General features: G+C 40.7%; 1 protein-coding gene and 2 long non-coding RNA genes across 10 annotated transcripts; 1 reads left to right on the top strand and 2 right to left on the bottom strand.

The window, feature by feature from the left end:
* Nucleotides 1-66364: 66364 nt before the first annotated feature.
* Nucleotides 66365-205219, bottom strand: SMARCA2 (SWI/SNF related, matrix associated, actin dependent regulator of chromatin, subfamily a, member 2). Of its 8 annotated transcripts, none has more exons than XM_061375110.1 (34): nt 205054-205219; nt 194762-195022; nt 187996-188119; nt 172875-173204; nt 171799-171900; nt 168777-169026; nt 163124-163250; nt 161713-161886; nt 161311-161484; nt 160497-160667; nt 158300-158353; nt 156692-156822; nt 156445-156505; nt 153857-153957; nt 153406-153553; nt 150373-150536; nt 148552-148618; nt 147900-148010; nt 146156-146398; nt 145737-145850; nt 143617-143724; nt 141131-141217; nt 140098-140144; nt 137728-137894; nt 134892-135055; nt 132173-132400; nt 129074-129151; nt 124733-124951; nt 110189-110406; nt 99677-99782; nt 98764-98865; nt 94282-94414; nt 93093-93235; nt 66365-66563 (listed from the first exon to the last, which is right to left on the bottom strand). In XM_061375110.1, the coding sequence occupies exons 2-34, from the start codon at nt 194984-194986 to the stop codon at nt 66552-66554; spliced, it is 4683 nt and encodes a 1560-aa protein (XP_061231094.1). In that variant the 5' UTR covers nt 194987-195022; nt 205054-205219; the 3' UTR covers nt 66365-66551. The 8 variants fall into 8 exon arrangements, with proteins under 8 accessions (XP_061231094.1, XP_061231090.1, XP_061231093.1 ...); XM_061375106.1 differs by lacking the exon at nt 66365-66563 and adding an exon at nt 91524-92439; XM_061375109.1 differs by lacking the exon at nt 66365-66563 and adding an exon at nt 91524-92805.
* Nucleotides 205220-275360: 70141 nt separating this feature from the next.
* Nucleotides 275361-282932, top strand: LOC133223952 (uncharacterized). The gene is made up of 2 exons (XR_009728745.1): nt 275361-275603; nt 282447-282932. It is a non-coding gene; the product is annotated as an uncharacterized LOC133223952 (long non-coding RNA).
* LOC133223953 (uncharacterized) lies at nt 275867-279077 on the bottom strand. The gene is made up of 2 exons (XR_009728746.1): nt 277915-279077; nt 275867-276644 (listed from the first exon to the last, which is right to left on the bottom strand). It is a non-coding gene; the product is annotated as an uncharacterized LOC133223953 (long non-coding RNA).
* Nucleotides 282933-288358: the final 5426 nt, after the last annotated feature.

Consider the following 288358-nt stretch of genomic DNA (forward strand, 5'->3'; position numbering starts at 1 on the left):
CTGAGAAAACATGATTTTCTTAAAAAACAATTGTATTACATATTTCTTTTATACATCTTAAATAAACAGACCAACAGTGGCTCTACAAAACAGTCTAAGTTGATAAAAGGAATAGTTCTTTCAAGTTAAAATGAGAAAATCTTAACTGGAATAGCTGAATTTTCCGTAAGATATTGTGGATTTCATAAAATATAGATGAAATGAAACGAATTTCTATGGCAATAATGGCATGGAAAACGCTCAAAATATAGGACAGCATGAGTGAGTTTTCTCCATAAACTGTGGGTTTTGCACATTCTTGTATGCAAATATTTTCATCACATCAATGTTATGATTACAGTAAGATAAACAGAGGGTTTCCTTATCTCTGTACATGAGGTTATATGTGAGGTCAACTTTGCTAATCAGCTAATCAATGTCTGAGCTTTTGTGAACATTTCTAAGTAGAACAAAACAAGAATAAGATTCTCAGCATTTACTTTTGGCTGCATAAAAGTAGTGTTCTTGTGTTCGTTCCTTGTAGTAAATACCTAATATGGAGCTATAAATATAATTCAAATTAAGGTAGAAACATTCAACAGCATGATGTGTCAGCAAGTGTCAGTTGCCCATTCAAGAACCTAGTTATGCTTTGCACTTTAAGCACTATGATTGTGATACTTCTGAATTTTTCTATGGTGAAATTTTGACAACATTAATTGGTACAATTTTATGATATTGATTCTGTGTATTGAGAGCTTCTCTAGGCACTTTGACTCGGCACATTAGATACTTATCCTGGAGACAGATGTGACAGGTGAGGAGCTCAGAATGGCTTTTGCAGGATCTTTCACTAATACGTTGCAACGGTTCATACTTACCATATCCTCATTGATCTCTATGCATGGTTAAAATGATGGCATTTCATATATATAGACTTTAAAGTTAAAACTGAGCATTGCAGATGGAACGGGCAGTAATTCTGAAGTATTTCAAGTGGAGAAAAATGCTTGAATGCAGAAAAAATTCAGAAATACAGAGAATATTTGCAAGTTTTAATATCTTTGGCATCCTATCAATAAATCCAAGATTTTCAGTACTTTGCTGCCTTTTTTTTGCTGCTCTTTTCTCTGCTTCCTCCTTCTCTATGCTTGACTTATGGATGAAAACTAGCAAGGTGCGGGTGGTCATCCATGTCTGGTGAACAGTTTGCTGGTGCCTTTAACTTGTCTTTAGTAGAACCTAGTAACTCAAGAGATTGAACTTGGCATAAGCTCAAAATCCAATGGTTAATTTCCAGCCTCTATTGACAATGAGAGAATATCATTCCTGCTGATAGCTTTCCAATAGCCAGAAGGAAACAATCAAATACTATTAGCCTATTCCTTGTGACTAAGTGGCTTGACAGTAAAACAACCACAGTGGAGAGTAACCTGTAGGCAGACTTCAGGGTTTGAGAGTGGAGAATATAAACACTGCACTGATGCTTTGAAGGCTGCTCATTTGAGTCAGGAATGAAATGTGCAGTAAGGCAAATATAAGAATTCCAGTCTCTTGTTTCAAACACTCCCTTCAGACACTCCGTTCAATTAAAATAGGATGGACTCCCCTCCTCTGCCCTTACCCCCTGCTTTAAATGCCTCAGCTTGCACATACAGTGAGGAATGATACAAGAAAGCAAGGAAAACACATAAGCTGGTTATTCCTGCTCTATACTTCAATAAAAATACTAGGGTAGCAGCCGATGCAGAAGAGCAGACCAAAGACTTGGGACATGTTTTCCAAACTCAGAGGAATCCAGGACATAGGAAGAGGACTCAATAGCTAGCATCCCTCATCCTCCATGTAATTGGATGAGTTCTTGGCAGACAGTGGGATACAAGTAAGTCAACTGACTTGTTGATTATAAGTAAATGGACATAAGAGAGTAAAAAACTTTTGCTTCAGTTCTACTAAAAAAAAAAAAAAAAGGCAAACAAACCAAACAAAACAACGAACCATCACCCTTGTCCCCCTTTAAGGTCACGTGTTGAGGTTTGCTACTTGGCTGCTGCAGTATTGCAACACCAGTTCTTGTATGCAAGACATTGATTTTGCCTGTAATAATGTGTTACGTCTGCATGTAGCCTTTCAAAGAGTCTGCTTGTGCCAGAGGTCAGCAGTGAAAACGGGTCTTCCTGGCCATGGACCAGACTGCAAGATTTGGCTCCCTATGTTTCCCAGGGACTCTAGAAAGCCACATCCTGTTTCTTAGTGTGAAGCATTGGAAATCCTATCATCCCTGGAACTCTTAGAAGCAAATATGGGGGTCATCTTTTCTACAAAAGGACCTTGTCCAGCCTGGCAGGTTTATTCCAAAGCAATTGACTATTAATTTGAAAAGTTTCATTACTAAATGGTCTGGAACTAACTCATGTCTTCATCTCCCTGGATAGTACTTTAAAGACAAAACAACTTTTCATCAGGATATTTTGCTCCGTGGTTTCAAGACAGCTGCTTGTTCAGGGTTCAGGGCAGTTTCTTTTAATTTTGCCGGGGGGGGGGGGGGGGGGGGGGGGGAATACTATGTTATAAGAACTGGTCAGCTCCCCAAAGCAAGAGATGGGCTTCTAGGGGGTGGCAGTGCTCTTGCTGGTTTATCCTACAAACAAAATGCTGCACTCCTTGAAGGGGAAAGAATAATGTTTCCCTGCACTTAGGCCAAGATCAATCTTTGCTGTCATAACCTTTGCCAAGGTAATAATAATAATGTATAGAACATTACGTCTACTGATATTACTCCAGAGATGTTGTTGGGAGTCTGCTGTGGTAGGTAAGCTATAGGAGAAAAATAGTTATTCCATCTTGTCTGCAGAAGGATTTGTAGATGTCTTTTGTCCCATCTTCACTAGCTGCTCCCCACACATATACTTTGCATTTATATTGCATCTTTTTACATTCAGCCTTGTTATTTCAGCTCTAACAGAGGCCCTTGGGTGGCCAAGGAGTTGTATGAACATGCTGAGCTGACCTGTAAGTTCACTGACCCATGTCATTTATACAGTAAAGCAGAAAGTCTGTGGAAAAGCAGGTATCCACATGCTTTTCCCACATTCAAACAGGATATTGTTTTGGGCATGAAAGGATGTAGCATCAGGTCCAACTTTGACGGCCTGTGGCTGATTTTGGTCCCACTTATGAATTTATATGATTTGGTTTTGGAAGAGGGAGGGAAGTTTCCAAACTACTTTGCAACTGCAAGAAATACTGCCGGGGCTGCTGTAAGGTCTGCCCTCCAGGGACAAATTCAGGCATTCTAGCTTAAAGATCCGAATGCAGTTGGTTCATAGGTCAGTAGGTAAGGGAAGACCATGGACTTAGAATAACGGATTTATCATTAGATCCTGTCCCTGATATACCCTCTTCCCTTTTCTTGTTTAATCTCCTGGTGAACATTCCTATCTCTGAAAATGTGTATTGCCTCTGTCTCAGCTGAAATGTTGCACAGCGTACGAGGCTTTTATGATTAATCTGGCCCTTTGAAAACCTGTGTACAGAAATATAAACTAGTAGTATCAGAGTGATTTGGGTCCTCACCCCCCACTCCATAGTGTCCACTTCTGTCAACTTGCAATTTACCTAACCTTATGAAAAACTGCGGTGCTTATATGGTCCCAGCCTGGAAAGACTGCTGCAGGGAGAAAAGCAGATGCATTCTCTTGCCTGTCTTTATAACCATCAAGACAGTGCCGTACTGAGGGATAGTTTCTAGGATTGCACACATACTGCTTTACAGGTTGATTTAGGCGAGGTAATTCTCGGGGTTTGTATAAGATAGTCTTTAGTACTTTCTTCTGGTGCCTAAAATAAAGCCCCGTAGTCCAAACAGGCTTTATTTGTAGATTATCAACCATTGTCTTTCAGAACAACCCAGTATTGTTAACATATTTCCCTTGCTCAGAAACCGTACTAAAATCCATCAGAATGGATTGCTATGGGTCTTCCTCTCTTTTCATTATAGCTTGTCATATTAAGTTCAGCCAAAGTTTTTCATATCTGTCTGTAAGATTATACATATTCACAGCAAGAAAGAAGCTTGCATGCTTTCCTGCAAAGCAAGAGCTGGTGGGGTTTGGTTTTGGTTTTGGGTTGGTTTCTGGTTTTGTTTGTTTTTTTCTGTTGGTTTTTTTTTTTTTTTTTTTTTTTTTTGCTAAAAGGAAGATACTATGCTGCATACAAATGCCTTGTTTGTCCTGCAGCAGCTTTCTTGTTTTTAAAATAGCATCTTGGTTTCTGAACTCTAAAAAGCCCTGCTCTAGGCAAAACCAAGGGTTGCTCTTGCAGAGCTATCCTCTGGCCAGCCTCCTGTGGCAGGAATCAAAGGCAGTCCTTGGTCATTAGTTTGACAGCAAAAAGAACCCAAACAAATGCAAGCAGAAGCCTGCAGAGATTACAAGGTCTTTCTTCTTTTGTATTGGACCTAACAGATGAAGTGAAAGGTAATAAAACCTTCCCCTCCCAACCCTGCTGCAGCAGTGGAGATTATGTAAAGTCCTGCATGTGCATTTTGTCAGGTGTGTAACAACACATATATCTCCTTGAAGGAGAAAGGTAATGGCAAGAGGCAACTGGAAGGTGACATATCCAAAAACTCTACAAAAATTGCTAATATATTGTGGAACTATAGTTAACCCTAAAACCATCTGTGTTCCACTTCAATAAAAAGAAATACCCAGTGATATCTAGTACATTGATATCTAGCTGCTCAGAAGGAAGGGGTAGGGTATATACCTTGAGACCTGTAGTGTACCTGGTCTGGAAAAGCTACTTGCTTTAACTACAATTTAATTGTTACAGGCCGCACACCTCAGCCAATCATTTGGTTTGTAAATGTGCCTCATACAGGGCACTATGATGGTCCAGAACAATGTGTTTTTCTGAACATGTTAAAAATCATGGCAGGTGTACATGTTATCTGCTGGCAGGGTAGCCCTTAGTGGTTATACAAACATCTAAGTTCATAACAATTAACTTAATCTTGTGTTATATGCACCCCTATCATATATGTCAGCAAGCCATAATCTTAGGCTACATCTGAGGGGGACCTGCTGAACAATTCAGTGGCTTATCTTCTCCTTAAACACTTACTCTGCCATTCTACTGCCAATAAAATAACTGTATCAGGACTCAGTCCTCCATGACCTAAACTCATCTGTGCTGCTTGATAGCTCATTCAACACTAAATGCACAGACGAATGCAGGTGTCAAGGTTTAGCATGCTTTACCTTTCATATCCAGAGCAGAGATCAGTCTCAGGGTGACAGGGTGAAGAGCAGTCATACTTCAGTCTTGAATTAATAAAGTATAGGATGAGGCAAGAGTCTAGCTATGTTTTAATCACCAATTTTGAAATGTACCATTCTCCTACAGTGATTTGCATTTAGGATTCAGATCAAGTTAGCTCTGACAGACTTTGATAGCCTCTTTCTTTTAATAAGACTGAATCAGGAAAACTTTTTCCCCTTTGTCTGCCCTACTGCAAACAGCTGGCATCTTAGATGACTGCTTTGTGTCTCCCCAAATTTTTCTTCAGAGAGGGAAGGAGGAGGATGAGTATACATACTGTTAGCCTTCCCTTGCACAGTACTCTGAACTGCAGAATGACCTTTACTACGAGAACACAGGGCAGATGAGGAATGCCAAGTTCATTGCTGTCCAAATAGTAGCTGAGGAAGTGGTTACTGATAAGAAGGTTGTAAGCATTTAAATGAAAACAATGAACAAAATAGGTATTTCAAGTCAGGTGGGCAAATTACCTTTCTAATTTTCTGTGCTTAGCTGGATTGCCTTTGGAGCACACAGCCTGTAGAGGCACAGATCATATTTCTGTGAAGACTTTGCTAGTACAAATATTATCCAAAGGAAGGCATTTTCCTAGTGGCTCTTCCTTTCATTTCTTTTCCTTTTTTAAATTCCTTTCCTTCTGTTCATTTAAGACACCTTTCCTAAGCTTGCCTATGACGATGTTATGGGAAACAGTGTCAAAAGCCTTGCTGAAGTTGAGGTAGATAACATCCACTTTCTCCCTTCATTGACCCGTCTATGTCATCATAGAAGGCTATTAGATTGGTCAAGCAAAATTTACCCTCGGTGAATCCATGCTGAATACTCCTGACGACATTCTTCTCTTCCCCATGCTTGGTGATGGCCTCCAGAATGACCTGTTCCATCACCTATCCAGGAATGGAGGTGAGGCTGACTGGATGGTAGCTTCCTGGGTCCTTCTTTGCCCTTTTTGAAGATGGGACTAACATTGATCTTCCTCCAATCATCAGCACTTCCCCTGTTCTTCATGATTTTTCAAAGATGATAGCGCCAGAGTAACATCATCTGCCAGCTCCTCCAGCAATGTGGGTGCATCCCATCTGGCCCCATGGATTTATGGGTGTTAAGTCTGTCTAGCCTATCCCTAACTCAACCCCCTATAACCAGGGGGAAATCTTCCTTTCTCCACCCTTCTTCTCTTACCTCTGGGGTCTTCATATCCTGAGACCTGTCCTTAGTCATAAAGACTGAGGCAAAGAAAGCATTCAGTAATTCCACTCTATGTCTTCCTTTATAACCATCTGATTCAGCAGCCCCACATTTTTCCTAATCTTCCTTTTGCTGCTGATATAGAAGCCCTTATTGTTGTCCTTGATGTCCTTTGCCAAGCTCAATTCCAGGTGGTATTTGGCATTCCTTGTCACATCCCTGCATACCCTGACGACGACCATAGAATCATAGAACCGTAGAATAGTTAGGGTTAGAAAGGAACTTAAGATCATCTAGTTCCAACCCCCCTGCCATGGGCAGGGACAACTCACACTAAACTGTGCTACCCAAGGCTCTGTCCAACCCAACCTTGAACACCACCATGGATGGAGCATTCAGAGCTTCCTTGGGCAACCCATTCCAGTGCCTCACTACCCTCACAGTAAAGAACTTCTTCCTTATATCCAATCTAAACTTCCCCTGCTTAAGTTTTAACCCGTTACCCCTTGTCCTATCACTGCGGTCCCTGATAAAGAGTCCCTTCCCAGTACCCTTGTAGGCCCCCTTCAGATACTGGAAGGCTGCTATGAGGTCTCCATGCAGCCTTTTCCTCTCCAGGCTGAACAGCCCCAACTTTCTCAGCCTGTCTTCATATGGGAGGTGCTCCAGTCACCTCGTCATCCTCGTGGCCCTTCTCTGGACTTGTTCCAACAGTTCCATGTCCCTTTTATGTTGAGGACACCAGAACTGTACACAATACTCCAAGTGAGGTCTCACAAGAGCAGAGTAGAGGGGTAGAATCACTTCCTTCGACCTGCTGGTCATGCTACTTTTGATGCAGCCCAGGATATGGTTGGCTTTCTGGGCTGCAAGCGCACACTGCTGGCTCATGCTCATGTTCTCATTGACCAACACCCCCAAGTCCTTCTCTGCAGGGCTGCTCTGAATCTCTTCTCTGCCCACCCTGTAGCTGTGCCTGGGGTTGCTCCAACCCAGGTGTAGGACCTTCACTTGGCATGCTTAATCTTCATAAGGTTAGCATCAGCCCACCTCACAAGCATGTCAAGGTCCCTCTGGATGGCATTCCTTCCCTCCAGCGTATCAACCGAGCCACACAGCTTGGTGTCATTGGCAAACTTGCTGAGGGCGCACTCAATCCCACTGTCCATGTCAGCGACAAAGATGTTAAACAAGACCGGTCCCAACACTGATCCCTGAGGGACACCACTTGTTACTGGTCTCCAGACAGCAGACGGACATTGAGGCATTGACAACAACTCTTTGCGTGCGGCCATCCAGCCAGTTCTTTATCCACCGAGGGGTCCACCTATCAAATTGATGTCTCTCCAATTTAGAGACAAGGATGTCATGTGGGACAGTGCTGAACGCTTTACACAAGTCCAGGTAGACGACATCAACTGCTCTACCCCTGTCCATCAGATCTGCAGATTCATCATAGAAGGCCACCAAATCGGTCAGGCAGGATTTCCCCTTAGTGAAGCCATGGTGGATATCACCAAGCACCTTGTTGATTTTCATGGGCCGTAGCATGCCTTCCAGGAGAATCTGCTCCAAGATTTTGCCAGGCACAGAGGTGAGACTGACTGGTCTGTAATTCCCTGGGTCATCCATTTTCCCTTTCTTGAAAACGGGGGTTATATTTCCCTTTTTCCAGTCGTCAGGAACTTCACCTGACTGCCAAGATTTTTCAAATATGATGGCCAGTGGCTTAGCAACTTCATTTTCCATCTCCTTCAGGACCCGCAGATGGATTTCATCAGGTCTCATGGAACTGTGCATGTTCAGGTTCTTAAGATGGTCTCAAACCAGATCTCTCCTACAGTGGGCCCAAGGTCTTCATCCTCACAGTCCCTGCATCTGCCTTCCAAGACGTGGGTGGTGCGGTCAGAGCCTTTGCCATTGAAGACCGTGGCAAAGAAGTCATTCAGAACCTCAGCCTTCTCCAAATCCAGGGTAGCCATTTCTCCTGGTAGCTTTCGGAGAGGGCCCACGTTGTCCCTAGTCTGTCTTTTATTTGCAATGTAACCATAGAATCCCTTTCTGTTATCTGTCTCATCTGTAACCAGGTTTAATTCTAACTGGAACTTAACTTTCCTAACCTGTTCTGTAGCTTCCTAGACAACATCCCTGTATTCTTCCCAGGCTGCCTGTCCTTGCTTCCACCTTTTATAAGCCTCTTTTTTCCTTAGAATTTTCCTCAGCAGCTCCTTATCCATCCAAGGAGGTCTCCTGGCCCTCCTGCTGTACTTCCTTCCAGTTGGGATGCAACACTCCTGAACTTGTAGCAGGTGATCCTTGAATATCAACCAAGAGTCTTTGCCCCCCCTGCCCTCTGGGGCTTTATCCCATGGAACCTTACTAAGCAGGTTCCTGAAGAGGCCAATGTCTGCTCTTTTGAAGCCCAGACCAGTGAGCTTGCTGCATACTGTTCTCACTGTCCAGAGGATCTGAAAATCGACCGTCTTGTGATCGCTGCATCCAAGGCTGCCCTGGAGTGCCACATTTCCAACAACCCCTTCCCTGTTCGTGAACAGGAGGTCAAGCATGGCACCTCTCCTTGTCAGTTCCTCTATTACTTGCAGAAGGAAGTTGTCTTTCACACAACTGAGGAACCTCCTGGATTGCTTGTGCCGGGCCGTACAATCCCTCCAACAGATGTCAGGGTGGTTGAAATCCCCCATGAGGACAAGGGCCTGTGAGTGTGAGGCTGTTCCTATCTGTCTATAGAGTGCTTCATCCACAGATGCCTCTTGATCAGGCAGTCTGTAACAGAGCCCCACAGTAATGTCTCTCATCGCTTTTCTCCTTTAACCCTGACCCAGAAACTCTCTGTTAACTGCTCACCTGTCCCCAGACAGAGTTTCATACTCTCCAGACTATCCCTAACATAAACAGCAACTCCCCTTCTCCGGCTGCTGGGCCTGTCTTTTCTAAAGCGCCTATGTTCCTGCACTCCTCCCACTTGGCCTGTCCCTCTTTCCACATCCCACAGATTTCTTTCTTGAGTTTGAGGTTTACTTGGTGCTATATGAATATATTAAGGTTCAGTCATTAATCAATGTCAATAGTCAGGCCACAGAATGCATGCGTAGTTTTGAAACATTCTGTGTTCAATATAGGCTGTTGTATGATGTTTTTGAAGTGCTAATGTCTGCAACAAAGCTGACTTTTGTGGACTGAAAATCTAACTGCTTTCATAAAACTTTGTGAATGTTCCCATAAAGTAATATTTAAAAGAAAATATGTGGCACAGACCTAAGCACTGCTGAGAAGCTGAGAATAGAATTGAATCAGTGCTCTGCTGTTTTTTTGCTTCAGGTTTGGAGATGTAATTTTCTTAATGTTTTAAATCCAGAAGGCTGCACCTTCCAAATGCAATGCAAAGCAAGGTTTCGTATCCAGATAAGTGACTGCTTCAGAGAGAGATGGTTGAAGGGAAAGAGGTAAGAAGGCCTGAGACAGTGGAGAAAGCAGGATATGTTAGGACTTAATGTCATAATAAACTTTTAAATATAGCTGTGTTCAGAAATGTTTATTATAATCCTGATCATACCTAAACAGCATGACTCCTCCTCACTATAATTTGTTTACTATTATTCCCCATAAGGTTTGAATTCCCATATTAAAAGACTCATCTTTTCTAACATACAAAATACAAAAAAGAAACATAATAAGTGTACATATTCTATCTATCTGAGCTTCATTTTACTTCATTTACCAGTTTCCTGGCTTCAGAGCAAGATAGAGCAAGTAATGATTGAATCTAAGGTTGTGTCATGACACCTGAAAACTGAGCAAGAGAAGCAGCAGGGTTTTTTTTGATGTTATGTGTCTGACCTGGTTAAGATGTTTTCTCTCCAATATCTCAGTCTCTGACAAAAGATTGGCTTAGATAAGCTATAGTTCATCTAGCCTGAAATAAGAGGGTGATAATGAGGCAGAAGAAACTCCAGTCAGCATAATGCTTCTGCTTTCTGTGCACTTGCCACCAGCCTCCTGGGAAAGAATATTATTGCATGTCTCAAATCTTGAGGATTTTTTCTTGAATATTAAATCTCTGCCTATTAAGACTGTATATGTTTTTATTCTATGGGCTTTACTCAGTTCTTGCTCATATAGGTGGTTGTGTGTTTTCCAATTATCAGTATGTTATCTTGTACATAAACTGGATCCTTTCATGTTTTCTCATGCCAAGAGTTTCAGTAGCCATAGATTTACTACATTTAATAATAGAATCGCCTTTCATAATAGCATGTCATGTCATGAGAGATTGCTGTCTTGTAAAAACCTGTGCTTTGTTCTCCTGGAGAATCACTCATCCAAAAACAAGCTAAGCTTTGCTCTGTTTTCGACAATGGATGAGATCAGTGCCTGATTGGTATGGTAACACAGACATTAAATAATAGAAATTGCAGATTAGACACTAAAAGCAGCCTGTGGGTGTTGTTTAGCATTTTAATGCAATAAATGGTTTCCTAGCAATCAAATTACATTTACTAACAGTCTTTAAATAGCTGAGCACATTTTTTCTGAAAAAGGTTTTAAAAGCCAAGAAGTTCAAACACTGTTTTTCCCAGATCATATATGAAGAATAACACGTTTGTTATCTAGAATGAGTGAGCTTGTACCATGAACTAGCACAAGAGCCAAAACTTCGAACTGTCTGGGAATATTCGTTATGATAATGAAACTTAAGCCTATCAGTAAGGTTTCTGAATTGAATCCCAGTATTATTGAGCCACAGGACTGGATGCACCATTAATACACTGCTTCAGTAAAATCTTTACATATATGGCACTGTTGAACAGCGAGCCTTTTGTGTAAAGGTCAGCAGTCTCATGTCAGAATAAGGCAAATCGGTTGTACCATGTGGACAGATTCCCTGTAATGTGCTGTGCTTTTCACTAATGCCTGTTAGAGAGAGGAAAGATACTCTAGAATTTCCTTGTATTTACTTTTTTAAAGAGAAGCAGACTTCATACTAGAAAATGAAATTAAGTTGAAAGACCCTGACGTACCAATCTGACTTGAGTGCTTGGAGATAAAAGTCCTCTGTCCATCAGTACACATTTTGCTGAGACCAGAGAACATTGGGCAAAGATGCAGGACAGACCTATACCAGGTATCACAGAGTAGTTCCTAGATCAAAACAGTGTGCCAGCATTTCTAATTTCAGGTTGTGTTAAAGCACAACCGATGGCAGAAGTTAGGGATCCGCATGAGGTGGCTTTGGTACAGAAGCTATCTCATCCAAAGGTGCTCTTGTCTGAAAAACAATTACACCAAGTCATGCATTTGGCATAGGCCTTCTGTGTTTTTCAGAGATTTCAACCACACAGATACCTGACACTGCTAGTACTGTGAAACACAGTATGGTGTACACACCAGACTTCGAAGCAGCTCTGTATCTGGAAAATGAACAAGCCGCTGAATTGTTTTCAGGTCTTGGTTTATGAAGTGGTGGGTAGTGCAGTTTTGGTGTGGGCAAAAGTAACTGCTCAGAACCAACTGGTGACTCCCACCAGGTGGTATACGAACCTATTCACAGGAGTCAGAATGGAAGTCCTGCAATCACATTAAATTGCAGAAGCAGAGAACAACTCCTTATGGCATCCTGGTTTTGGAAGACATTTCTTTTTGTTCTTTGGGATATGGCATGCTGTATGGGTGCTTGGTCATGCTAGCTGGTGGATCCTAACTGGCACTTGTTTTCACAACAATTGTCTGACACAAATTGTGATGAATAATTGTTCTTCTGTCAGTTAAGCTCCTTGAAGTCCATGAAAGAAAGACAGGATTTGGTCTTAAATTGTCCTGGACTAAAAGCCTACAATCAAATGCCCATTTTACAGTCAACTGAGGTACTTTGGTTTCTTCACTAAGCACAGGAGATTTTCTTCCTATGCATTCACACTGACACTTTGAATAGTGATTTTATACTCACCACTGTTCAAAGTAACCAGAGTGACCAAGTTGATAACAAAAATGACACAACTTTCTGCTGATGTAGGCCAGGAGCAACTTGCTAGCATTCCTGGTGAATCCTGCATGGAGGACCAATGTTCGATTTTACAGCCATACAGTTTATTTTAATAGGAAGATCTATTGCTACTAGAGAAGAAGTATTTCCCAGAACACTGACAATTTGAAATATTGGCTTCACATAACCTCTTCCTATTTGGTTGGAGCCCCTAAATGAACTTGGGTTTTCTAGAGGATTTGGGGCAGGGGGGAAGGCTATTACTTTCCTTTAAGATATCTAATTGCAGCTAAGAGTTCAGCTGACTCCCTCCTGAATTGCAGTAAACATGGTTGGATTTGCTGTATCACTTCAAAGTGGCTTATCCCTTGCAACACTATCTTGTACATGAGACCAAACAATGTAGAAAAACAAGTTCATTTGAAGGCAACTCCAAAGAAGATGAGGTCATAAGCTTTTCCCTTTTGTCAAACATTTGCTTGAAATAACAGTGTTTTTTATTTCTCTCTGATACTTATATCAGTTATATTTTTGGTACTCCAAAGATTCACTGAAGCTTACTTTTACATATGCAACTAACCCAGCTTACTTGTTACTGAGATTTGCTATGCAAGAGGAGAGGAGAGAGGTGGTTGTAACATACAGTGCCATGGGTATTTACAGAAGCTGGTATGTACTCCTGACATACTTTGAATCACAATTTCTGAATCCAAGACAAACAGAAAAGTGAGAGAAATACAAAAGGAGCAAGGTAGAGCCACGTCCTGACAAAGCTTGCTCTTGTTAGTATGTACGTAAAGTGTGCAGGTGCTACTTTTTTGGCATTGTGTTGCAGGACTTCATATCAGATGAGGGTTAGACCAAATTATGCACTATTTTCGATAGGATCATCCTCCCTTTTCCTCCATTCACTAGAGTGACAGAGTAAAATGAGACCAGGCATTTTCTAAACCTGGAGAACATATATACCCCCAGATAAACTGTCAAGAATGGTCTGTCAGATCTTTGAACTGGAAGTGCTTCTTTAGTGCGCAACTGCTCAGCCCCAAGGTGTCTGAGAAGGATAAAGCTGTCACTCCACTCTTATTCCAGTGTTTTGCCTAATGGCAAGTAAGCCATCATTTTAAAATTACATGAATTCAAAAAGTCCATGAATAGTTCCACAGGAAGAATTGCTGCATTACAGCTGTGCTTCCATACACATTAGATCTGAGATGTAATGAAAGAGTTTTGAGAGCATATTGCCACATTCAGCTAAGTGGAAAATTAATCTTTTAAATAATTCTGACTGAATATAACAGACTAATAAAATAATTCCACTGGTTGCAAGTACACATTTTTTTTGTAGCATCATAGCCTCAAGGCTGATGCTTTAGATTATGTCAGATGTTGTTTCCACACCCATCAGGAAGATACTGTACTGAAAATATATTTTATACATGCTATGAATTGTTCAATCCAGGACACCTCACAGATCAGTGTAAAATTAAGGGACACAGGAAAAAAGAGTTTAAGGTTTTGCCAGTGTTGATCTAACTTCGACTTTTGACTTTCCTAGGAGCCTGGTATTAATTCCACATCAGTTTACCCTTATTCTAGCTTTGTCTTGTATTTTAAGAGATAGAATCACAGAATTGGAAAAGACCTTTGAGATCATCAAGTCCAACCATTACCCCAGGACTGCCGAGACCACCACTAAACCATGTCTGTAAGCTTCACATTAACACATGTTTTAAACACCTTCAGGAATGGTGGCTCAACCGATTACTCAGGCAGCTTGTTCTAGTGCTTGGCAGCCCTTTCAGTGAAAGCATTTTTTTTAATATCCAGTCTAAACCTCTCTTGGTACAACTTGAGGATGTTTTCTCCTGTCCTGTCGCTTGTAACTTGGGAGAAAAGACTGACACCCACCTTGCTCCTTTCTCCTTTCAGGTAGTTGTAGAGAGTGATAAGATGCCCTGAGCCTCCTTTTCTCCTTTCCAGCCACTCTTCCCCAAGCCTGTAGCATTGCATGAGGCTGTTGTGGCCCAAGTGCAAGACCTGGCACTTTGGCTTATTGAACCTCATACCATTGGCCACCCTCAGGCAGATAACATTCTTGCTCATCTTTGTGTCATCTGCAAATTTACTGGGGGCGCACTCTATCCCCTCATCCCTGTCACTGATAAAGATATTAAACAGAACTGGCCTCAATACTGAGCACTGGGATACACCTCTAATGATGAGCTGCAACTGGTTTTACTCCATTCAGTACCACTCTTTGGGCAGTTTTACACCCAATGAAGAGTACACCCATCCAAACCATGAGCAGCCAGTTTCTCCAGAACGCTGTGGGAAATGATGTCAAAGTCTGTACTGAAGTCTAGAAAGACAACATCCACAACCTTTCCCTCATCCACTAAGCGGGTCACCTTGTCATAGAAGGAGATCAGGTTGGTCAAGCAGGACCTGCCTTTCATAAACCCATGCTGACATGGCCTGATCACCTGGTTGTCCTGTATGTGTCAAGATGATCTGCTCAAGATGATCTGCTCCACTACCTTTCCTGGCACTGAGGTCAAACTGACAGGCCTGTAAGTTTCCTAGGTTCTCCTTCCAGCCTTCCTTGTAGATGGGGGTAACATTCGCCAATCTCCAGTCAACTGGGACCTACCCGGTTAGCCAGGACTGCTGATAAATGGTGGAAAGCACCTTGGTGAGTGCTTCTGACAGGTCCCTACATACCCATCTAGCCCCATAGACTTTTGTGTCTAGGTACAAATGAATTCTATGAGTTATTTTGTGAAATATTAATAAGCCAAGATAGTAATTCTATTTGATGGACAGAACCAAAGCAATTCACTGTGATATAGTGTTTTAAAGGTTTACTTTTAAAATGGATATCAGTATTCTTGGAGGGTGGGGTAGACTGGATGCTTTGCTTCCCCCCTGCTTCACAGTGTTGGTACTGGTGGTCAGACCTGGCGTAGTAGCTCTCTACATAGCAGCTGTTCCTCATCATACAGCACCCTTAATACAATTAAGGAGAAAAAGTAGAGAAAGATGAATCTTCATTTTGTCAGGCTGACTTATACCTCGGATAACTAAGAAGGAGACAGCAATTTTCTAGCATCTAATGGAAAAATACTACTCACTGCAATCCAGAAGGATAGATGCCATTTCTGTTTTATGTCTTCAAGAGAGATACCCACATGCTTCAATACAATCAATACTCTGCATGGCAATCCATGTTAGTATTTTGTGCTTGAAAAATATGAGGGTGAGAGGATTCCTCTGTGAATTTCTTCATGCATGAAACAACATTTCCCTACAAAGTGGTAATAACAGCAGCTCAGCAGAGAGCACAATGCTGATTATTTTGTATTTCTGAACCAGAGACCTTGTTTCCTACAGCTTTTTTTTAATCTCTTAGCAATGTGGCAGGGAACAGTAGTCTCTATGTGTCTTACAGCCTACAAAGGCACTGTTCTGCTACAAGGCACTGCTCTGCTTCAAACGATTTCTTCTACCATCCAAGCAGTAGGCTTTATCCTCTGACTGAAGTTGTCAGCTTTGTGCTTGACCATAAGATTTACAGGCTTACAACAGAGCTATGCACCAGTCTTGTAGCATATAACCCTGTCCAACTGGCATAAAAAAGACTGAGGGTTTTGCAAGTGCCAGTCTCACTGAAAGACAAATAACTATTGCTTTCCTCTCTCTTTTTTTTTTTTTTGTTCTTCCCCTTTTTTAATGATAGAAAACAAAGACTAAAAGAGCAAATTTAATTTTAATGTAGAACTATATGGTATAGAACTTAGTATAGAACTCTGGTATATGACCAATGTTGACTCATAAAACATCCTTATTAAGGTTGAAGGACAATAAAAATGGATATCTAATACATTGTTGTTCATTGATAAAGAAAAATACAGCAATAATTATCATCTTTTATAGAGAGAGGTGGCAATACAGCTTGAAACCCAGTACTATCTTTTGTCAATAACAAGCGCACTAGCAAATAAGTAGGTAAGCATTCTCCAAGTTCAAAAGCCAATTACTCCATGTTATCACTGATTAGTTTTCTGTAGGATTCATAGCTGTTGTCGCATGTCTCTTTTAATGCAGATGGTTTCTATCTGATCTTGCAGACAGAATTATGTGCTGCTGTAGGGCTGCATTGACTCCAGCAAGTGCAAGAGTTTGCAGACAATAAAGATCCAAGAACTTTGTCCATTAAAGGTAAGAAGTGTGCATCAGCAAAAGCACAGGAAACTATCCTGTATCACTTTGTACGTTTAGGGGACATCCACTGTTTTGCGTAGTAAGGGACATTGTATAAAGAGTCAATATGAAAATCACAGGACAATGGCCACTTTAAAGAACTGGGCTAATACTGAAAAAATTATGGGACTGTTTCTTCCCTTAGCTCAAGAAGGGCAGTGGGGAGGGAGAGGAAGGAGAAAGGAATCTGAAAAAAGTGCACTGAACATTTTTTTTGTCTTGATATTTTAGAAAATGTACTTTTTCAGGTGTTAATACAGATTTCATTGCTTGTAAATTGCTGCTTCATATGGTTTATGATTTTTGTGATATGGCTTATAAATAACTGATGAAGTAGTTCAAGGAAAACCACAAAAAATACTTAAAAGGGTGCTGTCAAAATGTATGTTACCTTTAAGGTTTTTTTCATAGCCTTGAATATTTAATGACTTCATTTTCCTTGTTTTTCACTTGAAAAATAGCTCCACCAATCAGCTGAAGTGTTGATCTTTTTAAAAATATTGCTCAGTGGAACCTCACTAATCTTAGCAAGTAGATGAGGATTTATGAAATAAGGTGCAAGAAGTATATTTATGGGCTAATTAGATACTATAAACCAATACTATAAACCATGTGAGGTATTCAAATCAGTTTTGAAGATAGTCCATATATGACTGAATAAGACTTTCAGACCGAAAGTGTGTCAGTGCTAAACACAGGTCTGAAAAATGAGAAAATGTGGAATATTTTTTTGTAGAACTCCAGAAAGATTCCAGTTTCTTGTAATCCGAACTGTTTTTGATCTGGTGAATTCGAAGTTCAGAACTTTGCAGGTCTTTTCCTAGAGAGAATTGAGGAATTAATGCTGAGTGGTGATCAGTTACATCTGATACCATGTTTACCTAAATGAAAAGTGCATGACATTCATGATTTTGGACCACAAGTCATGAAACTACAAGGGACCATTTTCTTGCTTCCAGATGTAAACGTCTGTCAGCCAGCATCCAGTTCAAAACTTCAGCTGGCCTTTCCGTCAGCCCACATGGAGATGTCCCTTCTACCTTCTCACTTCTTCCTTTTTCCATTGATTTGGATCTATGATCCTAAGGTACATAGTGCAACCAGTACTCTCATCTATCTGCCATTGCTATTTAGTCTCCAAGGAGACCTTTTAGACAACACGACTCAATTTTATTTCAAATTTCCTTGTCGTGTGCCAACAGCTTATATTCTAAAGGACCTTGATATATTTAAAAAATAATTGTAATTATGATAAAACTACACTGAAGCTCTACACCAAGAGTTTAAGACAGACCAGAGCAGTAACACTTTCAGCTTTACAAAATGGTGGGGTAAGGGATGCTTACTGGGTGATGAGACAGGGTGATCGTGAAAGGACATGATCTAGTATTTACAGATGAGTTCTCCTGGATCTGCCTGTTTCCTTGCTCTTGCTGCACAATTACAGTGTAACATTTCCTTTGGTCCTGGAATCGACATAACTTCCTCAACAGCATCTGATGTACTATGATGTGAGTAGAAAGTGGGAGTTTCGCTACAGCCATGTAGAGTGAATGGATCTTCCCATCACTGAAAGCAAAGCTGGAGTAGTAAGATAAAGGGAAATCTGTGCTCTGGTGGCACTGAGTTCTTACTTACTCAGAGATATTTAAGATAAGAGTAATTGCTTTCTAGTCAAAGGTCTAGCAGTTTTCAGAAATTTATAGCTTTACATCTTTTCTCAAAGGTATTTGACAAAATGTTTTATACAATAATAAACTTTGTACAATAGGAAAAATATAAATAAAGTAAAATTTATAGAGAAGAAAAGGGTAGTTACAAAGTTTCCTGAGAATCTTAGTAAAGAGAGGAGTACACAAGTTCTTAGTTTAAGTCTATAGATGAGTTTATTTGCTGTTATGAATATCTGCGTCGGTGAGACAGCAAATCCTTACCTATGGGTGAGGACAAATGAAGCAGTAATCATAAATGTTCATAAATTTGCCACTTAGATCTCTTAAAAAATAAATAAAAAAAAAAAACCCAAACCCTTGCAGTATCATTTTGTCAGCAGCTTTAGGGAATATACATCAGTGATCTAGATTTGAGATGTGCCCAACCTGGATGGTGACTGGAAGGCAATTGGAAGTTTCAAGATTTCTCATAAAGACAGAACTCAAACAGCTTTCTTAAATGATATGCCAGTCTCTACAGTAACATTTCCTGGAGAATGTGACCAGTCTAGAGCAAGAAGTTTGTTAGAATCTTCACTTGTCCTAATTTATCCTCCTAGAAAAACGATGTCTGGGAAAGCACAGAGCTTTGGATGCTTCAGTCCATATTGAGTTGCAGTTCAGGCTCTGATCCAAAATCCATGAGGTCAATGCATAGATTCCCATTTGTTTTTAATAGCTTTTGAATTAGAACCTCAAAGCTGGTATTTTGCTGTCAGAATTGGCTTAGGCAGGCCATGAAACATAAGTATACTCTTCTCAGAAGAGCTGGAGAACACTGAAACTGGTCTGTTCCCTGCAGCTATATTGAGGATTATGCCTGATGGGCAAAACTTTCCAAAATGTTTACTCTTTGAATTAACTTGATGGTCCTGCTCAGCACAGAGTAAACAAGGCAGCAAAATGTTCTACAATATTTATTCACATTTTTAAATGGATTGTTGTCAACAGTATTTTCCTTCTCTTTGTTTACCTTTTTGATAAATCTTTCTAGTGAATAAGGCTGCTAGCTAGAAAGTATTGCTGATACAGCAAACCTTAAATTGGTTGCACTCTTCAGTCTATTAGTGACGAAGTCCACACATGCTACAGTTAAAGGTGCAGCTAGAATCTGCATGCTTGTGCACAGACTGGTTTTGTACTGTCAGCTGTGCTGAGTGGTCTATTTATCCAGCAGTTCAGAACATGGTGTAACCATTACAGATTTAGCTATTTCCATATGCTATTAAACATAAGGCTGGCATAGCTTTGTCTAGTGGAATGACTGCCTGGTATAGCTCCAAGTACTTATAGGAAAATGCATAGCTTTTAACATTTACAAGTTGGAGGGAATTTGTGTCTGACAGAGAAAATGCACTTCAGCGGATTTTAATTGCAGTGCTCAGTGGCAGTAGAGAATGTACGAAGGCAGATTAATTTGTTAATACTCACTTTACTGAGTCCTCAAAATAATTTCAGACAGCACAACAGTTGGAATATAAGTTTCTTGAAAAGTAAAGAACCTGCCACATGCATCTCTTTCTTAAGAGATTTACATTCTCTAAACAATAAAGCCATGTAATAATAATACAGAGGATCATGACGATTGTCTTGTGAGAGGAAATGAAGGATGAGTCTGTAATTCATGATCTGGATTAAGATTTTAGAGGTCTAGGTTTTTTCTTTTTCATTGCTGTTGTGACTGACCTCTAAGAAATTGCTCAATCTCCTGCCACAGTTCTCTATTGTGAAACAGGAAGAATGTCCTGATTTTAGGGAGGAATTTGAAGATGAATTTGTTACTACCTGGCATGAAATCAGTTCTATTAGAAACAAGCAGATCAAAATCAAGACATTGACAATGTTGCTAGAATGAGGTGGAGGAAGAATTATACTGCAGAGCAATTGTTCATTTTGCAATTTTTAAGACAACATGGAAGAGATACTTTTGTACGCAGGTTTTATAAATATTTCTGGAAGTCTACGAAAAGAACTTTCACTCCCAAGGGATGGATAACAGGTGGCCACAGCCTCCACGGGAGCTTCTGATTGTTGATACTTGTAATCTGCAATTGTTTATGGTCAGAAAGGAGCTGTTCTTGGAGGTCAGCCCTCCCAGCCCACCATCTGGAAAAACAGGAAAATAAAGTAGATTTATTGCAACACACACATGCATACTTTAAGCTTTAAAACATTAATCACTGTGAAGGATGTGATTCTGCATGATCCCCATGGTCAGCATGACAAGACAGTAGACGGTACAGCTGACGGTATTGACTCTGTCCTCAGGTATGTCCAGGATAGCTCACCTACATAACTGCAAAATATATGCAAGTGCTAGATATACATAGGCATTGTATATAATATCTAATATTTAGTACATAGGAGTTTCTAAAATTTTCAGTAGTTTTCAAGACAAAGCACTATAATTATAAAAACTGCAAATCAGGCAAGCTTGATAAAAGCACAGGTTAGTGCTATTGCTTCTCCAAGCAGTAGCAGGATGTCCCCAGCAGGATATTTCTTCCTGCATACATGCCTACCTGACTCTCCCCTCATGCTGCTGCTGGGCAGGTGCCTGCCTAAACCAATTTTTGCTGCATTCTTTAATGTCACCTTTCCATTTAGAGCACAAAGTGAACTAGGATACTTTGACTAAAACTGCAGACAAGTAACTTCCAGATTTTTGTATGGATGTTTACTGTTCTTCTCTTGGGAGTGAGAGGCAAAGGCAGATATCACTTAGCCTGAAGCGAGGCAAACCCCTAGGCCTGAAATCAAGGATTAGATATATATATGGCATGTAGCAATTTATATTACCAGATGTGGGCCAAAAAGGTACTAAAAGCATTCAAACAAACCTTGGAGTCCTGGGAAGGTTTTATTTTTCTGCTTCACAGTTTCCTGTTAGCTGTTGCAGGTTCCTCTGAGCATATTATTGGGGAACAGAGGAAAATGTAGAAAATTTTCTTTTAATCATAAGGAGTTGCACACAGTTTTCTTTCTTTTTTTTAGAAAGCAAACACTGAGATGCTTCCCTTATTTTAAGTTATCTAGCATGGGTTTAGCCATGTTAATATGTGCTGATTAAAAGCTGTCTTCAAGAAGAGATGGGCAGTAATAAGCCTCCTCACACTCTTTTTCTGACCCAGTTTCTCTTGGAGTGTTGTGAGCAGCACTATGCAAAACTAGATGAAATTTAAAACACTATCCCCATCCCTAGACCAGCAGAAACAGAAAGAGCTCAGCTATTTAAATACACACAGTGCTTTACCATTATACAAACACAAACATCTCCCTGTCTTCTGAGCAAAGAGGGCTGGGCTCTTCATGTAACCCAGCAGATGATGTTTTATTGTGCATCGCAGAGCAGTGTGGGATAACAATGACAGAGGGAGACAAAGCTCCTTGCTTTTTCTTCCATTACTTCTCTGGCATGTTAAACCAACCTTTTCTGGGATTAATTTGAGTCTTGGCTCTGGCTGTCTCTTGTGTTAACATCCCCAGCAGACCAAGAAATACTTTAATTCAAAAAAAGGTTCAGGCAAGTGGTTCTGGCTGCTTTCATTGGCACAACTTTCACCAAACAGCGATGGGGCTTGGGGTGGGCCTCTGACTTTCCAACAGACAGCAGACTAGTGCTGACCACATGCTGGCTGTTGCAGAACACATTTATTACCCCTGGAGCTGCCTGCAAATCGACAGCACTGATCCCTGTGTGTGGCCATAAATACACTGTACAGAGCAGTGACTGCACGACACAAAAGAGTTAAACATCCTGGTCTTCAAGCTACTGCTGGTCAGCTGCTTATAAAGTGTATTTTTAAACACTAACATTTTGCTGTTATCCTTTAACAAGAAAAAGCTGTCAAAATTCTCCTGCCTGTTATTCCTAAAGATGTGTTAGTAGAGAGATTGTTATGACTACAGCAGACTCTTAAACTCTTTGAAGTCACCATTATCCAGAAAAAGGTGTTCTTTTCCACCAAAGTCTGACCTTGTAATCCCTCCCTCCTTAAGGTTTTGTTGTGCTTTGATTATCTCTGTAGCCTCATTTGGGTGTAAGTGCAAAGGTGACAGTGCCTCTAACTTTGACAGTGACTCAATAATACCAACTGTCTGTACGACAGGAAGAAAGTTTTCATGAATCTGGCTCCACTGTTTTTATACTCAGCTAATTTCTGGGGAGATCTATAGGAGCTTTGAGAATTCCAGAGGGAAAAAAGAGTTTTGGGATTAAACTTTAAAAAATTAGTGATAAACTAAAGGAGGTCTGTCTTTAGGTTATTTCTGCTGTTGAAATACAGTAAAATGTGCAAGTGCTGGTGACAAACAAACACACATATGTAGAACAACCTGAAAGCTAACCACTGGTGCTGATGCAGGTTGGCAGTCCTGACTAAATGATGCTCTACCTGCTGGCTGGTACCATGACGTCAGTGCATCCTGACTGCGAGAAGATGGAGACCCAGGGCTGACATGATGTAATCCAAGTGAAGTATGCAAAGTCAGTAATGTGTAGGTAGCGGCATCCAGAAATACAGCTGAGACTGGAAGCAGCAATTCCCTCTTCTAGTCCAGCATGTTAATTGCCAATATGCAGTGTCTCCAAAGACACATCTGAAGAAGGACATGACAACAAAATAAAGTCAGTGAAATTAGGATTGAGGGTGCTGAAAGCTGACATAATAGGGAGAACTCCTTCATGCTCCCTCATCTTCAAAAGCACAAAAATTCAAGCGACTTTTTAAAGTCTTCAGCTATGCAGATTTTCCCAAACCATTTTGACTACTGTGGCTGTTAATCCACATCACAGAGGGAGAAATAAATTAGTGTAATTTAATGAATTGTATGCTTTTGGTAGCTATACAACCTCTCCTGTGTCACCTGACCAGATGTAAAGGTACGTGATCACACAGCTTGTGACAAGAAGCCAGACAGATATGCACTCTGAGCCTTTCAGTGAACTGGAAACTCAGTAAAAGGAACAGTTCTGGGAGAGTGAGGACTTGTGGAACGAGCGTTTGCCCCCTTACCTTCAGCAAAGATATTCAGGGAATCACAGGTGAGGAAGGTGCAAGATCTTTACAACTTGCTCTAATCCTGGGGCATCTATTTGCAGGTGAGGAGGTCTCAGTGTGTGGCTTAGAAATGTCTGTGCAAAGCAATGGCAAGAAGGAACAGTCCAAAATACAGCAAGTGAAGGAACTGGAGCTTTGCTGCATTTGCCTGCAGGGTACAGTAACAGGGGTGTCAATAGTACTGCTGCAGCCAGAACTCATTTATTGAGTGCCTCATGCTGTGTAGATGCATGTTTAGGAGCCAATTTAGTTTCACAGTCAGTCAAAAGTTCTCATTGTGTAGTTGATAAAATAATCTTGAATTGCCATCTTGATAGCTCTTATCACATATCCTCTGGGAGTTATTAAAATGGAAGATTCCTTCCAGGATTGCATGGCTGCTTTAATCACACAAAACAAATTTTAAATACTCAGACAATGTCAGCATTGCCTTTTCTTTTCCTTGTTTAGATTTCCTTTCTAAGGCTATCAGTGAAGAAAAATCCAGGCTAACTGCACATTTTCTTTATACAGAACCACAGAAATTGAGCTTTAATTCATGTCTGAAGCAGGATTTCATTTAAGGTTTGCATATTGCAAAGTGAAATGTTTGCCCTCCACAAAGATAAAAAAAGACATGTCATCTTTCCAAAACAGAGAGCACATAATCAAAACTGCACAGGCCTTACAGACTATGTTGTGCTCATCTGCAAGTTTGAAAGCAATGTTGTTGTATCAAAACTGAGTTTTTCAGCCCTTACACAGTGTTGTATTCTGCCTGTGTGAGTGGGCAGTGGGTATGCTTGGGACTCTGCCTGGGCACAGGCAAAAAGGCACCTGAGAGCTTATGGCTTAGAAGGCAGACCAATGTGGGTGATGTTGCGGGTGTCTGCTACAGAGGCTGCCTGTTGAGGAGGAAAAAATAGAGGAGGGACATCTTCAAACAATTGGAAGAAGCCTCACATTCAGAGTTCCCAAGAAACTGAATTACCCTTGTGTCTGTGGGAAGAGCACAGCAAGGCACAAGCAGTCCAAAAGTTTTCTGAAGCATGTTGACAATGATTTCAAGCACGAAAATTGATTTGATGGACCTCAAGTTTAAAAGCAAAGAACTGATCAGAGATGTGGCTACTGGGGCAGCCTTTGCTACAGGGACCATGAGACGGCAGAGGACAGGGTCCTGAGAGGCAGTAGGAAAACAAATAGTAGTATCATAAGCCAAAACTTCTGGAGAGCAGACTGTAACCAGCTCAGAGATCTGCCTAGAAAAATCCCATGAGAAACAGCTCTGGAGAGGAGTCCAGGAGAGCTGGTTGATTTTCAAGGTTGAGTTTCAGCTCCTCCAAGCTCAAGAATGGTCAATGCCAACAAGCAGAAATCAAGCAAAGTGGGCAGGAGGCCTGCATGTGTGAGCAAGCAGCTCACACCTAGAGTCAGACATAAAGAGGAGGTGTACAGGAGGCAAAAACAGGGACAGGTGATTCAGGAGGAATATTGAGATGCTGTCTGATTATGAAAGGATGGGTTCAGGAAAACCAAAGCTCACCTCCAGTTTAATATAGCAAGGAACATAAAGGTAAAAAAGGGCATCCTAGAGAAAACGTGGGCCCGTGACTACATGGAGAAGGGATTGGACGGCAAAGAATATAGAAAAGGCCAAGTTAGCCTGTGACTTCTTTGCTTCAGCCTTCAGGAATCCTATGTCCCTGAGACCAAGGGAAAAGTTCAGGGCAATGTAGATTTGTCCTTGCTGGAGAATGATCAAATTAGGAAACATTAAAGAAACCAGATTTAGACAAATAGAATTATAGAATCATAGAATAGTTAGGGTTGAAAGGACCTTAATATCATTAAGTTCCAGCCCCCCTGCCATGGGCAGGGACAACTCACACTGAACAATATCACCCAAGGACTCATCCAACCTGGCCTTGAACACTACCAGGGATGGAGCATTCACAACCTCCCTGGACAACCTATTCCAGTGCCTCACCACCCTAACAGGAAAGAATTTCCTCCTTATATCCAATCTAAACTTCCCCTGTTTACGTTTTAACCCATTACCCCTTGTCCTATCACTACAGTCCCTAATGAAGAGTCCATCCCCAGCATCCCTATATGCCCCCTTCAGATACTGGAAGGCTGCTATGAGGTCTCCACGCAGCCTTCTCTTCTCCAGGCTGAGCAGCCCCAACTTTCTCAGCCGATCTTCATACAGGAGGTGCTCCAGTCCCCTGATCATTCTCGTGGCCCTCCTCTGGACTTGTTCCAACAGGTCCATGTCCTTTTTATGTTTAGGACACCAGAACTGCACACAATACTCCAAGTGAGTTCTCACGAGAGCAAAGGGGCAGGATCACCTCCTTTGACCTGCTGGTCACGCTCCTTTTGATGCAGCCCAGGATACGGTTGGCTTTCTGGGCTGCAAGCACACACTGCAGCCGGCTCATGTTCATTTTCTCATCGACCAGCACCCCCAAGTCCTTCTCCGCAGGGCTGCTCTGAATCTCTTCTCTGCCCAGCCTGTAGCTGTGCCTGGGGTTGCTCTGACCCAGGTGTAGGACCTTGCACTTGGCATGCTTAATCTTCATAAGGTTAGCATCAGCCCACCTCACAAGCATGTCAAGGTCCCTCTGGATGGCATTCCTTCCCTCCAGCATATCAACCGAACCACACAGCTTGGTGTCATTGGCAAGCTTGCTGAGGGCGCACTCAATTCCACTGTCCATGTCAGCGACAAAGATGTTGAACAAGACCGGTCCCAACACTGATCCCTGAGGCACACCATTCGTTACAGACACTGAGCCATTGACCACAACTCTCTGTGTGCAGCCATCCAGCCAGTTCTTTATGCACCAAGTGGTCCACCTATCAAATTGATGTCTCTCCAATTTAGAGACAAGGATGTCTTGTGGGACAGTGTCAAACGCTTTGCACAAGTCCAGGTAGATGACATCAACTGCTCTACCCCTGTCCATCAGTTCTGTAGCCCCATCATAGAAGGCCACCAAATTGGTCAGGCAGGATTTCCCCTTAGTGAAGCCATGCTGGCTGTCACCAAGCACCTTGTTGTTTTTCATGTGCCTTAGCATGCCTTCCAGGAGAATCTGCTCCAAGATTTTGCCAGGCACAGAGGTGAGACTGACTGGTCTGTAATTCCCTGGGTCATCCATTTTCCCCTTCTTGAAAATGGGGGTTATATTTCCCTTTTTCCAGCCAACGGGAACTTCACCTGACTGGCATGATTTGTCAAATATGATCGTCAGTGGCTTAACAACTTCATTCGCCAGCTCCTTCAGGACCCGTGGTATGGATTTCATCAGGACCCATGGATTTGTGCACGTTCAGATTTTTAAGATGGTCTCGAACCAATTCCTCTCCTACAGTGGGCCCAAGGTCTCCATTCTCACAGTCCCTGCATCTGCCTTCCAAGAGTTGGGTGGTGCGGTCAGAGCCCTTGCTAGAGAAGACCGAGGCAAAGAAGTCATTCAAAACCTCAGCCTTCTCCAAATCCTGTGTAGCTAGTTCACCTGAGAGCTTCCTGAGGGGGCCTGTGTTCTCCCTAATCTGTTTTTTATTTGCTATGTACTTGTAGAATCCCTTCCTGTTATCCTTAATATCCCTAGCCAAGTTTAATTCTAACTGGACCTTAGCTTTCCTAACCTGATCCCTAGCTTCCCTGTACTATTCCCAGGCCACCTGTCCTTGCTTCCGCTTTCTATAAAATTCTTTTTTCATGTGAATTTTCCTCAGCAGCTCCTTATTCATCCAAGGAGGTCTCCTGGCCCTCCTGCTGCACTTCCTTCTGGTTGGGATGCAACACTCCTGAACTTGTAGCAGGTGATCCTTGAATATCAGCCAAGAGTCTTGAGTTCCCTGCCCTCTAGGGCTATATCCCATGGATCCTTACTAAGGAGGTTCCTGAAGAGGCCAATGTCTGCTCTCTTGAAGCCCAAGGCAGTGAGCTTGCTGCACTCTTCTCACTGTCCTGAGGATCTCGAAATCGACCGTCTTGTGATCGCTGCATCCAAGGCTGCCCTGGAGTGCCACATTTCCAAAGAGCCCTTCCCTGTTGGTGAGCACGAGGTCAAGCATGGCACCTCTCCTTGTCGGTTCCTCTATTACTTGCAGAAGGAAGTTGTCTTTCACACAACTGAGGAACCTCCTGGATTGCTTGTGCTGGGCCGTACCATCCCTCCAACAGATGTCAGGGTGGTTGAAGTCTCCCATGAGAACAAGGGCCTGTGAGTGTGAGGCTGTTCCTGTCTGTCTATAGAGTGCTTCATCCACAGGTTCTCCTTGATCAGGCGGTCTGTAACAGATCCCCACAGTAATGTCTCCCATTGCTGTTTTTCCTTTAACCCTGACCCACAAGCTCTCTGTTAACTGCTCACCCGTCCCCAGACAGAGTTCCATTCTCTCCAGCCTATCCCTAACATAAAGGGCAACTCCCCCTCCCCCCCGCTGGGCCTCTCTTTTCTAAAGAGTCTGTAACCTTCCATTCCAACCCTCCAGTCATAGGAGCCATCCCACCATGTTTCTGTGATGCCTATTATATCATACCCCCGTAGACATGCACACATCTCTAATTCCTCTTTGGGATATGATGGAATGCACTGTGTGCTGATGTCATTGGCTGTTGAGTCTCCACCAGTGGAGGAATGTAAAACCTGTTTGAGCTGACCCTGCTTTGAGCAGGGAAGGTGGGCTAAGTGTCATCTAGACAAGGTACCTTCCACCTTCAACCATTCTGTGATTCTCCAGTGCAGGGTAAACACTACTGCAGCTGCTCAGAGCTCCAGCCCTGCCGCAGCTGGCTTAATAGGAGGGACCATGTTTTCTGTCAATCAGGGCTGCTAAGCTAGGGCTCTTCCATTCCATTTCCATCATAGTATCCTAGAATAGTTAGGGTTGGAAAGGACCTTAAGATCATATAGCTCCATCCCCCTGGCATGGGCAGGGACACCTCACACTAAACCATGCCACCCAAGGCTCTGTCCAACCTGGCCTTGAACACTGCCAGGGGTGGAGCATTCACAACCTCCCTGGACAACCCATTCCAGTGCCTCACCACCCTAACAGGAAAGAATTTCCTCCTTATATCCAATCTAAACTTCCCCTGTTTAAGTTTTAACCCATTACCCCTTGTCCTATCACTACAGTCCTTAATGAAGAGTCCCTCCCCAGCATTCCTATAGGCCCCCTTCATGACTGGGGCCAGGGCTGTCTGGTAAAGAAGAAGGTAATGAAGGTTAACAAGGTTAAGAAAATAAAATCTCTGAATTTCTTGCACAGCCTGTGGAAAAAGACATACATCAAGTTCTTTGTAGATAAGCACCTGTGCTTAGGAGCATAGCCCAACTATTAAATGACAGGAGTGAAGAAGAAACTCCCCCGCTGGACAGCTTGCTCTGTAATTACTGGTGTTGCAGCACTTTCCTTTAAGCCACCCTACAATTAGGTGATGGCACTCAGCCAGGGAAAGGATGCTGAGATGCTAGTCTGCTGATTTCTAAATTGCAGGAAATATCAAATTATCTGTGTTAATTTTAATCCAAGTTTTAATCCAAGGACTGACTATTCCATAGGCAAACTCTATAAAGAGTCATCTGAAAAAAAAAATAAATTGAGCTTGTTTCAAATTTGAAAGCATTTAAGAAGTTTTCCTCTATTGTCTAGGTTTTGTATGAAGATGGAAAGAAAAATGCACCCCCTCCCATTTTATTGTTGATTTTTCGCATGTATGTCCAACATGCTTCCATGTCTCTATCCTTTTACTCTCCAGCCTCTCATCTTTGCATCACCCTCTTGTCTTTTGGGCAGGTATGGAACTCCAAGCTTCTGAATCTCCTACAGCACATGGGTTAAAAAAAAGCAGGTTCCTCAGACACTGCCTCACATACCCGCCACAGCAGTCAGTGCCTCAGCTGTTTGTCTAGGGTGAAGGCAGGGAGAAATGCATGTTTCTTTCCATGCAAGTCACAGACCTTGAGTTCTGTAGAGGCAGCAATGACGGAGTTAAACAATATTGTGCAAGCAGGTTTTTCAGCAGCTTGAACTTACATCTGCAGCTTGAAAGCATACTGTAGCTTTGAGGAGAGTCTTTCATTATTGGACAGGATCTAGCATCTCACCATCTACGTTACAGTTTCCTCAAGGCAGGCAGATAATGAAGAAATAGCAGCCACATTTGTGGCAGCTCCATTTATCGCATCTGCTTTTTATTTTATCAGCTGGGAAAGTAAAATCCTAGTCATCGCCTGTTTTCAAAGGATTTGGGAGAATAATCCAGCACTGACAAAACTTACGCATAAACGTTTTTCTTTCTGGATGAGACATTTAAAAATCACCTTTACAGTGGATTATTTAATTACAGTTAAAAGCTTTCACCATTTATTCCAGGTCATTATAGCTTACAAGCTTCATTCAAGTATTTCTGCATCTCCCTTGTCCAAGTCATTTTTAGAGCAGGCTATTAAAAAACGCAGTGGTCTTTAATATAGCATGAGGCTGGATGCCCCCATTTTACCTTTGCTCAGATCAGTGTGGTTACTGCCACCAGGTGCAGGTAGGAGTCAGAAGGAATTGCAAGTGGGGGAATAGGGGGACAGAAAATACAGCTCCATAACACATTTTCTGCTGTCACAGACCCATCTGAGGTATCACCAGTAATCACATCATGCAGCACTGTCTGCAAAGAAACTAGGTGCTTCCGTGTGATCTCATTACGCTATTAGCCTAAGCACACACAACTTCACTTGTCTGGAAAGGATAAACCTTTCAGGCATCAGGTCTGCAGTCACTGCCCATTTGCTCCCATGCCAACACTGGTTGATCGATTTCTTCTCCCTCTTATTTTTGTTCAGATCTTCTCCTTCTTTGCTGTGTATTTCTCCAGAGAAGTCATAACCTTTAACAAAACAAAGGTTTTACTACATCAAGCAAGTTGAAGTCATTAATGTCCCCTCTTCCTAACCTTTTTGCCAATATTGTCCTATACCTTCTTCAGTTAGGTAAATCTTTCCAAAGCATGGGCAACAAGAAACTTGCACAGTGTGCTGGGGGAAACGTGGCCAATGCCTTGTATAATGACATTAATATGTTCTTATCTCTGCTGGAATTGATTCATGCGTCAGAGAGGTTTTGATCTCCCCAGGCACAGATAAGCTGCATCTTTGGCACTAAAGCACAACATGTTCAGTTCTTACTCACTGGGTAAGGACATGGACTACATCTGAAAGCCCTGACAAAAGGATGCTAGTGTCATGGTTCCTATTTTACAAAGGCAATTCAGATGATGAAGTAACTTGCCCGAAGCCACACATCAGTTTGATAGCCAAAATTAAGTGAAGACTGTACGTGATTGACCAACAAATGTTTTGTCCTCTAGGCCACAGAGTGCAAAGAGAGATCAGACAGGCCTTTTTAATCTAAACACTAAAGAAAGATAAAATGAAATATTATAATTAATGAGAATGGAAGACTTTTCCTATGGATTAAAGTGCCTCCTGTCTGAAATTCTGTTTACATTATATCCATAACACTTGGGGGAGAAGAAAGGAAATAAAACCAAGAAATGCGGCAGAGCACAGCATCACTTTGCACTCACATGGAGTCTTTAATCTGTGGGGTGCAGGCTATCCATGCCAGGTCAGAAATCTTCCCAGCTTGCAAGCAGACAAGTATTACAGGCCCAAGTATTGCATAACCATGATTCTGCAAGACTTAAGTATTTCACTTTATCTATTGTGATTAACAGCAGCTGCTTACATGGCTTTTCATTGAGTACTCAAATGAGTACTTAATCTGGCAGATTTTAGTCAAAGTCACTGGAAGGTAGAAAATGAGAAACCTCTGTGTTTGGGACATCTATCCCAAACCACTGTCCTCCAATAGGTTTCTTCAGATGTTGCTACTGTTGGACTGCATTTTGAAGAGCACTGCCAGCAGGTAAAGGGAAGAAATCCTCTCTCTCCGCTAAGCCCTGGTGAGGCGTCACTTGTAGTACTGGCTCCCCAGTACAAGAGAGACATGATGCTCCTGGAGCAAGTCGAAGGGCTACTTAATGTAACAAAAGGCTGGGCCTGTTCAGCCTAAAGAGATGGCTCAGGGGGGATTTGACCAGTGCATAGAAGTATCTGAAGGGAGGATTTTAAGAGGATGGGGCCAGACTCTTCTTGGTATTACCAGGTGATAGGAAAAGTGGTAAAGAAGGTGTAAACTAAAACACAGGAATTTCCACCTGAACATGAGGAAGAAGTTTTTTACTGTGAGGGTGACCGAGCGTTGGAATAGGCTGTCCAGAAAGGTCATGGAGTCTCCTTCCCCAGAGGCATTCCAAGAGCCATCTGGACACAACCCCAAGTAACATGCTCTAAGTGACCCATCTTCAACAGAGGTTGGACTAGATGACCTCCAAGGCTCCTTTCCAACCTAAAGTATTCTGTGATTCTGTGAACTTCCTTGTTATTTAATGGAGATCGTAAACAGGGCTGGACACATTACTGTCATGGAGGGAAGCCCTAGTAGCTGGTCTCTGACTGTGCTTTATGCCACTGAACACAGCACCTGAGGTCTGTCCATCACTTTTCACTCCACCTCACCTTTCACTTATCAAACCCACACTTCACCAGTCTGTCTATGAGGATGTTATGGGAGAGAGTATCAGACATTGTGCCAAAGTCCAAAATAATGCTATCCACCATTCTTTCCATGCCCATTGAGCAAGTAGAAAGCCATCATGTTGATCAGGCATATTTTCCCCTTCATAAATGCATGCCGAATTTCTCAGTCTCTTGTTGTCTGCAAATGGTTTGTAGGATTATTTCCTCCAACACATCATGGGCAAAGTGTAAGTCCCCTTTTTAAAAATGTTTCCTAACCTGACTGTCCTCCATTGAGGGTGAGTCTACATCACTCTTGACAATACCACTGGTCTTAGGAGCCTGGAATAGCTGAGATTTTCACATCTTTCTTCACCACTGGTCCTACCTTAATGATTTTCCTAGCCTTTCTTTTGCTGCTGATGTTCCTGTAGAAACCTTTCTTGTTGCTGTTCATGTCTTTTGCCATATTCTGCTCCAGGTGAGGTTCGGTTTTCCACAGTCAGACAGAATCTCAATATTCCTCCTGAATCACCTGTCCCTGCTTTCACCTCCTGTACACCTCCTCTTTATGTCTGACTCTAGGTGTGAGCTGCTTGCTCACACATGCAGGCCTCCTGCCCACTTTGCTTGATTTCTGCTTGTTTGCATCAACTATTCTTGAGCTTGGAGGAGCTGAAACTCAACCTTGAAAATCAACCAGCTCTCCTGGACTCCTCTCCAGAGCTGTTTCTCATGGGATTTTTCTAGGCAGACCTCTGAGTTGGTTACAGTCTGCTTTCCGGAAGTTTTGGCTTATGATCCTACTATTTGTTTTCCTACTGCCACTCAGGACCCTGTCCTCTGCCATCTCATGGTCCCTGCAGCCAAGGCTGCCACCAATCCTCATACCTCCATCTAGTTCCTCCTGGTTTGTAATTATCTGGTCCAACTGATCACCTCTTCACTTACTTGTCACTTGCATCAGGAAGTTGTTTACTCTTGCATTGAAAATATCTTGGGTTTCAGGTCTATTGCAGGAAAAGTAAATAAAGAATACTTAGTTTCAGAGAAGGTACTAGCTTGTGTCTTCATAGATGCAGGTTTTTCCTAACTGGATAAATGGTGGTCTCAACCTGGAACACTTATCTGTAGTTTTTGCTTACTGAGCAACTCAGGAATATATAGGTTTGGATATAGGGCTGAAGATTACGGTGACCTATTCTTCAAATGAAATTGGCATGGATGTCAGTTCTTACATTCCATCAAGCAGTGGAATAACTGTTCAGTTTGTCATCATGTTGTCTATTTTATAAACAAGCATATATTCTGCTGGACAAAAAAAATGTAAATGTACTTTTTCATTTCTGAAAGATGTTTACTGTGTATGCTTGTGAATGTGTACCCAGTGACATGGACCTTAAACTTATATTTTACTATATTAACGTGCCATTTAATTTTACTACATTTAATTTGTTGTTTGTACTAGGCTTATTTGCTTTTTGTGCTAGTAACTCTGCTGTGAGGAAGACTTTTATAGTGCATCCATGAAAGATATTACTATACAGTGAAAGTCTCTGAAATGAAACTAATTCTTGTTCCACTACATACTTAACTTTTAAATTACATTAATAGTTGAAAAAAGTTGCTTGATTTTGGTTTGGAGCTTTTTGGGAGAGGCAGGGTGATGGTGTTTTGTATGCAAATCAAAATGGAGGGATTCAAAAAACATTTTGCCTGCCAGTCTGTAATTTTAAGCAAGATTATCTAGGATAGGGGATGGGGCCATCTTTTAACTTCAGTGAGTGCAGAACCACCATGTGGAATAGGGCATTGTCCTTTTATCACTGTTAGCTGTGCTCTGTCTGGCTGAAAGATTCCTCAGCTCTATTCCAAGGCCCTGGCTGGAAGAGGAAAGGAACATGAGTGCATGAAAGGGTAGACAGAAATGCTCTAGTGCATCCCACAGGCCACTGGGAAATCAACACTTAAGGTGCTATTGCGGTAGACTTGGACGTTGGTCTTAACGCTGTAAAATAGATTCAGCCCTGTGAACTTGGAGCAGCTGCTTGGGGAATAGTCCTTACTGGTATGGTTTTCTTACAAAAAAGTCTTTCATCCTGTTGCTTGAGACGCCCTGAACCATGAGGGCTGCAGAGGGCAATGCAGCTTTTGCTGCCCAGGGAACCTTCAAGAAGGATTTTGTTCTCCATTGCCACCAGATTTCCAAGTCTTCTTGATCCATTGGCATGTTGTCAGCTCCTGCTGTAAAGTACAATCAAGTCAGTGCCTGGTTTTACGGACAAGGTGACACTTGCTAAATTTGAAGAACTGTGTAACTGCTGAAGTGTTTCTGTATTACTACATGCACAGAACCAGAGTCCAAAATTTCAACCCTTTTCCAAGCAAGTAAGCTGTTTAGCACAGAGAAGTTAATCACAATTTGCATTTTGCCAGCTCCAGTTAAGTAAGTCTAGTGTTTTTAAACTTGGAGCAGGGTATGTTCTGGTGCACTTGACTTTTGCAAGAGCTTGAAAACTTAAAATATTTTAGCAACAGATTTTATTAATAAATTATTTGTTTAGTAAATTGAAAATACAGAATTAGTATCCTTGCTTGTTTATTAACAGAGATGTTGTAGTGTTTTCATGCAGAAGAAAGTAAGTGGAAGGCAGTGAAAAAGAACAGATGGAATATAAGGGTGACTTCTGTGTTAAGCCTCTACTATTCAAGGCTGGGAAGGAAATAAAATGACACTGTTCCTAGAAAACCTGGGAGAGTAAGCAGTGGCATGTTTGTTTGTGTTAACTACCTGCCTGCTGCAGTGTTGAAGCTGAAGCTGTCAGCTACAGAAAATGCTTCAGAAGTTGGTTGTACACATAAGATCTCATGTGAATATAATTCATCTACTACCATGCTGAAGTGGGTCCATTCTCTCCCTATTTATTGTGCATTCAGCCAACACTCTGTATGCATTACAAAATTTATACTAAAATGGGAAATGCTTAGAAATCAAAGCATAGAACCATTTTTTTTCTGGACTTCTAGAAATTACAGGTTACAACATATGCAGTCAAGAAACATATTCCTTGGCACTAGATAGGAGCTGGCTGTACAAAGGATCAAATCATAATCACAGAATCATAGAATGGCTTGGGTTGGAAGGGACCTTAAAGTTCATCTAGTTCCAATCCCCTGCCTGAGCAGGGACACCTTTCACTAGACCAGGTTGCTCCAAGCTGCATCCAACCTGGCCTTGAACACTGCCAGGGATGGGGCAGCCACAGCTTTTCTGAGCAACCTGTGCCAGTGCCTCACCACCCTTACAGTAAAGAACTTAGTCCTAAAATCTCTAATCTGAATCTCCCCTCTTTCAGTCTAAATCTATTCCCTCTTGTCCTGTCACTACACATCTTTATAAAAAGTCCTTCTCCAAATTTCTTATAGGCCCCCTTTAAGTATTAAAAGACTGATCAAGGTCTCCACTGAGCCTTCTCTTCTCCAGACTGAGCATGCCTGACACTCAGCCTGTCTCCATAGGGGAGGTGCCCCAGCCCTCTGATCATCCTCGTGGCCTCCTCTGGACTCACTCGAGCAGATCCATGTCCCTCTTGTGTTGAGGGGCCCAGAGCTGGATGCAGCACTGCAGGTGGGGTCTCACAAGAGTGAGTAGAGGGGCAGAATCACCTCTCTTGACCTGCTGGTCATGCTTCTTTTAATGCATCCCGGCATACGGTTGGTTCCTGGGCTGCAAGTGCATCCTGCTGGGTCATGTTGAGCTCAAAATCTATGTTTTCTTTCTCTCCAGGACAGTTATCACAGTATCACAGTATCACAGTATGTTAGAGATTGGAAGGGACCTCAAAAGATCATCTAGTCCAATCCCCCTGCCGGAGCAGGAACACCTAGATAAGGTTACACAGGAACGTGTCCAGGCGGGTTTTGAATGTCTCCAAAGAAGGAGACTCCACAACCTCCCTGGGCAGCCTGTTCCAGTGTTCCGTCACCCTCACTGAGAAGAAGTTTCTTCTCAGGTTTAAGTGGAACCTCTTGTGCTCCAATTTGTACCCATTACCCCTTGTCCTTTCATTGTTTGCCACTGAGAAGAGCCTGGCTCCATCCTCGTGACACTCCCCCTTTATATATAAATATATAAATATGTATAAATATATAATTATATAAATATAAATATAAACTCCCCCTTTATATATTTAATAATATTTTATTTATTTATTTATATATTTTATATATTTAATAATATTTTATATTTTAATAATATAAATATAAACTTCCCCTTTATATATTTATATATAAATATATAAATATGTATAAATATATAAATATATATAAATATGTAGGAAAGCTGCTAGGATGACTAAGGCCTCCTTGGAATTAAAGCTGGCGAGAGGGGTCAAGGACAGCAGAAAGAGCTTTTTCAAATACATGGCAGGTAAAACTAACACCAGAGGCAATGTAGGCCCGCTGATGAACGGGACGGGTGCCCTGGTGACAGAAGATACAGAGATGGCAGAGTTACTGAATGCCTTCTTTGTCTCTGTCTACTCTGCCGGAGGCAGTCCTGAAGAGCCCTGTACCGCTGAGACCTCGGATGAAGATAGGTCAACGGAGCGGTCTGCCTTAGTCGATGAGGAATGGGTTAAAGACCAGTTGAGCAATCTGGATATCCATAAATCCATGGGTCCAGATGGGATGCACCCGCGGGTGCTGAGGGAACTGGCGGAGGTCATTGCTAGACCGCTCTCCATCATCTTTACCAAGTCTTGGGAAACGGGAGAGGTGCCTGAGGACTGGAGGAAAGCAAATATCACTCCTGTCTTCAAAAAGGGCAAGAAGGAGGACCCGGGTAACTATAGTTATCTCATGATGAAACTAGTAAAGTCTCTCCACTTGTTTTCACAGTGGTGTCAGAGCTGAAGAAAATGTGCAATTTCATACATGTTCTTCTTAACAGTGTTCAAGTTCTTTAAGATCCATCTAAACTTAGCCTTCTTGTCTGAAATATTAACTTCTATAGCCAGAAACATGACAGAAAACAGCCATGTAGCTGTACCCATTATGCTAAATACTTCCCCATACTCTGACAGGAGCTCTGTCCTCTAGCTCTCCTAACAGGTACCTCCTTCATAGCAATGAGACTTGCTGTCATGGAGCATGACAGTGTTTTTTAACAAAATACATTTAATCTCTTTCCCTGGATAACTTAAATGCTTTGGTGCAAGTACACTTTCCCATTGACATTTAATATGACTTTAGAGCTGTGCTCATTTCTGCAAGAGTTTAAACATCAGAGAAACCAGGTAAGGCAGGCAGCACAGTTGAACAAGCAGTTGATAATATCTTTACATTAGTGAAAACAGGTATCAGGCAATTTGTAACACAAGAATTTCAGAATTAGCCCTTCTGTGAATAGGACAAGTCTGTCAGTTTCTAAAAGATACTTAGACAGAAGTGAATTGTAATAACTAACAGTTTTAAATAATGAAGCATCCCAATACAATTTTGATACCTAGAGAAGTGTCTTATTTTTCTATAAAAGCCAAACAGAAACACATCAAGATTTTTAGGACTTTGAAACAGCCAGCAGAACTGCCTAAGAATTATAAAGACCTAACAGATAATGTCAATTTGATGCCAGGTTACAGTTGTCTGTGGAAAGTGGAGCTGGATTTGGAGTTAGACTCAGGCTGGACTCAATGGTCCTTAAGGGTCCCTTCCAACTTGAGATATTCTCTGACTAAATTCAAACTAAGGGAAGAAAATGTCATTAAATGTCGTTGTAGAACAATTGTATTCAGGAAATGAAAACAGTGCAGAGATTGTTTGCAAAGCTGCTCTATGCTTGTTTAAAGAAGACTTCTGATCCAAGTCTTTGGGGAAGATTTTCCTTAGAACATGGAATTTCATCTTGGTGTGCAGCAGAGCTGGAAGCCAGCACACAAGAATTTGCATATTGGCTTTGCACTGCCCAGATTTATTTAAAACTAGATGACTAAACTGTAAAGGAATGGAAGTTTCATAACTCTCTGCTTGAACTTTACATACCAATAATGTGTGGGATGTTTGAGACTGTTCAGTTCAGTTTGACAAAGCCAGGGGTTTTCACCTAGAGATACATCAACTTGAGCAGATGATCTTGTTTCTCTCTTGGCCAAAGCACTTTTGTGAATTACAAATGTTTGTATGAAATACAGTCAAATAAAGATGCTTTGTGTATTAAAAAGTTCTGACTGACTTATCTGGCCACATTATGCATCTTGTGTTATCTTCCGGAGTGCAGAGGATCTCTTCACTTTCTGCCAGGGTCAGCTGGATGAGTTTTGCAAGCCAACTTGGATGGATCATTTCTGCTGGTAAGTCTTCAGTTAGAACCACCAACATGTCAGACTTTCTGGGAAGAAAGGTAGTTTCCTATGTTTAAGAAGAGAGGGAAACATGGACCAAAGCTGTGCTTCAGGTATTTTCCATAAATTTTTTTACATTCATATCTGTACTCCCAAAAGGTCCTTCAGTTGTTTTGGTACCAGTGTTCTCAGCTGTAGTATTAAAAGTATTTTCAAGATAAAAGAAAAGCTAGGATTTAGGATATTTCTATAACATTGCTTGTCTGATCGCAATCAGATACTGTATAGCTTAGTGTTACCAACCTAGTTTAACAACTCATCCAGATTTTAATAAAGCTTATTATCCAGACTTTATCTTAAGAATCATTATTCTTCCAACTAACTCAACATTTTAAAGTCCCATTTAGACTTCTCCTTGAAGTGTTCCAGATGGTCCAGTGAGAGCAGCACTTGCAATATTTCAGGCTGGAGGCCCACACCAAGCTGTGTCATGCTGACCTTTTTCTACTAGAATCAAAGGACTTCAGGATAAAGTTTTATATTAGGATTAACTGAACAATTAGAGGTAACAGAACAGTTACACTTTATCATTATCAAACAGATCTGTGCAGTAAACACTGAAATGAAATGGTGGTGTCTGCATGTCATTCTGAAGATCCACAGACCCACAGGAGTTAGTGGGACTTCACATCTCCTGCCAGCCATTTTAAGTTTTGAAAATAAGACTAACTCTGTATAATGCCAAATGAAGGCACATGGCCAAGAAATCAACTTTAACTTTCTTGTTTTTGAATTAGATTCAGAACCTCACAGACACAAAGCCAAATTACCAACACATTGCTCTCTTATGACCCCTTGAAGAGAGGATGGGGCAACCCAGAATTTGCATTGATGGAATTCTGGTGTGGATTTAAGTTCTCCCATTAGATCTGCTCACCTCCATTTTTGCAGATTGCTTTGCTAGGTGTGTGAGTACTAAAAGCACTACTTTAGTGCTACTAATATGAGCAATTTGCTTATCCATATTTATGTTGCAGCATATCCATCAGTTGCATAAAGCTTGTTACTGCGTACATTAGCACAAAGCAATCACAACACACAGTTAGGTTTGTCAGCCATTGTATTAGTTAGCATATTGACATGTTGCCTAAATATGTGGTATGTCTGTTGCCTGTAATATTAAATTAACCAGAACATCTTGTTTATTTCTCCTTACATTTTGTGGGTATGTTCTTCCTTCCTTTTGGCTTTCACAAATGGTCCTTTTCCCCAGTACACATTTGTTGAAGGGAGAGTGAACAAAGTTCCACACTTCCATTTTGGAAGGCAGTTTTAAGGTACCCCTAGGGAACTTCTTAAGCTACACCCACTTACCTTGAGGCTAGGCATCTGCATTGCACAGCAGAGGCAGAATAAAGGCAGGAGGGTTGCAAGTACTTTCTCTAGCCCATCTTTACCACTGTCTGTATTCCTGCAGCTGAAAAGCTATCTGTTTCAGTCACTACTAGCACATGATGTCCCCTGTCACACCCCAAAGGCTGTGTGAGCTGTGTCAGCTTTCATAGAATTCACCTAATAAATCCATCTCAGATTAAGTAATTGGGATGATTACCTCAAAAGATGCTATACCATGATCTTATATGAAGTGTGTGTTGCATTTTTGTGTCAGACTTGCTAACAAGCTCCCTTTAAGCTGTGGAACTCAACTTTAAACCTTGCTTTTGAAAAACAGAAGCCTAATGCTCAGTAACTTATTTAAGAGGGTAATGAGTGCCCTTGCAATAGCAGTTGCCACTTTTATCATCACTCTTAGATGTCAGTCCAGTAGGCTGTGCCTAGTTTCTGAAGGTGATCCCTTTGCCCTCCTCCACCCTTGGATGTTTTCAGTAGCCAGACAAACAAATCCACAGCTGACCTAACTGGTGCTTTAGAAGAAGTTGGAAATATGTCTGGTTGACTCCAATATATTTCTATGTAAGATAATTTGGTAAAGGTAGAAGAAAGTCTCCAATGTCCTATTCGCTGTGGCCTTGTTTTAAGTGACCATACACTTTACTTACTTGATAGATAACTTGTGGTTGCTATAGTTAAACACTGAAATGTTTTCCAGATGTCTTAGTGATGTCCCTGTGTAAGTAAAGCCTATAGGCTGCAACTTCTCTGAAAGTAATCAAGTTCAGGTAATGACAAGTCAATGTTAAATATCATATTAATTCCATTAATTCCAATTTTATACCATGGAATATCTTCCTTTCCTATAAAATTTTCATGTTTCTGCAGAGTTTGCTATACATTAATCTTTCTGGAGGTGGTGAACAAGTTACTTCACTTCTAAGTGTATGTTGTCAAGTTATTAATACAATATCAATATCAATATCAATACACTTAACAATAAATGTGTGTTATCAATAGCTTGCAAAATGAAAGGATGTTAGCAGTTTAGTAGCAAATCCATGCAAGACTATATTCTTTCTCCATCTTCGATATTTTGCTATCTGCAGTTCAATAAAGCTGGACAGCAACGGAAGAACTTTCACATGGATAAATCCAGGTAAATTTTTTCCACAGAACAATACCTGAAATACTTTGGTAATGTAATAAGAGGATTACCCACCCCAGCAATCTCCTTTCTGCTTTTTGTGTGGCCCCTGAACTTCTTCCAGGACCCCCTAACATATATGGAATATGACATTAAATTGCAGAGTTATTTAATATTTTAAAGATATTTAAAACCAGTTTAATTCAATCCAAATGCATAATTATACTCCAGTTTTATTCCACAGAAAGGCCCAGTCTTGACATTTAGGATAAAGTTGTATTAATCATCATTCCATCCCAACACACCCAGTCAGTTGCCAGCACCTATAATAAATGCTTGGAGCAATGCAGAGATATTCTGGCTGCTCCAGCCAATGAGCCAGCTTCATTTGGAAGTCTTGGAAGGCAGATGCAGTGACTGTGAGAATGAAGACCTTGGGCCCACTGTAGGAGAGGAATTGGTTCGAGACCATCTTAGAAATCTGAATATGCACAAGTCCATGGGTCCTGATGAAATCCATACCACGGGTCCTGAAGGAGATGGCGAATGAAGTTGCTAAGCCACTGGCCATCATATTTGAAAAACCATGGCAGTCAGGTGAAGTTCCCGTTGGCTGGAAAAAGGGAAATATAACCCCCATTTTCAAGAAGGGGAAAATGGATGACCCAGGGAATTACAGACCAGTCAGTCTCACCTCTGTGCCTGGCAAAATCTTGGAGCAGATTCTCCTGGAAGGCATGCTAAGGCACATGAAAAACAACAAGGTGCTTGGTGACAGCCAGCATGGCTTCACTAAGGGGAAATCCTGCCTGACCGATTTGGTGGCCTTCTATGATGGGGCTACAGAACTGATGGACAGGGGGAGAGCACTTGATGTCATCTACCTGGACTTGTGCAAAGCGTTCGGCACTGTCACACAAGACATCCTTGTCTCTAAATTGGAGAGACATCAATTTGATGAATGAACCACTCAGTGAATAAAGAACTGGCTGGATGGCTGCACACAAAGACTTGTGGTCAATGGCTCAATGTCCGGCTGGAGACCAGTAACGAATGGTGTCCCTCAGGGATCGGTGTTGGGACCAGTCTTGTTTAACATCTTCATCGCTGACATGGACAGCGGGATTGAGTGCGCCCTCAGCAAGTTTGCCAATGACACCAAGCTGTGTGGTTCAGTAATGGGTTAAAACTTAAACAGGGGAAGTTTAGATTTGATATAAGGAAGAAATTCTTTCCTGTTAGGGTGGTGAGGCACTGGAATAGGTTGTCCAGGGAGGTTGTGAATGCTCCACCCCTGGCAGTGTTGAATGCCAGGTTGGACAAGGCGTTGAGTGATATGGTTTAGTGCGAGGTGTCCCTTCCCATGGCAGGGGGGTTGGAACTTGATGATCTTAAGGTCCTTTCCAACCCTAATTATTCTATGATTCTATGAATCTTCACCATAAAATTTATATACATTGTTTTTCTGCTCTGAAAAAATCCTAATAATAAAACAGTAGACTAGCACAGGAAAAACATGTTCTAGTGCAATTCTTGGAAACAAGCATCAATTCCACTTCTAAATAGCTATTTTGGTAGTTCTTAGCACTGTCAGTCACACATGGCTGTTAGTGAGGGTCTGAATCACATTTTCAAGATGTCTTTAGCTCTACAGAGACATTTCATAGCCTCTAAACATGGCCATATATCTTGGTCTTATTACTGAAAGATAGGTATCTTCAGGACATATTCAGAAGATCTGAATAAATGCTCAGAGTGCTAGACCATGGAGTCAGCCAAAGGTAAGAACACACGCAGAAACTGCTGTACATTATAGAAAACTTCCACTGGATTACTCTATGAGGATTATAGAATCACAGAATCAGAATAGTTTGGGTTGGAAAGGGACTAGATGATCTTTTGAGGTCCCTTCTAATCTCTAGCATACTGTGATACTGTGTCCTTAAAATCATCAAGTTCCAGCCCCCCTTCCATGGGCAGGGACACCTCACTCTAAACCATATTACCCAAGGCCTCGTCCAACCTGGCCTTGAACACTGCCAGGGATGGAGCATTCACAGCCTCCTTGGGCAACCCATTCCAGTGCCTCACCACCCTAACAGGAAAGAATTTCCTCCTTATATCCAATCTAAACTTCCCCTGTTTATGTTTTAACCCATTACCCCTTGTCCTATCACTACAGTCCCTAATGAAGAGTCCCTCCCCAACATCCTTATAGCCCCATTCAGATACTGGAAGGCTGCTATGAGGTCCCCATGCAGCTTTCTCTTCTCCAGGCTGAACAGCCCCAACTTTCTCAGCCTGTCTGTATAAATTTAAGTATTTGAAATTAGCTAATGGAAGCAAAAAACATATTTCTATACCATGTCCAAGAAGCAGCAGGACAGTGGATTTATAAGCAGTTAAAACGTATTTTCTTTAAGTAATGTCTAGAAACAATGCCATAGAAACCAGAAGGGTCACCACCCAAAGGGCTTGAGAGACCTTTCTCATGATAGCTCCCTCTCCAAAGGCACTGTGGCTGTGTGCACAGGCCTTGACAATTTCAGCCCCTACAGCAGCTTCTGTAGCATACTGACCTTTAAACTGTGCTTCTCCCCAGTCTTTAATACCCCCACTAGTTAACAGAGCAAGAGGGTGATCTTAGGCATAGCTTGAAATGCTGGCACTTATTTCACTGGCCTTCGTCTTTAGCTTTCTGCCAGAAAAAGAGAGAACATTATATGCTGGTCCTGTTTGTGTACAAACCCTAAATAATTTGGCTTGATATCATTCCTTTATTGCCATAATTTCCACATCCAGAGATCAAGTTCAGCCTTTGTGTTATAACTTTAATAGCTTCAGTAAACATTTTCTGATATCCTCTAACCCTTCCCATACAACACTGTGGTCTGGGCATCCATAAAAGTCAGATATACAATCTATGTCCATCACTCACTTAATGACTACAGTCATAGATAGAATACTGTCTTGGTTTATTATTGTTTTGGGTAATTGTGAGGAACAGTAAAGAAACAGGTCATGGTCAGTGAGTCCATTTGTGAGAAGGCACAATTGTTTTCCATGTTAATGTTCATCATTGAAATAAATGAACTCATCCTATTCTGAGGTGATAAACTGAGTAATTCGGCAGAATAAATTAGCATCAGAAGAGCTGTTCCTTTTAGTTTTATTTCACCATGCTTTCCTCAGCATAGGAGGCACATTTTTTTGTTGCCTTGGATGTATTACATTGTATTGACAGACAGAGAATCATGAAGTTAAAAAACAAAAGTTAGCATCTGCTGCTTGTATACATCAACATCTATATTCATATGTTTAAGTAAGGATACTCAGTGGGGATTTATAATCCACCAAAAAGTAGCTACTTGAATTGTAACTTAGGGTTAATCCTATAAAGGGGGAGAAAGGAACACAGTGGACTCTTCCCCCATGGGAGGACACATGGACAGGATAAAGGACTCAAAGACCTTGATTCATGGTTTTGTATCCTGTGTCACAGAGAAAGTCTGCTGTCCCTTTTTAATCAGCAGCCATTAAAACAGCCTTTCAGAATGTTCCCCTGCTAAAAAATTAGCATATTTACATCAAAGCTCTTAGGTCCAAGTAGGTAACCAAGGAGGTACAGACACAAGAAAGGATGGACTGCATTGTCCAGCCAGGAGACTAGGATGCAGACTGTTAGGTCCCCTTACTTGCTCTCACCCAGGTGCACTGGAAGCCTTCTGCAGGGCTGACAGGATTAGCATGTGACTCATCTAGGTGCCTAACTTGACTCTTCACTGCAGAGTGCCCTGTGTATTATTTTTAATCATCAGGAAGAAAGGAGAAAAACAAGGAATACACAGAGGTTTTGTGCCCAGCTACCTAAGAGAATGGAATGTAGACCAGCAAGTCATTGCAGAGATGAAACTATGGAAGGTCACCTGCAGAGTGCTGCCTCCTGTGATGCCAGCCTGCAGGCAGACAGCTGTGAGCTCCAGTGAGGTCCTGCCTCTGAAGCATGCAGCCTGGTTAGGAGGTTTTGCACTAAGGTATAAAAGGCTTTGGCGAGAACAAGGCAGACTTCTACTTACCAATACTGAGTCATGGAAAAATATTTAAAAGCCACACAAGATAGACATACTGCTTGGGATATTTGTGGTTTTTAATTACTCTGTTTTTTCCTAAACACTGTGAGAGAACTGGCTGAGGTCCTAAACTAATCTAAGGGTATGTGTGTTTCATCTTCTCACGTGAACTGAGACAAAGCTTTCTCTATTTCATAATGCATCTGGCTTTACATGAGTTGCTCTAGAGTAACATTTCTGTCACAGTTATTATTTCTGTCTAGTTAACTGAATTATCAAGCTGAATCTGTTTAATTTGAACCCTTCCTTATTTCTGGGGAAAGTAAAAATAAAAATAAAGAAATAAACCCACAATTTCCACATGATGCTCACTTTTTTTAGAAGAGGGAATTTGCTTGGCAAATTCCACTTGTTGACTTTCTACCAATGGGGAAGAGTTGCAGACTTAAGAAACAGAGTGAGAGGGAGGAGGCATCTATGAGCAAATCAGATGTCACAAGCAGTATTGCTAAATAAATTTCCATTCTGGCATATACTAAAGCAACTAGAGCTAATCCCTCCCTGGGGCAAAGCTTCTTCCCTTCTGTAAGGATGCTCCTGTGAAGGCTTCAGTGATCTTGGGTGAAACAGAAGGATTTGAACATCTCCTCTGTGCTCATTGAGTGATGCTGATGAGTGCATGTTTTTGTGCCCCTCTTGTGCCACCTCTTCCACATGAATGTCATGACCTAATCCTAAGTAGGGAAACAAAGGAATTTGAATAATTCTTCAAACTGAATCTTCTAAGACTTCAGTAAAATGCAACAACAAGTTATTAAATGTATCAATTCCTTTTACATTTCATTTACAATAAAAAAGATAAGGAAAGCAGAGGGAGAGATCAGCAGGACAATAGAAGATTTTGGCTTCCAGCAAGTATGTCATGTTTAGTTTCCAAGCATCTATCAACTATATTGAGAAAAACAAATTACTTCTTTTTTTTTTTCCTGTCTTACATCATCTATCTTTTGTTGGTGCTTTTGCAAACTTCATGAACTCATTGGGTTGTTAGCATGCAGTAGTGTGTCAGTGTGACATTTTCAACAAAGCAGTCTACTCATCCAAGATCTAAATAGCTTCCTGGAAATTCAGGCTTTGTGTTAGGATACAAAATGCTTTTATTTATCTGCATCATCAGCAGGAGATGCTATTCAACATGGAGGCCCTCTAACAGAGGAAAAAAAATCCCTCAAAATTTCATGCAGACAGACCAAGCAACATTCAAGTTGATGCTGATATCAATGTTCTTGTGTCAGTGTGCCCCAATTTTGTTGTTTGTGAATATGCCCCAATTATTTTTTCCTTTGCAATCTAGAGATTTGCACAGGTGTCACATACTTTAACCTCATGTGCAGTCCTCAAATCCATGAATCTGATAAAACAGATCACATCAAGGATGATAAATTCTTTCAGATTTGTCCACACAACCTTTAAGGCTTTAGGTGACAGTGTAGTATTTCCTTTGTCTGAAGCATGGGGCAGGCTAAGTAGAACACATCCTGACAAGCAAGACTGAAACGCCTTTTCCCTCTTCTGTATGACATCCTGAATGTGCAGGCTGCACTGATTATTGGAGACACAGCCAGTATATTCTTAGGGAAACACTGACTTCAGTCAAAATACATAGGCTTTAGCAGGTACGTTTTGATGAAGCTTCATCATTGATCTAACCATAGCCCTCAAACATTTAACAAAACACAAGTTTACTGAAAGTGCTTAAAAGGATTCATGTTAGTTCAAGTCACAGGTGAACTAGAAAATCAGTGCAAAGCAGGCTTCACATTTGCCCAAGGCATAAAGACTAGTCCACTGCAATGGGCAGCATTCTTGGAGGAGATCTAAATTGCGTGGTCTTAAAAGGTTTTCTCTCTTTTTTTCAGAGAGAATCAGTTCCAATCTGTGGGTTAGCTTCATGGGCAGGATTGACCTCCCGTTTGCATTGGGTTCTTCCACCTTCTGAAGATGGGACAGTTTCCCTTGGCCCATGCTGGAGGCAAAAGAATGCTAAGCTTATCCATGCTTTAGCAGCCTGTGCCAAGAACTGGAAATTCCTTGACTGTATAATTCTTCTGCACAAAGGCAAACCAGACTCCTACACAGCACAGCTGCATCAAATTGGCAGGCTGTGTTTTCCCTCCCCTCCTCTACTCATAATGCAGATTAAACTGTTCTTAGGCATGTGTCTAGCAAGACTTGGACAAAACTTGCACACACTCATGTGTGAACTCATCTTCCACTACCAGCCAGGGAGGCTGGGGCTTCTCTATTTGGAACTGGACATATGCCAAACTACAGGGCTATTCAGCAGAACCTTAAAACCATGAATCAATGTGCTTGTGTCAGTGACGAACCTGGTGATGCAGTCTGAACGGTTATTTCTAAGCGCCTAACTCATAACTTTGCTTTCAGATTTTTTTATGAACACAAAAAGGTGACAGAAAAGCATATATTTTGCATACAAAGTAAATACACACCTGACCTTTGTTGAAGTAATGGTTAAATTATAAATTGTACAAAAACTCTTGCTTCCTTCAGACTGCAAGAGATGCAGGAACAGCTCATGGGGGTCATTACAGCATAGCTGCATTTTCAGGCTATGTTCTTTCTGAACAAATCCAACTTCTTAGACTGATGAGACAAGCTCAATGTGAAGACTCTTTAAGATCAATCCCTGAAAAAAATAGTTCTCTTCAGTTCCCAGAGGCAACTTTCTTGTGGTGCTGGAATGAAGGTGGTTTGGTGGGGAAAACCAAGCTGTACTTCAACTGTGCATCAAGACACTGTCCCAGGGGCAGTATGAACCCTCCTGCCCTCTGCTGAAGCCTTTCATCATGCATCATATCAGTGTTGAAGTTGTAGGTGAAATGCTTTACATAAGAAAGTATCAATTTATACAACACTTTGTGACAGGGCCCTTTTCAATGGCAACCTCTCCAGCCCACCTTACAGGGCTGCAGCAGAGCTCCTCTTTTGCAGCTTCCCTGTGGGAACTGGCTGTTCATTCCAGCCATAGGTACCAAGTCCCCATCCTTCAGGTATGTTACTAGCTTTATGCCATGTTCCAGTGCTGCAAAAGTAGTAATACAATTGTAATAAAGCAGGACCAAGCAGTGGCTTCTAAAAGAGATCAGGCCATATAAAAATACTAAATTGAACCGACCTAATACTTAGGTGTCCAGTTCTCTCTGTGCAATAGCACAATAGAATGGATTTGTTGCATGGCAGACTTGCCATTTGTTTTCCTCCTCTTCCCAGCATGTAGGATTTAAAGTTAAATGGTTTTATTCACCCTCAAATTCACTACTGTATCCCAAACTTGATGCTTGACAACTTTTCTGACATCATAGATTCATAATGTCTTAATCCAGAGTCACTGCAGTAACTAGGAGGGATACTGAATGTAGGAGCGGACTCATTTCTGGAGAGTTGTCTTCAGGATTTTAGTGTAAAAAGGTACCCATATAAATGGAAAGCTTACCTAGAACAGCAATATGGCTGTAAATGATGACCTTGTTTACATGAGCCATGAAGAATGCACAGAATTGTTTGGTATTTTCACTCAGGCTCAGAGCAACACTCAGCCCAGGAAGCCTCAGTTTCTGGATCATTTGTCCAAGGATACTCGTGATCTTATAGATAATTTTCCTGAAAATATGGTTTATTTTCTAGACAACAGTGAGATGAAAGATGTATAGACAAAGCACTGTAGATGAGTTAAGGACTTCTATCAAGTTAGAGTAGAAGGAATCATCTGTTTGATGCTGTAAGAAAGATCCAAGAACAAAGGTTCTCATTTCCTGAGCTTCCAGTTTCTTAACCTGGAGATTACATATTCTTTTGGCCTAGAAATGCACACATACACTCAGTTCTGTTAAATAAAAATTCATTGTGGAATAGGAAAACCTTATGAGTTAATCTGTGACCTCAGTGTACTTCAGTGAGCTGTTCCAACAGATATGACAGAGCTGTTAATGTTTATACAGAATGATGCTATTTTCCATACTCAGCCCTGTCTCTCTAGCCTCACATGGATATACAAAGCCATGTGAGGTTTGTTATTCAACTCCATTTTCTTGAATTCTTTTGGCTTCCAGCCAGAATGGAGTGCCTTGAAGAATCCTACATCTTCTTAACGAAACCTCTCATCATTTCAAAGCTTAGTGGTCTGAGAGGAGATAGATGATGAACCCTTATTTAGTCATCTCAGCATAAACCAGTCTACTAAAGAATTATTGACAGCCATGTTAATATTTTGAAGCATTTTTCTGTGGTGAAGGAGCCTGCATAGCCATTGCAGGCTGCAGGCAGAAAGTAAATAAGGTGCACACAGCAAAAAGGTAGATGTCAGGTAGATGTGACACAAACCTACTCTCTGATTCCTTTGTGAGACAAGAAGTTTGATACAGTGGCAGCAAGGGGTTTATATCCAACATTTATTTAAAAGAATTTTTTCCCCCAGTGACAGGCAATTGTTTTTTGAACTGGTAAAAGTAAAGACAGCAGAGAAGTAGAAAAGTTAAAGGAGGCAAACTTCTTATTTGCAAAAAGGGGTGACCACCAGGACAAGTGTGGTCACTGGTTTTGTTTGAGCTTCAGCCTCATACTATCTCCATTTGTATCAAGTCTTTGTGTCCTTCCAGCTGTGGCATTTCAAGCTGAGGCTTTGTTCTGGAAGAAAGCAGGTCAGATGGAGAAAAAAAAACCCATATAAAATCAAGTACAGTGTCTCTAATTCTGATGAAACATTACCCAAGTAATACTTCCAAGGGAGCACTAAAGGGCAAATAGCTTCTAGCTTGTGGATCAGTTAAGTGCTAAAGAAAGAGCAAAAGAAAGAATGGAATTGCTGTAGGGATGGAAACAATAAGATGGTTATGGCCTTTTAGAAATACAGGCATGAAAGACAGAGGCACTGAAGGAGCTGCATAGAATATAGTTTGTATTTTGAAAATAGCCTTTCTGCTCACCATCACTGCCTGACCTCCAGCCGTACTCACCACAGATCCCTTCACTGCTGCTGGACAAAATACTGGACAGAGGCCAAGATGGACACATTTCTTGTCTTGTTATGGAGGATCAATACCAGTTAAAATGCTGTGCAAGCCAAGATGAGAACAGCTGCCTGTTGAGGGCAAGACAAGAGGAGATTGTCTGGGCCATGAGCTCTGTTTTATACTCCTAGGCAATAAGGCACAAGGCAGTGAAATACGACAGTGGGGTGGGATTCCCAGGAGGCACTCAGAGGGCAGCGCTGCTCTTAGCAGCCTTTCTTTGCATTTTCAGCATAAAGGACATGTCAGGAAAGAAGGGAACCAGACTGAAGACCTCTTCACCTGTCTTCTCCACAGACCCGGCCACCCACAGCTGCCTGGTTCAGAAAAGCAGCGGCCGCCCAGGCACCCCTGGGGACCTCACTGCTGCTCACGATGCCCATGCTGGGCAAATGACTAGTGCTGGTTACTACCTTCATTTTTTTTTAGCTGTAGGCCATGAAAGCCCTGATTAGCCCATGGACCAAACCCCAGCATCACCCAAGCCTCTCCCAGACAGCTCCTGTGCAGCCTTCTGCCCTTCCTTTCTCTTGCTGCTGATGGCAGGGCATCCATCATCCACAATGGGGTCCCCCTCTCCTGCTTGAGAAAACCTGGTGACTCCCTGGTGTCTGCAGACCTGCATAACCAGCAGAAGGCCTTATGTATGTCGTCTAGGCCTATAGGTTTTAAACACTGTCTTCTCCTTGCTCATCTTCCAGTGGCTTCTAATCACTCCACAGCTTCTGCCTGTTGCTGCTGCCAGCACTCTCCAACAGCACCTGAGACCTCCAGCCTTTTGCAGCTGCTTTTTACACCTATAGACCATAATTCATTTGACACCGGTGAGCAGGGCCAAATTCTCCTTCAGAGGTTCACATCCTCTTGGACCTGACCAGGCAGCTGGAATCATACAGCAGAGAATTAGATTTGCTCATTCCCCTGCAACCACTGTCTTCCTGGATCCTGGCCCCAATATCACCTGTATTCATGGTAAATGGGGCAGGAAGGATAATTTTTAAAAGCCCAGCTGCTACAGGAACAGAAAGCAGCAAAGCCTGGGTCAAACACCAGCGAAAGAGTGAATCTTGACAACATCCCAGAAATTCACCATCTGGGATAAAAAGATAGGGTAAGACTTCGAGGTCTGACATCAGGTCATCAAGTCAAACCAAGAGAAGACATGTATTGTACAGCAGTGTTCAGGGCATGGATCACAGGGTCTGGATCACAGAGCAGTGCTTCTTTACCAAGCTAACCTTCACCTGAGATGTGACAGGAGACAGCTACAGTTGGGTTCCCCTCTTAATCTTGTTTTACATCCAGGTAACTCTACCACTTCCTTATTGATACTCCCAAAATATTTCTGTGTGAAGCAGAAAAGGCCTTTTGACTCTAAAATCAGCTGAAGTTAGGTTGAAAAAAAATGGAGTTGGAAAACAAAGGTGGAAAGATGAAACTAAACTATGAGCGGTTATGATTTTATCAATACGCTATACTTACCTGAATTAACTTTTATTTATTAGAAATGGGAAATTTTCTCCTTTCTTATGAGATGACAAAGCAGATAGACTTGGCTCTTACCTCCTTCCTTGTTTTCATATATAATTTGATTTGGTCCACCTGATAATGTCTTTCTGATGTAGGAAGCAGGAACTAAAACCACATTTCCCTATTTATTACATCAGAAGATATTTATTTGTACAAGTTGCTTCATAGCATTTATCCAGCCTTCCCCAACAAGAATAGGTGAAGGATTGGTACAATAATATTTGCAAACCCAGCTGGTCTCTCATGTGCTTTGATTTTGCTTTCTGATGCAACACAGATAAAGTCACAAAACCATCTTGCCCACATGCACATTGTGTACATGCATGTGCCAGGATGTCTGCAAATCCACAACCAAGGGAGGGAAGTAGAGTCAAAGAAGGCATGAATTACAGTGGCATCTAAATTACTAAAATCTTGTAGTCTAAAGGGTGCAAATGCCAGTGTCATAAAACCCTCCTGAAGTTAAGCTCAAGATATTTGCATCTGGAGAATTCTATTCCATCACAAATATGAATAAGTTAGTAAAGGGAGAAAACCACATTTGTTTCTGTAGTAGACACTGAAAGAGTGAACTGGAGAGAGAAAATCTTGTTTCCTACTGTAACCTGAGCTGGGAGATGTAGTGTGTTGTTTTTGTTGTGAAACTGTGGGAGACATTTTCCTTGTAATCACTTAACTGCCATACTGATGGTTGTTTACTGGGTAGTACAGTGATTTGAATGAACAGCTGTAATCTGTACAGGAAAATTAGTGTGGATAGCAAAGGATGATTGGGCAGAAGTAAGATGGAAAATATTAGAAGTATGTATAGACACGTCTCTCTGGAGAATTTACTAATTTGTATGAATACATGTATATACTTTTGGTATTATATACATATATAAACCTTTACCTGGACTGGGTTTAATTTTTTGCTTTGGAAAGGTTGTTGGTTGGTTTTGGCTGGGAGTTGTTTTGCTTATTTGTGTCACTGCTCTCTTCCTGTCCTCCCCAGAGAAAAGTCAGTTACATACACAAACAGGGTATCTGATGAATATTGAGCTTACAGTGTCATCAGTTAGGTAAGTCAGTTACATACACGAACAGCATAACAGGTGAATATTGAAATTGCAGTGTCATCAATCAGGTAAGATAGATAAAGTAAATCGCTTACATGCTTACTTTTAAATGAAATTAAATTATCTTTTTACCAGTTCAGACTACACCGAAAGTAATTGATGTAACAGATTGGTCTAACAGTTTGTTGTACTCAAGTTCAGGTGAGATGTGAAAAAAAGCTGGCTGGGTTATGCAGGAGTCAGAGAAGGCAAGAGAGCCTTGTGGGCACATCTTTTTTCTTCAACATCTTCCCATGAGCAGGTGAAAGTAAGCAGAGAGAGTTGGGGTTTGGAAGTGAGAAAAGAGGTGCTGCTAGGCAGACAGGGGGGAGTGGAGCAGCCTCAAGGACAAAGAGAGGAAAAAGCTGGAGATACAGTGAGAAAATAAGCAGAGAAAGGCATGAGGAGTGCCATGGGTTGTGCACAGGCACATACTGGAAAAGGGGACTATGGTAATGAGAAGATGCCACTGGAGAGACCGAAACAAGGGGAAAGATCAAGTTGTGAAATTGAGAGAACTTTTTGAAAGAACAGAAAAGGAAAAGAAAACAAACATGGTAGAAAAAAGGAGAATAAAGAATTTTAAATGAGAACTTCTATAGGAATAAAGTGGAAGGGAAAGACAGTGACAGTGTGAACGGTATTTTAAACATTACGTGACAACATTACATTGTGATGAAGGTCTTTGCATGTGCCCTGTCCATTCAGCTTGTGTCAGGCTGTGGGACAGCTTCACCTAGGAAAAATTATGATTTAATGACCAGAAAACTGGTACAAATCTTAAATGTAGAAAGGGAAAACTGCAGACATTTCATCTCTGACTGGTGGACTAAGAGATGGAGGGAAATTACTCTGCTGGCATAGCAGCTCCTATTGCAATAGCTAACAGAGACTCCCTGCAGACTTCTTATGGAAATCAAGCTTGTTTGTTTTAAAGTTTGAAAAGGAAAGTTATGCTGAAATAGTCATTTCTGTATACTTAGGGCACAATAACCTGTTGGATTACTACCTTAACAGGCTGAGGCTGTGCTCTTTTTTATTTCTTGGGATTTCTAAATTATGCGAATGCTTATGGCACTGCTGAGCAATATAATCTATTCTTCAATACTGATTTGTTTGCTTTTAGACAGGGGGCAGATTTTTAAGTATTTCACATCCATAGCAGAGATAATATAATGAAAATAATAAAAAAAATCTCAGCAGCTTCTTTTGGATATGTTTATCATTTCATTCTTTTTTTCCTTTTTCTTTCCCTTTCCCTTTTCATTATTTTCATTTCTGTTCTCATTTTCTTTTTCTTTTTTTTTTTTTTTTAATCATGTGCAGATACTATGAACACATACATTCAGTTAGAGTACCTATACCTTTATAAAGTGGATTTTCCCACCAAAAATGATACTGGGGCATATGACAGGTCAAACCCCATACTTCTGACATACTCAACAATTTTGATCTGAGCAGAAAATGAAGACAAGACAGATGAAAAGTTGCTTTTGTGAGGAAATTAAGAGGGGTCAGCATCTGGACTCCTTTAGAAGATGTCCCTCTGGCTTTCACAAAGGGGTCACAGAGAAATAATTGTTAGCACTTTCCAACTCCTTAGCTTCACTGTGGGAACATACCACTGTTATTTCAAAGCTGGGAAAATCGGGACACAGAGAGGTCAACGTGATTCCTTCAAGGACAGATAATGAGTCAGAGGTGGACCGACACAGAGTGGTGGTGTTCAGATTTCCAGACCAGGGTCACAGCTACTTGGCACACCCTTGCCGGTACCAGATGAACATTTCTAATTATTTACCAGTTGTGGAATTTCTGTTTGCACTTCCAACAAAAGCCTGCAAAGACCTGGAGCCAGGCTCAGGCGTCTCAATACCCCATCAGAGTTAAGTATTAGTGAACTAAAGAACTGTTTGCACTGAGGCAAGAGTACACAAATGCAGAAACACAGCTCTGTTCATTTAGTTAAGCAGCTTTATGCAAAACTGCACTGCCATGGAGATAACAGGTTTCCAGTACAGGTGGCTAGATGTACTGATCTGTTAGGAAGGTAGCTGGGAATTTAGATGCTGAAAGCAGGACTTAGGGAGAGCGTGGGTTCTTAAATCCTTTGTAAAATTTACACCTTGAATCTCCATCTGTGCATCTCTTTCTTAATAAATTTGTACATTGGTCTCTTCTGATTTGCATAGCAAGCTAGCAGCAGCAGTTTAGTCCTGCTCACAGGATTCTTGTCTATGGGCTACATGAATCTCATCAGAAAGGAGTTTGTTGCATTGGATTCCTATACACTCTCCAGTGCTCTAATAATAAAGATTTCTCCCTCTGCACAAGATGCTCAGTCATTGAGATAGTGGCTTGGCAGCATGAGAGTTGTAGCTGTGCATACAGTGTAGTCAGTGATACACTGCAAAATGGTGTTTCTTGTAACTTAAATGGAGATGTTTCCTGGGTCACTTCTAATCCTTGATACATTTTTTCTGGTTTTAAATTGACAGAAAAGGAAATTAGCAAGTCATGGATCATTGCTTTTATGGCACTGGTGACCAAGGCCCAATATACACACCCCATAGCGTAAAGAAATGTGCTTGCTACACTAATAAGGCTTTGGACACATGTTAGAGGGATGCATTTTGTTTTCACATGAGCCAGGTTTAGTTAACTGTAGTTTGTTGTGACATTAATGTGCACACAGTTTTGTTCAATTGTACAAAAGTGAGCAAAAGACTTATGTACATTCCCCTGTGTATGCCAGAATAAAAATTCATGGTTTTAAACAAATGGCTGAATATTATTATCTCCTAATTAATTTGCTTTGGCAGTTCCAGTGTAAGGGGAGACTTCTATTCACTGTGTGGGCAGGTTAGTACCTCAGCAGTGTAAAGATTGCTGACATTTTGGTGGGATGCTGGAATCACAAAGCTGGATTTTGTGCTCGTGTTTGAAGATGTCCTTTTTTACAGTCACTAGCACATAGGTCAGTCCTGAGGCACTCAGGTGCAGTAATGATGCCATACACCTCAGTCACTGAAAGAAATGTATTTTTCATTGTGCTTCACACCCAGAGGAGAAACTCATGAAATGCAGCTTTGGGCATTTTTCTTACAACATAACTGCAAATGCATTGTCTCATCTTTTGTGCTTTTTCCATTTGCTTGTCTGTGTGTCAGCCCTTTCATGCAGGGCTACTCTGGCTTTTTCATCAGGTGAAAGTTTCACAGTTGTACCTGCAACTCCCTGGTCAGCAAACATGGGAGGCAGGTCAGGTTTTCCAGCAGATGCACAGAGGAGCAGGAAAACAGCCAAGCAGGAAAAATCCACAGGCTTGTAAATCCAGGCTTGACTTTGTTTGTTTTCAGACACAGCACAGGTTTTTCACATAATGTTCTTATCAGCGTTACTGTGGCTTAAGCACGAAGCGGCATACCAGTGTAGACGGGAGGACCATGTTTATAGGCAAGGGAGGTTTACTTGGAGAGGTGAGGGAGTGTCCTTGCTGGCTCTGACTGAGAAGAGTTTCTGGGGAACGACCTTGGATTTTTCTTCCTCTTGGAAACCATGGCAACCAGCATTTGTTCTCATAAAATAATTTCTTGTCTCGCAGTGAATGATTACATGCCTGCTCCAAACTCTGAGGTAGAATCTCTCCATAAAGAAGAAAAGATATATTTCAGAGAAAACCTGAGTTGATTGTTCCATCCTAAATAATGCACTGCAGCATGATTATCTGCTGCCGGCTGAACAACCAGCTGAAGAGTGGCCGCTGGATAATTGTCCATTCCTAGGTTTCTAGGTTAACATAATTAAGTCTGAAATAAATACAGACATCTTTGGTGAATGCCCATTTTTCTCCCTAATTATCATCTGAGAACTATCAAGAAAAGATATTCCAGGATTATACAGAGGTTTTTGTCATGCCGTTTCAGAAGCACTTACACAGTCATTTTCCTGTTCTTAAATGTATTTTAAGGGCGTAAAGTCCGTTTTCAAGCCATGTGTTCCCCAGATAATCTGTCTGTGCAGTTCTGGCTGTAGAACTTTACATATCTTGTGTTCTGTCCATGCAAAAATTCCCATTAGCTGGACATGTGAGGGAAATGTCTCTCATAAATCCATACAACTGAAGAAAGTCTGCAGGGGAAAAAAACCACGAAACTCTAAGAAGAGCTGAAGCTGTGGTAGCAGCTGAGCTTGTCCTTGCACCAAAACATGCATCACTTGTGGCTCCTCAGTAGTGAAAAATGTGCAAAACAGACATGGGCAAGCCTCCACTCCACTTTAGGGTCATCTCTGAGATGGCTAGCATTTCATTTTAGAGGGAGGCAGGCTGTTGAGGAAATCAGCTGTGCTCTACTCATCACAGCTTCACAGCTGTTTCCTTTACTCTGAAAAAAGGTAACGTGCTGAAAAAGGCATATTTTAAGCCTGGGTCCTAAGGAAATAAGTCCTAAGGGGGATCCAGCTATTTCTGCATGTGAATAATCCCTCTCTTGCAGTAACTTTCAGGTTTCTAGCAAAATTCAAACACATCTGAATGAGGACATGGGAACCTTAAGGACACTGGTGCTTTTACAAGCATCCTGAGCACTGGCAGGTGGAAGGGCAACAGGTAACAGGTTTTTCCTCCTTCCCCTGCTGCCCGTGCTCTGTCTGATGGCCCTGTGCATCCCAGCAGCTCACCAGGTGGTGACCCCAACTTGCTCCCAGGGATCCTGGGACTGTCTCCACAAGCCCACAGGGAGCCTACAAGTTCAAGTCTAGGGTCTTCTGCTCACAGGAAGAGGCAAGGAGAAGATCCTAGGGTAATGGATTCATCCACTGTTGCCGTGGCCATTGGAAGCAATTAATTTCACCTGACCCACCTCTGCTTGCAGCCTATGAGCTCCCTGGAAAAGCTAGCCCAGGCATAGTTTTGCACGACCACGCACTGCTTGCAGTCTCATCATCAGAGCAGCCCAGGCAGAGCCCTGTTCCAAGGGCTGCCCAGAAGCCAGGCGGCACAGCCACTGGAGGGGCAAGCAGGCAGGGCAGTCAGGCAGTCATCCAGGCAGCACTAAGGAAGATGATCCCCAGCCGTTTATCTCCATTGGGTCTCTCCTGCCCCTTCTCTCAGTGGTTAGGCACCCTCCCTGTAGCCTAAGTTGCCCCTTGTGCCCCTCATCATCTGTGTACCAGCCAGACTGCAAAAGCAAGATTTATGAACACTGTAATATCCCCATGGCTAATGCTGTTTGTTGTTTTCCTTTATCAGAGTCAAGCCTCTCTACAACAGACATAATTATGATCCATGGCATTATTAGTGACAATTAAATGTCATACTTGAAAACAAGCGATGTAAACTCCTGTGTTGATGCAAGACTGCCCTCCTGCTGCTTTGTTACTAACAGTGAATTTCTCTTGCTGCTTTAAATCACTGTGCCAGGGCATACAGCTAAGCAAGAACGCAGAACCCTCCTCTTGATTCTAGCACTCCCCACTGGCCCACAGAACGGGGAGCTGCAGCAGGGTCTCATTTTTAGAAGATCAGAAGCCAGGGTGCTCCTGAGCTCTGATTCCCAGTGGGAGAGGGACAGGTTATGGTGGGATGTGCATGTGCCAGTTAAAAGCACTACTGCCAAAATTGTGGCAGCAGGGCAACCGCAAGCTGAAAGGGGACATGGGCTGCTTGAGAAGGCTTGCAGCAGGATGTGGTGGACAAGCAGGGAGGGGCAGAGCTCTATGGTGCGAAATAAGGAGCTCTCCGGGGGCTCATATTGATGTGAGCGCTTTGGGACCCTGATGGGCCTATAACAGACCCCCATTTGGCAGCAAATGTGTTTTGTCTAGGGAGCGTGACTGCACTGATGTGTGCACATAGACTTGAGGTGCGTACTGTCCCAGCCTGAAAGCCTGAGAGCCAGGAGACAAGGGCTTTACCCAGTCCCAGCCAAAGCACTTTACAAAAGATGCAGCGATCCTGCAGTGATGCTGCAGCCATGACCCCTGTGTCTAATAGATCCCCAGACCTACTGGCCCACAAGTACACAGTGCTCAGATGTCTGTGCTGAAAAGAAATGCTCAGCAGACATGTGCATTAGCTCGCGGATTAACTCTGCAGCCTTTTCCAGCCAGTTACCAAAGAAGAGGGGGTTGAGATCTGAAAGCATTGCATGGGATTAGCCATGCATCTGCCATTAAAATCAATCCTCTGCACAACTTTGAAAATCTCAATTTGCAGCTATCGACCCCTGGGGCACAAGAAAGAAGAGAGGAAAAGAGGAAGGGGAGAATGCATCCAGATACTTTTCAGGTATATACTATGACTCCATGGCATTCATTAATGGTATCCTAGGAGGCTTACCTTACTCTTCACGTCAAGATGTTCAGATATTTTTAGTTCGATTTCAGTTCAAAATGTCTAAACAAAGAAAAGGATGACGTTGTAATTGGGGAAGAAAAAAGGATTTGCTTGTTTTATATAATACTGCTGAACCCAGGTACAAAACTAAAGTCACGTCCTAAACGAACACTTTTTTCACTAGATTTTTAAAAAATACATGTCTGCATTCTGTTATTTTAAACTTTGGATTGTTTTTGCTTTTGATCCTTAGCACATAGAAGAACTTCAGTGTTTTCACTGCAGCATGTGTGCCAGAAACTTAGTAAACATAAATAAACAAACCAGCCCCCAAAGTTCTCCAGTGATTGCTCATTTCTGGGTATTGCCAATTTCGGAACCCAAATACTTGAAGGCATGGTGTGGTGATGAGCTGGCAGCTGTGATGCGTGGGAGGGTGGTCACAAGTGGAGCAAGCTGAGAGAGAAAGAAGCTGGAATGCTAAAATAAAAGCAGTAAAAAAAAAAGAAAAAAAAAAAGTGAAACCCATGAAGCAAATGGGTAAATGTTTCCATTTTTTTCAGAAGAATGTTTAAGATCCCAGACACAGGAAAGGTGAAAAAACCAAATCGCAAAGCAACCACAGAGCAAGAGTTAATTCCTAGCTTTATTCTGCAGCTGCTTCGCATTTGTTTCTGGTGTAAGTAGGAGGGAGTGATCTGGGTAGCTCACCCTATGTCTCCCATTTTGCTCACAGAGCTCAACTGGGATCCAGTGACACACCTTTCTAGGAAGGAAAATGAGATGTGGATGTGATTTGAGAGTAGTAACACTGCAAACTGAGAGACAGAGAATCAGCACAGGGAGAGAGGGAGAGGTGCTGTGAAAAGGCAGCTGGTGCTAGCACAGGGCTAGGGCAGCAAGGATGGTGAATGGGGAGAGGTGGCCACTGCAGGCTGGAGAATGACTCTGCAGGAGAGTTCAGGGGAGAAGCGAGTGTGAGGAGCTGGACTGCCGAACTGCATTTGCTCATTCTTAACTTGGCAGCCAGTCCCAGCATTTCATTCTTCACTCGATCATTTCTTCTTACTAGTTAGGTGCAACACTGAAAAACTCCCAATTGTACCAAAAGAGTTTTCATTCCAGAAAAACCAAAATGTTTCATTTTGCAGTCTCTGTAACAAAAACATAGTAAACAGCACTAAGCAGAACAACAGAGAAGCAGGGTCTCTCTTCCAATCACTGAGGACAAGAGACACGGGTTCAGTGCTCTGCTTCCTTGCACTTCTGCTTACTTTCCTGGCTTTGAGGCAGGGCTCTTGCTGGGCAAGTGGAGCTGCTCTCCTCTTCTGGGCCTCCTACCACTTAATGGTGCCTTCAGTTATTTATCAAGCAGCAGAGTGCAAGTGGCTGGGACACCAGCCAAAGAGATAGAACATAAAGTTTGTGTCCCAGCTCCACCAGTATCTTAGTGATTCCATAACAGAATTTTCATAGCAATATCCTGGATTAGAGGAAGACACACCCTTGGTCTCACACACCCTAGGCAAGTGCAGCCCTTGGTACGAGAAACTATTTCATTGGTGACAAACCTGTGGCCCACCATCTTATGTCTGACCCCTTTATGCAAACAGTACTGTAATATGCAAAAATACGTAATTCAACAGTGAGACCATTTCCCCAAATCCTGCAGCTCAGGAGAATAACTTTTACAACAGTCATTTTAACAGCTACAGCAGCAGACAATGAGAAGGCTGTGAAACTAAAATGGAAGAGAAGTTACTCTGTGTTTCTAGGCATTTTAAAAGTAGCCATGCAATAAGAAAGCACCAAAACTCAGAATAAGAGCAGGCGGGGCAGTCACAGTTTAGGGTGCGCGCTGTGGATGAGGGTGAGAGAGTGAAGATTCCACAGTAAGAGCTGCCTGCAAAAACAAGAAGGGGATAGGGAGCTAGTTTCATTTACATACTACATTATTAACCACTTGTGACCAGCAGAGCTTCAATTTATTCCAAAACCGTGGAATAAATTACGTCAGTTATGTCTAGGTGCAGACATACCTAGGTCAGGTTTTGCCATGTCATAGCTTTCACCAGGAAACAGTGGCCATCACCGTACCAGAGCTCAGGAGAGGAGTATAAGGAATCTGCATCTGAGGGGTGTGCCAAAACTACCCTATTGCTAACAAACTGAATGGGCTGTAAGAGCTGCCTGCACCTCAGCCTCCTCCCACTTCCTGCAGATTGCTCACATAAGCAGGTCTTTGACTTTAGAAGCTAACATGAGTAAGCAGGGGAGATCAAACATACCCATACTGTTTAAACATTAACTTAATTGTCTATACAGCATATCATGTAACTCCATGCAACATGGTATGTGTTCAAACTAAAGCTCGCACTCAAGGATTTCTGTGAACAGGGAAGGACTGCTCACATCAAGAGATGACAGCTTTGAATGTTAAGTAACTTTATCATCTCCACTATGTCAAAACATTGTCTTATGCTCCAGGAAGATTTTTTGATTAATATAATTAACACAATTTGGCCTGGTACGTGAGGTGATCGATGAGTCAGACCTGAGTTTTCACTGGCTCCTGCTTGCATAAACAAGGGAAAGGGTGCTCCTGGCAGCAGAGCTACACCAGCATGAAAGCACCAGGCACATGGGAGCAGGCTCCTTGTGTTACTGGCAGGGAATCAACAGTCACGCTTGAATCATTGCAGTCACTCAGCCTTGCAGGGGTCAGTTCTTCAGCACCAATGAGAAATACACTGCTAGAGGAAGGCAATAGAGTGTTTTCTGTAGACATTTCAAACTTAACAGTGGCATTTTTTTACAATCATGTTACCAGGTCTCAGACAGTCCCATCAGTGTCCTCACACCAGAAAAAGCAAGCAAGCCGTAACACCTTCCTGTAACAAAGCAACCTCCCTAACAACAGCAGGGGAAATTATATTTGGTTGGGGTTTTTTTGAAAAGGAGATTTGCAGGTCCCTGGGACAGCAAAAAGAAGCTTCCCTAGGTGTAAGAACCAGGCCCAGGTTAAGTAAGTTACTGAAATTGGCTCCATTCATATTGAATCAACTATTCACTGAAGCAACTCTATTTCCTTCTTTGGTGTGCATTAGAGGCCACACCATTTATTTTTCATTTGATTTAAAGTGAAATGCAGAGAGATTTGCTGGTTAGTTTTCTGTAGCACAAGGCTACAGTACAAGTGGAATTATACAAAGGGCTTGTACTGCAAATGGAAATAGATCAATTAAATGGCATAGACAAGAACTCATGAAATAGCAGGTCTTGAAACAATATTTGTCGATTGTTGAAGGTTCTCATCAACTTATCACACTCAATCTCTCTGCATTTAGTAATTTATGAAGAAAATGGTTGTATTTTGATATACACTATGCTTATTGCAGACTCCACAGGATTTGCAATGTAATAAAGATCTCCTAGCAGCTTTCAGCTGTGATAGCAAACTGTGTTACCATGCCAGGGACATTACATCATGCACTGGCCCTGGTTAGCCAGCAAAAATAGTACCTTATGAGAGAGTTGTGGTAAACATTAGACCTTTTTATCCTAACTCACAGCAGAATACCACCACCTCATGAAACAAAACATGACAACAGTTGACAGAAATATAGCGTATTTCTGGGAAATAACTGGAGGAGCGTAACAGAGCCAGGGACAACAAACTGGGTTGAACAGTATTAAGGGCTGAAAATATTAGTTAGAAGTGGTGATTCCACTTTCACTCTCATCTAAAAGGTGGCACATACTATTTGCCTGTTTGTCCCATGTCCCACTGTTGCTTCAGGACAAAAAACCCACTTCCTTGCTTCTTATGATAAGGATGTTTCCTGGGATAAATCCTGTGTCCCTCAGAGGTTCTGTACTATGCTTGCCGTCTGGTATTTAAGAAAGACACACTACCTGCAGGCTTCGGCAATTCAGGGTTTAGTTTGTCTCTTCTTTTCCAGTCCCTGTGCCTGCACTTCGAATATTCTCCCTCCCATAAGTTATCTTCTCTGCTAAAATGTCCGCTATGTTGTCAAGGTTGAACAGACCTGGAAGCTACTCAAATGGGACGTCCTTTAGTACTCTCTTTGGGACTCAGACCTACGATGCCCTCAGGGACACAGGGGTGGGCAACCAATTGACTGCAGGCAGCAGAATGTGAGAAAGGAGTCCAGACCCAGTGCAGCAGCCATGGAGCAGCTGCTCCACTCAAGAAAGAAAAGTTTATCTACCAATTTTAGCCTAATGTTTGCTCATTAAAGTTTTGGAAGCAGTTCTCAGTCCATTCATACTAGCAAGGGGTTAAACCAAAGCACCAGTTGCCCTGAAGAAATGAATTACCTGGGCTCCATTTGCAAGCTGTACCCACTCCTGGGTCCTCCTGTGGACTTTCCCTTTTCATGCAGTCCGATCATGTATTTAAATCTTTCCAATTAATTAACTGAATACTTGTCCTGGAAAGAGGACCTCTGAGAGCTCTAGCAGCAACCAGAGAGGTTGTTTGCCAAGGTGGGGGGCAAACTGCCAAGCTTGCATCAGTTCTTTAATATTTCCAGGCAATCTAGCCTAATGGGACTGACGGAAGAGATGGAAGCCAGGAAAGAAACCCTGGAAACACTTTACACCACTTGGTTTTGATTCACTCTACTGTCAGAACCCAAGTACAATGCATCTGCTTGCAATGGTGTCTTAGGGGTAGGATGGAGCTACAGCCATCAGCTTTAGGCACTTAGGAAAACTGCTGTGAAATCCCCACGTAATTTGCAGCACCTTTGCTTCTGGAGAAGCCCTTGGAAGGGGCAGTGTCTCTGAGCCTGCTCATAGACATGCATCCAAAAAGCAGCATCTTAACTTTAAAAAATATTCAGTTCGTGCACCGGAAGGTAGAACAAGACTCTTAGATAGTGCATCTCTCTGTCATACTAGCAACTAGCACATAAATCATCGCTTCACTCTTATATGAGCATTTAGTTTTGTAGAATTAACTGCTTATTTAGGGCTTTCAATCAGATGGCCAAAATTGAGAGTGAATTCTTCACAAAAGATGGCAGCACTTCAGTACTTCTCTGTACATCCTGCAAATCAGTTTTTTTACTCAGACTTCAGTGTTGAAACATCTGCATGTGGGATGTTCAAAGTTACAACCCACAGCTTATTTAATGTTTTCCTAATTTAATTATAAAGCCCATATCAGTAGATATTATTTCCTGGCTTGCCAGGAAATACCAAACAACACCACCATCACAAATCATCTGCACTGCAAACAGTTCAGTGAAGCTCACACACCTAACTAAGGCATCTTATCAGTGTGTATAAGTACCTGAAGGGAGCAAAGCTTTCTGAACATGGTCCTGGCCATCCAGCTCCAGGTGGCCCTGCTTGAGCGGATGGCTGGACCAGATGACCTCCAGAAGTTGCTTCCAGCCTCAACCATCCTATGTATCTCTGAAAAGCTATATTGCTTTCAATAAAATGAATCCTACATAAAAAAAAACACACAGCTATTACTTGTAAAGACAACAATGCTGATTCGTCTGTAGTGCAATATACCTCACAGCCTGTATCCTTTATTAAGCTAGAACAGTTCTTTGGAAGTCTTTGATTTTATGCCTATTACATATGCAGAGGATGTGGTCTAGGATCTTTTCATGCATTATGAAATGTTATACAGGATGCGTGTCAAGTCAAACTAGAAAGTGGTTATGCATCATTTTTTCTCCATAGTGACCAGTGTATTATAACCTACCTTCTATTCCTACATGCACTGCACAGACTGGCAGAACAGAATGAGAGCCTTACTTTGTCACCATTTTTTTCCATAGATTTTGTGTCCTATGGAAGTCCAGTGCTGCTTTCTTTGCAATAAATGTTTAAATTATCATTAAGCTTAATGAGAGCAGGACTGGACTACCTGCCTTAATTTGAAAAGTGTTACTAAGCATCTGGAATGAAGTCAAAAGAGTGTACAAGCCTTTTCTGTATTTAGTGTGTTGTTATGAGTGTCTGCAGACATAATCAGGGGAGAATTTTAACAGAATAGGCTGTTAGCACAGAATAACGGTTCCACACTGTTAGATTAGCACGAAAGGAAAGGTACAGTGTTTATCTGCAAAGGACAAGACATGAGGCCTGTGATAATGCTATGTTTTGTTCAACTTTATTTCTCCACAATTGTTTTTGTGCATGTTAATCATTTTTCTGATGGCCTTAGTGCTAATACCCTTTCTTCCCTTCCCCACCTCCACCAAGAAGGGGAAAAACTTTACTTCTTCAACCAGTACAAATGAGTCAGCAGAACATTTTATAAATGATAGTCTGATTGACTGGGCAGCAGGTAAGGACTATTGCACATCTGTGCCAAGCTTAAACTGGGATAGTGTGAAAGAAAGTATTCAGTATACCTTGTTCTGACAAGAGATGAGGCAGTTTGTGCCTGCGAGGCTACATTACCAGTATTGCTCAACAGGGTTCATCAGAGCTATACTCCAAGCCTAATACTTTCAGATCATACACATTTACCCTGGAATGGTGTTGCTTGAAATTTCATGTGAAAGGGAATTTATCAGCTATTGACATATGATTCCTTTTTGCTTGTTTTATGAAGATAAAAATAAAGCTGCTGCAGTTAGTGCAAAGCTCAACTACGGGAATTGACTATTTAGAAATAGTGGGCTCTTTATTTCTTGCTCTCTCCTGATTAAGAATGGACTTTTTTTATTAATTTTTCCTGAAGGCAGTGCTTTCATTAGACAGAAATTGCAACACTTCACAGAGTAGCTGGGCAAAAGTATACAGTGTGCATCAAGCAAGAACTCATTGCAAGTGACCTAGAAGTGCCGTCTGAGCTTAAGATATGTTAAAACCCAACTGCATTACACTGCATAGGATGAAATCCCTTTGGATTGACATTTCCCCTAAAAAGCAAACACAAACAGTAAAATCTAAATACTCTTTAGTGCACCTGATTAATAAAACAAAAGATTCCAACAGGAATATGTGGCTAACTTAAACACAGTGTATGAAATAAATTCCCAAAGAAGGAAGTAGTCTAGGAGACAAAGCTGCAAGTAAAGATACACATTTGGCAATTTTCATTTTGTTTTATTCAAGCCTCTACACCCCTACTTGTATAACAATATTACAGCCAGAATTTGAATACTTATCAGGACACTGCAGAAACTAACTCCTTAGCTAATAGTTTGTTCTTTTACTGCTCTGCTATCTCTTTCTTACACTGACAACAACAGATGTACACACCCCTCAACCCCCGAAAGTCCTTGATATAACGAGTACTTTCTAATTGTGGAACACTCTGTCCCACTTCCCTCCTCATTAGATTATCATCATCAGAGCAAACAGTGTGTCATTCCCATCAGACAGGACAAGGGCTTCTCAAGCAGTGAGTGGGCTCCTTCCAAGTAGTCATAGTCTCCTGCTTCTTTATCTTGTAGCCTGAGGAACACAGCACATCCTCATTAATAAAGCCTAGATCATAAAAACGTTTGTCCTTCATACTGTGTAACAAAGTCATGCCCTCAGACATTTACTGAAATACACATCTTTCATAGCTGTGGTCCTCTGTCTTCCAAGTGCCTTCTCCCACTGCAATGCATAACAGAGAAAGAACTGCACAGAAAAATCCCAGAAAGGTTTGCCTAGGTCATTCAGTGAACTTTGTCTGTTTTGAAGACTTCAAGCTAGACACAGCAGAAATGGTCTTTTATTGGTGTTAAATCGAGGCCAAACTGCTTGAATAGATAGTGGTAGGCAAGTGTGTAATGGCTAAAGTGTCACCTCAGGACCAGGGTAAAGAAATAGGAAGGTATATTAATTTCCTTTTCCTACTCTGGTTGCCTGGCTGTGCCATAAAAATTAATGCATTCACCAGAATATGAATTAACCTACCTTCTTAATTGAACCAAAACGACCTACAAAGACAAAATGTTTCAAGCTATCATTTTTTCCAGTGGTAGGTGCCCTTCATGATGAAAATATAGGTAGGAAAGAAAGGAAGTCAGCCATATTGGAAGGAACGAAGAACAAGTTTCTACTGTTCTACAAGGCCATCATCATGCGAAGAACAACTCCCAAAAACATCCTTTAACAGCACATTTCCAGGCAAAGGCTGACGGTTCGCTGATTCCTGTTTTCCTGACTTGGAAAATCAGTGGCGTGACTTCCCAAGGCATGAGGCAGCTGCAGCTCTCAGAGCACTCGACAAGTGTTTGCACCTTCGGTGTTTTTCACCCGTAAGCCAGAAATGCCAAGGTTACCTGGGGATCTGCAGTGAAGGCCCATAGTACTGAGATTTGTCAGAAACACCTGGCCCTCCTGGGCTTCTGCACAGGCTTTAACTTTTGAAAGGAATCACAGAAAGTGCCCCTCTGTACCATTAGGTGCATATGAACTGAAAACCTCAGAAATCCACTGAAAATTGAAGGCCGGATTTGAAAATTTTAGTCTTTTTAGATACTACCCAATATGTCTCTTCTGATAGTCTATCTTCTTTTTTTCTTCCCACTCAGGCATATTAAGTTTTTTCCATTCCAAGCAAATAATACAGTTAACTGCAATGGTGGTACAGTCTATAAAAAACATTAGATTTCACTCACTATAGCTGAAGACAGATACAGCAGTAATACAAGAACAAAAGGAGTGACAGACCAATGGGATGTTAAGCGAGGTTTCTTTCCAAACATAAAGACAGTACTTCAGGAATCAAGGGAAAAAGATACATGGTTTTGTCCCAAAGACATCACTGTAGTAATTCTCCCTACACAGGATTTCACCTATAACAAACAAGAGAGACCCACACAAAGGTAAAATATTAATGATAAGCCTATTTATTTGTTCTTTGTAATAGTGGAACAGGGACAAACTGAAAGCAAAAACATTTCAGATCAATACCAGGCAATAATTTCATATGGATAACAGGCTCATATGGAACCAATTGCCACAAATTGAAAGTGAAACCAGTAATTTAGGTAGGATTTTGGAAGGACTGAATTACACATATTGGCAGCATGACATCCTGATACAGGAATCTGGTGAAGACTAATACAAAAATTATTGTGCCGTTACTATTAGAATTATAAAAATACTAAGTCTTCCCCTTTGGGCTGAGTAGTCAGTGACTGCCTTTCTTGCATGTTCTTCTAATACCTTTAACACTAGTTTCTGCCAGAAACAGGGACAGAAGCAAGACAGGTCCAACCCACTCTAGATTTTTGTGGCTAGCCTAGCAGTTTTTACTCATGTTTTTGCCTTTCTTTGTTAGTCAGAGACAGTGATGAAAGAGAAAAAAGAGGTGGTCAAAGGTGAGGAACATTTCCTCAACTCTTGTAGCAAAAGGCACCAGAGTTGCTAAAAGCAGTCCACGCATAAAAGAGGTGTCACTTGGTGGCAGTCAGCTCCATTATGATTCTTCCTAAAAATAAAGCAGATTTGCTTGTAGTGGTAGGTGTTTGAAGATGCAGATACTGACAAAACAGCACCTCCTTTATCTTGGCATTTTCCTCTTGATGTCTCCATAACACTCCCATGTCAAATAACTGTAAGAAAGCCATCTTTTCCCAATCAACATATTTACTCCTCCAGAAATGCTAATGGAGATGTAGCATCAGAATAAGAAAGAAACACAAAGAAGGGAGCAGCGCTGTACTTTCATCTGCTACACAAGCAGCTGTCAGCCCTAGTATAAAAATTACCCAACAGACAGGCATCCAAATTTATGCTAAGTAAACATTTCTTGAATCTATTACATACAGCAAGAACCTAGTTTCATTCTGGTCATTGGTCTGAGTAAGTATTTCCCAGACTTCCTTTCCTATTGTACACATATACACCAAGCTAGTCATCTCATGGTGGAGAGCCATCAGGCAGGTCAGTTCCCCTTCATAAATCCATGCCAACCAGATGCAAAATGTCTGAGCATGGTTTTCAGGATTATCAGTTCCATCACCTTCGCAGGGATCATGGTAAGGCTAAGCAGCCTGTAGCTCCTCAGATCCTCCTTCTCCTTGTTGGAGACAGGAAAGACACTTGCTTCCTTCCAGTCCTCAGGATCACTTCCCAGTCATGCCCCTCTCCTCCACACCCTTGACGATTGTAAGCAGCCTGTAAAGACACAGGCCAGCTTCCCTAGCACTTGTGTGTGCACTGCATCAGGCCCATGGATGTCTGTATGTCCAGGTTATGTATGTGCTTCTTAACACAATTGCCCTGCACTGAGAGTAAATCTACTTTGCCCTGAACTTTCCCTCTGGTGCCTGAGATTACTGAGGACAAGTCTTACCAATAAACACAGAGGCGAAGAAGGCACTAAACACCTCAGCCACCTTTGTGTCCTTTGTCACAAGGCCCCCTGCCTAGGTTAGCGGTGCAGCCATGTTTTCCCTAGCCTTTTGCTGCTGATGTCCTTGAGCAAATCTTCCTTGTTGCTTTTCACATCTCTTGCTATATTCAACTCCAGGTGAGCTTTGGCCTTCCTAAGCCCATACATCCATGGTCAGATAGTATCTCGATATTTCTCCAGGGCAATCTGCCCCTGTTTTCACCTCCTGTACACCTCCTCTTTATGTATGAGTCTAAGTGTGAGCCCCTTGCTCATCCATGGAGGCCTCCTGCTCACTTTGCTTCATTTCTGTCTGTTGGGATAAACCGTTCTTGAACCTGGAAGGGGTTACCACTGAAAATCAACCGGCTGTCCAGGACTCCTCTTTAGGGCCATATCCCATGGGATTCTTCCAAGCAAATCACTGAGCAGAACAAATTTTGCTCTCCAGAAGTTCCAAGCTGTGGTCCTGCTGTTTGCCTCATTCCATCATCTCGGGTTCCTAATCTCTACCATCTCATGGTTCCTGCAGCCAAGCTTGCTGTGATGTTTACATTCCTGACTAGTTCCTCCTGGTTTTTAAGTATCAGGTCCAGCAGAGTACCTCTGCTCCTTGGCTTCTTGGTCACCTGCATTGGGAAGCTGTTGTTTATTCTTGCACTGAACACGTGAACATCAAGTCACTAACATTGTAGTGACACAGCTGTGCTGTTCTGAAAAAAGCCCTTGGACCATCATGTGCACTATTCTGTACAAATCATTGCTTTTTGTTGGCTCCTTCTGCTAGCTGCATTTGTCAGCATTTTCATCAGCTGCAGGATGACACCAAATCATCCATTTTCCTCAAAAGCCAATTTTTTCCATGCCAGTCTGCTAGCACCCATATCAGTTACAGTTTTCAACATCTTTGTCATCTGTGTTGCAAACAACAGCTCTGGGATTTATTTGGCTTAACTTTGCCATAGAGATGGTGTAGGGCTCACTTGAGAGCACGTTCCACAATAAACTCAGATTTTTTACTCAATCTGGTTGGCTGTGAACTAGATGAACCGATAGATTTGATACAAAAATGCATTACAGATACAGAGTAATCAGAAGAATGAAGGCATCCATATTGCATATGGACTGGACTCTAGGACACAGGCACCACAAAAAAAAAATTTGAAAAAAAAAGATAGTTTTAACAAATCAATCAGAAAAACGGAGGAGAAGTTTTAAACTGCCCAGGAGGCATGTAGGGAAAAGAGAATTTTTGACAGTGCTTCTCCATGCAGTCAGTAATGACTGAAGTCTGGAAGTCAATGTCAGGATTTGTGATAACAGTAGTGAAAGGTGTACATTCGTTTTGAGAACAGGCATGACATCTGCTCAATCAGACATTCTGACACATACATGGGGCTAAACCTTAGTTTTACTTTTTCTCTACTGACCAATAATCTTGGTCATCTTTTCTTAACTTAAAGATGAAATCTCTTTAAAAGTAATTCTTCCTCTAACTTGCATGTCTTCGTCAGCGGAAAAGAGCTGCCACTTCCTTAGAGAAAGCCTTATCAGACATAGGAGCCAGAAGCTCAACAGGATGCTGTAGGTTACTGAACCATCATATGCAGTTCTAGTGGGAATGCAATTCTTCATTAAACTGAACTGAATAGATATGGAAAAGCTGGGTGAAGTGCCAGGAAGGAAGCATGGGCTGGCTACTCCTGTCATTTAATTCTTTAACTGCTAAAAAACATTCTTTCAGGCACTGCCAAGTCCTCCATACAGCAAAGAAAGAATATTGTTAAGATCTGTGCTACAAACAAAAATGCCTCAATACAGGGACATGGCAAAAGCAAGACTGTCTGATAATTTGCTGCTGTAGAGGTATAATTTCCTCTTGCAGGACCAACAAGGGGGCTGCATGCAATGATGCCTTTCAATAGGTCACAGTCTGGTGGTGATGTTTAGGGTATGCTCCAAAGACTTAGCACTAAGCCTACTTGGCCCCAGGCTGCAATGCTGACTGAAGATGCCAAACTAAATGAGTTAATTCCTAAAGCTACTTCATGGGAAATTAGAAGAAGAGGTCAGAGCAGGAGAAACGGTAGGCTGAAAGCAAGCATAAAGGGGGAAGGGATGTGGGAAGAGAGACACCTGCTTATAACTCCAGATTAAACAACTCAGCTAAACTCTTACAGAAAAGAAAACCAAGCCCTCTGACCCAAATTGGTCGAAAACATGTAGTAAAAATTCAGAGCTATTGTGACTCCTGACAGAACTGGTTTGTATGAACTTAATTAATTTTCTTAATTAGTTTGTATATACAGCTCTAAACAAAAATATTGAAGAAAGCAACTTTATACAGAAGAAAACTTACAGACTTCTCAAAGAATGGCTTTTTTTGTTGGCACCAAAAGACAAAAACACTGACACAAATGAAGCACTTTTTATTTCAGTGACTTGCTGTAGCCAGAAAAGGAAGCGGCAGATCTACTTCTTTCCAGACTCAAGGTCAATTGGACAGGAAGGAACTTTTTTCAGCCTGAGCAGGTTCTTCCAAGATCTGAATGTCAGTAAATTTACTATGCCAACTAATTAAGACACAGGCAGAATGAAGCTTTCCTCAAGCAGCAGGACCCCATCACAGAATTCAGCAGACTGTACCAAGTCACACGGAGTGACGCTTCAAGGCTGGTGCTGACACATCCACATGCAGGCTGCTGGTCTTGTGCAGGAATCTCCTTGGGGATTTTATCTTCTTACATACTATACAGAACATACGCAGAAAAAGCGGAAGCAGAAAAAAGGTCAGCTTTTCCTTTCTTGCCTGATATTTCAGATTTATGTATCACTGAAAGATTCAAAAGCTCTCTAGGTTATGTTGGTCAGCTTTGCTGTACTATTCCTTGATCAACCACCAGGTGCAATTCTGTCATGGAAGGAATGTTTCAGTTTGTTTTGACCTGGAAGTAGTGAAAGAAATTACTTTTTGCTTTTCTGTGTTGATATAGCAAAGAGGCCTTGAATTTCTTTGGGACTGTGAGAATGAAGACCTTGGGCCCACTGTAGGAGAGAAGCTGGTTCGAGACCATCTTAAAAATCTCAGCGTGCACAAGTCCATGGGTCCTGATGAAATTCATACCACGGGTCCTGAAGGAGCTGGCAAATGAAGCTGCTAAGGCACTGGCCATCATATTTGACAAATCATGGAAGTCAGGTGAAGTTTCCGATGACTGGAAAAAGGGAAACATAGCCCCCATTTTCAAGAAGGGGAAAATGGATGGGGAACGGGGATTTTCAGACCAGTCAGTCTCACTTCTGTGCCTGGCAAAATCTTGGCGCAGATTCCTCTGGAAGGCATGCTAAGGCACATGAAAGGCATGCTAAGGCAGAAGGTGCTTGGTGACAGCCAGCAGGGCTTCACTAAGGGGAAATCCTGCCTGACCAATTTGGTGGCCTTCTATGATGGGACTACAGAACTGATGGACAGCGGTAGAGCAGTTGATGTCATCTACCTGGACTTGTGTAATGCGTTCGACACTGTCCCACACGACATCCTTGTCTCTAATTGGAGAGACATCCATTTGGTGGATGGACCCCTCGGTGGATAAAGAACTGGCTGGATGGCCGCACACAAAGAGTTGTGGTCAATGCCTCAATGTCCGGCTGGAGACCAGTTACGAGTGGTGTCCCTCAGGGATCGGTGTTGGGACCGGTCTTGTTCAACATCTTTGTTGCTGACATGGACAGTGGGATTGAGTGTGCCCTCAGCAAGTTTGCCAATGACACCAAGCTGTGTGGTTCGGTTGATACGCTGGAGGGAAGGAATGCCATCCAGAGGGACCTTGACACGCTTGTGAGGTGGGCTGATGCCAACCTCATGAAGTTTAACCATGCCAAGTGGAAGGTCCTACACCTGGGTTGGAGCAATCCCAGGCACAGCTACAGGCTGGGCAGAGAAGAGATTCAGAGCAGACCTGCGGAGAAGGACTTGGGGGTGCTGGTCGATGAGAAAATGAACATGAGCCAGCAGTGTGCACTTGCAGCCCAGAAAGCCAACCATATCCTGGGCTGCATCAAAAGGAGTGTGACCAGCAGGTCGAAGGAGGTGATCCTGCCCCTTTATTCTGCTCTCGTGAGACCTCACCTGGAGTATTGTGTACAGTTCTGGTGTCCTCAACATAAAAAGGACACGGATCTGTTGGAACGAGCCCAGAGGAGGGCCACGAGAATGATCAGGGGACTGGAGCACCTCCCGTATGAAGACAGGCTGAGAAAGTTGGGGCTGTTCAGCCTGGAGAAGAGAAGGCTGCGTGGAAACCTCATAGCAGCCTTCCAGTATCTGGAGGGGGCCTATAGGGATGCTGGGGATGGACTCTTCATTAGGGACTGTAGTGATACAACAAGGGGTAATGGGTTAAAACTTAAACAGGGGAAGTTTAGATTGTATATAAGGAGGAAATTCTTTCCTGTTAGGGTGGTGAGGCACTGGAATGGGTTGCCCAGGGAGGTTGTGAATGCTCCATCCCTGGCAGTGTTCAAGGCCAGGTTGGATGAGGCCTTGGGTAATATGGTTTAGAGCGAGGTGTCCCTGCCCATGGCAGGGGGGTTGGAGCTTGATGATCTTGAGGTCCTTTCCAACCCTAACTATTCTATGATTCTATGATTCTTGGAAATGAATTCAAGGTCTACATCCTGTGTGCTACGAGTTAAGAGGAAGAAGTCTGCTCCTATGAGAAGTCACAGTAACGTGAAGCTACTATCTTGGTTAAGAATTAAATATATTCTGTAGGCTGGCTTTTGCATTACAATTACCACTGATGTCCTGCTGGTGAAAAAGAAGAATGCAATGAGAAATACATTCTTTTTCCAGACCTGAGAACAAGCCAATGAGGGAAGAGAAAACGTAACCCAGAATGGCCCAAGACTAACATAAGCCAAAAGGTCTGGAAGAAAGAGGCCTAAATTTGATTTCTAGCTGTACGCTTTGCCTGGGGACTTGTGCACTTCCCTGCTGATTAGGGTTTTCATACTTTTGGCTTTTGCTCTTTGCGAAAGGTTTATTTCCATGGAAACAGACATTATATTCATGAAAACAAGGAAGCAATTTTTCTAAAAACTGGTATTTGAAGAAAGCCTAGGTCTTTGTACCTGTTTATGCAGAAAGGTACTGAAAGGTATTAGAAAGGTGCTACAAAGGTAGCTGAACAGCAAACTGCATCTAGACAGTCCACCTGCCTGCACAGATGTACAATTTCGAACTGCAGTGATCAGCCTGTTTTTACACACACCTGCCACCACGGAAGGGTTTGTTTCAAAAGGCTGTACTTGGTTGGCAGTTAAGGTACATTGTACAAGGTCAAAGGGTGACAAGCCAGTGGGGGTTTGTTCAGAGAATGCACAATTGCATCTCACTTCACTGCATCATCAGTACAAATTATTGACATTGACTGGTCATTGCAGGGTAGAGTTCTCCAAAAATTCAGATTATTCCCCCCCAGCTTCAGTGGTGCAGTTTAATTCATTAAACCCTTTTGTCCTCCTTCGTTTTAGGCTTCTAGTTATGATCATCTTAAGCAGACCAGGATGTGACTGTAACACAGAGAGTTTGAAAGGAGACATTATGGAAGGTTTTGTACTGGTGAACTATTTTAGTAGTGACAAAGCATGGAAGGTGAATACAGAGAAGACAACATTAGAACTGATTTCTCTGTTCAGCTAGCTCGTGCTACAAGCAAATCACAAATGTTCACCCGTGACCAGATCTCCCTCTGAGCTCTGGAAAACCAGTGCCACCACTCTCCTTGATTCATGGTAGCTGGGAGCTCCAGCCTTGTGTGCAGCCTCAGACCACTCCACTGTGTGCCAGAATGGTGATGAAGCAGCACTGCAGGGGCAGAGGAGACCAAGGAGTGCTCTCATGGTTTGTTCTTCACACAGTGAAGACCTGATGGCATCTTCTCAGTTCCTCTGGTGAAAGAACATAAGCAATTATATCTTCATAGAATCATGGAATTGTAGAATGGTTTGGGTTGGAAAAGACCTTAGGATCATCAAGTTCCAACCCCCCTGCGATGGGCAGGGACACATCACACTAAACCATGTCACCCAAGGTTCTGTCCAATTTGGCCTTGAACACCACCAGCTGCTTTTAGGCTGAGCTGTTGCTTTTGGCCCCGGCATGAGCTGTGTCACCTGTGGGCCCTGGTTGCCCACCGGCCCCACTGAGGTAGATGGGGTGATCTAACCTATGGGGTGATCTCCAAACATGACATTGGCCATGTCCCCAACCCCATGGCCAGGCACTTGTCCTTGCCACAAGCTGGCCCTGCTGCCAACTGCAGCTCTCATCTCCCCGTTATTCCCCTGCTCTTCATTTTCCTTCCCTGACAGGCCCTATTCCTGTGCTCCAGGAACATTGACTGTCCTGTGATTTCAAATTGTGCCGTAATTTCTACCTGTAATACCTTACAATTGCATTAGTTTACAAGGAGAGAAAGAAAAATTAAAGTGCCTGAAGTACATGGTCATTAATCAAATGCCTTCCTTGTGCAAAATCATAGAATCATAGAAGAGTTAGGGTTGGAAAGGACCTTAAGAACATCAAGTTCCAACCCCCTTCCATGGGCAGGGACACCTCACTCTAAACCATATTACCCAAGGCCTCGTCCAACCTGGCCTTGAACACTGCCAGGGGTGGAGCATTCACAACCTCCCTGGGCAACCTATTCCAGTGCCTCACCACCCTAACAGTAAAGAACTTCCTCCTTATATACAATCTAAACTTCCCCTGTTTAAGTTTTAACCCATTACCCCTTGTCCTACCACTACAGTCCCTAATAAAGAGTCCATCCCCAGCATCCCTATAGGCCCCCTCCAGATACTGGAAGGCTGCTATGAGGTCTCCACGCAGCCTTCTCTTCTCCAGGCTGAACAGCCCCAACTTTCTCAGCCGATCTTCATATGGGAGGTGCTCCAGACCCCTGATCATTCTCGTGGCCCTCCTCTGCACTTGTTCCAACAGTTCCATGTCCTTTTTATGTTGAGGACACCAGAACTGCACACAATACTCCAAGTGAGGTCTCACGAGAGCAGAATAAAGGGGCAGGATCACCTCCTTCGACCTGCTGGTCACGCTCCTTTTGATGCAGCCCAGGATACGGTTGGCTTTCTGGGCTGCAAGCGCACACTGCAGCCGGCTCATGTTCATTTTCTCATCGACCAGCACCCCCAAGTCCTTCTCCGCAGGTCTGCTCTGAATCTCTTCTCTGCCCAGCCTGTAGCTGTGCCTGGGATTGCTCCAACCCAGGTGTAGGACCTTCCACTTGGCATGGTTAAACTTCATGAGGTTGGCATCAGCCCACCTCACAAGCGTGTCAAGGTCCCTCTGGATGGCATTCCTTCCTTCCGGCATATGAACCGAACCACACAGCTTGGTGTCATTGGCAAACTTGCTGAGGGCACACTCAATACCACTGTCCATGTCAGCGACAAAGATGTTAAACAAGACCGGCCCCAACACCGATCCCTGAGGGATACCACTCGTAACTGGTCTCCAGCCAGACATTGAGGCATTGACCACAACTCTTTGTGAGTGGCCATCCAGCCAGTTCTTTATCCACCGAGGGGTCCATCCACCAAATTGATGTCTCTCCAATTAGAGACAAGGATGTCGTGTGGGACAGTGTCGAATGCATTGCACAAGTCCAGGTAGATGACATCAACTGCTCTACCGCTGTCCATCAGTTCTGTAGCCCCATCATAGAAGGCCACCAAATTGGTCAGGCAGGATTTCCCCTTAGTGAAGCCACTCTGGCTGTCACCAAGCACCTTCTGCCTTAGCATGCCTTTCATGTGCCTTAGCATGCCTTCCAGGAGAATCTGCGCCAAGATTTTGCCAGGTACAGAGGTGAGACTGACTGGTCTGTAATTCCCTGGGTCATCCATTTTCACCTTCTTGAAAATGGGGGTTATATTTCCCTTTTTCCAGTCGTTGGAAACTTCACCTGACTTCCATGATTTTTCAAATATGATGGCCAGTGGCTTTACAACTTCATTTGCCAGCTCCTTCAGGACCCGCAGATGGATTTCATCAGGACCCATGGACTTGTGCACGTTGAGATTTTTAAGATGGTCTCGAACCAGCTTCTCTCCTACAGTGGGCCCAAGGTCTTCATTCTCAATCATTTCTTTATATAACCTTTCTTAAATTTGCTAATGTTTTCAGTTGTTACAACCTAACAATGCCTGTGCTATGTTTCCAAATGCTGTGATACCATGAAAATACTCCATTGCTATGCATGTGTTTAAATTCAGGGTCACCTCTGTCATAAAATCAAGAAATCGATGGACTGTTTAAGGAAGTATTACTGCAAATTTGTTTTGCTGAAACCCAAGAAAGCTAAGTACTTAAATTGCTAAAGAGGGTTTTGTTTGTTTGTTTAAATCCATTTTCTTTTTGAAATGTAGTATTTTGATATAATCCAAAGGTTCCCATCAGGCTTGAGAGACATCAGTGCTGTACAGAGATTCTTGGAGAAATGTTTTCTCTTCCTTGGTCTATTAAAGTCTAGAGAAAAAAATAGATTAATTTCTTTGCCAAGAGAGTGGTCAAACAGTGGAACAAGTTTCCTAGAAAGGTGGTTGATGCCCTGAGCCTGTCAGTGTTTAAGAGGCATTTGGATAATGCCCTTAACAATATGTTTAACTTTTGGTCAACCTAAGGTGGTCAGGCAGTTGGGCTAGATGATCATTGTAGGTCCCTCCCAGTTGAAATACTCTATTCTTTCTGTTCTAGTCTATTCTACTCTATTCTACTCTAGTCTATGCCAGCGGAAAGCAGTGAAACATAAGCAGAACATTGAAAATAACAACTGAGCAAACAGGCTTTTACATTACTTTTTTTTAAACTTTCAATTAAGTGCTTTTAAAGCAAAAGGTAAGTACCTTTTTTAGCATCCAGTGATACCACCTGTGTTTCAGTTTGCATGTTCTCATATGTCTTCCTGTTTCTGGCAATTCTGCTACAATTCTTTAATTTGGTTGGTTTTGGTTTTCACAGAATCACAGAATCCCAAGGGTTGGAAGGGACCTCAAGAGATCATCTGGTCCAACCCCCCTGCAAGAGCAGGGTAACCTAGAGTACATCACACAGGAACTTGTCCAGGCGGGCCTTGAATATCTCCAATGTGGGAGACTCCACAACCCCCCTGGGCAACCTGTTCCAGTGCTCTGTCACTCTCACAGTAAAGAAGTTTTTCCTGATGTTCACATGGAACCTCCTATGCTCCAGTTTACACCCATTGCCCCTTGTCCTATCACTGGACATCACTGAAAAAAACCTAGCTCCATCATCCTGACACTCACCCTTTACATATTTGTAAACATTGATGAGGTCACCCCTCAGTCTCCTCTTCTCCGAGCTAAAGAGACCCAGCTCCTTCAGCCTCTCCTCATAAGGGAGGTGTTCCACTCCCTTAATCATCTTTGTGGCTCTGCGCTGGACTCTTTCAAGCAGTTCCCTGTCCTTCTTGAACTGAGGGGCCCAGAACTGGATGCAATATTCCAGATGCGGCCTAACCAAGGCAGAATAGAGGGGGAGGAGAACCTCTCTTGACCTACTAACCACACCCTTTCTAATACACCCTAGGATGCCATTGGCCTTCTTGGCCACAAGGGCACATTGCTGGCTCATGGTCATCCTCCTATCCACCAGGACCCCCAGGTCCCTTTCCCCTTCGCTACTGCCCAGCAGGTCAACTCCCAACCTGTACTGGTACATGGGGTTGTTCTTCCCCAGATGCAAGACTCTACACTTGCCCTTGCTGAATTTCATCAAGTTTCTCCCCGCCCAACTCTCCAGCCTGTCCATGTCTTGCTGAATGGCAGCACAGCCTTCTGGTGTGTCAGCCACTCCTCCCAGTTTAGTGTCATCAGCGAACTTGCTGATAGTACACTCGGTTCCCTCATCCAGGTCGTTGATGAAAATATTAAGCAGCACTGGTCCCAGCACTGACCCCTGAGGTACTCCACTAGTCACAGACCTCCAGCTAGATTCTGCCCCATTGACCACAACTCTCTGCGTTCTTCCCTTCAACCAGCTCTTGATCCACCTCACTACCTGATCATCAAGCCCACACTTCTTTAGCTTACCTATGAGGATGCTGTGGGAGACAGTATCAAATGCCCTACTGAAATCAAGAAAACCCACATCTACTGCTCTACCATCATCCATCCACCTAGTTACTTCCTCATAGAAGGCTATAAGGTTGGTCAAACATGACTTCCCCTTGGTAAAACCATGTTGGCTGCCCTTAATGACCCCTTCATCCTTGATATGTCTAGAGATGGTGTCAAGAATAAGTTGTTCCATCACCTTTCCAGGGATGGAGGTAAGGCTGACCGGTCTATAATTACCCAGGTCCTCTTTCTTGCCCTTCTTATAGACTGGCATTTGGGTTTTTTGTTTTGTTTGTTTTTTTCCCAGCATGCATATCACAGAATAAGTCATCTCCAGAGCTTTATTTCTTTTTCTGTGAAAAACACAGTAGTCTGTTGCATCAGAATATCTGGAGTCTGCAGCTGGAACACCAGAGGATTTCTGGCTACTTAGCCTAGCTACTAATGGCCTGACATGTTGAAGCAGCATCATGCTGCAACTCCCAACTGGTGCTTTGGGAGGAAAGGAGGTCAGTGAGTAGGATCAGTCAAGATTTTGAGGGCTGTAAATGTTCATGGGAGAAGGGAAATTAAATCACATAGCGTTTAGCAAAAAAAATAAACAGAGGGAAGGAAAGGATGTAAATCTGGTATCCAGGGTGGGGCAGGGTGATTCTGTAATGGTGTTTATACATGCAAATAAATACTGCTGTTTCCAATTGTAGCAAGATGCATTTTTCATATCTTTCAGTAAAGATTCTGAGATCGCTTTTCCTAGTATTTTGGCAAATGGACTGTTCCCCTCTTCCCCACATTTCTGTTATAACTCTGACATAATCACTTTCAAACCTTGAGATCTAATGGAACTCAGCAAAAGAGTGAGTGCTAGCAAGAGCTCAGTGCTCATCTGCCTTGGGACAGCTTAAGTCCCAAGCCCAAACCAAACTTAAACCCTCACTACAGAGAGCTGCATTCCAAAGCTGTTGTATGAGTTCACAAAGTCACAGAGGAAAGGCAAAAGTAACAATGGTATACATAATATAAGCTTCTCTTAAAGTTAGCTGTAATTCACTCTTCTTCTACATCAGGATTTCACTGAGTGCCAGGCTGAGGGACAGCTTTGCTGAGTTGTTTGTCCATGACCACTGTGAATCCTGATCTTCAGGTACAGAGGTTTAATAGAAAATTCCAAGTCAGAGATAAAGAGATACCAACACAGAGGGTATGGGAATATTTCTATTCTTTTCGTATATTATACTATTTATTCTGTATAAAGGAAGCTCATCACATTGGGCTTTACAGGAGAACATGAATTTCAGACAAATTCTCAGTGAGCTTGACTTCTCTTTCTTTCCTCTGGAGCATTAAAAACAGTCTGCTTTCCACTCACTCTACCTTTGCAGGTAGATCCTATCAGTGCTGGTACTCCCAAAATATTTCCTGTTCTGATGGGGAAAAAAATAGTCTAGACTCTGCATCACTATTCACATGAAAGTAGGAGCAGTCGTGTAGATGTGAATTAGAAGAACGGATTCCTCATTAAAAATAAAAGCGGGCTACTATATAGCTCAAAGGATCCATAGTAAGATCTGAAACCTGGCAGATTAATTTCAATTCAGGTTAGATGAAATAAAAGTCGAGCTTGAAATTACTCAGACAAGAACTGCTCTTATTTGTCATTTGCTTTCTGGTTTACATTAAATACTGGTTCACATTAAATATAATTGAAATTCGTATTGGCCAGCTATCCTTAGTGCAAACCCATCAGGGATTGAGATGCACTGGACATGTAAGAAGACTGAAGGGCATAAAGAGCAAGATGTCCCTTTACCCTACACCAGTGGTTTCTCCCATTCTGTCAGAAATATTTTCATGGGTACCTGATCCTTTGCAAGCAACAGATGAAACCTTAGTTGTGTATATCCAACAACAAACATTCTGTTGCCAGTTTTTAATACTCTATGCAAACATAGAGTATTATGTAATAGGACTACATAAATAGGACCACGAATTTAATTTAGTATTAATTTTACCTGCATGTCTCTCAGCCTGGAGTCCCTTAAGCACAGGCTGCTTGACCTGCCTGTTTGAGGTCTGTTGCTTGAGAAAGCAAATTTCCCTCCTCCCTTTCTTCCCATGCAGCCATGAAGAAGCTCCTGGCTGTAATGGAGGGACCATGTGGCAAGAAATGGCCTTTTGAGACTCTCTGGACTAACATGGCTCCCTGCAACTCTCTGAAGGCACACCTGGAAGATCTGTCATCAGGCCAAAATTCACTTCTGTATTACTGAGATGCTCCAGTAGAGATCTGAAAAAAACACTTTCTTGATCATCAAAGTAGGTATTTTTTAAACTTTCTACTCATTCCTTACTTAATGAGTTTTATTTTCATTTAAATGTCTCCCAGTGTTTGCCCTTAGGAAAGGCAGATTGTCCTTGCAATCTGAATTCTTAAAGGCAAAATAGAACTCTTTGCAAAGAGGAATCATTAAGTACACAGTTGGTGGTTTACTGCCTTTGATACAACTGAGTCCAGTGTAAACTGTGACACTGCCTTTTGGGTGTCAAGGCTATCAGAAGACAGCTGGTGTATTTGTGTGAGCCAGAGAGTATTTTCTGGCAAAACTAGAAGGGAAAATAAGCCCCAACACTGAACATGCAAAAAGACAATACATGTGACCTTCCTGAATATGTTACACCTGCAGCGAGAGTAGCTTTCACTGAGGAGTCTTTTCTGTAGCTCTCTGCATTGCTGAGGTTAGGAAACATGCACTGAAATTTCACATTTTAATTTCCATCAGTTTTCAGGACTGAAAGCTGTAGTCAAGTCAGTGTCATCACATGGTTGTGCTGTCAGACCTGGTGAACATGCACCCTGAATGTCAGACCTGAAGAGCATGCACCCTGCACTGCAGGTTTAACCCAGGCAGATGAATGAATGCTGGTCTTACTCAAACGGGGTTGTCATTTGATGCTTATTGCAGTGTCCCAGAGCTTATTACTGAAGTACATGGTAAGACTGAAGTGGATGGGGGCCATAGGCTGAAAGGTATGACAGGAGGTTGAAAGGCATAGTGTTGGAGATGGTCTTCTGGCAAGGTCTCAGGGACATTTTGCTCTCTTTTTGAGCAGCAAAGTGAGACATTGTCTCATATGAATGCTTATTTTTTTATTGTTTAACATAGCAGTGTGAATTCAGTACAGCAGGTGTATTTTGGAATTTAAAATGATGACTCAGTGCCAAAGTGATCAGCTCTGGAGTAGGCCTGTCTGCAGCAGTGCGGGATCATGTGTATGGAGGGTTCCTGAGCTAGAGAAACTCCAGAGTAGTGCCAGGACCTGCCAGGAGTCAGCACGCCATCTGCAGTGCTGCATCCAGCTCTGGGGCCCCAACACAAGCAGGACATGGACCTGCCTGAATGAGCCCAGAGGAGGCCATGAAGATGATCAGAGGGCTGGCGCACTTCTGCTATGGAGACAGGCTGAGAGCTGGGCTTGTTCAGCCTGGAGACAAGAAGGCTCAAGAGAGACCTTGATCAGAGGGCCTACAAGAAATCTGGACAGGGACTTTTCAGAAGGGCATGTACTGTTAGGAAAAGGGGGAATGGCTTTAAACTGAAAGAGGGGAGATTTAGGTTAGGGATTTTAGGACTACGTTCTTCACTGTGAGGGTGGTGAGGCACTGGCACAGGTTGCCCACAGAAGCTGTGGCTGCCCCATCCCTGTCAGTGTTCAAGGCCAGGTTGTATGGGCTTTGAGCAACCTGGTCTAGTGGAAGGTGTCCCTGCTCAGGGCACCAGGTTGGAACCAAATGACCTTTAACGTCCCTTCCAACCCAAACCACTCTATGATTCTATGTTTCTTTCATGAAGCTGCCAACGTCTGGCACTGCATTTGTTCATCCTGTGTCTGGACAGAAACAGTTATGGGATAAGTTAAAAAAAACTTCACTGTGCAAGGTCATTTAGTTTAAAAGTAACTAGCGATCACTACTTTTTGCTCAGTGTCTGCAAAGGCTAAACAGCCCCAGAAAGATCACTTGGTAGGCCTAAGGCATTTGAGGTGGATGGAGATGACAGGGACAACATTACAGCAGATGATGCCTTTGCTATTCTGTAGGATTAGTGTCTGTGACTCACTCTACATGCCTGACATCAATCTGGTTGATCCCCTGAAGGTACATTAAAGGAGGCTACAGCAGCAAGTAGAATGGAAAGCAGCAATAGGGCATCTCTAGGGAAAATGCTCTGGAGGGCAGTGAGAAAGCCAGCCACAACTGCTTGTTACCAGAGAAGTAAGCGATTGTTCTCCAGTGCCAGAAAACTCTTATCAGACAGATGTTAGACCATTAAAACAAGAATTCTCAAGGAAGGAAGCAAGAAGTACTCTGCGGCCAGAGGAACAGTGGCACAAGCAGAACAAGCAGCAAGGCTACATGCTGACTCCAGAAGACAGGCACAGTGGAGATGGTTGTTCTCAGCAGAGGTCTGATAGGTGATGAGCTGTCCACTCACACAGTTGGGCTCACCAAAGGTTTGCCTCCTTTATTAATCCCTGTGCACCATAGAATCATAGAATAGTTAGGGTTGGAAAGGACCTTAAGATCATCAAGTTCCAACCCCCCTGCCATGGGCAGGGACACCTCACTCTAAACCATATCACTCAACGCCTCATCCAACCTGGCCTTGAACACTGCCAGGGATGGAGCATTCACAACCTCCGTGGACAACCTATTCCAGTGCCTCACCACCCTAACAGGAAAGAATTTCTTCCTTATATCCAATCTAAACTTCCCGTTTAAGCTTTAATCTGTTACCCTGTGTCCTACCACTACAGTCCCTAATGAACAGTCCATCCCCAGCATCCATCCAGGAAAACATGTTCACCTGGAAGAGGGGCTTTAAATTAGTTTCTACTGGAGCAACTGCAGAAGCAATGTCTCTCAGGTGCTAACTTGCAATAGGATCTGGTGTCCTGGTTTCGGCTGTGATAGTTAATTTTCTTCCTACTGGTACTTAGCTGCCAGCTGGCTTTAATCCATGATATCGGGACATACCCATATATAGTCAGAACGACAGAATAACTGCATGGCATCTCCTAAGAAAATACGCATCATTTGAGTGCTTATGAAGAATAAACTCAAGCTTCTCCCTTTAACATACAGCTTGGTGGCTGGGTGTCGAATGAGCTGAACCCGGCATTTATGTTCTGGGAATAGGAGGAGGCTTTGAAGTATGAGTGACACAGGCAAAAAAGACAGTAATACCTCTTTCAATTTGTTTACCCCTAGGCAGAAATAATCAACCTGTCAGAAATAGGACATGCTGCTTTTTTTTGTCTCGTATCTTCCAGATTCCCAAGAAGTGGTGAAAAAATTTATTAATGTGATGCACAGTAAACGATTTTCCTATAAGGACGCAGGATGACCAGGATTAAATCTTGACTATTACACAGAAACAGAAGTTACATCCAGTGAAGCAGCAATGGAAATTGGCCTAATAGCACTTTCCGAAGCAGAAGTAAAATTCTCTTAGAATCATAGAATCATAGAATAGTCAGAGTTGGAAAGGACCTTAAGATCATCAAGTTCCAACCCCCCTGCCATGGGCAGGAACAACTCACACTAAACCATGTTACCAAAGGCTCTGTCCAACCTGGCCTTGAACACCACCAGGGATGGAGCATCTGCAGCTTCCTTGGGCAACCCATTCCAGTGCCTCACCACCCTAACAGGAAAGAATTTCCTCCTTATATCCAATCTAAACTTCCCCTGTTTAAGTTTTAACCCATTACCTCTTGTCCTATCACTACAGTCCCTGATGAAGAGTCCCTCCCCAGCATCCAGATACTGGAAGGCTGCTATGAGGTTTCCATGCAGCCTTCTCTTCTCCAGGCTGAACAGCCCCAACTTTCTCAGCCTGTCTTCATACAGGAGGTGCTGCAGTCCCCTGATCATCCTTGTGGCCCTCCTCTGGACTTATTCCAACAGATCCATGTCCTTGTTATGCTGAGGACACCAGAACTGCACACAATACTCCAAGTGAGGTCTCACGAGAGCAGAATAAAGGGGCAGGATCACCTCCTTCGACCATGCTCCTTTTGATGCAGTCCACGATACAGTTGGCTTTCTGGGCTGCAAGCGCACACTGCAGCCAGCTCATGTTCATTTTCTCATCGACCATCACCCCCAAGTCCTTCTCCGCAGGGCTGCTCTGAATCTCTTCTCTGCCCAACCTGTAGCTGTGCCTGGGATTGCTCTGACCCAGGTGTAGGACCTTGCACTTGGCATGGTTGAACTTCATGAGGTTGGCATCAGCCCACCTCACAAGCGTGTCAAGGTCCCTCTGGATGGCATTCCTTCCTTCCAGCGTATCAACCGAGCCACACAGCTTGGTGTCATCGGCAAACTTGCTGAGGGCGCACTCAATCCCACTGTCCATGTCAGCGACAAAGATGTTAAACAAGACCAGCTCCAACACCGATCCCTGAGGGACACCACTCGTAACTGGTCTCCAGCCGGACATTGAGCCATTGACCACAACTCTTTGTGAGTGGCCATCCAGCCAGTTCTTTATCCACCGAGGGGTCCATCCACCAAATTGATGTCTCTCCAATTAGAGACAAGGATGTCGTGTGGGACAGTGTCGAATGCATTGCACAAGTCCAGGTAGATGACATCAACTGCTCTACCGCTGTCCATCAGTTCTGTAGCCCCATCATAGAAGGCCACCAAATTGGTCAGGCAGGATTTGCTCTTAAGTGAAGCCACTCTGGCTGTCACCAAGCACCTTCTGCCTTAGCATGCCTTTCATGTGCCTTAGCATGCCTTCCAGGAGAATCTGCTCCAAGATTTTGCCAGGCACAGAGGTGAGACTGACTGGTCTGTAATTCCCTGGGTCATCCATTTTCACCTTCTTGAAAATGGGGGTTATATTTCCCTTTTTCCAGCCACCGGGAACTTCACCTGACTGCCAGACTGACTGATTTTTCAAATATGATGGCCAGCGGCTTAGCAACTTCATTTGCCAGCTCCTTCAGGACCCGCAGATGGACTTCATCAGGACCCATGGACTTGTGCACGTTCAGGTTCTTAAGATGGTCTTGAACCAGATCCTCTCCTATAGTGGGCCCAAGGTCTTCATTCTCACAGTCCCTGCGTCTGCCTTCCAAGACTTGGGTGGTACGGTCAGAGCATTTGCCAGTGAAGACTGAGGCAAAGAAGTCATTCAGAACCTCAGCCTTTTCCAAATCGAGGGTAGCCAGTTCTCCTGATAGCTTTTGGAGAACGCCCACGTTGTCCCTAGTCTGTCTTTTATTTGCAATGCAGCCATAGAATCCCTTCCTGTTATCTTTAACATCCCTAGCCAAGTTAAATTCTAACTGTTTAATTCTAACATCCCTAGCCAAGTTTAATTCTGTTTAATTCTAACACCCCCTGGCCAAGTTTAATTCTAACTTTCCTCCCCCCTCTCTTTCTCATCTTATGCTGAGACGAAGGATATGGGAAGTAATGCTGCACAATGAAGCAGTAACTGCTTCAAATCTCTAAGGCATCCAAGTGAGTACAGAATTGATTTCAGTGGAAGGTTATGGACAGAAGAGCAACTATGCTAGAAGCCCAAAGGGAAAACGCACATAATAGGTAAGACAACAGATAATAATAAAATGGAATATAATCCATAATACAAATAACACAAGTTGCTATATACTCACCTCCACCAGAAACTGTGGCTGTTTTCGAGAAAGAAAACGACATTTGGCACACAGTTCTCTTTTATTTGCAGTGAATTCATGTCTTAGCATTTGGGTCTTCTCTGTGTTTTTATTTCCCATGTCCAGGTGACACACATAGCCTATGTAACGGTAGCATTCACAGGTGGCAGATGATGCATTACATAGCTTAAAGCTGCTGATCCCACCAGAAGTGATAAATGCAATGAAGCATCACTGTTATGTCACCATGGCAATGAATTGTGCATGAAAATATGACACCAAATACCAAGCACAAACTCAGGAAGTGGCTGCCAGGCCGGAAGTTGTTGTGAAAATGGTCCTTGTCTCAGGCATGATTTCCAGTACAAGCCTTTGGTCACTTTGAAATGCAAGAACTTCGTGTTGCAGTTATTTTTTGCGATTCGGCTTTTGACAGCAACTTGGCATACATGGGAGGAAAACACAAGCTGTTATCATGTAACTGGAGAAGAATTTTGTTCTTACTATGTCTGCTGTGGTCATGAAAATATGGGAGAAGTAAAATACCATAAGGATTGAAATACAAGCTCCTTAGAGTGGAATAAAAATATTTGATTGATGCATAACAGCATCAGATGAAGGCAGAGGGTTCAGTAAGTCCCTTAGCACACTCATTTATCTGTGTAAATACTGAGTCAAAAGTATGATAAATATTGCCATATTCAGAACCCTCAAGTAAAGCAAATGGAAGGACAAGGCCTAGTGTCTAGAAAGCAGGTGTGACCTTCTATCCTTTGATTAGGGGTGAGTCTGCTAGAATGATATAACAGTTCTACTGCAAAGGAGTCAAAATTGGTATCATTTGTTTTTTCTTTAGTGAATTTATTTCTCTTCTATTGACAACAACTACTTTTGCTAGCCCTTTTGTGAACCTACAGAACTTAGGTAATGTTTCAACTTACAATTCAAGTGCCTCTTAAAAATCAAAAAAGTATTTTTTTTCTTCAGGAATTTTAAAGTATTTTGGAGGATGAGCAGAAGGGAATGTAAGAAAACAGTCTAAAAATCTTTTTATGAAAACTTCCCTTTTTTAACATGTGGTGACCTGTTTTCTAGTCTATGAGTTCAGCAAACCCTATTGTCCAAGTCTTGTTTTAATGAAAAAGTTGATACTAACTTGTGCATAATAGAGCTATCAAGGCACTCCTTGGGTAGTTGAGAGGACTGAGCATGTACCAACAGCTTAGTAACTGCACACTCTTCGAGGCTTACTACTGCATCAGCTGCGCCTTTGCCTTACAGTGCACAGCAGCTGTGGCAGTGTTTGCCATGACAGACCCTGCCAGATCTCTCTGCTTCAACAATCACTGAACCGCCAGCTTTATGCATGAGCTGAGCAACTGCAGAATATGACTCCAGGGCCAGAAAGGTGGGGATGAAGGAACACCCTGGAACTTCTATTCCAAAAATACATGACAAGGAAAACAAAAATATATGTGGTTCTGAAAACAGCCAGTGCAGTACTTTGTATTGAGGACCAGACACATTTAAGCAGGAAGCCATTTATACTACTGAGCAAAAGGTTTTCCATTTTATTTTTTTCTTTCAGAAGGTAGGTGAGGGGAAAAAAAAAATATTAACAGCATCTGAAATGTATAAAAGCGCTTAGATGTTATTCATCTGGCCCACTTACATTGCTACCTAGTTCCCACAAGAAGCAAATGCAGTAAGAAAACCTCCTGCCATTTACTTCACTTTGCTTTCTCAGTGCCCATGCTACATCATTTCTAATTTTACAGTTTTCTGAAATTAAGGTAGAAAAGGAGTTAATTTCCCTCAATATGGATTGTAGCATTGTGCTTTTATTTGTGTACTGTGCAAAAGTTATTCCAGGTGATTTCCATGTCAATTTTCACTAGACAGGGAATCCAGCAAAAGGGGAAGTGTGCTTCCACCTTTAACATGGATTTCTACCTAAGTTAACAAAAGATTTCCACCTCTTTTATTTTGGTAAAGATTTTGGAAGGTTACATACGTTAACAATTTACCCAGAAACCTTTTCTTCAAATAGTAATGTGCTGAGATTACCAGGAAAAATCCTGATCTTGAAAAATGCAGTATATTTATACAGAGCAAGATATCAATTAAAAAATTACTCTGGGTAGAAACAAATTCAAACCATAAGTAAAGTAACAGGACCAATTTCAGCAGAGGCAGAGGCATGAACTGACAGTCATAAAGCAATTTTAATCTAACGATAATTGCACTTATTCTTGAAACTCAGAGGGAAATTAAAAATAATTCGTAATTACTTAGATCTGATAAAACAAAACCTGCAGCTAAGAATGTGATTGTTTTCCATCATTCAAAACAATATACTCATACAGCTTACAGTTACTGACTAAAAAAGAGTCATCTTTAATTTTTAACAGAAATGTTGGGTCTTCTTAGTTCATTTTTACTCTCCAGGTGAACACTCATCTGTAAATAATGAGTTCTTGAAAAATAAATCAAACTGGGTCACTGCAAAGTCATCAGGGACTCTGGGGATTGGTAACATGATACTGTGTCTTTTACATCTAAACTGCCAGTTTAAATCCAGTCTACGTCAGCAGTGACTGAAGCCTACTGCTACATGTTTCTTGTCATGCATAATGAGTTGGTAGACTTATTGCATTTTGCAGTGAAAAAATAACATTTATATATGGTCTTACAAAACTGTCACTGAAGACAGAATGGCTTCTGCAAAATAAACTATCCCATATTACAGAATCATAGAATGGTTGGTTGGAAGGGACCTCTGTAGGTGATTTTGTACAACCTCTCTGCACAAAGAGGGACACCTAGAGTCAGCTGCCCAGGACCATGTCCAGACGGATTCTGAGTATCTCCAAGAAGGGAGACTCCAAAACTTTTTTGGGCAACCTGTGCCAGGGCTCAGTCACCCCCATAGAAAGAAGTTTCCTCATGTTTGCAGGGAACCTCTTGTGTTTCAGTTTGTGCCCATTGCCTCTCATCCTGTCACTAGGCACCAGTGAAAAGAACCTGGCTCTGCCTTCTCTGCACCCTCCCTTCAGATACTAATTCAAATTGGCAAGATGCTTTTGAGCCTTCTCATGGCTGAACAGTCCCAGTTTTCTCAGCCTCCCTTTGTATGTCTTGTGCTCCTGTCATTTAATCACCTTAATGGTCCCTCGCTGAATTCTCTTCGGTATGTCCACGTCTCTCTTCTACTTTGGAGTCTACCACTGGACAAAGCACTCCAGATACATACCAGTAGTGCCAAGTAGAGGGCATGAATGACCCTGGCAACACTCCTAATGTCCAAGATACTTTTAACCTCTGCCACAGGAGCGCACTCTTGGCTCACGTTCACCTTGGTGTCAACCAGGACCACCAGATTGTTTTCTGCATAGCTGCTTCAGACACTAGTCTTGCCAATATGTCTCTCTAAGGTCAATGTGATCTCTCTGAGAAATACTGGTCTTCCATTCAGATGGGGCAAATGTCTGAAGCTACTGAAACTAAGCAAAGCTGACTTATCTCATTGTAGGGCTAATACACACAAATGCGCACCAAACTTATAAATCAATTTTCAACTGAGCTAGAAAAATCTGAAGCAAATAACATACTGCAAGGCAGTGTAAAGAGATGAGATGAAGACACAAACAGAGAAATACACTGTTCAGGTAACACGGAAATGCTCTGTTTACAAATCGGGTCCTAAGCTTCCATGTTTTCTACTCATCATTAGCAACATTAACTGTAGATATGTAGTTCAAATGTTCACACTACCACATCTTAGTACATCACAACCCTGATACCTCAAGATAATACTTAAACTGACTTATAGCTGGGCTGACTGCCTCCATAAGTAATGGTATTCATGCCCACTGAGACCTATGGACATACAGAAAAAAAAGAAAGAAAAAGAAATGTTTATTTTATTGCTTAATCACTTCAATTGTAATTAGGTAAGGGAACTACACATTTACTTCAAGGTGTTATTTTACTACTTCCACTTTACTATTCTTATTTTAACATGTAGTACGTCTCTTGTCTCTGCAAATATGTCTATGCTATTTGAACGAGTTATTTTACAATCAGGACAGACCACAGTGGGCCTCTCTCCACGAGACATTCCTGCCCTGCCATCCTTACTATAAAAAGATTTTTGTGAACTCCTAACACTAGGCCACGACTACAGAAACAAATTATCTCTTTATTAGGAAAGCACCAACACCACATTCTTCAAAATTACTGGAATTTTATTTGCCTCAGGCTTATGACTTGCAACCAAAGACATTGTGCAAAGAAAGCAAAGATTAAGTACACTTTAGGGAAAGGTGATAATCCACATTGGTAACATAGAAGATCAGTCTGATGAAAGAAGCCATCCATTACACTATATAGATTGCAATATTCAATAGCATTTTTTTAACCCAACTTTTTTAATCAAGGAGAAAAAGTTAAGCAAAGTTTACAGTAGACATAATTTTGATACAATTCAAAAAGCGTTTTTCTGAAGATCATCAAGCATAAAGTGTAAAAATGCATATGGGACAAAGTGGATGAAGGCTAACTACTGTACATTTATAAGCTATTAAACAAAGTTGCATATATGTACCACAGTGTAAAAATCCAATACAGAACAAATAAAAACTTTGAAAACTGCCTGATGAAAAATAAAATAACCAGTGGCTTTTAATGGCTTTTCCTGGTTATCAATGCTACAAAAGACTTGTGTTTTTTTTCTTTCTGATGCCACTGAAAAACATTCTATCAAATGATAAAACCAGGCACAATCAAACCATTACCCATTACCAAGTTAAAACCAGTCCATAGAAATATACTATCAACCCACATTTTCCATCAAAAGCTTTTTGCTGTTGTTTTGTTCTTAAATCTTTTGCGGCCCGTTTGGTCACAGTATGTTACATTTTTTGCTTTTTTACACCATGATATCATATGTTTGTCTGGCACTATCCTAAAGCTAATTTATAGAGAGTAAGGATACAGAAACAACCCAATGTCTATTTGACAAACTGTGTTCACTGGGTGCAAAATAGGAGAAGGGAGAAGAGAAGGGGAAGGGGTCAGTTCTGCCAAGAAAATAAACCCTATGGATCACTCATCATCACTTCCGCTTGCTTCCGACTGGTCCTAGAGGTAAGAGACACAAGACAAGTCAGAAATTCTTTGCCAGCTATGCTGTGGAATTTGTTAAAGAAGGAAAAAAAATGAAAAAAAAAGAAAGCAAAAAAGAAAGCAACAGGAAGAAAAATGACAAACTGTCAAATCAAGATAGCCTTAAGAAAGGTATGATGTTATATAACATTTATTTTTCATGACATTTCATTAAATTGCTGTTGACTTCTTTAGAGAAGGGAAGACACAGAGTCAGGAAACACCAGATCTTTCTTTCTATGCAGACATTTAACAACTTGGAAGAGCTCTGTTTTCATTTGTTGCAATAGTAGAAGCACCCACCAAAGGAAAAAAAAAAATGTCAAGCCATCAGTTTTTCATCTGTGGACAAAAGCAAACAGACCGTGAGGTTTAAAGATTCAATGAAAGTAGATCACCTCCAAGAAATGAGCTCTGAATTGCTTTGACTTCTTGTCTTTCAGCATTTCGACCAGATCTCATAAGCACACCCAGGTACAGTTAAAACCCCTGCCTTATTTTCTCACGATGATCACTACAGATTAAACATTTGCTTAAGCATGAATAGTTGAGAACTCTTACAGCAAGCGGGACAGGGTAGAGACACAATCACTGTAACCACTTCCACAGTCTCAGTGATCAAAACTTACATTTTCATCTTGATCCTCATCACTATCATCATCACTCACAACAGGCTTGGCTTTTGCTCGGCTTTGTCTCTTCTTGCCTTTTCCCTTCTCCCGAGTTTTTTCCTCCTTCTTATTTAACTTGATTTTGACTTTCACGGATTTTGCTGCAAATATTTTAAAAGACTACATTTAACTTTTCACTTTTAAATGCTGTCTCTGTTCACAGAAATTCACCCCTCGTAGCAGCCTGATACTTCCTTCTGTCCTTTAACTGCACTCTGGAACAATGAATAAGAAGTATTTGATTTTATTTCTCTACTTCTGTACAGTTTTAAAAGTCATTTGTACCAAACTATAAAGAATAACTTTAAGTTGACCATGTCCATTCTTTTCATTCTCACATGCACAGTGTCTACAGGTCCTGTGAGAAGATACACATCTAAAAATATTTTCGTCCTTGCACACAGAAATATTTATCCTTTGTACAAACAGACATTTTATTTAAACTTCAGAAGTGCTATGCCGAGGTGACTGACTGGCTAATCATGAATTGCATGCATTGCAGACCTGTGTGACGTATTTGGAAGGGTAGGCCAGATATTACAGTTTCTGTAATCAGACAGCTAGGGGAGCTGGAATATATGGGCAGATCTATTGGGTGGCAGAAAATGGAATGAAGGGATCCCTCATTTTCCATTGTATCATGTTTCCAAGTCTCCAGTGACTGACAGAGTGTCACCTCCTGCTTCTGAAACAATACTAGTTTCAATTAGGCCTTGTCAAACCGAAGAACATTTCCAATGTCTTCTGGTTCTTAACCAGTTAGTGAGTTTTGTATGTCACGTCATGCCTGAACGATGGCCACCCATGGCTAAAGCCTGTTTCTAGGTTTTCCAGGAACTTCTATTTACAAATAACATGAAGAGGACCAAAAGGGTTTATACTCATGTCCAGTCAAATCAGCTTCTACAAAGCATCTCTGTGAATTGTTTCTGGCTTAAAAATAGTTTACTGTACTCTAAGGGGTACAGGCAGAACATACAGCCAAAAGACTTAAGCTGACTGTTAACACCCAAAGTAGCAAACTTAGTAAGTTACTCTTGCCAACAGAAAATAGAACCTTATAATCAGTCTCCATGCAGAAACTGTGGAAAAGCTCCCCTTCCATCCCTAGATGTACTTTCATTTCAGTATTGAGGAGGGGACTCACATTCTGATTCTGATTCTTCTTCTTCTTCTTCTTCTTCATCATCGTTACTTTCATCCTCGCTTTCTTCTTCTTTGGCAATCTTCTGTCGTGCACTTTTGAACACAGACTGAAGAACAATAGAATCCTCATAGATCTATGGTATGAATACAAATCTATGTCAGAACTGTAAAGTCAAGCAGTATCAAAAATTTACAGCACAGACCTTCATTTCCAATGCAAACCCACAGAGTATACGGCCTTTTCAAATACTGAGTAACAATGCTTGTTGCATGAATTTTACAAGAAATGCCAACATTAAATTTTCATGCTTTAAATTAAGAAATTTGTCAATAGTGAGCACAAAAAATTCAGATTTTAAAATGTATTACATATAAAATGTCCAGTTAATGTTTTTCTGATAATTTTTACTACCACAGGAACTATTGTGTGTTTTTTTTAGATCATCACAGCCTTTAAAAACTGCCAAAGCAACAGACTTCAGCAGAAAGCACCTTAATTTAAAAATGGGTCATAGTCTAGTGATACAGTTGATGACAGTGACTAATTATCCACAGTTATTTTCTGAAATCCAAAGTGGCCACAAGGAAAATAATTTATCCCAAGCAGCTCATTCCTTCCTTCTCTCACATAGACAAAGTATTTGTTCTAACTTTAGCACCTGTTTTCAGACATTCTGTATGTAGCTTGTCATGTATCTCTGGTACCTCGTATTTTCTCTTTAGACTCAAGCAGGAAGGGACTCTCAGCAGTGAGAGGACTACATTTGACTTGTAACACACTTCTTGGATTAACATGGTAAAAATCTTGTTGCCTTGCTGAGTATCTGGTCCTTTGTAATCACCTTAACAAATGAGCTTGCACATTTTGTTGTGTAAAATGTCAGGAGCCAAGCCCTGGACAATTTAGCACTGAACAGTTAAGAACGGTTAATAGAAGGGTATAGAGTCATGGAATCGCAGAATGGTTTGAACTGGAAGGGACCTTAAATCTCATCCAGTTCCAACCTCCTGCCACGGGTAGGGACACCTCCCACTAGACCAGGTTGCTCCAAGCCCCATCCAGCCTCGCCCTGAGCACTGCCAGGGATGGGGGAGCCACAGCTTCTCTGAGCAACCCGTGCCAGTGTCTCACCATCCTCCCAATGAAGAATTCCTTCCTAATACCTAACCTAAATCTCCTCTCTTTCAGTTTAAAGCCATTCTCACTTTTCCTGTCACTACATATCCTTGTAAAAAGTCCCTCTATAGGTTTCTTGTAGGCTCCCTTTAGGCACCGGAAGCTGCTCCAAGGTCTCCCCAGGAACCTTCTCTTCTCCAGGCTGAACAAACCCAACTCTCGGCCTGTCTTCACAGCAGAGGTGCTCCAGTCCTTTGAGCATCTCTGTGGTCTCTTCTGTACTCACTCGAGTATCTTCATATCCTTCTTGTGTAGGGGACACCAGAGCTGGACACAGAACTGCAGGTGAGGTCTCATGAGAGCAGAGTACAGGGTTAGAATCCCCTCCCTCAACCTGCTGGTAACGCTCCTTTTGATGCAATCTCATCTACCAACACGTCTAACAGCTCTCCTCCTCAGAGCTTCTCTCAATTCATTTTCCACCCAGCCTTTAGCTGTGCTTGGGATTTCCCTGAACCACATGCAGGATCTTGCATTTGGCCTTGCTGGACTTCATGACCATCATCACTTGAACCACCTTGGCTTTCATACTAGTCCTTTGGCTATATTACATACTTCCCTGTATAAAAGAACACTGGGTATTTTTGAGAAAGATAATTGAAGTTTTTTGGCTGCTATTATATAATCTGTATGTTAAAACTGCTCTAATACTCTGCAGGTTCAACAAAATTAACTAGATAAACTTTTTTTTAATACTTCACATGAAATATGCAATCTCTCTTCACTTGACCACCATGTCTCACTGCAGGTTGTTCCCCATTCTGTAAGTACTGCTGTACATTTTGTCATGAGATGTTTGACTGCTCTTGACTATGATAAAATTTCTTGACATATATGATCATAAGTGTTTTGAAAAGTTTTTTCTCCTATTGTCTTACGACATTAGTGGGCTGTGGGACCCTACAGCTGCTTTCCTCTAAGTCAAGTGATTATTGATTTTTTCTTATGCCCACTTCTTTTCAAGTCAGCTATTGATAGAAGCCCCTCAGCTCCTCATGAGGACCATTTGTTTTTCTTACACACAGGCTTAACATATTCCATTGTTCTTAGGAATGCTTCTTTCAACTAACCTTTCTGTCCTTTCCCAGAACAAACACTTTTCTAAGACAAAAAGAATTAAGGACACATATGACATTTCAATTTTTAATGCCGGTCACTACATATTTGAAGTATCACTGCGACACAGACTTTTAAACAGGATTTCCTAGGGAAATAAAGAAGTTTTAAAAATTATTTAAGCTTAATGTGGAATTGTTTGTAATATTTAGTATCTATTACAATCCCGAAAAAAACCTGGCACTGCTTCAGGAAAAGCTAAGCGAGTAAAAGTTTTTTTTATTTTGACTGAAATCCAATTCCAGCAGGTTTCAAAAAAATAAGTAGCAATGACAGTTAAACTTCCTTAAAATGGGAGAAGCAATGACAACAGAACTTCATGACAAATGACAGCCTTAATAACAAATCTTCTGTTTCAATAGACACGGAATATTTTTAACCCCTTACATGTCTGTGTTTCATTTGACCATTACAATATGAAGAACATTTCAAACCACTGAGGTTGCACTAAGGACAAAAGCCTCAAGATGCAGTTTCTCTCCCTGAAACCCCTACTAAGTCTCCAGCTCAGATGGAACTGCTCCGTACCAAAGAAAAGCAGCATGCATCATACCAGCAGAACAACTCAAGTTTTACTTAAACAACTGCCTGAATTAGCCTGTTGTTTTTGGGTTTGCATGCAAATAATCTAGTTTACTGAGGTGAACTGGTATATCAGAGAAAAGCTGGACACAAACTATTGCAAAGTACATGAAGTAGCCTTAAATACTGGACTGCTGCAGAAGTGTCCTACAACTCTCTGGGAAACAAAATGAATGGTATGAGAACTGACTAGAAATAAACCTAAAAATGATACTTATGAGTTATCTGGGCTTCATGCTATAAATAAGTAATGCTAGCTTTGGTCATTAAAGTTCGTACACTGGAATAGAAAATAATACTGCAACACTCTCATATAACTTGGGTTATTTCCAAACAGAACAGCAGTATCTACTCAATGTTTCTACCCACTCAGGATTACTCCTGTCAATTCTACCACCTCTGCTTAACAAGAGTCCAGTTTCCCATTAGCAACTTGAGTCATTCTCATGAGACTAATTTCATTATTATTCCCATTTAGCTAGTACTTTGATTTTTACCTCCACTACCAACTTTTACCATTCTCTAAAGTCTCAGTGACAGTTTTTGGTAGTATTAGTTTTCTTTCACCTTTTTTTTCTTATTAAGTGGTTATCATTCGATATTTGTATCTGTTTTACTGCCATGGGACTAAGCAGTAAATTGCAGTTCACTTGGACAGGTAGCAAATTTTTGTCCCACACTTCCTACCATTATTAATTTCCATGCTAAGATATTTTTTAGCTGATTTATAGGTTGTTTCCATATAACTGAAGACAGTAAAAATATTGCATATATTACAGAAAGCATTTTATGTCTCTAGATAGAAAAAATAACATAATGATGAGCTGTATTTAAGAATCCTTCATAATTAATTGCATTCTCATTTTAATTTTTAATTCTTAAATTTTAATATAAACTCTCCAGGTCAGCTAAGGGTCATCAGTCATGTTTAGGAATTTGAATGACGCATTAGTATTGGCAGCATCAGCCTTCGTCTTACTTTTACTTAGGCTTCTTCTAACACAAATTCCTCCTCTTACACATTAGAGGAGTTGACTTCATGTTCTCTGTTTCAATTTAATATCGTGTTTGCATCACACGATTTGGGCTTCATCTATGAAAACAATCATTCAAGACTATGTATCATGGTATTGTGACAACTTTCGTATCTGTCATCCAGATTTTGTAGTCAGTCCTTCCTCTTCTGCCAGTGTCCTGTTCCAAATTCACAGCACTAAGTACATTCTTGTCTGTAACACATCTGTTTGAGACAAGGTATCTCACCTCCTAAACCTTTCATCTGGGGTTTATTACTACTGTCCCTTAAAATTGACACCTCTACACACACAGCCTTTTACCATAGATTGAAACAGTCTTAACTGCAGCTCTAACTACGCAGATCAGAAAAAAAAAAGATCTCTGAATCAGAATCAAATAATTTTCACTGCATGCACAGACTGCAGCTCTGTCAAGTGAATTACAGATGATTCTAGGAATCTGGTCATTTTTCTCTACTCAAAATAAGAATTAAAACACAGGATTTATATATAGAATATAAAAAATCCACGAGCACTGAAAACATTAGGTAGGGAAAACCTGTATGTTTAGCACAGAGTGGTTCATTCAGACCTGCGATCCCTCCAAATTGAATGTCTGAGCATTGTGGCAGAGCAACATGACATCTTTCTCCAAGTCTCCAAGACTTCGATATTTATGATTGCGAATTCTTTCCTGTTGCATTTGTGAAGGAAATGAAGAGAAGTATGGATGGGCAGTGCAGAAAGTGGTGCAGAAAAAAAAACAACAGACAGGATACTGAATTAGAATTTGATTTCAACACATTCAAAGCTTTCTCTTAAAAAAACAACACCAAAAACCACAAAGAAAACCAAAACAAAACCCGAAGCATCTAGACAAGTGCCTGTTTAAAACAAATAAATAAAGTCTTAAAATGTATAGTTAATAGAGTAAAAAATTAAGCAATTTCTGTATGAACTGGAAGGTACAGAAGCAACAGAAATGGAGCTCTTGTGGTATAAGGAGTTACAGTTTCTTCTTTTTAGCATAGAAACTAAATAAGCTGTGACACGAATCAAAATCAGAGAGTTAAGACATTACCTAATATGCAACAAGTTGCATAAATCCAATCTGACAAACTGTATTTGGATCTGACTTAGCTATTCCAAGACGTGATGCTAGTTTAGGGGGGACTAAATTCCCCTAGAACCATTAAAACTTTTCAAACAGTGTGTTTTTATCAAAGATGTGCTTATACGGATTTGTAATTACATCTTTGCAAAAAAGACACTGAGACATCATCTCTGGAGTGTCACCCATGTCACACGGCTTTATTTTAATTTGGCTTTGAAATTATAGTGATATATTGCAACATACACTAAATAAAATTCATAGCAAGGTGTGTTACAATGTTTAAAATACAAATACAGGTAAAATTCACATTCTTGTAGTTTTAATGCAACTTCATAGTCACTCTATTATATAATATAGAAATGGAGGAATCTCCATTTCCAAAAAAGGTTACCTTTATTTTTTTGAAGTCGACTGGTTTCCTAATCAATTCATAATACTCTGGTAGTTCTTTCCTAGAAGGGAGCTGAATGAAGACTTCACTTAGCTGCCGTCCTGAACTGTTGAGACAAACAAACCAATAATATAAAGAATCACTAGAAGTTTCTCACAAAACATACACACATACAATCTAATCATAAGAAAAAAAAAATCTTTCAGAAAATCATAAATTGAACCTTGCTCTGATTTTTTAATCAATACCCTTTGTGCTGTTGATCTAATTTATAGAATCATAGAATAGTTAGGGTTGGAAAGGACCTTAAGATCATCAACTTCCAACCCCCCTGCCATGGGCAAGGACACCTCACTCTAAACCATATTACCCAAGGCCTCGTCCAACCTGGCCTTGAACACTGCCAGGGGTGAAGCATTCAGAACCTCCCTGGGGAACCTATTCCAGTGCCTCACCACCCTAACAGGAAAGAATTTCCTCCTTATATCCAATCTAAACTTCCCCTGTTTAAGTTTTAACCCATTACCCCTTGTCCTATTACTACAGTCCCTAATGAAGAGTCCATCCCCAGCATCCCTATAGGCCCCCTTCAGATACTGGAAGGCTGCTATAAGGTCTCCACGCAGCCTTCTCTTCTCCAGGCTGAACAGCCCCAACTTTCTCAGCCGATCTTCATGCAGGAGGTGCTCCAGTCCCCTGATCATTCTTGTGGCCTCCTCTGGACTTGTTCCAACAGTTCCATGTCCTTTTGATGTTGAGGACACCAGAACTGTACACAATACTCCAGGTGAGGTCTCATGAGAGCAGAATAAAGGGGCAGGATCACCTCCTTTGACCTGCTGCTCATGCTCCTTTTGATGCAGTCCAGGATATGGTTGGCTTTCTGGGCTGCAAGCGCACACTGCAGCCAGCTCATGTTCATTTTCTCATCGACCAGCACCCCAAAGCCCTTCTCCGCAGGGCTGCTCTGAATCTCTTCTCTGCCCAGCCTGTAGCTGTGTCTGGGATTGCTCTGACACAGGTGTAGGACCTTCCACTTGGCATGGTTAAACTTCATGAGGTTGGCATCAGCCCAAGCATGTCAAGGTCCCTCTGGATGGCATTCCTTCCCTCCAGTGTATCAACCGAACCACACAGCTTGGTGTCATTGGCAAACTTGCTGAGGGCACACTCAATCCCACTGTCCATGTCAGCGACGAAGATGCTAAACAAGACCGGTCCCAACACTGATCCCTGAGGGACACCACTCGTCCATCATAGGATCCTATGTGTAGAAGGCTTTATATAAGCAGGATCAGGACCTGAATCTGAATTCTACAGTAATTCACTGAGTCTTGCATTTTTCAGTTTGTTCTAGTCTCAGCTAATTTTTAGCAAGTATCCCTCCTGTCACTGTAAGTTTATCTTCCTGGTCATTTTATAGTTGTTTTGTACTTTTCTGTCATAACAAACCATTTGTTCTTACTGATTTCCACTATACCAGACCCTGATTGCTCTCAGACTTAACCAGATGTTACCACCACAACAACAAAAAAGCAGCTTTCATTAATGACTACCAGGTTTCTGCAAAGATCCCTGTAACTGTATTGAAAAACATACTGCCATTTGTACTTTTCCAGTCATCTGAAATAAAGTGATGGGTTATCTAAAAGGCTTTCATACTCTAGGAAGATTGCCTATCACTTACAGGTGTTCAGAATTTCTAAGATTTCCAGATGTCCTATTGTTTGTCTCTTACAGCTATTTCTACAGTTCCAAATCGAGGTGTTTTTGTTTTTTTTGTTTTTTTTTTTTTTTTTAGATCTTCTTATTTGTGGCATCCCAAATAATACATGGCTATATGTCAACTGGAGAGGCAATGTGCTGATGGCACTTACAGGTTTTCTTTTCTTATCCTATGTGTATCATTTTTTTTCACAAAGTAGCAGAAAAAAGCTCTGCTGAGAAGAACTAATTCGCGGCACATAGCGTTCACAACCAATTCCCAGCCCATATTCACATGATTCGTGTCCCCACAGATACTCAAAAAAGTTTTCTCTGTTTTCTCTGTTTCCCCATTTTCTCATCTGCATCTTCAGATGGTAACTTCCTGGTCTCCATCTGAGCTTGTCCCATGCTGTTACCCTCCACAGTCATGTGTGAACTTATCAGACACATTAAACTAATACTGAATCAAAGGTTAACTGAGGCAGTTCTGTCATGGAGGGTAAGGATGATAAAAAGCATAGAACTGCTCCACCTTTTATGAGAGTCATGAGTACCTACTATATGTTAAGAATTTCTTGATGTCTGATATATCATCAGAGTTTGAGCAGATGCTATTCTTCTTATGGACCTGAACCAATGAACAAAAATAAACAAAATTTCCTCATTTCCTACATTTTCAAGTAGCTGTTCATCACCTAATCCAAGATTTCTTACTGTTTTCGGTTTTGTCCTGGGACACTGCTGTTCCTCATATGCCTTGCATCAGAGGACAATAATGTAAACTTTCTGATTGCAGCTTGCTAATCAGTGCTGTCCAATCAACAGCCTAGGTGCCAACTGGCAGCTAGAGTATTATTCCATCCAACGCAAACCTAGAAACCAAAAGCCTCTGTCTCATTCTGACAGCTTCTGTCTGACTTGCAGCAGCAGCAGCCATTCCCTTTGCCTGCTTACATTACAGCAAGATTGTGGCACATATATGTACACACTTGTGGGTGTTGCCCCTGCATGGTGAGACAAAACAGAGCACTGCACATCTCTGTCAGAGAAGATGAGAGTGATCTACTCTGTCAAGCTGTTGGCTTAGATACCCTGAAGACCACCTGCACCTCATACTCGAGGTAGTTACTATCGATTTCATCCAACAAATTAATTGGGAAGCACCCTGTTAATGAACTAGAGGAAGTCATAAAATGACCAGGTAATTGTTATTCCAAGACTTGTCATTTCATTTGTGCCAGCAAGTAGTTGTGGAACTCAGGCCACTGCACCTCCCATCTTCTTTGGTACTGAGTCACATCAAAGAGACAGATTAATTACTTTCATACTTCCCCTATCAAAGCGGGAGGTGTGCATACTATGGATTTAAACCCACCAATCTTGTTAATGATCTATGTGAGTAACTCCTTCATGCGATCTGACAGAACCTGTCTTCATCTCAGACTGTTCTCTCAAAGACAAACTGAAAGCAATGTAAGGAAAAGCAATGCATTAAGCACACACTACACAACCAACTAAATCAACATGTGTTTCTACTTCTTTGCAAATCGAGGACTGTATTTTATTTTTATTTTTTTTGTTTTGTTAATCCAAAGAAGTTTTGAGCCCTCACAGCTGAAACTGAGATCAATCAAATTTGTTCTGAACCTACAGAACTCTAAGTACTCTCCGAAATCAGACCTCTAGTGTCCAAGAGGGGTACTCCTTATTCCTCATTTGTAGAGTAAGGATAAAATGTGAAGAAAGTTCTGTATCTACACAATATTAAGACTCCTTCTGAGCATTACAGAGAAGCCCAGGGGGAGTTCAGCCATTCATTCATTATGTGATCAGCATTCACCTTGTACACATGCACTGGTCGTCTGGAAAAGCAACAAAAAGCAAGGTAGCACCCTGTCATGCAATTACACTCTATACTGTAACAAACCTTCCTGAGGGAATTGCACTAGGTTCCTACCTTTTTTGGTTTTTTGTTTGTTTTATCCTATTGGTCTGTGTGCTTGATTTCACAAACTGAATCAAGTTATTTTAACAAATCTGTGCAATATAATGACATAAGATATAGTTGTAAGCTAATCCTTTGAAAAGTGTGACAACTTGCTTTCAAAAATTTGTGCAGTATGAATCTGGATTTGCTATGCAGAAGGATTGAGATATCACTGCTGTGTTTTAAACTTCAGCAGCTTTCCTTTAACGGAAGAATCTATTTGAGAAAAATTACTAAACCACTGCTGCTGGTATTGCTTCAACTACGCTTCAGAGCCGAACAACAAACAGAATGATTTAAATACAAAGAAAATACTCTGATTTTGATCAAATTTTAAAATATATTCAGCATATTTGTCCTATTAAAAAAGCTCCTGATGATTATAGAGCTTTTTATCTAATGGCTATGTAATTTTTTCCCCTTTTTCATACACCACCCACCCTTATGTTGCATTTTATATTAAATATATATCAGCAGTAAATTATTAAACAGCAATATCCTATTTTCAAGATAGAAATCTAGCCAACTGTGATTTGTTCACAGATTCTTTTAAACTAAGAATGTCATAGAAAACCTTCAAGCTTTTGCTTGATACAATTAATTACCAAGAATCATTTAAGGCTGTGAAAGAAAAAGCATTAAGGGCATGAAATATTCAACAGACAGAAGACTACTGCCTGGTTTTGTCTACTCAGATCAATAACAGCTTATTCTGTTCTATCATTTTTATAGAAACTCCTCTCACAAAGAAATACTATCTTCTGCTCCCTTTGTATATGTGCATCTCTACTGTAATGTGAACTTTTCCCACATAATCTCAAATGGTTGTGTCATGGATACAGCAGGAGAAATTTGGCAATTATGAATGCAACTCTGATTTTAATCCCCATCCCCACTTTTGTAATTAGAAAATAATAACCACAACAACTACCACATGAAAATCATGCGCAATAAAAATCACATACGGTTGCCTAGCAACTAGGAGGCTACGTGCTGAAGGGAAGAAGGACCAGAATAAATTAAGAGACTCAACTGTGAAAGAACTGCTGAGTGACAGTTCGTTGCTACTGCATCAGCTCCACATGCTAGTCCTAGGCGTGCATACATGAAAAAATCTTGCATGTTGTGTGAGTTAATATTCATGTAAAAATACTGCTAATTTTTAAGACATTTTTGCTTAGAAAAGTATTTGTGCTCAATGTTTCTGATTTTATGTCATTTTCATCAAACTGCTTACACAGTGCATACAAGCATACACTTCCACCCATTTAATCAGTGGAATTAAATGCAGGAACAATTAGACCTCATTTGTACAAGGGTCCTTTTGTGTTTGTTTTCCCGGGCAGTATGTGGCCAGAAGCAAGCTGCCACGGACCAGTCAAAAGCATTACTGCTATCGACACCCTTTCTCCTTTGGATTCAAAGAGAAGAGACAACTATGAAGCTGTAACTGCAAGACGTTCTCACATTTCTGGCAAATTTCACACTTCTAACAAATACTGAAATTCAGTTTAGAGTGGGTGGAATGGAGAGTCCTACCCTAGTCAGAGCACTCAGAACCAGAACCATGGTGTGCAAATTACAACTCCTAATCAAATATAACTCACAAGGATGCTCCTTAAACAAAGGCGTATGCGTGGGAGGAGAACTAGAAGAGCTCACAGAGCAAGGTGGTTCCTTGGTATTTAACAGCTTCCAACACTAACTCAGCTATGTAGGGAGTTGATTCATTTTCATTAAATGTATTTAATAGTTCTTTCTTTTTTTGGAACTGACTGCAGTAATACATGGTGGACCTGTCCCTATCATTGAAATGAAGTGGGTCAAAATACTTAAAAATATAATTCCTGGTTTTGACATAAGGCTGTGTATTTCATTACTCTGGTTTGGCTATAAATAAGAATTATTTGCTTTGTGTATTTGAATACTTGAGGGTACCAGTTGGCATAATTAATTACTAGTTAGATTAGCAATGCCTAATTACATCACTCACCATTTTACAACAGTTAAAATCTGGCAATTTGAGAAACACAGGGAAACAGTCTGAATAAAATCCATTTAATATAAAGAAAAAAGAAATCCTCTCACTGAGCTATGTCCTGTAAGAATATTATGGCCACAAATGTAAACATTTTGGCTTTAATGCTGCAGTGGTTAAAATACTAAGCACCACAGAGAGGGAAGTCTCTTGCTAAGCAGGAAACACAGACAGGGCACAACAACCCCAGCCTTTAATTTTCTTATCAGCTTTATTAAAATGTGGTCGATGGCCACGTGTTATGGGGAGGAGGGCTTTGTGAAGTTTGCCAGTACACCATGCATGTCCTTACTTTAAGTCTCACGAACAGCAGAGAAAGGCTGGTTATAAATGAAAATCACTGTATGTACTAAAGCTACCAGCATCCTGAGACTCTTGAACTTGGCTGTGGGTATCTAAACAAAGGTAATGCAAACTAGCAGTAGCATCAAACTGGCACCTAGACAGGAACTGTCAAACTCAATGTAATACCAAAGAGGACAGTGTACTGTAGGAAAGATGAATGATTACAAGGTATGAAGTATCATTCTTTTTCTCCACTTAATTTTAACAATCAGAGAAGGGAAGCTACACTTTCAGCTTGTATTCCTCTAAAGTAAGAAATAAAGGAAAACTTTCAAAAGAGAACAAAGATAGTTTGGGGGACTAAGTCTGCATGATGCAAAATCAACAGCTGGGGCTCAAATCTGGCATACAAATTCCTTATTATGAAAAAGAACACTGAACTCTAGCAAAATTGCCACCATTTCCAAATGGCTACAAACCAAACTCACATACAAACTCATTTTACTTTCTCATAATATAACATATGTATTACACATGATTCTGCGATTACCCATTTCTATGGGCATTCCTAATTTTAGAGGAGAGAAAAGACAGGCTAAATGCATCAGAACTGGGAGAAAAATGTGACAATAATGCTGGACTGATGCATTTCAACTTTCTTGTAAGAAGGTGTTGTACGCTGCAAGATTACAACAAAGTACAAGGCTGCAAAGGGACCTGCCATGGGTGGGCAGAGACATCTTCTACTCACTGTCAGGTGATCGGATGCCAGAGGATTCTGACCATCTTTTCTATCTTTTGCTTCATTACAGATTTATTCTTCATTCTAAGACCTTACAGGTGAAACCTAGATTAACTCAGCTTCATTTATAATGGTGAAGCAGTGCAGAAAAAAAAAAGGCTCTGCATCTGTAGTACTGCTCTGTATCTACAACTGGCAACATGTTACAGTATGACACTTAAAGCTGAGTAGTAAGACCACAGGTGCAGTTTTAAAAAGGTAGCAGTGAATTCAGTAAGCATTTTTACTTCATAATGATTGGAGGTGCATACCCCACAAATCTTCAAATTGAGGTACAACTATCTGGTTCAAGAGTAACAAAGATAAACACAAAAATATGATAAAGAAATGTCTATCAACGTGAATAAAAGCTTAAAGCACATCACCCAATACTGTCATCTGAAGCAGAGCAGCCTGCAAGAAGCAAGTTTTGTCATCTTGACAAGGACCTCAACTGCTCTCACACCAAAGGTATCCAAACAGTTGAACATTTTCACAGTGCCTCGTATCTCTGTCCTTTTCTCCATTTTTACTATATGCTTTATTTCAAAGGGAACACCTCAGGTATCAGAATTCCAAGAAACTAATGCAGTTAGGCTACCAGCCAAGTCAAATTTCAGCATAAACACTTAACGTTTTTCTCCTTTACTGTGTTCCTAGTTCTCTAGAAAGAAATTTGGTTCTGTATAGCTCGTAGCTATAAACTGCTCTGTAAGAATTATTAAACTTATTGTTAATGGAATGCTGCATGAAAATCAGTACCATATTCACGCGGGATGGGACAAAAGGGAAATATTAGAGTTCCTATACAGTATGGCATAAAAGAGAAAAATCTGAAGAAAAAGGCTTGAAGAAAAAGCATGTCCTTTGCACTGAGGACATGACAGAAATAAACAGTAATTTGACTTCATCTTAATTTCACTGTCTTACATGGAGTTCTTTACTGGCATTTGCAAGTAGCTGGCTATCTACCTCTGAATTTCCTTTGCAAAGAATTATATGCTCCATTTCTCTACACTGAACATTTACCTCAAATTTTGCTAATTTGTCTGTTTAATCTTATTTGACATTTATATAATAACTGTGTAGATCAACTCTAGCTTTCCAAGACACAGGCAACCCAACTGATTTTGTTGGATGCTTTTAAATAAGGAAGGAAAAGATTGTACTTGTCCCCAAATGCCTACAAGGGAAGTCAAATATAAGACACTAATGAAGGCATATATATGGCCAGTCCTTTCCTGTGTCAACATCATACGGAATCGCAACACAAAAGCAGCCAAATGGAACTCTAGATTTTTGTGGGGGCCATGGAAAAATGTTTTTGTTTTTTTTTTTTTTAAAAAAAAAGGTTTTAATCGGAGCACAGAAATGATTCTGCATTTACAAGGAGCTCTTCTCCAAAGCCAGGGGAAGCATGAGAGAAAGCACACAGAGATTCTCACAGATTTTAACAATGCATTCTCTTGATTTTTTTTTATTCTTTTTTTTTTCCTGCTGGCTTTTTAACTGCAACAAAACTTCCAAAGATTTAAGAATTGGTTTTAACAAAGCAACTCAAGACAAAGTCTGTAAGATTTTGCATGGGTATTCCCTGATCACCGTTTGGGACAAAATCAGCTCCCTGTGGTCTGGATCAGCCCTCTGGACTTTTATAAAATAGAGATTAAACACCCATTAGCACTGAAAAATCTAAGCTAATGACAAAGATGATTTCAAGCATTCAAGTACTAAATACATGAAAAAAAATTTTTTTTTTTTTCTTTTTCCCAGATGAAGCTTATGGCCTACTTTCTTTCAATAAACTTGTCCCTTTATACTTGCCCCAATTGTCTTCACACACACAAAAGCCCAGAGCTGAACAAACATGAAACCCCAACAAACCTGAGGGGTTCCAATGCTTAAAACCCGCTTAATCCTAAAGCTGAAAATCATTCACAGTGTTCATCAAACTCCAGAACAACCTTAACCCCATAGCTTTTAATGATATTAAAGCTTCCTGATGCCTAAATTTGCAATTCTGTTACATCCCAGTTTTCATAGGATTGGGTGGTTTGATGCAAGCTCCCAAAAAAAATCAGAATACAGAAACTTGGAACTCTTCTGTATAGCTCATCACACTGGAGAGCTCAGTTTAATAGTCACTGTTAACTCCTAACAGAATAGAGCTCCATACACTTCTTACAGTGGGAGCTAACTCTGCCTCGCATAAATGTGGGCTCCTGGGTGCGGCAAAAGTATACTTTGTCACAAAGTAATAGCACAGTTGTTAACTTTGACAGATTAGGTATGAACTTCCGGGGGCACAAGTGAGAGGCAAAAATCTTCAAACTTCTCCAGTAATTATCAGTAGCTAAACCCTACTAGCAGAAGTAACTTTGCTTCCTATTTTAGAAAGGAGAAGTAGCACCATGATCAGAAATGTTTGGCTTCAGGAGAAATCTCAAGGCTAGGGATACAAAATGAAGAGATGATTCCTTGCAGCCCCGACTGAAATAGGTGAACGTAAAACACTGTTTCCTTCTCAGCTATCCTGTTAGTCCAGATTCACAGCGAGCTGCATACACTGAGTTTGTAGTCAGTTTCTTGCTCATCATGTCCACTTCTGTGAATCCTGTTCTGATGCAATAAACTTTTTGATGTACTCTATAGAGGCCAAAGAGCACAGAATGCTTCATTTCAACAGTTGTGTGCCAAAAAAGTCAGGCATCCCAGCTCCGTGTGGTTTGCCACGTACAGCCTAAATTAAACTTGTACAAGCAGACCCAGAACAGGAGTTGCAGAAAACGGAGAGCGACTTGCCATTTTATGTGACAAACTGAAAGCTGTTTAAACGCAGAAATTATATTGTTACAATTGCACGGGCCACCTAACGCAAATACTTCTTGATTCTCTCTGAATGCCCTTAATACTCATTTAGCTTGTAATTTCTCTTTATATGGTTTAAGTTATTCAAGGTACAGCAAACAAGGGATAAGTACACAAGAAGGCTTTACTGATTTTTGGCAAATACAAGTTGAGTTAAAAAATATAACTTCCTCAAACAAGTCGGATTCAAGATGCTATCAACTAATCCTCAGTTTCTTCTTCATGAAGTATAGATGATTTTCAGTTTGAAAACCTGCAAAATTGAAGTATTCATATTAGAAACACTTTTTTTGCTAAGATCCAGAAGTTCAGCATTTTGTCATGCTAAAACCAGGAATTTCTTGACAAGCAGGCTTCCATCTCAGCTGTGGACAACTAATTATGCTGAGTTTCAATTTTGGCAGCTCAGAGGCTCATGATAAGAGTGGTATTTTTTGGACAGTCTTTCCGGTCATAGTGAGACCCATCTTAACTTGCATTAATAAATCTGTAGCTGTGTATTTGAAAAGATAGATCTTCACACACACTGTACCACTAAGAAAAATTACACTCAAATTAAACGTTCTTAAGTACACTTCCTGAGCAGAATGACTCCATCTTTAAGCAGAAGCTCTGTGACTACTTTTTTATGTTTGAGTTTCAACAGCTGCCTATCAGATGGATCTTTTAAAAAAACTCTAGAAAAATTAAGACTTGCAGGATCTGGCCCTAAGTAGAATTACTTTTCAGAAATACTCTCTCAGCAAACCCTTCTAACCACTGAAAACAAAAATGAAACCATTAAAAAATGTACAGAGAAATATCATCAGAAAGAGCACATGAAACTTAGACCATCTGCAAGCTCACCTATCCTTGTAGTTTATCACAGTATCAATGATTGCATTCATTTGTTTTGTCAGTTTGGGTGGGTTGGGTGACAACTTCTCTGCAGGAGGTCTCCCTCTTCTTTTCTTTGCTTTCTCTCCCTCCTCCTTTCCAGAATCTTTATCCACATTTCTTCGTCTCTTCCTTTTTTTAAGCCGGACTTCCTCTTCCATTTCTTCCAAGTTGCCGTCTTCAATTGCCTGACAAACATGGATTCAAAAAGTATGATTTTTAAACAAAAGAGATATTACACAGGGAAATAACAATCTCTATTAAAAACAAAACCCCAACTCCACAGGATGCAGATAATTCAATTAAAAATATTCAGCTTATTTCTAAACAAGAGAGCTTGTTTATATACAAGAGTACAACAAGAAACTGAGTTACTGGCAATCAAAGAGACACTAAATATTAAATTGTTCTGAGAAGCCCATTATCATATAAATATATGCATGTTTATCTGAACCTTGAATTCCACACCAAATCAGTTTCACACACAATAATGGCCTGTGGTACTATGTCAGTAAATGCACAACAAACACTCATTTGTTCATGTCAGTGGCAGTTCTGGCTTATGTCGTTCCATGCAAAACAGACTTTGATCTCACATGTTTTCCAACAGGACAGTCTAAACGGCCCTCAGCTCCCAAAGGCAGATCACACACAATTCTTTGTGCACACAAACAACACACAGATACTTTATGCAGTAACGACTCCTCTTTTCCAAATAGTTTAAGCAACTTCCAGATTGTCTTGAGGGTTAAAACCGTTTCTAAAATGGTATAGTAACCAGCATAGTAACCAACAGATAGGCAGAAGCACTGACAGTACGGTGTTTTACTATAAAAAGAACCCATAACATGGGCTGCAAAGAAAAAAAAAAAAGGCAAACAAAAACCAAAACTGCACACACAGTCACACACAATGGACACTCATTTCAATTACCTGAACGTATGCTTTTAACCAGACCCAGCAGCACTATGCAGAGTGATAAAAAAATTGCCACAAAAAGCCAAACTACGAATAAAGGGAACCTGCTCACACACTATAAGATCTATGTGAAAAACCAAGAAGCTGAACTTTTCTTGATTTGGACTAGCCAATAAAAGACAATAAACAGAAATACTGGGTCATAAGAGATCTGAAATTAAAGATACAAAAGTAAGGAAAAAAATTTTAAAACTAGGCTTTCTGATTAATGCTTTCTCAGAACATAACTGATGTTGATATTTGTCCCTTTTGCCTCTCAATATTGCCTTGAGTACATGCAAATGCTAATCAATCCTTTCTCGTAGCTGAAAGAGCTCTAATCATAAGCAATTACCTTCATTTCTCCACAGCACTAAACATGGCTAATATTTATGATCATGTGAGCATAACAATCAATATAAAAAGAGTGATTACAGCCCAGACATAATTTTTCTCAATTGTGCACAATGTCTCTTGAAAAAACGTTTTGTGAACAAAACCTCATGCACAACACAAAACGACCTGGCATGTTAAAACCAGTGGGATTTATAAATCGGTTTCCTATGCATCCTCCGACGTGCAAATCCACAGAATAAACACGAACACAGAATCCTGAGGGACAGCCTGAAACTAGGCCTTAATAATCAAAAGACAATTTACATCATGCTTCTACAGCGTTCAGATAACCACTATGAAGGAAGCTTGATATCTGATGAGTTAGGAAGAAAAAAGGAAAAAAAGAAATCTGCACACAAATTCATTAATATTAATTTGAATAAAGCTGGACACCCACTACAAACCACGCAGCTAAAGAAGATTAAGAAAAGGAAATTTCTCTGCATTATCTTAAAAGCAAGAAAAGCTAATAAATACAGCAAGGCTGTCAACAATTAATGTCACTGCTCCCCTTTAGTACTCAGTTGTACACTGAAATACAGAGAACACTGACTTCTGATGTGTTACACACCTACGCATGCCTGTGATGTAGTTCTACTGAATCTTCAAGACGGCAATGAAAAAGGATATTTACCTTACCACTATCAGCAGGCCGACTATCGGAAATCACAGTTAGTGGGGATAAAATTAACAAGCCAGCAAAGCAGCGAGCTGCTAGTCTCTTCATCAGCTGATCAGGAAAAAAAAGAGAGCTGGGGAAAGGCTATGTTTTCATATACAAGTAATTTTATTTTACTGAAAATTTAATACTGAAAAGATTGTGGATACTCAAATCTGCTGTTTCATTCTACCTACTACAAGGCCTGAAGCCTTCCTCCTTCAGCATACTTCAATATTGACAACTACTTATCATATTTCTCCCCTTACTATTCTAGGCATCCAAATTAGACTTTTAGCTGGGCAGTAACTGATTCTTGTTAGCATTTTAATTATAACAGCACAATTAGACAATTCCATGTACTATTTTAAAGCTGAAATAAATTGCATGCATTTTAAAAATGCATTTATTACAGAAAATGCATTCTTATTGCTCCACAGTGAACAGATCCTGTTTTGGTTACTAACACTGATAAAAAATCTACTCTGATTTGTAAGAAATTAAGAAGAACCCTGCCCCTCAAAAGCCCCACACCACCTACACGCTCCCCCCAAAAAACAACCCAAAAAACCAAAAACCTAATTTACTTATTGTTTTGTAACTTCAGTAACATTTTGTGGTGCTTCACAGAAAACTGCTACTCACTTGAATAAATGTATTTTTGTTAGCTTGACAAAAAAAAAAAAAGTGGTGCTGCCCTGAGAGTTTACTAACATCTTATTTTAGAATTCTGCATAAAATCCTTGTTTGCATTCAGTAATATTTTGGAAGATAAAAGTAAAAACTCTTTTTTTTTTTTTTTTAAATATCACATATAGCAGTGTAATAAAGAAAAGAAACACCCTAAAATCCAAGTAAACTAACATATACTCTTGCACTCTCAAAATTAGCGACTAGCAGCAAATTAATTCTTAACATACTACAGATCTGCAAACAAATACTTAACTGTCTACTTAGCTAGTAATGTATCAGTTACTATACCCAGCTTTCAAAATGTACATCTATGAATATAAAGTCAGTTTTCCTTAATTTTTTAGTGACACCACTTGAAAATCAGTGTGACAATACCAGCAGTTCAAAACTCTTCTTACTGTGGCTCCTAACATTAGTTCTCAAGTGCAAATTTATATTTTGAATATAAACAGTAATATTTAAAACTAAACCTGTATGATTTATGCTTCCTTAAAATATGGCTTAAAATGGCTTTAAAAAACCTCACATACATCAATTATCACAAGATACATTCATGCTCGGTGCCTTTGTCTAGAGATATGATCCATGCATGTGTGTATTAGCAATAAAGTATTTACTAAACTAATTCATCTGACTGAGCTCTTTGTTAGAAAAGCTTACTATTCTAGGCTGAAGTGCCACACCGAAAAGAATGCCCTTCCAAACCTTCACCAGTACGATAATGATACAAATCCCAGAAACAAATCTCTCAGTTCCAGATGATGGGCTGTGCAAGACTGCCAGATAGCACAGACATCTCCCATGCTCAAATGCCTCTGGATTAGTGAGGTGAACAGTAAGGGAGTCAAGGAAAACAGTACACAAATAAAAATTTAACACTTTCCTTCCCTTAAGGAAACAGGACATGAGTACAATAAAGTTTGAAGACTACTTTTTTTTAAAGAAAGCTCTGAAAATTTAATATCAAATTCTGCAAAGGGTTGGGCACCTCATGAAAGACAGAGATGCCAGTGAAAGTGCGAGGACTCAGTGTTAAGCCCAGTCCTGACAAAACATTCCTGCTTTTCTGAATTTATTGCTGCATCCTGGTCCACGTACAAAAAGCAATTTCCTTGCTAAAGAGTTAAGAGCACAAGGATTTTTAAGAATGAACATAATGACCACAGATTAAAGAGACAAACTGCCTGCCTCTAAAAAGAAGTGCCCCCCCCCAGCCCAAACGTGAATTTTTTTAGAAGGCAAGTATAATTTACTTTTGAGACTGCTGGCCTTCCTATGGCTGCTTGCAATTACATTTTCCTCTTCAGAAAAGAAATTAGGTGTTTTGAGGTAGAAGTACTCTTAGGGAACATGGATATAGCTACAACACCACCACAGAAACAAAGCAAATATAAATGGAAGCTGTTTTGTTTCTCCATTTGAAGAGTGGGACATTATAGATGTATTCTTCACTTCCTGGGAGCATAACACAACACCATAACTGAGCACCTTTTCAATAGAGAATTATGGATCTAATTAAGCACTAAAAGCTATAGCTCTGGGTTTTCTCTCATGAGTTCAACAACTGTTAGTTTTATATTAGTTTTGAATTCATTTTACAGGAATCAGGTGATCCAAGTGTGGTCAACATGGTGAATCAATGGGGGTGCTCAGCATAAAATCAGTTCTGGTGTCTAAAGCCTGTCTCTAAGATTGCAACGAGACAACACTGTAAAACAGTTATTTTTCTTTTGATTGGAGATTAACTACAGTATTGTTATGAGAGAAAGTTAAGGCATAGCAAAAGCTATTAATACAACTTACAGTCAAAGAAAGAGTACCCACAAAATAAAAGTGGAACCATGTAGTAAGTCTACTTCATAATGCTGAAAGTATGTTCAGGTTAAATGGGAAATGAACAGACACAAGATGTCTTCCTGTATCCCTCCCTGATTTTATCTTAATGAAATGAACATTAAGATGGCTTGGCCCCTTCCCTCCAGACATCAATGCCCCATATACAGGATTAAAGCTTTTATCCTCAGTGTTTCCTTTCTGATCTGAGAAACCAACCTAACCTAGGGAGCAGCAGAAAGAGGCAGTGGAGGGGTGAGGGGCTGGGTGGTGGAGAATCCAAACAAATTCTGTGCCAGAAATGATTTCAACCTCTTACTCTTTCTCACTCAACTGTTTTGTTGTGGTGGGCTTTGTTTGTTTTATTCCTAAATCTTCCCACCTTCTTTTTAGATGGCTAGATTACTCGCTGAACAACTCTTGTCATGTGGAGTAATAGCCTGTTTCTAAACACAACGAAAAAACTCCCTTATTCAAGACCAGAGGAGAATGTACTGTGGACTTCTGAAATACTGCACATGAAAGTTGCCAGATGATAAACATATATATTCCGAAATGGATGTTATAACACCATATATACCATATATACCTATATTTCATATACCTGAAATAGATGGTATCCTCCACATTTCAGATTGCCTTCAGATTGCTCAGAACCTTACAGCATATTGATGACTCAAAGAGTAAACAGCTTTAACATTCTGGCATTGGAAATAGTTGCAGTTATCTTTGGAAGAACAATTAGAAGTAAAATTTACAGACTGAATGAATACAGCTAAAGAAAGACACTGCAAGGCTATCAAGAAAATACTGCAAGCAAATTTACGGGAAAAAAAAATAACAATCTTTACAGTCACACAGTTATAAAGAAATACACTTAATATGACCACAGCTATCCTTCAAGACTAATTTAGCAGAAGTAACTTTAGTTTGTAACTGTAACCTCAAATAAATAAATGACAACAAAACAGGAAATAACTATGATTGAACCATGGCATGTGGGGATTTTTAAAATGTTATTATTATATATATATAGTTATCTATACATACTCAGTTTTTAAACTGTAAATTCAAATATTCTGGAGAAAATTATCAATTATTTAATGTGCATATGTACGAATATTCAGTGGATATAATCAAGACATGTAAAAATGTCTATTTACTTTTGTATATTTGCTTTTGCCCACAATATTTATAAACAAAACTATTAAATCATGAGTGGCTACACTTTTTCTTCCATACAGAAAGTCCTGATTTCTTCAAGTATCCCTTTCTAACAGTGAATCAGATCAAAAAATAAAGATGAAGACTTCTAAGAACCTCTCAACAAGCATGATAAGGACAGCTAAAGCATGTGTGGTTTTGATATCTGCAGGTACTGGAGGCTTGCTTAAGTAAAATGGATAGGCAGAAAATCCAAGAAAACCTCTTGAAAGGAACTTAAGCAGGAAGCATTATTTCATACTAATCATGGAAAGGTTTTGTTTAGGGAAGAGGGCTCTGACTGCCAACAAGTCTTCCCTGGTGCCTGTTGCATTTCCATTTGTGAATGATCTATTACATGCATTTCTTACCAGCACAGAAAAAAAGCTGATGGAAGATACATGTTCTCTGGCTTCAGATTCACAAGCAATCCATCTTGAAGTAAAATCTATCATGACAAGATGCCTCATTTTTCCCCCTTTATCTTGTTCTGTATGACAGAGATGCATATGTTTGTTGCATAGACATGATTCTGGAGCATTTAGTGACTATTTTTTTCAGTGAGGAATAGTGGAAGAGGAATGTTTTCTTCCTTTTTTATTTTTGTCAGCATTTTCTCCATGACTTATCCAGAATTCTGACTCAGGAACACCTATTTCAGCAGTGTAGGGGACAGTATAGGAATGCAGAATAATAGAATGGTCACGACTGGCAAGGACCTTAAGATTATCAACCCCACCGCCATGGGCAGGGACACCTCCCACTAGGCCATGACAAAGGTATTGTAAGACAATTAGTATTCCAGTTATGCTTTTTTTTCTTGACAAAGTACATACCTTCCTTAAAAGAGGGGGCAAGGAAAATTAATTGCATGAGAAAATTACCTTTGCTGAGGGGTGTTAAGGGGAGATTTCTTTTCTCCCTTTTTCCTAAATTCCTTTAAAGTAATCAGCATAGAATTTAGTCAACAGCATAACATTCTTGTGTCCTACAACAGATGTTTTATTTTCCTTGTCATCTCACCATTTAGAATGAAAATAAAATCGAGGTTGCTATGGCTTAGTTTTTACTGTGGGCTTCATTTCCAGGTCTTCCTTCTTTGGTCTAAAATAGTATTTTACTGGAGGGATATATCCCACTTCTGAGATATTTTTTTCATTTCCATTTTTTAGGATTAGCTAAAACAGTTGATTAGAACTTACAAAAAAATTTAAGACAATTTAGTAAATGCAGTGAAGTAATGAAAACACTCAACAATAAAGACCAGATCCCAAATTAAAAAAAAAAAAGGCAACAGAAAAAAAACCACCCCACCATGAATTCAACAACATTCCTATGATTTACTGTCTCCCAGTCTGATAAGGAGATCAAGAATACAAAAGCTGATCAGAAACACATTTATATCTGACCACTAATAAACACTTATATAGGATGGCTTCCCAATCTTGAGACAAGGATTTCCAGTTACTGTTTACCTTGTCTTTCATAAAATACTGTTGCAGTTGCCAAAGGAAGCAAACTACCTAAAGTGTTCACTCATGACATGCTGAAGATAGGATGAGTTCTTCAGGAAGTTTAGTCTGCAACTTTCCTGTTCTTTCACAGTTAGTAAGTTATTACTTCCATATTTGTTTACATGCAAGAAGAAACATACTGCTTTCATTTTTGTGTTTCTATAAAAGCAGCAGTGCTCTGTGTATGTACACTGATACAGCAAAAGGATTAGTGCTTCCTGTTGTGCCAGCTGCATGGAAAACATTGCTGTGAAGCTTCCCATCACCTACACAGGTGACTCTTATTCAAAAGTTTGATTAGGTGACAAAATACCTGTTACTGCACATGACCTATCATCATTACTGTCACAGATCAGAATCATAGAATAGTTAGGGTTGGAAAGGACCTCAAGATCATCAAGTTCCAACCCCCCTGCCATGGGCAGGGACACCTCGCACTAAACCGTAACACTCAACGCCTCGTCCAACCTGGCCTTGAACACTGCCAGGGATGAAGCATTCACAACCTCCCTGGACAACCCATTCCAGTGCCTCACCACCCTAACAGGAAAGAATTTCCTCCTTATATCCAATCTAAACTTCCCCTGTTTACGTTTTAACCCATTACCCCTTGTCCTATCACTACAGTCCCTAATGAAGGGTCCCTCCCCAGCATCCCTACAGGCCCCCTTCATGTCAGAGAACATAACAGTACAGTGGACCAAGTATTGAAATGTTTACTGCTTCTCCTGCTGCCAAATGCCCCTAGCAACAACGCTGTTTTAAACTTTCAATGCAGACTTTCCTTTTTTTTTGTGGATTTTGTAAAGTATTTAATAGCTGCATTTGTTTCAGTTTTGGAAGTTGATCTGAATTTTGACCTTCCACACAAAGAGTACTGTGGGCATCTTAACCACACGGATGATTTTTTTCATGCAAAATTTAACATTTGAAACAGTAATAATATAACAATGGCTGAAATCTAGAGTTTTAGCTCATGGTTGCCAGGCTATATAAACATGGTACTTCAGAAAAGTATAGCTATTTCAGAGAAAATGCAATTTATTTTAGCCTAATGTTAAACAATACTGCTCAAATCTTTTATAAATACACAAGGATGTTCGTATGAGACTATTATACTAATGTTTTCTATGGGAGAATACATGTACAATTTCAATCAAAATTGTGTTAACGATACTTGCTACTTTACATGCAACGTCATATGGACAAAATCACAGACTAAAAAAAGAATCATATGAAAATACAGCAAGATGTTTTATTGATAGTTACTCCTTTGAAATATGTAGTCAGATTTCTTGTCTCGAGGTCTTTCTAACACAAAAACTATTTTTGAAACACTACAATTTGCTTTATTAAGAGTATATCTCAAATACTGAAGAGATATTTCAAAGCACTTTGTTAGTTTCCAAAATTAATACCCTCAATCCTGCCTCTAGATTCTGACAAACAAACATGTCTTGCCAAAACACAGAAGCAAAGCTATCAGGTAGATAGCTTTAAATTCCCTATCATACATCAAGAGCCATGAAAAGGCCCTTTTCATTTACACTGCTTCGTAAGTTTTAATGTCACTGCAACTTAAAAGTAGCCTTTTTTCCTTTCTTGAAGAGACTCTGAACAGAATTTCCTCAAAAGGTTGTGAAAGACAATAGCAGAACACAAGAATGGCTTGGTTTTGTGAGACCTTAAAGTCATGTCCAACTTCCTAATCCTTCACGGAATCAGCTTCCCCATGCCTAAAACCTGTCAGCCTCAACTTGCATGTTAGAAAATAGTACCTGGGGCATTCTGATGGCTGCTCATCACAAAACAGACAACACCCTGAGATGGTGGACTTTTTAAGCCTTCAGTGACGAAGTCTTTTAGATGTGACTTGTTCTCCCTAGAGCTTACCAAATTCAATTGGTCTTGCACTTCAACACTACAGGGCAAAGTTTAGATCAGAAAGCAATTTTCTTCAAATGCCCTGGGCAAATACTCAACTGTTAAGCAGATCTGGCAGCAAGTCAGGAAACTTTGCAATTGTAACCAGAAATGCTACAGCGGAGTAAGAAAGAGAGAAAACCAGGGGTGGAGAGGTATAGTGTGCATGAGCTTTCTCCTTTCATGGAATCCCAGCCGCTAGTACAGACTGCAAAAAACCTCCATTACAATTAACAACCAACAGATGAAAAGTTAAGGTAAAACAATTATCAAATCTAATGCTGATTTTCTGTACTGCTATTTCAGTATTTAATTAAGATTACTGTAAGACTAAATTTAACTACCAAAGTTTACCAAACCATGTCTTAAAATATCTTCTTAGTCTTGTTACTGAAGTTGTATACATAAAACTGAAGCTTTCTCAGAAAACACGAACTTAACTGAAAAGCGTTCAGTAATTCATGACAAGTTGTATTAACAAGCTGGCCCAGCTATACTATCTCTAGTACCAGATTTAATTCTTAACTGACTATTAGAGAGTGCGTACAAGCAAAAACTTATGCAGCGTTCGAGCTCATTGAGGAAACAGCTGAAAACACATCCAGCGTTTTCCTGCTAGTAGTTTGATTTATTAAACAACACATTCACCTTATTAGCAAACAGAAACAGAAACAAAAAAGAAAATACGTGTCACAGTTTTGTTAGAAAGTATTCACCAGATATTCTGTATGTGTGAAAACCACCACTGGTTTTCTTTAAATTTAATAAACTGACCAAATGCTAGAATTTCACTTACAATTTTATATCAGCAAAACAAGTAGCCCAAAATAGCTGATGTGTTTGCATGCCTGCATGAGGCAAATGAGATACTGTTCATTTTGGACTCAAGTATGTTTCCCTGGTGAACATGGTAAGCTATTTCAAATAAACTGCACAACTATGGAAGAAAACTTCGTATTCATATCACCTATGCAGCAATTAATTGAGTGAGAAGCTGAATCCAGGTGCAACTTCATTAAGAGTCTTGTAACTACTCAAACAAATCCTCTGATTCTTGAAGCCTGTCCTTAGCAATGGAGCCCTTAGTAGATGATGCCTCTATAAAACAATCTGCTATGGGATCCAGCAAAGAATGGATCCCAGTATGTTAGAAGTGGTGAAGGGACTGGTAAATAAAGCATGAAGTACTTCAAGATTACAAAAGCTTCACAGGATCAGAAAGCAAACTCCTCCTTTGTGTTTTTGTGTGTGGTTTCTGTGTGGTTTCTGTGGGGTTTTGGGGGGGTTTTGTTGGGTTATTTTGTTGTTTTTTTTTTTTTTTTTTTTTTTTTTAGGAAATGTGGTTGCCATGCCAACAGCTACAGAACAGCAGGCTGCAGCGACAGCTAGTGATGAAGCCCTTTGTGTCTTACAGCTTCCCTGGGAGGCTGTTACAGAATTACAGGTTGCTCAGGCCAGCAGCGCAGTCTTACTAAACACTGCATATGTTCACAGATTTGGCTTCTGTAATTATTTTGTCTTCTTCCAAACTCAGGTACTTGACATCCTAGCAAGCAGGGAGCTGATATACTTGGTCAGCATACATGCGTGCATAGAAATCTTGAGATGTGTGGCAGATTCTGTGGGGATCTGCCATGACCTTAATTAACTAAATACTTCAGGTGTTGGGTGCATCAGCAGAAGGATCAGGATCTAACTGAAAAGGAGAAGGCAGCTGGTCACCACAGTCCAAGCTGTGGCTGCTGACTGAGGCAAAACTCATCAGAAACAAAGAGACCTAATCAACTTCCGTAAGACACATAATATAAAAGAGACAGCTGAGGACTGGATATTGGTATTATGAAACCAACTTGTCAGAAATGCACAGTTTTACTCCAGAAAACCCCATGAGAAGACAGTTATAAAGCTGTAAGAGGAGCCACAGCAAAAGAAACAATGAAGGGCATCACTTGCTGCTAGTACAGTCTTCTGTGCATTGCAATAAAATAGAAGCATTTATAGCTGTTCTGGAGAATGCATGATACAGAAATGAGGTAAAAGGGTATTTTATGAATTAATGTCCTATTCTTAATTCAGAACTTAATGGCGCTTCTCTTTTGCAGTTTTACTGACACAAGTAGTTCACTGCATCCAAGTTAACACAGAATAATTAATTCATAATATTGTTACAAGCTATAACGACAAAACCACAAGTTACAAATGATCATCAATTATCTACCACAATTTTGTTTGTTTCTATGAAGATTCCACTGAAAACGTACAAGACTATGATCGCTTTTTCTACACCTTCCAGAGAACGTACTACAGAAAAAGACAAACACATTCTCAAAGACATAAAAGTGATGGTGGTGGGAGGCCAATGGGTGCAACAAAGAACTCCGATTTCTGTGTGTCTTTTACACACACATAGAAACACATAGCAAATAAAGATGAAAAACCTCAGAAAACTTGACTAAGATTTCGGTATCCAGCCACTGGAGCTTTTATTCTGAACCTGCATAAGCAGTGGTACATTATAAATATAATTCCTCTGACATCTAGAAGTATAAATAGTTCTTACAACTGCATTTATTTCAACATACTTCCAAGTTCAGCTGAAAATGTAAGTATATATACAATACTCACAGTAGTGACTGCATTGCACTGTGAAGCAATATGACTTAGCTTTAGCTTAGCTAATTTGAGAACATGCTTACCAACTGCATAGGGAGGAAAAGGAAGACTAACTTTTCTCAACAGAATAACAAGCCATGTTGAAAAAGGGGTAGCATATGTATCATCTGGACTAGCAAGTTTTCTGACCTGACCTCGCTCAACAGTCTCAGAAACAAACAGTGAAAACAACTGCTATCAAATAAACAGAGAACTGGTAAGAAACTGTTTCCTCAATAGTCCTTAATGGCTCTTTATCAAATGGTGCAGCATTCTTCAGTGCTCTTAAGTGTCTGCAGGAAGACAGAATAGGAAGTATGCCTACTAAATCTACAAAGAACACCAAGCTTGCCAGGAGTTCGCCCAAGGACAGGCTTAAAATTCAGAGTAATTTTGGTGAAGAAAACTCGGATATCATTCAACAAGGGCATAGGTTAAATCCTCTTACTAGGAAGGAAAAATCAACTACACAAAACATGATTCTGAAAATCTGGCCAGTAAGTAGATCCACAGTAAAGGATTAAGGGGTTATGCTGGATCAAAAATTTAACATGAGTCAATACCTTTAGTGTTAAAAAAATGAAATACTGAATTACAAGGCGTAAGTATCCTAGAAATTATGCAAGATAACTCCACCTCCTCATTCAAATGGCACTGCACCTGGAATTTTGTTGCCTACCTTTTGGCCAACCTTGTAGAAATGCGTCAGTCACACATAGAGCATCTAGGAGAAATCAGTGAAAACAACCAAGAGATCTATAAAACTGCAATTATGGGAGACGACTGAATGAGCAGTGGTTGTTAACCTTAAGAATGGACTGAAGAACAAAACATCTTTTCTAAGACATACAGAAATGCTGAAAAAAGAAAAGCAGCAGCCTGTTCCGCATGACCAGAGTGATCAGAACAAGAAGTAATTGGCTTAAAAGCCAAGAGGAAAATTCAGATGAAATACAAAGGAAAGCTGAATAGGTAATACACTCCCCTTCTAAATTCACTATTGTGGAAGGCTTTAAAGAACAGATGAGTATCTATTATAAGGGATACAGGAGTGGCTGATTCCACCCTAAGTAGGAAGGTGGATTAGATGATATTTCAGGGCTGGCATTTCTGACAGTTAAGTGCTTAACAGAAACATCATAAACAATTCAAGACAAAAACATAAAAGCCAAAGCTGAAGTGTATGTTGCTATAGTGAGAGTATCCATCATTAAAAACAATTAGCTTAAAATGATCTTGAGTAGATGTACACTATATTGCAATCAACTCCACTGTAGGAGTAATGGGTAATGGGTAAATGTTCAAGATGGAAGTTTATGTTTCTAGGTCTTTCTTCTCCAGTGACTACCTGAAAATACCAAGTACCAAAGTACTGTAGTTTCATAAACTTGCTTAGACTTACAGCTGATGTATAATGCAAAACTTGCTCCCTATGCAGCAGCAACTTGATTAGCTCTTAGCATAGTTTTGCGCAACGCACTCTCAAAATCATCATGTTTACAATGGAAGTAGGTAAGATTTCTATGCATTTTTAGAAAGTTGTACACAAAACCTACACTACACATGTTGCATTAGGTCTTTAATTACGTTATGACAAAACTCACCTCTGTCCATCGATGTAGACTAGTTTTGCACATACAGTATTTTACCAATATCTTTTGGAAATCATAACATTATCACAGAATCACAGAATGGTTTGGGTTGGAAGGTATCTTTAAAGATCACCCAGTTCCAAACCACTGCATGGGCAGGGACACCTCTCACTAGACCAGGTTGCTCAAAGCCCTGTCCAACCTTCCATGAACACTGGCAGGCTTTCACTGGCCCACCTCTCCAGCCTATCAAGGTCCCTCTGGATGGCATCCCCTCCCTCTGGCATATCAAATGAACCACACAGCTCGGTGTTACTGGCAAATTTGCTGAGGGTGCATCAGTCTCACTGTCCATATCTCAAAAGAAGTTGTTGACACATGTTATAAAACAGATTTCCTGGTTTTGAAAAGACTTTCCAACAACCAGTCCTCACCTCCTTACCACCTGTTACTGTAATTCTGAAAAGGTACATGCATTAGAATTCATCAGATATGTATTTCACAGAAGAACGGCAAAAATCCTCAAGTACAACAAAAATGTGTGAGTTAAGTTTAGAATCGTTATTTAAATTCTTATATCATTTATCAAGAGTCTTGATCTCAATGGAGTTAAGAAATGTGCAGGACTTGGAAATTAAACAGTATGAGAGAAAAAAGACTGGTCAAAGTTTGCAAATTCTTTAGAGGTGTTTAAAAACAGTAACAAAATTAAGCTTCTGCAGCACAGAAAACTGTAATATACCCAGATCACTGATCTTCTTTCACTGTGAAAGCATTCTTGATATACCTTTAAGACAGCACTTACGGAATTAAGATGTAAGAAATATATCAAGATTCGTGGCAATAGAATAATTACATGAAAAAACTATCCTGATTCAGCATTTAATAACACTGACATAAGTTTCAGCAATGCAGCTTAAAATCTATTTATGACTTCAACACAGCAGCAAAAGCTGAATAACAAGAATATTTAGGCCTTGACTATAATATTGTGCTTTTTCTTCCTGGTGCAACTGCAGTCTTCAAATACGAAAAAGAAACAACACAAATGAATAAATTTCAACTGTAAAGGAAAAAAAAAAGGATAACCTACCCGCAGCCACTGTTTCTCTGTAAGAGCATCACTGTAGTCCACATCCCTGCGTTGACGGGATCCTCTTCCGAATATTTTCTCTTCTTCTTCTTCACACGTAAGCCTTTCAACTTCAGCATCATCCTTAATAATCCAAGATGGTAATTCATCTTCCTCCATCAAGCGGGGCTTACGCTTGGGGTTTCTTGCATCCTCCCTGCGACGGTCCATGTCCATGCGCTGCAATGGCAGTTGGAAAAGGATAAAACAATTTCAAGGGCAAATATTAAGTGGACCATGGAAACACCTGGCTATCTAATGATACTTGAAACTTTAAACCAAGTCATTTGCAGGTATTCCCCTTCCATAATCTTCTAAATACTTTTCAAATGCAACTATAAAAATTACCTACATTTGATGATTTTCAGTCAAGTTCATTACTCCATTAACTAGCTTTTACTGAGGTAACTGAGACAATTTTGCAGCAGCTAAGTGATACAAAGCAGATCACAAGAACACTTGTGTTAATTAAACATGTCTTTTCCTTTTCAGGACAGGTTTTATGGTTTCTTTGTATTCATAAATGTGATCTGCAGATAACTAATCATGCCTTCCCAACATTCCCATGAGGTGTTATGTAACTAGAAAGAATAACTGAAAACACAGTAGTTTTGTGAGCCTGGATATCAGAAGGAAACTTAAAAGCTAGTATTAGAAAAAGGGAATTGAGAGAGGAATTCAGAGAAAATCTTGCCTACACAGTGTCAGCTATGCTTAAAGCAAACAAGCTTAAAGCACTGAGTTTTTCTTGATCTTATTGCTATACTAGGCAAAAAAAAAAAAAATAAAAGTCAGATAAGATTAGGTAAAGTGTTAAGATTATTTGAAAGTAATTTAAAGATGTTAAGCTGAAATTGAAATTATCACATAAATTAATTTCAAGTGTGGTAAACAATCACCTCATACAACAGATATGGACACTTGAGGATACATTTAAATGACCTACTGTAGATTTGCCAGTGAGGTGCTTTATAATCCTCTGAGGGAAACATCCACCTCTCTCTATTGATTATACACTGACCTATGCTTCTATGGTCCTGTGAATCCCATTTGCATTTTTTTTAAGTAGCCCATATCAAGTAATATGAATAGCTTTTTAAATAGGCCTTTTGAAGTACTGAAACAGCAGTACGTTGCTAAGCAGAGAAAACAAATAGGTGGCCACCAGGCACCTAGTTTCCATATTTGAAAAATTAACATAAATAAGACTGGCACCAGAATTGGCTGTAGCATCACAAGAGGCTACAGCTTTGGCCCACAAACATTTGTAAAAAGCATTCTCAGATATGCACAAACCCCTTGTCTGCATGATGCTGCACTTATACAGGATGCCAACTAGACATATCATCCTTTCATACATCCAGCCAAGACACAGATATGCATAAATTCAGAGATACTATCTATCTATAGAGGCAACTCAAATCCAGCCAAATTTACCAACTGAGGCTTAATGATGGCATTGTTCAATATGCTCAATCTTCTCTCATCTTGACACTTCTCAAATACAAAGATTCCTGTAATACTACCTCAGGCACAGCATCTTACAAGCCGTCTTTATTATCTTGTCTGCTGCCAATCTGATTTTTAAACTCAGTGAAAAGCAGAATGCAAGATGCACATCTTCAGTCTGACGGTCCAACCACATTCAAGACGCAACCACAAATACACGTGGGTTTTCACCATCCTTCATTACCTCAGGGAATGACAAACGGGCTGTATAGCCTTTAGTGCTTTATAGAAGACTTCCATATTGCATCATTTAAAGAACATCTCATTCAATCTGAATTAACTTCAAAAAATTTCTCATCCCAGCCAGACAAGTGGCTTGGTTTATTGTTAACTTGGCAACCAGCAAGCTGCACTGAGAGAAGGCCCAAACGGGATAGATGGGATAGATTTCTCTATTGTTTACCAGAGAACTTCAGTGAAGTCAGGGACATCTTATTACAATAAGTACATGAAATGAATGCTGAAATTTTTTTTTTTTCCCCTGATGATCATGTTTATAACTCTAAGACAAATACTGAAAACTAAGGTAGTATATGTTAATAGCTGTTTTCTGAAATAAAAGCACTCGGGGAGGAAAAACAAAGGCATTCTCAGACTGAGACTAAAAGATACAACCAACCATTTGTTTCTTCTTAGGATACTACTCAAACTACTTTTATCTCTGGAAAAACCTCTGATCCTATCTTCCCATATCTTACCAAGTATTTTTTAACTATTGTTATATATGTCATTGTCTAATATTCCACTTGCACACATCCTCTTTCTGAACATTGTGTTCAGCTCTACAGCCACATTTCAAGATCTACACCAAAAAATACTTCTAACATGAAAAGTGACCACAGAACAGCTTCTCAAAGAACCCATCTACTCTCTTGCCTACTGTTTTGGAACTGTCTCCACTTTAAATAAGCAAAATACATGCTTTAACACCTCTAGGCCTAGTTAAACAAACACACCAAAACACATAAGGGGAATGAGGTGCCATAAATATCACTGAGGTAATGAGTATATAAACCTATCTTTGTGCCCTTTATCTGACTAAGCAAGACCTGAAATATTGATAAAAATAACACAAACAAATAAGACAAGACTGTCAAACTTATTCTTCACACTTTTCTAATCAGTTTAATAAAATAATAATAAAAAAATTATTAACAATTAAGATTATTTTTAGCCAGTAATATTTGACTTCACTGTTTCTATCAAGTATTTTCAAACCTCTGGCTTTCAAAGCATGCTAGCTGTGCACCTTCAAATTTTTATTACCTACTACTAACTCTTTCCCATAAAAACTTTCATGTAAATTAGTATGAAAAGCATAAATTCAGCCCACACAGCGCTAAAACTGTCTTTACTCTGGGCCCTCAACTATTTAACTGAATGGCTGTTAACAGCCTTCAAATTTGATCCAAAAAGATAACATTGCAGACCTTTGCTACAAGCAGACAAATTCATCAGATACTTTCAATCCATGGATTAGTTCTTTCCTTGTGGGTCTGAAGGTGAAGTACTGAGAAGCTTTTCACAGCAGCAGATCTGCTTTCATAGAACTCAAAGTACTTTCAGCAAATGATTTGGCTGAAATTTATCGTTTAGGCTGAAAGGACCACCTCCTGGTTTCGTTGCCTGCAAATCACTGAAGGAAAGCTCTAAAAGACAGGTGTTCGTAAGCACTTCTTTTCTGTGCAACCTAGCTTCAGGGGTTTCAGCTCTTCTGAGTTAAGAACCAGTGAAACTGCACAAGAGGGCTAAACTGTCAAGTCAGCAATGACAGAAGACACTGGCCACATGGGGGACACATGGCCTTTGCCAGCTGTGCACCTGAACCAAGAGGTCCCACTTTGGTTTGTTGCACTTCTGTAAAAAGGACCCCTGTACACTTGTGTACAGTGACATTTTACAGGTGAATCCTGGAGACATTAAAAACCTGCTGTATTATCAATATAGTATATTGGATACCACTCAATATACTTTCATTCATATACATACGAGTATCTTTCTTGTTTCACTTTGCAGAACAAAGCAGCCCATGTAGTATTAGAGGGATGGTACTTAAAAGTGTAATAAATAAATATTAATTATAAATACTTAAAAGTATTCTCGTGTTGCTGTGTCAGTGACGCTCAAAGGTCTTCCAGAAATCCCCACACTGTACACACACCAAAAGGCAAGAGCCATGCCTATGTGCTGACATTTTAGTAACTATTCCATCAGTATTGTAGCAGCACTAACAAAAAGGGAAGTACTAATAAAACTGTATTGCATGCATCTGAACCGTCGCTAGCTCTACTCCAGTAACTGTTTGACAGTTGTAGCAGCAGAGATGCAGCTAACTGGGCCTTCAACAAAACCATCAGCAAACCCAGTTAGCTCACAAAGTCAGTCCACTAATCACTGATCAGTCTACTAATTCAGTATCTTGTTCCCATCTCTGTCTTTGCCAACATCATAGACCAAAAGTCAGAAAAAATATTGAGAAATTAAAGTATATTGTAGTATTAGCAAGCCAAACTGGGACTATCAGCTTTGCACTGTAATTTCTCGGGTCATGCTAGACTCCACTCTAAGGCTGGCACTGTTCCACTACACTGTCTGCAAGGATCTCCAAAGTCTTTTTGTCCTGTGAAGAATCCTTTATTATAGCAGACTACCATCATTTTTTCAGACAAACAATACAAGTAAATAAAACCTATTCCTTCAACAAAGTTTTCTAAAATTTGCATGACAAAAGGCTAAGGCCTTTGTCAAAAAATACCACAGAAGATACTATACTTATGACTATATCACCCTTACCATAAAGAGATCAAATTCCTCCTCTCGTCGAGCAATCATCTGATTCAGAGTCTCATCATCAGGAACTTCATCTTCCTCCTGGTTACACACACGGGTAAGGTATTAGAAAGAAGTTACATGCAATTTCAAGTAACAGCCTCCATCAGGTCAGTCTCACTGACCTTCCTTCTGTCACAAAACCTGTGAAACGTGCAAAATGAACCTAAAGCTTTTAAAGTATTCAGCAAGTCAGAAGTAACACAAAATGGACAAAATCAGAGAGACAACTGTGACTTATTACCACCTTCATGAATTCAGAATGAGGAAATGAGCAAATACGCAATCAGGAAATTCTGGGTTGTGGTTTTCCTGGGTCAGAAGCAGAGTTAGTGCTTCAGTTAAAATATATACATTTCCGTTGTGCTGTTTTACAGTACTCCCTCTTAAATACCATTCTGCATCTTGAGGTCTTCAATAAAGAAATAAAAAAACCAAACAAATAAACAACAACAGCAACAACAACAAAACAAACAAACAAAAACCAAACACAAAACCAACAAAAACCCAAACAAACAAACAAACAAAACCAACAAAAACCAAACCCAAACAAAACATGTCATTCCACTGGAACATACTGGTCCCTGCATAGGGCTTGCTGAACCTATATTACACTTTGCTGCAGACTTCAAATTTTTCATGAAAACTCATGCTTTGTACTCTGTGAAATGAGAGCACAGCGTTGCATATGGCACCAAAAAAATAATGTTATGTAGCTCTTGTTCTTCCCAGAAATAAACAGAAAATGCCTTTACCTATATCCACAAACCTCATTTTCCTTCTACTGGCAAAATTTCTAAACCTTAGAAAAAACCCGCAGTTCTTATTAAAGCAATTTGCAACAAATGCCTCTGTAGCTTCATGCACGTGTAATTTAAATTTTAACATGGAAAAAGTGATTGGGAAAATGGTAGAGAGCTAGTTCTTCCCAGTTCTAGCTAGTGCTCCTTCAATGTTCAAATAAGGAAATTAAAATAGTTACACACAGAGAGAAAAAAAGAGCACAGATCCTTTCTTTTATGATTACGAAAGGTTTCCATGCTTCCTGTCACTTCAAACCTGTGACCTGAAAAAAATAGGGGATCCCACAGCAGAAGCCACAATATCAGCATCATCTCTGGTTAGTCTGATTAATCCTGCTGCCAACCAGGAAGACTCGGTAGAAGAAAAATTAACACCCATTCCAACAAAAAATGCCTCCAAGTTACTTCTAATGAGCAGTCATACATCCCTGTCATTCCAATATATCTTTCTAAACACACACAGATTACCTCCTTGCTTTATCTAGTACTGCTATCTCTCATTCAATACTCAAACTTTGTTTTCAGTGCTGTTGCAATGAAGAAGCAATGGCTGACCAGGGCTGGACGGTGCAAATTCAAACCCTCTTACTCCATCAGCACTTTCAACGTTTGGGCAAAGTTTTGCATGGTCTCTCTTCATAAAGAAATTTTATTGGAAAGCTTCAACTTCAACCTGACTGTTAGGAGTCAGAATGCAATACTAATGCTTGGTTTAAAGACTGACTGGCAATCAAACCTTTGTTAAATCTGCTCTTGCTCGGGGTGGCAGATTAAGCGCATCTGAACAACACACAAGAAGCAGATTGCTCTGAAGCCACCTATGAAATAAAGCATGTCAAGTAGGCCTTAACCACAGTTCTAACTTGTGAAACATTTTCAGATAAGTATTTTCTAGAGCTCTGAAAACATATTTATGTTAAATTTAAAAACAAATGCACAGGCCTACTGAAAATTTCTACTGGTTTCAAGTTCATCTATCTACTCATATAGATGGTGTTTGCTGCTTGAGAACTACAGTTTTACTTGATCAAAAATGGTACTTATAAACCATCCCATTCCTCAATTCACACCCTAAATAAAAGACAATTGCTGGTAAACTGTTTCTCAGTCTTCTTTAATTTCTCATGAAAAATACTAAAACAATACAAAATTCTATCTTCAAGATGTACTAGCTTTCTCTAAAGTCACAAGACAGAAAAAGTACACAAAAGGAAAGGTTTAACTACTGAAGGAGTAAACTCCGTGGTCTTTGAAACTTTGCATAACGAAAGATGCCTGTGAAACACAAACTATTAGAATCTTCTTTTCTTTCAGTGTGTACCATATTCAGACATACAAGGCATATTCAGAGGCAAAATCAGGCATGAAATTTCTGCATCTTTAACTAGTACAGGATATTTTAACTAGTATGGGTGGAAAGAAAAAGTCACTGCAGAATAGATTTCTTTTGTGTACGTCTTCATATAATTGATATGTTAATACACTCTCTCCCAAATGCAGCTTTCATTCAAAAACTGAATTCTGTTCGCATTAAGAGTCTGCAGTGACAAGCATAAGAAGGGACCTGCCATTCCACAATCACAGTTCCACTGAAGAACGCAATGAAAACACAGGCACATACAGTCAGTGATTCTATCACCTCACCTCCCACTACTGTAAGTAAAGACTTGATAGCTGTTTTTATAGAACTATTTCTTTCTTAAAGAGGAAGTGGTAACCAGAAGTCCAGGTTGGACAACAGTTTTTTTCCTGGCTTGTCCTAACCCCAAAGCACATCAAAGCAGATTTTTACTCTTACCCAGGATCTGAGAGAAGCACAAGTAGGCAGGGTCTTTCATAATTGAACCTAGGTAGTACTAGTTGTTCAGCATGTCTGAAAATCAGATTACTTAGTTTAACATACAGACAGACTGGATTTAGGAACTGTTTTAAAATCTGTTAAGGAAAAATTCTTTGTCTGAAGAAAATCTTTTGCCAAAAATATGAAAGGGTGGAATTGGTTGAAGTTACAATGCCTAATTCTACACTAAGACAAAATCATAACCATTACATCACAATCATTACATTATAACCCATTACTGTGACAAAAAAAAAAAAAAAAAAAGGAGAGAGAAAATACAAAGTTGTTTCTTTGACTGGATGGTAAGAATATGACGACACTTCTAATTTCAAAGGAGATTACAATCTTTATAACTGATGAAAAAAATGACTTAGTACTTCCCTGAAACATCCTCTTACTGATTATTCCTAACTATCTTACCTCATTTTCTTCTTCGTGCTCTAATATAGCCTGTAGGAAAGCTCTCCTTTCATGGCTTGAAGATTTCTGATCGAACATTCCAGCCTGAATGACTTTTTGATCTACGTTCAGCTTATACTTTGCAGCAGCAAGTATCTTCTCTTCCACACTGTTCACAGTGCACAGTCGCAAGACCCGAACTTCATTCTGCTGACCAATTCGGTGAGCTCTGTCTTGGGCTTGTAAGTCCTATTAAGCAGAGAATACAGAGAGTGTTTTATATTTTAAGTGTGCTACTGTAATTGTTCTCTGCTTAAAGGACATTAGAATGCTGAATTTTTTGGGGGTATAAAAAAAGAAGTACTTAAAAGGCAGCCTACACCATAGTTCACACTGTTCATGGTTCCTCATTGTTTTCTTTCTCAAAACTTCATCAAGACGAAGGCAGGGGGAGAATTGAAAGGAACAAACATTGGCATACACTGTACAGTGTAAATGCAGTAGCTAAAAACTTGGTGAAAGCATGTGCAGAGACTGAAAAAGGCTGATGTACCTATTTTTAACCCTTGTATTCATGATGTACATATTTTTAACCCTTGTATTCAAAGATCATGGCTTGTCAAACCAGAATGAACCCTAACTAAAATATTTCTTGACTGCAGTAAAAGAGAGGAACAAAATTACTAGGAAAACCCCACACATAAACTGATCTACTAAAGGTTGTAGATTATTCTTAAATATGTTAACTAAAAATTATTTAATCTGTTGAATCAGCTTTTAAATTGGAATATTTGTGTGTGAAAAAAGCTTAAATATGATCCTACTGACTGAAAGTTCATATATACAAGAATGAGAATCAAAGTATTTATTCTTTGGTCAGGTAACTGCACTTAGAAATAATGGAAGTAGAAAGGACAGAGGTAAAGAATTTATTTTGTTAAATCAAAAATTTTATCTATTTTCCTTCAGAAAAAGAGAAATGCATTGATTCCTATAAATGATGCATTTCTAATGATGCATTTCTACTTCAGCATAGTCAAATAATGAAGGGTACCTAACTTCAAAATACTATCACAGTTTTGTGCTACCTAACAACCCAGAAATTTCTTAATGTAGAGAAAAAAAAAAGAAAGGCAATTAATTTGCCTATTTTGGTCCAGCACCTTGCTTTTGCTACCACTGTAAGCTCTTTCTTTCCCATAATTCCCCCCTCAAGCACTACGTGTGATGCAGCTGCTGCAATCTAAAGGTTTATTTGAAGTATGCATTAAGAGTGAACATAATGCCAGAATAAGAATTTGTTTATGTAATAATTCTGAAAAGTACAGGAAAATGGTAAACCAAGGAAACAGAAGTTTTCATTTCTTTTTAGTCTCACTTCCCTTAGTTTCACATGTGGCTATTGACTACGATATGATTTGTATATATTTGCACAACAGCCGAAAACACACAATTATATACTTCCAGAAGCATCTAATTTAACTGTCTTGGTTTAAGCCCAGCTGGTAACTCAAAACCACACAGCTGCTTGCTCACTCCTCGCTTCTTCCTCCCCTGCTCCCAGAGTGATAAGGAAGAGAATCAAAAGAATGTAAATCTCAAGGGTTGAGGTAACAATCCAGTAACTAAGGTATAATACGATATACTTAGGTATATACACTACTAAGTCCAGTATAAGGTATAACACTACTACTACCACCAATAATAATAATGGTAAAGGAAATAACAAGGGGAGAGAATATAAATCTAATAGGGGAAAAGGAAAAGAAATGAATAAGCACAAGTGATGCACAATACAATTGCTCACCACCCGTCGACCGATACCTAGCCTGACCTGAGCAGCGATGTGGGCCTTCCCAGTAACTCCCCCCAGTTTATACACTGGGCATGATGTGCGGTGGTATAGAATACCCCTTTGGCTAGTTTGGGTCAAGTGTCCTGTCTCTACTCCCTCCCAGCTTCTTATGACCCTCTTCAGTGGCAGAACATGAGACTGAAAAGGGCCTTGCTCAAACTAAACATTACTTAGCAACAACTAAAAACATTGGTGTGTTATCAGCACTGTTCTCCAACTAAAGCCAAAAACAAAGCACTGCACCAGCTACTAAGCAGGAGAAAAACAACTGTTAAGCCAAACCCAGGATATTTATATAAGAAAAAAAAAAAAAAAAAAGAAGGAAAAGACATTAAGTGACAAAGACTTCAGTTACCTCTTCTGGCTTTCTGAAATAAGCCAGTGTGGTTTGATACCATCTTTTCCTGGCAATCTGTATTCACTATTACCCACCCACACCAACGCACAGTGCAAGGTCACTGTCTCAGGCCAAGACTGCTGCACATCCTGTAACTTCCTGAGACAGCACTCTACACAGCCCTTATGAAAATATTCCAACCTACCTAATGAAGACTCAATGGGGAGTTACTTATTAATGTCCTAAGTTTAAAGAATAAGTACAGCTACATAAATGAAGCAGGTTATAAGGCTCCTATATAATAAACATACACAGACACAGAATTACTTCATTGACTGAAACAAAAAAGCTGTGTGATTGCATCAGTTTGCTTTGCTAATTCCTCCCAAAGTAGCATTTCATGACTTCCCTGGACCTATTCCTCAACCCTCCCATGCCCCACCCCATCTCCCCCCACCCCGCCAGCTATATCCCAAATTTAAAGAAGCAGTCCAAAAAGCATCATGAATTATGTGCACATTTCATGAAGATAAGTAAATAGAAGTAACCTGGTGAGGATTCCAGTCACTATCAAAGATTATGACAGTGTCAGCAGCCTGCAGATTTAAGCCTAGCCCTCCAGCCCTTGTACTTAGCAAGAAGATAAAGTATTGTGAGCCAGGTTCATTGAATTTCTTCAACAGAGCAGCTCGATCCTCCGATTTTGTTGTGCCTGGAAAGAAACAAAAAAACCCACAATCCTATCACAAAGATGTGAATTGACATAATAGAAATACAATGTCTGTTACTGAACGTAAATGTGGAAGAGAAATTTTAGAATGCTTACTCTTTGCCATCTTTACCACATTTTCCCTAATATGGAATAAACACTGGCCATGAATGTTTTGGTCAACTGGCTATCACTTCTAAGAGGTGGACTTCTAAATACCTCTTTTAAGTACTTCTCTTGGCATTTCAAAAGTGGACATTAAAATGTTGGGTAACATTGTTACATCTTTTTAGGACTCACATAAATTCCAATTCAATATACACAAACAGAAGGAAGCTCTGGCTTGATTAATGTCTTCTGGCTACAACCAGCATCTAATTATTTTTAGAAGTTACCTTCCTAGAGATTTATCAAAATGTCTGTGCTGGCCTTCAGAGTGGTAATTAATACAAAAGGACTGAAAACTCTTTAAAACTTCTTATCTTGATTGTGATGATGCACAACGCCAGAGTGAGAGCATGCAAGGAATTCAAACATGGTGAAAACATAGACAAAGTTCTAAGTAAAACCCAAGCTCTGTGCATTCTGCTGACTGGATGAAATCCATGTACTTTGACAACAGTCCGTATGCATCACCTTAGCCTGGTCCACCATTTGCCTTATATTTTTTTATACTTCTGCCTGTAATTGAAAGCCAAAGAAATTCTGCTATTTTTATTCAGGTATGCAGAGAAGATGAAGCTTTTCTATTACTGTAGCGGGTTGACCCCAGCTGGCTGACAGACTTTCACTCACTCCCCTTGCTCATCCATATGGGGAGAGAAAATCAGATGGAAAAGCTCCTCGGCTGACATAAAACCAGTTTTATAAAAGCAAAGCTCTGCAGGCAAGCAAATTAAAAAGAGAACTTTATTTTCTACTTCCCATCGATAGGTAGCTATGCAGCCACTTCCTGGAAAGCAGGGCCTCAGCAACTGTAATGACTGCTTGGGAAGACAAATGCTGTAATGAGGAATGCCCCTGCATCCACTTTCATTTCTCTCAGCTTTTATTGCTAAGCATGTCCTTAGGTCAGCCTGGGTCACCTGTCCCATCCAGGTCGTTGCTCACCCCCAAGCTACTGGCCTTGGGGGTAGAGTCCTTTGGAGATAAAGCCTGGACACTCTGCAACCACTGCTCAGCAACAGCCAAAATACTGGAGTTTTACCACCCGTGTGTTATCAACCTTGCCTAGCAAATGCAAAGCACCAATGCGAAGCACAGCACTATCATCAGCTGCTAGGAGGAAAATTATCTTCATCCCAGCCAGACCAGTACAATCACACAGCCAAACTGCTGGCCCACAGAAACGCATTCTCTTGAAAAGCACATGACTTGGGTAGAAAACACCTTTATGTGAGAAGACAGCTGGACAGAATCTACATATACATGCCAGCATAGAATGATGATAATCTACAATCACAAAACTGGAAAAGAACAAAAAACAGTTCATCTCACTAATTTAATGGATCACCTGCAAAACCTTAACGAAATGAAGGAACTGTACTTACCATACTGTATATTTCCATAGACATTATACATGAAAAAGAATTAATTTTAAAATACATGATATAAGGTAATTTAAAACATTTTAACTGTAATATGACTAATCTTTCTTGAATGGAGGCATTAAAACACCTGCAGGCCAGAGGTGCAAGGAGAGTTTTGCTAACACAATACTGTATTCTTCTGCCAGTTTTGACAAAAACATCCTATGGCACAGTGAGAGAGCTCATTCGTGTCTGAGTTGCATTACTCCATTTTACATTTGAGGATAACAGCATTTCAAGTTTTGTTTACCTTTTCTTCCAAATAAAGCATGAAGCAAAGAGCCAACTTGAAATATTGTAAAAAGATTATTCAAAGGACCCTAAACTCTCATTTTAGTCATGTTGTTCTTCATATTCCTATTAATCATTGTTTTTCTATTAAAAAGTTAGACTGATAAATGCTGCTGCCCTATGTAATTACTATAATGTGCGAGATAAACACATTAAGTAAAAGTAGTATTTAAAAAGGTCAGTGTGAGGAAGAGATCATCAACATGGAAGAAGGCCAAAATGGAAACTTCTTTCGAACAGGTTTAAGCCTCACATAGGATATGCTGTTTTTAGTTATTCTCCCTTCAGTAATACTCCACTATGTTTCTAAATAATCTTTTCATTCAAAGGTAATAAAACATATCTACACATAGAGTAATTGAGGCTACTGACCCTTCCATGAAATTCAGGAAAACTACAAGTACTTTACTTGTCACTGAAATTCAGTTATCCTGTGGGGAATTGCGGCTGAAGTTTAACCAGGTATAAATTAATTAATTCCATTGGAATCTAGGCAAAACACTGGCATTGTCATCTCTCATCATGAGAATACTTTCAGGCAACTTACGCAGTGGCAACTGATTGGGCCCTTCGATTTTTAAACCTTGCTTGAAAAAGAGATCAGCCCCTGAACATCAAATCTCTACATAATCTGCATTCCAGGAACAGATCTCAGTGTCCATCAAAACAAACCCTCAAACAAATGGTTTGCAGGTTAAACAGATAAAAGAAAAGTGTCAAAAAGCCCAAACTAATGAAGCATGCTACCTCCTAACTTACTATCTCTCTGTTGGGTTTCTTTTTCATTTAGCTTACCATCAAGACGTAGGTAAAGGAAATTTCGAAAGGCAAAGTAGTCTTCCATAATGGTCATGAGTGATGTCATTTGACAGAAAAGGAGCACACGATGGTTAGTAGCTCGTAATTTTGGTAGAATACGATCGAGCAGCTCAAACTTCCCTGAGGCCCGATAAAGTTCGGCTCTGTTGAAGAGAAAAAGCACAGTAAATGCCAGAATAAAATGTCATTTAGAAAAGTTTTTAATCATTATTATGTCAGAGTATAACAGAGACATTAATTTACTTAAGATAAAAATGACTAATAGCACTTTTCTCTCTTTAAAAATATTTACATTGATTAAAATGAAAAACACCCATGTGAACTCCCATTTGGAAAGGATTTCTCTTCAGTTACAGAAAATGTGTGGACTTTCAACCACACAGACTACCTTCCATCGTGCAACTCAATTCTGTTTCATTATTTATAAAAAAAAAAATAAATTAGTTCTCAGCTAGGTAAGCATTTTATCAGTTAAGACATTCGCCTGCTAGCTTTGCTTTCAAATGGCATTTACTGCAGCTATAAGCTGTATTCATCAGGCACATGTTTGAAACAATTCCTTTTCCACTCAGTGACTATGCACAAGAGCGTGAAATATTTCAAACAGAACTAATATACAGAAATAATGGGAGGAGTGTGACAAAGTATATACTCTTTAGCCATGTAACTTTGGCAGTCCTGACCAATGTTTAGTTGCTTTGATTAGCTACTCTTGTCTTCTACACTATGAATTGTGAAACAGACACTTAGCACTGAAATTCAAGCTGTAACTGAGAAAATGAATAAAACAGGATGTCTAAATCAGCATCACAGTGATACACCTTACAACAGCAAATTTCACATGACTTTTTTCCAACCTTGGGTCTGTACTCTCAAAATATGATTTATCATTAGCAATGATATATGTAAGTCCACAAGATACACAGACTACTGACAGACACACGTGATCAGCTAAACTATTATGGAGACAAGGAAAGGAGACAAATAATCCAGTATACTAGTTAACAAAACAAAACAAAACAAGTTATTAAGATGTGAACAGGAAGGGGGTCAGGTGAAAGATACACACCTTTCTTGTGTGTGGGGAGAATGGGTGATACACCTGAAGGCTGTGCTGCCATTCAGCAGGACCCTGATAGGCTGGAGTATTGGGTGGAGAGAAATCTAATGAGGTTCAACAAGGGCAAGCATAGGGCACTTCACCAGGGGAGAAAGAACCCCAAGTACCAGTACAGGTTGGTGGCTGACTTTCTGGAGTGCTGAGAAGGACCTGTGTGTACTGGTGGATGACAAGCTATGAGCCGGCAGTGTGTCCTTATGGCCAGGATGGCACACAGCACCCTGTGGTGCACCGGGATGAGTGTGGCCAGCAGGTCAAGGGAGGTGATCCTCTCCCTCTGCTTGACCCTGGTGAGGCCACATCTGGAGTCCAGTGTCCAGTTCTGGGCTACTCAGCACAAGAAAGACAAGGAGATATGGGAGAAGGTCCAGCAGAGGCTACGAAGATGATGAAGGGTCCAGAGCATCTCTCTTACAGGGGAGATTATGGGAGCTGGGCCTGTTCAGTCTAGAGAAGACTGAGAGGGAATCTGATTACTGCATGCAAGTAACACAAAGGTGGGTGCCAGGAGGATGGTCCCAGACTCCTTCAGTGGTGCTCAGTGACAGGACAAGGAGCAATGGCCATAAGCTGAAACACAGGAAGTTTCACCTCAACATGAGGAAGAACTTCTTTATGTTCAGGGTAGCGACGTAAGAACGGGCTGTCTCAGGAAGTTGTGGAGTCTTCTTCTCTGGAGATGCTCAAAACCCACCAGAATGCATTTCTGTGTAACCTGCTCTAGGTGGCTCTGCCTTGGATTAGATGATCTCCAGAGGCCCCATCCAGCCCTGACAATTCTGTGATTTCTAGGCAGGTGCATACAGAAATGCCAAGGAAAAATTTTCATCTGTTTCATTTCAAATAATGGGAGAAATGCTACTTTAATTCAGAATAAAGATGGTAAAGAGGGAAAAGCAGAAGACAAAAGTTACAAGAAAGAGAAGAAAATTCCAACTGCTATCTCTGAAGAGTCATTCCAATGAATTTCAGATGCTACCTAAGCTATTTCAAAATAAGGATATGGGATACGTGAGTTTACAGTTTTCTTTGCATGTCTTCCTGAAAGAGATGGAGGCTCATAAAAAGCTCATGTAACACTGCCAGTACTGTTCTCTTTTGCTTTAGATATGTGCCTCTTCCTTTCTGTAAGCTACTTGAGTTTGTTAGCATGTACCTTCCAGAAAAAGAATGTGATACATTAGTTCCAATACAACATGAAGAGGAAGAAAAAATGAAGGAATTACCCATTGATGACACCATTTGAGTAGCCTAAATGTTCAGCGAAGGACTCCTGCAGAGTTATAAGCAATAAACAGATTATTACAAACTACACAGTAACACAGAATTATACGTTCTTACATAAGCTAATTAAATATATGAGTGTTAGGGTTTGAGTTTCTTTATGGTCATGCTCTTTGAATCCACCTTGCAGCAAGTGTTCTGCTTGATGTCTTCTTTAGCTGCTATTACTTGAAATTTATGGTTTGCAGAAGTAACTTCTGCCAGCGTACATTCTACCAGATTACAAATACAGAAGAACCTAATTAATTTATACTAATTACTGGAAGAGCCAAATTACTCAATTTAATTAATTAGCATACAAGAAAGCAAAGAATGAAAACAGCAATAATACATCACAGTAGGTACTTAATTATTCATTCAGAAATGTATCTGTATTCCTATGACACTTTCTATCTTTCCAATTATGTTGTTATATTTATATACTTTGGGTCCTAATGAGAGATGCTACATAGATTAACTGAAAAAACAAGGTGAATAGAATAGGACAACTCTGGTTGATATTGGGAAAGATTAGCAGCCTGCTGGTTACAAGTTTCTTAGACATGGTACTTTGAACTAGTGTCTCTAGATTGCAAATTAGGTCTAGGTAGAGATTAAGTTGCTCTCGAACATCTTAAATTAAAAAAACAAACAAAAAAACCCCAACCCAAACAAACAAAACTACCAGAAAACAAACAAACAAAAAACCACAATAAAAAAAACCACCAAACCACCACTTACTTTTTTAAAGACCCTGCCTCCATAACATTAAATGCTTTAAGGCTAGACTTCAGATCACCAATAAAAAGCTGGTGCTTGGTCCATTTATTTCTGAAAATGGACCATACTGATCGTGGTTTTCAAATGCTTTCTCTTCAGCAGAAATAAGATGGACAGAGATGTCTTTTCCCATACACACGAGCTTCAGCAGCAGTTTTCTATTACGTTAGCCATCTGAATAAAAACAAGTCTCAAAACCAAACCTGTCAGTCTTACCTCAATATGTTGAAACATGTATGGGTGATTGCATATCTTTCTCAGTTGCATGATAGTGTTCATAAGAGTTTTTGCCCCACCTTTTCCCTACGGGTACAAACAATACAAATTAAATGAGGCATCTAATTTCTTAGCTTATTAATGAAACTTTTGAACCATATTGTTAAATGCAGACATAAAAATACTTTCACCCCAAACCTGACCACCACATCACCAATGAAAAAAACCAAAACACACAAAAAAACCCACCCAAAAACCCAGAAGCTACTATTCAGTTGTCTTGCTGTATAAATTATCTATCTTAAGTATGCTCTGTAAGAAAAAAGGAAGATCTGGAAGTAATCCATAAAGTGCATTAAGTATCTACCTACAGTTTTCACAATCGGAAGCAGAGCATCTGCTGTCCTGCATATTGCTTTATTGATACCGTTCATTATGAAACCTTACAAATTCCATAAGGTCTGAACTCTCTAACAGAAATCTGTTCTAGCCAGATGATTTTCAATCTACAGCATCTCCTTCTGTCTGTTAACTGGGTTTCTCTTTCTAGGCCAAGTAAAACACAGGGTCACAGGCAGCTAAAAAGCTAGAGATAACTGAATCTTGTGAGTCATATTAATATTTAACAAAATATATTATCAAAATCTACTCTGCAGATAATCTTTTTCAGAATCAGGACAGACTTCATGCAATAGTCAATGGTGCTAACCTAAACTGTATGGTTATAAACTAATTGCAAAAGGTGGATACAAGTTTGAGAACATCCCAGCATATTAACATTGACAAGCAGTTGCTGCTGTCAGAAACCACTTTGCTTTGTTGTAATTTTATGAAAATGTAATCAGAGTGGCTGCAATATTCCAAGCTTACTGTATGACTAATTCAGATGTATTTTAAAAATGTCAGCAAAAGGCATTTAGCCATTTCCAACAATAAAACCAGGGAAAAGTACACTATTTGATCATACCATGTACTAATAATACTCTACTCTTTACTAGAAAGCACAGTGAAATAAATTCCATCTAGAGCAGAGATTTTATGCTTGAAGGGGGTGCTCCATACATCTATATTTGGTTTTGTTCTTTCCAAAATCCTCTCAAATTTGCTCCTAAATGCAGTTCATATTTGTTCCAAGAGTAATTTCCTAGAAATTTCCAGCTTGATAAACTCTCTGTAGTCTTAGCTGGTTCCAGGCAAGACCTGCAGAAAGACAGGATTTTTTCCTAACACAGTTCTTTGATCACTGAAGCCAAGCATTCCCAATAAGCCACCTCCCTCTGCTGACAACAGGTAGCATGGATAAAAAAAGCTGATGAACCAGTTAAAGAAAAAAAAATAATCAAGAGAGGACAGCAAGAAAGTAAAAAATTTTAAGACTCGGCAAGAAGGGAAGGCCAGGGAGGTGTTCAGAAGACAGCAAACAAATGTATGTTGTTTATAAAACAATAAAACAGTCTATGATCTTTGACCAGTTCACAGGTTCTGATCTGGTGAAAGGGTAGAAAAGGATCAGGAAGGAAATGAAGTCTGCCTGTGATACAAAATTAAATTTGTAGGACAAAAGTAAAGACATCAAACCACAAAATGACATTAAAATAAAACAGAAGAATGTAAATTAATGTTTACAAAGTATTCAAACTATTAAGATGAGTATCAACATCCAGTGATAAGAACGAGCTTTGTCTAGAGTTTGAATAAGTACCAGCAAGGAAAACAATTTGACTAGACAAAACAAGGGTAAAATAAGATACTGAACAATACTATCACCCATTTTACCAATGCAACCTGCAAAAGGATGATGGAAAGACAGGATGTGATTGTACTGCATCAGTAATATACATATAACACAGTGCAAACACACTGTTACACACCAACTGTTCTGCAGTAACTATTCAAGGTATTTCACATTTATTATAATGTGAAAAGCATATACACAAGTAAGGTGACGAATGGCAACTTTTTTACTCTGTATTAACTGGATCAAGTCCCATGATTGCATAATCAGTATTTACTAATACATACTCTAAATCTGACTATACAACTTTGAATCTTACTGCTCTCTTAAAAAAACTATGTCACTAACAGATCTTGTAAGTATGAATAGAAGCTGGTTAAAACAAAGCTTATACTTATCTAACTGCTCTGAAAGACAAGATTTATGACTTTCTGTAGCCAGCACTGCCACAATCATAATTATTCAGGTACCACGTTGGATTAAACTCAGCCAAGGGAAATGCTGGTTCTTTTCAAACGCTGCCTGTTTGCAGAGAGGAACTGTAATTATAGTGAATACAAGTAGGATCTTTTCCTTGTGAATAGAGAGCATGAGCTGTAGGCTTGTAAAACAAGACAGATGTCTAACGATGTCTGATAGATATCACTTTTCCCATGATGGATACCTGCAAAAAGAGCCTACAGTTTCATAAAACAGAAATCATACTGCTAGCATATTTAATAATACATTGTTTTCCTTCTTTCTTTCATACCTTCTTGTCTTTTTCAGAACCATCTGTGAGAAGGATTCCCTTGGCTTGCATGTGGCGGTACAGGATCTTCTGAAGCGCTGACATATCGCATTTGATCACATATTCCACCTAGTATAAAAAATTCCAAGAAACCAACCATAAACACACTGACATAATAATGTTAGTAGGATCTAACACAAAACAAAAACCTGCTAATTTTTATCTGTACCCTACCACTATGTGGTTTCACTAAGCAACAATCCAGCTACAAGCACAGCAACAATTATCTCAAAAGATTACCTGTGAGAGTCACAACTACTATGAGACAGCTGGATCCTAAGAATGTAAGTGCAGAATCACTTTTTTTCCCCTCATTTTGTAATTTTAACAATTTAAATTCATAATTAAAAAATAATTTTATATATAACACACAATGAAAATATTTGTGTCTAACAACCTGTGGACTTTATTATATCTGTAGAGCATTATAAAAATATCATCATTGTATACCTAGCAAATAAGCATCCTTCATAGTGCCTACTTAGCATTATGCTTACCTAGATGGATTAGAAATACACCGTTTTCTCAATATCAACTAAAAATACACTGAATTAATCAAGTACTATATGATGCCCAGATTCAGCTGGACTTCTTGTTCAGCTTTGTAAAACTTTATTTAGTGAAAAGTTTTTTGACTGCGCACTATCTTTAAATCCAGTAATACAAAGACTTCATACCCCAGTTTAATCCATTTTTTGCTATTACTCCATTTCCAGATTAAAGTCACTATGTTTTTAATAAGTTATGTAAAATAAAGCCAGTCACATAATAAAGCTGAAGTAATGGCTAGCAGTCTTTCTAGTAATGACTAAAAGAAAAAACGTAAGCTTCCTAATGTTTAATAAATAAATGGAATAAAAATTATCTTTTCTTTTTATTCTGAGAAAGACAGGAGGATGAACTCCTCAAAGAAAAATGAGTATTTCTTCAATGGCTTCTTTACCAAGATTTGTAAGATCCCATGAAACTTATTAGCAGGCTTTGGTCAAGAAGTTCATTCCTCACAGTTGAACTAATTCCTTTTCTCGTAAAGAAGATGGTGAAAACAAAAACAAATACAGTCCTCTGAGGATGAAACTTCTATATCTCCTTCCTCCAACACCTACTAATGGATTTATGAAATACAGTGGCTCTAACCGGCAGAAATTTAAATAGAAATAAGTATTTCAGTAATAGCTTTAAATTGAAGTATGCTTCATTCTCAAACAAATGCTTCTAAGGATACTGAAAATCTGACATTTGAAGGAACAGAGTCACAACAGTAACAGTGTTACAACATTACAAAGATGAGAAACAAATATTAAAAGGGCCTTTCCTTTGAGTACTGTCACTAAGCATTTACAGAGTTCTTCATTCAGCCTGTGTTAGTCAGTTCACAGTACAATTTAAAAAAATTTCACTTAGGTGGAATTTAAACTGGGTTTTAGCCCAGTTGGACTAAACAGCAAATTTTTCCCCAGAACATCTTCACATTTACTTTTTTATTTAGTTGTTATTACTCTGGTAAAGGCAAATGGGAAAAGCAATGCGGGATTGCAGAGAAGGACAGGGTGAGACAAAATCAGTTGCCCAGAGACAAAAACAATGACCTTTCAAATCAGGAGAATTTTATGTTCTGAATTAAAAAGCCACTGGTTAAAAAAATAATTGTGCAATTTCAATTAATGTAGGAACAAATTCTGCATGCTTTATAAAGCCCAGGAGTCCTTTATGAACTTCAGTGAACTGGCTAAGTTAGCAAAGTCTCCACCTGGTGTAGGGAGGATGGGACAGGACAGAATCTAATCCTCTGTGTATGGCTGACTGACTTACAACTTGCAAACACATATTATGGAAATAAGGCGTATGCCTCATACAGATGACTATAAACAGAATTACAGTTGCAAGACTGGTGAGGAATCCTGAGAACGCCAAAATTTCAGGTATTCAGGCCTCCCCAGCAGCCAACTTTTCAACAATGAAACCACTGCAGTAACAGATGCCAAAGAAATTGTCATCTGTAAAATAAATCTGAAAAACAAACATTAAATAATGCTTAAAAAAAGTATGAAATCCCTTCCACAACTCCTCTCACTGCAAACCTTTTCTGGCAGTTGAGATTCAACTTCTTTCTTCAACCTTCTCAGCAAGAAGGGTCGGAGCACTTTGTGGAGACGACGGATGATCAGAATAGTTTCTTCCTCATTTAAGTCCACCTACAGAAGTTTATAAAAGTCACTACAAGGCAACTCAGTGTATCAGGAAATGTCTTCTCTCACATGAAAGGTTAAATATGGGCCATAGTTACTTGCATGTTACAAACAAACACATTCTGAGTCAAAAAGGACACTGACATTAAAATTTTCTGGCATTATAATAAAGGTAGCTTTTAGTTAAGTTAATTCCCTAAGTACCAGGGAGAGTTCAAACACTAATCCTTCTGTATAAGCTCCTTTCTGTTTTCATCAAAGTGTTTTGTTTATGATCTTTAAGAAAAAAAAACAACAAACTGCCACAGTACCCTTTCTCCGGTCATAGCAAATGGAGCGTTGAACCACTGTTCAAAGGTGCTACAGCTCTTGAAAATGGTTGGAAGGAGGAAATTGAGAAGGGCCCAAAGTTCAGGCAATTTGTTCTGCAATGGAGTCCCAGTCAGCAGTATTCTCCTAGGGGCCACATAGTGAGTATTCAAGACCTGAGTCAGTTTGCAGTGATGGTTCTTCATTCGATGACCTTCATCTACTATCATGTATTTCCATCGAATCTGCAAGAAGAAAATTTGGCAAAGTCAGAGCAGGTCAGACTTCATCAAATTCCTCTCACCACGTATAGAACAGGAATATTTCAAGTCTGAGACATTAGTCATTCCCATTTCTGAGAAAAGCCAAATCAAGCATTAGCCAAATACCAGTGGCTTTGCAAGCTGCAAAACCAGAAATGCTAGACATATTGAATCTGATGCTGAATTCCAACTTGAATTGCAACAGCAAACAGCAGATTCCTCCCACTTCTGGGAAAGAGATTAGAGTGACTGTCTCTTCAAGGCCAGAATATGGTTTATAGAGGAAGAAAGCAATCACATAAACTCCAAGTAAACTTGCCTGTAACAAGAACCTCCCAGGATAAAAAAGCATTTCAAAGTAACTCCTTATAAAAAAACCCTGAACTTTGTTTTGTATTCAGCTAAGGATTCTGTTCTTACTCAAGGACAAAGAACCATAATTGCAATTCTCTCATCTTAGTTACTGGATCTTCAAATAATGTTTCTGCTTCTTAATGTGAAAACTTAAATGCAATCACAGCAGGTGTTGAGAGTTGTTTCAAGCTCTCCACTGATACTACAACATGGGCAGTCAACGTGCCACACTGACCATGTAACTAGGAAGGTCTCAGTTTGTACTTTCATAGGTGCTAACTAACTGCATTTCTCAGGACAGGCTGAATGGCATAGTGCTTGTCCTTGCTATCTTTTACCAAGGCAAAAACTAGAGGGGAAGACAAGGTCTACAGTCTCAAACTGTTCTCAAGTGTTCAGAATTACGCTAAATAAATACACTGCCTTTGTATCAGACATTAAAAATGAGTGATCTAAATATGCAGTATGTAATAGAATGAAATAAAGTGAAAATTAAAAACAAAGGGATAGTAAAGCCACATGGTTTCTCCATACAGCAAATACCTCCTTTGTTTTGTGTAGTACATGAAATAGGCTTAGAGTAAAGTAACTTTCTAATGAACTCATTACATTTGAGGCACACCTGCTGACGTTTAGTGAGCCTTTAAGAACCGGGCCATGTGTAGTAAAGAGTCTGGATACTGAATTCATGATACAAGTAACTATTTAATTGTTTGGGTAAAGTGACCATATAGCTGGAAAGGCTCTAATCAGATTGAGTTTCAGGTTGGAAATACTGGAAAAACATTGAAGTCAGTCAGGACTGCAGATTAGGTTAAATGCCATTAAACAGAAGGGAGAAAAGTAATGTTTTTCTAAGGACACGGAGGTAGACAGTACTGACAGAACTGCACAATGGAATCTGTCTCCCAGCCACATTCAGGAAAATCCTGGTGTTTATAAGGAGAAAAGCTATGATTGAGAAGTCAATTAATAAACAGAGAAATGGAAAAGTAAATGAAAGATTTAACTTTCATTGAAAAGCAGGACAACAACTCAGAATTTCCCTGTAAAACAAAAATGTGTTTTGTATTATGCACCATCTAAAGGTGTCTTGAAGGTCTTGCTGTTAAGATATGACAGTCATTACCTTAGCAAGGATATGTTTGTCCTTTATTATGTACTCATAAGTAGTTAAAAGAACATTAAATTTTCCACTTCGAAGCTGAGGAACAAGTGAGCGGCGCATTGCAGGTGTGCCCTAAAAGAAAGAGACATGAGTAGTTACTCTTTTAATGAAGAAAATAGATTTTTATGAATTAGCAGACATAGCACAATCACATGAACCTGTAATCCTACACTACTAAAAGCAGTATATCAATTCATTTTAGGCTTCTTAAAGGTGCCTTCCCTAAATGTTTGCTAGACTGTAAAGCTCTGTTCATGGGGCACCAGAGACATGTAGCTAGCAATCTAGTCTCCTTACAAACTGCTTGGCCATACCACTACTACAGTAGCTGAACAGCAAACTATTCAGCGATGTATAAAATATGAAGTAGTTTTCATTTTTATTACTCCCACCAGAAGCCTTGCAATGTGATAATTATGATTTTATTCTGCACTTCACTATATGAAAGTGATTACCATTCATTAGTCTTCTTAGTATGATTAACTCACTGCTTATTAACTGATATACATGACAGAGCTTCACGAGCAGTTTAGAAATGCATGCAGAGACAGAGGAAACCATGGCTCTATTCCCATGCCTTCAAGAATATAATCATATGAAAAGCAAATCAAACCTTGTAAGATATCTTCACCACAGAAGGAGCCCATTTGTCAAATTCATATGTCCAATTTGATAAAGTCCTATCATAGACATTATAGAGAAAAAGAAATATATTTAATCATTTGCAAGTCAAACTTCATAAATGTATCTAAGAGTCTACCAACTTTTCAACACATTTCACGTAGTCAACCCCCATAATTAACAGTATATTAAAAAAAAAATCACTTTATATACTGTAATAAAATGAAAGTATCTCTGAGAAGGGAATAAACAGAAAAAAGTGTGAAACTCTCAGCTCGTATTTAGGAACCTCTTTGGAATCAATTCAGAGTAATATTTTACAGGCATCTTTTTATATTGGAACCTATTAAGGGTAAGAAAAATAACCCTGAACAACAAAACAGATTTGCAAGTTATTTTATACTGCTTATCATCCTCCAGCAACTGACGTTACAACTTTTCAAATACAGTCTGATGAAGTTTGTAACAAGCTTCATCAGTCTTTTATCTGAGCAGAGCTACTCATAGCGCCACCTAGTGCTACTATGCAGGTCTCTTTTTGCACTGAGTTTCTGCTGTTTGATCACAACAAATACGATTTTATGGCTAAGCTAGGTGCTATCATGATATATCAGCAAAAAAAAACCCCTTGAGGTGTGTTGGCTGCTCGCTTATTTTTTTCCTTACTGGACCTGTGACGGCAGCACTACTAGCTATTAAGAAAAGGCAGGGAAAAGAGACTTTTAAAATGTACAGGAGAATGAAATTTCAGCCCCTTTCTTTTAGAAATATAAAATAAATCATTACAGAGTACTTATATCTGATTTTACTGTCCCCATACGAAATGTGTCATTAGAAACACCTTCCCTTTATTTTTAACTGTGTTTTATTTTACAGCTCTTCTCCCAGCCTTCTTTTTTTTCATACTAGAACTCATCATTTAGTTTCATACAATTAGGCACAGCTGTCGTATTTATATTAGTCAAATAGTTACTACTGCAGCAGAGCCAAAACAGAGGATACCTCAAAAGAAATCAAAAGAGATGGCCACAAATGAAACTTAACTCAATCCTACAACATATTTGCATGCTCAGGAAATATGGGGGACAAATTATATAATGAAAGATCAGGAACCTCTGCACATCATTCAAAGAAAATTAAGTAAACAATTCTTCAATATCCTACATCAGTTTTACAAAGCCTGACAAGTTTTCATGCAGCTCTCCAAACCACTAAAACCCACACATCAGCTTTGCAGGAAGAAAAATGCATTAGAGGAAATGTATAAAACAAGCATCATCTTGGAAAGTTAAGCAAAAGAGGGCAGCAAACAACTGCAATCTGGACTTCTGACTGAAGTGTGAGAGTATCACTCCTCAAGGCTACATCCAGGGCTAGTTATACAGCACTTAAAAAGGTACTCCAGTGTCATTAAAGCATCATTACTTTATATCAGATGGGCACTATTTGTTGAAAGAATAAAGCAACAAATTTTTAGTATCACAAAGGTGAAAGGACAACTACACGCATGTAATATTAAAGAAGCACTAGCTCCCTCTTGTGGCCTCAGAGTGAATTACAGTAAATTCATTACGTTTGCTAAGAGTGGACAGCGAAACTGAAGGCAAAAAAGTGCTTTATCAGCTTTCTGGTCACCTTTTTCAGTGTCAGGCAATTACCTGGGAAGAAATGATCAAGAAGCCACTGAATACATGCTCTGTGTAATCCCACTGTGCTCCTCGTATTGTCATTACATGAAAAACAAGTGTGTCTTCCAAATAAACCAGCACACAATGCTTAGAACGGTAACAGCAGAAAGAGATCCTTTACTTACGAAAGGGGAACAATGATGAGATAGGGGCCGTTGAGTCTTTTGTGCTCCATCAGGTAAGTGATGAGTGCAATAGTCTGTATTGTTTTTCCTAGTCCCATTTCATCAGCTAAAATTCCATTCAGATTGTTATTATAGAGTGAAACCATCCATTCCAGTCCTTGGAGCTGAAATCAAGAACAACAGTTTCAGTTATTTAAAGCCTACACAAATATTTAACAACAGACAAAGACTTCAGAATATATTAACCCCAACAATAACCAAGATTCTGAAGTCTCTGTCTCTTTAGATGTTGGATTTCCTGTATTAATACTATATGCACAGGCACCCCTGCTTATCTTAACACCTTCTCCCCACCAAAAAAAAAAAACAACAGAAAACAACAAACAACAAAACAAGATAAATTTCTGGTAATGTATGCTACACAAAAATCTGTTTCGCAGAGCCCATAATAAGATCTAATCTCATGCACAGAGGTTTCTTTGCACTGCATACAAAGCAACACAGTCACTCACACCTAAGGTTTATAAATACATAACATTGCAGGAATTTTGTCTTCTATTTCAACACTGACAAACATTAAACTTTCTGTGTAAATTCATGCCATTTGCCTGTGTCACCAAACCCACCAAATCTGCAAACCATGTACGCCTCACGCTTCCCAACTGGAACTCTAGTATGTTAAGGGTCTTTCAGCACACATTCATATAGTGTCGCTATTCATACCTTCACAGACTAGGCCCCTTTGTCAAGTTATACCTGGTACATAAATTCCTAGAGCTGGAAGGAAGCCAGATTACTGTAACGAAGAAGTGTCTACACAACAATGTTGCTAAAAGCAACTGACTCAAGATTATTCCCTCGTCACACAGACTTTCACATATGGGTGTATTACATTACTCATGCAAGCTTCTAAGATCCAGACTTCTGCTGTGTCTTGTGCAGGGAGAGAGAAGTAAATGAAAAGCCCTCATAAAGTTCAGAGAGAAAATAGTACATACTTAAAGAAACCTTCTGTTGTCTTTGTGAGAGAATATTCAAACCAGTGTTTCCAATTTACTGGCTTTAGGTGCATGCTAATTTGTATTTAGGTATTAAATACCCAGGCCAAGAGCTGACCAGAATTTGTTCTGCAACCGTATGTCCCATCTACAAAGCTTCAGAACTGCTAACAGGAAAACTGTCTTTTCTACATCACTGAACTTTTCCCACTGACACAGCCAAAGCCAAACCTCAATGCTCCTGACACAGAGCTCCTTAGACAAGTGTGCCTTTTACCTTTTGGTACAATATCAGTACAGAGCAGACACAGTAAAAAACAAATCTATGCAATCAATTGTTAAGGTATCACACTGAGCAGGTTAAAGGACCTGCTCTAACTGGTAATCCCTGTGAGTATCTGTAACTCCATGGACTGAATTATTTGCATAGCAAACCACAGATCTGTGTAATTTAAGAATATCTCTATGTTCCATAAGTAATTACAGTTCAGAAAGTAAAGGAATTATCACAATCTTCATTTTCCATCCATGAGCACTTTAAGCCAATATGGCCATCAAATTAGCACTATGCAAATTATACACTACGCATTTAGTGTTAACAGACAATGAATCAGGATTATGCAGTGAAGAAGTCTTCTGACTGCTTCTGTTGACTCCACGTTTCACTGGGTACAACATACTGACAATGAGGCAGCAAAAATAGAGGGTGACGTAGCTGAGGAAGTTGCGTATTTCTCTATATGGTCAGATTCTATCTTGTTTTAGTCACTGCATTATCAATGGTGACAGCAAGTTATTTAACTTCTCATGTTCAAAATAGATCCCTGAATATTGTATTTTCCCCCCCTTTTTTTTTTGCTGAGGGCTCACAGTGAAACACCTGGAAGTGCCAAGGTTTCATAACAGAATTCAAAATCTGTTTTACTATGAACAAGTAGAATCAAGGGACTATTCAGTCTGGAACAGATCTCAAGCAGTCCCTAGGCCAATCCCCTGCCCAAAGTAGATGCATTCTTGAAGCCAGGTTCCTCATGGCTTTATATGGTTAGCAATCAAAAACCTCATGGGCAAAACCCCTCTGAACCCCTGCTCCACAGTAGCACTGTGCCTCTTCTGCACACCCAGTCTGAATTCGCTTGTTTCATCTGTTGTTTATAGTCTTTTGTTTTCTCACCATGTCTCAAGTGAAAAGCCCAATATGAAAATACCAAAATGGCTTTAAAAGAGAAATCATCTTAAGTCTTGAATTTTAAATTATTTAAACAAGTTACTGTAATAGACAGCAGTGCTGAGGAGCATAGGAAGCAGTGGCTGTAATCGTAATGCGCTGCATTTAGGAAACAGTTCTCCAGTTCTCTGCACACAGAAATAGATATACATCTTTATGACAACTTAGTGATTATTAGTCTTAATTTTATGTGGATATAGAAATAAATGTTCTGACTGCAGAAAAGATGCATATTCTTGGAGTTTCTTAGAAAGCTGCATAATAGCAGAAGTGTTGAGAATACGTACCAAGGGCATTTTCAATCATACATGCTTATGTCTAGCCTATGTCAGAATACAGAAGTTCCTGCTTACTAAATCCACTGAATGTCTGTAAAGAATGATACATCAACCTCAACAGTAAATTATTTTTGTTTCCGAAGTTTGCCTCTCACTGCACTGAAATACTAGGATCTTAATTACAAGATAAAATCCTAGACTTTTAAATATTGGAAGAACAGAAATACTGTTAATCAAACACAAATGAAAACTATAAGAAAAACTGAAATTCCACATCAATGAGAAGGACAGCAAAACCAACATATTATTAGCCTGCAATTAAAAAGGGAAAAGTTATGGTATAAGCAGAAAGGTGATATCATTATTCAAGCAGTTGCATGAAACATTATTTGTGACAGTCAACTGTCACTGCTTTGTCCATATAATCCCAAATTCTAACCTATTAGAGACCTTGTATTTCTTAACAAATTTTCAGTTTGCCACTCGAAACAGCACATTGAAATGCTGAGCATATGATATGATTTCTCACCTGGTAATGTTTTAGAGTACCATTAATAAGTAGAGAAGACTGCTTTTCCACTCTCTCTGTGATCGCATGAGCAACAGTATAATAGGACTGAGATCCTCTAGCACTATACTGCATGCTATATTCATCATCCACATCTTGTTTGGCTGTCCTGGAAAGCAGGAAAAGAACTAGAGTGAATTACCATAAACAAACTGTTTTTTTGACCAGGGCTCATGTATGTATTTCTAAAGAAACAGTGTAAATCCCCAACTGTGTCAACTACATCAAATGGTACAAGCTACTTTAGAAATAGTACACAATTAATACCAAATGGTTGTGTTCCTCTTCCTGCAGATGTTAATGACAGAGAAGCTACCACAACTCACTGTAAAATAGAGCAAGCTAATGTTGGGAAATGCCACTGTAAGAAATCACAATTCCTAACAAAAAACAGCACCTAAAGAACACTCACTCAATGATTTGCTTTGCATCTTTCTCAGAAACTTCCTCACTGTTAGGATCCAAGAGTATCTTCTCATCTGCTTCTAATCTGCTTGATTCTTCTTCATCATCCTACAGAATACAGAAAAAGAACAGGGGTGCTGGGAAGTGCAACAGCTTCCTACATCATACTTTCAATTCGCATTCACATATTGGTAGCTTTCATTGGTCAACACTTTATGCAGAAACTTGAATCACAAAGTTTGATTTACACCTATCCTACAACAGAACTGCACTGCAGAGTAATGGAAAGATAGTTTTTGAGACATATTTACCAAAAGGAAGTCTTGATACTTCAAAATAAGCATTTTCCCCTTTAATGATCGTACTTTTAAAAGCCTTACTCTGTCTACTGTGTTCATGGAAATTATTCCAATACCATGTATATCACATTCCAGATGTGTAATAATTTACTAAAGCTTAAAAACCTGCCAAATACAGCTGTTTTAGGCTTCTAGTTTATTAACTTTTTCAAAACAGACCACATTTTTACTTTTCTAAAAATAACAATTTGTCTTCTGCCTACAGTTGTAACGGATAACCAAGAAACTTAAAATCTCACTTATGAAGCTGAACAGAAGGCTACTCTGACTTACGCAAGTATATTCTCCTAAGAACAATTTCCCCAGCTCTAAACAATGCTGATGCTAAAGAGACTGTGCTAAAAATGCAGGCACATCTCTTTTAACCTTCCTCCTAGAAATTAACATGTATCAGGCCCACCCATCCCTTCATCAACAGTGAAAGTCTTATAGAATTACATTAGAAATAACCAGTCCTACAAAGGTCTACTACCTTAACATCACACAGTCCCATCAGTTTCAGTGGTCATTTGGTTCACTACTGTAAAGATTGCTAAACTTGGGAGATATGAATTCTATACCTAGTTCTGCTACTAGCCTGTTGACTGAACATGGTCTCTCTACTCTTCAGCTTTCCTCTCCTTTAGAAAGTACTTGCCTGAAAAATACTATGTAAGTATCAATACTGATTATTCACAGTATCTAACATTATGGCCCTACAGGTTTGTGATCTTTGTGTGTAAATTTAAAAGTCTTTTTAGAATTTTTTTAGTATTTAAAATGCTAACTCAAACAAGCCTACCGTGAACAGTCAGAACTTAAATCCCTGATATAATTCCAAATTTTTAATAAATATAACATGCAAATGAATAACTGTGTAATTCAGAATTGCCAATAAAACCTCCAGTGTATAACGTTAAAGATCACAAAATCATAGAATGATAGAATTGTTTGAGTTGGAGAGGACCTTGAAGATCATCTAGTTCCAAGCCCCCTGCTATGGGCAGGGACATTTCCCACTAGGCCAGGTTGCTCAAAGACCCATCCAACATGGCCTTGAACACTGCCAGGGATGGGGCAGCCACAGCTTCTCTGGGCAGCCTGTGCCAGTGCCTCACCACTGCCAAGAACTTCTTCATAGAATCTCTAACCTAAATCTCCCCTCTTTGAGTTTAAAGTCATTCCCCCTTGTCTTCACAATACATGCCCTTCTAAGAAGTCCCTCTCCAGATTTCTTCTAGGCCCCTTTTATAGGCATTGGAAGGCTGCTCTAAGGTCTCCCCAGAGCCTTCTCTCCAGGCTGAACAAGCCCAGCTCTCTCAGCCTGTTTTCGCAGAAGAGGTGCTCCAGCCCTCTGGATCATCCTCACGGCTTCCTCTGGACTCACTTGAACAAGTCCAAGCCTCTTGAGCTGAGGCCCCCAGAGCTCAGTGCAGCACTGCAGGTGGGGTCTTACCAGAGCAGAGGGAGAGAATCACCTCCCCTGACCTGCTGGTCATGCTCCTTTTGCTGCAGCCCAGGATATGGTTGGTTTCTGGACTGTAAGCACACACTGCTGGGTCATGTTGAGCTTCTCATCAACCGACACCCCAACAGTCCTCCTCGGGGCTGCTCTCAATCCAGTCTCCACCCAACCTGTAGCTGCTCCTGGTACTGCCCCAGCCCATGTTCATGACCTTGCACTTGGCTTTGCTGAACTTCATGAGGTTCGCATTGGCCACCTCTCCAGCCTGTCAAGATGTCTCTGGATGCATCCCTTTCCTTCAGTGTGTTGACCACATCGCAGAGCTTGGTGTCACTGGCAAACTTGCTGAGGGTGTATCACTCCCACTGTCCATGTCTGTCTAAGTCTCGGACTGATAAAGATGTTGAACAGCAGCAGTCCTAATAATGACCCTAAATACATTAACTTCGTTCAGCACAAAGCCACAATACAGTCTTAGTCTGACACATAATTTTAAATAGGAACCTGCCTATATTCTCTGGTTCATGACTACTAACAGTCAGAGAAAAATACTTGCTTTTCCTAAACCCAGTTACCAATTAGGCATACAGCATATAGAAAGGACAACTGCTATGAACTGAAAAGAATTAACAATTCACTTATTTTTCCTGATTGTATTATTCTTAAAACACCTACATATGCACCTGCTATTGCTTTCCTTTCCTTCCTTATGAAAAAGAGGAAAATACCACATGAAGTACTTGGGTTTTACTGTATTACTTGTCACAGTATTTTTTTTTTACAGACACATACCTCCTCCTCATATTCAGATCCACTTTCATCTTCACTGTCTGACCTGGGAGCAACTTCATAGCTGTACAAAGATGACATAAGGATTATGAGTTACAGATAACGAGAGGAGTGGTTAGATTCAACAGACCTACTCAGTTTACAGGCAGTAAATTAAAAGAAAGAAAAGAAAAAGGAGGAAGTAAGAGAAGCCCATTAAAAGTATCAATGTAAGTAGAAAAAGCAGCCTACTTGTATGCTAGCTACTTACCCAGGGTTCATTTCCAGCCAAGCATCCAGCTGACTTGCTTTTGGTGCTTCTGGGCCAAGAAGAACTTTGCCTGTTTCAGTATGAGTCACTTTGACTGGAAGGTCACTCATCTGACTGCTCTCATCTATGGGCTAAAATTTCAAATGCAATGTTATTCCATACAGCAACTGAATTTTATGCTTGTAATACATAATTAAAACAACTAACAGCACCTTCGAAATTCCAGATCTGAACAAGCAGTGAAGTTTCACTATTAAAAGCCACACCTTACCATGTGACTATCAAGCAACACTTGAGTCACACTTTTATGTGTGTAACACATTTTACATGACATCCACAAATACACCACAGTATTCCAAGTAAATCAAAGACAGCAGCATGGAAAAGATTACACTACTGCTTTCTATGAAACAAGACACAAACTATGTATGCTTATAGGAATTTAATCCTGTTACTCACACCAATGGAGATCTGTAACAAAAATCCATATATTGACCCTATGGCCTTTTCTGTTATATGGAAAAATAAGGACCTAACAATTTAGCTAACTTTTTAAGTAAGAGATTTATTGTCCTGACTTCTTCAACTAAGCTGATAAAGCACCTGCAAAACCAAAATCTTTTACTTATTCTGGTGCTCTAACAAAACCAGGACAACATAATTACTTTTTCTGTTATTTCTTTGCCCTGTTTAATCACAGATTTTCTACTTTAAAAACTTCTTGCCCTCTACTACTGCTTCTGCTGAAGAATCTTGTCCTAATATATATATATGTACGTACATATATATATATATATATATATGACAAGAGTAATTCTGAACAGCTACGAATACAGTGACTGCCAGTGTATAAAACTTACCCCATTTCCATAAATACTAAAGCTACAGGAATGTTATATGCATGTTCTTCGTCCAAGGATTCTGCTGTAACTCTTAAACTACATCAGCAAAACTATCCCTTGCAAGTATAAAAAAGACCAAAAGTAGAACAATATATACAATTCTAAAGTCCTCACTTAAAACTAAAATGAACAGAAATACAGCATTAACAGAATACCTCTTACTAAGGCAGCATATGCTCTGCTACTGAATGAAAAATCTTATTCAAAGAGTGACAGAAAATTTGCTTCTGAGTAAGAAAGAACTTGAAGATGTCTTAAACCATCATAATACTATAGTCTGTTCTGTCAGACTATCCATGTTAATTACATGCAATGTCAACAATGTATTTTCTAAAGATGAGAAGCTAGAATATATTGTGTTTACAACCTCATTTTAGAAAATAAACTGTATCTACACATGAACTGCAAGAAAACAATTTACTTTTAAGACTGTAACGAATCTGAGGTGGATTCTTCAGCATACTCAGTGATATGAGTATATTACTCAGTATATTTTTCTTATAGTCTTCAGCTTTCTGATGAGAAACAGGCTTTCATAAATGTTAATCTAAATTATTTTTATTCCTGGTTTTAAACAGCTCTTCTTAGAACTTTTTTGGTCATGTTTTCCTTTTAAGCTACAGCAATGAAACAGAGAAGAATCACTAGAAAGTTTAAAAACAGACAAACAAATAAAACAACAAAAAACACCTTCTAAAATTCATACCTCTCCATCAGGACCAAGACTAGACGCCATTCCCTCTGCATTTTCTTCAGCCTTCTACAACAAATGAGGAAGTGAAAAATATCACAGTCAGATTACAAGTATAGAGAGAGTGTTTTGGACCTTGACGTGCTTACAAATTGTGCTAATACAAACAAAATAGTAACTAATTTTCATGTGACTTACTATTTATTTCCTCTGAAGTGCTTTAATCTCAGTATCAGAGGTGTTAGCAAGAATTACAGATTACATATTCATGCACGCATTTTTATTTTGGGTGTGTACACAAGTTTTCCAGTCTGACAACTAACTAGAAAGGGTATTTTGGGAATTCTTTGCACTACATCTCAATTAAGTCTAGGTCACAATCACTTAAAGTGAAAAAAAAAAAAAAAAACCAAACAAATATATTAAAGAACCCTTGAGTTCTTAACTGGAGTAAACTAATTTTTTTTCTCCCCAGGCACCAATCAAGACTAGTAATCCAGTATCTTCCTCAAAGCCTGTCCTCATTTACCCTGTAATAAAATGTCATGATAATATGAAAAAAATGAATGCTGCTGGTTCAGAATTTTCCTAAAAAATGCTGATAATGAGCAAGAAAGGACAGAACACAACTGCTGTCACAGTGTTGGGTTTGTAGTGCTACAGCACGGTTCTGTTTTGGTTACCAGTGGTTACGGATCAGAATAACAAGAATAGATGTCTTAAATTGTGTTTTACAGATAAACAACTTCAAGCATCATTAATATGTGTGATAAATTTTGATAACACAGTTGTTTGGTTGGGATTTTTTTTTTTGTAGTATATTTAAGGAATAGCTGTACTTCCTATTACTGAGATGATCCTTAGTATTCACTTCAGAAATGTATCTGTATCCCAGAGAAAAAAGATGAACTAATCTGAAATTTTATTCTCATAAGAATATAGGGTTCACTGGGGTATTACATAATGTGAGCCTGGCAAAGACAAGAAGTACTTCTTCACCACCATCTATTTCCTCACTGCCATTTCTAAGAGAAAATCCTATGAACATATATACTTCAGCTAAACTGATATAGAAAGAGGACTGTATCACAGACATGGACTGTTGAAGGAGTTAGTGTTTTTCATCAGAGCAGTGCATTTACTCCACACACTCTCATTCAGGATTATCTCCAATGTGAATTCTGTACATTAAATAAGGTCTGCTCTCACTGGTAATAGAGTTAAGAATCCTGCTTAAGTTACATCTTAACTTTGTTGGCAGTGGACTGTTCTGATGTTAAGAACATACTCTCAACAAGTACAGATGTTTTGGTGAGGAACAGGAGAAAACATGGAGCACTTTTTATACCATTAATCTTCAGATTCGGATTTTTTTTCTATGCTGGTATTTATTAGCATATTTAGAGTGCTGCTTGTAAGCCATATAAAATATAATGTTTATATTTTTATCAGTAATCAGCAGCAAATCAGGGATGGAAAGGGATTATAAAAAGCCTCTTAACCATTCTGCAAGAGATGAAAGGTACTCAGAGGTCCCCAAAGTGGCAAATCACAACTCATGATTATTTCACGTATGGAATTATTATTTTAAAAAAGCAGTTTTCAGTTTTCGTAAGTCCCTCTCAAAGGGTCAAATATTTCATTTGGAGAATTCTGAAAAGCCAATTAAATGTCAGGAATGCACAATGAAAAATACTACTGGCAGAAACCCCATTTACTGTAATACTCCTACCCAAGTTCTTTCTCTCCAGCTGTTTCCAGTGATTCACAAAAGGGACTGAGCCAAGTGTAGAACGTGAAGGTCTAAAAAAGTTACCCTGTGTGAAACAGCTACATAACCAGACTTTTTCCATTTTCTTCTTACAATGTATTATGGATCCATTGGATCCTTTTCAAATACTTCATTCCTAATTTACATGTCTGGCCCAATTTTACCTGTAGGAAGTTTATCATCAAAACAGTATTAACAGCACACGATTTTGTAATCTTTGTAATCCTACCTCCTTCCCACATTTCTCTAGATTTAATGAGGACAAATTTCTTATGTATTTCACTGGAGAGAGACAAGTTCCCTCAGTGTTAAGAATCTGGCAGTGTAGATGATTTTACACACTTCAGTATGTGTAAGACGATTAGGTATAACTACATTTATCAACACTAAAATTGGATTTGAAAAAGAGATGGTCTAAAAGTACCAGCTGTAACTACTTGCCTTCTTTCTTCTCCTTCTCTTCTTCTTCTCTTTGGCTGCTTGTGCCTGTTTATGCTCCCATACCAGGTTAGTCAAGTTAGCCACATACTCATCGGTCTGCTGTAATAGGTAGGCCAGGCGTCTATCTTTCTTTTGGTCAATTAGTTTACGGTAGCCTTCTTCATCTTCAGCCTAGCAAAACAAAACAGACATCAACCATGACAGATATGCTTCCAAAGAACCACCAACCAATGCAGTAATTGTGTTATTTTAGCTAGGCTACTATGATCTGTGTACAGAAAAAACTGACAGGTAAAGAACTCGTTCAATTGATAGCCCAGAGGGTCATACATTTGTGTTAATGGGTTACCGAATCATAAAATGGTTTGGATTGGAAGTGACCTTAAAGATCATTGAGTCCCAACCCCCCTGTCATGGCCAGAGATACCTTCCACTAGACCAGATTGCTCAAAGCCCTGTCCAACCTGGCCTTGAACACTTCCAGGGATTTGGCACCCAGCACTTCTCTGGGCAACCTGTGCCAGTGCCTCACCATCCCCGTAGTGAGGAACTTCTTCCTAATGTTATACAGAAATGGCTACCCTAGAATTTATAGTTCTTTCACTTACAGGTTAAAAGTGTGACATTCACTAACATCATCAGAATTACACATAATCTAGCTACAGCAGTTTTAGATTTACACTTTTTTTGAACAACAGATGTTTAATTCTGCAAAAGAAATACATGGGTGTGACTAAGACTGTATATAATATACTAAAAGGAAACAATACATAATTTCAGCTAAAATAACCATATTCCTTTCTCTACTCCTTACCATTAGTCTCCTCATTCTTTCCTTCTCAATTCTCTCGGTTTCTTTCTTCTGCTCACGCTCAGTGTTGGCATGCCAAGTTGCCACAGCTTTAGAAAGCTTCTGAATTTTCCCAGCAACTGATCGGTGGTACTCTTTAAAATCTTTAGCATGCTGCAATATGCTATTCAGGTATTCCTAGAAAGAGAAACAAGTCAGTGCAGACACTTGGACAAAGCACAAGATTTGAAACTGGGAATATGTAAGTTTTACTCTCACTGTTTTCCAATTGCTTACCATATGATTTGGAGGTGGGTTTTAATATTACAAACGCCAAAGCTAAACAAAGTATTTAACAGAGAAGACATACACAGCAAAGCAAGCTTCATTTCTGCCATGGGGTAAACAGCTAGTAAGTTAAAATACCTGATGCTTCTGCCTACGCTTCCTCTCCTGCTCTATCTTCTGCTGTTTCTCAAGTTTTTCTGTCATCCTGGCCTCCCTCAAAGTCTGACGCTTGCTTCGTTTGTAAGCTTTGGAGTTCAGTGCTGTTTCCAGTGTTGTGTCACGACGCATGCAAGCTACCACCTCTTGTCTTAGCTACCAGTAGGAAAAAACAAACACTTTTTAAACAAAAGGATCATTTTTAATATATGAACAACTTTAAACACTGGTTTAGAAAAATGAAACAGTAAAAGTCCAGAAGATGTCCCAACCTCCTCTTCCGTTCATACTGCAGTTCTGAAAAGATTTAGCATCTATACAGTTGCAGCAGCTATGTCTGCCTCTCTAAACAAATCTCCAGTTGCCACAGGATGGCCAAAATTCTTAATCACTCTCAGTTATTATTTCTGCCTTGTTTACAAGATGCCGCAAATGACTATCTTGCTACAATGAAAGGGGCTTGCCAAAATGTTACATCGTCGAAGTAAAACACAAATGAACAACATACATACTTACTACAGCTGGACCTGAACACAGCTGACAACTCATTTCAGTGCCAGCTGCACAGGAGAAAACAGGAAGAAGTTATGGGAACACTGGAACAGTATTTCTACAGTCTCAGCAGTACAGCTGGGAGAGCCTGCTTCTTTTCATCTGATCTCTGACAAAACTTCATCACAAAAGTGTGCCAAGAGTAGAGGGAAGGAAGACTTGGACACCATGGTACAACTACTGCCAAGGCTTCTGTCAGGAAGTATTTTTCTTGACCTGCCAAATCACTTCTTTGTTCTTCCAAACTAGCTGGAAAAACCAATGGCAAGAGGCCTGTAAGAGTCTGGCAGTGTGGTTTCTTTTCTGAAATTCATTTGCTGATACATGTACTCAAGATCCAATTTATATCTTAGTTATGATCTTGTTATGCATAATTTTCAAAGTGCGGGACACAGTAGAAATCCTGAAAACAGACCACAGAAAAACACCACAATAGCACTAACATACAATTCTTCCTAAAACAAGGGACCCATGATAAATACAGAGCATGCCCAGACAGAGGTGTCTATTGAAATCTGTGCTGAAAATCAGCTTGCAGCATGTCCAACTCTCGTTTTGTCTTTGTGCCAATGACGTGTCCATTATCAAAGAAACAGTTCTATGGTTACACTTTAGGCTGGAAGATAAAGCAGGAAGCAAAAAGAACACTTACACTTTTTTTTTTTTTAACAGAACAAAATAAAATCTAAGTTAAACATTTCCGTGACTTGCTTGTCAGTCAAGTTTGCTGTCATGCTTAGGCTCAGTGCTGTTGCAAAGCCTCTTGCCAGTTTACCCTCTGCTACATGAACACATTTCTATGTGACTTCTGTGAGAACTTTCCTGAAGTAAAAGGTATTACCTGGCGCTGGAAATTCAGTAACCTAAGTGCCTTCAACTCCACTGTAGCTTTGGTTCGTAGATCAGGGGGCAGAGAACCAGGCAAGTTCTCCAGTTCCTGGATTCTGTGAGCAATTCGAGCCTGAAGCCTAAGTAAACAGAAAACTAGGTTAAGACACCAGGAGAAACCTGTAAGCGGTTATCAAAATCATAAGGTAAAAATAAACAATTTAGCTGAGGTGTTTATTTGGCTTTTACTAATTGTTTCTGAACTAACAGGCTTTTCCAGAGATGACATTAGGTATTCTTTTACACTTTGAAAATAAATTGTCAAATACTGAAAATTCCCCTTAGCCCTTCTTTTAATTTTAGCTAAAAGCATACCAATGAAAAGAAACTTGGGAACTTTATTTTACTCATTCTAAACAGGATTCTACTTTCAAGCGTCTTTGATGGGTATTGGTTTATACACAGTGTAGTCAGTGATGGCACAGACAAAACTTTCCTTCATATCTGGAATTCAACTTGCTTATTTTATTGACAAATGAAAGGTTGATTAGTAAAGTATTCATACTTACATAGCTGTTTATATTTCACTCTTCCTTTACAAGCTCCTTTTGCATTCATTTGCAAATTCAAGAGAGAAGGGGAGAACAATGGACAAGCCCAACAGAAGTTTTTGTGGGTTTATTTACAAATAAGTACTTCTGTGAACTGCAAATTTTGCCAAGGCCCTACAATCACAGACCCCAAAACTGCAAGTCATGCAAAAACTGCCTCTAAGTTCAACTGTACCAATGCCCTCCAATATCTCACATGCTTTAGGAAAACAAACAAATAAAATAAAACAAACCACCACCACCACCATCCCCCCCCGCAAATCAAACCAAACCAAAACCAACCACACAAGCATTCCCCCAAACCAGAGAGTCCTCTCTCTCCCCAAAATCAAAAACCTAAAGGCCCACAAAGAGGAAGTTATCTCCCTACACTGTACGTGACTTTCAGTTTTTACTTTTTCTTTACTTTCACAAAGCACAAAACATCAGATGACATAAGGAAAAGGTGTACACTGTTGTTTTCCTGCAATGAGGACTTTGGAATTGCCATGAGGGAAGAAAGCAAGCACTTTCTTATAGACCTTCTGTGCATACAGGGATCATTCTTCCCCAGCCCTTCTGCCCCCTATCATCACCCCAAGTATTAGCACAGTGACATAAACTCCCATGCACTCAACATGTCAGCCTCACAGCTGGAAAGTAGATCACACATTAGGCAAAATGGCTGCACCCAATATACCGAGTCAGAACAAATCAAAATACTAGTATGTCACCCTAACTGCATGCATCATGACTACATATAATCTTAAAGGCAACTGAAATCACTTCTACAGTTATTCCTTCCTAAAACTCCTAAACTTCCTACAAGTATGCTTTGCTTTTTTTTTTTTTTTAATATATATATTGCCAGAAAACTTCTCAAGTTCCTGGAACAACAAGGAGGAGGTATTGCTGCATTACTGCAGAGAACTGAGCTAGTGTACTTCAGAGAGCAAAGAACTGAAGCAGAATTAGGTTTGGGTTTTTATACAGACTGCAAAGTAAAGCAAGGGTTACTTCCCAATATAAGAAAGTTTCATTAAAAGCTACAGGTACTTGTCCAGGTCCAGCTACTTGAAGTGTTTCTCACCATAGCCACCTTCTAGTCTTTAAAGAGTAATGCCTGCAGTTTGTTGGACTTTTGCTCTCTTCATGGAAAAACAACAGTAGCTATTAGATAAACCGAATCCAAAGAAAAAGGTCTCCTAGATGCTTTTTACAAGCACTTGAAGGACATAATCTCATCATTTCGAGGATATATTCAATTAATCTATACAGTTCAGCAATTTATCTCCCTCCATCTAGAAAGTGGTTAGTGCATCTACACAGAGATCTCTTTGCAAAACAAGCGATGTACATCTCTTCCTCATTAACTGGGTGCTCACAAGAGAGGTTATGCTTGCATATTCAAACCTGTATGGCATGGATGCCACGCAATAAGCCATAAAGAGAGATAAGAGACTTTGCAGATAACAGAAAGAAACCCCAGACAACCTACAGGACACCAGCAAGTGTATTTTCTTTAATAAGCACCATAAAGGTGGAAAAAGCCCTTACACATAATAGACCTTCAAGTTACAAACATCATCAGTTTTAAGAGTTCTATTCAGTGAAATTAAAAAGCAGCACTTTATTTTAAAGAAAGTGTTAAGGAGAGTTTTACAAAGGCACAGTATGAATTTTTCGTTCTGGACAGATTTCAAGGAACACAGCAAGTTTAACAGCTCTCTACATATGAATAATTTAAACTTCTTATATTGGTAAGAATTTTAAATACCTAAGTTTCTTTTTATCCACCTTTAGTCACACAGAGGTTAACATCAATTATCATATAATCTCATCTCAAATCAACATAGGCTGCAGACTGTTTCTTGGCACAACCATGTGAATTTGACAGCAATATTAACTGTCAGTTTTCTTTCTCTTTTTTTAATATATGCTGGAGCCTTTTTTTATAATCATATTAAGGCTTTTCAGTGAGAATAAGCAGGCTGCTGCTGTTTCATTAGACTCAAAGCTTTTTCATATCCTGCAATATATTTATAGGTGTATTACTGCTTCTTCTTTTGTATTGGTCTATTTAACACGTGGTTAATGAATAGGAACACTGTACTGTACTTCTAATTGCCTATTTGATAAATTGGAACAAATTACATAACTTACTAGTATCCAGGAAAGCAAAAAAGAATTGCTACCACTGAAAAAAAAAGTCATTTTGTAACAGCAAAAGTAAAGTATTTCACATTTACAATACTGTTCTGTGTGTAAGACACGGTCTAATACGTAAATCATGTACATGAACCATTAAGAAACCAAAATACCTATGCAGTTAACACTCTCCCCTGAAAGACTGCCATGCCCTTGAGAAGTGTGTATTTAAGGGATGTGGCCCAACACTTCGGCAATTAACTTTTTATCCTGTAGCCCATGAGTTAGCATTAAAGTTAGCACACTTCACACCTTTCATCCAGAAACCCATGTTCAAGGTCACTGTCATAGTTGAAACCGGGCCAGCAACTAATCACTGTGCAGCTGCTCACTCACTCTCCCCCCAGACCCAGTGGGATGGGGGAACAATCAGAAGGGTAAAAGTAAGAAAAACTTCTGGGTGAGATAAAAACAGTTTGATCATTAATTATTTTTTTTTTTCATTACTATGAGGCAAAGGGAGAAAAAAAACAGAGAGGAAAATAAAACCCAAGAAAGACAAGTAATGAAAATGAAAACAGCTGCTTACCACCAACTGAATGATGTTCAGCCAATCCCCAAGAAGGGTGCCCCTGCCCACGTCCCCCCACTTTTACTGCTGAGCATGATGACGCCATATGGTCTGGAACATCTTGTTGGTCAGTTGAGGTCCACTGTCCCAGCTGAGTCCCCTCCCAGTTTTTGTGCACCCCTAACCTACTCACTGGGCGCCTGACGAACAGAGAGAGCCTTGACTCTCTGTAAGCACTGCTCACTAATAACGAAAACATCCCTGTATTATCAGCCCTGTTCTGAGCATAAATCCAAAACATCACCCATACAATCTAGTATGATTGTACCTAGCCAAAAGCAGTGGAATTACTGAGTGAACCTTATCTGACATCTTCAAGAACTCCTAAATTAATGAGATTCAAAGCTCACACTTTCCCTCAATAAGGCAGCACACTGAAATTTTACATTTTGGGTCTATCTGTATGTTTGAAGTATCAATCCCTAAAACAACTGTGATAATTCTGTCTTTTCATGAAAATGACAGATTTAAACAGTTTTCTAAGTATTTCAAAGTATAACAGCCCTTTATTAAAAGTTAACTACTGAGAGATCTCAAGAGAAACGTTTCATGAAGGTTTTTCTAGCTTCACTGGTTTTAGGACATAAATATTTATACTGGCTTTTTTTCTACCCCCTTTTTATGAGCAAAGAGTGAATATATCATGGCTCTGTATTAAACTTGCCTATAGTAAAGTCTAGCATTGTCTGAAGCACAAAAGCTGTTAAACAGATTCTTTTAAAACTTTTGTCTGAGGTTACTTACACAGTTTTAAATAATGAAGTATTCTAGAAGTTCTAAGCATTCTGATATACAGTGTTCAACATTAGGAAAACTTGAACCCCTACCTATACACTACCATAAAAAAAAACCCTTCTGCTGCAGAATCCCTGTCAAGCGTCCACCTCACTTACTCTGCCAAGAAGATCAAAGTATTTAGAAACTAACAGATATGCAACTGGTTCTCTGTATTAGTAAATGCAACACCGCTATTTACTGTCACTCCCTCGCTTTCCTCCATTTATGCTTACTAAGACATAATAGTTTTGCACAAATACTGCAATGGAGCAGTGCTGGAAACACAGAAGGAGTAACAATTTCAGGTTAACTGATGTAGAAATGTTACATTATACTGGCCACATGACTCTTGGTTCACATCAGTACAATTCTTCATTCACAGCAACTGTGAAACCATGTAATAGTGTGTTCTACAGGCATTCTGGAAAAGGTGTCAGGGAACAGTGATTGCTCATGCTGAAACAACTATGGCCATTCAGTCAGTCCTAAGGCAAAAAGGGTAAGACTGACAAAATGACCACAACATGTCAATAAATTACTTAAACATTATTTTACAATAAAATTAAGAGCTTTTCTGGGATCAAGGCCTGGATTCTGGAGGTGGTACCACATTCTAAAATATTTCATGGTCTTTCACCTTCAGAAAGTGAAAGTCATTAAACCATTCTTCAGTAAGCTCACCATCCCTTTTGGCTACCTTTCCCTACAAAACTCATTGTTATAGTAACTGGAAGATACATCAGTCCAAGCCAGGCAAATGTGTCAAGTGCAGTTTTCTTCCCCAGCTGATAATAATCAGGAGCACATTTCAGATGCAGGTCAAGATCCCTCTGTCAAACAGATTCCTAAGGTCAACTGTTAATAGCTTTGTGGATGGGAAGAGGGAAGAAATCTAACTTTACATGAAATGTTATCCTCCCCTTTGTAATGAATACAATTTGCCACCTAATTAGCGCACTCAGAAGGCGACTTTTAAACATCATGCTTCCTGGCAAACTTCTGTTTTTTTTTAATAACATTGTCTGCGATCCCCTTAATGTTCTCCCTACTCTGTGGCAGTCCACCCAATCCCATCATCACTAATAAAATTTGGTTTTCCTGTGGCAACTAACTCATCAGCCTTTTGATCTCCACTGTTCCCTTCTAACTTCACTTTTGTTCTGAAAATGTTCTGCAGTAAACTGAGTTCACTGTTCACTACAAGGAGTCTGATTTCCTAATCTTTGCTGTCTGGAGCATCCAAATAGTATGCTAAGACAGCAGAGTCCTTGAGACTGTTTTGCAGTAATACTGCTAGTATGCTTTATTCATGCGCCTTCTACTGTTCCATAGTTCGTAACTTGAGATACAAGTAAATTATGGTTTGGTCTGATGTTTCCACACTGCTCTTTGACACAGTCCCTCTCTGGAAACTCAGTTTATATTATTGCCTCTACGGTAGTTAATTGCAAGAGTTTCAGTTGAGTAAGTGAAAATCAGCGATGTGCACGTGCATTTGAATCTTGTTATTTTGCTTTTACCTATATTCACGTTCTTGGAGTATTTCAACAGGATCCAACCCTTGTGGCTTCTGGATAGGGCTGATGCGATTCTGCTTTTGCTGCAGCTGAATAATGGGTGAAGGCTGTCCAGGTGGTGGCTGTGGTACAGAAGGCCCAGGCATGGCGGCAGCTGGCTGGGCAGCAGTGGGGGCAGGAGAAGGCCTCCCACTTGGGGGTGCCGCAGGAAGCTTCTGCTGTGCATTAGAGACACTCATGTCTGGGGCTTGGCCTGCATCATAAAAAGTATTTATACACAACAATGAAACATGGAAAGCAGGACAAAAATAAAGCCAGTTTCTGAAGACAGAATGTGAAGCTGAGGTAAACATTCAAAATAACTGGAAGAGGCACCCTGAGACAAATTACACTCTGCATTTAAAAAAATAAACTAAAATGCAAGTATACCATACATTACAAGAAGTGATCCAAAGCAAAACAAGACACCTGAAACTTTACGATGAATGCCATTTCTTTTCCCATTCCTGCTGACTTTTAATTCTAGCATTGGAAGAAGTGAAACAGCTGTAAAATTAATTCGGTGTACAATCTAAGTCTGCCTTTTGTTCTCTGTCCTTGCACTGCATAGAAGATGGTATTTATACTCACAACCTGACAATAAGTACCAGCAGGTCTGCTTTTACAGCAGCATGAGAAATAGATAGCCGTATTAAAATTTCTACTCAGAAGTACTTGTCATCTATAAATAGCTTTTTTTTTTTTCCCCACAATCTCCTATTAATTGTATTTAAGTTTTTCAAATACTAGGAGTTAAATTATTGTTTTATCTTACAGCATTCTAATCATGGAATCCCAGAATGGGTTTGGTTGGAAAGGACTGTAAGATCATAGAATCATAGAATAGTTAGGGTTGGAAAGGACCTTACGATTACCTAGTTCCAACTCCCCCTGCCATGGGCAGGGACACCTCACACTAAACCATGTCACCCAAGGCTCTGTCCAACCTGGCCTTGAACACCACCAGGAATGGAGCTTTCACAACCCCCCTGGACAACCCATTCCAGTGCCTCACCACCCTTACAGTAAAGAATTTCTTCCTTATATCCAACCTAAACTTCCCCTGTTGTAAGTTTTAACCCATTACCCCTTGTCCTATCACTGCAGTCCCTAATGAAGAGTCCCTCCCCAGCATCCTTATAGCCCCCCTTCAGACACTGGAAGGCTGCTATGAGGTCTCCATGCAGCCTTCTCCAGGCTGAACAGCTCAAACTTTCTCAGCCTATCTTCATACAGGAGGTGCTCCAGTCCCCTGATCATCCCTGTGGCCCTCCTCTGGACTTGTTCCAACAGTTCCATGTCTTTTTATGTTGAAGACACCAGAACTGGACACAATACTCCAAGTGAGGTCTCATGAGAGCAGAGTAGAAGAGCAGGATCACCTCCTTCGATCACCTAGTTCCAACCCCCCCTGCCATAGGCAGGGACACCTTGCACTAGACCATGTCACTCAAGGCTCTGTCCAGCCTGGCCTTGAACACTGTCAGGTGTTCAGGTAATCGTCTTGAAATTTAACGCCTCAATTAACATGAAAATTGTACCTGCCATTTACAAACACTAAGGGTCACAGATTTCAGTATGCCATTATGACAACCAGTCACACATGCATTCAGATGTTCACAAATTGCCACTACAACAGACATGCAACAATGAAGATGTCACTTAATTTTCTGAGGAATTACAGGAATTTAACTGCAAAGTACACCTGCAATCTTGTAATCAACCTTAATTCAAATCCAATATCCTGAAAGCTACATAAAAAGATTCCTTCAGAGATCACCATCTGTCATTCACACATCTGCACCAAACTCAAGAAAAGGAACTTGAGCACAAGCTGCAGAACTTGTATTTTGCAACACTGAATTTCAGCTTATTAAAATAAGTGAAGAAAGCAAGCCCACCAAATGCCTTGTGCTGCCTCAGTTTTCAGTTCGATGCAAATCAAAATGTAAAACATACGCTACCATAAACAACTATGTAATGAATGAAAAATAAATTTAAAGGAATAAGCACAACTTTAAAAAATGCACTAAATAAAACTTTCAAACAGACACAGCAAGGACAGACAGCTTTTTACTTATTAAATAAACAGCAGGGAAAAAGAACAAACAATAAACAGCTTATAGTTAAACAGGACAGACTGTTATTATTACAACATCCTGGATTACTTAGATAAAAACTACCCATCCAGCAATTCTTCATCTCTGTCAGCATTTTTTAGTAGCAGCATTTGTGCTAGAAGGCACAGTGCCTAGCAAACTCAGACATACAACCTCTCAAGAAACACCTTCCTCCTTGCTTATTATCCTACTCAATTTGTAAGTATTCTTTCAGAGTATTCCAAGAAAAGCAATTCTACACCTGATTACATATTAGTATTTAATTTTCTTTTCATGGTGCTCTAAGAAGCTGATTAATGAATTTTTTATGGCAGCACCTATCATAGAGTCATCACCGTCCCCAGATTTACTCACAAGCAACAACGTAACATTTCTACTGTATGAGAAGCCTACATTATTTGCAAGCCTGTGATACTGTAATTTTACAGCCTGTAAACCCGGATCTGAACGATTTGGTTCAAAACCTGATTATTGTGTAGGGGAAAAACATTACATTCTTCACTAGAACTCAAACACTACACTGAACTTTCAAAGCAATCTAATTAATATGGTCAGAACATAATATACTAAGTAGATTTTACGGGTGCCTCTCAGGCAGCTTATGTACTTCATTCTGATCAAAAAAAGGTACTACATGTTCAGGCTGCTTAACAATTGCAGTAATTTCATGTGGTCAAGTAATTCATAGATTAATAAATGGCTAGATTCACCTTAATTCAAGTCATTGTCATAGCAAAGGTTACTTTTCTGCATGCAATTCTACCTTTTTTTTTTTAAAACCCTCTATCTTTTCCCCAACCTCTCCTACGCTGTTTAACCATATCCCTGTACACGTGATGTAAAATCAGCATTACACCCTGCTGTACCTTCAGTCCAAGTTTTAGGGGTAATGGTAGCTGTATGCCCAGGCATCCCTGGAGCAGGGCCTGGTCCAGTTGCTGCACCACTCATTGTATGTAACCCAATCCCTGCAATTGAACAGAGGAAATAAACTTACTAAGACACAAAGCATTTTGAAGTATTTGAAAATCATTCTTTTCCAGCATGCTAGTGTATGCAGGCAAGTAGCATTTTTCTTCATTAAATACGAATTTACGTAGATTTTATTAGGAGAAAATATATGTAATGAAGCGTATTAAAATAATCACAGAATCATAGAATAGTTAGGGTTGGAAAGGACCTTAAGATCATCTAGTTCCAAACCCCTTGCCATGGGCAGGGACACCTCACACTAAACCATGTCACCCAAGGTTCTGTCCTCTCTCCTCTGTCCTGTCTCCTAAAAAAACTTAGTAGCAAAACCATACCCACAGAAATTAGGTGACCAGTGAAATTAAGATCATTACTCAAAGATATCATCTTAACCCTCCATTTCTAATGCGAACTCAGCAAAGGAGCTGTTCACAAACAAATAGGTGCAGGGCGTTTCATATTTTTGGTCCTTTTCTTAGGACCAAAACATGCTTGCATTGTAATTCTATTATCATCAGGAGAAAAAAGTAAAACCCTTTTCTTCCCTTATGTTTTTCACTTGAAAGCACACTATACATGGTTTGTTTTACTTTCACAACCTAAATGGTCTGTCAGTGTGCTCCCTGTTTTCTTATCTACTTTTTTTGCACAGTGATCAGAGTCTGAAAACTCACTCTGTGAAAAACAGTAGAATTACGATCAGTAAAGTATAATTATCATTCAAAAAATGAAAAGTATAATCAGGATAGACACAGCACTGCCAGTGAAATCACTTTTATTTCAGTTTTGACAATATCCTGTTAATAACAGATGTGTCTCATGTACTTGCTCAAGCTTAAAACCAAAGTTCACTTAATAAACCCAATACAATCCCAAATTACAGCCCTGCACAGCATCCCATTTCTTCATTTTCCACAAGCAAAACTTCAAGAATTACCTGTGCAATGACACAAGGCCTAGATTCACTTACCAGACTGTCTGTTGAAGGCATTAGGAGGCTGCTGCTGTTGAATGCCAGGGAGAGTTCGCTTGCCCTGAACAGCAAGCTGAAGGTTTTCTGGTAAAGGCTGACCTCTAGCTAGCATTTTGTATGCTAGAATCTGAGCCCGCAGCTGATGCAGCTGTACAGGGCTGAAAGGCGAAGGACCTCTGTTAGGCTGATTCATAGCTTGTGGGTCTCCTGGCATAATGGGTCCTTGCTGGCTGGGAGTCATCTGGGGTGGAGTTGGACCTCCTCCAGACATTGGACTGGACACATGCTCGGGTGCTCCTAGTGGAGAAGGGTGTGGAGACATGTAACCTGGAACAGGTAAGAGGATCACAAACTTACCTCTCTGGTTAATCAAATCCAAATTCCATCATATTTCTTTAAGAGTACATTCAGCATACAATGCCTTTTTCAGGTAAGGATAGCTGACCTACATAGTATTACTTTCTGTAAGAACAAAAGTACAATCTGAAGTTTCCTCGGCTACCAACATAGCCTCATGAGCTATTTGTTGAGAAGAGCTATGATTATATCATACAATAATTTCTAAAAATAATAATTACCTTTGTGTTTGGAGCAAGACAAACTAAAACATAAAATACAATACAGAAGCATGAGGATGTGGTACTGCTTCACTATGACACAAAATACCTCCTTGAGGAACACATGTTGTTAAGTCTGCCTGTTCTACACCATATTATTGTGAGTTTATTTTGATGCACACACATCAAGTAATACCCACTCACTGATACAGAACCTCTTCGCCAAAACTTGCCAACATACATAAATAGAAACAGATGGTTTCAATTTCTATGCAATTGCTCTTTAATTTATACAGAATAAAGGTTTGAGCCAGACAAAGAATGTTCAATACCTTTTACTGTCTCAGTGCTCAAGAACTTGCAACATCAACTGCAAGCACAAAAATCACCTTCTGAAGAAGCTGCTGAATACTGTTAATTCTATATAGGTCTAGGAAAGCAAGCACAGTGCTGAAGCAAATAGTGCTTGTATCTTATTATAGCACTCTTGAATGCAGTTTAAGTTTCACTTTTAATTACATTAATACTTATTTCCTTGAACTTCAGAAGGCATCCATGAAGCGAGATGGCATAGATTTTTGGTGAGAATACCAAGAGTATGTAGCTTGTTAGAGAAAAAAAATAAAGAGCAATCCTTCAGGTAATATATAACAGACAGATTGTAAAGAGGTCCCATGAAGAGTGGAAAAGACAATCATTTACCCATTTAAAGTACTCTGGTACTGTGGAACACAAAAAAGTGCTTACCAAAGAATAAAAAAAAAAAAAGTAAACATAAACCAACAAAAAAACCCATGAATCAAGGAATCTTCTGTCTTACATATTCTTTAGTAAGCCATGGATCACTGAATACGAAAGTTCACGGTTCTGACACCAAATTTATCCTTTCTTCACTCTTCCTGACACTTAAAAGTGAAACTAAATCAATTTAATCTACACAGTCCAGAACACAGAAATTTTGTCCTCTCTTTTGCTTCACTCTTCTTATTGACCCTTAAGGGCAACACAGGCAAAATCCCAAAGTAGTCTCAACTTTTCTGAGATGACAGCACCTGTAGGTTACTAGAACTTCTACAAGCAGATAGATGAGAGAGCTAAAGAATTGTAACTCCACCAATGCTGAGGTCTGGGGATGAAAATCTTGTACAATAAAGGTTGTAAATGTCTGAGATAAAGGACAAAGAGAGGACTTCAGTTCTTCTGGAAGAGGAATATAAGGTAAAAGTACAACAGCAAAAAAAAACGATTCTGAGATGGGAAAAGACTAGGCAAGACAAGACAGGGTCGGTGTTGGGACCAGTGCTGTTTAATATTTTCACCAACGACCTGGATGAGGGAACCGAGTGTACTCTCAGCAAGTTTGCTGATGACACTAAACTGGGAGGAATGGCTGACACACCAGAAGGCTGTGCTGCCATTCAGCAAGACCTGGACAGGCTGGAGAGTTGGGCGGGGAGAAACTTGATGGAATTCAACAAGGGCAAGTGTAGAGTCTTGCATCTGGGGAAGAACAACCCCATGTACCAGTACAGGCTGGAGACTGACCTGCTGGACAGTAGCGAAGGGGAAAGGGACCTGGGGGTCCTGGTGGATAGGAGGATCAATATGAGCCAGCAATGTGCCCTTGTGGCCAAGAAGGCAAATGGCATCCTGGGGTGCATTAGAAAGGGTGTGGTTAGTAGGTCAAGAGAGGTTCTCCTCCCCCTCTATTCTGCCTTGGTTAGGCCGCATCTGGAATATTGCGTCCAGTTCTGGGCCCCTCAGTTCAAGAAGGACGAGGAACTGCTTGAAAGAGTCCAGTGCAGAGCCACAAAGATGATTAAGGGAGTGGAACACCTCCCTTGAGGAGAGGCTGAAGGAGCTGGGTCTCTTCAGCTTGGAGAAGAGGAGACTGAGGGGTGACCTCATCAGTGTTTACAAGTATGTAACGGGTGGGTGTCAGGATGATGGAGCTAGGCTTTTTTCAGTGATATCCAGTGATAGGACAAGGAGCAATGGGTGTAAACGGGAGCATAGAAGGTTCCACGTTAACATCAGGAAGAACTTCTTTACTGTGAGAGTGACAGAGCACTGGAACAGGTTGCCCAGGGGGGTTGTTGAGTCTCCCACATTGGAGATATTCAAGGCCCGCCTGGACAAGTTCCTGTGTGATGTACTCTAGGTTAACCTGCTCTTGCAGGGGGGTTGGACCAGATGATCTCTTGAGGTCCCTTCCAACCCTTGGGATTCTGTGATTCTGTGATTCTGTGAGTTATCTAAATAAGATGAAGACAGGAAAAGAAGACTAATTAGAAGAAAAAAAAAGCAAATCACAAGAATAGGAAAGTCAGATGAGTAGTTCAATGCAAAGGACAAAAAAAGACCTTAAAAACTTGAAATTAATAAAGTTATTTACTAAGTCAATATTAAAATTGTTTATACATCCCCTGGTGGTGATAAAAGCAATTATAGATAAGAGTAAATTTACATCACGTTGTCACCTTTTTCCACTAACTCATTTTTGCCTCTTCTTTTTTTAAGAAGGGAAGCTACAAATCCATGTTGCACACTGCTTTAAACGAAAAATAATTTTGCCACAACGAAAACCAAGATATAAACTGCATTACTGTTTTATACTATAAAATGGGGTTTATTGCAGTATTTACTCATTTACTAATACATTTCTACATCTCGGAATTTACTTGAAATGGCACCTACTTCAAATTACACTGTTTTCAAAACCGGCTTTCAAAGAAAAGGCAAGAAGTTTCCCCCTCAAGTTATATCTTCTTTAATCACTGATAAATTTCAGACCTGGGATCTTGAAATGCATCTAGACTGTAAAAATCTAAAACTGTATTGTAAGATACTAAGCACTTGTTTTCAGTCCTGACAATTCCAGCTGCATGTCTGTGGCTGGACTTTTTCAAGCAGGCCTTTTTTGAGACACTTTAACCTCAAAGTCCTGTGCACTGGGATTCTTGGTAATAGAAAAGTAAGCTTGACAAGAGTAATACTGAAAACCAGAACTCCAATAAAATAATTTGGAAAACAACAAAAGCCTTCCAAACTTCTTGAAAAGGCTCTAAAATGTGACATTTACAGAACCTAAATTTTATGAAGCTATATGGAAATTTTCCTTTTAGAGTTTGAAAACTTTCAGCAGATTTAGCAGTGTAACGATACACAGACCCACAAACTGTCTTAATGAAGTTTCTATACCACTTAGTTTTTCCTAAGTCACACATGGCCTTTGAATAAGGACACAAGAAGACTCACAAAAATTGAATTTAACCTGCATATATCATAGAAGAAAAAAAAGACACAACCCATAACAATGTTCAATACAGAGGGAAAGACAGACACCTTCCTGAAATATGGAAACAGGCTGCAAAAACTTAAAAAGGAAAAAAGTAGCTTATAGAAAAGTTGAAGCGAGGACAGGTGGCCTGGGAAGAATACATTGTTAGGGAAGCTAGGGATCAGGTTAGGAAAACTAAGGCCCAGTTAGAATTGAGTCTGTCCAGGGATGTCAGCGATACAGGAAGGGCTTCTACAGATATGTTGCTAACAAACAAACGACAGACTAGGGAAAATGTGGGCCCTCTCTGGAAGCTATCAGAACTGGCTACACAGGATTTGGAGAAGGCTGAGATTCCTAATGACTTCTTTGCCTCAGTCTTCACCAGCAAATGCTGTGACCACAACACCCAAGTCTTGGAAGGCAGATGCAGGGACTGTGAGAATGAAGACCTTGGGCCCACTGTAGGAGAAGATCTGGTTCAAGACCATCTTGAGAACCTGAACATGCACAAGTCCATGGGACCTGATGAAATACATCTGCGGGTCCTGAAGGAGCTGGCAAATGAAGTTGCTAAGCCACTGGCCATCATATCTGAAAAATCATGGCAGTCAGGTGAAGTTCCCGACGACTGGAAAAAGGGAAATATAACCCCCATTTTCAAGAAGGGGAAAATGGATGACCAGCTACAGAGCAGTCAGTCTCACCTCTGTGCCTGGCAAAATCTTGGAGCAGATTCTCCTGGAAGGCATGCTAAGGCACATGAAAAACAACAAGGTGCTTGGTGACAGCCAGCATGGCTTCACTAAGGGGAAATCCTGCCTGACCAGTTTGGTGGCCTTTTATGACTGGGCTACGGAACTGATGGACAGGGGTAGAGCAGTTGATGTCATCTACGTGGACTTATGCAAAACATTTGACATGACATCCTTGTCTCTAAATTGGAGAGACATCAACTAAATGGATGGACCACTCTTTGGGTACAGAATTGGCTGGCTGGCTGGCCACACGCAGAGTTGTGGTCAACGGCTCAGTGTCCAGCTGGAGACCAGTAACGAGTGGTGTCCCTCAGGGGTCAGTGCTGGGACCGATACTGCTCAAAATCTTTGTCGCCAACACATATAATAGCTAAGCTACAGGTCATTTTCAAAGGTATCCTTTGGAAAATCCATTATGCCTTAACTGAAAGATAGAACTTTGAAGGTTGATGGTGCTTCAACAAACAGTAGTTAAAACAGTGTATGGATGCCAGAATTACCATATCAGATTTACACTGAGGAACCAGAAACAGTTATTTAGCTCCACTGCATTTTGAATCTGGAGGAATTCCATTCACCATTAAACACAATGTGGGAAACAGTCTTTTATCATGGAAATTCTTTACTGTAAGATTGGTGAAGCACTGGTACAGGTTGCCCAAAGAAGTGGTAAATGCTCCCATTTTTTTCCAACCATTCTATGATTCTGTGAGTGCGCTCTCAACAAGTTTGCTAGTGACATGAAGTTATGTGGTTCAGCTGACACATGAAGTTATGTGGTTCAGTTGATATGCTGGAGGGAAGGAATGCAATCCAGAGGGACCTTGACACGCTTGAGGTGGGCCGGTGTCAAGCTCATGAAGTTCAACCACAGTATCACAGTATCACAGTATGTTAGAGATTGGAAGGGACCTCAAAAGATCATGTAGTCCAATCCCCCTGCCGGAGCAGGAACACCTAGATAAGGTTACACAGGAACGTGTCCAGGCGGGTTTTGAATGTCTCCAAAGAAGGAGATTCCACAACCTCCCTGGGCAGCCTGTTCCAGTGTTCCGTCAGCCCTCACTGAGAAGAAGTTTCTTCTCAGGTTTAAGTGGAACCTCTTGTGCTCCAATTTGTACCCATTACCCCTCGTCCTTTCATTGTTTGCCAATGTCAAGTGCAAAGTCCTACACCTGCATCGGAGCAACCCCAGGCACAGCTACAGGTTGGGCAGAGAAGAGACTCAGAACAGCCCTGCAGAGAAGGACTTGGAGATGTTGGTCCATGAGAAAATGAGCATGAGCCGGCTTCAGTGTGCGCTCACAGCCCACAAAGCCAACCATATCCTGGGCTGCATCAAAAGGAGCATGACCAGCAGGTTGAAGGAGGTGTTCCTGCCCCTTTACTCTGGTCTTTGAGACCTCACTTGCAGTGTTGTGTGCAGTTCTGGTGTCCTCAACCTAAAAAGGACATGGAACTGTTGGAACAAGTCCAGAGGAGGGCCACAGGAAGGATCAGGGGGCTGGAGCACCTCTTCTGTGAAGACAGGCTGAGCAAGTTTGGGCTGTTCAGCCTGGAGAAGAGAAAGTTGTGTGGAGACCTCATAGCAGCCTTCCAGTACCTGAAGGGGGCCTACAAGGATGACGGAAAGGGGCTCTTCATTAGGGACTGTAGCAACACAAAAAGGGGTAATGGGTTTAAACTTAAACAGGGGAAGTTCAGGCTAGATATAAGGAAGAAGTTCTTTACTGTGAGGGCGGTGAGGCACTGGAATAGGTTGTCAAAAGAAGTTTTGAATGCTCCATCCAAACCTAGTGCCCAAGGCTAGGTTTGACAGAGCCTTGAGTGATATGGTCTACAGTGATGCGCCCCTGCCTCAGGGTTGGGGGCTGGAACTAAATGATCTTAAGATCCTTTCCATCCATAACTATTCTAAAATTCTATGATCTTGCTATGAAGCAATTCAAATGCATTTTTCCATGCCACACATGAATTTCCACAAGAAGTATTCAGCACATTCTTGAATACCTAGCAAATTAATTCTTACTTGTTGAATTGCCAAGTTATCTCTTCCCCTAGATTTTCCACAGACAAATTTGTTTTCTATTCTGCATAAACCATTTTGTTTCATTTAACCTCCAGAACAGATGATGGCAAAAGCACTAAATAGTAAGGCTGAAGAACACTTGCAACAGAAGAGTTCTATGTGCTTGCAAAGGACTACACTTAACTTTTGGTTTTGAAATATATACAGAGTAGAAAATACTCAACACCCCCATGAAAGGAAGATCAAACAGCCCAACTCATCACTTAGCTGTGGTAATTCCCAAGCTTTACCAATTTCTCCACTCTTTAATCAGTTTTCTAGCCTTATCTAGGCGAGTTCAGAAAATCTCCAATGATGGTGATTGTTAATCACTCTCATGGTGAGTTTTCTTTCCCTCAAATCCCACCAAAATTTCACTTACATAACTCATAACAATTATTTTTTAAGCTTTTGCTATGCACTTCTGAGGAAAGCCTGGTTCTGTCTTCATAATCCTTCAATAGGTCATAGAAGAGGCTATATCAGAAATCTTCAAGTTTTCAGCAGTTAAAAAACAGTTTTCTTAGCTGTATGCATAATTGGCAACACTCTTTTCATCCCACTTTGGTATCAACTTGTTCGACAGAAATACATCACGACATGTCAAAACAATGTATATTTGTTACAGTATTGACACTGGAAGAAATCCTAGTTATAACACTTTACCGAACACAAGTAATTTTGGAGAGCAGACTGTACAAGAACTTTCTGATCCAACTGCCTTTGACTTCATTTTAGTTAACAGAAGCAAAGAACATTTTCCTCGTCTGTTTTAAAGCTGAAGGACCAGAGAGATAAAAATTGAGAGCTTTTTTTTTTGACCACTTTTAATGCTGTAATTAAACAGAGGAGAACACGTATGAAATCTAAACCCTGATAATAAATAGATGGAAAGACTCAAGGTCTTACCAGTCCAAACACCAGCTTATTCAGCAGTGGTCTTGACTCCGCACTAAAATTTGACAAGACTTAAATAATGAATATCTGAGGATATGTGTCATAGAATCATAGAACGGTTTATGTTGGAAGGGATCTTAAAAACCATCTAATTCCAACCTCCCTTCCCATAGGCAGGGACACTTTCCACTGGACGAGGTTGCTCAAAGCCCCATCCAACCTGGCCTTGAACACTGCTGGGGATGGGGCAGCCACAGCTCCCCTGGGCAACCTGAGCCAGTGTCTCACCACCCTCACAGTGAAAAGCTTCTTCCTCATATATAATGTAAATCTCCCCTCTGGCACGTTAAAGCCATTCCCTCTTGTCTTGTCACTCCATGCCCTTGTAAAAAGTCCCTCTCCAGATTTCTTTTACGCCCACTTCAGGTACTGGAAGGCTGCTCTAAGGTCTCCCCAGAGCCTTCTGTTCTCCAGGTTGAACAAGCCCAACTCTCTCAGCCTGTCCTCACAGAAGAGGTGCTCTAGCTCTCTGATCATCTTCATGGCCTCCTCTGGAATCACCCCAGCAGGTCCATGTCCCTCTTCTGTTGGGGTCCCAGAGCTGGAAGCAGTCCCTCTAGGTGGAATTTAACAAGAGAAAGGGGGAACCACCTCCTGGTCACACTCTTTTTGAAGCAGCCCAGCATACAGCTGGCTTCCTGGGCTGCAAGTGCAGACTGCCAGCAAATCTTCCTGCTAAAACTGATAGCAAGGGCCTATCTTTACTCAAAAATGTGACTGGATTAGGAAGATATAGATAGGATTGACGAAATTTAGTTCTGTAATTCATTTACGTTAACTATCACTTCAACAATCAGTTAGTTTTTTAAAAAAGGTAAGGAATCAAATACATGCCCACAGTACACTAGTAAAGAAGCATCATGTCTTAGAACACAGTGAAAAATAAATTTTGATTGGACAGAGGCTACAAACTTTCTTCAGGTAAGCAAAATATAACGTTTCCTTGTCAGTAGTTCAGCCAGGATTAACACAAGTTCTTCTGAAAGTCTCAAGAAAGAGAGGCCAAGTGTGCACATCATTTAAAATTAAGACTGTAGAAATAAACTTTTGAGAGCTCTTATGCTGGCAGGCAAATGGATAAGGTGACAGATCTTTTCTCATTTTTAAAAGGGTAAAGCAAACCAGAAAAGGAAGTGCAGCTAACTTACGAATAGGAGGGACAATGAACACTGTTTATGAAGTAGCCGTAACTTATTGAATTCTGTAAGTTAAACTTAATTGGTGTATCTTCATAAGATGTTCAACAAACACTGCGTTAACAAATACTGTAATTAAAAACATATACAGATCAAGTCCAAGAACCTTAAATCCCTGCTGCACTTACAGTTTTACTTGCAATAGCATGCAAAGACACCCAAACTTTTTAAACTGGTCTGTTTTTCACTGCTATGCTACAGTAACTGTATTTATTTTTTTCCAAATTCCAGAAAAACACAGAAATTGTTTTAGCTCATTTATCTTTTTATGATTTCAATTATAAATATTTTATTTTACATAAATATTTGAGTTGTCTTTGCAATTTCTCCCATTCCTCTTAAAAAATCTAAACATAATTTTCATCTTCTGGATATCTCTATTTAAAAGTTTAACAACATAAGAGTAAATGTCACACCTGAATACCAATACTGGGTTTATCGGAACAGCTCATTCACAGAGACTGACGACAGTTTCTAACGCAATTAATTCAGTTTAGAAAAAATTACTATTTAAACAGCTAAATATGAGGTTGAAGCAATAGATTTCATTTAATCTATTAACATTAACAGAAAGATATTAAGACTAAAAAGAGGGACCTCACTGTGCACAAGTTCAAGAAAAGAAAACTGGTCACCAGAAATAGTCAGGAATGTTAGTTAGCCTTTCTCCAATTAGGCAAAAAATGTGGAAAGGAGTAACTGTTGAGGAGAAAGATACTCAGAATATTTTTCCCTGTAAATTACTGTCACACTTCTGAAAACAATCCTATTGCAGTATGACTGAAATAAAAATCTGACAATCTGAGCTAGTAACAGATTATCTCTACACTAGTAGCATCTCACTGAGCATCAAGGAAAAAAAAAAATCCAGAATCTAAACGAAGTTTCACACCTTTAGTAATTATTGTTAGTTAAAAAATGCAAAAAACTCAGAACAGTAACTACAATTTAAACGGCAAACAGGCATTTATAAGCAAAATTACAAAGTTCTTGCAGATTTAGTTAACAAATATTTCCAATTTGCTCATAAAAATAAGTCATCTCACCTCATAAAGGGTCAGTTATTTCTTAATATAAACTGCAAAAATCATTACTTCCAAATTCTGTATCTAGTCATTCTTTGCAAGTTCAGTGGTCTTCATTTCAAGATTGTTCATTCACAGCTGCATGGTTTACTTACATAAATTATATCTACAACTGCATGTGGAGTCCACCAATTTATTTCTAATTTATCATCCACATTCATAAGCACATGCTTTATAATATTCCTGCTTTTGTACTTAGAGACACTCTTTTGCAAAACCTTCTTCTTAAAAAAAAAATACTAAAAATATTGCTATTGGAACATTTGACATTTTAATGAAATCTCACTTTGTGACTAGCTCCAACTGATCTGTAAACTGCAACAAGACTACTGCCTATGCATTTATCATCACAACTGTTGTACTCAAAGCAGCAAGAACAGCAGCATTTTATGACAACTATCCATCTCTCCATTCTCAAAGAATTAAAAGCATTGTCCTGTCCTCTAGCTTACCAGTTCTTCTCAGATCTTGAAGCCTGTTTAGAGGTTCACTGATTTCTGACAATAAGAGACCATTATGGCTACAACAGTCTATGTAACCTGTATAAATAAGACTACAGACTCTTACCCTCTAAATTATCTCTGCCCTTTGGTCTATGGAACAGAAGAGAAAGAGCCAATGTAGACTTAAACTTCATGTGACAGAAATCCTACCACAAATACTTGGGTAAGCCTTGTCCCAAAGGTTATTTCTCTTTGTTAAGTAAGATTTAGATATTTAATAGACTGAATTGACCTAATTTAAATTTGCAGGTAGCAAAATTCACTGGACCATTGTGAGAGACTGATTTGAAATCAGACTCCACTCCTGATTGTCTCAAAGATTGGTACGAGAAGTTGAGATGGGATTCCACCTATCTTTTGTCTCAGAGATGGATGGAAGGAGTTAAGACTCTTCCACTGTCCATTGCCTGAGGGATGAGTGGGAAAGAGCTAAGACCTCCAGGACTGGTGTGAGGAATTGCCCATTATCCCAAGAATTGATGCAGATCTGTGCAGCTGAAGAGCTGACTGCAAGGGAAACTGGTCCACCAGGAACCTGTAATACAAGACATGAAGAACAGACGTACTCCCCCCAACTCATTATAAAACGGGGAAAAGGTAATCACGAAGAGGCACATCGCCAGGGAGTCTCTGCCATGAAGATGACCCCAGGAGGACACCTCCATGAGGGCACTCTCCACCGATGATTACTACGGACGCTGAGGGACACCATTCGTGCACCATGAGGGCAATTCCAACAGGAGACCTCCAGGGGTACCTTCAAGGGGACAACTCCAGAAGGACAGCTCCACAAGGACACCCACCTCAAACAACTACTGTGGACTCTTGAGGGACACTCTGCTTCAATACCAACAATGAACCCTGAAGGACTTCCACATCTGACAATGAATCCCCAGGACACCACTGGATCCACGCTGATGACTCTCTCTCTCTCCCTCCCAAATCCTTGCTTAATTTTCAACCTTTTTTTTTTTTTTCAATCTGTCTTATTGCTATCCACTTTATTACAATAATTTCCCTTTTATAATAATTGTCTTTTGTCAATAAACCAATTGATCAATTACAGTACTTGACCTCGTTTGCATCTTAATTACACTCTTGGGATCACAAACTGTAACAGGGACCAAAACTAGGATTTTCTCTAACCGGACCCTCACAATCACCTAATACAATCCTTTCCACAACCTGGGAATGTGCAGGCTGAGCACATCTTTTAATTCTCAGAGAGAATAAACAGAGTTTTTAACATTCTCCAGGAAAAAACAAAAAGACAAAAAAAAACACCCACACACAAAACCCAGAAGTCTTCCAAGTTTCAAATCATTCTTTTCTTTCTCTTCGTAATAACGCGCAATTTCAAAGAATCATTAAGGTTGGCAGGAACTTCTCCAGATCATCTAGCCCAAGTCCCTGTTCCAGGCTGCTCAGTAATGTCCAATGAGGTTTTGGCTATCTCCATGGATGTCAACTGGACAGCCTCTCCGGGCAACCGCCTGTGCTGTTCAGCCACGTTTACAGTAAAAGCATGTTTTCTTATTTTCCAGTGGAATTAAGTACATTTCAGTTTTTGCCAATTGTCTCTTCTTCTATCACTGATAATAACTGCAAAGAGTCTGCATCCCTCTTCATCACTCTGTCCTATCAGGTATTTCCAACCCTTCTCTTTTTCAGGCTATGCAGTTCCAGCTCACTCAGCCTTTCCTCATACAAAAGATGCTTCAAACATCTGATGATACCTTACAACATTTCTCAGTATCTTTCTGAACTGTAGATACTAGAATGGAATAGAATACTATGATATAGCCTTCAGCTAATCTATTAGAAAACGTGATACAACTCCTCAATTAATATGGCCTTGCTTCTCTATGCAGGTAGTACACTCCATCCTGTGTTTGCAAACAGCGTATACGGCAATACACATTTAAGTCTGGCAGAATAACCGGAACTTGTTTCAGCCTTTTGGCTTTGTGTGATACAGTCTCATACCACCTACATAATTAAATACTTTGCTCCTAGACATACAGCACTGTTGGCTGTGCTAAAATGTATGCTGGAGAAATAAGTGCATTCTACAGCACATCCTGCTCAGCCTTTGTCATCAACTTCTCTCTTTACTGTTAAGCCTTTGTGATACCTGTAAATTCTGTCAGCGCTGATTTTACACTTTTTTCCAGATCACTAACAAATACATTGAACAGCACTGAACCAAAACAGCAACTTGTAAGACTAACTACAAATATCAACAGCTTGATTATTATCTTCTATTTACAGTTAGTTTTATAATGTCATTTAACTAGCTTAACATATTTAATATAGGTCACATTAATTTTACTTAGTGCTTTCTGTTACTGAATGTCACTCAGTAACAAGCCCCGCAACTTTTGTAAGCCTGTAAGACAAAGTTCTGTCTATCATTACTACTACTAGCTTTAATGATGCACAGAGAAACCCCATAACTGGGCCAGAATCCATTTTCTTGACAACTGTACAAATACTGTACTGAACTAAGTACAGTACAACTGTTTTCACCTCGTAAATGAATTTAGCTTATGATCTCCACAAAAGAGTACTAGATTTGCTTGACAAGTCTGACTTTATGCCATTCAGAGGGACCTGGAAAAGCTTAAGTGGGCCTATGCAAACCTCATGAGGTCGGAGCAACCCCCGGAACCAGCACTGGCAGAGGGATGAAGGGATTCAGAACAGCCCTATGGAGAAAGACTTGGGGTACTGATGAATCAGCTGGCATGAGCTGGCAGTGTGCACCTGCAGCCCAGAAATCAAGCCATATGCTGGGCTGCATCAAAAGGAGCATGACCAGCAGGTCGAAGGAGGTAATTCTCCCACTCTACTCTGCTCTCATTAGACCCCACCCACAGTACTGCATCCAGCTCTGGGATCCCCAACACAGGAAGGTCCTGTTGGAGGGAGTCCAGAGGAGGGTCACAAGAACAATCATCATAGGGATGGAATACATCACCTAGGAGGAAAGACTGAGACAGTTGGGATTGTCCAGTCTGGAGAAGAAATGCCTTTGTGGAGAACTTACAGCAACCTTCAAATACCCACAGGGGGCTGCATGGAAGATGGGAACAGACATTTTAACATAGCAAGAGGACAAGAGGTAATGATTTTAAACTAAAGGAAGGTAGATTCAGACTAGATATAATCAAAGAAATTTTTTACAATGGGTGTGGTGAAACACTGGAAAAGGTTGCCCAGGGAGGTGGTGGATACCCTATCCCTGGAAATATTCAAGGTCAGGCTGGACAGGCCTCTGAGCAACATGATCTAATTGACGATGACCCTGCTCACTGTAGGAGCGTTGGACTAGATGACTTTTAAAGGTTCCTTCCAACTCAAACCATTCTGCTCATGCGTCCAAATTAGTGGCAGAAATTCAGGGTCATCCATTCCCTGGGGTCATGAACTTCTTCAGCTACCTTTCACCAAACATCCAAAAATCACAGGATTAACTAACTAATGCATAGATTTACCCACTTCGAGGCCCACAACAGTAAGTGATATGAACTAAGACCTAGAACTACTGAGGTGCAATTTCTATTTGACATGCGTATTGTTAAAAATTGTACACACTTGCAACATAAGCTCAACTATCAGATATTCAAGAATCTACAAGGCAGTGAACCTTTTAGTAAGTCTTGGTTTCTAACACTGTACCAAACAAAACTGAAAATTTTGTCAGGATTAGAAGATTTACCATGATTTTTCCAGGGATTCTCAGAGAACTCACACTGTTCTCACCCTCTGAGTGTGGGCATGAGTAAGCTCACTCTCCTTTACATTGCCAGTTTCCACAAAAATCCTAGAAACAGGACTCACAGGACTCCAATCCCATGGTAAATCAGAGTGAAAGTATCCAACAAGTTCAAAGGCTATTAAGAAACATGTTTTTCTGTCTTAGATCTGTACACTAATGGGGAAAAAATACAAAGTTAGCAGATGGGACTTTGTACAATATGTGTCAGAATATCTTCAAGTGCCATCACCATTTTTTTCAAAAAGATAATTGTATAAGAAGAAAAAAAAGGCAACACAGAGGTATAGCAAGCTAATTTCAGTTGGATTCCTCAGGTGTTGCTGTAAAATAATAAATTATGCAATATATAAAGCTTTGTCTGCTTGTTAAATGAGCAGTTAAATGCCCAACGTACTGAGCTGCTTACAGAATGCAAGCTCATATGGTGCAAGCTAAATGACACAAAGAAGGCATATAGCGATGTGGTAAAAATAGTTTCTATTTTCTAGCATAAAAAAATGTAGAAAGAACTTTGATCAGCTCTTGACCAAACCTTACAGATATTAATGATATTGCTTGTGTGATTCTCTCTTATTGCTCCTTCACCATAGGATTAAAATAAATTTTATTTTAATGCATTTATATTTACTGTAGCCACATAAGATAGGGAAGAATTAAGTGGGGGGAGTTTAGAGATCTGAACTGGAATCTGTAATAGACTTAGCCCAATTACTTGCCCCAGCCACAGACCTGAACAACAGCTTTGTTCTGCTACATGACTGATGGCTATTCAAAATGTAAGGGGATTCAGCTATTCACCTTGCCTTGTGCTATCATTTCAGCCTTTCCAAAAAAAGCTGAAATGAAGTAACTGGAAATCTGTTACATGGAACTACTGATTCTTCGTGGAACAAAGGGGCCCCAAATCATATAGCATGCACAGTATGTATAAACCTTGACTATGCTGGTCCATTGGACTCTGAGGTGGGCCCATTCCAGGGTGGGGAGGTCGCATACTCTTCATGGAGCCACAATGAACATCTTCAACCATCCCTTTTTCATGCAAGCCATCAATAGACTGTGAAAACAAAATAAGCATTTATATGGAGATAGTATATAAATCCACTGTAAAACTCCAAAGGACTTTAACTTAAAATCTAAACAAATAAACAGAGTACAAACTTCTCCTGGTAGTCATTCAAAACACATATACTGGGAATGTTTACCCCTGTAATCAGACATATGTGGAAGCACAGAGCACCATTAGACTGCCTGTCTCTTCTGTTCCCTTTTTGGTTTGGTTTTTGTTTCTTTTCCTTCTGAACTGTTCAGCAAACCCAAGGAAGCAAACTGTCCAAATACAAACATATGAATCCTATCAGCCTCATATTACAAAGCAGTGTAACACACACCAACTTACAAAAGTACAGCCTGTGGCCTGACTCAAGTTATTTTTAGTCCAAACTTTGCCCTTTCAGTCACTGCTCTACTGGAATGCCCCACTTTCTGTTTAAAAACAAAGATGACACTTCAGGAGGTAACCACTTCTTTGCAAGCAAAACCAGGGACAGGCAGTCAAGGCAGGGAAGACATAGCTCTAATCAAGTACTTGTGCTCCCTAAAGTTCTTGTCATCTATTTCACTCTTTAAAAACTACAGTTCCCATAGTACTTGAAATGCAAAACAGCGCCAAGTGCCTTTTTCAGAGAGTGCAGCTAAGACAGCCTGGCATCACAAAAACATGCTGAAGGCATGCAGGACAGTGGAAAAGTTTCCAAAACAGAAACTAAAGGGCTCTGAAAGTGAAAACGGGGAAAGTAACACTAGAAAGATGATGTCTTATGAAAACTAAGAAGTTTTTTCCTGAAAGCAAAAATTACATCAGGTCCTTAACTAAGAAAGAGATTATGCTCATTAACTTAGTACTCTGCAAGGCTTTGCATTAAGATAGGCTGGCATCACTTCCTTATCTTCTCTTTACAGAAGTATGAAACTCTGTCCCTCTCTGTAACATGTCATACATACTAAATGTTTTTGCAAACCCTATTGTGAATGGAGAGCTTGCAATCTGTTTTATCTAAATGCACACCTATTTACTGAGAATTCTTTTTAGAAAGAGAATTAAGAAAACTTTCCCCACTGGAAACACACACAGTTCATAACAGTGTGCAAGAAGCTACATCAAGTAACACAAAAAAGATACTGTCACATTTCTTCCTTTTGAGCAATTTGTTGCACATGGATCAATTTAAGCAGAAGTAAACACAGGTCATCTTTTCTACAAAGGAAAACATTACTCTAAATTTTAAATTATAACCCCTTGATACAAAATTTCCACTTACCATAGTGGAAAAAGAAAAATCAAATCTTGCTGGAGCTATCTTTAGACACATGGTGTGTGTGTGGAGGGGTGCTTATTAGTATTTTAAAGGATTTCACTGTCATTTTTTCTTATCAGAAACTATGGGTTGAAAGGAAAAACATATAGAAACAAAGAATTAACATGGATTTTTTTATATTTAATCAAATTGTTTAGTTGTCATGAAGGTATATTGTGAAAAGAACTTGTATCAGAAAAATACTTGTTATTACTACAGAACCTATTTGTGATTACAGGAACTTGGGCTATGGAGTAGAAATGTAGAGATAGATGACTGACACATCAAAAATAGTTCATCTGTGTTAACCAAGTAAATCCCATTGCCTTTTTCTGAGGCATGAAGATACCTTTTTCTCTCTTTGCCACTACTTAGAAAGATAATCAATGTGTAAAAGAACATTTCGTTCACATCCTACCTACAGGAGCTGAAAACTACAGAAACTGAAACACCTGTAAAGCCAGATGCATTCCTATCTTAATCATGGTTATGTGTCAAGGACAGTATCTAGGGCCACCAAAAGGAGGAACACACTGTGCAGGAAATTGGATCTGATTTCCAGAACACAGGACTCTACCCATACACATCTCTGGTGTGACTGCAGGGATAAGTGTCACTGCACTAATGGGTGGCAACTGTGCAACATCTGTGAATACAGACAGCTCCGATGGGACTAAAAAGGACAAGGCATGCACACCTAGGGCATCAGAAGTACCAGCACACACAAGGTGGAAAAAGGAGCTAGCATTAACAAGCAGCAGTCTTTTAAAGAGAAATTTCAAAATCGAACAGGAAAGCGAAGACATACAAGAAAGCATCAACTAAACGAATGTTTCTATGGAACTGATTAGAAGAATGGGTTTTTGTAACAGAAGTAATCTAAAAAAAGCAAACAAATAAAAAACCAAACAAAACCAACAAGTAAACCACACAAAAACCCTGTAGCAAACTGTAATGCTTCAAGTTGAATGGAAGGGGGCCTAAACATATCAAGAAGGCAGTTTGCTTCTCTTTGTTTGCAGATATTATGTTGTGAAAAAAAATGAAGTTAAATTTATCTGGAACAGATCAGGAAAGTTAGAACACAATCAGGTTGGTTTTTACTAGAAAAGCTACAAAAGATGAAGGTGGCATAAACTTCTTTGAAGGCAAAATGATCACAGTACTGCCAATTTATGCAGAGACTTGTGTTTCCAAGAATATTTCTGATCTAGAAATATCTCAAATGCCTATGGAAAAACCCTATAAAAGACAATTCAGCAAAGGACTACAGGAACTGAAAACCAGTTATTTCTTATAACTTCTTTGAATCACTGTGTACTTAGAGTTAATGATAACTTTATGTAAGAGGTTAAGAACTACAGAAAGGATCTCAGACACAATGCAATTTCTGTAAATTGTTCAGTCCTGTGTAAATTATTAGAGATATCTTTCGCAACGACATTGTTGGTTTGCAAAATGTAATACATACTACCAATAAAGCACTACTATCAAACTGAGGTACTTTTTTAATTATTATGATATGACAGAAACAGGAAGTTCAGATATTCAACTTTGAGTACACATCACTATTTTCACTGGGACCCATAAGCAGGAGAAAGTACAAAACAGGCAAGATATATAAACAGCACTTAAAAAAACCTAATGAAGGGTGAGCAACTGTATGCAAGCTCACACCTACAGACTTGGCAGACTTTCAGACTTTACATAATGCCTAACGCATACGGAACACTTTGCCTACGCTGCTTTTACTCTGAATTCAGTAACTAAGGTCTTCTGACAGACAGCACTGCATCACAGTTTGACCTATTTCCAGGTAAACTGCCAGATTGTGGTATCTTTTTCTGCTTCCTTCACCTTCTTGAAACAAATAAACAAACAAAAAAGGACCAGCCTTGAAATCAGAGTCCAAGATTAAGTATCAGACTCTATTTGTTTTAGACTATGCATCCTCTAAAGCAGCAAAAATTACACAGACCAAAGAGCAGTGTGTTGTCACATAACTGCACAGAATAGCTGAATGCATTACTGGTGGACAACCAGACCAACCATGGTTGTTCTTGCAGCAGGGACTTGCCAAACAATTGTTGTTCTCCTTTAAATGACCAAAACAACATTTCACATGAGATCTCCACTGATTTTTCCAGGCTGGCAACACTACTTTCTTTCATTTTTCACGAATGTAAACACATACAAAAAAATAATACAGGGAACCTGCTGCTGAATAAATAGGTGTTACTTCCAGGACCATGACAGAATTTTAAGGTTTCCAGAATGTCTAATGTGCACAGATATGTTAACCAACAGTATTTTAAATCTTGAAACCCTTTGCCTTCTGTTTTAATGGAACAGTTGAGTAAACAAATAATATATTTAGTAAAAAATACCATTTTTGTAGGAAGATAATTTCTTTCTATCACACAGTTTTTCTCTAATTCACCAAAGCCACTAATATTGGCCATGACCTCATGGTAATTCTTCCACAGCCAGTAACCATTTACAGAACACCCTACTACAAATTGAGAAAAGAAGTAATTATGTTTCAGGTTAAAATTAAATGGAAGAGAAAACAAACCAAGAGCTAACAGTACTCTTCCCATTCCTCAAGTGAGAACCGTGCAAGTTAAATAGACATACTGTCGTAACTAAAAGTTAAGCAGTTAAAATCACGTGACCCAGGCTGCACACAAGAGCATACAGAAGTCTGTATGCGTTCATACTCAAACCACCTTTCCCTAATGTTCTGCCTCCAGAGGAGCTCATATGTAGATGCCAAGGAGAAGTACGATTAAGGCAACCATTCAACAGTGTTCTCCTTTAATACCTTCCCAGCTTCAAAGTATTTTCACCTTACAAGACAATCTGAGGCTGTTACAGTTTGTCCATTTAGCATGGTCTTTCCCTCAATAGACTTCTCAGTATTTCCCTTAAATACAGCTATCTTGCACCCCAGACATACTTCCGACCAATTCGTAACAATTTGTAACAATTCAATCGTCTAAAGCTTACTTAAAAAATTTTCAAGAAAGATAGCTGATTTACTGTTTCTGTCAAAACTGTTACAGAAATCAACAGTAGATTTTCCCGTGGAAGGTTTTTCTGGTTACTAAATGAATATACAGTCTTAAATTTTTATACTAACTGTTTTTAAGTAAACATACTTTAGGAATTATTATTTATTAATGTCAATTTGTATCAATCAATGTTTTCTCTACTGTTGGATACTTTGTGGGTTTTTGGAGGTTTTTTTTGGTTTTTTTTTTTTTTTTTTAGTTTCATGCATTGTATCATTCTTTGTAAGCCAAACAGCTAACACAGAATTAAGGTGCTTCCCTGTTTAGTCTGTGAATTTTAAAAGAACCACATCCCACTGCATATGAAATATGTGTGCCCCAAAAGCAACTGCATAACTCGGACACTGCAATCTCTCACTTCCACTGCATTTCATTAGGAAAAAAAAAAAAAGCATTATGTTCCATCAAAACTTCAAAGCCCAACTGCTTTACACAACACTAAGCAGAAAAAAAGCATTTACTCAGTCAAACTGCAGGCAGCCGACCAGTTTTTTTTATTACATAGAACAACACTCAAGTAATATTTGCAAAATAGTCTAGAGGCACCCTTCCATGGCATTTCTTAAAAGAGACCCTTCCCTCAGTTGTCACAGTACACTGCTTCTGGGATTGCACAGGAAAACAGACTAGAAAACTGATCTAGACTGAAAAATTAACCAAGACTTTCTTTTTTTTTCCTACCTGGATCAGCTCAGCAGACACATTTTCTACCTTAGTCACACACACACAAAGACATGCTGGAACTTGTGAAGTGGCAACCTAGAGGATAAAAGGCTGCTGCTACTAAAATAAAGACTTGTGAAATTACAGCCTTGTTTCATTACCAGAATCAGGATACAGAAAAGGGAAAGTAATTTTACTATAACTATACTGACTGGTCACGTTTGAATTAGCTGTCCAGACTTTTCACATTCATGGTGCATTTTCCAAAGCATTTCAGTACCATCTCAAAGGGAGCTTCTACTCTGGCTCACAGAACTTCTGAGACACTCCTAATTTCTCTGAAAGAACTTCATGGGATTATATTTGTTGGTTTGTTTCTAATGCTAACGTAACATTAAGTGTCTGAAGAACACACAAAGTGAAACAATACAGGAGTTAAAAATGTACGGTATGGAGCATTCAACTGTTCTAAAGTTCCTGGTGCCACTCTCTTCTTCTGCAGGTACAGCAGCTTTTAAAAATATAAAGAAAGGACAGAACTGAAGGATGTAAAAACCCTGGCTGTCTATGAAGACTGGGGCATTCACTAGAGTGTTGGAAGCTTGGGTTCTAACCTTCCAACCCCACAAACAAGGAAATGCCAACTGCAATTTTTTTAAACTGTTTTAATGAACGAAAAGGATCCATGTGTGGATGGCAACATCAAGAAATTGCCGACTTAAGAGGAAAATTAAAATATGTTTATATTACTTTTTTATTGTAATCTTTTTCCTACATGCATATAACAATTCCAAGTGGAATCAACAACAGTTATCAAAATGTTTTCAGTATCTTGGCCCAGCATATTTCTGAGAGTAGAACATCAGTGAAATTGGAATTATCCTAAGCTCTAAATCTAAACCAAATAAAAATGACAATACATAAAGAGACTTTTCTCACAAAGAAAATTCCACATAAGTATCTCCTCAAGCAAAAAATATTAATGATAGTCTAAGCACATATGTAATTTTAAATGTATGCCAACAGCCACTGATGTCCGATTAGCCACATGTTCTACACTATGAAGTTTCAAATTCCTCAGTAGATGAAGCCTTTATAAAATAACTTGGAAACCAGCTTTTTCATCAACATGGAAGAGTAAACAAATTTTGAAGCACAAGCCCTTTAAGAGTTAAAATTACAAATTAGAATAAACCAGAAAGATTTCATGCAAAACTAAAAACAACCCCTGAAAAACACAAGACATATCCAAACAGACAAGAAGGAAAAAAATAAAAAATTTTTAGAATGGTCTATCACAGGGATTTAATATAATAATTCAATGCTTTTTCCCCCTAGAAATGTCTATCTTAATGAGTAGTACGGTTTAAAAATGAAGATTCATAAACTGCTAAGTATAGTTCGAAGTAGTCTACTAGGAAAAAGGAAACTGTATTTAATAAGTGCATCATCTTTAATAAAAGAAGTAAGAGTGCAGCTGCAGTTTTGCAGATGATACACAATGTGTAATAGCAGTTACGCAAGTCTAAATGCAGTGTAAGTAGTTTTTTTTTAATCAGCACAGAGAACCTGAGGAAGAAAAGGTCACTTATAATAAACTATTACCTTATGCATTTGGTGCATGCCTTCCTGTGGATAATCAGTAGGCCCCATTGATGGCATTGGATGCTGGACACTGGGTGGACCAGGACTTGGCCCCATCATGCTGTGAACTGAGCCAGGAGATGGCCCTGGTCCTGGGCTGGGTCCTAGAATTGGTCCAGGTGAAGGTCCTGGTCCAGGGGAAGGACCAGGATGAGGCATGGCGCCAGGGTCTGTAGGTGTGGACATCTATTTTGTGTCTCCTTTTCAATTAGCAGAACAGCTCTAGTAACAAAAACAAAACAAAAACAAAACCAGAATTTCTATGACATTAGGGACATTTAAAAAATACACTGGCAATCATTACACACAGAGACACACATACATGCTGTCACCAGCAGAAAATGCTTAAATGATCCTAATGTTGCACATCAGTTCAATCACCATTCTAAAAGCTCACTAGAAGGATAAGGATTAGGAAGGATCCTGGTAATTCAGTCAGTTTCTGGATATCTGTATGTAATTCGCAGAACACAGCAACTGGTACACTATTAGAAATACCTGCAGAGACCATGGTAGTTCAACTCTATAATCAGTTGTGTTAAGCGGGGTTACAGTATTACAAGGCAGGTAAGACAGCTGGGCACTTCTGTAATGTGTGTTCAAAAATGTCTCCCTAAACAGGTGTGACTGCACTGGAATTCATACTTCTAGCATACATCATAATGCTGCAAAACTAGTATGAAATGGATTATTAAGACTATTTTCTGACTTTTTTTAAAGTTAGACACTAATGTAGGATTCCTCTGGTTACCTCCTATGCAATCATCATATCAAACGGACAATAGAAAAGACAATTACTTTGGACTGAAGAGTTGTAATTCAATTGAGGGGTTCTGTCAATGTCACAAACCAGAAGAGTGAGCTCAAGAGGATCACAGAAAACTAACTGCCCTGAAAACAAATGACAGGCTTTTACCTAGGCTGGAAAACTTTCTATTACTGTGGTTTTATTTTCGTGTTATTAGTAGAACAAACTAATGTTAGCTACATGCTTGAAATATTTTCCAGTTTTCTGAGAACTTTTATCATTCTTCTGCAGATATCTGAGAACTTTTATGAATGTCTAATACCAAAAACTCCTTACTGATGTCAGAGTACTGTAACACAGTGATGCAGCTGCCATATTTTTTACAAAATTAAGTTTCTCAGTTGCTGCCAACAAGATCAGTCATATTTCTTGGTACTGTCCACTCCCAAGAGCACCATTTTCATTATTTAAAAGAAAAAAAAATACCATATATTAAAAAAAAAAAAAAGAAGAGAAAAACCCATGACCCACCCATCCCCCTCAAAAAAAAAAAAAAAAAAAGAACAAAAAAACCTGACTTGATTCCTACTGACAACACAAGGACGCAGGTGGAATCATTGCTTTCAACAGCGGCTGACCGTTAGATGGGCTTACTCTGTTCCCTTTGTTTACTCTGGGTGTAGTTTTATAGTAAGCGTACCTGTCCATGATTACATGTTTCACAGTAATAAATCCAATACAATGAAAAATGAGTCCTATTAAAGACTATTCTAATTTGGTGCATTACAAGGTAATTACAATGAAGGGGTACATTAGAAAGACCTAAGATGACTCCCTGTCCTAGCCTTTCTCCTTACAGGATTTACCACAGCAGTGTTCCACCCTCCGTATCAATATCCACAGTGAGCAGCACTTGCTTTCTAAATTAAGTGGTGTAACCCTGTTACGACACTGCTTATATAAAGCCACACTGTAACACTGCAAACACCCTGGCCTGTAGCCAAATTAAGACACTCAAAAAAAAACTTAAGCACCCTCCCAAGGTTCCAAACAAAACAAAAATGAGGCTGATCTGCAGGACACGTAAGAAAAAAAGTAGGTTGGTGTTTATTGCTAGCAGTAAGGGAATCCCAAGATTATAGAATCGATCATCTTTCTTCTTTTACAAGCAAGAGTCTTTACTTACCACAACTCAAACAGAAGATTAAATGCTACTACATCAAGACCATTTTCCCCTATTTGCCCCCATTACCTAATTGTCCTGTCAGGATCAAAACCATCTTAGTAGCTTTTGCTTATAAATTTCCTTTTGTTATGTTTTAATAGCTACTGGTCTCTTCTGATTACAGGCAGCAAATTAGAACAACACTTAACTCATTTAAACTAAAATACCCTCACCTGAAATAAGCTCCCTTGAGATCCTCTTTCATTGCAAGGTAAAACAGGGAGATGCCTATGAAACTTCTGTTCAAAACAAAGTCTAGTCACTAATTGGTCCCCTATAGTCCCATGACATTACTGCCACAGGAATCAAGTTACCAAATGTTCACAACTGCACGTACTATGCCACAGCTTCCTACGGGAATCATAGAGTTTGGCTGAAGGACAACAGGCATTTCTACATGAGTCAATCATTATATTGCGAAAGATGAGACTCACACTCTCACCAGCTGACTCTCTCTGCACATTATAAGCCAAACTCAGTCCATTTAACAATGCAGGACCGAGCACCACCACCACTGTCCAGAAAAAATTATACAGAACTGCAACACAATCAACTACAAAACTACTATGAGCATACTGGTATTAAAATTCCCTCTACTCACTGCTTTTGAGTTCAACTTGCTGTTCTCATAAAAATTAACTGGCTCCAGTCTCAGCTCCACTAATTACACTGTCATTTACATATACATTATGTCCTACACACAAACTTGGAAAACTAAAATTCTTTTCAATGGGCTAGAAAGCATCCAAACTTTGAAAAATAGTAATTTCAAAGAGGGAAATGTTGCACCCCCTAAACCAGATCAAGTCCCTTCATTATCTTTATTTAAGAGAAGATAAAATTCACCCAACCTTACAGAATTGTGATTTTCTTAAACAGATTTGTATTCTGAGAATTCTGCATATCAAAGAACATACTTCAGGGGGGAGAGGGGAGGAAGTAATTTGTAAGATCTGTATCAACGGAACATAACATTTGGGGAAATACTACCTGAAAGCAAGCAATATATCCTACCCAAAGATACCCATAGACATAAAGACAAAGCAGTTTTCTCTGGCAAAACAGTCCACAAAATTTAAAAAAAAAACAAGAACTGCCATACACCAGAACACATTATACATGGCTCTCCCAACTAAGGATCTGTTCATAGAACAGAACTGATAAAATGCCTATGATATAACACGTTTCAAAAATAATTTAGTTTATATTTACTCAGACTGAGATTGTATTAAAAAAAACCCCACAAAAGTTAGGCACTCCACTCTAACTAAAATTCAGTAAGAGCTAGGTATTTAATTCCTCTAGGTCCTTATCAAAGTCTCATTAAAATCAAAGCAAAAATTTACAAAGAGACAACAGGTACAACTGTGGCCAGGCTCAATCCAGATAACAATGGTATTAGTTAGGGTAAGTTCTGGTGCCTGTAATGAAATAAACAAAATGAAGCTAACTCCCTGCCACAAGCCAGTCTTGACCCATTTGTTTGAACTGCTTTTTAATGAGTGGTGCCTGTCTGAATTACAAGGGGAAGGTGATGAAGGGAGGGGGAAGGAAGAAAAAAAAAAAGTAAATTCTTTTAACAGATTACAAAAAAATAAATAGAAATTTCCCTTTGATTGTCCCAAATGGTAAGGATGATAATGCTGCTGGCCCTGATTCTCAAATGGATTACATACCATCTAATTGTTTCTCAAGTGTCCAATCTTAAAATTTCCTCAAAACCCTTATGAGAGTAGTCTTATACACATGACTTCAAATAAGACATATCTCTTCTTGAACTGCAATCCCTTCTTAGGTTTATTTACACCAATATCACCAATCTCTTTTGTAAACAGCCCCAAATGGAACTAGAGGATTGAACTAGCTGTGGTGAATCATGCGGTTCTTCCTATGGTCTTCTCAGAGAATTTCTCCGCCTCTGCTGGACACACCAGAATTGAGGCAGAGAGGGGAAAAAAAAATAACCTATCATTGTTACGGTAACTTTAGGCAGTTGAAAACACAAGAAGAGCCACAAACCCAAGAGCTGAAGCTGAAGAGAGTGACTCCGCTCAACTATTTCTAGATCAAACAGCTTAGGACAATGAATGTCTACATTACAAAGAATTTGAGGGAGTATTCCCTAAACATAAATGCTGCTGCACTGTCACTTTATATGCACCTAGAAGGTTTTGCAGATGTAGCTAATTCACCATACAATAGGGTCTCCATTGGCTCAATATTTCAGGATGCACAGGACATGATATATATCTTGGTATAAACCTGCTATAAACCCAAAGGCAACAAAGGCACAGATTTCCTTCACATGAAGAAAGTGTACAATATTAGTAGATCCAAAACAAGAACATAGCAGTTAACAAACCACCTGCATTACTTTGGCATTCAAGACCAGCTGGTCACCCAAAAGGATCCAGAGATTATAGACTATTTTGAAACAGGGCACACATTAAGCCTAACAACAGAGCAGGAAGTATTTATAATTCTCCTGACTGCTTCCTTTTACCACCCAATCTAACTTCTGCCTTTCTATGGCTAAGTCAACCTAAACTGAACTTCAGCCAGGATGTTCTGGCCAGATCCCCTGCCTTGGATAGGTAGTGGAAAGTAAGCAAACTGCACCACTTAGATACGATGGACAGGAAGTGTGGACTCACGCAACAGCCACATACACCCTGCAAAGCAGACTGTAACTTTGCCTTCACAGAAAAATCGTCTACTTCCCCCACACATCTCCAGTTGAAGTCATGGTGGCTTTCAAAAGCTATACCGTGAAACTGTGATACACTACAGGCCAAAGGAGTTATCTTTATTACACTACCACAGAAAACATGAAATGGTACTGTCAGTGATTTTCTTAGTAGTATTTTCTTAATCTGCTAGACAACATAAAATTAAGATGTCTAAAGTTTAAGAAGTGATTAATGACAGTATGACAGTAGCTCATCATAATTAAAACAAATAACTTACAACACTTAGAAGCAAATCAAGTGTTTCATATTGTACAACCCCAAAGAACACTGCATTCATATTTATCAGGATTTAACTATTGCCATTTCATCAAGGATTCAATCAATAAGTAGGTTTACATGAAACAAAAAAAAAATCAGTAAGAAGAGTAAAATCTTAAACTAATATAAACCAGGGTTATTCAGCTCACGTAAGAGAAGCCAAACATACTGAAAAACTCTGTCTTTGCATAGTTGTGTGTAACTTTACTGTAACTTCGAAACCTGAAGGGAATTTGCAGTTTAAACTACAAAACCACAGGATCAGAAATACTGCACCTTAATTGCTTATCCAGACACTTAGGCCAGAGACAAAAAACCCTGGACACCACTTCAGCTGCTTGTCTAGCCGTCTACCAGACTGCCTGCATGCACACCAGCAGAACTAGCAGAACGAGTGGTGTGCTTACTCCAGAAACCTCACTGTGAGGTCATGTAGTGTGAGGCTCCTTTTCACATGCAGAGACAGTTTACTTCAGAATGACAGTCTTAATACTCCCCACCTTTGAGCCTTTACAAATATTCTTGCAGAAATTCTTACTCCTACTGTGTAGCTGTTTCAGTTTTTCCTAAGCAATTTCTCAACTACTCCAACTTACAGCCTACCCTGTTATGAAAAACTAAAATCAGCAACAAGAAATGACTGGCTAACAGCTGGGGGTTGAACATACTACACACAGTCAAAAGGCGTCACCACAAGTCACAGTTCTCAAAGTTAGGCTAAGCTAGGCAATCAGACTTTTCAATGAAGACTGTATCACAGACATATGATCCTTTCTGACAGCTTTACTGCAGAAGGAAACAGCCTTCGGAAAAAGTGAAGGGCAGATAGCTGCAGTCAGAAATTTAATTGCAGACAATGCCCAAGATCAAGTCCATGTTTGCTATATATGTGAATTCCACTGCACATTTCAGGCACAGAAAACTAAGTCATGACAGCACTGACTGGTTACAGAAACCAGTTAAGTTTTCATACCATGACCTTCACAACAGGTGTTAATCACAGTTATTGAACCTAATCTTTACATTAGATTCTGAAAAACAAAAGCCAAATGAGAGGCAGGCAGGAGAAAAGGAATTCGCCATTATTACTACTGCCAGGTCTTGTCTTCACTTAAATGGGAAAGAAGAGGCGAAAAAAGAGAGAAGACTGTTTTAAATACAACTTACTTACCATAAAATACTAGCAAAAAATTTAAAAATGTATAATTTCTGTAACAACAAACCTATTTTCAGCATTTTTCCAAAGGTCCCAGCTCTAAATGATCCACGTGGGTGCTCAAACACTGCAGTGATACATGGGAAACATTCTCTACCAAGTGGAGGCAAACAGGAAAACGTTCACACCTAAGAACTGATGGCTTTACATGTGTCAGAAACAAATAAAACAATTCTCAGAATTAGTCTGCTATGTTTGCAAACTACCAAGGCTCTTTTTTAAGAAAGCCTTACTTCTCTCCCTTATTCATCCTTTCTTATTTTGTCTTACAAGTAAGGCATAAGTTTTTCTCTCCTGCCATTTTCAAAAGTGATCTTGCTGTCGTAATATTGCTGCCACTTTCACAAGTGATCTTTATGTCATAACACTGCGTTTATACTTCAGTAGAGGATCAAACGAATAAAAAAACTAAACGGATAACACTGCGTTTATACTTCAGTAGAGGATCAAACGAATAAAAAACTAAACGGATGAAGTTCAAAAGAGGTGGAGGTCCGGGAACGCACTTTAAATGTACAGAATTTTGACTGCAGCAGAAAACGCAAAAAAAATATAATGGGCATTTTAATAAGTAATTTGCAAAAATGTTCCTGGTCATAAAAAGTCTCCTGAAAACAATTACCAATTCACAGCAATATTACTGATCAGGTCCATGAAAACTGGAAGTAAAACTGCAGACATTTTTCAGAGTCACTACTGTGCAGATTCTGACCTTAACTTCAAAAGTCCAACAAAAATTGCGAAAACATATCTGCAGATATTAATACAGACCTTTGTCAAGAATATATTTAATGTAAGAATGATAGCTGGAGCACATTTTCTCTTGTCAATTTTTAAGCCTCAGGTGTTTGTGAAAGCATTTTTCAAACTTGACAAGAAACGATCACAGGCCACTTCAGAAATGAACAAAAGAGAAGATCTAAGACTGCTTTGAACATTCTTCTGGCGCATGTTCTATGAACCACCACAGAAATACCACTCCTAAAGCTGAGACATAACTCATTAAATACTGTATTTAACGAAGCTCTTGCTCTCACCTCTGTCAAGTCCACATATGCTGTATCATAACTTTAGATTTACTTTTAAATGCTCATTATGCATATAGTCTTTCTGCTTTCTATTACTGATAGACACGGACATGAAAGTCTGCCTCCAATCCTACCCTTCTGGTACACTTTTCACCTTAGAATAATAAAAGAACAATACAAACAAAGTCAAAGACAGTGACAGAGCAATTAGGTTCCCAAAGAGAAAATGTGCCTTTATTTGCACAATAATACTAACTTACACAGAAGATAAAAGTCCACCCCGAACATGTAACTGGTATACTACTAAAGGAATTAAAATCTGGTACAATGTTTATTGTCTGGGTCTTAGGGGCTGCGGTTAAAACCGAGTAACTCTGGAGAAATCTAAAGCAAAACATAGAAGAATGCAAGTGGAACAATGCCATGTCATGGATCCGATATAATTTTTTTTTTTTTTTTACAGAAAGCATGCAGAACACTTAAAAGTGGTAAGAAAAATAATCTTGACAACTTTAATAGTTCAGTTATTTACTTATCTATCTAAAACATTCGACACCTTGAAAAGACCAGCATTAACCTAAAACTTGTTAAGTCTGTATATCACACATAAGCAGCAGATGCCAAGGAAAACCAACTTCGGCGCGATCTATGCAGTCATGCTGACACTTAACCACTCTCTCTACGCACTCTTAAGGGGAAGAGGGGGTGAGAAGGGAGGAAAACGGGGAAAAAACACCCACCAAAAACCCTACACCGCAATCCGTTAACAATCAGTCAACTGTAACTTCAGTTCGAGTTTTCAAGAGCTCTAACTTTTCCAGCCGTGTGCAGTTTGTTGTTCCACCATCATAAATTTGTGGGGACGGGGGGGAGGAGACAAAATAAACAACTCCATTTCTCCCCGCACCACGGACATAATGAAAAGCCGCCGCGACGGGGAGGGGGGAGAAGGCGAAGTCGCGGCACTGTGCCGGGCCGTGCGCACGACACGGAGCACGGGCGAAGGAGGCCCGCGGGCCGCCCGCTCCCCAGCGGCAGTGCTCTGCCTCGGCGGCGCCGCGCGGGTTTTCCGGCCCTGCCGGGCGGAGCGCAGGCCTCGGCGCCGGGCCCCCCGCAGCTCCACACCCCCCGCCTTCACCGCAGAGGCGCCGGGGCAGGCGCGCACAGCCAGCACAGCCCAATTCTCCCCCTCCGGCTTTCTGCAAAGTTTTCGCTCCGCGGACAGCCTCTAAGCTGTCCCTGCCTGGACATTCAGCCCAGCTGCCTCTTTCCACCTCCCCTCCGCGAAGGCATGGCTGCGCCGCTCCCGGCTGCGGGCCGCTCAGGGCCCCGTACCTCCACGGCGGGGTGCTGGGAGATCCTCAGCGGCGGCAGGCGGGCAAGCGGCCAGGGCATGCCTCAGGGCTGGGCCGAGCCCGTCCCCCCGCTGCTCCTTTCCTCCACCACCATGTCACGCCGACCAAACATGTCTGTGTGCCAATGAGTGGCGGCGGTGACTTCCTTATCCGCCGCAGCTCGCACAAGCAGAGGGACGAGAAAGGCCACCCCCCGCCACCACCGGCGCTTGCCAACGCCTCCTCTCCCCGCGGCGGCCCGCGGACTGGCTCCGCTGTTTCCTGCCCCGCCCGGGAGCTAGCTGCGGCAGCGACCCGCTGCCTTCCCCCGCCTCCTGCAGGGGAGAGAACTTTTCCAGGTGCCGACTGCTGCCGCCCCCTTCTCCCGACGGGGCAGACGAGGCGCGTCTACCTGAGCATTCGCGTGTGCACGAATCCTTACTCCCGCCCGACCCGGGCTGGGGGGGGGGGGATATAAATTTCCGCGCACACCGGAAATAAAAAGCTTTTTGCTTGGAAGGCGAATACAAAATTCCAAGCGCATGTTTTGTGCTACTCCGCTTCGCCGACTGCTGCAAGGTGGCGGGAGTGTTGGGGGTGCGGCATGAATTCTGCTGGGAAAAAGCTGGCGGGCACGAGACACTCTTTGCTGGAGTGACTGCCCAGTTAAAAACCGAGACTGTGTTAAGCAACAGGAGCCGCAGCCGCAGCCTGTCAGTCGAAGTCCCAGCCCCCACCTCCTCCTCTCTCTCCGGTGTGTTTAGTGCGTGTGACATGCAGGCACGGAGATTATCCGGATCATGGCCTCCCAGATCTGCCGGGAAACGCCACCACACTCGCAGGCAGGACCGCTCCCCCAAGCACCATCCTCCCCCTCCTCGTGCCTCCCGACTTCCCCTGCCTCGGCCGGGTCTGCGCGACCGTGTGCCAAGGCGGAGAAAAAGCTCCACCGCCACACACTCTCCCGCCTCCGGACACTGTTAACTTCACCCTGCGACCCGCGGCTGCCGCCGAAAAACAGCCCACAGGGCGGCCCACACCCCGGGGGGGGGGGGGGGGGTGGCGGCAGGCGAGGCCGCCCCCGGCCCCGGCCCGCCGAGCTGCCCTGGCTAGGGAGTGTATAGGGGTCTGTCGCTTCCCGGATCAATTTCCCTCCCGGTCGCGTAGCCTGGAGCTCCTGACGCGCTCGCCTGGCCGCAAAGACCCTGGGGGTGGCAAGAGCTGGCTGTTGTCGCCGTGCGAGCCCGCTGGCCACGCTGTTGACAAACGCCAGCTGCCCGGCGAACGCAGCGGCTCCGACAAGGGGGCACGGTACCCCGCCTCTCCCCCGTCCCTTCCGCGGTGCCGCTGACTCACAAGTCAGCCACCAGCGACGCCGTTGGGTTTTTTCCCCTCACACCCGCCCGCCCCGGAGATTTGCATCGTGATTATTCCAGAAATACCGGATCAAAACTTTCTTCTCTCCACCCACTTGGGGATATAAATATTCGGGAGGGCCGGGCGCCGGGGAATGTGGGGAGAGGAAGCAGGTGGCACGACAGCGGTCGGGGCCACCGAGACTGTGCTTGGGGTAGAGAGAAGGTGGGCAAGGCGCTGCCGGCGTTCTCTCTGACAATAAAGGACGGCTCAGACACCTCCGTGCCAGGGACACGGAGCGGGGCGGGGGGCCGGACCGAACTGCAAGTTGTATTTACCTTCCGCCCGCGAGGAGCGCCGTGCTGGATGTCGTTCCTCTTCCCCTCGGTGAGTCACCCGAGTGCGGAACCGGAGCGAGGGACTAGATTATGAACATGACTTCATTGATGACAGCCATTCCCTCCTCTTCCTAAACTGCTGCCCCTCCTCCGGCCCCCTCCCACCACCTCCCCTCACTAACGCCGCCGTTAAGAAAGCGGCATTCTCATTGGCCCTCTGGAGGTGGAGTGCCCGCCCCTCTGCACAGAAGTAGCTGCTCTTATTGGCTTTGGCTAGCTGTCACTCAGCTGAACGGCTCAGTCGGGGGAGGAGGTGGTGTTCGTTAACGTCGACGGTTGCACTCTTGTGCTTGCCGTACAGCGGTGGGGCAGTTTGCGCTGCCGCTTGGGCTTCTTCCCCACCCCTTCACCTCTCCCTAGCCCCCGCTTGCTAAAGGGAGGGAGCGGCGAGAGCTCCGTGAGGAGGGGGAACCTGCGGGAGTAGTTGGTGAAGAGGTGAAGGAGATGCTGGAGCCCCGCTGTGCCTCTGCCCCAGCCCCAGCCTGCCGGGGCGAGCCCACGCCGCTGGGGGAGGCGGGGAGCCGTCTGCCTGGCGGGCGTTGGGGGCTCCGGTACCTGGCGGCCGGCCGAGGTGGGATGGATAATCCCTGCCTTAGAAAAGGGAGAGGGAGGCGGGTATGGAAGGGAGTTGTCATTCGTCCCGAAAACTTACTTAGTGCTCTGTCCCCGGTTTCCGATGGCGGGCAGTGCTGTCGTGGAAGACGGGAGACTGCTGAGAACGTTCCAGCTGCAGCCGCCTGCCGGTCAGGCGGGCTCCGCTCCCAACGGCCGCCTGCGAGGGGGTACCATTGGGGTTGGGGGATGGCTGTTCACCACAAACCCTCTGAACACCAGGTCCTGAGGCAGCTGGTGTAGTAGTTGCCAGGTATAAGGCTGTGTGAGGAGTGCAGGTGGATCTCCCTTTTCTTACGGGTAGGAAAATAAATAGCGCAGTTACACTGGTTTTGGCTTTCTTTCGTCCTTTTTAGCTTTTGTTAACTGTTGGTTTGGAAGTATGCTTTTCAGCTCCGCGTACTAGTCTTGTATTTTTCCTTCCTTGATTTTTTTTTTTACACTGTAAATCATTTACCTGATACGCAGCCAAGTGCTGCAGAGCTCCCATGTTGTTAGTAGAAGCTATAGCTGTTCATGTAACAAAGGAATAGGTACTTTGTTAAAATAATGGGCCTGTCAGACTGAGGGGGGGTTTTTTGAACACCACTTGTAGTCAACTGAAAAAAAAAAATCAGAACTACCATCCATGTTATGTAGAATCATAGGTTGGAGAAGACCTTTAAGATCATCAAGGCCAACCTTTACCACAGGACTGCCAAGACCACCACTAAACCATGCTACTGAGGGCCTCATTTACAGCGTTCATCCTCTCAGTGGAGAAATTTTTCCTAATACCCAATCTAAGCCTCCCCTAGTGCAGCTTGAGGCCATTACCTTTTGTCCTATGGCTTGTTATTTGGGAGAAGAGACAAACCCCCACCTCACTACAACCTCCTTTCAGGTAGTTATAGAGACCAGTATGGTTCCCCTGAATCTTCTCCAGATTAAATAATCCCAGTTCCATCAACTGCTCCTCATCAGATTTGTGCTCCAGAAACTTCACCAGCTTCATTGCCCTTGTCTGGATGCACTCCAGCACCTCACTGTCTCTCTTCTAGTGAGGGGCCCAGAACTGAACACAGGATTTGAGGTGCAGCCTTACCAGTGACAAATACAGGGGGATGATCACTGCCCTGGCCCTGCTGGCCACACTATTGCTGATACAGGCCAGGATGCTGTTGGCATTCTTGTCTGCCTGGGCACAAGATGGCTCATGTTCAGCTCCGTCAGTGAGCACACCCAGGTCCTTTTCCACCAAGCAGCTTTCCAGCCACTCTTCCCCAAGCCTGGAGCATTGCATGGGGGAGTTATGGCCCAGGTGCAGGACCCAGCACTTTTACATGTCGAACCTCATACCACTGGCCAAAGTCCATTGATCCAGCCTGCCCAGATCTATCTGCAGAGACTTCGTATCTTCCAGGAGATCAGCACTTCTGCCCAACACGGTGTTGCCTGCAGGTTTACTGAGGGTGCACTCAATTCCCTCATCCAGATCATCAGTGAAGGTATTAAACAACACTGGCTCTAGCACTGAGCCCTGAGGGTCCACTTGTGACTGGTCACCAACTAGATGTGATACCATTTATTGTCACTGTTTGGGCTCAGCCTTCCAGCCAGTTTCCAGCCTACCAATGAATCCTCCTATCCAGGCCACAAGCAGCCGATTTCTCCAGGAGAATGCGGTGGGACACAGTGTCAAATGCTTTACTTAAGTCCAAATGGAACTGTTGGAACAAGTCCAGAGAAGGACCATGAGGATGATCAGGGGATTGAAGCACCTCCCATGTGAATATTGGCTGAGAAAGTTGGGGCTGTTCAGCCTGGAGAAGAGAAGGCTGCGTGGAGACCTCAGAGCAGCCTTCCAGTGTCTGAAGGGGGCCTATAGGGATGCTGGGAAGTGACTCTTCATTAGGGACTGTAGTGATAGGACAAGGGGTAACGGGTAAAAACTTAAACAGGAGAAGATTAGATTGGATATAAGGAGGAAGTTCTTTACTGTAAGGGTGGTGAGGCACTGGAATTGATTGCCCAGGGAGGTTGTGAATGCTCCATCCCTGGTGGTATTCAAAGCCAGATTAGACCGAGTCTTGGGTGGCATGGTTTAGCGTGAGGTGTCCCTGCCCATGACAGGTGATCTAAGGTCCTTTCAAACCCTAACTATTCTGTGATTCTATGATCCCTTTCCCCCTTCAAGCCCAGTTTAACATATGCAGGTATGTTTTTTTCTATCAGTCATATGGGCGGTATTTGCAATTCAAAAGTGACTGTAACTCTTTTACTGTGGACTTCACCTCTTGCTGCAGGGTAAAAATGTTAAGAGGAACTTCAGTATTAAAATCAGTACCTAGCACAGATGGTCAGGTGACAGTATTTAACATGAAGCCTCTCTGCTTGGGCCTGGTGGAGTAGTTAAGGACCTGAAGCAATGTTGGGAGCACCAAATGCACCTTGTGGTCATTAAGTGACAGCTGTTGTTTACTTGCTGTTTAGCATTGTCCTGTTTTTTATTGGTTGAATAGGAGCAGTAATCACCAAGTTACAATGCTGGCTATACATTGGTAATTACTACTGTTTCTGTAGTTTTTCAAAGTCTTAGTACTTAATCATTAGCTTCATCTTACTTGTTAGGTGAAGCCAGCCTGCCAAAAATGCTGCAAGGTTAAGTGTGTAAGAATTAGTGCTAACTGCACAGCACTAAGCATCTGAAAAATAAATAAAAAAATTAAATTGCTGTATTTTCAGTTCACCGTTGTTTATGAAAAATATGTACTTGGGAGCCAAATCAAAGAAATGGAACCATTCAAATCTGTGTATACAAAATAGCCAATATCATTACGTAAAACTTTTGATCCATGAGTAGTTTATAATTTTGGCTTTAGCTTTGTCTTAAACCAAGTTGCAGCACAGTATTTTAGAGATAAAAGAATGTAGTTAACATTCTTGGAAAATTATGCTAATGGAATGAAAGCTGTAAAGGGATTCTTCCTTTTTTTCTTCTTTTTTCCTTTATACTGTACTGTAACTACAATTAGTATTTTTTTCCTTTTTCCCCCTTCACTGCCCACAGTAAATCTGAGGGCCCTTTGCCTTTCCTCTCTAGAAAAGAAAAATGACATTCAGTAATGGAGGAGAAGCTTCTTTGCAAGAGAGTTTATATGCTTGTTGGACTCAGCAACACTCAAATCATTCCAAAGCAGGGCAAGCCATTCTTTTTGGTAGAAAGCAAACACAGAAATTTAAATTTAAATAAGCTATTGCTCACCATTTATCCAAAATTTGAGAACCACTTACAGGTACTGTCTCCACTTCTCGAAATACGAACTTTGTTTTGCCTGGATCTAAGCCTGTTGAAGACTACGGGATCATAATAAGGCTGAATTTGGCCCAAACTTTCTAACTGCTGTTAGAAATCTGCTGTATCCTGTGACTTACATTCTTCCTAAGTATGCATTTTCTCTCATACTTAACTTCATAGCACAAGAGATATTATGTCATTGTCTTTGCAACCAGGAAAAAAAATAAAATGCTACAGACGAAAAGGTAATTGACTCTCTGAAGACAAAAGGTTGAGAATTTTTTTTCTATTTCCACAGTATTACTTTGTGATGCTTTTGCCTGTTTCATATGTACTCAGTTTTTTTGTGGGTTTTTTTTTTTTTTGTTGGGTGGTTTCTTGGTTGTTTTTTTGTTCTCCTTGAGCAGTATAATTTATTTGTATTTTCTCAATCATGGCATTTTTCCCCCTCTTTAATCTAATGCAATAGCAGCTATAAAATAAAATTATGAAACTTACCAGTATGTTCTAAGTCAACCAAACAAAAACCTATTTTGTATCAAGTAGCAGAATATGTTGAGATTCTCTCCTACCTGAAGGTGGAACTTCTGCAACAAGTCTAAGAACTTCTCTTTAGCTTTTGTATCTCAAAAATGTATTTTATCAATAAACAATCCAGTGGGTATGATGATAAAGGAAAACAAAACAGTAAAATGGGGAGGTAAATGGTCAGTTAAGAGAGAGTTATTCCACTATTTTGTCAAATGTATTTTCAGCATGTGAAGGAAGTTTTGTCATGTGAATGCAATTTGCCCAGGTGAGTGACAGCTATCTGCTTAGTTGGACAATGTGATCAGAAAAGCCAAAGGCAAATAGCAGACCCGGGATGTCTGAGTGCTCCAGAGGCTATCAAACACCTGAATAAATTGGTGCCATCTCTGCTGCCATTCAACTTGTAGAATAATGGCAAGATACATGCAACCTTAAAGTGGTTCTGTTCACGCCCAATTATGACCTTGTTAAAAGTTATAGGTAAGTAGGACTGGAGATGTTTTTATTTTATGTTTATACTTGTTCCTCACTAAATCAGATGCATGAACATGAAACAGCTGCTTGATAAGGTATGTGATTTAAGGTGTAGAGTTTACATTTCAGCTAGAATATATTTGCCTTGTCAACATGCAGACTTTTGCTGTTTTAGTATTCACACCCTGATTAGAGTATAATAATAGTTTCCTTTTGTTTAGCTTTAGTCAATTGGTCTTAAATCCAAAATAAATCATTCATAATAGGACACCCCTAAAATCAGCAATGCCAATAGAAGTACATGTCAGTTTCTGCCACTGCTGTTTACGAGAGTCACTGCTTGCAGTGATTCTCTGACCACTGACTCAGAGATCATTGATATGACCACTCTCAATTATGTGAAATTCAGATAGATAGGTTAATTCTGACTGTTAAAATAAATGGTGTGAGCCAATCCATCAGATTTTGCCAAAGTAATGCTCCTACAGTCTGTGTCTTCAACATATTACAGAGAAGTTCTGTACACTTCAACACCAGAAATGCAGTGATGAATGAAGGCAACATTTAATCCAGCAAAACAGCTGAATCCAAAGAGGGACGTCCATCTATAAACAGGAGTTCATTCAAAGGATTAATAATTGAGTAAAATAATTTTAAATTCACATACTCCAGTTAAGTCAGGGCTATTTCTATGTTAACAGACCTGTGTGCTGCTTTCAGAAACCCTAATGAGCTGTTCAGCTTTTATATGTATTTTCTAACTGTATCACACAAATTCAGTTACCTTAGCTTGCATGGGGATTGTGTTCACTGTTGCACTGACTTTGCCTGCTGTCTGTCTGAAAATTACAACCTGTTCACCCTTTACCATGACTCACATATTTGTGTAAGTAATGATGGTGTGGTTGAAAGTTTCAGAATGGGATAGTGGTAATGATACTCTCTGCCCAGTTTGCCTTGTGGAATAGTTGTTAAGTTAGATAGCTGAGATAGGTACGGGCAGTTAGCCTTGGGCACAGAAAATTCTCAGGTCAGCTGTAGCTACATACTGTAATCATACCTCAGAAAATCTAGTGTTTATTTCAGAAACTTAGGTATAAATGCAGAAAAAAAATTGCAGTAGATGAAACTGTGGGACTTGGCAGTGAAGACTATTCTCTGCAGCTTTGCTAGCCATGTCCTATGAGAAATTAAGAACTTCTGTGTTACCCTAGACTCAAATAGTGCTCCTTTTACTACGGCTCTTACACAAATTCTAATAAATTTGTATAAAATATTTAAATAGGAAACTACCCTGTTATAGGATTATTCTCCTATCAGCCACATTACCAACATGTTGAGTAGGACCAGGAGAGAAAAGCATATTTCTCCAATTGGCCTACTAGGTTCTTAAATATTTGTGAAGATAAGCTACTGGCAGAAGTGTGATTGTGCTGTTCCAGTGTAACCTGTGATAGCTAAGGTGTGGACGTGGCACTGCTTCTGAGCCAAAAGTGTTAAGCGGTGCTTTTTGCCATGGGGTTTTGTGGCTGGCTAGGGATGTGGAGCAGGATGCAGTATTCTTCCAAAGATGTGGAAGAGCAGCTTGTTCCGAGGATCAGTTGGGGATCTGACTTCATTGAAGTCAAAAAGCTTTCCAGTTGAGAAGGTGTGGGATGGAACTGGATGTATATGCTGAAGGCTTAAAGAATGTCACTACTTCAAAGACAAAATTACTCATCTGAGAGAACACTAAAGAGTAGTGATGCCTGACCCAAAGAAGAAAAGAGATTGTTACTGCCCACTTCACAAAGTCACCCTGCTCTCTTGTTGAACTGAAAATACAGCCTACTGAAGGAAGTCTACATCACAGTTGCTAAGACATGCCATTGTCCTGGTTGGTAGAGGGCAGGAAGAGTCTGTATGTTAGTAATGTCTTTAACTGTTGCAAACAGTTTGTTGATGTGCTTACAAGTCAGAGCCCTACATCTCTTTAATGCTCAGGTGGACTGTAATATATGTGAGAGTCCATTATCACATTCAAAACATTGTGTTCTGGCCCACCTGTTTGATTTTTAGGACTTTTACGAGCTGTTATCAGTCTGAAAGCCTCTGTGTCTCAAACATAGATGTATCTAGCCTAACGCTTTTTTTCCCCCTAAGAAAGAATAATCAGAACCATATTTTAATGAAAAAAAAAAAAAGTTAATAGGGTTACAAATTTGATTTGCTTTTTTAATGGTTCTTGTGTCTAAAGGGGTAGAATTGGATAGTGATTTTGAGCAACATGAAAATAACCTGTTTCTGATGAGCAGATACTCGGAGGAGTTAAGTTCTGTTTAACAGGCTGCATCAATAGTTTTCAAATGCTTCTGTTAGCAACTGTCAAGAAACAGAAATTATTTTCTTTCACTTTCTCAAAACTGTAGAAAACATATGCAGATAACCAGTCTTCCTTAATTGCTGACAATTCACCACTTAAAAATACTTGGGACTTTTTCTGTGAAATCACTTTAACGATGACTTTTCCGTCTATAAGATATATATATTGACTGCAAAGAGCCATAATAAAGTAGAGAAAAGAACCTTAGATGTCAGGTCATTTCTTAGGGCAGGGAAATCTGGGAAAAAGTCAATTATCATTCATCTTAGGTAGTTGTTAGGATCACAACAGCCTTAAATTACCTGTAATTACTTGAAAAATGTAAGTTACTGAGGAGAAAGATGCCACAGAAACTTAACATACCATTGTCTGAGAGAGAAAGGTAAGTTTAAAACCTCAGAATTTGTTTGTTGAGGATAAAAGATGAAAGTATGGGCTAAAACAGACCATCAGGTGTCTGGGTTTATAGTGGACAGATGTTTGTCTAGCAGGGGTTTAGCTGTAGTGCACTTCATAATTTCAGTGAATATAAGAGTGTGTGTTTAAATGGATCATCTCTGGTTGGAAGCTTGTGAAGTTTCTACTCCAGGGAAGCTTCTAAGCTAGGAAAACTTAACAATTCTCAGTTACAGAGAGTCTTTATTAATGTCTTGGAGGATGAAACTGGATAGATACATCATTATTGTTTTGTCAGTAATGACCATAATTTTGTTAATTATCTTCTGTATTTGTTGGCCCTTTGTATTTACCTCCTATTTAGCAGGACAAATTGATTTTTTCTAGTAGTGCCAGGGGTACAATCCCATGTCTCAGTATCTGCTCATGATAACATTAAGGGCTATGGTTGTGCACCTTTTGCGCCTGACTGCCATCTGCCTCCTCACTCGACCCAGGGCTGTGAATAAATCCTCAAGTACACGAAGCTTACAGTATGGGTGCTTCTGGAAGCCATTTTTGTGAAAAATTACACTTGGGTGTAAGTGTATGCTGAAGTTTCAGTTCATGCGTGTCAACAGCATTTAATGCTGTGTGTTACTATGTATGTTATACAGACTGGTAAGCAGCACATGTGTGATTGTATTAAACTTGCTGAGAAGCCTTTCAAAAAGCACAGAGAACCTGCATTTTGCTGGTAAGCTTCCAAACCTCCACTAAGACTGGATGCATAAAGAATAATTAGCAAGGAAGAAAACAAATTTTTGAGTGGGTAGATACAAGCAGTCTGGAACAGAAGAGTAATAGAACAACCATACCCACAGTAGGGTCACATTTAAAAGATAACTGGAAGCCAGTGTAAGAGAGACCAAGAACAAGGAAACTAATCTAATCAGTTGCAAAGAAATACAGTAATATAGCCCTAATTCTAAGGGATGTAATGACAAAGCAAGCTACCAACAGTGTAATTGGAGGTGCAGTTGTAAGGCCAAAAAAAAAAAGGTGTGAAAGGCATGGAAATCTCTAAAAGTCTCTTGCAAATCATTCATTATCCTGGATCACAGTAAACAAAGGGAGCTGGCTTGTTTGTACTTAGGAAAGAGTGGTGCATTATTGTTAACATATTGGGATTTATGATCATAACCTTCTCTTGGGGAGAGTGATAATGGTTCTTGCAATGGGAAAAAATAATATAATTAAATTCATTAATTAGGAATGATTAGAGGTCTGTCTCTCTTCTCTCTTTTAGCTCTTCTTCCCACATCCCTTCTGCTACACCCAGCTACTGTTACGCTGCTGAGAAAGCACTAAAGTTGCCACTTCTGTCATGGCATAGGACAGCTAGGAGAAAATAAAGACTTCTGTTATTCATGTTCGTTTCTGCTGCTGACTTGCATTCCTCAACTTTTTTGTCTGAAGCCAAGGTTATGCAAGTAGAAAGTAAAACTGACTCTTCAGGTTGCATAGGCTGCTGAAGCAAATTATTATTGCTGTCTTAGCCCAGACAAAGCGGGCAGTCTGCTGTTCTAAGTTGGTGCCTGCTTTACCTTGGCTGAAAGCTAGTCCTTTTCACTTGCAAGACGCTGAGCAGGCTGCATTTTAGAGCCTAGGATAGAGCTGAATTCAGAAGAATCCAAATAGAGAATGTACAACCATGGCTGTTTCTAAAGCCGCTACACTGAGGATTTTCCCAAATGGCCCCTGAGAGCCAAGATGTAGCACAAATCCTTATACAAGACCCAAACTGCAAGGTTAACCCTAAATGGACCAGCAGCGTTTTAGATTCTGAAACCATCCCAAAAGTTAAGTAGAAATTGCCCACTTGAAAACCAATTGGCTGGTTGGACAGACTCCAGGCGATTCATGTTGCCTGGCAAGTTTTCCTGCAGAGCAGGTCTGTAAACCTGTGTGTTTGTCTCCACATGAAGAATTTTGGAAGAAAGGGATCAGACTGTCTAGAATCATGGAATGTTTAGGGTTGGAAAGGACCTTAAGATCATATAGTTCCAAGCCCCCTGCCGTGGGCAGGGACGCTTCACACTCGACCATGTTGCTCAAAGCCCCGTCCAACCTGGTTTTGAACACTGCCAGGGATGGAGCATTTACTGCTTCTTTGTGCAACCCATTCCAGTACCTCACCACCCTCACAGTAAAGAGCTGCTTCCTTGTATCAAAACTGAATTTCCCCTGTTTAAGTTTAGACCCATTGCCCCTTGTCCTATCACTACAGTTCCTGATGAAGAGTCCTTTTCCAGCATCCTTGTACGCCCCCTTCAGATACTGGAAGGCTGCTATGAGGGTTCTACATGCAGCTTCTCCTCTCCAGGCTGAACAGCCCCAACGTTCTTAGACTGTCTTCATACGGGAGGTGCTCCAGCCCCCTTATCATCGTCACGGCTCTCCTTTGTATTTGCTCTGCATCCTTCTTATGCTAAGTAACGTATTTCAGTCCATGAACCACTTCACAGGAAAGTTATCAAAGCCTCTTAAACTTTTTAGGAAGAACCTAAATATACTGGAGACAGTGAGTTTCACTGCTGTGTAGTCAGGGTGTAACATTTACAGGTTGTAGTACTGTATTAGTCTATCAAATCTAGAGATGAGGCTCCGTTATCAGCATTGCTAGTATATCTATAGCTGTTCACTAGTCCGTATTCTGTCGCTCACCAAAAAAGCAAAGTTTTTGCCATTTGGAAGTTTGAAGGATGCCAGTAGAGAAAGTTGCTCTTAAATACACATTCTCTTTCCTGAACCTAATTTCTATGTTCTCTATTTCTTTTGTAAAAATTTACCTTAAAATTTGCAGATGTTAATGAAACCTGTTAACTTATTGCTGTGTTTCCAGATGGTATGCCTTGTCTGTCTGGAAAAAAAATGGAATTTTGTTTATTTGAGGGAGGAGCAAAATAAAGGCAGCGAGCATCAGAGGAAGCACAAGAGGAGTTAAGAATGGGAGAGAAGCCATAATGGGAATGAGAAATAAGCAGAGCTAAAACTCATTGATGGGAAGATATTTGAGCCAAGGAATGTGAAATGGAGATTCCTGGCAGCTAGTGGGAAGCGTATTTGACTGAGCCAGTTCTTTTGCCTCCTGATGGCTGCTACAGCTTTTTCTGGTAGCTGGCGTATAACTTCAAAACTAATTTTTATGCATTGTTTCATGTGATAGGTGTTTTTCAAACATTTTGGAAAGAGACTTACTGTAGGTTAGAGTTTGATCTCAGGGTTGAAGTAAACAAGACTTTAAACAAATAACTCACCATTCTACCTTGGCTTAGGTACACTTTGTTATTTTCTATTACAGTTGAAACAATGTAACTAAGGACGTCATGCTTCAGAAAAGACCTCAAAGTTCAGTAATTACCAAGGTGCCATTTTTCAGGCAGGGTTATTCAACATGTGGGTGCATTGTTTCTTTTACATTACTTTACATGTCACTTGAGAAACATTATGGCTATTAGCAGGCACTGGTGAGTGGAAAATTTATTGTGAAAAGGACTGTGGTAGTTACCACAAGCCCTGCAAGGGACCAGTACAACCAACAGATCAAAAAGGAATGGAGGTCTGCAGTTCTACTGGGGTTTGTGTCTAATGAGGAGGCTTTGACAGAGACCCCTCTGGAAAAACAAGGCACTGATTTCAAGAATTGGCAAAGATGCCAGTGCAGCTGGGACTTCAAATGTCATGGGTAGAACCTTTCCTACTTTGTTTCAGAAAGTACACGTGTGATGTGGCTTTAACCCTCTTTGGAAATTCTGTCATTTTTAATTTAAGTAACAGCAAGTGAATTGCTGCCAAAGCATTCTGGAACTATACTGCACATAGCTACCACATTTTTCTCTTCCTGAGAGAAACCACTTTTATTTCTTTCATACCTTGGGTTAAAGAAAGTAGCATTAATTTGCAATGGATGCTAAACTGAGTTAGTAAAGTGTACCAACACTCCTGTTCAGATCCCTAACACTGGCCTTCTTATTATGTACTCCTGGCATATGGAGCTGTGTTGACACATGATGGTAGAATTTCTGGCTCAGCATACCACAGTGAAGAATTTTCTCCCCCAGTGTTTCGTTATATCTGCAAGTATACTGTGGAGAATATTCCTCTTGTGTTGCAAATGTAATCTGGCCAAGCACCCAAATTTTTGCAATATAGACAATCCCCACTTTGAAAGGCACAAAGGCAGCATGCAATTTCCCTAAAAGAAAGAATGAACTGATGGCAGAAATACAATCAGCACAAGAGGTCAACACTTTATCTAGTGATATAACTGGTAGAAATATTGAATCTTTATTGACATGGTGAGTTTCCCCTCAATAAACTGCATTCATTGCTTGATCAGAAGAACAGGGATATTTTGAAGGCATTCTGTGAAACAATCACTGTCAGCAAGAGTACAACAGGTAGGTTTTTTAAAAACTTGTGGGTTTAAATTTAGTTTCCATTTAGTAAAAAATTCTTTAAAAAACAAGTCTTCCAAGAATAGATGGTGAAAATAAATAGTAATTTCTCCTTGTAACAACTTGCAGAATAACTTCATGGAGTGGAAATGTTTGTAGGAGGATGTACTTTGATTTCAAATACAAGCCTTGTAAACATGCTCAAATCACTGTGCACATAGCAGCTTTGTTTGTGCCTAGGACCTGCTCCAGATGGGTTGTATATAAATGGAGTACAAAACTCATGATAGAGTTATAATTATGCAATTAATGTTGTAAAGGTTTGTTAAGATACTCCGCATTTTTCTTTCCAATCCAGTAGAAATTCTGGTGTCCATCTGATCCTAGACCATTTTTGGTGCCATCACTAAAAGGCACATTACAAATCCACTGCAGCATCAGGCTTTGCTGGTTTTGCCTTGCAGCTGGATTGCTGATTGGGTAAATATGTGACTACATCCAGTTCCAGAAAAGCCATTTTCTGTTTTAAATTGGTATGGCTCACCATGACTCACAAGCCACTGTCTTCAAGATGCACCACCCACACCTACTTTTTGGCCAAAATTAAGTCTGAAAAGAGGGGATCAAAAAGTGGCCAAGTCACTTCTGTTTGTGTGCCAACAAGTGTTTCATTTGCTTACTGCCCCTCTCACCTTTGATCTGGATTATATCATACTGGGGAGCTGCTCCAGCTGGCCAGAGATTGGGGAATGTGAGCTGTAGTCAAGGATACCTGCAAAGCACTGGGAGCTGCAGTGAAGAGTCTTTGAAGAGAAACACAGGGAAAGGCAAATTAGAGGGAAGGCAAGGGGAAAATAGAGGCAAGGAGCCAGTTTCTGATCTCAGCATCACTGATGTCACCAATGAGAATGTGGCCCACAGAGTGCTGGGTAAATAATAGAAGCTGGTCAGGGGGAAAGGTGACAGACAAGCAGAGGTAACAAGAGATGGGATAATTAATCACATCTTAACTGTAATCTTAATGATCGCTCTCCTTTAACACTTGTAATGCCTCATACTCAGCCAAGAGCACAAAATTAATAAAATCTTTCCAGGAGACTGGCTTGTTTGTCATAGCAGCTCCAGCAGTGATTTTCACTGGTGCAACACTCAGCCGCAGATCCATCTGAAGAACAACATGCACAGATCTAATGAAGTGGGAAAGCTTTAAATCTCCTCATGTTTCAGGGGAAAGCCTATAGTAACAAACTTCCTTCTATTTAAGATCTATTTTCTTGTAATGTTCTATATATTTCCAAGTTTGTTTCTAAAGCAAAGTTTCTCTAAAGCTAGGTGACTATCAAAAAACTTTTCTTTTAGGAAAAAAATTAATAATTTCAAATCAAATACCCTTTAGAAAACATTCTTAAAAAAAAAAAAAGAAATATAATCCAACAAACCCATAAAAACCTGACATTCCTGAAATATTTTCCTTTTGAAAATGCTTATGTGTTGGAATTCTATTACCAAGTCAAAATAGATTAAAATAAATGTTATGTTTCGTGAAAGGAGTTTTTAGTTACTTCACTAGACTATTTATTCTGAAAGTAGTTTTTAATCTTTTAAAATAAAGTATGTATGAAGAACCCCTCATCTGCTTCCAAATATTCTTTAAGCTAAAAAAGTTGATTTGTTAATTCTAATGAATTACGTGGTTATAACTGACTCCATTCCACATTCTTTCATTTTAAAACCATATACCTCAGCAAATTTTTTTTTTGTAAGTTGACCTACAGCCGTAAAACTAAGGCAGAGCCAACAGCCAGTTTCATGTGTCTAGATACAGGAATGGCTAATATAATTCAGTATTAGAAAATACATGTCAGTTACTGCCTTTCACTAAACAGGACAATATTCTCTAAAATAAGGCACTGGAATTCTTTGTTCATTGTTTGTATAGCAGCCTGATTTGGAGGAGTGCTGTGTCTAAGTTGGACTGAACTGAGAAAATGGTGTGAAGATACGTGGAGGCCCAATCTAGCAACAACACGTGCAATGTTGATTTTCTGACCGTTGCATTAGAAAGTGCAGTCGGTTTTGCTGCAATTTTTTTTTTGTGGGAATTTAAAGGAGCTTGTCTTCAACTTGAAGCTGACAAACTTTTGTCATGGTTGAAACATAACCTCCCACAAAAAAAGCAAACACAATTAGACTTTCAACTAGTCACAGTATTAGGCTTAACTAAAACAGGTTCTGCATATTAAAATTATGGACCTACCCCTTCCCCAAGAAACAAAACTGTCATCTGAAGTCAGCAGCTTACATTTAAAAGATATTTAAAATTTCAGATATCATTTCCAGATACTTGTGTTGCAGTTTGAATTCTCTTATCCTAGACCACACCAAGCACTCAAATTTGCAAGTGGAAGCAATCTTGATGCCCTCAGACTTGAGCCCATGTAGAACTGCTTCTCACACAACAGTCCTTGTGATTTCAGTACAGTTACCTGCAGTACGTAACACTTGAGATGCTTACAAATTTCCACCTTGGAGCCTAAATGAAGCAGGTGTATGATTAGAGCTGACTGAGCTTTTTAAAACCTCATTTGAATATGTAGCATATTAGTCTCCATAAACTGTATAGACACCAATGTTTACTATTGCTGATGAGGTCATTCTTTCCTTCTAAATTGGAAAAAGCTTCAGTAGGGCTAGATACCTATTAAGTAAAGTCATTAATGGAGTGAACAGATTTGTGTGATTCCCTGAAGTTAAAGTAAAATAATGTTATTCAGCAAATACTTATGTATAAATTTAGGAAGTACCTGTAGAGTTTTGAGTCAGTTCTGAAGTTGAAGGAATTTTAGAACATGAGATGTCTTGCTGTAGTAAGTTTACAAAATATCTTAATGGTGTTATTTTGGAAAAATAAATATAATTGTGCTTTGCTTTTCACCAGTGAACTTAGATTTCTTCAGAAGAAATAAATTTTATTTCCTTTTGCAGCAGCTAGAGCTGTTATGCTCCATATATTCCTGGTGTAACTTGTCTAAGAATTTATCCAAGTACAACCATTAGGGACAAAAAAATTGCACTAAGCTGTTAGACTAAACTCCAGTGTGCCATATGTGCAGCCAGTCATCTTCTTGCCAAGACATCTTTAGTGGTCCACTGATGAAGGATCTCAGTGATCTGTGCTTTGTTGTATGCTCACTAGGGAACGTGGGTAGAACCCATGATGTGATTGTAAGGCTTCCTTCCCTTCAAGCTTGGTTGACTTTATCATGTCTTAAACAAAAAGTCAATTCATTGCCAAGAGAGCATTCTCCATTTTGCTGGGTGAATGCCTCATGGGATGATCATATGCAGCACACCTCTTTGCTACCCTGTCTGCAGGTCATCCTGTCCTATCTTGCAGTCCTCATAGCTGCTAGCTTGGAGATCAAGCCCATTGTGCACCAAGTTTGCCCAAACTAGATTCCTTCTCAGCTGATTCCAAATGAAAATATTAATCTTTCAAAGCTGAGTCTGCAGTTTCCCCCATAATATAAAGGAATGCTTAAGAAGATGTGTATTAACGATGCAGGGACATAATTCAGGGCCTTAATTCTCAAATGGTCTGGTTTTAGACAAGCGCTTTGAGAAATACTCTTCAGTCTCTTTTTAAAATCCGTTTTACATGCTACTCATTTGCAACGATTCCCTGATACACAGATTGCAGCAAGGAATAATGAGTATGTGTAAGGAGCTGTTAGGAAACCTTTGACATGAATGAGAGCAGGGGTCATGGTACTACTGACATTATAGTGGTAGAGTTGCTGTAATCTGTGGCAGATTGATTTATTGCAAATTTCAGAATACATGAAGAGAAGTTCTTTGCATCGTACATGGTAAAGAGACCCTGAAATCCCTAACAAAAATGTTTCTGCTGTGCATTCTGCATTGAAGAATGACAGCTGATGAAAGTGAAGTGTATATACCAGAAATGTATTGAAATGTACTCTGAGGCTACAATTATATTTGACCTGTTAGGAAAAAAGGGATTTGGCAACATCCAAACAAATATTTTTCTGCCAACAATGCCTGCCATTGTCTGAAAAGCAGTCTAGTTGTTCGTAGTATTCTCCTTTCCTTTATCTGCTTGTATAATATTTTCTCACAATTTCTCTAGTAAGAGTGAAGAAATTGGTGCTTCAGACCCATCTTTTAGCTCATAGAATTGACAGGAAGGACATGATCCTCTCCCCAAACAAGACTGTTTTTCATGCTTACAAACCACAGTCACACAAGGCATGGGAAACTGCTGGGGAAAATGCCCATGATTTCCTGATAAAGTTTCAGAAGATCTCTATTGTTAATCAATAGACATAAAAAGCTTGAATATAGCTATAATCTGTATAGCTTGAATAAAAATACAATATTCTTTTAAGTTGCTTAGATGCTATGCTATCTTAGGAACTGGAGTAATATATAACATGATGTAGGTATGTATGCCAGTCTTGCTATGATGCCAGTAACAATATTAGCATAAAATAATAAATATTAAATTTAATTTATCCTTTCAACATGTTAAAATTATTTGATTAATTTATAGTTCTTCAATGCAGTCACATAGCCATTCCTAAGGCTTCTCATAGTTCAGATATTCTTAGGTAACATGCTGTAAATATTGGAAATATTTGGAGTGTATAAAAAGTGCCAAAATATGTCTATTTTTAATCTTCATCGTTATGGTTTGAAGTAATAAAATCAGCGAGGTATGCTTTAAATGCAAGCAAAAAGTCAAAGATGTTTCCAATATAATGCAGATGCTCGTACAGCATTTTGAACCCTCCAAGAACTGGGTTTATATATTAAATATTCATAGCTGAGCTACAAGCCCCATTTATTCCTGGTTTCTTCACTGTATAACAGGTTTGGTTGCAGGTAGAAGTTATCTGCTCAGACTGCTTTAGAGTTTTGGTGGCCCAGCATATGCTGTGTATCACTGAAGTGATGAAAGGTAGAGTGGTGTTAAAATGATGCTACTGCTGTTTTCCCACAATGATTTGTAAGTAGTTCCCTAATGTAAATAACTGTAATGCTTCACAGCTGGTGTAAGTGATTTGCCCATAACAGGTTCACATTTTGTTCAGAAACTGTACTTCCGTTTTGTTTTTTTTTAAGTTGGAATTGCACTCTTGTAAAAGAAATTACAAGTTGTTGTGCTGTGTGTTTCTCAGAACTTGAACATTTTTTTAGGAAAAAAATGGGGTTTGTCTTTGAGACAAAACTACACCTCCAAATATAATCAGAATGTGTTCTATGCTATTTTCCCCTAATGTCAGTAATTTCTTAGGATTTTTCCCCTCATGTTTTCCTAAGCATTGTGAATGAAAGGGGTTTTGATCCACCACGTCATTTAGCTTTTTCTGATACACATACCATTGCACATTAAAAGGAAGTTTTTATAGCCATGCACTTTTTTTTTTTTTTTTTTCTTTTTAAAGGTTTAGGATTGGGAATTTAACTTGGTGTGACTACAGCAAACACCAGTTTGCACAAGACTGAGTATTAACGACGTTGAGCACCACCTGAATACAAGTTGCTCAGCAGAAATCTTGGATAAAAAGTCAACAGTCATTTTATAAGACTAAGACTATGACTCCCAGAGTTTCAGCCACCAGAAGTAGTCCTCTGTGGGTTGGTATCTTTTCTGATGGATTCATGGACCTTAGTCTAGAAATTGGATTTGAAAATGAGTATGAAATCCAAAATACTCTTACAAGTCTTAACTTCTGACAGAATATTATAAAATGAGCACTTTTGTGTCTGAGTAGTGCAGCTGGTAAATGATGATGTGCTGCTGAGGCCAGATCATTGTTATTTTTTAAGTATCAGCAGAATGCATATCGAGTCAGGAATCAGTCTTTCATTTTGCCCTTCTTGAAACATACAGACATGCTTCCTTGTTTATGGATATGAAATGTGCAATACATTTTTCCATTAGTATGTTGACACCTTTATTTCCTTGATTTAAGAATGCTGGTTAAAGAAGAATGTCTATTTCCTTCTTCCAAGAAGAAGAAAGCAAAATCTTTCTTTCATCATTTCTCGTTCTCATTAGAAAAACATAGAACAGACATTTAAAGATTTCAGGTACTCAACAGTATGAAGGTGCTGATACTAAGTGTCTTGAGCACTTCTGTGCCAAGATTTGCACAAGTACAGCACAGATATGTAGTGTTTGTAAAACATATTCTCAACACTGCAGAACTGTGAAGGCCAGGACATGAAAAGCCATCTGGAAATAAAAGAGCGATATTGTGCTGAGAATCTAACAGGGCCAATTCTCTTTTGTGAGAAAGTTCTTGAATGAGTGACCATGTGCTCAGCAATAGACAATGCCTTAATAATTAAGGCTGGCTTAATGGTCAACATTTTTTGAAGTGCAAACTGTTAGTCATGAAAATGTGGGTCTAATCTTACCATCTTTCTCACAAGGAAAGTTTTTTTGGCTACAGTATCAGTGCTCACCAGAGTAAACATACTGAGACCAATTTTTGCTCTCGCACTGACTTTGTGCACCGAAGTTTTATTGCCACTGACTGGCTAACATTAGGTTTTGCTTTAGCCGTAGCTGTAGGGGATGCTGGAATTCAGTCATATTTGTGTCTGCTTTTAAAAAAGAGAGCAGTGGGAGAAAGAGAGTCCTGTTGCCTAAAAAGCAGAAACATCTGCTGGAGTTATTAACAGTTTTTTTGGCTGAGTTCAGCAGCAGGGCACCTTGTGGTTGATAGATTCCCCCCCCCCCCCTCCCAGCAATTCAAAACAGTGTAGTTAAAGCAAATTTCTTATTTCCAAAGAAGCAGTCTAATGAAGCAAAACCTACTTGTTAAAATAGGGTATCTATGCCATGACTTAACAAAAATAATATCCTCAGAGTTGCTTGCAGCTACATGTATTTGGCTAGCTAAACCATGATTTTTAGAGTTCCTGTTACATTAATGTTTCTGTAAGTGATTCATTCACAGATGCTGACAAATCTTTAAAATGTCTCATCTTCTTCAGCCACCAGGAAGATACTTGGGCTGAGAAGCCATTTCTTGAGAAGCTCTGTGAGCAAATTCAAAGCTGACCAGAACTCAGATGTTCCCATTTTTACTGGGTGTTTCACCCTGCAGAGTGATTTAAATTGAGCTGGCAAACTGTATAGATGAAAACAGTCAGACTTTCATCTTGTTTCCATTGTTTATGACAGATTGGGTGGTGCCTAGAGGAAAGTGCATGTATAAACAAGCTCTAAGGTAAAATTCTGGCAAGTCTGCAGGTGCTGAAAATTGGGCATGCATCATCCTGAAGTGCTTCCTCAACAAAGAAAAGCAGTCCTTGTAGATGCTACCTCAGATTTGTTACACATAATGTCTAAGGTTTTTGAAAAAAAGAACAGATACAGGTTCTGGACTTGTGCTTTCTCTGAACATTAGTTTACCCAGTGAAAATGAAATAAAATGTGCTAATGTGCGCTTTCAATAGGGAAAATATGTCCTTTAGGTTGGGTTAATTGAAACATGTTAGCTAAATTTAGCTGAAACCCAGCCATTTTTGCTTCCCTAGAAGTTCTTCACCTCTACTGGGATGATTTATTCTGCAGTATTCAGATTTGCAAGAGGTTGTTTTTCTTGTAATGTTGAAAAATGAGAATTTGCTTCATGCACAGTGTCTCTCTGATCATGTGACACAGTAAAAAGGTGTGCTATGACTTGGTTTTGTATGTTTAACACATATTTCATTCACTTTTGCAAATGTTCAACCATAATGTTTTGTTCTGTAGCAAAATTTCACTCAAAGATTGGAATAAATATGATATTAACTGACATTTTTGCCCTTTCCCTGTAATTTTTATGAAATAAACAAGCATTTTCGTTGTATTGCAGGTCAGCAGTCAGAACAGAATAGCTAACTCTTCCATGACTCTTGATGTGGAAGAGTTTAGGCACTTAGAAACTTAAGTGCAATCCATGAGGGTGACAGGGCCTCAGTCACTGAGGCTGATGGCACTTCTAGTAGAGTCAGGTACAGCAGGTTGCTCAGGGCTGTGCCTGGTTGGATTTGGATATCTCCAGGGATGGAGACCACACATCATCTCTGAACAACCTGTTCCAGTGTTTTACTTACCCTCACAGTATTTTTTTTTTCCTTGTAGTTAGAAAGAATGTCTTTTATTTTGGTTTGTACACACTGCCTCTTCTTCCTTTGCTGCATATTACTGAGAAGTCTGACTCCCATCTTCTTTATTCTCTCCCACTGGGTATTTATGCATGTTTCGAAGACACTACCCCATCACCACCCCTCCATCTCCCCCAAACCTTCTCTTCTCTTGGGAGAACAGTCCCAGCTCTCTCAGACTCTCTTTTCTATGAAATGTGCTCCAGATCCTTCGTCACATTTGTGGCCTGCCATTCAACTCACTCTAGGATGTTTGTAGTGGCCTAGACCTGGACCCAACATCTGCATATGTATCGCCAGTGCTGAGCAGGGGGTGAGGGTCACATCCCTTGGCCTATTGGCAGTGCTTTTCCTAATGCAACCAAAGGTACGGCTGGCCTTTTTTTCCAGAAGTGCATGTTGCTGGCTGTTGGTCAACTCATTGTACACCAGGACCTCCAGCACCTATTCTAATGAGCTACTCTCCAGCTGTTCAGCCTCCCGTGTGCAGGCCTCCTGTGTGGTGAACTCATGTATGTCCAGTTTGTATGCAGGCACCTGAGTTTTTGTCAGAAGGTACTCTAGGTACCTGTCCATAAGTAAGGTGCAGCTGGCTTGTCAGGTCTGAGCACTCTGCTTTCCAGGTCTTGCCTGAGCCTGTTCAGAGGTTCTTCAGAAAATTATACTGTGCCTACAACTCCAAAGGGGTACAGTGTTGTGACTGTGTTTATATCATGCACCTGAATGTATACTGCTGTGAGTCATCCTAAAAGAGAGCTGCAGTGGTCTGATCATTCTTTAACATGGCTGGCAGTCCAGGTAACATCTTTCTTTTGCAACAGGACTTCCCAGCAAACAAGGAACTGGGCTTCTTGGCTTTTGGCAGTTTTGTGAAGCTCAAAATCACAGCTTCCAGAGAACCCAACTTCAAATTAACTCATTTTATGTTTGGGCCAGTGCATGTATGCTGTTGAACAGCCCTGGCATGATAGTACTTTTAAAAGCTCAGCTAGGCTAGGTGCTGTTTCTGAGCCTGCAGCAACAAGCTGCCTTGCCAGTGGTGCTCAGATACCATAGCAACTGTCACTTTATAAATAGACAGATAGCAACCCAAGACCCTGAGCTATCCTGTTGCCCAGAGCTACTGAAGCTTTATAAATTCCAGTCAGCGTTAAGGTTTTCACTAAGCCTGCCTGATGTGAGCAACTGCAACTCCAGTGACTTCAAAGGAGATTGTCCCACTGTCACTCTCACTGAGGTTAGTGTTTCAGTGAGAGTGAAATAGTTGCATCAAGTGCTAATAACTTAGTGAGAGGGTTTTGGGTAGAACTTAACTGGACAAGTTAAACCTCTTTGTCATAGCTATGTAAGTGAACTGAAGACAGGAAATCAATCTAATTTTACTGTTTTATTAAGATGTGAATGTTTCCATTAGAAACAGAAGATCCTGTCCAGGAAAGCAGGACCAGGACATGTTAGAAAAATTAATTTCAAGCAATTTACATCTGTTCATTGCAAAAGCAATTTGTCTTACAGTCACTACATGGAGAGCCAAGAGGCATTTGTCTTTGTTTTGAAAATGTAACATATGATAACAGTGGAAAGCATGGGACTGCCGAAGGGCAGACTGAACGGACTCGTGCATTTGCCAGGTAAGGCAGAGTTAGGGTCATCTGCCAGTGGGCAGTTGCTGATGCAAAGTACTAGAATTGGGCCTGGCTGGGACAGAGATAATTTTTCTCCATAGCAGCTCTGGTGGTGCTGGTAACACACCAACATTTTAGGTACTGCTGAACAGTGTTTGCACAGCACAGCGAATAGATTGGGGTGCACAAGAGGTTTGGAGGGGACACAACCAGGCAAATAACCCAGACTTATCAAAGAGATTCTCTATGCCATATGTATCATGTTCAGCAATAAAATGGGGGGAAAGGGGGTTTAGGAAGGTTAGCTATGCTTTGCTTGGGAACTGGTGGGGCATCGGTCTAGCATGGGAGGTGGCTAGTGATTGTCTTTGCATCACTTGCTTTGTTTTGTTTTATTTATTTCTTCTTCCACTTCACCTGTTAAAATGGTTTTATCTTGACCCATGAGTTTTCTTGGGTTTACTCTTTGTTTCCATTTTTCCCCATACCAGTGGGGTTGGTGGAGGGGAAGTGAGCAAATGGCTGTGTGGTACTTAGCTGGCTACTGGGGATTAACCCACAATAGTGTTTTAGTGTAAGTCCAGTAAATATCAACACTTTGTGTGTGTGTTTAAAACCCATGAACTAATGCAATTGAAGTTTTTGTGGATCAGATGTTTACACTGTAAAGCCCACGGAAATAGGGAGCATGGAACAGGTAGAGAAGTTCCCCACATTGTGTTGAGAGCACAGTGTGGAGTGAGGCAGCACCACTGAATCCCATCAGTCCTTGGCCTGTCTCTGTTGTCTTTCACTCATCAATGGTGGTAACTAGCAAGGCAGCCTTTTAAGCTGCAGCCACCTTGACAAGATATCTGTCAAGAGGGATGAGGACTGCTAATAGCACTCTGCTTGGTTGTTTCTAACTCATTGGTTTTCATGTTTCATGGAAGAGTTGCATTCCTTTGTAAGAAAAAGCTGGAAACGTCGGAACAACTGTAATAACCATAATTTTCAATATCAAATACTCAAAATATTTTCTCTGTTTAGCTGGGGGAAAAATCATTTTCAGAGGGAAGTGCCATGCCTGTAAAAGCTAGTTAAGGAAGCAGGAAATGTTATTGATACGATGTTCACAGCCCAGGGATCTGATCTGCAATAAGAAGTTGTTCTGTTGCATTTTCCTTGAAGCCAGTGCAGCTTTGCTCTGCACGATTTGACTGCAGGGTCAAGTCCCATACTTGCTAAGAATTAAACATGGGAAGCACAGCTATTAAGGTAAATATATCATACTGAGTCTGGTTAGGATGGAGTTAATTTTCATCTGGATGGTGCTGTGTTTTGGATTTGTGACTAAAGTAGTGGTAATAACAGACCAGCATTGTGGCTCTTACGAAGCAGTGCTTGTACAGCACTGGGGCTTTCTCTTTTCCCGATTCTCCGTTCCCAGCAAGTAGTTTGGGGGAGCATAAGGGGTTGGAAGAGGACATAAACAGGACAAACTGACCAAAGGAATATCCCACGCCATATAATGTCGTGATCAGCAATAACAACAGAGAGGAGGTTTGGGTTTTTCTGAAGGTAGTCATTGCGTGGAGACTAGCTAGGTATCAGTCTCCTGTGGGAGGTTAGTGACAGCCTTTGCATGACTTGTGTGTTTTTTTATTTTGTTGTTTTCTTTCTTTCTCTTCTTTCCTCCACTTATTAAGCTACTTTTATCTCAACCCCTGAGTTTTCTTGCTTTTTTTCTTCCTATTTTTTCTCCAGTCCCACTGTGGTGGGGGGAGCAATCAGTAGCTGTGCGGGGCTGAGCTGCTGTTCAGGGTAGTCATGAAACATATCCTGCCTAAAGTACTAGTAATCTGTGGCACATGCCAGGCAGAGCTCATTTTGCACAGTCACACACAAGCTGATTTTCACTCACACACATAGAGTTACTAATGGCAAAAGTGTTTGTTGAACAAGGCCCCAAAACAGAAGAGAGGCATTGAGTCTTCTGAGAGTGAAGATGGCACAGAGGAGTCCTATAATATTCAGCCAAAAGAATTTTGTGATAACTGGCAAATACTAGTTGGTGTATCTATAGAAATACTTTCATACAGATGCTTTCCAATATAACATCAGACAGTATTACACATAATCTTGTGACAATAGTGCGGTTAAATGACAGGTAAATGAATTATAGCATAAACCAGTGATACTGCATGGGTTTTGTGATCGCATTCAAGGTCAGGATATGCAAAAGTAATCAGGACCAAGCTGGCGGTTGTTCAGTGCCTCCTGCACTAGTTTTAATCAGGGGTTCAGAATTGAACTTGGTTATGAACTTGTGATGAAGTTAGAATTTTCTGTTCTGACTTACCAAGATAAAAATGATCCATGGTCTCTCATTTGAAAGATGCATCTCCTTCTCTGTCTTCCTAAGTCAGCTGAGAATGGCTGATAAACTTACATTCAATCTGCTCCAGTTCATAAGAGGTAGAGAAGCTGACAGGGAGTTTTCAACTTTGGTCTCATTTCCATGTCACAGTGGCTTGTAAATCTTTAAAATCACATATTCCCAATTACTTGCTTACTCTTTCTGTCCCCTCCCACTAAACTGTGATGTATGATGCTTTTACCAGTCACTCTTCATAAAGTAACTTGTGCTAGAAATCGATGTTGGTATATAAACTTGAAGAGCAGCTTCAAATCCTCTCTATTGGAAGGAAAACTATTTTTTTCTGATGAAGACATACATGCTTACAGAAGTGATGGAAGTGGCACTGTGGAAAGACATAAACATTTGTTTAACTTCAAGCATGTGTTTAAATCCCCCAGCACTCAGTGAGACTTAAAGCACATGCTCATTTAAGCTGAGGCCTCTAATGCTAATTCTAACTGTGAAGAAATCTCCTAAACTGATGATGCAATAGGAGCTGAGGTGACAGTACCTTTAAGGATGTCATCTCAAAACAAAGAGGTGTCTTGTCCAGTGCTGTGCCTGTAAGTGTCATGACAAAAGAGAACTTGCCTTTCAAGGCTATTTATTTATTTGTCTCTTTGTTTATTGTTAGGATACATAAAAGAGATGTGGAGAATTGCAATAGAAATGTTTTCCTTGTTTTGGGAGTATTTCAGTAGATGTTTCTGGACAAGTTCAGCCTGTTGGTAGGTCTGGTAAGGGCACAGGGGAGTCCAATGGAGGAATCTGAATCAACAGGGAAGGGGATCAGTATACGTCAGATTTCTTCAGGGTTTCAAAAAAATGTTGTATACTTGTGACTATTGCAGTACCAAGAAGGTGCTTCCTCCTTCATGCGAAGTTAGCATTACTGAAAGAATAAGATGAACTACACTTGCTCGCATCATTGCTTTAGGTGTAACTGAAAAATAACTGGCTTCAGGTACAGAAAGCTGGCACCAGAAAGGGTGTAGCACCATTCATTTTGAGATAAGGTAGGTCCATGCTATGAATTAAGCATAGACTTTATTGTGCTTTATACCCAGCTACGCTCAGCAAATGCATTTCATTTGTAAGGCAGTGCTAAGATGCTAATTTAGACTGACCTCCATAACACTTGAAGAAAAAAGTGTGAGCCTACACCATGCGTTAGCCTAGTTGAGCTGTTTCCTTTATGTGATCTGGAGGGACTGGACATGTTCATACCACGTAAGGCTGTATAAAGCTTTAATCTTTCAGACAACTGTGTGGTTGTCTTGGAGTCTTTGAATTTTTGCCAGGGTGACCAATAGTATTTTTCCTGGAAAGAGAGCAGGTGCTGGGACCCAGCCCGGTCACGTCTGCTGTCCAGCGTGTGATTCTCCTTCCAGGGAGAGTAAAGCATAGGGGCTGACTCATGGGCATGTCCCTTCCATCCTTGCCATCTGCACATCTTCCTCTCATCCCCTGCATCTGGATATTACCCGGCCACTGCCTTTTGATTTTTGTTACATTCTCTCTGCTTGTTTTTCCTTAGTCATTATTACATCATGCATTGCAAAGTGTTAAGAATCCTAACTCAAAATCACAGTATAATAAGGCCCTTTATTTTTTTTATATATTTTATTTTTATGGTAATAATTTTTTTCTGGTGGTATCCTTTCTATTACACATTACGTAGGGTGACTCATGACTATATACTTCTTGCGTTTCAAAATGTAGTGTGTTGAATCAGATGTGACTCTGACTGTGCGACAAGGGCCTTTGGCACAATTCCTTCTGTATTTACACCACCCACCAGGTGACATATTCTGATAAATGAACTCTGTAATGCTAGATTTTCTACCAGCACACTTATGCTTGAGAATGTATTGTACTTTTGCTTTGAGTATTATAGCAGTTCATGCAGAAAGTAGTGGTTTAACTTTATCATATCCACAATAAGGAAGGAAAATGTACACATGCTGAATATTGTTATCGATGGTTATAGTGGTGCATAGTACATTGTTGTTTCATGGGTTATTCCCAAAATACAAGTTACAGTACAGGTAACAAATGAAAGCTCAAATTGTTTGAAGGTAACAGTCTAGGTAGCACTACATTCACCATCAAAGCACTGATGAAACACTGATACTTATGTTAAAGAGCAGGATGAATTCTTTTTCTCCTGTTCGGGGAATCTATGTTAAACTTCCCTGCTATCTCCATTCCAGCTTCATTTTCTGCAACCTGGATAAGGCTCTTGCATCATTATATTTCAATTTTTCTCTACTATTTTGTTCATGGCCTTACTAATCTATCGTTTATTTGGGCTGACATTTCAACTGTTAGATAACAGCTGTGATATTTGTCTTGGCTGCCACAATAAATGAGTTTGGACTGACAATGGCTCTGTCTACCTCTTGAAGAGCAACTCAATGGAACTAATTCCTGTCTGTTTTAATTGTTCCCTTAATTCTCCCCTTCATCAACAGTCGTTACAGAAATACAGAAGAAGACCCGTTTTACACACACACAAACACACATACGCACAGCACTCCTCAGCTGCTGCACAAAGAACACTTTCCTCTCTTAAAGTAAATTGTAATAAATCTGTGGCAACTCCTGTTAAAGAAGATGAGTTACTACCTTGAAGTCCACTATAGCATACATCTGAAAAATGCTTGTCTTAATATAATATTGAAAACAGCATTTCAGTTATGGAGGCATCACAGAACTTTTGAAATTGATCTGGATTATTTCCTTCAGCCTATAAAGGACTTGCAGGGAGAAATTACAAGTCCTATAGGCCATTATTAAGCTGAGGATCATAAAATAAGAGAGAAAGCAATTATTTCATTGCTGAAGTGAAATATAATTGCCATTAGTTTTTGCAGGCTGAACCAAGAGTTGTGACTGTATTGATTGCAGTCTGTGATTCAAGAGGAAGAGGCCAAAGTAGAATTTAGTGTAACTTCCCATTAAGGGAAGACTAAAATTCCCTGGCCAGTATTTGATACAAATTTTATTGTAAAAGAAAATAGACACCCAGGTTGATAGCTGCTCCATCTTTTTACAAGGCAAACTGATTCACACAAATAATTCAAACAGGGCTGAAATCAATTGTACAATGTGTTTTCCTTGACAAGGTCTTCTATGAAGACTGTTACTGCCTGCTCTGGTCAAAGGAAAAATAGCACTGATCACTGAAGGTAGTTAGAATACATAGAAATAGTGTGACCAAAGTACAGTGGTTTTTCTAGAGCAGGGAAAAACACAATTAACAATACTCAATACATGCTCTGGGGTTACCACAGTGACTGACAGATGGATGTGAGCTTGCAAATGGAGAGGAAAGCTGAAATAACCATTCCAAACACAACCTAAACCATGAAAGTGGAGCTGGAGGTCTGGGCTGGATTACCTTTTTAAAAAATAAGGTGTCCCAAACGAACAATGCGGCCATAAATAAACTAACAACATATGGGAGATTCAGAGTAGACAGGAAAATAAAACGTACAGTGATGACATTTTCGTGGTCTCACATTTTATGGACCTCCAACACTACTTCCTTGATTTACACTTGTTTTGTTGTTTTTTTTTAATACAGAAGTATTGAATCTGATGGAAAATAATAATGACAGTGTTAGAATGCAGCTCCTTCTGTGTCAGAGGAAGGAAGTATTAATCAGAGTTTCACAATAACTGCAAACAGCTGAGAATACCCATAAATATAGTTGAAAAGCAAAGTCTTTGTGCAACTTCAGAGGCATATTGAAATGGCAAAATACAGGAATAATTACCAAACTGGTGATGACCACTGCTGTTCACTATGTTTGCATAGCAATGAGTATGTTCAGCACTCTCGCCTATCTCAGGTACCTGGGCAAGCTAACGAGATTCCACAGACATTGCAGGTAAATGAGAGTTAGATAGTAAAAATGTTGGGGTAATTGGGATAAGGAACTGTATCTCTTTCATCACTGGAAATTACATTTATGCTCACAATGACAGATAAGAATTTAATTCATAAAGGGCACTTTAGTAATGGATATGTTGATGATTATTTGCTTACTCTGGGAACAGTGTGTGGATGAAGCCACTCATGCCACCTTTCCGAGCTGTTAAAGGCAAAAGCATTTTGAAAACATTTGCAAAGGGCTGTGGAGTGCCCCTGGAAGCTCCCACCATTTTGGGAGAAATGTGGCAGAGGGAATAACCTGCAGCCCAGAATTTCCTTTTGAATTTGAAATGAAAAGTCTTGAAAGTTCCTATACGAAAGGAACAAGAAAATTACATTCCTGACCTTTTTTTGATTTTACTGTCACTTTTTCTTCAGGACTAAATTACACATGGCCTCAGTCACACATTTTTGAAGGACTGATACAAAATTGCTCTCTCTGCATACAGACATCTGAAATGAACTGCTCCTCCAGTTCTCCAGAGCTACAGCTCGCTTTCAAACGAGGAAGCTGAAAGTGTTCCCTTTCTTTAAAAGGTCCATGTTTGCTGTGGTGAGCTTCACACCCCAAAGAGAGGTCCAGAAAGTACCGTGCTTCAGAGCAGTTGGGTATTTTGGCACAGCTTTTTGGGTATAGAAGGTATGTTGTAAGAGATCTTTGTTAGCAATGACTCCAGTGAAAGCTTGTGAAACAACAGGAAGTGACACTGCAAAATATCCTACATGATAGATTCCCTCACTATTTTAAAAATAATTTGGATTTCTTTTTAAATAGATGGGGGTTCTGATACTGATTTGTATTTACATCATTTCAGTCCAATATATTTTCAATGTAGTTTTGGCTTTGTGGGGCTCTGAAATAACAGAACACAAAAATCATATTTCTGCATGGGGAATATGTTAATATAATCCTAATGATAATCTCTTTTTCAGACTATACTTATGCCATTGAGGTGATTTAATTCAAGAAAGAGGCTTGCTTTGTCTAGCAGAAACCAGTTTAAATTGTTGAGCACGGCTCTATTTGGCTTACATCAGGTCTTCGTGATTTTCTTATCGAGATGTAAAATCTTGTGATTGATTAGATTCTGGCTCTTAGACACCTGAGTACTACACAGGGAGGGCAGCAGAAAACCTCACAAGCACATTATTATGAGTAAGAACTCCTTTCAATATAAGAACTTTTTTTATTAAAAAATAGACTAAGCTGGCTCTTCTGTAAACAGGTAGATTGTTAAGAAATTAAAGTAGGAAGTACAAAGCACACATGGGTGTGTGTTCAATGCATATGAGAGCATATAATGTGGTTGAGAGTAGGAAGGGTACATTGGGGGATTCATCTTGCTGACAAGCAGAGACATCAATTGATGTGGTGCCAAGGGAGGTTTAGATTGGATATTAGAAAAAATTTCTTCACCAAACGGGTTGTCAAGCATTGGAACAGGCTGCCCAGGGAAGAGGTTGAGTCACCATCCCTGGAGGTATCTAAAGGACATGTAGATGTGGCACCTGGGAACACGTGCCATTGGGTTTAGTGTTGGACTTGCCAGTGCTAGGTTAATAGTTGGACTCCGTGATCCCAGAGGTCTTTCTCAGCCTAAAAGATTCTATGATTCTATGACGACATATCTTAGACATAGACCTAACAATTTATAACTTTGAATAAAGACTCTGGATTAATTTTTGATAGACAGTAGAATATTTATACAGTGAACCACCTGAAATTTCCCTTGGTGTTGAAAGTGCTTATCTTCTGCTCAAATGAAAGTTTTCTTGTTTATTCATTTATTCCTGACAGAGAAAAAAAATCAATTTCCATTTTAATTTATTGGTAAGTCATTCATGGCAGATACTCCTCTAATGAAACGTGAAATTATTAGTCATTATTTCTTTCCTGTTAGCCTACCATTTCCTAATAAAACATATATGTAAAAAAGGTAGTGTATGAGTATATGAGAAAAAGATAGTGATATTGCTGTTCTTCTGTGGCGAACAGAGATAATGGAGAGCAAAAGGATGGGTTTTTTGTCAGTTAATTATAACTCTTAACAAGTGTGAGTGTCCACACTCACACTAACCAGCATAAGATCTGTGCTGTGAAGACAGGCTGAGAGAGTGGGGGTTATCCAGCCTGGAGAAGAGAAGGTTCAGGGGAGACCTTAAAGCAACCTTCCAGTGCCTAAAGGGGGCCTACAAGAAATCTGGAGAGGAACTTTTTACAAGGGCCTGTAGAGACAGGACAAGGGGGAATGGCTTTAAACCAAAAAAAGATATATTTGAACTAGATATAAGGGGAAAATTATTTACAATTAGTGTGGTGAGGCACTGGCAAAGGTTGTCCAGATAAGCTGTGGCTGACCCATCCCTGGCAGTGTTCAAGGCCAGGCTGGAAGGGACTTTGAGCAACCTGGTCAAGTGGAAGGTGTCCCTGCCTGTGGCAAGGGATTGGAACAAGATGATTTTTAAAGGTCTCTTCCCACTCAAACCATTCTATGATTCTAAGATTTTGTCTTTCTAACTAGGCAGGATACTGTGGGATTTTAATATTAAAGATACACTGATTTTGTAACATTTATGTTTTTAGATGTAAATTCTTCTGATAAACCAGGCACATGTGTTCTAATGTGACATAAATGAAGTTGATTTGCACATGAATGGAAGGCCAGCCTTCATACCTGAAATAAATCAGGAGGAATCCAGGCTGCTGCATCTAGGACAGACATTGAGGCAGGGTGGAAAAGCCAGTGTATTAAATCCCATGGTTTATTTCTCTTCTTCTCCCCATATTTACTCACAATATGCTCCAAATAAAATCTTAGGGAAAGCATAAATGGAAAGAAAAAGCTTTAGAGTTCACAGATTAAGTTGTCATTGATAGCAAAGGAATAGGCAGTTGAGGACAGCACTCATAATGGCTAAATTAGGAACTCTAGAAAGCCTTTCTGCACCTGTAAAGAGATCCAGGAGTCATGTAGCACGAAATGAAGATACACATTTCTAAAGGGATAACTAGGCTGAGGTCAGGATTCCCTAAAATGCTAGTCTGACCCCTTCCTCAGGACTGCCTGGACCATGGCTGAGCTTGCACTTGGAGAATCTTTTCATTCATAGAGCTTTATCAGGCCTCAAAAAGTCAGTGCTCATACTTAAAACTTAGTTTACTAAGGTGCTTCAGAAGTTACCAGGCCATATGCTATGAAAAAGCCATTCACACAGCAGTTTGTGCTGACCAGAGTGTTTTTGTAGGAAAATTGTAGGCCTAACTGAAACAATGTTGAAAAGCAAAATACGTGTGGGCTAACCATAACTTGTGTAAGGAGAATTTATTGATGGGATGGCTAGTAAGATGACCATTTTTGGCTAACTAACCTATTCTTTCCTCATGGACGACTCAGCTGTGTGTTTAATAGCTTCGGGATCACTACCAGTTGCAGTCCAATTATTTTGAGGTAAAATGCTAACTAGTTCACAATCTTTTATTTCCCAGACAAATTGAGCTGAAATACAGTGTTTCAGAGCAGCCTAATCCTCCATGTGACAAAGTTAAATCACGTTCAATAATTTCCCTAATATGCATCCAACATCTTGTAGGTTAAAACCTAGTGATGCCCTGATATCCAGAAGCAATCCCTTTTTCTCTGTGTACAGCAACTCCTTGATATAATGAGCATAAGCGACACTGCCAATGCATCGCAAGATGATACTGCAGCCTCCAGAACTGGTGAAGGGGACAATTCACATCCAACCAACCACATGGCTCTGACAGTCTGGCACTTGTTATTTTCCCAACTTTATAGCAAGGCCATGTGTGACTCTTCCTCAAATTTTCCAACTCTATAGCTCTAATACTTCCATTCTGAAATGGGCTTTGTTTCTTTCTCCCCCCAATCCCCAAGGTATGCTAGAGAACAAGTATGAACAAGTATGCTAGAGAGGTTGGAGAAGTGGAGGTGAAATGAAGAAGTTTTTCACTGGGAACGGCTGTCTCCAGCTCTGATGGAATTAGGTCTCATTGTGTGAAAGGCTTGGCTGCATTTGGGGTTGATTTGAGATTTTCAGTGTGCTCTTGCTTCTTACGATACTGCTATTTATTTATAGGAGTAGCTGAAAGAAAAGATCCCTAACCTTTTCTGACAGAATTTTAAGTCTAAATGTTGGATGAACAGAGCTGCTGGGAAGGGATCAATCTGACAATAGCCAAAGGTCAAACCTGGGATATAAACTGCAAAAAATTGAAATCAATCTACCATAACCCTAATCCTGCACACAGACAGACAAAACACCAAGATAGGTTGCAGGCTGCAGTAGCAGTGAAGCTAAACAGCACATGTGGGGGCTCCAATCTTGCAGACAACCAGCCTACACAATGTAATTGCTACATGTGCACCACAAGGACTCTCAAGCAGTATCACTAGATTCCCAAAAGATCATGGATCATATGGAATGGACAACGTGGGAAGCTAATTCATAATTGTCAGTCTGATACCTGGCTAATATCCACACAGGTGCTTATCAGACCTAGGTGCAGTGGATCTAGGTGAATGCCCGCTTTGGAGCTCAGCACCAATGCCAGCTGTTGATACCCTGAAGGAGTCTGTCATGAGTCCAGCTGTTTATGGTCTGAAAGAGAACCTGACAAATTTACTTTTCCATGTCATCTCTGCTGAGGCAGGCTTGCCCTGCTTAGCCTTGCCCTATAATCTTTGCCCCAGCATCTCTGGAGTTAAGGCATTCCAGCTCTGATGGTGCATAGGAAGACGATTTATGCACTGAGGGTAGACCTACAGGTCAAGACAACAAAATCACTTAAAAGACATCTTTAAAGGAGAGCCAAAGCACTGGATGTTGTTGATAGATAAACCCAAGCAGGGTTTTTCACTCAGGGATCAGTGTGAAAACATGTCTTAGTCAGAGGCTTTGACCAGATGGTCTTTTATTTTTTGGTATGGATGCACTTAGGAATTCTTACGAACATAGAATCATAGAATCATAGAATAGTTAGGGTTGGAAAGGACCTTAAGATCATCAAGTTCCAACCCCCCCGCCATGGGCAGAGACACCTCGCACTAAACCATAACACCCAAGGTTTCATCCAACCTGGACACCACCAAGGATGGCGCATTCACAACCTCCCTGGGCTACCTATTCCAGTGCCTCACCACCCTCACAGTAAAGAACTTCTTCCTTATACCCAATCTAAACTTCCCCTGTTTAAGTTTAGACCCGTTGCCCCTTGTGCTATCACTACAGTCCCTAATGAAGAGTCCCTTCCCAGCATCCCTATAGGCCCCCTTCAGATACTGGAAGGCTGCTATGAGGTCTCCACGCAGCCTTCTCTTCTCCAGGCTGCTTCCTCATTCTGCTTTTTCAAATACACCCAATATGGCATCTCCACCCATACGCAAGTGCTCAAGTATGAATTAAATCACACAGTCTCCTCCTGCCCATCTACAAAAGAATTTGTTCCACTGCAGTGGGAAGCCACAACGTTTATTGCATCTCTGTCTACAATGAACCTCAAAGCAAGCATTTCATATTCTCTCATGTAAACATCATAAGATAGAAAATGAAATTTCCAAAACCTAAAAGCATACTGCAGAGAGCTTCAGGGCACTGCATGTCAGTTTTTACTTTGATGTGTGCTGTGTTTAAAAAAAAGGCAGGGAGGGGGATAGAGGAAAAAGATGAACTGAATGTATTCCTTGAGATTTCCTCTCCATTGCTTAACTTTTTAGAAAATAGAAGGAAGGAGGTAATCTCTCCTTGTTGCCAGGAGTGAGAATGGAAGTATTCTGAAGAGACATGGTAAGAACTTTGTTTAGCACCATGGATGGTTTCACGTTGCCTCTTGCATCTTAATGAAGTAAGCATCACCTCAAGGATCGCAATGAGGATGTGGTGTTTTTCAAAGCATTGGTAGGATCAGCTGATAAATGCCAGCTACTTTGTTCCCTGACATGATTTAGAAAAGTAAGAGCTTTATCTCAGACTGGTGAACTTTATCACCTGGCCCAGAAGTAAAGAAGGTGTCCTGGGGGACCTGGGATTTATTGTGTGTGTTTATCCAGGTGCTGACTGTTAGTTTCTGAAAAGCCTACTGCTGTTTATTTCCTAAGAGAGCAGAGTGTCACTTCTAAGGGTCAAGTGCAGTTGAATGTCTTTCCCTCTTCTTCTCTGTCTCTGTCTTGTCTGTTTAGTAAGACATTTGAGCGCATTGTACTGTGCTCAAGTAGCAGAGCTGGCTGGTTTTCTCCCAGTGGCACTTGAATCCTCCCAACCTGCTTTCATCGTTTGGATTTGTCTTCAAAATAAGAGCTCCTTTTCCTACAGTTTTACTAAGCCAACTTCGTATCTTCCCCCTCCTCTCTGCCACCTCCTATTTGCACTTACAACTACTGTCACTGTCAGCTGTGCCTGCCATCTGCTTCCAGAATATTACGAAGTATAATCATAGGACATTTTGAAATTTATTCATACAAATGAAAGACGTTCAGTTGCTGTCAGGGATGACTTAGTGCTTGGGAAGACATAGGTCTCCTGGCAGAGCCAGCAGCTGACAGAGACAGGCTGCAGGAGGTTTCCCTGCCCAGTTTGGCTGCCTCACCTTGCTTGTGACCTCCAGCATTTCTGTGTTCTCAGGGCTGGCCTCAACTGAGATAGGCTGACTAACTGTGTGAAATTACTTGCAGTTTAGTGGTGAGCTCAAATCTGGGTGAGGATGAGACCACATTAATTTTTCACTTGTGACCCTATTTATGCCTAGTCTGGAGAACTGTATAGCTACAGCAGTAACCTCTCCCTGTTTCGCTCTCTTTATGAATAAGCTGTAGCTCAGTATATTTTTTCAATTCATGTTATTTGGGGTAGGGACTACTTTATTAAGTCTAAGCAGTGCCTAAAACAGTGGCCTAATGCTTGTCAAGGGCCTCTAGGTATTACTCTAAAAATGATAGTAGTAATAGTGGTATGCCAGTGGTGAGCTAGCCATATCTTCCCACATGGATAGCAGACACTAAAGGTTAGCCCTACACTGCTCAGTTCATACTCTCAGCTTTACAGTTTAACAGAAGAGGTTGTGATGGGGTGTTTGCATTATAAAGTGGTGTGGCTGCTTCTGCTGCTCTAGGAGAGCTTCTACAACATGAAACATGTGGTGCCAAGGACCCACATGCACAACATGCACATTTCAGGGTGGTCAGTTTTTTGTTTTAGAATCATGGAATCATAGAATAGTTAGGGTTGGAAAGGACCTTAAGATCATCAGGTTCCAAATCCCCTGGCATGGGCAGGGACACCTCATACTAAACCATGTTACCAAAGGCTCAGTCCAAGCCAGCCTTGAACACTGCCAGGAATGGAGCATTCACAGCTTCCTTGAGCAACCCGTTCCATTGCCTCACCACCCTTACAGTAAAGAATTTCTTCCTTATATCCAATCTGAACTTCCCCTGTTTTAACGCGTTACCCCTTGTCTTATCATTACAGTCCCTAATGAAGAGTCCCTCCCCAGCATCCCTATAGGTCCCCTTCAGATACTGGAAGGCTGCTATGAGGTCTCCACGCAGCCTTCTCTTCTCCAGGCTGAACAGCCCAAACTTGCTCAGTCTATCTTCGTATGGGAGGTGCTCCAGTTCCCTGATCATCCTCGTTGCCCTTCTCTGGACTTGTTCCAACAGTTCCATGTCCTTTTTACGTTGAGGACACCAGAACTGCACACAGTACTCCAAGTGAGGTCTCAGAGGAGCAGAGTAGAGGGACAGGATCACCTCCTTCGACCTGCTGGTCACGCTGCTTTTGATGCAGCCAGGATACGGTTGGCTTTCTGGGCTGCAAGTGCACACTGCAGCCGGCTCATGTTCATTTTCTCATTGACCAGCACCACCAAGTCCTTCTCTGCAGGGCTGCTCTGAATCTCTTCTCTGCCCAACCTGTAGCTGTGCCTGGGATTGCTCCCACCCAGGTGTAGGACCTTGCACCTGGCATGGTTAAACTTCATGAGGTTGGCATCAGCCCACCTCACAAGTGTGTCAAGGTCCCTCTGGATGGCATTCCTTCCCTCCAACGTATCAACCGAACCACACAGCTTGGTGTCATCGGCAAACTTGCTGAGGGTGCACTCAATCCCACTGTCCATGTCAGCGATGAAGATGTTGAACAAGACCGGTCCCAACACTGATCCCTGAGGGACACCACTCGTTACTGGTCTCCAGCTGGACATTGAGCCATTGACCACAACTGTTTGCGAGCGGCCATCCAGCCAGTTCTTTATCCACCGAGTGGTCCATTCATCAAATTGATGTCTCTCCAATTTAGAGACAAGGATGTCGTGTGGGACAGTGTTGAACGCTTTACACAAATCCAGGTAGATGACATCAACTGCTCTACCGCTGTCCATCAGTTCCGTAGCCCAATCATAGAAGGCCACCAAATTGGTCAGGCAGGATTTCCCCTTAGTGAAGCCATGCTGGCTGTCACCAAGCACCTTGTTGTTTTTCATGTGCCTTAGCATGCCTTCCAGGAGAATCTGCTCCAAGATTTTGCCAGGCACAGAGGTGAGACTGACTGGTCTGTAATTCCCTGGGTCATTCGTTTTCCCCTTCTTGAAAATGGGGGCTATATTTCCCCTTTTCCAGTCATCGGGAACTTCACCTGACTGCCATGATTTTTTAAATGTGATGGACTTGGTCTTCTCTGATCCACCAGACTGAACATAGATTTGTTGCAGGAGTGCAGTAGGTGTCCGCATGATGTGCAAAATTCTCCTTTGGCTTCATGCAAAGGGAGTCTGATTCAAGCTCTGTGGTGCAAACTAAAGTGGGAATGGTGGAGAACCGCACACTTCTGATCCAAACTAAAGGGCTGATGTGGATGCGGCCAAAAAATCTACTGGTCTCTGCACCACAAAAAGGTCCATTCTTGCACTGTTTCTCTTTCCTAGTTGTGTTTGCAGTATACTCCACTGATTTGGAACTATTTAAAATCAGTTTAAAAAATTTTACTCCTTCATAGTCCAATGCATTTTGTGCATTGTTGTGCTTTTGAAACTGTCTCTGCTTGGTCTGCCAGTTTCCAATAGCATCTTCAAGTATGCCAGTGTTTTTATAAATGTCCCTTCATGAAATCATCATTAGGTGAGAAAGGCCACAGAAATGAAAAAGAGTTGTTAGGTATTTCTGCAATAACAAACCAGTCCCCAAGGGGTTCCCCTTCTTCCCTGAGACCTGTTGAGAGCTGGATCTGAATATAATGTGCCTGTGGCCTCAGTGAATCAAATGCACACTGCTTGTGCTGCTCACAGCAGCTAAGCTGCTGCAGGCTCAGCCACCTCTAGCTGGAAGCCTCCAGGATCCTGGAGGCTGTAGATGTAAGCCAAAGAGCTTAGTATTAGACCACAAAAGCCAAATGAGTAGACAAAGCTTCATTTGGCTTCATTGTTGCTGCTGAGTTGATATATGGGAATATAAAGAAATGTGACCTACTGATTTTCAGTGACAGTGTAGCAGCCAGAGATCTACAAACGCAGAATGCTTTCATCTTAGAGGGTTTATTTCTTTAATTTAGACAGAGATCTTTGAAGCACACACACAGGAGTTAAATGTGACACACAGTGCAAAGAGAAGTGGTGTCTCCAAGGGATCAGTTAGAACGAATTGCTTTCTTTTAATAGTCTACCTATGCCCCAACTGGTGCCATAGCACTTGCTAGTATCCACTCAAAGGAGGGAAAGCTGCTGAAGGTATACTTCACTTGAATTTAAAATCTCTGACAAGGACAGAGTACACCAGGAGAGGAAAGGCCAGCATCAGCTGGTGAACTGGCTTTGTGAGGGACAAATGGCCAGCAGCGTGCCATCGAAGGCTGACAATGATGCAGTGAAAGGGCAGAGATGGAAAGGATAAGTGAAGGCAACACTTACTAAGTAATTAGAGGGAAATGGCAGAGACTAGGGAGAAGCCACGATACATTACTACCCCAGATGAAATTCCTGAACCTTGTTCCCACTGTGACAGTTTGTCATCTTTGCTGTCAGGTTGTGTGGAAGGGCAGCAGAGATCTAGAAATGATGGAGGAGAAGGAAATGGTGATTGTGGGTTTGTGAACAGGGCAAGGAGGTAGAAAGACACTGAGTCCTTAAATCATGCTGCTGTGGGGAGGCTATTGTGAGTATACAGTGGTGAGGCAGGCAGTGGCATGCGCCTAAACCCCATTCCAGTTATTTAGACCCCAGGCAAGCACAGGCTTCTTTCTGATGCTGATTCAAATCAATTTACGAAAGGACTGTATCATTTAAATGATCTGCAGATTACTTCAGGTGCAGTTCAGAGAGGTATGAGCAGTTCTGTTACATCCAAAATGCACCAGGACTACTGCAACTTACTGGGACAAGTTGAACCAATATTCAGTTCCTTGCTCCATCCCACAGCTCCTGTGTGAACATGCTGACGTGCATGTCTTGGAATTGGATGTGGAACCCCTTTATCTGTTATGCTGCTTTCACCACCAAAAGCAGGAAAAATCATTTACCTCAAACAAGGATCCTCATCATGTTCATCATGGAGCTTGCAGGCCCTTGTTCTGGTCATTACAGGCAGGTGTGACAGAAGAGGATGGAGCTGGTATGAACACTTCTGCACTATGTGAAGTCAGCATATGTTTGGCCTCTCTGGTCACTGGATGGTGAGTACTGGGCACATACCCCAAAAAGCCTTGAAGGCCTGACCTTCACTGTCCAGGTATGAACAGACTGTTTCCTTTCAGGCCCTCTCACCTCAGTTTCTTTCCTGTGAAGAAATGGCAGTGTGGGATGATGTCATTCCCACCAAGACATGCATCTGCAGTCCCGAACGCTTTCCCAGGCCTTGCAGCTGCATCGCTGTGCCTGAGCTACCACCACTTCAATGGGAGCATGGTACCCCCCTGCCTGATCATGCACTGCAGCTGTCAGCAAAGACAGGCTGGAAAGAAACTGGTTCCTGGGAAGCAGAAATTCAAGGTAGGACAAGGTAGGACAAAAGCATTTTCTTCTTGACCAAATTAGCTATACATAGACCTGTCTAGGCTTGCGTACAGGTGGAGCTTTCTCAGAAAATGCATTCAGTGAGACAGTTTCAAAACAGCTTAACTCCTGGCTAGTCAGAGCTTCACATCTCTAAACTGTGTTAATTGTACATGCTCAGCTGCAAACTCTTGTTGGGTATAAAAAAACATGTTTTAGGCCAATATTCTGTAAATTCTGAAACTCGGCCTGTTTCACACAGCTTCAGCCCTCAGTTACCTCATACATGCCTCTGAACTGAAAAAGACTGCTGAAATAATCATTGCTGTGTAATAGGAAATACAATTTGTCATTAAAATACTGTAAAAATTATTTTTATGTGCAGTCTGCAGTGAAGCATAGGTATAGATCCATGGACCATGCACAGGTTACACAAAAATCTGGCTTTGGTAGTAACTTATGCAACTCTTCAATGCTGTTTTTTCAAATCCAGTCCAGTATTCATGATGGGACTGAAAACAGGATAGACTGCTAACTGTTCAGAGTGAATGATTCAGTGCTTCCTGGGCAGTCCTTAAGGGGCGGGTATGTGGAGGAATTCAACACCTAGCTTCCTAAGTTCCTCTGTCTGATTTTAAGTATTTAGTTAGGGAAATTGAGATAGCCCAGTCTTGTGTGTGCTGATGTGAAAGTTCAGAACAGAACAGCATATTCAAGTCATAAAACAGGAAACTACAACAGTAATTTAGAGGCAAATAAAAGTGAGCAATTTTAATTTCAATTTATTTTAAAATCACAGTGTGACATATAACATGATTATAACAAATAATGGGATTTCCAAGGTGTTTCTTATGAGGAGATTCAGATCAAGGCTTGCTGTTTGTTCTCTATACACAAGCAATAAATATTGTGCCTTTTACAAAATAATTATTTTCTAACCCAAAGGCTGAACTTGTGCTTCTGATGTGAAAAGGACTGATAAATTGCAATCTAAACTGCATTTTCATGTCCTCCTAGAAACCACTCTAACAGAGGCATGGCAGTCAGTGAGCTAGTTGGCAGGGCAAAGCCTGTCAGTACACTAACACTGCAGGCATGTAACCTGTTTTCCGTTCCTCCATCTGCTGCATCAATTTGGGGTTGGGTAGGCACCATGCAAAGCAATAGCTGCTACCATTTCAGAAATACATATAATTCCCCTCCATTCCGCAGCCATTTCTATCCCAGCCTATTGCATCAAGATTTTGACATCACACACGTAGTGCTCTAATGAATCTGAGAGAAAGAGAGCTAAAAACGTAACAGGAGCCACAGTTTTGCTAGAAACACAGTAGACCATAAGAAGACCATAGACAGATGGTCCCCTAAATGCTTGTCCTTTACAAGTGAGGGGAATATCACTCACACAGTAAAAAACACAGCCTCAGGCCACCCCATGGCTAGGAAACCTGCAGAGAAGATTGCTGCACATTTTCCAAGGTCAGACTCAGAGGGTTTCCAGAGACAGAGGCTGTGGACACACAGCCAGGACCCTGCAGGACCGAGCTCCCTTTGGCCTCAGGAGATAGAGCAGAACAGAGGAGCAGGAAGTTCAAGTACCACCAGGGCCAGACTTGGTGGCAGAGAGGCTGTGGAGATCAGCAGAGCTTCAGGGGTGCCATGCTGTGCCAGGTAACTAAAGCACTGCTGAAGTTACCTGAGATTACTGCCTTTATGCCCTGGGTGTAAGGCACATCCACAAAATGTTTCAGTGGCACTGAAACAGCACCTCTTACACCCCTGTTCTTTGGTGGTCCCATGTGGGTGCATGATGCCTTCATGCCCTTCTCATAGAAAATATCTCTCAGCCCACTCTGGGTTTTAAGTGTCACTACCACCCTTTTGTACCCAGTGCCATCTCCCAAATCCCACTGTACCCAGGTGATGCACTCAGTGGAGCTGCTTATTGATAGAAAAAATGTCAATAGTTGATGTGAAAAAACTACAGTAATGGGAGTTGAAGATGAGAAAGAAAATGGCAACAGCAGAGAAAGGGCAAGGCGTTTTCTCAGCCAGGGAGTTTCCCTTTTTAGAAGTAAAATCAGGACATGTAACAAACAAGGACAATTTGGAAGAAAAATTATCCCCCTGTGCCTTGTTTTATGTTTTCGCTTAGGCTCAGACTTGTACTGTATTAGCAGCCCAGACCCCTGTTAGAGAAATCTGGTTTGAGTTTGGAGCATTACTTGTTTAGTGGTTTTGTTTTATTTTTTCTTTTAAATTTTCTCCCTTTTTATTCTTTTCCCCCTCTAAGTTTCCCCAGTAATATTTTCTCAACTTTTGTTTTCTTTTTTTCCCCCTTTTTGACTTTCCTGTCTCTTCAGGCATCCTTAGCTGCACCTCTCTGCTCAGTCCACTACCTTGCAGAGTCAGATCCTTCAGATGAGCAGTGTTCAAATTTTAGAAAGACCTCCTTCCCCCCCCCCCCCCTTTTTTTTTCCCCACCATGTTTTGCTGTCTACAAAACCAGCTGAGGAGTGGGAGCCTCTCCCTCTGTCCAAGGACACAATGCCACCTTACCTGGAAGTGATTTTCCCTGATTTCTGCCAATAATGGAATAATTTTCCTTCCTAGTTACTTTGATGTGTTTCTTTATCTTCCAGTGAGTGAGAAACTTGTGTGTGGGTTATTGGCAGCCAGGCACTTTGTCATACCCTCTCTGGAGAAATGGGTTTAATTTTCATGTTCATTAAGGTTGCTCAATACCTGGTAAAGTGCTGCTTTTAGATCTCTCTCGTCTCCCAAGGTGGTGTAAGAGGGGTTTTGCCTCAAGTGAGAATAAAGACCAATACTATCATTACCTGCTGTTCAAGATGAGCTGTTACTTACTTTACTTTGTGAAATTGGTGCTATCAGTGACATGGGAGGATGTTCTTGCCACTAAAAACAGTACATGGTAACTTGGGGGGATTTCAGACTTGCATTTTTTCCTATTAGTTAGTGCATAATACCTATTAGGTAATATAGCTTGAGCCCAGTTTTGGTACCCAAACCATGGACAAACCCTCCCTTTTCTAAAGGTCCTGGAGGTTTCATCTGCTTTAGGATTAATTTTTATTTGTACAGCACAGATGGCCCCACCACCCTTGTTTTCACATAGAATTAACCCAAAAGCCTCATCTGCAATAATTATTTTTTGCAGATGAACTCATTTTTTTTCTCCTTGGGTATGTCCATTTTTAGGTTGTTCAGGAGAAGACTTTTGCATGGCCTGAGCTTTGTCTGTTTCATAAGTGGATAAAGCCCAGTCGTCACTAAGTGCTTAGAGAAAGATGTGATTCTATATGCTGAGTTTGTGTGACGCACCATTGTGCTTTAAAATCAGTGGCTACATTATTTTTCAGTGGCTCTTCTTGAACAAAAAATGAAGAGGAAAACCCTGTATTCCTTCTTGCATTTATAAAACATTATTCCTAATCTGTGCTTAAAAGTAAATAGGTATTAAAATTTTTCAAAATTTTCTCTTTGAATGACTCAACATTAAGTCATTTTCACAGCACTGGCACTTCTTGACCTCATAATTTCATAGTAGCTGTTATAAGTTGCTTCAGTCATTTTCTTTGTTGGTGAGATGACATGTGCCTCCATTAGATGACATTTAGGTCCCTGTCTCTTTGTGAAGGAAACAAAACAGAATGTCAAGTCTGAGTAGGTTTTCTCTGTACTTTAAAGTCTTTCTGCAGAAGTACGTGGTGTGGCGCCTTCAAGGGGACAAAGAGCATGAATTTGTAGACATATGTGACCACATCTTCTCAAGGTCATGGTTTTCAGTGAGTGTAACTACACGAGGCACTATGTTGCACAATGACAAAAAATTGCCAGCCTTTGTCTGCTAAATAGACAGGTCTTCATGTGCTCCACTTGCAACCAATTCTATCTTCATAGAGGATCTTCTGGAGTTTGCAAAACACAGTAGAAGATACAGGAATGCTTCAGTACAGTAATAAAGCATTCAGTCAACCTCTTAATACTGGGGTATTATGTTTAATTTTGTGTTGTCCTTATTTTCAATAAGGTGCAGACTATTAAATTCAGATTTCAGAATTCTAGAAGTTCACAGATTTTCAATGTTTCTTCAGGCTGTCAGCAAACTTTAAAAGACATTGTGATTTGCATAGTGTTCACCTTTTCATTTTCACCTCAGAAACCATGAGAACTAGAGACATTATTAGTGAAGATAAGACAGCCTTTGAAACAATTCTGCAGGTAAATCTGACAGGAATTTCTGCAATGGGGGTGGTTTTACACACATTTGTTACATACAGACATACACATACATTAATTTGCTGCAAGAGCTCTCTCATTCATTTAAAGTTATAGTATCATGTAATGCTTCCACACTTTGTTCCTTTTTTAAAGTATTAATAGACATTTTGCACTAGGAGATGAAAGCAATATTTTACCACCTTCCACCTCTGTCTTTTGATTGTTTCCCTAATTATTTCTACACTGTCATTCAGTTGGTTTCTATTTAAAAGTTTAATCTTTTAATTTGCCCTGAGTATTGCAATTCTTGTTAAATTACCTGCTTCTTTCCATTTGCCAGTGTGGCTACCTCATTATTTTGCTGCTTTTCTTTCTGTGATTGATCATAGAATCTTAGAATGGTTTGGCTCTTTTTCTCCATCCTGCCATTCCGTATATACCTGCTATTTTACCTTTGCCAAGAAGAGTGAAAGTGTTTCCACTGATCCAAATGATAAAAAAGGTAATAGAACTAGAGAAAGAAGCCTGAGGTCAAGTAATAGTGCAGATGTGATTGTCTTCTCAGTCTTTATTCACTTTTATCCCTGATAGACCTCCTCCTTTCTTTCCTATGTGCACATCAATGACAAACATTATGTATGAGGGCGTGGGGCCTGCTGGTAGCATTCTAGGCTGTTGGTATTGGGGGTAAAATTCCCATGGAATTCTGTGCCCTTCATTTGTTTCCTGAGGATGCTGGCAACACATTAGCATAAATGACAAGCACTATTTCTATTTGCAGATAAGTACCTCTGAGGGTTGAGGGGGGATGGGTAGTGTTAGAAAGAGACAAACGAGGAGTCAGTCAATTGTCTTTTTATTTCCTTTGTGTAGCACAGTTGCCCATTTGTGCCCTGCTTTGCTGATGGCTGCACCTGGGTCCATGTAAGACTGCTGGAGCCTGGAGGTTTCTGGTGGGCAGAGGTGCAGCTTTGGAAAGATGCAGTTGGAAAATGCTGGCTACTTTAGTCAGGAGTGACCCTTCCAGCCCTCAATTCAGGTAGCATCCAGACATGCTAGGCATGGTGGCTCCCATTTGCTTTTCTGTCAGCTGTGCAATTGCCTGTTAAATGTGAAACAGCTATAAGGTGGCATGAATTGCTCTGCTGTATCCAGTCCGTTATTGCATGGGTTTTGAGGGATGAGTAGCTTCTGAATTCAGAGCACCAATAGTCAACACAGATGCTTACATTTGCTGGTAAGGCTGTTACAATTGTCATGTCTGACCTTCTGGGTGGCCTGGACCTACGAGCTGCACCACACAGTGCCTATGTTTAGTGTACAGCTCCACTTAAGTGCAGTGTTTTCCTCATCAAGGGAGAAGAAAGGGTTATGGAGAAGAAAGAGGAGAGAGGATGCCCATTTCGTGGTTCTTCTTTATTACATTTTCTGAGCTGATTACAAATCAATTTTTGTGTGTAGTTTGCATGTTAGAGGAAAGATCAAGCATGTACTAAAATTTGAAAATAGATTCCTTTGAAATGTAACAAGTTTGGGCCTCTTAGGGAGTGTTATCAGTACAAATGGTGTACTCAGGAAAATGTGGTTCAGGTTCATGTGAAAATTTGCATGACTTTTGTAATTTTAATGTTTTTTTGACTGGAACTTCATACATGTGTAGTTACCAGTATCAAACACTGGCTGGGAAAGTCTTTTGCTTTTTGACAGCTTCTCACACCCTGATAAGAAATGTAACTTATCCATAGTTTCATAAAAATGGAATTAATGCAGTAAGTGTTGAAGCAGGGTCCTCTTCTACAGCTCCCAGAAAAAGCATAGCTTCTAATGGACATGTAGCGTTTTCCTTCCAGAAATAGAATTTGCCTTTTCAAAATTCTGCTTTTGCCACTAACACATTAACACACTTACACAAGTTGGGTCTCTTCCCTGCAAGAATGCATGGTTGGCTCTGTGTCCACCACACTTTTCCATGAATTAGGCTACTCCCATTTTCACTTGAAAGTAGCATTAGTATCATAAAGCTGACTACATCTGAAATGAAACTTTTCTACTGATGTCATAATGACTGATGTAAAGGCCATTTCCAGTCACTTACTGAATTACTGCAGGAGCTGGCAGCTTTTAGCACAGGTGGCCATTAGCTGCAAAGAAATACCTGACCCCAAGCTTTTAATTTATTGGCTGTACGTGTCCAACCAGACAGTCATTACATCAAGTATGAAATAACATAATTCCCCTTTTTATGTGTTGAAAAGTTATCAGCTGAACTGCCTATTGCCATGGATACAGCAGCCTGCTCACAGGCTTGGGATGCATCCCAAGGCACTGACCACACATAGGATGGTCTCACCCTCAGCTGCCAGCCCCATCCTGCTTTTCTGGGAGGCAGCAAGCACTGGAAAGGTGCTTCTTCTGCTTTCAAAGGTTTTGCTCCTTCAGATACAAATGGTCCTTTTCAAAGAGCATGCCACTGCTCTGCAGATGCAGCTTCGGACTATGGAAGGGCAAACAAAAGGAAAGTCCTCACACTTTTATTGACCTTGTGTGAAATGATCCTGATTCAAACCATAGAAACATAGAATCACAGAATCATAATCATAAAATGGTTATGATTGGAAGGGACCTTAAAGATTGCTTGTTCCAATCCCCTGCGATGGGCAGGGACACCTTCCACTAGACCAGGTTGCTCAAAGTCCCATCCAACCTGGCCTTGAACACTGTCAGGGGTGGGGCAGTCACAACTCTGGGCAACCTGTGCCAGTGTCTCACCTCACTTGCAGTAAAGACTTCCTTCATTATATCTAACTTATATCTACCCCTTTGCAGTTTAAAGCCATTATCCCTTGTGTCACTATCTGTTCTTATAAGAAGTCTCTCCCCAGCATTCATGCAGGCACCTTTAGGTACTGGAAGCTGCTCTATGGTCTCCTTGGAGCCTGCTCTTCTGCAGGCTTAACAAGCCCATCTCTCTCAGCCTGTCTTCACAGAAGTGCTCCAGCCCTCTGATCATCCTCGTGGCCTCCTCTGGACTCACTCCAACAGGTCTATATTGGGGTTTAGAAGAAATCCAAAACACCTTCCACAACAAGAAATGTCATCAGTGAATTCAGGTAGATTCTTGCTGTTGTGGTGGAGCAATAGGGGATCCTTGAAATCAGCAATTGTCAAGACAGGTTTTGGCTTTTGTGTTTCCTGCTCCTTAAAGCAGGCCAGCTTCCTTCAAAGGGAAAACTTTGAAGGCTTCATGGTATGTTCGCCTTGAAACTGCGTAGTAAAGATGCATTTTGTTCTGGTTCAGCATAATTTCGAGGTAGGAGAATGCACTACGTCAATATTCCTGTCTAGGCAAGAGGGTTCTTCAAAGAGAAGTTGAAGAAATCAGGCTGCCTGTGCTGGGACGTGTATACAGAGCTTGTCTTGTGCACAGTGCTGATGACTGGGACATAGAGGCCCAGAATAGCACACAGGTAAAAGGGAAGTGTTTCTTACATTTTCTGCGTATAACAGCTAAGCAGGAACTGAGAACTTTTGTAAGTCATTCAAGCAGCCTAAAATTCTGAAGCTTGCAGTAAAATTAAACACTACACCACCACCTAACTGTGTACCCCTTACACAGAATCAAAGTTCTCATTAACAGCCCTGCCAACAAAGTCTTAATGATGCACATTTGAAAATGGATCACATTCCAGTGTAGACTATTTTATGACTTTGCAGACTTCTGGTTAAGTTACATTATATTACATGATTTTTTTTCTGAAATTCTTTTTTCTAAGAATTAACACAGATAATAATTTTTTGCTTGTATAGATAAACAAACAAACCAACCAAACAAACAAAACCAACCCCAAACAACCCAACATTTCTCCTTAAAGCTTGTAAACTTTCTGCCATTTTCTCCAGGCCAGAAACACTGCATGCAATACCTGTTCTGCTGTTCAAAATGAGGCAAAAGCTAAAATCAATTCCTTCCCTGGAATAATTGCTTAGCAAACAGGATGCGTGTAATCTGTTTTCATTAATAATACTTCAGTTAAGAATCAGGTACCATATTTTACTTCTTATAATGAGCACAGTTTTACAATGGATGTGTGGAGTTTGCAGTACATAAAACACTGACAGCTGCAGAATTCCTGTCATGTGCACTAGAGCCAGATTAAATATAAGTACATTTCGCTGGGCAGTAACAGAGTGTAGAGACATAGATTTGCAACATATGCCCACTTTACTGCATATGTGCAAGCCTCATTTTTCCTGTTAATTCATTGCATGGACATATTTGTTACCATTTTATTTATCCATGAAGCCCCGTTCTTCTTGTTATATTGCATCTCTAGTTAGGTGCAGAAAGATTATTAATCTGTGAGATCTACTGTGGTGACCGCTCTTGTGTATCTCCAGATCCCAATGCATTTGCAATGTCATTTTAATATCCTCATGCAGTTTGGGGTGAAGACCCTAGATTATGCACTTCACCCCTTAATTTGTTTGCACCTTAGAGACAGGAGTTTGTAATGCCTGTAGTAGTAGTGACTTGCCTGATTCATGGATTCATGATTTGCTTTGGTGCTAGCTATATCCTGAGAAGAGCAAAGAGAAACAGAGAAGTCATTAAAATAAATCTCTCCAGTGACTGCCTAGTTTACATTCAGGTTTTGATGCATTGGTGAAAAATATTTTCCAGTTTCAAGCAAAGATTAATTCCTAATTGCCACAGTCCTCATGAGAATGCATTTGCAGCTAGTTAAGAACTGTCTTAATAACTATTCTTTAAATAAAGCTTTTAAGTTCCAGACCTGCCATCAACTGTGAGTCATCCTCTTCACTGAATGTCGAATACTGCCAGGTCCAGTTTGAGCCTGGCTTGATAAACACCAGTGCCTGTGTAACTGAGTTGAAACATCAGCAGTGTGTTTGTGCATGAGGACAGCTTGGGAAGGGGAGCATAAAAGGAGCTTCTGAGGTCTTTACCTCACACTGATGAATGCTGCTCATGCAGTGTTCAACAGCATGCTCCAGGAGCAGCACACAGGCTGAAGAGGCATGCAGGCTCTGCCACCTTTCTTGTCCCAGGAGCAATCCTTTGAGAGCAGACGGTGCCTTACTTAGTGCACTGATGAGAGCATGCACTGTGGAGGCAGCACCGAATGCTGATGGGAAGAAATGTCTGCGCCTCTGAGGGTTTTCAGATGGCCACTTTTTTCACATGCACAACACTGTAAGTGCAAAAACAAAATGAGGGGGACAAAAAAATTTTCATTGTCATGTACCTTGAGGGTGTGAATGGTAAATCTTCTCAAGATGAAAGGATGTATTTTTCCAACCTTTGTTTCATGACTTTCTATCTTTTCTGGGACAGGTTTTTCTAACTCTTAGTCCCCCAAAGCTCATTTTTGCATCTATCCTAATGAAATCTACAGAGTAAGCTCTCAGGCCCATTTATAAATATCTAATGGCTACTACCTAAATACAGGATGGCATGAGATGAAGTGTGAGGCTTATGTTTGTTCCTGAGAGATTTCCTTCCCTGGCTTGGATGGGTTTCATGTCACATTACCATATTCCTCCAGAGTATATACAGCAAACCTCTGTATTTCCATCTTCACAAGCAGACTGTAGTTGCACAAAACCAGAAGCATGTTTTGAACTTGAATCTTAAATTCTGCTTGCTTAAGATACATGTAACTCTAGTAGCATGTAACTGCCCAGAATAACAAAAAGAAACTCAAACCAAAAAACCCTCACAAAACCAAACCAAATCAAGCCAAACACCACAAAAAATTTAACCCCCCCAAACAATAAAAAACCCCAAACAAACCAAAAACAGAAACAAAAAAAAAAAAAAAAAAAAACAAAGAAAGAAAGAAAAAAACACAAAACAAAACAAAAAATAACCAACCACTGAATGATCACAAGATTATTGTTGTCTTACTTACAGGGAAATATGTTCAATCTCCTTTAACAGACTATTCACTAACTAAACACCCTGGTCCAGCCGCTGTGAAGCAGCAGACTTCGCACAGCCAGAAATAGCAGTGGGAAGGACTGCACATCAGGGAGCACATTCCTCTCCCTGCCCTGGAGAGACTGAAGAAACAGAAGGGGAAATCTCCTTCAGACTGGAACCAACCCACGCACAGCAAAACATTCATCAAAAGGGTCTGTTAGCAATACCCAGAACTGGTCCCCAGCTTCTAATCTATGACAGACTTTTATTAGGATTCACTTACAGAAAAATCATGTAGCAAGACTGTAATATCAAGAGGACAATGAATTTAGTGTCCCATCCAGAAAGTACTCGGTTTTTAAAGTATTAGGTTTGGCTACTGACTGTGGGCACAGCGCAGACCCCATAAAGATGTTCAGATATCATCTGCCCTGTGGAGGTGTGGTCTGTCTTTGCTACCACCCAGAGAGACGAGGAAGAACAGTCCCTGTGCTATGAGAGGCAGCTTCAGCAAAGGACAAAGGACAGACAGACATCCTCTCCAGCACTCAAGTCTGTGGTCACAGACAGGCATAAGATCAAAAGGCTGGTATTTAATAAGGGAAGAAGAATGTAATTTGTGACAAAGCTTATCCAACAAAAGGCTCTTTTCCCCAGCAGCTTTCAAAGCTCGTTCTCCCTCTCCTCTTTCTGTCACTTTTTTATTCTTTTTTTCTTTTTTTTTTTTTTTCCCCAGAAACCGATTCAGGTCTCAGACAGCAGAAGCAAAGCAGCAAAACAAGATTTCCCTCCCTTACCTCCCCACCCACCAGAATGGTTTATCACAGAAGAGCCAATCTAAACAGTGTTCAGTGCACTCCAAATCATACTTTGCATGCAAATGTGTAGACAGCATTACCACAGGAATTAAATCTGTTGAGGTTTGGGGCAAGGAGAAGCTGGCTTCTCCCTTCTGAACAGCTCCGAGTGGTGCAGTGAGAGGTTCACAGATTCATGGAGAGCAGGAGGAGTATCACTGCTGTTTTTGCCAAACTTTATAGCCCAGTAGGAGACATTTTCAGATTCAGGAAGCCAACAAAGAGTTAGCAGCAGAGAGATTTGTCCTCCACCCAGGCAGTCAAGTGGTTCAGGACAGCCTTGTACCTCTTATATGAAAGCAGAAACATCTGTGTACTCTCCAGCTGGCATTGGCTCTTTATTTACCATCGCTCCTCAGCTTTAGAGAAGCAGTAAATGACTCCTTGCCCATACAAAAAACAGGGCTTCATGGAAGGACAGATTTAGCCTACCGCCTGCTGCATTACCTTGGCCCTTTGAATTCAGAATGCTGAAAAACCTCAACAGCTTGTTCCCACAGTTTTTATACTGTGCCCCAAAGTCACACCATAATCATCTATCCAGCACTGCTGATACATTTGTATCCTTGTGCTGGAGTCAAGAGCATCCAAATCCACAAATGTACTGCACAACACTGATCACCATTTCCAGCAGTGCAGCTGACATGGATGATGGAGGTATCCTGTCCTGACACCTCTCCCATTCCCATCATAGCATGCTGTTGAAAGAGCTCAGTTGTCAACTGGCAGACATCCATGCTAAATAACTGGGCGCAGCCCTGTATAATCTTTTATCGTATGCTCTTCTGCCTATCTTTGAAATCTCCATCTTGTTTTTATTGCTAATTGTTAACAACCCTTCACTGGTTGCTGAAAGCTGATGGTATGCAGTGAACACACTTGTCCAGCTGTGTTTGTGGAATATGAAGATATCAATTTGATCTAAGTATTGTTCTCATCTTGGCTGTCCATGCTTTGTGCACCCATACTTAAATTGCTTCAACACTTTATACCTTCTGTTTCTCCTGCTGCTCTATGTCAATATTGTCTGTTTACTCTGCACAGAACATACAGGCTTTATTTGCACAACAGGGCCTCAAACTTGGCTGGGTCTTTTGGTGGAGAGAGTTCCTCCTGCAGGTAAGGCTTGAATTTTTAGCATTATTCTGGGCCCAGGCTAAAAGGTGCACTCACTCCCTCATTCAGACTAGGATTCAAAGGCAACAAATAGCAAGGTGATATATACATACTTCTGCCTTTTAATATGTAAGCAAAGAATAAGCAGGCTGTATCCACACTGGCATACAGAGCCTGGAACAGACTCTGAAATTGACAGGCACTGATGTTTGTGGGCTGAAAAAGGAAACAGCAACAGAAAAAAAAATGTAGAACAAAGAAGAGCAATACTTCAGAAAGTTTCCCATTGAAAACAACGAAATCTCAACTGCTGGCAGAACACAACATTGGCTGAAATTTTCAAAGAGCAGAAGGACGATTTCAGAGTGCTCTGCATGCCCAGTCAGGGCCAGGTTTTCCATTTAACTCAGTTCCCATGGAGGCAGCTAAACAAGAGCCAGATTTCTAAAATCATTCAGTATCCAGCTGTTTCCATTGCAATAATTCTGGCCCAGTTTTTAAACAGAGCTCAGTGCCACCCAACAGGCTGCATCAAAAGCTTGCTCTAAGTAACTTCACACCGGGAATCATTGCTTCATTGTCTCAGACTACCTCCATTTCTGTTTTCTTGCTCCCTTTGTGAGCCCTGGTGTGATCTGAGTAATATGAACTATCAAATAACTGTTCTGGGTATATGTAGAGAGTGAATATCATGAGATGCACCGCATAGGCTGTGGCACAGTTAGCTTCACAGCTCTGCCAGTTTACCATGTGCTTTTGAGCTACAAGAGCCAGCATTATGCTTTGACCTGTCAATCATACTGACTTTCGTCAAATTATGTCATCTTCCAAATGTCTGAGTTTGAAGGTCTCAACCTATTTTCACATGCGGATTAAGCCAAGAGTTTTTCCTGAAGCCTGGCAGGAAAGCTGAAAAGACAGCAGATATTATGAATCAGGAAAGGCTGTGTGTCAGGTGATGTAAAACATTATCTCTATATCAACACATCCATGCAACTACAGTCTTCCTTCATCAGCATGTCAGTGTGAAGCTTTTCAAGGGCTGGAGAAGCCTGCCTGAGAATCCTATGCCACGCACAGCTCCTGTAGTTTCTCTCCAACTTTCTGAGAGCTTGTAGGAAGAGTTTGATAGACAGCCAATATAGATGGGAAGGGTAACATCTTCTGCCCTAATGTTTCCTGTCTTGCACTGTTCTCCTTTAAGTGCATAGGTCCAGTCACTATAGGACATAAAGTGCAGAAATTCAGTATAGGGGATAAAATGCGGAAATTCTCAGAAGTAAGGTGGTCTACCAGAAGAAAAGAAGAAGCAGACCTGTTCCTTTTTGTTCAGCTTGGGTTTTGTTGTTTTGATTTTTCTTGGTTTTGGCTTTTGTTTTTTGGGGGGGGGCTGGGAGGGGGTTGGGATTTGTTTTGTGGTTTTCATTTGGTTTTTGGTTTTTGTTTTTGTTTTTTTGAGAGGCACATGTTTGTATTTTAGTTTAAGATCCAGGAGACACACAGGGAAGGGTAGAAAAGAGAGCTGATCAAAGAGGCAGCCCACCCCAGGCTGCATGCACTGGTGCATAGTTACCTGAAGACGCTTTTCTGCTTTCAAAACCAATTTAAAATGTCTCTTGCTCAAATGAAACTCCCTGAAATAAGAGAGGGTTTGAAATGCAGGAGAATTTCAGTCTCTTTAAAAAACCGAATGCTGTTGTTCATTTCCCTATTGGTGAGGAATATCTCTCCCCATTTGAAGCTTCCTCCTCTGTCACTCCTTCCTCTCATCTCCTCAAGCTCCCTTGCTGTGTGACTGTGTGACATGCAGCCATTCGGTGAGAACTGAGAGATATTGGCAGTCTGGAAGCTGTTGCTCCTGCTTATGCATGCAAAGAACATAATTGCTAAGTGCATCATCTGTTGTAATTTACAGATCCACACACAGCATAGATCAGGGCAGTCTTCACATGTATTTTTTTCTTCTCTGCTTTTCTGTACAGGAAAGTATTAGGTGTCTGGACCTCACTGGGCTAGGTGCTGCACAGATGCCCTAAAAAGGGGATTGCTGCCCCAAATAGCTCAATATGGCTGCAGAGAACCAGGACAGCAGACAGTATTTAACTCTGCCACTTTGCACACAGGCAGTGCAACTGTTTGAAATGACTTGACTAAAGTAATTTACTGAGGCCTGCAGCAGGTGTGAGGAATTATCAGTGCCAAAGCCAGCATCACAAAACCACTCTGCAGTCACAGACCCACCCAGCTGTGTGCTGCTCTCAAACTTCATCTAAGTAGAAGGCAACCAAGGAGCAGACAGTGAACCCTGGTCTGCAAGATAAAAATAACAGCTCTGTAATAGTAAGAGGACAAAAGTACTCAAAAGAAAATCAAGAGAGGATGTGAGAGGGATTTCCAATTGGCTCCTCTGTCAATTGTTTTGGCTCTCACAGCAATATGACTTATGGTCTTCTGCAGTGGAAGACAAGCCAAGGTGCACTTCTCCTTTAAAACCTTCAGATGTAGGTCACACAGAACCCCTTCCTGGAAGTGGAGGCTGCAGAGTCATATCGGAGATCTCAGAAAGCAGCATGGTTCTTCATGATGACAGCGAAGGGGCATTATCATTCCCTTCCCTCTCCCTTAAGTAAATCTGCATCCAGTGTGCCCTGAATTCCTTCACCAAGCTGCATCTCTTGCACAGGATATCCCAGTTACCTTTCAGGACCTTCAGCAATAGACCTTCAATGGCTTAAGATTCTTTTGAGTCTGTGGTGGACCCAACAGATGTTTATGCTAGAATCCTTTACTCATCAGCTTCTGACCATGTTGTCTCAGAGGATGACACGGAGCCTCATCTCCTTCCCTGGTGCCTGAAGTGCTACATCTCCCTTTAAGCAGGGATTCGTAAGAGAAAATTTCCCCTGAGATGGTGCTCTTTAAAACAATACTGCACCTTGTGCAAACGCAAGAAGGGTCTGCTGAGCATCCACTGCCACTGGCATGCCAGTTCCCTCCCAGTCTGTCTCTTCTGCTCTGCAAAGCAGAAATCTGAGCTGTCAGGCACTACCCTGTGTACAGCACCACCAGGAGCTGGGGGCTTTCATCAAGCACTGGGCATTTTCCACACGTGTGCTCTCGGATGGTGCTTTGCATGCCCATGCAAACTGCTTCATTTGCTCTAGCTGTGCCACGGGCACACGACCCCCCGGCAGAGCCACAGCCACTAGATGGCATTTGAAGGACACCGGAGGAGCCAGCCCTGCCTGTGAGACCCAGTGCCCCAAGCTATAGTGTGCATTAAGAAGTCTTATCCCAGCCTTTCACATTCTGTCCTTCTGCAGTTCTCTTTGGGCACTCTGGTTTGCAGCAGATGTGGAACAGGTTGTTCCTATGGCTTATCTCTGTCAGCTGCTAGCAATGGGAAGTAGCTGGGGTTGAGGAGCTCTGCTGAATAGACCTCTGAATAACAACACCTCTTTTGATCACACCTCTCACAGTAGCTATGGATATAAATAATAGATACCATTGTTCATCAGTTTTAATTGGCTGCCTATGGACCCCCTCATCTATTTTTTTTTTGACATTGAGTCAGAAGTCCATGATTTTTCCATCTACTCTCTCTCATTGGAGACATCTGCTCTAAAAGGGCAATCTGAGATGAGGCATACACCTACACTTTCCATACTGACCTAATTCAAGTCCATTTCAGAAGACGGATGAATTGCGCACGGCCTCTTGTATTCTAGATTGAGGCAATGGCCAGCAAAACACAAAATACTTGCAGGGACTTCACCACCATGTAATTGTCTGCTACCCAAAGAATGTCTATGTCTGACACAGTGTGAATCCTTTCAGTCAGGTTTAAACAGCTCCTCTGGTGGTCCTCTTTTCTTCCTCTTTTCTTTTTAATGAGACCAGTGTTAAAGAAGTAGCAGTAGGATTACAATGCACTTGCACAGTGGGTTTCTGTGCAGATGATCACAGATCTCCTTATAGAAGTTTGTATTAAGGAGTTCCAGGTTTGTACAGCTGGCAGGTGCTGTGTTGGAGAAGAGGGAATGGCAGGACGAGAGTGAGCTTCCACATGTTGTGGGCCAAGAAATACCAGAATGAGAATGCCTGGGTTGGTACTTGCCTGTTGTCAGGCATTTTTTGGAGTCTGAGAATGACCAAGTGTCTCCTCAGTTATCTCCAGATCGAATTGCCAGGCAAAACTTTAGATTCTCAGGAGTCTTGCAGGGCTGGTGCCAGGAAACCTAATGCTTTCCATAGACCTAAGAGACACAGCATCAAGCCATCATCAAGTATGACAGGCCAGAATTAACAAAAGCAAAAGGGGAAGCAGCATATTTATCCCTCATACCTCCTTAGGTTGGTTCAGTTGGACATGTGGTGGGTACTGGGAGCTCTATGGGCACAAATTCAGAGGTTCAACCTCTATGTTTGGTGTGGCAGCACACCACCATGCCTCATCACTCCAAGGCAGGATGTCGTGGTGTGGGAGTGGCAGGCTGGCTTTAGTTCGGGACACACACATCTGTGGTAGTGTGAGCACTTTGGGGGTAATGCTGCTGGACACGATGTAGTAATGGTGCACTTGTGCTTCTTGCTGTGGTTGCTGCACCGCCTTTTATCTGTCGTGAGCTCAGTTTGAACACATCGGGTTTTGCCATCAAGAGAGGCACTTTTACAGAAATTAACTTGTCAAGTCTCAACAGCACCTCAGGAGCCAGTACTGGGATTATTTTTATGTCAGAGGTAGGTTCAAAAGATGTCTCCTGTGACACAGACCAAATGTGGTACTGTGACACAGTACCAAATGTGGATACAGCTTGGGAACTGTGAGTCCAGCATCCAGCTTTTTATGTAACAAATCAGCTGTTACAAGCATTGAGCTACCTGTCTCCACTCTCTTGGATTAAGACCTGACAAACCACAAACTGAGCTAATTGGTATATTTTTCCCTTAAAAAGAGATGAAAAGCCCACTTGTACTGGGAAGAGTGAGTGATATATTCTGCCTGGAGGAAAACAATTAATCTCTCCTGCAGGCAAACTCAGATCCCGAGGGCTCTGAAAGCAACTCAGGTTGACGCTTTCTTGTTTTAGACAGTTGGGGATTTGAGAGGGCTAATTTGAGGCTGAAGCAGTGGGGAAAATTCTCTTGCTGCTTTCTCGTTGTCTTCTCTTACATACTGTCAGAAAACAGCTGCTGAATAGGGTTCCTCAAAGTCATTATGGCAAACGCAGATTACATATCACATGCAACAGACAATTCCTGCAAATCTTGACATGTCCATCCTCGGAACATTGCTGATTAATAAGCTGTTAATTATATAGATTACATAAAAGCTTCTTCCTCCCCTCTCCAGCATGAGGTGCTAGTTGGACTGAATTAAATAAATAATTATTTTATTTCCTAGGGTGAACAGAGGACACTACGGTTATACAGTTATGCAGTTATACAGTTACCACTCCCTACTGTTGCTGGTTTAAGGGTAATTATGTCGCTATGGGGCTCTGGTGACATGTAGGCTGGAGAACAGACCTGTGATACCATAATCCTGCATATCACAAGAACTTGGTATTTCCCTTGGACTGTTATGCAAATTCTAGACTGGAAAGCACCTTTGGAAGTCATCTGGTGCTGACCCTGCTCAAAGCAGGGCTACTGCAACGATACTCAAGCCTGAAAGAACAACTTGGCTAAGGCGGCTGTTCATATACATGAAATCTCAGCCACCAAAACCAGAAGTGAGCTTCAGAAATGACAGAATCATAGAATGGTTTGGGTTGGAAGGGACCTTAAAGATCATCTGGTTCTAACAGCCTGCCACAGGCAGGGACACCTTCCACTAGACCAGGTTGCTCAAAATCCCATCCAAACTGGCCTTGAACACTGAAAGGGATGGAGCATTTGCCACTTCTCTGGGCAACCTGTGCCAGTGTCTCACCTCCCTTCCAGGAAAGAATTTTGTCCTAACATCAGGTTTCCTCAGTCACTTTACTAGTAGTTGAGGGTGCACAGGTAGTAGATTTTAAGGTGAGTAGAAATCAGGTGTGGGAACATTTGTGCAATATTCTTGGCTTCTGGCATATGAGTATTACCTGTGTGATGTGATGGGGACTCATGGCTGCCATGCCCTGGCGAAGTCAGCATGAAAAGATTAATCTTAAAACATCAGAGAGCGATGGGACAAAGGCAGAAATAAACCTTCAGCGTAGCTGCAAAATAATCATGTATTTAAAGCTGTATTTTCTGTCCTACATCTGTATAAGCGTGGGAAATGCTGGGATACAGAACCTTGAAACAAAACCAGTGTAAGATTAGGTTCTGCAAGAATAGACTTTGTACATCAGATTTTGGTGTTCTGCAGAAATGGAATAAGTTATCGCTATTGACGTGGAGCTATGGGAAGGGGAAACTTCTGAATGTACAGAAATTAAAATCTTTACATAGGATTCTATCAGAATTAGGTTAGAAAGAAGAAGTGCTGAAGGTGAATACAGTAAACACAAAATGAGTGTATTGTATGCTGACTTCTGAATAAATAAATACAAGCTCGAATAATTTCTTGGGTTACTCAAAGTGCCTTTCTGACCTGTGCTTACAGAGAGGGCTATTGTCCTTAGTGTATAAAAGATGGTTCATTGATGGGCTCACAGAACAGCATTTATCAATACTTGTGTGAATATTTGGGCTAATACTGTAACTGGGTGAGATGCATGTGTGTGTGGGCTCCACAATTTTAAAATATCAAGCAAAAATGATTTTTTTTCTTTTTCTTTTTTTTTTTTTTTTTTACTCTGTTGACTGCATTTGCTGCCATAAGATGATAATGGGTTCTGCTACAAAGGCTTGGAGAGTGCAAGTGTAATGTGCAGCTCTGAACTTTGCCATCTTCCTGGTACAAACACACAGGAATATTTGGGGGTGTTTATGTTTGCTGGCAATATACCTTGTTTCCTACAGTTGGATACATTTGCCACGTACAGATTTTAAAACATTTTCTAACCAGCTGTTTCTATTTTATGTAGGGCTAATGCTGCACCAAAATCCTTAGCTCTCTCCGCAGCTCCCTCATTCAGGCTGCCTGGAAGAAAGGCCTGTGCTCTGCTTTTCATGCAGCCAAGGGTCTCTCAGGAGACGTATGTCGCTGGGTGAGGAGGGTGCCCAAGAAGGCACACATGAGCCTTCACACATGAGGTGTAGAACAGCTTGTGACTTTCATAGGCTTCCTTTCAGTCCGGTCCAAATCCCACTTACTACACTAGTTTTTGGACTGGGTAAGCAACTTAATGCAGAGACTTTATGACCCTCAAAATGTGAGTTAATTATACAAAATAACATTTTTAGCTGGGTAGTGGGATGGAATCTCAATTACACTTTGGCCACCACATTGTTTCAGTATTGTAACCAGAAAAGTCTTTCTGGAAAGAGTAAATTGCAGACAAATTAGCTTACTGAGAACAGTATTGTTTTTCTGTGCCTTATCCATAGAAACAAATAATAGCTCATAACATGAATTGAACAGATTTCTAGTGTAGCTGGCTGAGTCAAGTATTTGTCTTCTACTGAACACCTTCTGGTGCACTCTGCAAACACAAGCTGCTAAAATGACCTCAGCACTTCTTTAGCTTTTACTCAAAGTCACCAAGATGTTTATGATTCAGTTTCCTCCCCCATCTCAGCAATAAATAAATACCTACACAGCAAAGGCCTGTAAACCTGCCATTCATGCAACAGAAACAACAACATGCCAATCCAATAAATGACTCTCTTACATTGTTTTTATTATACAAAGAAGGCTTTTTCTGTACTCCATCCAAGAACACCATCCTGAAGGGATTACTCTGTAATAAACTAGAGAGGTCCAGCAGAGATGGGCAGCAGATCAGAGGAAAAGATAGTGTCTTGTACAATAAAGCAGGGTGAAAAAGAAGACAAGGCTTAATTATCCATGAGCATTTTCTTAAATCTTGAATTTTCCAATGATTCTGCCGCATTCTTACACAGTTCATGTTTTTTCTAAGTGGCCTTTCATAGCTGTGTTCATAAACAGTTAGATATATAAGCAAGGCTGTCCATGGTTTGCTACTTTCTTGTTTTCTGTGTAAGAAAACAAGTCATTTGTCTGCACTTTTTGCTGCTGACCCACTAGTAAGAGATAATCAACATACACATAGCTGAAGCAAACTGTTTGCAGGCAAATAATGAACTTACATATGTCTACAAAGCATTTTCAAACTCTTCTGAACAAAACAATCTGTCAGGATGTAAGCCAGTGAATACAGCATTTGCAAACTGAAGAAGACTGCTTTCACTTGGTAGTTTTTTTATTACTATTGTTTACCAAAGTGTGTGATAAAGCAGAAAGGAAAACAATCTTATTATGCCTTTCTTTAGATGCAGAGGCAGTAATATTGCTCTGATTTACAAACACAGCAGAAAGATGGGGTTAAAAAATAAACTTGTTCCATTACTGGTACTTTGTGTTTGAGAGATAGGGTAGATGTAATCTAACAGGATTTTTGTTTTCTTATAAAGATAGATAGATTCTCAACATTTCTTTACCACTTAGGAATAAGGATAAAACACTCCCACACAATTAAAAAAAAAATTAAAAAAAAAGAAAATAAAGGAAAAAAGGCCCCAATATCTGAAAGTACAATCAGATTGGTTCAAGTATTTATATCCTTAAGGACTTGATTGTCTTCTGTATCTCCAGGCTCAGCCCATGTATCCACACATTTTTCTCCTCCAGAAAAAAAGGCCAGGTTCTATCGTGGCACACAGTCATACACACAGTTCATTACCTGCCCCAAGGAGAATAAAAGGAGGAGAAAACAACCAGGATGATTTAATTTGTTTGTTAGATTTCTCTGCATAGATGGCTAGATTAAAAAAAAACCAACAAAACAACAACAAATAAATAAAAACAAACAAGGCACTTGCTTCAGTAGGTGTGTTTTAAACCTGACACCAGGAAGAAAATACAAATGGTGGAACTGAGAAATAAAGAGACCAGAGCCTCTTTGATGGAAGGATACTGAAAGACAAGAGAGGGGGAAGGATGGGCAAAGAAGAGGGATGTGATCTTTGGGACAAGAGGGAATGGCGGCAATCCTGAAAACCAGATGGATAGAATTCAACCCCTTCTGCAGATAAGATAATGTTAAAATGAGCAATCAGCTGAGGAAGCTGAAACCAGGAGATCCCAGAACAGAGGGTAATGTTGTAAGCATGAAAAGAGGGAAAGGAAGAGGGCAAAAGTCTTGAAAACAAGGAAAGCCAAAGTGCCACAAAAAGACAGAACGACGAGGTCAGCACTGCCTCTGCTCTGCTGCATGGCAGCTGTGAGGGCTTGATATATATGTGCGCATCTGCACAAGGAGAGGAGCATAGCAGCACGGAGTGTGACTGCACTGCGGCTCACTGAAGAAAGCAGTTTCCACAAGAAAACCAGAGTGGTTTAGCACCAGCTGTGCTTATTATCTTTTTACTGGAGTTTTATCTTGTGTTTCACAAACCTGATTTTGAACAGAATATTGTCCTTTCACTGCATTCCCCTGCAGCTGATGCTCTGTCAGTATCTCCTACCCTAAAATACAGACCGTATCGTAACGATGCTGCAGTGCACCAAGTGTCAGAGATGGTGGCAGGAACTTCACTTTGGTAACCGTGCTGCCTCTACAACAATGGGAATAAAAGCCCTTCAAAAACAGATGGTCTGGCTGCTCTTTATTAAGGCGTTTATTACTTTTGTCAAGAAACAGTGCAAAATCACGAAGTAACCCCTTGGATAAAGCACAAGGCCTGAGGAACAATGGGAAGTCAGGGGTGACTGCTTTTTCCCAGCTTCAAAGTATCCTATTGATTGTAGCATTGCAATAATAGCACTTTGCGGTCAGCTGTGTTCCTCCATAACACCCTGTGTGTGAACAAAGGAAAATTAAGGGACACAGAGCTGGTGTCTAGCTTCCCCTTCAGCAGGACCCAGCCGCAAAGACAGGCTGTGCTGCCCCACGCAGGAATAAGAATCACCTCCATTTTCCTCATTGCAGGCTGAAAGGTCAATTTTAAAAAAGAAGAAAAAATGGCAGCTTTTAAGAAGCCAGCATCCCAGCTGTTTGAAAATATCCTAGCAAAGACAAGGTAACAGCTTGCTTCTGTTTCTTTAGTCTCTTCCTATTATAAGCTCCAGTAACCTGCTATGACACAGGACTTAGAAAAGTATTTCTGCAGGCCTTATTTAAGAGCTATCTGTGGAAAGATTATCTAAGATATCTATCTCAGGTACTTAGAAAACCTTAAGACATCTTTATGGGAGATAGCTGGAGTAGTCTGACACACCTGGAATACAATTCAATTACACATCTATTGCAGAAGTGGAGAAAAAAACCATGACAAACTGCAAGATTTTATATTGCTTTAACTGAGGAAAATTGGGGAGTCCGGTAGCCCTGCCAATGTGTTAGCCTTAAGGAACTGTATTCTGCATACTACATGTCTGTTCCCCACAGCCTTGCACTATGAAGGAGGTCAGAACAGAAGGTCCTTCAAGCGTGGTGGTGGAGCTGTGTGTAGCAAGGACAATATCGGAAATGTGGCTTGAAGCAAGAATAAAGTGTGATAATTTGCAAAAGTACCATCTTGGTTAACTACCCTTGCCGAATAGCCAACCAACCCTAAAATAGGAGAGGCTGGGTAAGGCTAGCACAGAGTAAGCATGGGTATGCCCTGTGAGGCTACATTGGGAGGTCAGGCTTCGGCAGCACAGCACTACAGGCAGAGGAGCAATAGCAACCCAAGTCAGGTGGGCAGCCTGGGTCACGTCAGGTGAGTTCTGTGGAGACCCTGGTGCTCTTTCTGAAGCCATTATGTAGCACCCACAAATGTACTTCTTCAGGAAATGCATAAGAGCAGATGTGTGTGTTCCCCGAGGACCTTGAGAAGAGGACGTAAGTTCTGATGCCATTTGTCAGCTGCCTGTCCCAGACCAAGGTAAGCAAGATTCTTTCAGGTGATCCTCAACATGTTTTATTGAAGCATCATTAAAATCCTACTGGCCTAATACCCCTTGTTTACTTTGCTTTTCCTCAGGCAGATTCCCAAACAGTAAACAAAAAGGACATCAGTATTTAACTCAGGGAATTCACTTTCTCAGGTAACAACAGGAGAGAATAAGTTTATTTCTGCTCTAATAATCTGAAAAAAATTGTAAAGCACATCCACAGATAATGTTTCCTCTGCAACCCTCCATTCTTGGCCACAGTATGCCTATTACATTTCCACTGATCCATTGTTCACCTTCAGGAAACAAAACAGCACTCAGTACCTCTGCTAAAGTTTGCTCTGTTTGTATCATCCTTCATAAACAGGGAGGAATTCTTGATGCATAGATCTTCCTGTCTTTAATTTTGCATGTCACATAATTCCTACAGTGTTTACAAATGCTGCATTTATCCAGCATTTACCCTGACTGCTGTGGCAGTTTCAGCCTCAGTGACTTGCTTGTTCAAGACAGGACACTGAATTTTCTTTGTGAGCAATACCCACAGCGTCTGTACCGTAACAAAGCAGAACAGCTTAAGGCATAAACTCTCCCACTGAGCAACATTCACCTTTCTGAAGAGGACAGGCCTTCGCATCAAGTTCTGCTTGAATCCCTGCACTGATCACAAGCCCTGTGAACAGACTCCAGCTCTTTTCCAGGGCTCTGCAATAACAATCAAAGCTCAGGAGTACAACAGTCACCCACACTCTTGCCCGTCAGTCACACAGCCTGCTGTTTCCAAACATGTCTTTCCCTCTACCTTGACCTCACCTCATATTTGCATGTTCCCAAAATGACACACCAGGAAAGGAAATCCTTATCAGACCTGCCTCCAGCAGTGGGCTGTGCTTCCAATACCAACCAGCACACCAGTCCTACCAGTGTATGGACCTGGAGTCAGCTGCAGCTGGCAGGAGCAGGGCTGAGCCCTGGTGAATTTTTGATCAGCTGCAAGATTGCAGGCAGTCCTGCCTGCTGAAAAATACAACCTTCCCCTCAGGCCAGGATAGGAAGCCTTCACCTCACCTTTGCTAACCTTGACAACTGCTCACAGACATGTATTCTCATATAAATTCCTGCTGGAGACAAGCTGTTTACTTCAGCTCCTGAACCAAAATAAATCAGAGCCATAGTTGAAATTAATTATAAAAAAAATAAATAAAGTCCTTTTTAATTTCATTTTCTGCAAGCAGCAGAAACTTCTGCATTAGCTGAAGGACATCACGGTAAGCAAAGAACAGATGCTGGAAATAATCCCTCTTTTTTTTAGTTATACTAACTCAAAGCAGTATCCCCTAGCATTTGTGTTTTATGTCGTGCTGTGAGTATGGTCTTTACTTCTTATATGCCAGTAGTTAGAGTGCTTTTAATGAGGTCTTGGACCACACATTCAAGAGTTGATGATTAAAGATGCCTGCAAACCTGCTCAAGACAAAACAAAAGAAAACAATCTCTTTAGGGAAGAGAAAGTCTTCCCAGCATGCAGGTGGCACATGTAAACAGAATTCTGCTCTCAAGAAAACATAATGATCATCATGGCAGACTTACATTCTTAAATGGACAATGAGACTTGGTCAGAACATGTGAGTTTAATGGAAAAAAAGTGAGGCAGATGCTTCAGAGCTCCACTGTTTGCTTCATGCTATGAAACAATTCTCCCTTCATTCTCATTTTGCTCTTTTTCCCAGATCAAGGTCACAATTCCTGTGTGTTGTCACTGAAACTTTTCCTCTGTGAATAACTCCAAGAAAAGGGTCATGCTTGAAAAATGACCCTTTCATTACTTGTGAATTGAAGCAGGTGGGGAATGTTTTGAGAAAGGACATCCCATGGATAAAAGGAAGGAAGTGGTCCTTCCCCGAGTTTCTTCACTGCTGTCAAGCCTTACATCTTTTCCATGGTCAAACTTGTGCACACCACAATACCTAGTCTCCCCACCTCTCCATGACTGCTTCCATCTGTGCAACTGTGTTGGGGTCACAACTCTAAAATCTGCAGCAATCCCCAGTCTTTCCCTTGCATATTAATTTGCCACACCAACAGTTTTCCACCCAATTAATCCATTGGCAGTGGGGGAGTCTTTATGAGGGGGAGTATTTGATCACCTGCCCTAAAATAGCCATTTCTGAATCTAGAGAGAAAAAAGTCACTAACCGGTAATTCCTTCCCTCTATTAACCAGTGATAGGCACATCTCATGCTATGCCCCAGCACACATTTCCCAAAGTACCATTTTGCATCTAACATGGTGAGTATCTAAATCAAACTGAGCAGACCTTGGGAAAAACCTCTGCCATGGGAGTCTACCCCCAGGACTGAAGTACACAAGTTCCTGCAGTATGGATATCCCTGCATCTATTGACCACTGTTTCAGCCTGCTCTGGCTGTACAAGTTATAGAACTATCCGCCAAGGAGACTGACATCCCCTACCTGCAGATCTTAGCAGTAATGACCACTTAGCTTCTTTTGGACAGGGCCCCTATTGTAAGTGTCGAGGTTATTTTATTCACAATGGCAGACACAGAAATGCTGCGCTCCTGTAGTCATAAAGAGTCTCAAATACTTACACAAAAAAAAAATGGGACAGGGAAAAAGATAAATCTGTTGTTTCCACCTGGAAGAAACAGGCCACCTCCTGGGCAGGTCACCAGGACATGATCTGGTACACTATCTGTGTAGATTTATTAGGATCTTGTGCTTATATTGTCTTCTTCGGTTTAATGTGAGCTGATCTAAGTAACAATCCCATCACAACTTCCTTCATATGACTTACTACTAGGAAATGTTGACATTTCATTTCTTCTGCCTCTGCTATCTAAAATTTCGTGACATGTCAGAATCCTTCAGCAATTTGCCCTCACATTTGATCCCTTGAATATTTTCCAGAGACTGTACCTCTGAGGAATATTATCACAGCACCAAGCCCACATGCCAGCCAGATTCCTCACTGTGCTGTGAAGGGGAAGAGCAGGGCTGTGCATGTCTCTGGAAGCTGATTGCTGTCTGCTCTGCCTCCCTTGTGCCTCCCTGCAGACATGGGTGTACCCCACCACTGGTGGAGCCCTCAGGCTAGTTTTGGAGCTCCTCCACATGCAGAAGAGTTACAGCACTGAAATCCAGCCTTTTATTTACAAGCTTTCCATTAAATATGACACAGACATAAAACTTGTTTTAAAGCCTTATTGAGCACATGTGCTTGTTGTGTGTCCTTTCCTGGCTGAGGGAATGTGCATGAAGAAACAGCCCATCATCTCCTCCTTGTGAGGATACAATCAGTGACTAATGTGTGTAACAGGGTCTTAGAGATTCCTGGAACTGAAAAAAATAACAAACACTGTAAAAAATTACAAAACAAACTCATGTGAAAAAATTATTTTTTCTTCATCCACTAATTTGATTTTAAATTTAACCATATAGATTTTCTAGTGCTATAGGCTGAAAATCCAAGTAGCACTGACTAAGACAATAGTAACTATTTTGTGTGTCATGTTTGAATTAATGACTGAGACATTTTTGTTCTCAAATAAGTGTTCAATATGGAAATGTGCCTTCTGGGAATGCAAATAGACCACACAATGTATTTGACAATGATAAACAAATGAAGATTTGGACTGGTGTAATTAAGAACAGAAGAGACAAACTTGTGTGCGGAACTGATTTACAGTAAAATTCACATGCCTTAAAACCACAGATTAGATTGCATGTTGCTGGATTGTCAAACTGATATTTCAGTGTCTGGATTACCAGGTCTGCAGAATGCTATAAATTAGTTGGTAACTGTGGATCAACCTTTTATGGTGGAATTGTTTTAAACTTTAGTGGTGTCAATGGGAGGGAAGGATGGGATGAGGCGAGTAGTGGCTTAGGGCAAGAACTGGAAGCAAGTCTTCCCGAATACAAACATACAGAACTGCAAGCCATATAAACTACTGAAGAAGAAGGTAGGGTCTACCTTCACTGCAGTGTGGCTTTTCCAAAGCGTGCACCAATAGGTAAAGAATATGCTTGCAATGTGGAAGCAAAGAAAAAAGACTATTTGGGACATACGTAAGATGTTAGGAATTGTCATGTAGGATGTGGGAGTCATCATAAACTTCTGAGCAAAGCCAGCTCTGGTATTGTTAATGTCAAGAGCTCAATCATTAAAATCAGAGCTCTATCCCAAATTAGATTTCCTTCAAGTCAAAAAGCTTACTAAGTCTCATCACAGAAACAGACTAGTTCAGTTCTTTACTACTCCCTTGCCTCAATCAGCTAAATCTGATAAAAAAAATAATAATTAGGAAGCAGAGAAAGATATGAAAGAATCTAAATGTGATTTGAGGAATTTTGTCTTCCTTACAATTAATTAATTCTTAAAATGTGTAACAACCAGCAGATGTCTCTGCAGCCAACTGATCAGTGATGCACACATGAGGAAAAGCAGGGAGGGAGAATTTAATGAATGGGCATTTCTCTTAAAGGTTTACTTTCAGAAATGTCAAACCTACACAGAAAATGCTGGAAGAGCAGTCAGGGACTGACAGCATTACAGCAGCACTCCCTAGGAAGGAAAGAGCCTCTTACTTGATTTTACAAATACTAACGTGAATGCTTAAGAACTCTCTGCTATAAGATTAGTTAATTGAGAATAGTAAGTTCCTAGACATTAAGTCTTTACCCATATTTTTTGAGCTATTTTTATTATCAAAAAGGGCAAGCTTGTCTCTGCCACCCTGAGACCTGACCTGTGCCTGTGCGATGGGTTTCCACAGATGGGAACAACTGTTACAATCAGCCCATGCTCTGCTGCAATGCAAGACATGCAGCTTCAGGCTCTCCTTTGTTAATGTATACACAGAACCATGTGAAAAAATAGTACTTACCCTAGGAAAACAAGACACTCTGTTGTACATCAATTTCCCTCTGTGGGGACAGGCTGAGCTGGAAAATGAGCCAGATGATAGTTCCAAGTCACACTGTTTAATGCGCTGTGGTAAGGCACTTAAATGTTATGACTGTGAGAGAAATAAAAGGAGCTATCTGATACAAAGCTCATGTCTCTACCATTGTGAACTGATCTGTAAGCCCCATGAGTTGCTGACTTGCAGCCTGGGATCTCCTGGCAGTGTCATTTTTATTGAACCATGCTGATGTTCAGACTGCCTCCTTGCAGGTAGATTTGGGTGATGTTTGTGCCTTGTACAGAAGCAATCCTTCTTGCCACAAGGTTATTCCTGGATGGCTGGCTTTTGACTTGGGGCAAGTGAGGAAACACCTCAGGGAGTACAGCAAGAAGACAGAAACAGCCTGAAGCCATTTTTACACTTCCTGAGTCCTGGGTAGCCCAAGAACAAGTTACAATTGCCTTTAATGCAGCCTGCTTATGGACTGCTGTAAAAGCAGCACCTCTTCCCTCCTCTCACAGGTGACATGAAGTGAACCTTGGAAATGTAGAGAGGCTGTTGAGTATGAGTGCAGGTGTTGAATCTCTCCCATGCCATGTCAGTGTTGTGAGTGGTAGGGAGCACAGATCAAGGTTGCATGCTAAGGAAAGAACCCCTTACTCTGCCTGCTGTATTCCCTGACCTGTCAGGCTATTTGCGAGTTACAGCCCTTGCATTAGCAACTGAGTCTCTGGCAGTAACACCTGCATGCATATTTTTGCCACTTTATGGAAGGAAAATACTAGTACATAAACCACAGCTCTTGATTCAATTTTTGGAATATAATGTATATGTAGGGTCACAGTTTATCAACCGTCTTCTACTGATTTTCTAATATTTAAAATTCAAGAATCCCATTTCATTCAGGCAATGCAACAGGAAAATCCTACTGGACTTCTGGTTCTTGGCTGAAGATGCATAACAAATGTGATCTTTCCTCTCCTTCCTCTTTCAAATGAGGTAGTTGGTCATCCAATTTGCAGGGGAAGAAAGCCAGGTGATGGTAGACACCATTATTGTATGATGTATGTTTGTATAAAAGCTTTTTATTTTCCCCTTTCTTTAATTTCCATGAATTGCATTTTATTCCCTCCCTTTGTTTTAAACTAAGTAGCAAATTTTCTGTATGTTTTACCACTGTTTTATGAAAAGTCTGCAGTTCATACCTGTGATGCATGATATATGATATTGCCACAGGAAAAGTAGCTAGTGTTGTTACAGACCTTCATCTTAATTATGAAAATTTTTAATTTAAATGTAAGACTGAGCATACAAAATACAGTACTAAGCCATCTGTTAGTTTTCCATCTGGGCTCATTTGCAAAATATTCTCTGTTTCCCCCCTAAACACTATTTATAATCTTCCTTGGAAAACAAATATGACTAATCTATGGCACACTAAAGATAGCTATTTGCATGCAGCTTTTAATAGAAGCGGCTATATGGTTCAAAGTAGTAACAAAATATACTTATCTTGTTTTGCATGCAGGTGTAAAAGCTCACACGACTTCAAAATGTGTACCAAAAAAAAAAATCTTCCTATTATACTGTTTTTAACTAGCAAAAAGTGAAAATCCTCAAAATGTCTGATTTCAAGGGAAATTTACAGATGAGGATGAACAGTTAGCATCTTGAAGTCTCAGACCAGAGTTTTTGCAATGATTCAGAAGTAGCTTGTGTTTCTGGCTTGCTCAGTTTGAAATGTCCCCAGAGGCCTACTTTATGAAGATGAGAACTCAGGTCATTATAAAGTTTCTTGAGCTGAGTATCTCAAAATTTGGGTAATCACTAGTCATTTGGTCCAAATCTGTATTCCCCAGACCAGTAGAAGTATGGATAATGGATCTGGCTGTACTTTGAAGCAGCATGCATGGAAGATGTATGCATGGGCCTGATTCCCTGCCACACTCCAAAACCTCATATGGGGCACTACCAGTGTAATCCAGATGATGGGCAATGTGCTGCTGTCACATCCTATTTTTCTCTGTCCACTTAGCACTGCAGACAGGTGAAGGCCTTATTCCTTGCTGGTTACTCCTTAATTACTCCTTTACACCTTTGAGCCAGGTATCATGAAGGCCCTTCTTAGGTCATCCTATTACATCACCTTTGGTCAAACTCTATTTGAGAGTTTACAGAGTAGAAAGCAAGGATGGACTTATTTCAAGGGCATAATGATTTGAAGGGCAACTATTCAGTAATATCTTACTCCCCTCTTCATCTCTTCATTTTTCAGTGGATTGAAAAATGCTGTCAGACTCGCTTGGTTATAATCCTTCACTAAAGGGCAAAGGCTGATTTCTCCTCACGCAAAGTTCTAAACAAGTTCCTTGCACCATCACGTGGAGTCTTTTGGCAGGGGGGACTAAAACTAGAACAATTGTGTTCTAGAAAATGCATTTTAATAGTCTGGAATAAGTTGCCAAGCTCCCTCACATTGCCCCTTGTCCTCGTTTTAGCTGGGATAGAGTTAATTTTCTTCATAGTAGCTGGTGCAGTGCTGTGTTTTGGCTTTAGTCTGAGAACAATGCTGAGAACACACAAATATTTCAGTTATTGCTAAGTAATGCTTACCTTGATCAAGGGCTCTTCAGTCTCTCATGCTCTGCCTGTGAGAAGGGGCACAAGAAGCCAAGAGGAAGCTGGTTAGGATACCTGACCCAGATTAGGCAAAGGGTATTCCACAGTACGTCATGCCATGCCCAGTATGTAAACTGGGGGGAGTCACCCGGAAGGCTCAGATAGCTGCTTGGGTTGGGGTGGGTATCAGTCAGTGGGTGGCAAACCATTGTGTTGTGGTGCACAATACAGGAAGCAGTGGGCTGCTGTATGATACTTAGCTGCCAGCTGTGTTTAAACCATGATGCTCCTTCGGGCAGCCACATCACATCTCATCCCTATTGCCTGTCTGTGTTCCTGCAATCCATCTGATATGTTTTGACTTATCCGCAACAAAGACTGTCTGGTTTTCTTTCCTCTCACATTTTCAGTAACATCTGGCATACCAGCACTGTTGCAAGCTGAAGTTTTCAGCTGCCATTACAACACAACCCTCTCCTCTACCCCAAATCTGACGAAAGTGTGGTCTCTGGCTATTGATTGTGAAATAGACCACACTTGAAAAGGTGAAATGTCCTATATGCGTAATCCTTAATATAGCACCTGCAAGATCTGAATACTCTATACAGCTAGCAAGTTTTTATTTTATGCTAACAGCAACAAAATGACACCCCAAAATACCAAGTATCTTTTTAATTTCTGTCAAAGATGAAAAAGCTGCCTTACAGTGTTGTATACATTTACAATGAAACAGAAAATCAGAACAGATGTAGGAGATGCAAAAGAGAGATAACATACTGAGTTCAAATGACTATAATATAAACATTAGTAGCTATTTACTAATGATTTAATTAACTTTCTCCACCACCACCACCTCAATTTCAGTTCTTTCAGTAGCACATGACAACTGTAGTGTGCATTTTGAAAACACTCCCCCTGCAAATGTTTGCTTACTTAGGGCTAGAGGTGGCTCAGGAGCTGAGGAACACTGTGTGGCACAAGGTAGGTAAAGATACCTTGCTCCACAGGTAAGGCTGAGCAATGTGACACTGAAATGGACCTCAGTCAGACTCTGGGCTATGTGGTGTCTCTCTTCAAAGGCTTTCAGAGCCCCTTCTCTACAGGGGAGCTTTGGTTCCTGTTGGCTGCTGTGCTGCTGTAGATTGCCCTGCCCTTTGCTCAGTCACCCTTTTCTGCTTGTGTGACAGCTGCAGTCACTCTCACCACTTCAGACTGGGACCACTGAAAGGCATCACCTTGCGGCACCTTGTCTGAACCAGCTGTGGAGGCTGCTTCATGGAGAGACCTGTGTTGCTCAGTGGGACTCAGCCAGCACAGAAGTAGTAAATGCATATGTAGTTAATCCTTTTCCTGAAGCCTCTCCTCTTAGTTTACAAATAGAAAAACATGAAAAAAGACTGTTCAGCAACACATTGGTAGTGGAGCTTACTCTTGACATGACAAAAGTCCTCTTCCTGAGCCAGCATCAGTACTTATCCTTCCCTCATAAGTCAATGGAGGTATCAGAAGTCCAGTCACTGTTCTCCGCTGCACGTTTTCTGCATCTGGGATGCAGGCAGGAGAAAAGTACCTATCTACCTTTTGCACTTGCAAAAATAATTTTATGATAGGGAAGAGAAGGGAAGGGGAAGGAGAAGGGGAAAGGGAAGCAAGGGGAAAGCAAAAGGAAAGGAGGAAAGGAAAGGGGGAAAGGAAAGAGAAAGGGAAGGGGAAAAGGGAAAAGGAAAGGGAAAGGGAAAGGGAAAGGGAAAGGGAAAGGGAAAGGGAAAGGGAAAGGGAAAGGGAAAGGGAAAGGGAAAGGGAAAGGGAAAGAGAAAAGGAAGGGGAAAAGGGAAAAGGAAAGGGAAAGGGAAAAGTAAGGAAAGGGGAAAGGGAAGGGGAGGGGGGAAAGGAAGGGGAAGAGGAAGAAAAATGGGAAGGGGGAGGGAAAATGAAAAGGAAAGGGAAAGGGAGAGGGAGGGGAAAGGAAGGGGAAGGGAAAGGAAAGAGGAAAAGAAAGGAAAGGGGGAGGGAAAAAGTAAAGGAAAGGGAAAGGGAGAGGGAGAGGGAAGAGAAAAGGAGGGGGAGGAGAAAGAAATCTCTGTTTTCCATTTGTTGTCCCAGAGGAAAATTTTCCCTGCAAGAAAGTCTTGGGTCTAATTTAACACTGTAGATGTGAGCACTCCTGGCTGGGATAGTATGAGGTCAAAGGCACAAATAGCATAACTTACATTTCTCAGTAGGCCAAGACTGGTTGAATGGGTTCAATGGAAGTGATTTTGAACCCTCAACAGAAGTTATATGATTGTATTTCAGAGAGATGTAATAAAATTTACATACAACAAACATGCTGGTCAGTCCGCAGATCCATAGGCATGAGATTCAGGTTTACATGGCCCATAAGGCTGAAATTCCCACAGCAGTTATGGTTAAGTAGAAATGACCCAGTGTTCAGAAGTACTAAACACTCAAATGTTTTCATCTCTTCAGATTTGCTCTGGACTTTTGAAAATCATGTTACTCTTATTGAGAAACTATGGCATTAGATACCTGCAGATGACTTCTTTGGCAAATGGTATGTTGAGAGGTCTGCCCTCCAAGTTACTGTTATTTTATCCTCTGTGATGGTTACTGTCATGCAAATGGTTACTCCTTCTAACAGGATTTTGCAGAATCTATTCTGGAAATTTCTTCATGCTTTAAGTCGACTCTTAAATAAGTTAAAATCTTGTAAATACTCTTGTATTTAAAGCACTTTAGGAAACTGCACCTTGAAAAAAAATAATTAGAAAGAAGAATAAAAAAGTGAGATGGCAGATTCATGGAGTTATTGTTCCTTTGATCTTCCCAGGTTAAAGGAAAATCTTCCGTAGCCACATAGAAAAAATAACCCATCCATTAACAAAAAGTCCTGATTTATTATTTTCATTACAGTAGGTTTAATTTAATTTGTCATTATGTCTATTTCACATACTTTACTACTCAACACTTTTATTTTCAGTCACTTGTGTTGCTTATAAATGAACATTTGTTAGTGCCAAGTGAATCAGCAGCCCATTATTAACTTTACACAACCTGAAATGCCAGTCTCTCACTTGCTGGGTTGTATGCATATTCAGTAATCCCTGGTTAAAGAATTAAAAACTAGCTTTTCTTTTTTTTTTTTCCCCTCCTTTACGCTTTTGCAAAACAGGAGTACTTTGTTGTTTCTGAAGAACATTATGCAGGTGGTGACCACGCATTTTAATGCCATTCCATTTGGAATTTAATCTTGAAATAATTTGAATAGTGGTTTAAATAATGACTCTCTGAACCTGCTATAGGTGGTCTGGTGGTATCCAAGCTTAGTGGTAAAGAACACATGCAGTTATTTTCCTTTGAAATTAAAGACAGCAGATATTTGACAGGGACTTCTTTAAAAACACCACAGTGGTATGCATGTCAAAAATTTTTCACAGATATGGTGGCCAGCAATGGTCAATACTGTTGAGACAGTTAAGAACCTGTAAGAACAGGCTTGCATATACAGGTTGTAAATCTTCATGCCAAAATCAAGACCCAGTCTTTAAGAGGCTTTCTTATATTCCCCTCCAGAATATTTCCACATTCATCTCAGCCACTTCATAGTATTCAGTATACGAAATCAATGGCAGGTTTGAGAACACTTGTAAACCTGGCAGATGTTTCAGTTGCAGAGCTGGCATTTACGGAGATGCATTGCTGGGGAGCAAAGCAGAACAATTTTTATCCTTCAGAGTGCAAGGAAGAATTGTGAAGTCTGTCTATATCCATCATCCATATCCTTATTAATTAAAAACTATCCTATACTAGTCATTACCACTAAATAGCATCTTCATCATCATGAGGCAGTACTAAGAAAACACCACATGGCATAATCTAGGACTGCTGTGCGGTCTTCCTTCTCGGGAATCACAAAATCTATCAGTAATGACAATTTTTCTTTGAGAAAGGCAGAGCAAATTAAGTGTCAGCATCCTCTTCACTCTGATCACTTTAGGCACAGTCTCTGCCATTTGATCAGTGGCATGTCGATGAGAAAATGAACATGAGCCAGCAGCAGTGTGCACTTGCAGCCCAGAAAGCCAACCGTATCCTGGGCTGCATCAAAAGGAGTGTGACCAGCAGGTCGAAGGAGGTGATCCTGCCCCTTTACTCTGATCTCATGAGACCTCACTTGGAGTACTGTGTGCAGTTCTGGTGTCCTCAACATAAAAAGGACATGGAACTGTTGGAACAAGTCCAGAGGAGGGCCACAAGAATGATCAGTGGACTGGAGCACCTCCCATATGAAGATAGGCTGAGAAAGTTGGGGCTGTTCAGCCTGGAGAAGAGAAGGCTGCGTGGAGACCTCATAGCAGCCTTCCAGTATCTGAAGGGGGCCTCTAAGGATGCTGGGGAGGGACTCTTCATTAGGGACTGTAGTGATAGGACAAGGGGTAACGGGTTAAAACTTAAACAGGAGAAAGTTAGATTGGATATAAGGAGGAAATTCGTTCCTGTTAGGGTGGTGAGGCACTGGAATAGGTTGTCCAGGGAGGTTGCAAATGCTCCATCCTCGGCAGTGTTCAAGGCCAGGTTGGACGAGGCCTTGGATGGCATGATTTAGTGCGAGGTGTCCCTGCCCATGGCAGGGGGGTTGGAACTTGATGATCTTAACATCCTTTCCAACCCTAACTATTCTATGATTCTATGTGTGTAACAGGATATGGAATTAGGTGGGACAATTCATCTCTGGTTCAAAGAGCAAGAAGATAGGTGTTCCCCCGCCAGCGTGTATTCGCTCAAGCCTCCTGAAAGATAAGTCTGTGTATAGACCCTAGCTAGTAGAAGTACTACACAGACAAATGACACAGGTTAAGTATTATGAGGGCAGAAGCATGTTAGTTGTGTTCATCAGTACCCTAAAAACCAGGACATTCTCTGAGGAGATTGACTGCAATTGAATTCTATTCCCTCTGACACAGTGAATCACTTCCTCTTTTATTACAGCAGACACCCTGAAGTTTCAGCTGGTCTCCTTTCTAAACAATACTCAGAGGATGGGTCCCAAACACATAATGTGTGAACCATTTTGAGAGGATGAAAACAATCTGAAAACAATCTCAGTGTTGTCAAGATATATCACGATCAGACTGCTTTTTTCCTCCGTCTGACCATGCTAGGTGCCCAGTCAGGTTTCCCGCAGTACTTCGCTGTACATTTCAGTTTCCTGCTCTGGCTTTTTATTGAACCATCATTTGCCTCCCACATATGTTTCTGGATGGGCAGTGGGCAGAGCAGACTGACATGGGGGGTTTAGCACTGTTTTTCTGAGTGGTTACCTAATGACACAGAGGTGCCATCTCACCACCTCCTTTGTCAGTACAGGAGCTCACTGCTCTGGAAACATCTGTTCCAGGAGAGCTTATGGTAGGAGCTGGAATAGTTTCTTGTCCTTCAGACTGCCTGCAAAGACACATCACGGAGCTGCATGCCCCTGGGCATGAATCTTCTTCACACCTTGGTTAGCATTTTCTCTCCAGAGCAATTTAGCTACAGACTGTCACCTGTCTTGTTGAGACATTTCATTTAAAAAGACCCATTCATGTGTTGCCTGTCATGAACAATGAAAATGCTGCTGCTGCTGGAAAGCCTCATGTACAAGACAGGATAGTGAACCCAAAGTAACCGCCACAATCCATCTGAATGAACCATGACAAGTTGCTCCTGGATCTCAGAGCAGATAGTAGGTCATGTTGCCATCAAGGAAACAACGCTTGGCATGTTCAGCTACTGCCATACCACTTCAGAAGCAGAGAAGGTGATACAGATTTGTTTTGGAACCTCAAACTTTTGTGGACAAAGGCAAAAACTAACCATAGTTTTCTACTAGCATAAGAAAAAAGTCATGTTAACATGGTTCAGAGGACCCAAAATTCATTGCAGTCCTGCAGAGTTATACCTAGAAAGCTCCACCAACGTTGTGGATTTGCAGCTTAATGCCAATGGGATTAATGCAGTGCTCAGTCAGTGCCCATGTGCTTGATAACATGCAGAAACAAATGGAGTTTACACCTTCAAGTCAGCAGTATGGTTTTAAGAGATTTTGTGGCCATGAAGGTTCATTTCCCAGGAGATGGAGAACCAGCACAATACAGCCTGAGTCTGATTTTTTAAAGAAAGAATGACTCATTTGTTTGGGTCATGCTTTATTTAAAAAAGAAGGACTGCATTCCGTACTGCCCATTCTCAAAAGGGACAAATACGCCCTGCACTCCGTTCTGGTAGATCTGATGCAGACACAAGTTATTCCTTGAACAGAAGTCCTCACAAGCATTGTACAGGTGTACCTCTCCAGGAATGGCTAGGCAGCACTCTTGCCTTGCTCCCCAGAATCTGTGTTTTTCCAAAAACCACTTGATTAGAGAGACAAAACCAGGAAAGCCAGACTTTGCAGTCTGTTGTTTATTCAGTCAGATTGATGCTCAGTACAAACAGCTCTGAGCTCCATAGGCTACGGTAAGATTTTTTCTTCACTGATGGCTACAGTAAATCCAGTCATCCTGCTGAAGCTACCTGGAGCTATCCCAGGTTGAGAAAACCAGAGATAGACCACACCTATCCTAGTGAACTTGGCCAGTTTGAGGAAGGGATGGGGATTCTTTTCATACAGCTGTGTGTAAAGATAGTATGTCTCAGATAATGGTGATATAATTGCTACAGAGAGCTACCTGCCTCCCTGATCTGAGTATTTTCATATTTTTTATTATGTCTCCTGTACCATCATTATTGGACGGAATAGTGCACCCAAAGCCCCAGATAACTCTCCTAGGACTTGTAGAGGTGAAATGTTGAGTGATAGTATTTTTGAGAACACAAAAATTGTCTTGGGAAGAGAAATCTGCATTGATGGGAGATCACTTTCCCAGTGTGCAATTCCACTAAAGAAGGGAGTAACAGTAAGTTACCTCCTAGGCTGCCATTCCAGAACCCCCTCATCATCCCAAGTCCTTGGTGTTCTCTGTTTGAGGCAGAAACAGAAAAAAAGTGCAGATATGACCGTGGGAGAATATACTCTTTCAAATAGCTGTTAATGCTGCTTTCAGCTTTGAAAACTTCTTTCCCAAGACACATCTCCACCTTGAAGAGATCACTGTTCCCAGGCTGACATTAAAGGCCAGAGGGTCATTGCACCAAGAGGACTTCAAGCAGCATGACTGATGTTGGCTGTAAACTGGCAGCAGAGAAGACCTGCTCCAGAGCTACTGCTGAGCCACAGGGTGTGCTTAAAGGGTTCAGAATCAGGCCCTTGTTCACTCAGTGAGGCAAGTAGCTGCAGACTCTTGAGAGAAGGGGGAAGGATTTATCTCAGAGATTTGCAGCTTAGTCATTGTGGGGTTTCTTTTTAGATGGAGACTGCCCTCACCTGCCTTCTAGTGCAAAACTGCATGAGTGACAATCAAAGTCAGGCTGATTCCTGGCTTTTGGGAGCACAAGACAGGGCAGTAGATGGCCACAGGAGCATAGCAGAAGAAATTTGGACCTTGTCTTTATTCCTCTCTGCAAAAGATGCAGGACTGAGGTTCCCTCCAGCCACCTCCTGATGCTGCAGCATTCACCCCACCTCACTTGCTTGGCAAGACACTGGGGACAAAGCCAAACAGCAGCACGTTTTCTCATCCTATCACCTCTCTGGGAGTTTTACCTCACACTAGAAGGGTCTGTCCTTTCTTTCCCCTTCACTCCTTCTTTAGCAAGGTTTTTTTCACTTTAATCTCTCACATTTTCCCTTGGCTCTAGTTCTGAAAATTACTCTTCTCCCCATCAGAACCTGAGCCTGTATTTAACAGCTGCTTTACATTAATATGCTTGTATTAAAATGTTCTATGTTGTAACATTCTGATTTATCTATAGATCTTTATTTTTGGAAACCATTGCTTTTTAGAGCTTTCTAATTTATATAGCCATTTGTTTTGGCTGTCAAAACATTTTTAATTTTAATTACTGTGTATCATGCTTCTGGATATGAAACTGTCAGATAAATCTGAGTATCTGCATAAACATGTGGGGAACTGCATGTGTTATCACTCAACAATTGCTAGTGGGCAGTTAGCAAACTTGTCTGGGATCTGTGTTCAGCTGCTGCAAGACAACAGTGATAGGAGGAACTACTGATTGGTTGTCAAACCACGTGCAGTTATAGAATCTTAGAATCATAGAATAGTTAGGGTTGGAAAGGACCTTAAGATCATCAAGTTCCAACCCCCCTGCCATGGGCAGGGACACCTCACACTAAATCATGCCACCCAAGGCTCTGTCCAGCCTGGCCTTGAACACCACCAGGGATGGAGCATTCACAACTTTCTTGGGCAACCCATTCCAGTGCCTCACCACCCTAACAGTAAGAATTTCTTCCTTATATCCAATCTAACCTTCCCCTGTTTAAGTTTTAACCCATTACCCCTTGTCCTATCACTATAGTCCCTAATGAAGAGTCCCTCCCCAGCATCCCCATAGACCCCCTTCAGATACTGGAAGGCTGCTATGAGGTGTCCATGCAGCCTCCTCTTCTCCAACCTGAACAGCCCCAACTTTCTCAGCCTGTCTTCATATGGGAGGTGTTCCAGTCCTGTCATGGCCCTCCTCTGGACTTGTTCCAACAGTTTTATGTCCTTTTTATGTTGAGAACACCAGAACTGCACACAATACTCCAGGTGAGGTCTCACAAGAGCAGAGTAGAAGGACAGGATCACCTCCTTCGACCTGCTGGTCACGCTCCTTTTGATGCAGCCCAGGATACGGTTGGCTTTCTGGGCTGCAAGCACACACTGCTGGCTCATGTTCATTTTCTCATCGACCAACACCCCCAGGTCCTTCTCCGCAGGGCTGCTCTGAATCTCTTCTCTGCCCAGCCTGTAGCTGTGCCTGGGATTGCTCCGACCCAGGTATAGGACCTTGCACCTGGAATGGTTAAACTTCATAAGGTTGGCATCAGCCCACCTCACAAGCCTGTCAAGGTCCCTCTGGATGGCATTCCTTCCCTCCAGTGTATCAACTGAAACACACAGCTTGGTGTCATTGGCAAACTTGCTGAGGGTGCACTCAATCCCACTGTCCATGTCACCAACAAAGATGTGGAACAATATCTGTCCCAACAATCTGTCCCTGAGGGACACTACTTGTTACTGGTCTCCAGCCGGACATTGAGCCATTGACCACAAATCTTTGTGTGCGGCCATCCAGCCAGTTCTTTATCCACCAAGTGGTCCACCTATCAAATTGATGTCTCTCCAATTTAGAGACAAGGATGTCGTTTGGGACAGTGTCAAATGCTTTGCACAAATCCAGGTAGATGACGTCAGCTGCTCTACCCCTGTCCATCAGTTCTGTAGCCCCATCACAGAAGGCCACCAAATTGGTCGGGCAGGATTTCCCTTTAGTGAAGCCATGCTGGCTGTCACCAAGCACCTTGTTGTTTTTCATGTGCCTTAGCATGCCTTCCAGGAGAATCTGCTCCAAGATTTTGCCAGGCACAGAGGTGAGACTGACTGGTCTGTAATTCCCCGGGTCATCCATTTTCCCCTTCTTTCAAAATGGGGGTTATAGTTCCCTTTTTCCCGTCATCAGGAACTTCACCTGACTGCCATGATTTTTCAAATATGAATGGCCAGCAGCTTAGCAACCTCATTTGCCAGCTCCTTCAGGACCCGCAGATGTATTTCATCAGGTCCCATGGACTTGGACACGTTCAGGTTCTCAAGATGGTCTCGAACCAGATCCTCTCCTACAGTGGGCCCAAGGTCTTCATTCTCACAGTCCCTGCGTCTGCCTTCCAAGACTTGGGTGGTGCGGTCAGAGCCTTTGCCAGTGAAGACCGAGGCAAAGAAGTCATTCAGAACCTCAGCCTTCTCCAAATCCTGGGTAGCCAGTTCTCCTGATAGCTTTCGGAGAGGGCCCACATTGTCCCTAGTCTGTCTTTTATTTGCAATGTAATCACAGAATCCCTTCCTGTTATCCTTAACATCCCTAGCCAAGTTTAATTCTAACTGGGCCTTAGCTTTCCTAACCTGGTCCCTAGCTTCCCAGACAACATCCCTGTATTCTTCCCAGGCCGCCTGTCCTTGCTTCCACCTTTTATAAGCCTTTTTTCCTTTGAATTTTCCTCAGCAGCTCCTTATCCACCCAAGGAGGTCTCCTGGCCCTCCTGCTCACTTCCTAGTTGGGATGCAACACTCCTGAGCTTGTAGCAGGTGATCCTTGAATATCAAACAAGAGCCTTGGGCCCCCCTGCCCTCTAGGGCTATATCCCATGGAACCTTACTAAGCAGGTTCCTGAAGAGGCCAAAGTCTGCTCTCTTGAAGTCCAGGGCAGTGAGCTTGCTGCACGCTCTTCTCACTGTCCTGAGGATCTCAAACTCAACCATCTCATGATCGCTACAACCAAGGCTGCCCTGGAGCATCACATTTCCAACCAGCCCTTCCCTGTTGGTGAGCATGAGGTCAAGCATGGCACCTCTCCTTGTCAGCTCCTCTATTACTTGCAGAAGGAAGTTGTCTTCCACACAACCAAGGAACCTCCTGGATTGCTTGCCCCGTCCCTCCAACAGATATCAGGGTGGTTGAAGTCCCCCATGAGAACAAGGGCCTGTGAGCGTGAGGCTTTTCCTATCTGTCTATTGAGTGCTTCATCCACAGAGTTCTCTTGATCTGTAACAGATCCCCACAGTAATGTCTCCCATTGCTGTTCACCCTTTAACCCTGACCCACAAACTCTGTTAACTGCTCACCTGTCCCCAGACAGAGTTCCATACTCTCCAGTCTATCACTGACATAAACAGCAACTCCTCCTCCCCGTCTGCTGGGCCTGTCTCTCCTACAGAGCCTGTAACCTTCCATTCCAACACTCCAGTCATAGGAGCCATCCCACCATGTTTCTGTGATACCTATTATATCATACCCCCTTAAATGTGCACACATCTCTAATTCCTCTTGTTTGTTCCCCATGCTACGGGCGTTTGTATAGAGGCATCTGAGCTGAGCTCCAAATGAAGCCGGCTCATTGGCTGGAGCAGCTGGAATATCTCTACATTGCTCCAAGCATTTATTATAGGTGCTGGCAACTGACTGGGTGTGTTGGGATGGAATGATGCCCCCTCCCCCAACACATCTAGTTTAAAGCCTCCTTGACCAGTCTGGCAAGCCTCCTACCAAAACTGCTCTTCAGACCAGCTCCACCAGCCCCCGCTAGACCTGGCCTACAAACTTGGGTCCCATGTTCAAGACACCCAAACCCCTGACTATGACACCACCCTTTTAACCATTTATTAACCTGGCTAATCCTCCTAGCTTTTTTAAGGTCCTCCCCTTCATCCTGGAGAATTAATGAAAAGACAATCTGAGCTCCAGAGCCCCTAACCACCTCTCCCAGGGCTCTGTAGTCCTTTATGTTCTCTGGACTACTGCTATCTATATCCCTAGCACCCACATGTATCACCAGAAGAGGGTAATAGTCTGTGGGACTTACTAGAGCAGGCAGCCTCTCTGCAACATCCCTGATCTGTGCCCCAGGTAGGCAACACACCTCCCTTGAGACCGCGTCAGGCCGACAGACGAGTGCTTCTGTCCCTTTCAAAGTAGAGTCCCCTACTACTATAACCCACTGCTTTTTCCTGGCAGCACCAGTAGTGATCTTCTTTAGCAGTGCACCAGCTGGTTGTTCATGTTGAGAGGTGTGTGTTTCCTCTTTAGCCCCCTGCAGAAGTGCAAAGTGGTTTTGGGTGGGGACAACAGATTTAGGAGGAAGCCCCTTGCTTTTAATTGTCCTCTTCCTCCTTTTTTTGTCGTTTTTTGTTTTTTTTTTTTTTTTTTTTTTTTTTACTATTTCCCAGCTCCCTGGATTAATGGCCTCCTTCTTTCCTCCACGAGCTACGATGGACACTTGAGGCCCCTGCACAGTTTGGGCCTGGAGCAAGCATTCCTGCTTCCTCTCGGCCTCCTTTACATCTTTTAGCCTATTAACAGCATCCCGCAGCTCAGCCCTTACTGCAGGAGGACCTCCATCAGGGAGCACCCAGTGCAGCCCTGCCCATTGTGCACCTTTACCTCACCAGACCAGTGCAGGCACTCTCTACACCCCGAGCTCTGCGCTGCAGCCTCCCCTCTCATCGGCTCTGTCTGGGTGCCTACGCTGCCACCGCCGGGGCAGCCAGAGCAGAGCTCCCAGACCGGGCCCTGGTCGTAAGGTGACTGTTCACCATCCCGCTCGAACTGCCGCGCCCCGCTCCTGGTGGCCCGCGCTCCCTGGGGCAGGTTTTTACCCAGTCAGGGCTGGTGCCGCTCCTCCTGGCTCCGCCCCCTGTGAGTCCCTGCTCGCGCCAGCGGAGCTGCCGGCTCCTGGGCAGGTCCTGTGGAGGGCTTGAGGCTCCCTCGGTGGCTCTTGTCGCTCTGAGTTGAGGCTCCTGGACGCTGAGCTCCCCCTGCTCAGGTGTTGAAGCATCGCCCTCTCCGAGCTACTCACCTCAGCAAGGTCCTTGGCTACAACGTGTCAGACTGTTCAGACGGCACAGCTGCTCAGCAAAGTAGCATCACAGCCAGCTTCACTCCAGTCAAGCAAAGCTGAAATGCTCATTTGGCAGACAATAGGTTTGTTCTGTTTTTAAGCGAAAAAGTGGCATCATTTGCTGTATTGGGTGACCAGTATACAGGTGGCCATAGCTGTCAGCTCCCTAGGAGCAGAAAATGGTGTTTGGCCTTTTCAACAATGGTATTTTGGCATGCAGTGACTGGAATCCCCCTTCTCATGCCTAGGAGAAGGAGAGGAGGTCTACAGCGCCAGCAGCTCTGTGCTGACCCCTTAACAGAGCACTGTGAGCGGTCACTTATGCCTGCTCAAAGTAGCCTTTCCTCCCTAGCTGAGTGTCTGAACAAAGACAGGCAGAGGAACCATAGCATTGAATTGCAGGTCCCAGGCTCCAACCTCCTGGGGGAACAAGGCTGTCTGAGCTAGCAGTGGCACTGCTGGCAGACAGGCTGCAGCCACATGTGGTGCTTCACTGACGCACAGCAGCAGGTAATTTGTCCAGCAGCATGACTCCAGCCCCTCTGGAGCCCAGCTCAACAGAGGCTGTTCAGGCCTGCAAAGGCAGCAGTTCCTCTGGGGAGCTCAGGACAGCCTCAGTCCCTGCTAGCACCCTGATATGCTTGTTCAGCTGCACTGTGTGGGCACATGAGAAGCTGCATTCACAATGGGCCCAGAAGAAGAATAGTGTTTTTCCCTGCTGTTTTCTGTCTGGGAAGCTGTCCCCCCCATCAGCTGATTAGA

This window comes from Neopsephotus bourkii, unplaced genomic scaffold (assembly GCF_033783945.1).
Source record: "Neopsephotus bourkii isolate Nb327-2 ecotype Australia unplaced genomic scaffold, CSIRO-AGI_Nbou_v1 NB_1658, whole genome shotgun sequence".
NCBI classification, from domain to species: Eukaryota; Metazoa; Chordata; class Aves; order Psittaciformes; family Psittacidae; genus Neopsephotus; species Neopsephotus bourkii.

Bases quoted from the DNA above. Each gene is read 5' to 3' on its own strand.
- SMARCA2 (XM_061375106.1), bottom strand. From the start codon at position 194,986: ATGTCCACACCTACAGACCCTGGCGCCATGCCTCATCCTGGTCCTTCC. The intron at 135,056-137,727 runs GTAAGCTAAATG...GTTTCTTTCCAG, and splicing joins CCTTTACCTACGTCTTGATG to GCACAACAAAATCGGAGGAT. The intron at 129,152-132,172 runs GTAAGATAGTTA...GTGTGTAACCAG, and splicing joins AGCACGAAGAAGAAAATGAG to GAGGAAGATGAAGTTCCTGA.